At 33.2% G+C, this 259,192-nt stretch overlaps 11 protein-coding genes and 1 long non-coding RNA gene across 20 annotated transcripts; 6 read left to right on the top strand and 6 right to left on the bottom strand.

Moving 5' to 3' along the window:
• Positions 1-593: 593 nt before the first annotated feature.
• Positions 594-2,027, bottom strand: LOC132735102 (putative inhibitor of apoptosis). Its single transcript, XM_060722007.1, has 2 exons — positions 1,081-2,027; positions 594-847 (listed from the first exon to the last, which is right to left on the bottom strand). The coding sequence occupies exons 1-2, from the start codon at positions 1,607-1,609 to the stop codon at positions 789-791; spliced, it is 588 nt and encodes a 195-aa protein (XP_060577990.1). The 5' UTR covers positions 1,610-2,027; the 3' UTR covers positions 594-788.
• A 5,688-nt stretch (positions 2,028-7,715) lies between these two features.
• Positions 7,716-12,080, bottom strand: LOC132735091 (baculoviral IAP repeat-containing protein 7-like). The gene is made up of 4 exons (XM_060721993.1): positions 11,105-12,080; positions 10,731-10,870; positions 10,239-10,368; positions 7,716-8,794 (listed from the first exon to the last, which is right to left on the bottom strand). The coding sequence occupies exons 1-4, from the start codon at positions 12,054-12,056 to the stop codon at positions 8,598-8,600; spliced, it is 1,419 nt and encodes a 472-aa protein (XP_060577976.1). The 5' UTR covers positions 12,057-12,080; the 3' UTR covers positions 7,716-8,597.
• A 7,079-nt stretch (positions 12,081-19,159) lies between these two features.
• On the bottom strand, positions 19,160-43,477 carry LOC132735090 (myb-like protein X). Of its 3 annotated transcripts, none has more exons than XM_060721990.1 (11): positions 43,332-43,477; positions 39,547-39,802; positions 38,890-38,981; positions 34,765-36,712; positions 32,752-32,884; positions 31,935-32,108; positions 30,072-30,101; positions 29,209-29,397; positions 24,218-24,298; positions 23,540-23,749; positions 19,160-22,994 (listed from the first exon to the last, which is right to left on the bottom strand). In XM_060721990.1, exons 2-10 carry the CDS (start codon positions 39,765-39,767, stop codon positions 23,549-23,551), a joined length of 3,069 nt encoding a protein of 1,022 aa, XP_060577973.1. In that variant the 5' UTR covers positions 39,768-39,802; positions 43,332-43,477; the 3' UTR covers positions 19,160-22,994; positions 23,540-23,548. The 3 variants fall into 3 exon arrangements, with proteins under 3 accessions (XP_060577973.1, XP_060577974.1, XP_060577975.1); XM_060721991.1 differs by having other exon boundaries at positions 43,316-43,459; XM_060721992.1 differs by lacking the exon at positions 30,072-30,101.
• Positions 24,592-28,474, top strand: LOC132735095 (uncharacterized). 3 transcript variants are annotated; one of them, XR_009626407.1, is made up of 4 exons: positions 24,598-24,677; positions 25,440-25,482; positions 27,927-28,088; positions 28,370-28,474. XR_009626407.1 is itself a non-coding variant. In XM_060721999.1 (3 exons), exons 1-3 carry the CDS (start codon positions 24,611-24,613, stop codon positions 28,459-28,461), a joined length of 321 nt encoding a protein of 106 aa, XP_060577982.1. In that variant the 5' UTR covers positions 24,592-24,610; the 3' UTR covers positions 28,462-28,474. The 3 variants fall into 3 exon arrangements, 2 of the variants coding, with proteins under 2 accessions (XP_060577982.1, XP_060577981.1); XM_060721999.1 differs by lacking the exon at positions 25,440-25,482 and having other exon boundaries at positions 24,592-24,677; XM_060721998.1 differs by lacking the exon at positions 24,598-24,677 and having other exon boundaries at positions 25,057-25,482.
• A 5,072-nt stretch (positions 43,478-48,549) lies between the features above and the next one.
• LOC132735098 (pre-mRNA-splicing regulator WTAP-like) lies at positions 48,550-65,085 on the top strand. 3 transcript variants are annotated; one of them, XM_060722000.1, is made up of 8 exons: positions 48,550-48,693; positions 49,622-49,664; positions 50,057-50,112; positions 50,648-50,709; positions 51,527-51,645; positions 52,085-52,263; positions 57,836-57,990; positions 59,669-65,085. In XM_060722000.1, exons 2-8 carry the CDS (start codon positions 49,635-49,637, stop codon positions 60,802-60,804), a joined length of 1,737 nt encoding a protein of 578 aa, XP_060577983.1. In that variant the 5' UTR covers positions 48,550-48,693; positions 49,622-49,634; the 3' UTR covers positions 60,805-65,085. The 3 variants fall into 3 exon arrangements, with proteins under 3 accessions (XP_060577983.1, XP_060577984.1, XP_060577986.1); XM_060722001.1 differs by having other exon boundaries at positions 48,592-48,693; positions 49,606-49,664; XM_060722003.1 differs by lacking the exon at positions 48,550-48,693 and adding an exon at positions 49,435-49,456.
• A 3,515-nt stretch (positions 65,086-68,600) lies between these two features.
• Positions 68,601-72,448, top strand: LOC132735099 (lambda-crystallin-like). The gene is made up of 6 exons (XM_060722004.1): positions 68,601-68,757; positions 69,373-69,607; positions 70,316-70,477; positions 70,820-71,014; positions 71,300-71,405; positions 72,158-72,448. Exons 1-6 carry the CDS (start codon positions 68,720-68,722, stop codon positions 72,382-72,384), a joined length of 963 nt encoding a protein of 320 aa, XP_060577987.1. The 5' UTR covers positions 68,601-68,719; the 3' UTR covers positions 72,385-72,448.
• Positions 72,449-76,455: 4,007 nt separating this feature from the next.
• On the bottom strand, positions 76,456-80,471 carry LOC132735100 (lambda-crystallin-like). The gene is made up of 6 exons (XM_060722005.1): positions 80,326-80,471; positions 79,226-79,460; positions 78,952-79,113; positions 78,117-78,311; positions 77,227-77,332; positions 76,456-76,718 (listed from the first exon to the last, which is right to left on the bottom strand). The coding sequence occupies exons 1-6, from the start codon at positions 80,367-80,369 to the stop codon at positions 76,489-76,491; spliced, it is 972 nt and encodes a 323-aa protein (XP_060577988.1). The 5' UTR covers positions 80,370-80,471; the 3' UTR covers positions 76,456-76,488.
• Positions 80,472-89,408: 8,937 nt separating this feature from the next.
• Positions 89,409-209,011, bottom strand: LOC132735092 (syntaxin-binding protein 5-like). Of its 3 annotated transcripts, none has more exons than XM_060721995.1 (31): positions 208,673-208,909; positions 201,092-201,189; positions 195,766-195,847; positions 194,920-195,020; positions 193,386-193,520; positions 189,812-189,875; positions 177,768-177,851; positions 174,451-174,574; positions 174,099-174,174; positions 169,782-169,814; positions 160,414-160,568; positions 159,591-159,663; positions 158,733-158,883; positions 148,085-148,152; positions 146,192-146,232; positions 142,638-142,840; positions 142,131-142,277; positions 131,677-131,825; positions 131,189-131,277; positions 129,535-129,662; positions 125,178-126,129; positions 109,697-109,816; positions 107,168-107,290; positions 106,774-106,920; positions 105,084-105,169; positions 101,828-101,918; positions 99,484-99,595; positions 98,840-98,935; positions 97,271-97,395; positions 96,671-96,795; positions 89,409-95,402 (listed from the first exon to the last, which is right to left on the bottom strand). In XM_060721995.1, the coding sequence occupies exons 1-31, from the start codon at positions 208,799-208,801 to the stop codon at positions 95,265-95,267; spliced, it is 4,245 nt and encodes a 1,414-aa protein (XP_060577978.1). In that variant the 5' UTR covers positions 208,802-208,909; the 3' UTR covers positions 89,409-95,264. The 3 variants fall into 3 exon arrangements, with proteins under 3 accessions (XP_060577978.1, XP_060577977.1, XP_060577979.1); XM_060721994.1 differs by lacking the exon at positions 169,782-169,814 and adding an exon at positions 140,270-140,350; XM_060721996.1 differs by lacking the exon at positions 169,782-169,814 and having other exon boundaries at positions 208,673-209,011.
• LOC132735094 (uncharacterized) lies at positions 116,071-171,429 on the top strand. The gene is made up of 3 exons (XR_009626406.1): positions 116,071-116,261; positions 166,268-166,578; positions 171,141-171,429. It is a non-coding gene; the product is annotated as an uncharacterized LOC132735094 (long non-coding RNA).
• A 162-nt stretch (positions 209,012-209,173) lies between the features above and the next one.
• LOC132735093 (oxygen-dependent coproporphyrinogen-III oxidase-like) lies at positions 209,174-226,425 on the top strand. Its single transcript, XM_060721997.1, has 12 exons — positions 209,174-209,647; positions 209,934-210,075; positions 213,541-213,591; positions 216,185-216,259; positions 217,169-217,287; positions 217,503-217,569; positions 218,397-218,522; positions 219,634-219,745; positions 222,448-222,527; positions 223,538-223,617; positions 224,356-224,485; positions 225,055-226,425. Exons 1-12 carry the CDS (start codon positions 209,550-209,552, stop codon positions 225,139-225,141), a joined length of 1,167 nt encoding a protein of 388 aa, XP_060577980.1. The 5' UTR covers positions 209,174-209,549; the 3' UTR covers positions 225,142-226,425.
• Positions 226,426-228,352: 1,927 nt separating this feature from the next.
• LOC132735089 (uncharacterized protein DDB_G0286299-like) lies at positions 228,353-241,822 on the bottom strand. Its single transcript, XM_060721989.1, has 4 exons — positions 241,742-241,822; positions 230,681-231,004; positions 228,851-228,951; positions 228,353-228,596 (listed from the first exon to the last, which is right to left on the bottom strand). Exons 1-4 carry the CDS (start codon positions 241,820-241,822, stop codon positions 228,353-228,355), a joined length of 750 nt encoding a protein of 249 aa, XP_060577972.1.
• Positions 241,823-248,550: 6,728 nt separating this feature from the next.
• Positions 248,551-252,263, top strand: LOC132735101 (uncharacterized). The gene is made up of 4 exons (XM_060722006.1): positions 248,551-249,091; positions 250,312-250,509; positions 250,912-251,199; positions 251,620-252,263. The coding sequence occupies exons 1-4, from the start codon at positions 248,704-248,706 to the stop codon at positions 252,261-252,263; spliced, it is 1,518 nt and encodes a 505-aa protein (XP_060577989.1). The 5' UTR covers positions 248,551-248,703.
• The last annotated feature ends 6,929 nt before the right edge of the window (positions 252,264-259,192 follow it).

Here is a 259,192-nt window from a genome sequence, read left to right as displayed (position 1 = left end):
AGACAACATTCTCTTAACATTAACTTAAAATATTTGACTTACCTAAAATACAAAAGATGTCCTTTTTCCTCATTTATTTTCAAACTATTTTTTAAACTATTTCAAACCAGAGTCATACAATCTATGGCTCTTCAGAGGAAAGGACTTTAGAACAACAACTTCCATAACAATAATAGACCAATCAATTTTACTGTACATCATGTGACCCTTAATTCCCTTAGGTATTTTAACAATCAATTTTAATTTCGTGTAACAAAATTTGGAATCATCCAATGAAACAATGTTTACTTGTTAATAAAAGTATTAACTGAAACCTGTAAGTTCAAGACAAATCAGCTTATGGTTACTGATAGTGTTAAAATTTCTTTTGTAACATTTACTATCAAAAGGTCTGAAATAGGATTAATTATCTTGTTAAAGCGATTATCATAGATTGGTTAACTTAGATCTTCCTATCTGTATTTGTTCTTATGCCTTCTGTTATAACATATTACCGACATTAAAGTGTACCTTAAGAAATAAAAGCAAAATAAAAATTAAATAAAAATGAATAATAAAAAATAAAATCAAAAATTTTAATGCATAATACAACCCTCGTATGCCTCCTACTTAAGCAAATGGTATTTTACTTAGAAACTCTCAATTAATTAAGCATATAGAACTATTACGATCTCCAAAATGTATTAAACTAAATAGGAAGCGTTACCCCTTTCCTGTCTTTAAGTCGCTCGTTGAGGTATAGACACTGTTGAAACCATCTTTCATGCTCTGCCCAGGGCCCGTCGCCGTTATTCCCAGTTGCGGAGCCCGCCTCCGCAGGAAAAACACCGGACGCAGTCACCGAAACCTGCAAAAATATACAATATGACCGTATTATGAGAACAAAACCAGCGCACTTAGACATTTTCAGAAACTTGATGCGTCAAGTATCCAACCCATTGTTATTCGTTGCATTGAATAAGTTCCTCATTGTATACATGCTAGGATCCAGCTAATATATAATTTCCGATCAAGTAATGAGACATATGTTTAAGCCATGAATGTACATTTATTGTGAGTTGTTACAAAACTTGCTCGTACCTGCATAAAAATAACCCGCGTCTGCAAGTACAGACGGCTCTAGAATCTCGGGACAAGGCCAGACAGAAAACGTGTCCAGTCTGTGTTGGTAGTTAGCATAATCCGGATGCTTATGTTGTCGTCTGCTGGAAAAACTGTGCATTTTTGTCAGGCAACACTTCACTCTGTTTCTGTAAGCGTGTCCCATTTTGATGGTCTTTCTCCGGTTCCGTACTTCCACCGCTCGCGTTGCCCGTCTGCTCTTCGGTGTGAATACCAACATTTGACTTATCGACCCGGTAAGGAAGGCGCAATTTGGCGAGATTCGAGAATGAATATTGGACGCTATGTCACCTTCTTTAAAACCGTGATATACTTGTTTGCATGAAAAACATCGGACAGTGTCATCTTCGCCGTGTCCACAGTAGTAAAATCCATTTGCTGCCAGGCGTATAGGTCTTGCAGGTGAACTCTGCGGAAATGTACAAAAGGTTCGATACCTTGCCCATTCAAACTTCATCAAGTCTTCAGTATTCCATTCTTTTCGCATTCTGTAAAATATCTTTCTAATGATAACGGAAGAACCATAAATGTTTGTTTTTTACTTCGCCTCAGTTGGTACAATGTTGCGTAGCGGTCTTTGCACTTCATCTCCAGAGCAGTTCCATATTTGGAAATATTGTAGTCATTTAGAATATCCTCAACATACTTGTCTGAAACACAAAGCATTTTAAATCGGTCGAATGTAATCCTGATATTTTAACATTTTTGTGCATACAGCATCTTGAATTTATAGTGCCCGCCAACATCAAAACGATGATCAAACTATACAGTAAAAGATTCCTGTTGATAAATACACGATGCATACCGCCTGGTTCCATATTTGCACGTTTTAAACAGTCGGGTGTTGAAAATGAGGCAATAATAAACGAAAATATAAGCAGAGCTAGAAATAAACGTCCACCGATCATTTTTGTTTTTCTAAAACGAAAGTGAAAGTAGGAGAGTTTGAAAACTAATAATAAAACTGTGATCCCAAAAACAAACCGGTAGTATTAATGATGATAATACATGTATGTATAGTGTAGCATTCCTACTCATTATCTAAGTTGTAAAAAATTCTTCTAAACAAAAAATAAACATATCAAGCTTGTATCTTTGATACATTTTGTATGATAGAGTACTCGGATAAACTATTTTTAACTAAATAAATCGTCAGGGTTGCATGATCATAGGCATAATGTATATATTTTTCCGGTTGGTTTTACCAGAAAAAAAGCATTATAATCCGGCATTTAACAACTTCCAGAATAATTCACAGATTGATAGATTGTGGGCAAAATGTGAAGTTTATAACCTGATGAAGAGCTTCAATTATTTGTTCAAGAACGGAAGATTCATAATAAGATATATAATTTATCTCGCTGTAGATAGATCTACTTATTTACATGAACTTCTTTTCAACCCAGTTTATCGGAATTAAATGGATACAAAAATAAACGATCGGTCATTTTCTTTACCCTATATACGTATCGTAAAATTTAATGATTTTCTCGAAACTTGACAAAATGAAAAGTTTATTTGTTCAGGAGCTAACGAGCGGAAAGAAATTCAATGGTCCATACATTTGACCATGGCCCGGGTTCTGTCGTCTCGGTGAGAGATATACTATACTCAAATTAATATTAACAGGTTGATAATTATCTTTTTGTAAATATAACATAAACATGTTTTTACTTATAACTGACAATTTTTTTGTTGTTGTTTTTTGTGTTTTTGTTTTGTTTTTTTTTAAATAATTTTTGGTCATATCTGGGTTATATATCCGGAAATATATCTCCGCAAATGACCAGACTTCAATGAAGTCTGTACTGCAGTACCAGTACCAGAAATTCAGCTCTGCTTCTAATCCCACATGATTTCTGAATGACCGTAAGACTCAATGCCCGAGGTCACTCGCCTTGCCCGAAGATCTAACCAGCAACCCCAACGTTCTCGTTAGTGGACGGACTCGTCCAGAGAGTAGTACACGTACTTCTGAACGAATATAAATGATTAAAAGAACATATAGACAAAGCTGACACCCCCTCCCACATAAGCCCCTTTATGACACGTGTCGCACGTGTTGCCAATTCATGGATGTAAAAGTGTCAGTGTTGGATTGGTCCCTTCATTCCATTCTTTAATTGCATAAAAGAGTACAATGTGTATAGCAACATTTAATTAAATGCTCTATGTAAAAAAAGTATTATGCTTCACCGAGATGAGTTTAGCATTATAGCAGTTACCTAATATTACGAAGATTTTATATGCTTAAAGTGTCTTTTTATTATTGACAAACTATGTTGTGTTTTTTAAAGTTTTTTTTAGTCCTATGTTTTTGGACATACTAAAAGAGAAAGACATTCTGTTACAAACAAATATAACATTGCATGATTGACGACATTATTCATTTCTTGGTGTATTTGTATACCTTCCTGTTAAGGTAATGATTTGTGTATCGACGAGTACATGGAATGCTGTAAAGTAATTTATCAATACTTTCCATATCTTAATGGACAGGTGCCACAGGGTTGGTGGTTATAATAAGATATATCAATAAACCCTTTGATTAGTTTATGTTTTATAACATGCCTTTTCATGGGTCAGTACAAATGATTACTTTAAGGCCCGATTACGTTTCATTTAGGTATGTATATTGTTTATATCAAATAGGATATGTATTAGTCAGACAATGAAAGTCTTAACTTTCAAAGGCTCTGGACAAATAAACAAATACACAGGAAATTGACCCGATGCTGTGAGACACGTGCAATAAACAAGGGAATATCTTGCCGCTCATGCCAAAATGCTATTTTCGCGAAAATAACCCTATTTTCGTATTTTAGTTATACCCTGCTCATAAGCGGACATTACGGGTATTCCAAATATTATGCAATATCTATTTATAGATAAGTGATAACAGGTTAAGTAGTTACGTAACTAGTTAACCTGATAAATAACTAGTTAATTAAGAGGTTAACTAGTTACGTAAAAACGTAACTAGTTAACCTCTTAATTAACTAGTTATTTATCAGGTTAACTAGTTAGGTATTTACGTAACTAGTTAACCTGATAATTAACTAGTTAATTAAGAGGTTAACTAGTTAAGTATTTATGTAACTAGTTAACCTATTAATTAACTAGTTAATTATCAGGTTAACTAGTTACGTAACTAGTTAACCTCTTAATTTTAAGATGATAATATAATAAAAGGATGGCAGTTGCAGGCACTAACATGCATTTATTTCCCGTTATGATCTTTAATTTATTGAAAAAATTAACTAGTTACGTAACTAGTTAACCTGATAACTAACTAGTTAATTAAGAGGTTAACTAGTTACGTAACTAGTTAACCTCTTAATTAACTAGTTTGGTATCAGGTTATCTGTTGGCAGAAATATGCCACCATAATTTTCTGATCATCTTTGTCGCGTATCGACATGGTTTTAAGTAAGTGACATATTTTAACCTGTTTTGAACATCTAATTTGACGATGGAATGACCCCTCAGCAGAATCAGACAAATACCTTTATAACTCTGTCATTATGTTTTATAATACTTATCATGCATGTTTATTGTGTTATTCATGTGTAAAAAAAAATTGTATGAATGTTATTTTAATATCTAAAAGGAGCGTTTGCCAAAACAATCAAATTATACTTGTAACAGGACCAAAGCGTAATTGACAAAATGACAAATAGAATGGTTGTTATTGTTTGATGATGTTGTTTTGTGTGTATGTGTTTCTATATATTGTTGTTTAGAAGGCCACATTTAAAATTATGATATGTTACTTGTGTTTTACGATGGTATATCTCAATGTGTTACCTTCTTTAAATAAAGATATTATTATTATTATTATTATTATTATTATTATAAGAGGTGTTTGAAACATTATAGAGACAGGCTATGATGTAAGTGCAACAAATATATGTTTTAATTAATCAAGTCTGCATATTTCAGTCCTGTTTGTGATTTTTGAACAGTGTGCAATGTTCAACTTTCATTGGAATTCCCTTTCAACATTTAACTTAAAACAGCAGCTGCATAAAAGTTGCCCCATACTTCATCTCTCATCTTGTTTTATTTTAAGATATTTCGGGATCATTGAACATATAATGTCTTTTAGTGTTGATTATTAAATACCGCTTAAGTCGGTGCTAGACGGAAGTCATGTTGCATTTATCATTTTCCTTTAGAAATATTCAGTATAACCAAATCTGTCATTTGTGTTTTATTGCTCTAGAGGGATCTACCTACCTACCTATCTACCCATCCATTCATCAATCCATCCATGTGTTCGTTCGTTCGTTCATTCATTCATTCATTCATTCAATCAATTTTTGGCCACCTTATTTCTAATGCAGGCGTCACCCTGTCCCGAATTTGGCATAAGATGGACACATGAAAAAGGAAATGTTCAAATTCGGATCTGATCGGAATAACATCGGGCCATTCGAGAGGGCATCTTTTACCATCTTAGATCCCCGGCAAAATTTTTCAGGCTCCGGCAGCTACTTCGTGAGCGCTCGCAAAATCTTTGGCATGCCGAAAAAGAAGGTAGCAGCATTGCTTATTTTTATACACCTTAGAAAACATGATGAGCAACTCCTACAGGGCAACCTTGGGTGGCATGATAAAGTTTAATTTAATATGATAAACAAGATCAACAAGGAATGGCGGCGTTCAATGAACACAACCCCCCCCCCCCACACACACACACACACGACCCAGCAACAAGAACTAGTGGCAAGGAGCCCAGGAGGATACCAAACAAAAACAGGACAGAGCGCAAGGCAGAGCACGGAGGGGCTAATCACTAAAATGATATATAAGATTAAATAATAGTAACCGACAAGGAAATCAAAGAAAACAAATAAATGATTACTTAATAGGCTCACAAAGCAAGGACACAGGGGAAGGGGGTAAGAGATTCGGTGAAGGGCAGGCTACATAAAAGAAATAAAACTAGGGGCAAAAGGGAAGATACTTACCGTGGACGAGAATACAACAAGGGGCACAGACAAATATGTCACCAAAGCAGTATGAAACAACAAAGACGTGCATTTGAGGAACACAGAGGGGCGCCGCCTTGGAACGGCCAGTAGCATTAGTATTGCTGTTTAAACCGGTTAATGGTGCACCAAACCTCACTCTTAACCCCACCAGGTTCCTATAAACGAGACAGGGTAAGTAAAATGAATCCCCGACAAGTGAAAGTCTAACAGTTGTTATAGTAACAAAAGGTGAACACTGAAATGATCATGTAGAAACATATAAAAGAAAACCCTTTGATCATAACAAAAGTACTCAATGTCTTAAAGGAAGACGGAGCAACAAGAAAATCACCTAAAATGACCCAACGAAGCAAGACAGAAGACGAACATTACGGCAATTCAGTCCCAAAAGGCTTTAAGAACTGTCCATCATTGAGTCTCGCCACTAAACATGCGGTAGGATCATAACCCTTTTTAATAAAAAGTTTAATAATTTTAGTTAAGACAACAGATAAATTACAATGACCAAAGATCATACGAACTTTGTAAATAACAGCCCATTAAAAATCAGGCTGGCAAATCCCTTGTCGCAGAAGTATTTTTAAATCACTTTTGAATTTTGAGATTAAATCAAAGTTACGATTGTAAAGTTTTGTAAAATATTTACGTTATTTATTATCGCGGTAGCCCTGTTTGAGTAGCTTGCTAGTAATGAAAATATTTTGCTCGTTAAAATCCTTTATGTTGCTACAAGCTCTTGCAAATCTAATTAACTGAGATACATATACCCCGTAAGATGTTGCATGCGGTACGTCTCCATCTAAATGTAGATACTTTACTATACCAAAATCATCTCTTTTATCATAGATTTTCGTATGAATAGAATTGTTTTTGATAGTAATATGAAGATCCAAAATAAAGTTTAAACCTAGTTTAGCTCCTAATATTATCTGCCATTGAAATTTTCCGCGGTTGACCGAAGGTTTTATACCACCCGGAGGTCATTTGACGCCTTCGTAACCACGTACGAACGCATCGTACTCAAAATACGACGTCGTGCCCCTTTCCCGTGAACTTCGCGTGTCCTGCGGGTAAACTACTTGGTAAAAATTTGCATCTTTGATGTAACTTCGTGTGTGGATCTGATGCGATCGCGTGACCTTCGGTAGGAATCGTGTATTGAATTTACCAGAGCACAGTCTAGCCACTGAATCGTTCTTTTTATGTTCTCATATTTACAATTTTTAAACTAAGTTTTTTACTATTTCCGTTACCGTAGCAACCTTAGATTTTACTTAAAAAAATAATGATCATGCCTTCTTTTCATGTAACCAGCTATCGACATGTAAGGTTTTGTCAACATTTTTTGTGTAGTGTTTTAGTTATGATGAAGGAATTGCTATCTATTCACATACTAATCTTTAATTGATTTTAAGGAGTCGAGGGATCCAAAAGTGGACAGACAGACATACATGCAAACGGATAAACGGTCGGATAGCGCACCTTATACAATGTAAACACCGCTAGGGGAATAATAAAGATACAATACTCCTTCTCTACCTATAGATGTTGTATGATGTAGTAAATATTGCTTGTAATCAAAAAATAAAGAAAGATTCTGAAACCACTTTAATTTCAAACTTTATTAGATCAAATAAGCCGAAACGAATACCAGTATGTAAATATATATAAATGTATGGGTTTTACAAAAATAAAATGTTATAAATAAAATCAATCTTATTCACAGGTCAAAAAGTACAATATTTGTGTAAATAATATCAGTTTTCGTTAAAGTCAAAAGACACATGGACACTTTTAAGGTTTAAATGTCGACTTGGAACCATCAAGGCCAGAAAGCCTTAACAAATGTCGCTTAAGTTTAAGCTCCAAGAATTCCAACATGGGGAAATAATACATCATATCTCATAAAATTTATAAATACAAAATGTTATACATAATTTTCAGAAACAAGCAAAAATTATATAAAGTCAAAGTACATCTATATGTATAAAACATGTGTTATTGAAATTCCGAAAAGCAAAAAATAATACTTAAATTAACAATCTGGCAATAAAGTATTCATATAGACAATCTATAACTAGCAGTGAAAATTTTAAAATGCAATCAAAAGCAATAATAAAATATCAATGTTTGAAAGAACAACGTGCAAAAAAGTATTAAAAAACCCTTCCTTTTTTGGGAAAAAAATAAAATAAAAGTAGACTGAAAGTACTATACACATCACATACAATTCAAATGTTATAGAATACAGATCTTATTATCACAGAACCCAAGCTATCACATAGATGAAAAGCCCAAAAATGTAATAATGCTGCCTGATCATTGACAAAATACGCTGATAAACCCGAGAAACTCCATGTAAACCACTCAGTCTTACTCTCGTGTCAAATACTAGCGCGTAAGCATCTTGTTTCCATCTCATTCCCCTTATCCAGAGCGTTTGAAAAATGTAAACCCGATTTTTTCTTCATTTCCGGTTCAAGACATAAACGCTTTCACGCGACCTTCAATCAACTTCCGACAAATAGCACACTTCCGAATATGGGGTGCGCATGTCTCACAGGAAATCATGTGACCACATGGTATGAATACCATGTTGGAGGCATTGTCCATGCATATTTTGCATGTTAGCTGGTTTTTCAGTCTTTCATTCTCTTCGAAAACGTTTTTAGGAGCTGAAATAAAAAAGGACAATATATAAAATCTTGTAAATGATAAACTCTTGTTTCTTGTCGCAACAATTACAATTATACCAGTGCTAGAATCATGCGTCTTGGCAGTGAAACGTGTATCTGACCTGATATGTTGTATTGAATTGTTATGCTGTGTAGACACTAATGTGGCAGGATCATTTTTCAGAAGAGGACCAACCAGACATGTGCGTTGAGCACTGGCCACTCCATTTCCTTTATCATACCCCTATCTCCCTTTATATTTTTATGGCTTGATGTTGTCCTTTTACCGCCTTCTCAAACTGAGCTGGACCATTATGGGAAGGTCCTTTATACTTCAAAGAATTGTGTTAATAATATTTAGTCGTTCATGACAACAAACAACGAAATAATTGTATATGGATGTTGTTGATATGTATGAGAGACATGATCCGGTATGACATATCTATATCTAATATACAAATATTGACTTTATAGCTGTTGAATATGATGTGATATGAACCGGAAAAAATAGTATTGCCTGAGGCGATAGCCGAGGTCAATATTAATTTTTCAGTACATATCACATCATATTCAACAGCTAAAAAGTATATATCTGTTTTATTATATAATTTATATTTAGATTTTATATGGGTTATCACATCTGCCTTTGCATACGAGGGAAATCAATATTTTTCAGCGTGTCTACTTTTTCAATAATTTGGCCCTTTCTATTGGCATGCTTATCCCTATTGTTCTTAAAAATGTAATACGGTAACTTAAGTAGACTAATTTGACTCTACACCCCACTCAACGTTTTTTTTTTTCAGAATAATAACAACAAACTTGACGTGGCGTCACGTAATAATCTCGCGTCTTTTTGTTAGAAGAAAAAACGGTTAATATACTCCGAAAATCTATTTTTAGGGAAAAAACAGTGAATATACTCTGATATTGACCTGTTATTTTTTACAAAAAGTTGCTTGTTAGCCAATTAGGGAAAGGCATTTCAAAGCTATTTATAGATGTTATAATAAATAGTTGATAATTCAAAAAATTATATCGACATATTTAATTAATGGAATAAATGCTGACATAACAAACACTAACCGAAATTATGTATAGGTTGGTATTTATTAGGGAAAAAACCCAAATCGAATTGGTCAAGAACGGCGCACTAATTCAGTGTTTGGTGTTATTTTTAAAGAATGATTAATAGCTAGCCAAATTTGTGTTACGCTTCATTTGCGCATCAGAACGGGAACTTCCAACCGGTGTTAAATTAATCTCCGATAAACACCGCTGATACCGATATTATTCCTTAAATGGAGTCATGAAAACCACAAAAGCATTCATAATGAAATATTAAAGTGAAGCGCATTAATGTGTAGAGCTTGACAGCTTTATTTCTTACTTCCCCTTTATTGGAAAACCAACTTTTCTAAAACAATACACCGAATGTATATACCTTTATCTGCAGTGCTGATTCCCGAGCCTGCTTTGTTTTCGTTAGTGATAATATCAGACTTGGCACTTAAAAGATTCGTATTTTCTGGTTGTGTTTTTTCCTTAGCTGCATTTAGTGTTTCCATAGCAACCTATAAATACATAACATGATATACAAAATGTAATAAGTTACTCGTATTAGAACGCAGAACAAAATTATAGGTAACAAAATATAAGGAATGGTTTTCTAGCAAATGACGCGTAATAATTTATGTTTCGGGATGAAATGCGTTTTTATAATGCTTTATCAATGATCAAAATTGTTTATTATTACCTTTTCTATATTGAAAGCTTATTCATATTGTATAAATTATGTATACATTTTGTATTCGAAATACTTCGGTATATGCCTCCTACTTAAGCAAATGGTATTTTACTTAGAAACTCTCAATTAATTAAGCATATGGAACTATTACGATCTCCAAAATGTATTAAACTAAATAGGAAGCGTTACCCCTTTCCTGTCTTTAAGTCGCTCGTTGAGGTATAGACACTGTGGAAACCATCTTTCATGCTCTGCCCAGGGCCCGTCGCCGTATTCCCAGTTGCGGAGCCCGCCTCCGCAGGAAAAACACCGGACGCAGTCACCGAAACCTGCAAAATATACAATATGACCGTATTATGAGAACAAAACCAGCGCACTTAGACATTTTCAGAAACTTGATGCGTCAAGTATCCAACCCATTGTTATTCGTTGCATTGAATAAGTTCCTCATTGTATACATGCTAGGATCCCAGCTAATATATAATTTCCGATCAAGTAATGAGACATATGTTTAAGCCATGAATGTACATTTATTGTGAGTTGTTACAAAAACTTGCTCGTACCTGCATAAAAATAACCCGCGTCTGCAAGTACAGACGGCTCTAGAATCTCGGGACAAGGCCAGACAGAAAACGTGTCCAGTCTGTGTTGGTAGTTAGCATAATCCGGATGCTTATGTTGTCGTCTGCTGGAAAACTGTGCATTTTTGTCAGGCAACACTTCACTCTGTTTCTGTAAGCGTGTCCCATTTTGATGGTCTTTCTCCGGTTCCGTACTTCCACCGCTCGCGTTGCCCGTCTGCTCTTCGGTGTGAATACCAACATTTGACTTATCGACCCCGGTAAGGAAGGCGCAATTTGGCGAGATTCGAGAATGAATATTGGACGCTATGTCACCTTCTTTAAAACCGTGATATACTTGTTTGCATGAAAAACATCGGACAGTGTCATCTTCGCCGTGTCCACAGTAGTAAAATCCATTTGCTGCCAGGCGTATAGGTCTTGCAGGTGAACTCTGCGGAAATGTACAAAAGGTTCGATACCTTGCCCATTCAAACTTCATCAAGTCTTCAGTATTCCCATTCTTTTCGCATTCTGTAAAATATCTTTCTAATGATAACGGAAGAACCATAAATGTTTGTTTTTTACTTCGCCTCAGTTGGTACAATGTTGCGTAGCGGTCTTTGCACTTCATCTCCAGAGCAGTTCCATATTTGGAAATATTGTAGTCATTTAGAATATCCTCAACATACTTGTCTGGAAACACAAAGCATTTTAAATCGGTCGAATGTAATCCTGATATTTTAACATTTTTGTGCATACAGCATCTTGAATTTATAGTGCCCGCCAACATCAAAACGATGATCAAACTATACAGTAAAAGATTCCTGTTGATAAATACACGATGCATACCGCCTGGTTCCATATTTGCACGTTTTAAACAGTCGGGTGTTGAAAATGAGGCAATAATAAACGAAAATATAAGCAGAGCTAGAAATAAACGTCCACCGATCATTTTGTTTTTCTAAAACGAAAGTGAAAGTAGGAGAGTTTGAAAACTAATAATAAAACTGTGATCCCAAAAACAAACCGGTAGTATTAATGATGATAATACATGTATGTATAGTGTAGCATTCCTACTCATTATCTAAGTTGTAAAAAATTCTTCTAAACAAAAAATAAACATATCAAGCTTGTATCTTTGATACATTTTGTATGATAGAGTACTCGGATAAACTATTTTTAACTAAATAAATCGTCAGGGTTGCATGATCATAGGCATAATGTATATATTTTTCCGGTTGGTTTTACCAGAAAAAAAGCATTATAATCCGGCATTTAACAACTTCCAGAATAATTCACAGATTGATAGATTGTGGGCAAAATGTGAAGTTTATAACCTGATGAAGAGCTTCAATTATTTGTTCAAGAACGGAAGATTCATAATAAGATATATAATTTATCTCGCTGTAGATAGATCTACTTATTTACATGAACTTCTTTTCAACCCAGTTTATCGGAATTAAATGGATACAAAAATAAACGATCGGTCATTTTTTTCTTTACCCTATATACGTATCGTAAAATTTAATGATTTTCTCGAAACTTGACAAAATGAAAAGTTTATTTGTTCAGGAGCTAACGAGCGGAAAGAAATTCAATGGTCCATACATTTGACCATGGCCCGGGTTCTGTCGTCTCGGTGAGAGATATACTATACTCAAATTAATATTAACAGGTTGATAATTGTCTTTTTGTAAATATAACATAAACATGTTTTTACTTATAACTGACAATTTTTTTGTTGTTGTTTTTTGTGTTTTTGTTTTGTTGTTTTTTTTTAAATAATTTTTGGTCATATCTGGGTTATATATCCGGAAATATATCTCCGCAAATGACCAGACTTCAATGAAGTCTGTACTGCAGTACCAGTACCAGAAATTCAGCTCTGCTTCTAATCCCACATGATTTCTGAATGACCGTAAGACTCAATGCCCGAGGTCACTCGCCTTGCCCGAAGATCTAACCAGCAACCCCAACGTTCTCGTTAGTGGACGGACTCGTCCAGAGAGTAGTACACGTACTTCCGAACGAATATAAATGATTAAAAGAACATATAGACAAAGCTGACACCCCCTCCCCCACAGACATTTTGTGGAAATAATGGACATCTGGAAAGCAAGCGATTGAAGCCTCAATCACATCAGCCGCAGGAAATTTAGTTCGCGCGATTTATAGAGAAATCTGTGTCGTAGAAAGGTCGCAAGCTTTTTCGCAGTCTATCTAGACAGTCTTGTAGAACGTATGGCAGACGTACGCTGTTCGTACGTGGGTCGCATGACCGCACGATATTTAAACAACATTTCGTACGTTCGTCGCAAAATGACCGTGCAACAGACACAGTCCTAAGGCAATCGTACGAAATTGAAAAAAAACGCAGGGGCACGGCACGACGCAAAATAATTCGCAAGGCTGCCGCGCGATTGCCGTGCGATATCTGTACGTTCATCGTACGAATTCGAAAGTGAGGATTGAATGCAACACCATCATTAGAGCACCCCTTATTGTTTCATTCAAACCGTGATGAAATCCAACCACAAGGGTTACATTTGAGTGTTCTAAGACAGAGACTTCGCGAAGAAGAAGAGCGACACTCAGTAGTTCTAGTGCTGCTAAGACATCTTTGTATTTTGTGCTGAATTTGATACTAACATTTTTTCCTCAAAAAAGTTGTAGATAGCCGACTAATGTCTTAGAATATGTCTATTACTTGTGTGTTTTATACTTAAATATCTTATCTATGCTTTTAGATAAATTGTGTTTTATATTGTTAACTTTGCTAATAATATTATAATTGTAAGTTATACTCGTATAAAATGCAAGAAATGGCTTACCCACTTTCTTGGATATCTCCGATAGCTGTTTCACTTTTTAAATCTTGTCAGAGTACCGTCGTGTTAGTAAACCCTTGCACTAATATGTTTACTGTTTCAGCGGACATGGGAAATTTGTAATTTCGATAAATGTGCGTATATCCTTGGAGTCAGAGTCTTCTTTTGAAGCTCTCTGTGAAGTTTCCAGTGCAGATTTCTTTGTAATCTGCTGTTCATTTGTTTCAAAAGGCTCTTCATCGGCACCTGTCCCAGTAAGGGGCTTTACCCCTTCCCTAGTTTATATTATCTAACTGGCATGTCTAGAGATTGACTGTTGGGTATTTGGAAAGGATACGATTTTTTAAGATGCGCAACTGACGTAACCATCGTAGGTCTGTCACGGCTGCCGGACGACTTATACGACTGTCTTACGATTGTCATCTGTCATGTGGTAGCAATTGATACCGGCCCGGTCGCACGATGCTCGTGCGAAAGACAAACGCAAAACATTATGACATGAGAACTTCAAGAAATCGTGAGTCTGCCATACGATTGTTTCAAGACTGTCTTACGACGACCAAAATTTGCAAAAAAAAACGCAAAAATAATGTGCATGTTGCGAAATCAGTCTGCGACGTTGCGGCAACTTTGCGACCTTAAGTATTCGTACGACTGTCTTGCGACTGCCGCGCGAATCACAACGATTTTTTTCAAAATGCGTTTGTACGGCTGCCGTAAGGCTGATGTGATAGAGGCTTAAGCCCCTTCCATGCTGACAGAAGTGTCCGACGATTTCATTCAAATTCACGATGTACAATACGAATTTCAAAACGGGACAATTTCATTATACAAATGAGGTAGAGTTGTAATCGATTCCGTGTTTGATCTCAGCTAGTCCTTACTTCACTGGTCATTCAGCGTCAGGTTACCTATATACAAGGATCCACTGCCAGTTATTTCCTGATGCATGTGCCTAGCATCACACTCCACGTATTAAATCGTAGGCCAACTTTCTCAAAAAACTTCCTTTGAAATATAAGCCAAGAGATTCCAGTAAGTGATTACAGTGAAATGCAGCAGGTACATGAACCAGACCTCGATGAACCAGAAATCCAGCATCGCAGACAGCGGGGCAACAGTTCAATAATTTACATGTAGATACATGAACAAAGGAGATTCAACTAGAAATGTGTCATCATGCCACGGATGTCTCCGCATGCAGCCAAAATTTCAGATGTTATAATATTTAGTTCCAAATTTGTTTGCACAAATTTTTTTTTTCATTTGCAGTTCAAAGCCCTTAAAACTTTTCAATGTTAACACAAACCATTTTCATACAATGTTCAAAGCACTGAAATTATTCAGTCTTAACCTTTTGAAAATAGCATATTTCATATTTGTAGCCAAAATAATGGCTACATACATTTCCACAAAAGTATGAGTGCTGAAACTGACAGTTCAAAATTTTTCCAACATTCAAGAAAGATAAGTTTGTCCAAAATCATTGAACCACGACCAAATTCAAACTTTCCACAAAAGTATGAGTGCTGAAACTGAAAGTTCAAATTTTTTTCAACATTCAAGAAAGATTAATAATATCTGTCATATTTTGCAGTTCGGATCGGAATATCCGTCCCGAGGTGACCCGCCCATTGGGTGGTAACGAGGCTTGCCGAGTTACCGCCCATGGGCGGGTCACCGAGGGACGGATATTCCGATCCGAACCGCAAACATATGTCAGATATTTTTTCTTGCATATTCTATCATATTCCATTATATTTTAAATTCTTTATCTTTATTTTCAATGAAAATGTATATCATTACAACCGTAACTACTTTCATTCAACAGCGTATGAATTACAAAATCATTCATAACGGTAAAATGACGTCATTTTTATCGTGCCATTGTACAGCACGCGACTCATCTGGAACCCCCCATGCCAGATGAAATTTCCGGCATGGGTAATACTAACGGAAACGCCAGTCTGATATGCAAGAAAAGTTTGTCCAAAATCATTGAACCACGACCAAATTCAAACTTAAACTGCTTATTCCTAAGATGTATCTATATTATTTTCAAAGTTAAAGGGACATAACTCTGCCAAAAAATCATCGAACCATGACCAAATTCCAACTTGACCTGCTCATTCCTTTGACATATCCATATGTCAAATTTGAGTTGAATATGTAACACTGTTGGGTAGATAATAAACAGAAACTGAAAATTTCATATTATTTTCAAAGTGAAAGGGGCATAACTCTGCCAAAAATCATTGAACCACAACCAAATTTGAACTTGACCTGCGCATTCCTTTGATGTATCCATATGTCAAGTTTGAGTTGAATGTGTTGTACCGTTGGGGAGATAATGAACGGAAACTGAAAATTTCATATTATTTTCAAAGTGAAAGGGGCATAACTCTGCCAAAAATCATCGAACCATGACCAAATTCGAACTTGACCTGTATTTTCTCAAGACATATCCATATGTCAAATTTGAGTTGAATCTGTTGTACCTTTGGGGAGATAATGAACGGAAACTGAAAATTTCATATTATTTTCAAAGTAAAAGGGGCATAACTCTGCCAAAAATCATCGAACCATGACCAAATTCGAACTTGACCTGTCTTTTCTCATGACATATCCATATGTCAAATTTGAGTTGAATGTGCGCAACCGTTACTAAGATAATGAACGGAAACTGATGATGAATTGAGTTGAATGTGTTGTACCGTTGGGGAGATAATGAACGGAAACTGAAAATTTCATATTATTTTCAAAGTGAAAGGGGCATAACTCTGCCAAAAATCATCGAACCATGACCATATTCGAACTTGACCTGTATTTTCTCAAGACATATCCATATGTCAAATTTGAGTTGAATCTGTTGTACCTTTGCGGAGATAATGAACGGAAACTGAAAATTTCATATTATTTTCAAAGTAAAAGGGGCATAACTCTGCCAAAAATCATCGAACCATGACCAAATTCGAACTTGACCTGTCTTTTCTCATGACATATCCATATGTCAAATTTGAGTTGAATGTGCGCAACCGTTACTAAGATAATGAACGGAAACTGATGATGACGGAATGACAGAACAGGGTAACACTATATGCCCCGGCCATTACATGGCGGGAAAAATTTGCCGCGTCAAGACAATACCAACATTTGCGACCAACATGGATCCAGACCAGCCTGCGCATCCATGCTGTTCGCTTACCAACTCCAGTACAAGTAGAGAAACTGATAGCGAACAGCATGGATCCTGATCAGACTGCTGATCGGATGTGCAGGCTGGTCTGGCAAACGCACTATGTTGGTTTTGTCGTGACACGGCTCAAATATAAAACAAGAACACAGTTTTGATCCACAATTTATTTGAAACCATGAACAAAAAATATAGTTACATCAACTTTGTTGTTTTGATGATGATATATTAAAATGATGACATTAATGATTGTGAAATATGTGAAGCCTTCAGAAATATCGACTGAAACAAAATTAAATCATGACATGCAACAGTTCTTTTACAATGAATCTTTAAACCCTTAACCTGCTGAATGTCTTAAATGGACCAGTTTTTGTCCCTTAGTTTCAAATTTAGGGATTTGAACTTGGTCAGCCTATAGTATAGAGCCTGGTCAGACTGCATGGATGTGCAGGCTGGCCTGGCTCCTTTTTTTAAGTGACAAAGGCTAATCCCTTACAATTCTAGTAGGTTAATGGTTCAGATTTTTCCATTCATTGCTCTGAATAGTTTTTGATCTCTACAATTCCTGTGAGATAAAGTACAACTTCTTCATCAGCAAATACCAAAAAAGACACATTTTTGTGAAACATTACTGTTCAACATTACACATCACGTGACCAAAAATTGTACCATGTGACCATCCTATTCCTTGCCGTACACCTAATCTTATCCATAAGTTTCCGCGAGTCATTCTTGTACCAACTATTCCCATCCAAAACATCCTACAAACTGAATACATGGAACAAAGAGAAGTCAAAAACAGACATAAATCAAATCAAAAAAGAGAAGAAAAAAAGTTATGTTCTGGTTAAACATATACAAAGCAGATTTATTATGATTAAGAACTAAAATAAAAGCATGACACTGACCTATATTCATATTTACACACATACCCTAAGGGTACAACTATATTTAAAATTATATTACTTTAATATTACAATTCTTTCATTGATTTTCAAACTGGATTACATCCTTGATAAATTAAATTTTGGAAGTCTTATCATAATAACCACCAAGCAAAGGAGAGAGAGAGTAAAAAGTTAAAAATCGATAAAACATTTTTTTTTTCCAGTAAAAAAATACACAGGTGTGAAATTCTATGGTGATTTCATTTTTCAAAAATAAGACTAGATATTTTTGCCAGAAAATCAAATTGAAAATAAGCATATTTACATTCTCAAAGATTCTTTTTATTGGCCAATTTGAATTTCATTTTTGTTTCCATTTATTTACAATATAATTAGTTTTCCCTTATTCTAAAGTACATGTAAGTATTGTTTAGAGTTTGAGACAAGCCAAATGGGATTTTTTACTTATATCATGGAGAGTTAGTATGATTATTTGATTTAAATATTCTTTTAAGAAAAATATATCAAGAGAGGATTGTTTAAGTGCATAATAAACAAAAACATTCAATACAATATACATGGAAAATAATAATAAAGATTTATGTAAGAAGCTATCTGACATGAACTGACGAAATATATTCAATACTTAACAATGTGATAGCTTAGTATTGGACTTAAAATTTTGGCCTATATTATATTGGTTCTGTTTAATGTTCTTATTTTGGTATTTTTTAATCCATAATGAAAGCATCACACAAGTTTACATTTATAGAGAAAATGATACAACAGCAATCAGACTGCGCAATGGCAGGGGGTGGTCATCCCATCTGGTAAAACCATTAGTTTGGTTTTTTTATTAAAAATTTTTTCTTTATTTAAAATTTTGTTCTTTTATCCCAAAAAAATTAAATTTCAATTCCTTTAGGTGAAAAACTTCTCACATGTTCTAAATCTATCATTATAAAACACATATTTGCCTTTCTACTGAAAGAAATATTAAATTCATTTCCGTGGATTAAAGCTGCATGTCTCCAGATGAGCCAAAATATTTAAAGAAAATCATACTTGACAAAAAAATACTGAAATTTTAAGAAAAGTAAAAAGATACCACTGGCAGAAAAATGTAATAATTGCCATTTATGACCAATTTTGCAGTATTTTTCACTATCTCATCTGCGTTACTATTGCAGTAAGGGCAAATTTTGCATATTTGACCTCTTTTTGGTATTTTTATGGTCTGAAAGTACTGTTTGCAATTTGAAAATTATTTACTTTGTTCACTACGCAATATTTTTTAATACATTTTCAAAATTTTCATGAAAATTAGCATGAATCTGGAGGCGTGCTGCTTCAATGTGCCTTTAAATCAATGAAAAAAAATATCCTGGTCCATTCCATTTCATCCAATGCCTTATGTTATGACTAGAAACAAATTAATATTGGGCCAGTAATCAAACTAGTTAATACAGTAAACAGTAGGTCTTTTAATAGTAAAAAAATAAAATTATTTCAACCATCTTGATAATTACACGGTCTTCAAGAAAGTGTCTTGCTGAAATAAACTATCATTAAGACAGTAAAAACAGAAACATACGGAGACTATAACAAAATGCTGGGCTATATTTATTATAACATTAAAAGCTTAATTATAACATATGTACAAAGACTTTAATTTAACAGGAAAAAGAATCATGAAATGCTATTTGTGATCGTTAATTCTCACCCAATGTTTATTTCATTGATATTTACAACAGACACCATTGCCAAAATTTAAAAAAAAAAGAATCAAATATATAAAAAAATAATCATGAAACAACAAGTCATAACAATCATCAGCCATTAATTCTCATCATGTTATATCTGTAAAATCAAATAATACTTATCCATCCTTCAACAATGCTCTCTTTTCTACCTTAACCTCTCAAATTATCTTAAACGAACTTGTCCATCTTTCACTCTGGACAAAACCATTCATCATTTTAAGGGAAAATTTCAAAAATATGTGGGCGACTGAATGGTGAACAGACAGTGCAGACCATGATCTGATGACACCGATATATCGGCTGATCTTTGTCTGCACTGATCACATGGGTTGATTTTGTTTACCAACGGTTAAAAACATGTTAAGCATAAAATGGCACTGCTACACTTATTTACAACTTGCATGCTTTAAGAATTCTACTTTTTTCATCATACTTTTGCATCACCCATCAGATTACGTACAGATTCGAGTCAATGGTATTTAAATTGTGTCTTCCTAGTAAAATACACACATATTGGTGCCCTAACCAACAGCATTGCTTAGTTTTATTTAACCAGTAATCTGTTCTTTTTGTGAAATGGATTTGACCTGCCTTGAATTTGGAAAAGTCCTTTACAAGTTCAAGGGATTCCAGTATCAAAATACATAAAATAAGCTACAAAAAAGTTTAGAGCCTGGTCAGACGGCACGGATGTGCTGGCTGGCCTGTGGTCAAGGCAGATTACTTATTTTGCAGATTAAGTGTTAAGTCAGACAGTTTAAAATGACTAGGAAACATAGTTTTCCAAGTAAAGCTATGAGAAAATGCTTACTTTACAGTGATGTGAATTTATAATAAAGTCAGCCTTCTTAAACCACTTTGCACCCTGAATTTATGTTGGTTAAATCTAGATTATAATGCATTATAACTATTGAAATGCATATAAATGGTGGTCAAGCTGACATAACAAATGAAATCAAGAATGAGGTGTATGACATCATTGATTTCCTAGACGTTTTTTTTTTCCGAACAAATTTAATGTGTGATCAAATATGTTATGACAAAAAGACATATTCTGAAAACTGAAAAGGCATTTAACCATGATCAAAATTTTACAATTAAAGACCTATGGCTGTTTTCAACACATAACTTTTAAACACATAACTATCTAAACATATGGCTATATAAACACTTGGATATATAAACACATGGCAATTTAAACACATGGATAAAATATTTATGCACATGGCTATTCAAACACATGGTGTTTTCTAGTTAACAATCTTGTGAGACATTTAGATGTATAAAACTTTCATATGTAGCTTACCCATGAAAAACCTGAAATTTTACAATAGAATAAAGGAGGTGGTCATTTTGCATGAAATAATCAAGAGAGAAAAATCATTCATGATTAAAATGACTAACATATTTAGACAAAAAGGAAATGTGAAACATTGCAAGTACATACATACATAAAAAATACTGATACATCATTCAACAAGAGCCACTAACAATCAAAACATCGTAATTATTGCCCATTCCAATTACAATAATGCTTACAAAGACTTGAAAAATTTCTACATAAATTTCTAAATCTGTAACTTCATTACACATATATTGTACAAAGATATAATTGTCAAATGTAATTGATGTAATTAGTAAATGTACAAATTATGACAAATTTTCTTCTCAAAAGTGAAATATACATTGCTATCTAAATTCAAAAACTAAACTCTACAAATATATTACACAATGGACATTGCTTATGGTGTGTGTCTAAAAATGAAAATAATATTAAACATCTGTTCAAGTGATCTATGACAAAAATAAGGACAAATCAAGGGAGAAAAAAAATACCTATATACAGCTTCAGAGTTTACCAGTTTCAGTAATGACGAAAACATGGAAGAATTATTTATAGCACTTTTTGAATTATCTTGTACAAAAATATAGAAGTTATTACATCTATTTCTTTTTCAAAATTAAAGCAAATTCTTTTACAATTATAACATCCACAACAACTTTAAGCACTGTACAAACTTCAAAGTTCTGCAATTTTAAAGGACATCGTTCAGTGCTGTACCACAGCTGAGGTTGTGGTTTCAAAATATGAGGCAGATACAGCCAAGTTTGAACCTCTAAAGGTGCAGGACACCTTCCTAAGCACAGGGAACTGTCACCATTCAGCCACTGAGCTTAATTATCCAGCGGCACTTCAACATTCATGCATTAAAAAAAGCTCAATGATCAGAGCAATCAGAATATAGAGCTCAATGATCGGGGCAATCAGAATATAGAGTTCTATTGGCTTAATGTGGCTTGTTTAGTTGTTCTGACAGAGGTAATCTGCACCTTTAAAAGTTTGAATGCATGTCAACACATACTGAATCAATTATACAGAGACAAGAAATCTTTCTAAATGAGCCAATGAAAGCAAGAAGCCTTGCATGCAATAACAAAGAGCTTTTTCCCTGTTTTTTCCTTATAATATCTTGAGTGTAATTAAATAAGTTAATGAAAATAGATAAGTTTATACAATATCTTAATCACTAATATTAGTTATTTTAAACTAAAATATTGAACCAGGTGCACTCTGTGACATTGACAATAATAATAACTTTATCCTGCGAAGTATTTTAAAACTATGTACAGAGTCTATCTAAATGAATCAAGTATGAAAAAATGAAACATATACAAGAATAACCTTAAACAAATGCATGAAAATAACAATCAATCAACTCTCAAAACACAAAATCCGTTTCTAGGAAAAACCTATAGAGATATACTATCTGAAATATGCAATGCTTTACAGTTTGTTATCATTGTTTAAGTATGTTATTATGTAATCTTCTATACCGATTTATTCCCGTAGCTGCCATTCTAAGATGAAATATTAAAAAATATGGAGAAAAAGTACGACAAAAATATTTGATTCCAAAATCAATTTACATAATTCTGAATTTCTAACATCTCTCATATAATCAAACTCCTGTGAGAAAAAATTTCTGATTAAATGTATGCTATTTTGATCAGTTACAGTATAACAACTGGCAATTAAAACTCTACAAAACAATATGTGTGGAGGGAAAGTTTGAAGGAGATGTCTAAAAGGTATAAAATATGATGACAATGTCCATCCCTCAATCATGTTTTTTTTCTTATAATCACACATGGTTTATCTTGTCTTGAGATCCTTTGACTATGTTGCTATGTCCTGAAGTGCACTGAGGCTATATACTGAAAGAAAAAAAAATCTGATTTAAACGTCAAACAAGATCCTTTATGTACTTAGCGTATGCTAAGGTTACATAAAGACAACTTTTACTGCATAATCTTTGTAACATAGGTTGTCCCATAGACACAATTAACAACACATTCTCTATGCAGTAATTGTTCCACTTCACAAACATAAATAATTCAGTAAAAGGGTTTAAGTAAGTGACCAAGATCACTAATTGTGGAGTTGAGAAAGTTGCATAAAAAACTTTGATCCTTAACAAAAGGGTTAAATTCAGTAAAAATCTATGGCAGAGTTACAAATCCTACACAGTTATCTTCAATTAAAACTCTTTATGCATCTGAGAAGTTTTAACTGGATAACTGCCTGGTTGAGAGAAATGAATAAATTGTAAATAAATTTTAGCCAAGTAAACATATTGTAAGGATGAAAGCTTACCCATATTCTTCTAATACTCAATCAAAAATATCAATTTAAACTTAACAGGCAATTAGAGGCAATAAAGTATGTTAAAGTATCAAACCAATCATTCAGTAATTTGTACCTTGTTCAATTATTTGAATGACAAGACAGCTTTGATGGAGATATGATCTGACGGGAAGAAACGGTTAGGTATGCCACCAGTTTCCATCACTCGTTCCTTTGATGCTGTCTGTAGCACACCAACGTTCTCAAGGGACACAGAGCTGTAGAAGATGTAGTCAACCGTGTCACACATCACCCGATTGTATGACGAGATCTCAGGTTCATAACCCTGTCAGAACAATATTATAATGTATCATTTAATGAATCGATTCAAATAAAATAGAAAATTTAATTTTGTTACATTACAAATTAATGGTTAAATAGCCCACTTTAAAACTTTAAGATAATGAAAACTTTAAGATACTGAAGTGCTTGGCAGTGAGGTCATTCTCTACAGCACAATACTTGCGTACGTTCAGGGGTACCTGATTCAGTACCATAATATGCCAATGCTATTGTAAAAGGACAGAACTTTTAAAGTTTCCTCCATCTTATTAAATTTTAGAGCAATATTCACTCACATCTTTTCATTTCACTCCTGTTTATAATGGTTTGATATCAACTTATCTGATCAATGTAATTTGTTCATTTTCAATTAGGTATTAAATTAGTCCATTTTTGTCCTCTTACATATATAAAAAAGCTCTTCGCTAAACTTTTAATAATTCAATGTTTCTAATTTAAATATTTTTCATACCTGGGCTTCACTATAAACACTTCTTAACGAGGATGATGTATGCTGGAAGGCTGGCCACAATGAGTTCACTAAAGATGCTTTCTGTAAACAAATAAATAACTAGAAAACATGTGTTGACATTGTGCATTTATCAATGTACAGTATTCAATTTCACCCAAAGCTTAAGAGCAGCCTATATGCCAAATGTATTCAGGGTTTTCATTAAGAGGCGGCCGGCGGCCAAATTGGCCGCCTAGAACACGTTTTGGGCCCGCTAGAAATTCCGTAGATACCATAAATGAATACTTGGAAACTGCTTTTGGGGCACGAAAATTTACGATTCGCTCCTTTCTGTAATTTTATGCATTTCCGCTAATTGCGGTTCACTTCCTTGGCGGCACGTAAACATCCAATATGGCGACCAAAAAACGAAAAATAGATCGCAAAATCGACGATTTTTTTAATCTTCAACCGAAATCAAGTAAGTTTTCTAAAGAATTATATTGATTTGTTTTTCATGTTAAAATATCTTTCGCAGTTTCAATTGTTTACCGTTGACAAATGTTTATTCTTTAGTAAAATTACATTTCGTAAAGCGTTAACTCGGCCCTGTACAAACTCGGCCCTCTAATAACAACATATCAACAATACGACGGATCCTTGTATAAAATTACAAACAAAATTATTCCCTTAAAATTTAAGTGAAGACAACAAATATTATCATAGCATTATTTTTATCTTAAATTACAAGTATAATGAACCTACATCAGCAAATGTCACAAGTTTATTTTCTTAAAATATCTCAACTGCCCATTTCAACGGAATTATAGCTGGCTAAGTCGTATTATTATAAAAAATATTTTTCATTTTCTCATTATAATCTATATTTTATGACTTAGTCATGTTATTTTATAATTATAAATTAATCTTCTCATTATAATATAATCTAAATTTATACAAACAAAAATGAGTATTGCTATACAGTATATTTGGTTGTATTTGGGTATTTCGTGCTGCCACAAGAAAAAAATTGTAAAAACCTATCTGAAATAAACAAAACGTACGTTCAGCCTTTCTGTGCCAATTCACATACTTTCATCAATAACTCAAGGCTGTGTTAGTTTGAGGGCCCAGTTGACATATTTTTTTTTGTATTTTGTATATGTTGAATTTTATTTATAAAAAAATGTTTAAACAGTTTTGTTCACAATTGTTGTTAACTTTATATATTTCCATGTTACAGTTCAATCTCATCACGCATTTAATTGATAGCTGGATTAAAAAGGGTGAGTCAAAGTAGTATAATTTTCCCTGCCGTATAAAGTTTATTAGAGGATTATGAAAGTATACATTACAGAACAAACATTTTACATGCAAGGCGCCTTGTGAATAAAGCATTATATCAACATAAATGATTGGTCATTGTATAGTCATGATATTTCAGAAATAAAAAAACAATCCGATTCATTCTGGTAGAAGTTTTGGCAACCAAAGTAGTGACAAACTGTGAATATGATAAGAAAATGACTTAGTATTCCTGGTGATAAACTGCATTAACATTTTTAGACTGTGTAATTCTACATTAATATAAAACAAGAGGGCCATGATGGCCCTGAGGTCGCTCACCTGTATATAGCCCCCCCCCCCCCCCCCGGCCCAATTTTTACCCAAGGGCTTTTATTTGTTTATTTGAACAGACTTGGTAGACACCCATAGGAAGTTGTTTCATGCAAAACATCTAAGTTCTAGCTCATTGGGTTTTTTAAAAGAAGATTTTTTAAGTTTTTACTATACACATATAGTTAAAAACAATGACACCCCTCGGGCAGGGCCAGTTTTGACCCCTGGGCTTTTATTTGAACAAACTTTGTAGATATTTACTTAAAGATGTTTCATGCTTAATATCTAAACTCTAGTTATTTGGGTTTTTTCAAAGAAGATTTTTAAGTTTTTGCTATGTATATAAGGAAAATCAATGACCCCCGGGGCGGGGCCAGTTTTGACCCCAGGGCTTTTATTTGAACAAACTTGGTAGACACCCATTAGAACATGTCTCATGCTAAATATCTTAGCTCTAGCTCTTTGGGTTCTTTAAAAGAAGATTTTATAAGTTTTTACTATATGCATATAAGGAATATCAATGACCCCCTGGGGCGGGGCCAATTTTGACCCCAGGGCTTTTATTTGAACAAACTTGGTAGACATTCACCAGAAGATGTTTCATGCCAAATATCTAAGCTCTAGCTCTTACGATTCTTTAAAAGAAGATTTTTTAAGTTTTTACTATATGCATATAGGGAAAATCAATGACCCCCGGGGCGGGGCCAATTTTGACCCCAGGGCTTTTATTTGAACAAACTTGGTAGACATTCACTAGAAGATGTTTCATGCCAAATATCTTAGCTCTAGCTCTTACAGTTCTTTAAAAGAAGATTTTTTAAGTTTTTACTTTATGCATATAGGGAAAATCAATGACCCCCTGGGGCGGGGCCAATTTTGACCCCAGGGCTTTTATTTGAACAAACTTGGTAGACATTCACCAGAAGATGTTTCATGCCAAATATCTAAGCTCTAGCTCTTACGGTTCTTTAAAAGAAGATTTTTTTAAGTTTTTACTATATGCATATAGGGAAAATCAATTACCCCCCAGGGTGGGGCCAATTTTGACCCCAGGGCTTTTATTTGAACAAACTTGGTAGACATTCACTAGAAGATGTTTCATGCCAAATATCTAAGCTCTAGCTCTTTGGGTTCTTTAAAAGAAGATTTTTTAATTTTTTACTTTATGCATATAGGGAAAATCAATGACCCCCTGGGGCGGGGCCAATTTTGACCCCAGGGCTTTTATTTGAACAAACTTGGTAGACATTCACTAGAAGATGTTTCATGCCAAATATCTAAGCTCTAGCTCTTACAGTTCTTTAAAAGAAGATTTTTTAAGTGTTTACTATATGCATATAGGGAAAATCAATGACCCCCGGGGCGGGGCCAATTTTGATCTAGGGCTTTTATTTGAACAAACTTGGTAGACACTCACTAGAAGATGTTCCATGCCAAAAATCTTAGCTCTAGCTCTTACAGTTCTTTAAAAGAAGATTTTTTAAGTTTTTACTATATGCATATAGGGAAAATCAATGACCCCCTGGGGCGGGGCCAATTTTGACCCCAGGGCTTTTATTTGAACACACTTGGTAGACACTCATTAGAAGATGTTTCATGCCAAATATCTAAGCTCTAACTCTTAGGGTTGTTTAAAAGAAGATATTTAAAGATTTTTCTTTCGGTTGCCATGGCAACCAGAGTTCTGCATGGAATTAAATTCTTTGAACAATTTTTAAAGGTGACCACCAAAGGAACATTCCTGTGAAGTTTGGATGAAATTGGCTCAGTGGTTTATGAGGAGATGTCTTTTAAAGCAAAAGTTTACGGACGGACGACGGACGGACGGACGCCGGACGAAAAGCGATCACAAAAGCTCACCCTGTCACTTTGTGACAGGTGAGCTAAAAATTAAAGTCTTGTCCGTCTGCTTGCAAAAAAAATACCAAACTGATTATTTTCTGCACTTGTTATATCAATTTAACATAGTCATTATACTAAATGTAAGCATATATGCTATAATATTTAAAAAAAAAAAACTTTAAATACTGCATACAGTTTGATGAAATATGACAAACTGAACAAATACAAAAATTCAACACAAAGTTTATTGTTTCAAAATATATTTTAGATTCCACTCAAGATGTTCCGCCTAGCAACCAGCTGCACTCCCAGTCAGGAAAAGTTACAGTCCTGCCCTCTGTTGGTGATATGGCCAAGAAAACCTCGCAGGTATCAACTGACCAAACTGAAGCTAACTCAGGGATTTCAACCACCATTTGCTTCAGTAAAGGTACTGGTATTTTAAAACATCAAGAAACTGAATTTATGGTGTCCAGCATAAAAATTCAGGTAAAAAATTCTGAAAGTCTTGTCTGTCTGCTTGCAAAATAATACCAAACAAATTATTTTCTGCACTTGTTATACCAATAACACATAGTCATTATACTAAATGTAAGCTTATATGCTATAGTATTAAAAATCTTTAAATACTGCAGACAGTTTGATGAAATATGACAAACTGAACAAATACAAAATTCAACAAAAAGTTCATTGTTTCAAAATATATTTTAGATTCCACTCAAGATGTTCCGCCTAGCAACCAGCTGTACTCCCAGTCAGCAAAAGTTACAGTTAATATAGTCAAGAAGTCTTTGCAGGTATGATGTCGACTCTTTGGCATGCCCCCGGACCCCCTATCAGGCCTCCTTCAATCACATTCTGGCCTGTTACACAAAATCTTAATGAAAACCCTGTGTATTAACTTACACATATAGTTTTATTGACAATGACATATAGTAACATATGTTTTGTAGATGACAATGACAAATAATGACATATAGTTTAATGACACAGCATAACCTAGTGGAAAGTTTTACAAAGATCATTTCCACTTTACCTTTGCAATGCCAGCATTCAGCCATACTAGCTATTAATAAATATAACATTATTTTTCATGTTCTCAATCATTTGGGCTTAAATGTCACATCTGTCAATGAATAAGTTGGATTTTTAAAGCTTTTTCATATAATTAGGTTATAAATGGCCAATAACACACATTGAAGTTTCTGAGATATTGTTTTTTAATTCAAACATTGGAAATTCCCAGTATTTCTGAACTATTAACCCTTTGCCTGCTAAGAGTTATCACATAAGCTGTGGCAAACAGTTTAGTACCGGACTATACTAATGGACTATATGGCTGGTTACCACAGTGTCCGACTAGATGCTGAGTAAGTCAGATGCTGAGTAAGTCAGCATCTTTTCGGGTACCAAACTATTTGACAATCACCTTATTTTTAACTTTTTTTTTCATTTCGAAAAAAATGGATCAAAATTAAAAAATTTAAGCAAACAACATTTTAATCATTTGACAATTGTCCAAGCATGCAAAGGTTTCAAATACTACAAACCTTTGAATCAGGCAGCTCAAGCCCTTCAATCTTCATCAGTGTGTTGATAGTTTCATCGCCACTGGGATAACCATCCTTAGCTACCAGGTAGCCTGGACTCATGGGCGGTGAGTTGAAGTCCCCACATATTATATGAGGGAAGTTGTCCCCAGATGCCTTAGAAACAATCTCTTTCACTGCACTGGCAATCTGAAATGGATGACATTAATTGTGTGAATGACCATTTATTCTTATTCTGAAAAGAAAATTAACATTTTTGGACAACAAAACAAACAGCATCCTCTCCTGTGTATTGACTATTGGTATTTTATCGAAAAATATATCATGTTTAAACAGCTTATAACTTTTTTTTCATTTGGTGTACAGACTTCTTTTAATGGTCTTGTTTAAATAAATCAAAACTTTGTGTCAATTCTTCTGATTTACCAAATCAAGCTTTTAGATGAAGACTAGAAATTAAAGATAAATGACACAGCACCTTAACACCATGGTTACATTCTTGAAGGTATAAGCAAGACACCAAAGTAAAACCACAAACTTCCTGCAATACTATATAATGCCTTTAATAAAATTTAATGCAGCTAAATTTGTTAAGACAGAAATGGTTGCAAAAAAAATAACAAAAACTTCCAGATCTTGAATAATATTAACTAGTACTACCCTCATCGTCACCAACAAGTATTAGCAGTGATTTCGCAAGTTACCATTCAGAATAAAACATTCATGAAAATATCTTAAGCTTCAAACAGTGAACTATTATTTTGAGCATGCTAAAACAGTAAAACTCAACTTGATGTAAAAATGTGAACAAAGTTTAAAAACTGAATCTAACAGAAAAAGTGTAAAATGAAAAAGAAATATACCCTATACACTTGTTTCACAGCACTAGTTATCTACAAATTCAAATCTAACCAGGTTTCACAAAATAAATAAAAAAAAAAATAAATAAAAAAAATAAACTACTGTGACAAAACGAGTCAAGCAAAAAAAGCAAATGCAAAGAAATATCAACATGTCAATAATCGACCTATAGTAAGGTCTGAAAATTTGTATAAAATTTAAAAATGCTCATAATATTCAAGATCTACTATATGCAAAATGTTGCGAAGTTGGCATTTTTTTTACTAAATAAAACTATTTTAAAAGCCACTATTCTAAATACATACAATATCAAACAAAAAGATAGCCTTGTAATTAAATGTCTAACTAGAAATGTGTCCATAGGACACGGGTGCTCCCACCGCGCCACTGTTCTGTCAATCTTATGACTGTAGGTCAAATATTTCTTGAAAACTAAAAATCTGTTACTAAGTAAAGGGCAAGAACTTTACAAATACTGAATAAATCCACAAGCAAACCCCAAGGTGCATAAGTACACATGCTGACCAACATTCTTGTAAACTTTCAGGCCTACAAGTGAAATACTTTTTGAGCTATGCATGAACAAGTTGAAAATTGCAAATTTATACTACTGTAAGTCAAGGGCAATAACTCTTACAAAACTGAAAAAAATCCACATGCAAAGTCCCAGGTTCATAGCTTCACAGTGATGTGAATCATTATTCCTGTAATTTAGTGATGTTGATCATTATTCCTGTAAAGTTGGTTGATTCTAACTCAAGCACTCAAGGAACAAATAACAACATAATGAAACGGTTTTTACTAAGTCAAGGGAAATAACTCTACAAATACTGGATAAATCCACAAGCGAAACCCCAGGTGCAAAACTAAATATGCTGAGCAACCTTCCCGTAAGGTTTAATGACTCTATGTCAAATCCTTTTTGAGTTACATGCGACACAAGTTGAAAATTGCAAAAATTTTCTAAGTCAAGGGCAATAACTCTAAAAATACTTAATAAATCCAGACGAAAATACCCAGGTGCACAACTACACATGCTGATCAACATTCCTGTAAAGTTTCATGACTCTAGGTCAAATACTTTATGAGTTACATATGACACAAGTTGAAAATTGCAAAATTTTACTAAGTCAAGGGCAATAACTCTAAAAATACTAATAATATCAAGACGAAAATACCCAGGTGCACAGCTACACATGCTGATCAACATTCCTGTAAAGTTTCATGACTCTCTGTCATATACTTTTTGAGTCACATGCGACACAAAAGAGAACGGACGGACGGACAAGGGTAAATCTAAATGCCCGCCACTAAAGTGGGGGCACAAAAATTAAAAAAATCACCTAAAACATACACAGAATTAGGTGTACATGTCTAACACTATGCTGTTGTTACATAATGGAAATATTTTATAGCAATGATGACAAATAAATGGTCCGGAAAAATTATGCAATAGGCATTCATAAACAAGACACTGAACAGAACATGTATTTTACAGAATTCATTTAAACAGGTGAATGACAGACAAGTAATTATAGATAATTGTCAATATATCTGGGTTTCATTGACATTTGTCATTCAATATCGATATATCGTTGATATGGTCTACACTGAATCAATGACAGCTCTATACATATCTAGTACCCTTACACTGTTGGAACAGAAAATCTGCAAAACCATTATTACCAGTATAATATTAAGGTCTGCGAACTATACCGTCAGCTTTAACTATCATCTTGATAAACCCAAATTATTAATGGTCAGTTCGAAAAACGGCATAGATCTGGATAATTTCATATCAGCCATTCAGACAATTTAATGTTAGTGTAAAATATATAGATATGAATATATCCTGTATTGTATACCTGTACACACTGTATATCTGGCATTTTCATTTCTCCCCAGTTTATATGAACATTGCCAATCGTTACTTCACGACCTGTATTTTTACACTGCAGTTTTGTTACAATTACAACATCAGGTAAATCTGTATACGTCCTAACAGCCTCTTGTATAGCAGGATCTATTCCTTCCAATTCCTGAAAAATTACTTATATTTTCAATAAATTATCATTAAACTAACTTGTTTTAATAATAACTACTTACGCTATTGACTTCTACATTACTCATCAAAAGAACACTATGACATTTTTCGTATGTAACTGTGAATACTGAAAACATTCAGTTGTTTCATAGTTGTTGTTTTTCACAGTGCACTTATTTCAGTTATACTTAAACTGACCCCTAAATATAGCTAAATAAATCACATTATTTACACTTGATTGAAGAACCAGTACTTGCAATGTATCACTTCTGATATTGCTTCCTAGAAATTGACCAGTACTGGTGCGATACGAGGAAACACAAATGTGACAAGAGTAGTGCTCAAACCCAAAGTCCCCAAGGTGGAAAGAGACACATTAACCAGTAGATCATTGCTCCCATTGACTCAGCTGTAGGCTAGGAAGGAACATACAAAATTCCTTTAAATCACTTTATAACTGGACTGGAACATGAAATTCCAATATCCTTTGTAATATCTTATTACTTGACTTAAATTATTGTTGGTTACTTAATTCTATCATTCCAAGTGTGGCTTCCGTGGCTGACTGGTATGCACAAGCCAGCATAAAGCATGTAACAACACTGCATTAAGAACATTAACAAACTGTTGTTGTTTACCTTTTGAAGTAACTGTGAAAATGTTGTAGACTGTGTTTCAACAACTGTAAATCTACTGGTCTTGTAGAATGTGGCCTCACCCTCGTCATAGTAATCAGCATTTCTCTTCTTGTGTACTCCATCGTAACCAAGGCTATAATTACACGCAGTCAGGTTATGAACACAGAAAATCTTGCAAGTAGTTTATAATTTCAGAATTAAGGATTATCTGTGTATTATACTAATCTACTTCTCCTGCTTTTTTAAGAACATGTTCTCCTTATTTTTCAGATTACACAAAGGTACATTCATGATTCTAGAACATTTTTTTTTTTACAAAGCAAATCCCATCCTGATCCAAAACATGTTATTAAACAATAAAGTTAAAACAATAAGCCGGAGAGTAAAGTTTAATTAGGTGTCAAGGTCATATAATTTCAATGTCCAGAGCCAAATAAAGCTCTTATCAGAAGAATGATGTAACCAAGCAATAAGGCTTTATCTTGTAAAAATAAAAATGCAAGGGCAAAAGTTTAGGCTGTCCCAAGATACAGACAGACAGGAGAAAAACAATACACTCTTCTTGTATATCAACAGATACTGGGAGCATGTTTTATGAAAAAAGTAAACATCAGTTAAAAACATAGACACTCGTAAATTTGACTTTTAGTTCAATGACTTTCCTGCTCATTTTATTAGTTACTAGTACATAAAAATATTATCAACAATTATGAAACTCAAGTGCTCTGATAACCTTTAATCTTTCATTCAATATCTTGTACATCCCATTGTTATCAATAATGGAGTACCAAAATTTGAGGATTAAAACTAGCTTGAACAGTGTCATTAATTCAAACAATGGTAACTTTTCTTTATATAAAAGATAACCATCGGCCTTCATATTAAAATTAAGGCTCAAATCACACATTTTGGAGACACTTTTTTTAGGATCTTGTTCAGTTTCAGTAAGAAAAACTACAACAGAATTGTAAACAAAGCTAAAAGTATTCATGAATTTCAGAAAAAGTAAACGACTTATTTGTGTATAAATTTCAAAACAAAACAATCCAATAGTAAAATAAAATAGTCAAACCCTATCAGGGGCAAGTCATTGCTTCCTTGAGCAAGAAACTTTACACTCATTGCTCAGTACTGGTTGGTTCCAGGAACGGATTCAAATGTGTGTCTTTAAGCTTATAGCTTCCTACACAATCAAACTAAAATAAATTCTGTATAAAGTAATGTTGGGTATCGGACTCGAAAATCACTATCTATAATCAGACCACCACAATCGATTGTCTGCCGATAGTATAATCAAGTTTCGCATTTACTATGACCCCTTTTTCTTAAAGTACCAATCCTTGGATGTATTTTTTTCTACAGTTGTGACTACATTTTGAGAATAAATAAACTTTTGTCTCCAAGATTAAAGTAAGATAAACTCTTGTCTCCAAGATTAAAGTAAGATGTACTCTTTGAATCCAAAACAAAAAACACAAATACCTTATACAACTTTGTGACAGGCAATTTTTGTATTATACAACTTTATCGATTTTTAAAAAGGACTATCGATTGTCGCCGATTTTGAGGTGGTCCGATTAGTTATCGATTTTTAAAGACAATCGGGACAACACTAGTATAAAGCAATAGTCAAAAAAATATATAACATGAAAATAAACCTAAGGGTATTGAATACAGTACAATAAAAGTTCATGTATCAAAGTACTTCTGTTTGAACTATTAACATATGAGCCGCGTCATGACAAAACAAACATAATGGGTTAGCAACAAGCATGGATCCAGACCAGCCTGCGCAGTCTGATCAGGATCCATGCTGTTTGCTTACAAACTCTATAACAAGTAGAGAAACTGATAGCGAACAGCACGGATCCTGATCAGACTGCACGGATGCGCAGGCTGGTCTGGTTCCATGCTGGTCGCAAACCCACTATGTTGGTTTTGTCATGGCGCGGCTCATATATAGCATTTCATAAAATCAAAAATGACCTCTCTCTTATAAACAACAAAACTTACCTTTTCATGCTCGGTAATAACTGATCATTGAAGAACTGTGGACCTACTTCCTGAAGACACACTATATCTGAATCTAGATACTTCAACTCTCCAATAACATTCTTCAATCTGTACTCGGGTTGTAAGTACTTGGACTCAGTGAAACTATAGTCATTCTTAAACAAATGACAATCAGCTAGAATATTGTAACTCACTAAAGAAAATTGCTTAGAATTGTCTGATGAACCACTAAAAGTTGGATTTGGGATGAATGATCGGTTGAATATTGGATTGGGAAGACTGGTCTGAACCTCAGCACTATCTGAAGCTGGAACATCGCCCATTTCAATAACAACATAATCTTTTTCCAAGTCTCCCTGTGTACCAGAACCATTTTCCTGAATATCATCTTCTGTTGCTGATAATCTAACCTTTTTATGAGGTGATGTGTCATCTATCTCCTTGGTTTCAACATCATCGAATTTTCTCTTAGTCGGACAGTTTTCAACATATTTATCTTCCTGACTTACGAAATCAATTACTTCAATTTCATCATTACCTGCATTGGTATTAGTTGCACCATTACCCTGGACATTGTTTGCTACTGTTTCTATTTCTTCAATATCATCATCTGAAATTTCTTCAACAGTGGACACTTTATTTTTTGGTTCTATATCACCAGCACCCCCACGTTCAACATCATCACTGTTTGTCAAATCATTAATAACAGCTGGCTCCTCTTGTGTAATTATAGCTTCACCAGAATCCTCATTTAAGTCTATTACTTTCTGAGGCATGTCATCAGATTGTTCGCTAATATCTTCAACACCTTCATTTGAATCATCGTCAATTAAATTAATTGATGCCTCCTTAGTTACCACTTCATTTGCTTCAGTTGAATTTTCCTTAGCAGGTTCTTCTGCTTCATTTAATTCAACATTTTCTTCTACTTTATTATCATTTTCAAGAGACTGTGAATCAATTTCATCAACTGTTTCTTTTACAGTTTCTGTGTTTTCTATCATTTCTTTAGATTTCTCCTCTTCTGAATCCTTCTCATCACTTGCATCTTCTATAGTTTCTGTCTCCATTTCTTCTTCTTCTTCTTCCAATTTAGGATTTTCTTGTGTTGTTTCATCAGATTTTCCTTCGGATTTTTCATTAATGTCTTTGGTTTGCTCTTCTGTCTTTTGGTCCTCTTCAATACTTTCATCTTCTTTTTCAACACTATCTTCTTTTTCAACATTATCATCTTCATTTACAGGTTCCTTTTCATCAATTTTCTCTTCATCTTTTTCCTCTTCCTTTTCTGCAGTATCTATTTTTTCTGCAGTTTGATCTGTTTCATCTAAACCTTCTTCTGTTACTTCACCTTCTGTGTTTTTTGCAACTGCATCTGATTTAGAATCTTCCTCAGCAACATCTTCTTTTCCTTCTTCAACTGATTTATCTTTAATGTCCTTTTCAGCTTTTTCCTCTTTTTCCTCTGCAGTATTAACCTTTGACTCATCTTCAACAGGCTCAGTATTTCTAGAACGCCTTGACCGAGAGCTTGTAGGAGGTGATTTGGTATTCTTTACTGGTGTTGATTTTGTGGTTTCTTTCTTTGAAGCTGGTTCTTGCTTCTTTTGCGGGGATTGTTGCTTTTGTTTTGGGGAAGGCTTTTGTTTAGGTGTAGGCTTCTGCTTTGGAGCAACTTCAGCTTTCTTGGGGGTTGCTTTTGTTTGCCTAGGAGTAGCAGAACGTCCACGTGGAGTTGCCTTTTGTTTGGGAGTTTCTTCTTTCTTCTTGGGGGTTTCCTCTTTCTTCTTAGGAGTACTAACTTTTGGACTGGGTGTTACTGCTTTACTCTTTGGAGCTTTAGAATTTTTTGGAGTTCCTGGTGCTTTTGCTCCTCTTGAGGAACTTCTAGACTTTGTCTCTGTAGTGTTTTTCTCTACTTCTTGAACAACATTTCTGGTAACTCTCCCTTAAAGAAAAGAAATGTACAAAATGAAATCTCCTTTAAACTGTGAAAGAAAATAGTCATTTAGCCAAGGTTTTTACTAAAGAAAAGATCATTAGCTTATGAGTGTTTTATTTTTAATTCATATATGTGAATAACAATATACTCCCGTGATAGCAAAGTTACAAAAAGCTTTCATGAAGAAAAAAATATGCCTTAATTACAGGCTGTAAATTGGATAGATGATGATTTTCCATAGAATACGGAAGAAAAAATCCATCCTTCAAAATTTATCCTACAAAACCAATATTTTCACACAAAAGTTTCTTCTAAAGGGGCGTAACTGTATCAATAATGAGTAAATTCAAACTAGAACTGCCACTATCATGGCGTGAATACCCCCGCATACCACTTTGTCAGAATCAACAGTGGCCATTTAGAGCTCAAGGACAACCTCCCTGCCAAATCTGAGGTTACTAAGCCAGTGCATTGCTAAGTTATGTATTCTACATGCTTCAAATGTGAAAATGTCAAAATCAATACATTGCGGACAGGACATTCTTTAGCAATTGAGAAGAAAAACTTTTTTTTGTCAAGGTCCCTGTGACCTTGACCTTTGACCCAGTGACCTCAAAATCAATAGGGGTCACCTTATAGTCATGATCAACATCCATGCCAAATATGAAGACTGTGGGTCAAAGGAATCTTAAGTTAATGGGTGGACAAACTTTTTGAAGTCAAAGTCCCTATGACCTTGACCTTTGATCCAGTGACCTCAAAATCAAAAGGGGTCATATACTAATCATGACTAACCTCAATTCCAAATATGAAGACTGTGGGTCAAAGGAATCTTAACTTATTGGGCGGACAAGCTTTTTGAAGTCAAGGCCCCTGTGACTTTGACCTTGTGACCTCAAAATCAATAGGGGTCATCTACTAATTATGACTAACCTCCATGCTAAATATGACGACTGTAGGTCAAAGGAATCTTAAATTATTGGGCAGACAAGCTTTTTGAAGTCAAGGCCCCTGTGACCTTGACCTTTGACCTGGTGACCTCAAAATCAATAGGGGTCATCTACTAATCATGACTAACCTCCATGCTAAATATGACGACTGTAGGTCAAAGGAATCTTAAGTTATTGGGCAGACAAGCTTTTTGAAGTCAAGGCCCCTGTGACCTTGACCTTTAACCTGGTGACCTCAAAATCAATAGGGGTCATCTACTAATCATGACTAACCTACATGCCAAATATAAAGACTGTAGGTCAAAGGAATCTTAAGTTATTGGGCGGACAAGCTTTTTGAAGTCAAGGCCCCTGTGACCTTGACCTTTGACCTAGTGACCTCAAAATCAATAGGGGTCATCTACTAATCATGACTAACCTCCATGCCAAATATGAAGACTAAGGGTCAAAGGAATCTTAAGTTATTGGGCGGACAAGAAAAAACCGACGGACAGCCGGACGGCCGGACAGCCGGACAAGCTGATTCCAGTATACCCCCATTACAACTTTGTTGTGCGGGGGTATAAATATATCATATAGAGACAATTGGACAGTCACTTGGACAAATAGAATGCCATACAATAATACACTGTACATTCCTAAGACACATTTCTACAGGTCCAGGGCTTTTTTCCCCCTGCCCTTAAATTAGGGAAAAATTGCACGATATATATTTGCAAAAAGGGAAGAAAATTCAATTTTTGGGGAAAACTGCATGATTTTAAAGAATATTGCTTTGGGGAAGCAGTCCTATAACAGCCCTTGCTATAGAAGGGGGAAAAAACCAGAGGTCTATAAAAATAAATAAAAATAAATTGTTTTTGATTTGTCTAAATTTGCTTAACCAATGCCAAACCTTCTCTAATGTCTGATATCTTATACACCTTTCTCTGATGTTATACATTTGCCTGACTTTGAATTCATCACAGTTTGAGTAATTTTAAGTAAATTTATACTATTTTGAAATGTTTTTATGCTCTCAAGGTAAAACATGTACTGCTTTGTATAGTCACATTTTCAAGCGTAATGAAGTTTGGTTGAAATTCCTTGAGAATTGTTGTAGTTGAGGTACTGTACAAGTTTGGTTGACATCCCTTGAAAAATGGAGCAGTGGTACACAGAAGAATATTTTATGCCAAGCAACCATCAACATTCACCAATCTTATAACCAAAGTTTTCATTGAATAATTGTACCTTTCTGATTACTGGCACTCCTACTAGTTGGTTTTGCTTCCACTGGCTTTGGTTCCTCCTTCTTCCTTGCAGCTGATCTACCTCTTGCTGGCCTATATATAGAATGATGCATACACATACATTAAGTTTCATTCTCCAATTCAAACATTACATAATACATGATTTTAATTTGCACAATGTTGAGTAATTAACTATTGTTCAACCTTTTTTCTACAAATGTTTTACCAATCAAATTGAAACTAGGTTCAATGAATTAAATTAAAGTGTATAATTATATCTCTGCTGAATGCAGTTTACAAAATTTTTATTTGAATTAAATAAATGTTTGTAAGAAATATGTTGGTATATTTTCTTATTCTATGAGTGAATGTAATATATACAAAATCATTGCTTAAACATTAAAATCCTACTTAAGGACGTTTGTAGGAGTTTTCATATATATAGACATATAAGCAAAATTAAAACTGTTCAATAAAATTTCTTAAAACTTTCTATTATCATATTCTTTCAACATCATTTACATGCCAAGTTTTATGAAATTCTATTGAACAGTTTTAATTTTGCCTATATGTCTATATGAAAACTCTCGAAAACGTCCTTAAAACAGCAGCATAATATAATCAAAATATTATCACCTTTATTATATTCACAACTTACCTTGTTTCTGGCACTGGACTTGGGCTCACTGTTCTTCCTTTCTTTGCAGAAGCTGCTCTTTTGGGAGCAGGAGATGGGCTAGGACTAGCTTTTCTCTTATTTCCAGCATTTGGCTTACTATCTGTGGAAGAAGAAGCACCTCTTGTAGACCGTCTAGTACCAGCTTCTGGTTCTTTAGTTCCCGCCTTCTTCCCAGCAGAGGCATTACGCTTTGCTGGCATGGTTACAGGTTCTAGTACTTGTAATATCCTTAAAACTGTAAGAAACAGAAGAGGTCATTTATTTCAGTAAGTGAACAATGCCAATCAAACAGTTAAGCACATTACTAGCCTTGACTTCTCTTGCCATTAAATAGAAAAACAATAGCTGCCAACAGGCCTATATTTATTCTATACTGATATACTTACTACCTCTACATAGAGGCATTCCTAATGCCAAAACATTGTGCTTATTTCTCCAAAGGAAAAGCATGAAATTCCCAAACATCAGTCTGCATAAATGTTGTTGCTAATTTTCTAAATGAAAAAGTGTTTTCATTCAAAAGTTCCCACTGGCTTTTTAAAGTGGATTCTTACATGTATACCTGCTTCTGTCTAATTTTGGGGTTCACATATATACCTAAATTTTGGCAGAACAAAATAATATTTACCTTCATATTCTTACTAACAACACAGATAATTTTGTTACAGTGATTTACTGTTTGAATATTGTCTAAGCCATGGTAATACAATTTGCCATTTAAAATTGCTATGCAGGGATTCGGTTAGTGGGTGTTTGGGAGTCATTTACTCCTTGATTTTGGCTTGTGACTTCCAAAATGAAAATGTTCCTTCTTTACCTACATAACATGACATTTGGGTGTCAGACAACTTGCAGTCTCTGACTTCCAAATTTTGGAACTTAATGGAAGCCCTGAACTATGTATGAATTATTTACATATGAGCAGGTGTGGAAAATAGTGATGGTAATTGTGATCAGACTAGAGCGCTCCTCAGTACAAGAATGTTACCCAACTATTTAACCTAAAGGTGTTTTTCGATTGAATAAAAGAATATACAACAAGGACATGTTATTGTTCTAAAAAAAAAGAACAGACTGGGTTATAGTTGACAAGTGTCATATTTTGATATCCGAAACAATGCAAATATTTTGATTAGTAGTGCTTGGAATTTTTTCCAACTTGAAATTAAGGCAGTAACAAACCACTAAACTCACGCCAGGTTATGTTAGCCTAATGAAATTCTGGTACAGTTATTTGCCCGACCTTGTATCGCCGACCAAATTCATGAGCTTTGAAATTCTATTCATACAGTAATTAATTGTTTCATTTTAATATTAAAAACTTTATTCTAACCAACATAAATTTACAGTCTTCCAGTTCCAGTCAATGGCTGAGGCCACAATATTTAGCACAGGTCCTGTGATTATTGATATTTTTAATTTTATATGGCATCTTTATTTATTTATGTGATTCTTTCACAATTTAAGTGAATCAATGGGAACTCTGAATATCTTGAAATTCATTAATAAACTTTTTAGAAAGAAAAAAAAATACATCTAGGCCCTCCTTAGGATCTAGATTCTTTAAAATAGTGTTAATATTTGGAAGTTATACAACAATTTCTTCCTCAAATTCCTTGCATTCGCAAATTGTAATGAAAGGACTCCCTTTCAAATAATACAAGAGCTGTCCGTAAGACAGCGCGCTCGACTTTTTTATTGCTTGCCAATAAAAAAAGTTTTTGCAGTAAAAGGCAATACAAGAATCTCTGTATTTTTAAAGTGAACTAATTGTTTGATACCCTTGAATATTACAGCAATGTTTATATGACATAATTTATGGTAAAGTGAACAAGTGGATAGGAATGAATTTTTTTAGATTTTTTAAGTTTTTTAGTGCTTGCCTATAATACAAAACATTGACAGTTAAGGGCCATAATTCAAATAAAATCTTTGACAGAATTACCTTCTCCTGGACATGTTTGGGAATCATGATTGTAAACAAGTATTCCAACTTTCAAATTAATATCTCAAACAGTTCAGTCAAAAAGTGGACTGGTACTAAAAACTTAACCAAGATTCTAAGTCGATAAAAGGCCTTAATTTTTAAAACAAATCCTTGACAGAGTTACCTTCTCTTGCGTACAGATGGGGGTAATGATGTGAAATAGCATTAAAAGTTTCAAAGCAATATCTCAAAGGGTTAAGGCAATAAGTGGATTTTACCCATATTCAATGTATTTTCTAAGTCAAAAAGGGGCATAATTCTGTCAAAAACCTTGACAGAGTTATGTCCTCTTGTCTGTTGATGAAGGTCGTGATGGTAAACAAGTATGGTCAGTTTCAAAGCAATACCTCCAATGGTTTTGAAATAAAGTGAGGTGGTACAAAAAACTTAACCAAGCTCAATACACTTTCTAAGTCAAAAAAGGGCCATAATTCTGTCAAAAACCTTGACAGAGTTATGTACTCTTGTCTGTAGATGGAGGTTATGATGGTGAACAAGTATGGTAAGTTTCAAAGCCATACTTGTAATACTTCTGAAATAAAGTGGGGTGGTACGAAAAACTTAACCAAGGTGTGACGCCAACGCCGACGCCGACGCCGGGGCGAGTAGGATAGCTCCCCTTTTCATAGAAAAGTCGAGCTAAAAATGGTCATTTTCAGGTCTAGGAAAGTTGTATTATTATCATTTATGATGTTTGCCAAACTACAACTGGGCAGCACGAAATACCCAAATATACCCAAATACACCCAAATATTGCCCAAATATACCCAAATATTGCCTAAATATACCCAAATATTGCCCAATTATACTAAAAATATATGTTTTATACTAAAAAAGTGTTGTTTTAATCATGAATACAATATACACTTTCACTAAGATTTAATCAAACCATTTTCCTATCATTTATAGAGTATATGTACACCATTAAAGCTATAATTCTTTTAAATAACATGGACACTTGTATAATTATGATATGAAATTTCAACAAAATTACACCTTAAAAATGTAAGAGTAGACAACAAATATCATATCTTGATTTAAAATTGCAAGTACTTTCATAAAGAACCTATATAGTAGATAAGCAAATGTCACAACTTTATTTTCTTACAACATCTTAACTGCCCATTTCAACGGAATGAATGAAAGTTATAGCAGACTAAGTCATATTATTTTATAAATATTCATTTATTTCCCATTATAATCTATTTTTTATACAAACAAAAATAAATATTGCTATATTTGGGTGTATTTGGGTATATTTGGGTATTTCGTGCTGCCGCTACAACTTTCCTAAACCTGATTTTAACATTTTACTGTATCCACTGTATATTTGATTATGTTATCAAAGGGTCATTGTTTGTGTTGATGCATCATTCAACATATAGTTGTATTGTGCTTTGCAGCAGAACGGCATGTGTAGTCACAACTCGCATAACATTGAATTTTGATTGTTTAGTATCCAACAAAGCAGAATTAAAAGAAAAAATACAATTTTTCTAACCATTGTGGTGCACTGCAAAGTATGTAAATATATTGTCATTAAAAAAAAACGTAGTTTTGTTAGTGTGTCTAACTTTACAACCGTCATTTTGGCAAATGCATGTTTGCGCGCAATTCAGCGTTTAAAAGAACAAGGAAAACAGACAAAAACTGCCGGTCAAGAAAGATGACATGATTGAGAAAATGACAGTGTTGTGCGATTCAAAAGTATCATATAGCTACGCAATTATTTTTTTACCAATGCATTCATCAATTGCTTACTCTTTTATTTCTTTACCTAGGAGTAAACTTAGTTTTTATCATTCACACAACACGATTTTCGTTCTAAGCCGCCATCATGCGCAGGAATACTTCTTCCGGTGCGTTCGATGTTGTTTTAATTTTACCTTAAAACGTGTAAAAAAAAATCTCTGATATATCAAATTAAAATAAATTTTTGAATAAAGATTTACACTATAAAATCTATAAGATAACGCATAATTTGTCTGCTGATTTTTTTTCAGCAGTAAATATCAAAGTGATAACAGAACTTAGGCTTTAGATCACTAATTTGTTTTCAACGCGAACGATACTTATCTTGAAAGATTTGATTTGCAGTATGAGATCACAGTTTATGTTAACAATGTGTTATGTTATTTTGGAAATAAAAAAAAAATATTGAAATATTAATAATAAAAAAGATATTATAAAAAGGATATGTTTGTATTTTTTTCTGGCTATGGAAATAACAAACTTTTTGTAATTTTGGTAATTAAATATGTTTTCACAGATATATAAACAATCTTATAAATAACTCCATGATGTTTTTATGTGTTTCTATTCAATAACAGCTGATTTAGTATTCTTTTCCAGGTTAAAATTTTAAAAAAATGTAATTATATTTACAATGTGTTTGTAAATTTTGTAATAAAATATGTTTCTTATCATGTGTCTTTATCTAATAATTTTAAGTAATAATGTTTTCCATCGACAGTTTGAAAACAGGTGTGAAAAGTTCGTATTTGAACACGTGGCGAATCGTTATTTAACTGTGGCGAATCGTTAATACTCTGTGTCGAATCGTTATGTGGCGAATCGTTAGTGTGGCGAATCGTTACTAATCACAGGTCCCTCACCGCTGTAGGTTCGATCCTCACGCGGGTCGAAATCTTTCATGTGAGGAAGCCATCCAGCTGGCTTACGGAAGGTCGGTGGTTCTACCCAGGTGCCCGCTCGTGCCTGAAAAAAATACCCGGAGGGGCACCTGGGGTCTTCCTCCACCAATAAAGCTGGAAAAAATCGACGAAAAAATCTCGGAGGGACGCTCTAGGATGGCCCGACTTGAGTGTACGGTCGCCCATATGGGCTTTCCGGCGGCGACCTTAAATAAACGCATTAAAAATAATTGCAGTATGAAGTGTTCTGGGATCTAGTTTCATAGGTGTACCGCTGAAGGGAAGAAGGAGAAGCGAAACAAATCTGCTTGTTAGAATATCACAATGCATTTGAGAACATATATCTCTATAATAATGTTGATGTTTGAACTGGGCATATTTTTACAAGATTTTTTATGAGTTATTGAGTATAACGAAAAACAAAAGTGGGTTGATTGAAACAGAGACTTATAATAAATATATAAAGCTCTGTGATTGAGCGAGAGGAGCTTATCTTTTCTTTTTTTTTTTAAAATATTCTTAGTGTTATTTGGGTTACTGATTCTTATCAATAACCTAGGTGTTACTTACAGTATCTCTGATATCGTGTGTCAAAACCTTGCAATGACGGTCTGTCTCATTTCATAGTTTTGACAGTGTCCGCCACGGACAAAATTGATGCAAACTAATATGAAAAAGTGTTTCCATGATGAAATTGGCTGTTGAAAATATTTGATTTTATTATATAAGATGAATACCATTTTACCATGGTTTAATTATGTAAAAGTCCGATTTTAGCTGATAAGTTTGTTAATAATTGGAAAAGTCTTGAAAGTTATTGTATCATCCCTTCATTTTTAGCAAGTTGTAAAATTTAGAATTAAAGATCAATTTGTACAAAGCTTGTATTCTACAAAGTCTGATTAGCGCATAACTAAAAGATAATTCAAAACAATCTCTTCAATTTGCGTCTTAATTTTAAAGTTTGCCTAAAAACCTTTACTTAGCTCTGTGTCATTTAAGCTGTTGTCATCATACACTACCTACTAAAAAGTGATTTTTCAACTACCGTCCACGAAATGGCTCAATCAAGCAAAGCTTGCAACATTTTTTCACCTTTCGTATTTTTCTATTTTATAGTTAAAAATATAATCTCAAATTATGCCATTTGTGTCACAAAAATGCTTTAGTTGATAGGTTTTATTGCATATTTGAATTTACTGATGTAACATAATTGATAGCACAATGCTTATTTTTATTCACATGTTGGGCTTGGGAGGCTCGCTATATTTTTAGATTTGGCTTCTGTAACTATGCCAAGTCGGTATGACGTAATATATTCGTCCAGGGCAGACGGACGTAACTCATTTGCATAGTACCGCTTTTCTTAATTTGACGCTAGGTTCATGCTCCCAAGCAATTCGATCATTAATATTTAGATTACAGGAAATATATGTCAGTATGACGTATGCAGGAATGATGAAATCTATCTACAAATATGGAGATATAGTGTGGGTATGCGACCACGACTATCAGGTTGTTATAGTCATGTTTTCGTCATGATAGATGCATCAACTGTTGAAACTTGGTTACCAAATAGTTGATTTCGTAATGTAAAATCCATCTGACGTGGATAGGAAACCAGGGGAACCGCCAAGTCAAAATCACGCAGTAAACATTTCCCAACTTTCTAGGTTATTTCATCAGCCACCGTTTGTTATATAAACAGTGCTTTTCTCTGTGCAAGAGAGAGGGGATTGTGAGAAACACATTGATACTTATAGAAAATTTTAGAAAATACTTTGACAGTTAAACATACGGAAATACTTGCATTTAAAAGAATTTTTATCAACAAGACATTATCACTATATGTTATCGAAACAGATTTATGTAATAAAAAGATAGACTAGACTCCGACTTTAATGCTTGTAATAATAATAATAATAATAATAGTAATAATAAGTCACTATGTAACACTGACAGACGCAAATATACCTCTCCTGTACAGCCAATATACATAAATCTTAAAAGTTATTTCACTGTGAAGATATAAATCTATTTGTTAAGTTAGTGAAAACAAAATGACATTGTGAAATAAGTTCTATACCGTTGGCTCATTTAGCCTAAATCTTTAAATTTTAATCTTGGCTCTCGGGGTTGAGAGTTCGCGGCTCTGGGATGGATATTGGGCATGTCACTTTGAAATTATACAGTTTGATTGTTAACTTTGAGTTTTCTTTGAGTTTTTCCTTTATAATTACATAGTGTTGTCATTTGATATGCTTATGTCTGTATATGCATTGTTTTGAAAATAAAATCTAGAAAGTTTGAAATGTAGGCAAACCATATATATCGATACCAATAAAATTCATATTCAATTTAAAAAAATGTAACGAAAATGTAATTAAAAATAATGGAGACAACACAGCAAAAATGAAAATGTTGCAGACCCCATTTGAGTGAGCCTTTTCATTGGCGACACTGTTTAACTACTGTCCATGCCCTCCAGCACCAATTTAAGTATAACTTAAGTGTTAGAGACGAATTTAAAAACACGCAAATATGTTCGAATATTAAAAAAATAGGAAGTTTCACTTTAACTTAAAGGTAAATTATGTAACTGGTACTTGACGACAGAAAATAATTTATTCTTTATCATTGAACAAAAGAAAAAAGGCTTGTTCGTCAATACATAGTGCTTCCCCTTCCAGTAGGACAGGTCCTTCTGTTTCATTGCATTATAAAAGCATCACGTGGTCTTTTTCAGAGTGAAATTGTCTGTTCGGTTATAGCCCATTACAAACTCAAAGCAGACAACGTCCTGTTGTTAACTTGTTAGTTATTTTACAAGCGAGCGTTATATAGTGAGCGACCACGGTATTTTCATTGTTAAAGAGTTTTGACGGCACATTTCATACAATAAAGTTGGCATTATGTATGCAGATCTTCATTTAGCTCTGAGGGATAGATTCTAATAATGAGAAATTCTACATCAGCAGCATTTTAAATACCTATACGATTTTGTTTCTGGGAACTCTACTAATCTATTATATAATATATCTAAATAAAAAATATATAAGATAAATCTAATAAATCCTCTACTTGGACTACTGTTTATAACCATATCTATATAGTTAGTGTTGCCCTAGAAAGAATTCTAATAGGCTAAACAAAGAAAGAATTTACAATTTATATGCATGGTTTGCCTCAAGATGTTTTTATAAAAATATTGTTAAAACAACATTGGTCGTATTAAAGAACAAACAGTATTAAATACAAATACATTTATTGTCACAAAATTCTATCTAAAAAACTATATTTCTGGATCAATATTTTACATATATTGTCTTGATATTTCTTCTTAACAAAGATAATTTCAAACAATATACGTACAGGCACGGATTTATATGTGATATAAATCCGTGGTACAGGTACAGTTCACTGCCAACTTTTTCAATTTCTGTTTGTAAGTGATCCTACTTCTGAATAACTTTATAGTAATTCAGTCCTTAAAATTTTTATTAACTAAACAATCTATATCCTAATTTAGGTTTTTAATAGCGAGCTCGACGAGCTGGCCCGAAGGGCCTGCTCGCAAAGCGAGCTTTACTGTAACGCGAGTACCTGCTAAGTGATGGTTTTGAATGAAAGAAAATGGTCTAACTAAGAAAATGAATCCGAACACCAATATCTTTTATTCAGTCGTTAACGCTGTACAGACGTTTAAAGTATTGTTTACGTGACGTCACAATTAGCGCCCAAACAGCACGTGCAAAACAAACAAATCAAGTACGCTATTTTAATGTCGCAAACGTTTTAAGTTTTACATTTATTTCACTTAAAATAATCTTTATTTTCGCTTGAAAAATTATAGAGTGAAATAAAAATAAACAAAGTTTTATCAACGTTTTCAAAACTCGTTATTCATTTCACGACAGGGACGGGGCCATATTTAACACAAGTACGTGTGACGTCACATGCACTCGTCACTGCATTTGAATTTCATACTATTTCACGTAAAAAAGTACATCGAGCTCGCTTTGAGGCTTTGCCTTTTTCAATATTAGAGGGTCGAGTTGACCTGTGCCGAGTTGACTCGTGCCAAATTGGTATAGGGCCGAGTTGACCCTTTACTGGCTAAACATGTTAAAATATAGGTAAAAGACCCTTTACCGGTAAAAGATTTGTGTCAAAACATTTAGTTGTATTCAACCTCAAACGAGTCGAACACAGCCAGATTTTAGATATTTTGAGTTTTTTTCTTTGTGTGTCTTTTTGTTAAAAAGATTCCAATTTATAAATTTATGAGAATAAATAATAGTCTATCTTCATAATAATTGTTAAATCACATACATACAAAAAAAATAAAATATGACTGGTTGTAGAATTTTTTGTAACCGAGCGAATAAAGTGTGACCAGTCTAAACAAACCCACACGATCTCGAAACGAAAAGTTGTTTTGCTTAAAATGCAAATAATTCTATTTCTTAATTGTAGAATTTGAAGGTAATATTCACAGTTGAAAAAATGTTGATGTTGTGGCTCGATGCCAATGAAATGCCGAACATGCACGTCTAGAAAATCACAGAAATGTTTTACATTTATCGATCCGTGAAATATCCGCCATTTTTGTTCAAGTAACTCCTTTCGATTTTGAATGTTTGCTTATAATTTTCTACAAAACATGTATTAATTAGCATTGACATGCTGTCAAAATTTCTATTATTATTTGCAAAATATTCCTTACTATATTTGACTTTTACCAGATTGCAAATGTCGCTGTTACTGATGTTGATTTCTTTTCAAAATATGTACCCCACCCACATATATTTATCACTATCAGTCCACTCATGATATTTTAGGAAATCCGAATAGTTTGTAATCATTCTAATTGAAGGAATAAGCTGTGTATTTGAATTTTTAAAAATTAATGTAGTATTTTATTTGTAGAAGTTATATTAAATTTATTGTTGAAATATTTATATGAAATCTTTGGGACAAATATTTTATGAGACTGTAGGATTAGGAAGCTATACTGTAATTATTTGCTTAGTGTGTTCAATTATTATTTACATTATATAGGTAAAGTTATGCGATACTTTAAACATTTGTAACTTAATTAGGTAACAATGTATTATTCTTTAGCACTTCCTTATTTAATTTTCAGAAAATTAGTAGGCTATGACTCATATGGGAATTTCCTTTTTGTGATTTTGATTATGGCTGTTTGGATATTTGATTACTTCACATTAATTGCATAATTTCAAAAGTATTAAATGTTACATTAATTTTTATTTTTAAATAAAGTACTAAAATATTATGTTAACTGATTTATTGTTAAATTTATAATTAGCTCTGTGAGATATTTTTGATAACTTAAAAAGGAATGTGCTTAAAATTTTAGAAATATTTGGGTAGAATTTTTTTATTACAGGTAATACAAGACAATGGCAGATAGATCCCCAACTCCTAAAAAGGTACTAAATTTAAAATTTGTTTTGGTCATTAATATGTATCATGATGAGCTTGTCAGGGAATGCGTTTAAACTTTAAAGGTGTCATTGACTTTTCTGATTTTGTACAACATGTTTCATTTATATTGATACCTTTTTTTTTTAATTGAACAAATTTTATGATCAATTCTAAACAATCGTAGTACAAGTAACAGTAAGATATTCTTATTTTGTTTTAACAGCATTGAATGTTCTTTTGTTTGGATGTTTTATTTAATGTATAGTTGTTAATTCAATAAACTTTAATTTTTAGAATATGAATATATCATATAAATGTATATTAATGTTCAAGATAGTTTACAGTTTCGGTCAGTAAAAAAGTACATACGTTTTATGTTGTTTGTTTGATATTTCAGGTGCATTCAGATTCAGAAGATTTGGAAGGTCTCTCAAAGGCAGAGCTTATTGCCAGGTATAATTCTAAGGAGTTGAATCATACAGCTTTATTTAATATTCTGTTAGCAAATTGTTTAATATTTATAATAATAAATCTCATACATTTAAGTGCATAAATTGCAGAAAAGTTTTTTTTTATTGTAATAGATGATATTCGTAACTCAGCAAATTTAATGTGTTTTTTTTTTATCTAATCTGTGCATGCAAACAAACTATTACCATTGTAGCTTCACGCTATTATTTGCAAGAGTGATCAACCCAGTTTGTGTATTATAAATACATTTACAAAGTTATAACTGTAAAAGTTTGGTTTTAAACAAGAATGAGATGGGCAGAAAACTCTCATTTGCAGAGTTTCACATTTGCTCTTAGCCATATTTATCCATAGGCAGTCAATGTCAAATAAAAATGATAAATACGAGTTTAGAACACCAGCAGTCACCAAGAATATAGTAAAACATTTGTTATGAATTTTAGTCTGTTCTATTAAGGTGGTTGAGGTAGTGAATAGATAGACAATATATTTACAATTCTTTTTATCAATATTTCAGACTGAAAGAACAAGAACAATTTATTAAACAGCTTGAGTCAAAAAGAATAAAGCTGGACAAAGGTTTGTTTAAATTAGATCTCCTGTTGTTGTTTTTTTTATTTGCATGCTTTTATTAAGAACTACATGTACTTTGACTATTGTAATTGTATATATGTATTGTATGCTTTAGTAGGTTTAATCAAAAATGACATTAGAAGTAATGATTATCATAGAGTAGCCATTTGTTTGATGATATGCCATTCTTATTTTAAAGATGGATTGTACAATAGATTTGATGGGGTCACCAAAGTTTGACAGTGTATTATGGCTTATTTTGTAAGACTAAGCAATATAGTTTGAAAAAAGTACTGCAAAGTTTCATGTAAATATACAAGCCTGATTTTTGTGCAAGATTTAAAGCACTGCGAATCAGCAAACTGGCAAATGTATAAACACTATTATTTATTTGAGAATTGGTTTAAACATATTTTATTCCTCACATAAGCATATTTACATACATGATATTTACAATCAAAACAAGAAAAGGATTAGACTGGAAGCAACCTAATGCTTATTGAAGTCTTTTCCCAATGTACAATAAATATATGTGCTAAATAAGGCGAAATAAATTGTCGTTTGTTGACTAAGAAGGCTGATGTGTTACAACTTGCATCGAAAATGAATAAATAAATATAATATATATCAATTATCTAAAGAAAAGCAATATTTGAGAATTAAAGAGTGTCTTCAACAATAAGTTACATATCAAACATACTATAAAATAAAATTGTTATGTAGACAGGTTGCAATACAGTTTTAACTGTAGAGTTAGTAAATAGGAATGCCAATTTTTATCAGTCTATACCCTGACTTAACTATAAGGTTGTATCATTTTTAGCCGAGGATGATACTGAGATAAATGATCGTCTGAAGCAGCAGCAGAAAGATGCCTCTCGCCGTGAAAATACCCTCGTACACAGACTGACAACTAAAGAGCAGGAATTACAGGACTATGTGGTATGAAAAAGTGTAGTTATTTTTTAGCATAAACTGTAATTTCATTGGTTAGTGCCAGATATATAATTTAGACTATGTTGAAAATTTGTTTTAAATTTGTGAATCGAAGTAAAGAACATATGATATGCTAAATTTATATTAAATGCAATTAACTTTCAATCTTTCATACAAGTTAACTTCATCTGAAGTCTTAAGGAGAACAAGCTAATATTCTTTTTTGGTCACACTTTTGGGGCAGATGTTGATAAACTGAAATAATAATTTAGTGTAGTGAACCGTAATTGAAAATTTTGAATTCAGGCCATATATCAATATGATACAATATGCTTTTGTGATATTATAGTTCATATAGTATAACAATGGAGAAAAGGTTATTGAGTGAAATTTAAGATTAGTACTATGAAAAGGTATTTAATATTATTACTTTTCTGGCTTTCAGAACCAGATTTCTGAGCTAAAACATGCGCAAACACAAGGAACAACTCAGCTGAAATCTATGTTACTTGATCCAGCAGTCAACATCGTGTTTCAGAGAATGGCTAAGGAAATGGAAGAAGCACAGGAAAAACTTAAACAAACCCAAAACGAACTAAGTGCATGGAAGTTCACTCCTGACAGGTGCTTATCTCTCGATTTGGTAACTTTTGTAACTTAGGAAATCACCGGCAGGGAAATATTGACTGAAATCTACAGCTTGTTGTCGCTTGAAGGGAACGAGATGCGTAAGCCAGCCAGAAATTGAACACTTTGTGGCGTTAATCGCGAGCTGACTCTTTCCCGAGTTGCTGGCCAATCACGTCACAGTATTCATGGCAGGCCCATCCCCCCTCTATAGACAAGAGAGCTTGTTGGCTCGGTAACTGTAACAATACTGTCAAACACTGGGGAAAAACATGGTGGTAAACTATAATTGTTGTGATGCTGATCCTTTTTCACTGTAGGGAACAATTTTTCTGAGTGTCATTTCATAATGCATCTGGTTTTTGACACACGTAAAAAAGAACGGAAATTGGTTGTTAAGAAAGTCTTGATCTTATGTACAGATGCGTAAATACTTTTAAAACTTTTCTTGACTATAGCCAAGGTTTGACAATATTTTAGATAAAATATCTGATATAGCAAAGCACAATCCAGCTTGACTTTAAAATCCTGCTTACAAACTTCTCACACCAAATATTTTTCCAGCATATCAAGACTATTATCTTATTAAAATCTGAGATCTTTGCTAAACATCATCACTATATAAATGACTAATAAATATTGCTATGGAAGTTGAAAGAGTTCAACTAAAAGACATTATCTAGTTAACCTGGATGTCTTTGATGGAAACTATTGGGTAACGTATTTATTTCTATAGTTGTAAGATGAATTATTTACAGTGTTTTGTTATTTCCATCTTAGATTTATGACAAGAACTTGCTGTCAACTTGAAGACTTTTTTGAATATATATCTCCAACTTTTAAAGATTGAGAATAGAATTGAACATTTGTATTCCTACTGTTTTTGTCAGAAGTTATTTTAAAGTGTTACTGTAAAAAAGGTTCTTTTCACAATACAAAGTTTAACAACCCACAAAATAATGAAATGTTATAGAATAGAATTGATTCTGCGACTTTGATTGGCTTTAAATGTTGATAGATATATATTCATGAAACTTCAAAGAAACAGATTTTTTGTTTTCAAAAACCTTGAAGATAATTTTTTTAACGTTCAAAGATACTTTTTTTGTAAGTTAAATAGCAATTGAAAAACCATACCAAAGATACTTGTGTATAGTCTATGCTTACCAACTATTGATTGTATTTGGCACGGGGGGTTTAAAAACATAGCTAGCTTGGTGTTATTCAGAGGCCTGCTCATGCCTGATACTATGCATGGAGGGGCACCTGAGGTATTCTTACACCAGTAAAGCTGACAAGTTGACATATTGAATTTATGTTGGTGTAACAGAAGCCAATTTGTTAAACTTAAAACAATGAAATAATCTTTAGAAAAATATCAATATCAAAAAATAGCATTGTCTTTGTTTTGTTACTCAAAGGCCATCTGTATTTTACACACATGGTTGTACTACACACAGGTATCTGTGATAATTTGCATGATCATTTCCTTGTTAAAAGAGACATTTCTCCAGCAAAAAGTAAGGAAACGTTTGTGAAAAACTTTAAATATATATCAGTATGTTTTTAGTGGTTTTTTTCTTCACTTATTAGCTTTCTTTTATACCTAATGTATAATATGTTTACTGTTTTATTGTGTAATTAATTTGTTTCTGTCTTGAGAAATGCCCTTATACACTGGAAAGTTTGATTTTCATTATGCATTCAAGGTAATGTAACTCAAGAGTAAATGCAACCAGGCGCCTATTGGCTATTCAAAATCATCTATTTTAGTCATAATGACTTGCTATTGGTGTTTTAAAAGGCAAGCTAGGATGGAATTTCATGTTACAATGCCGCAAATTAATGAATTTTAATCTTAATTATTCTTTCGGGACATAATAATTCCCGATGGAATGCACTTAACGTGTCGAAGGAAGTGAAGTTTCTAAGCGCGTTGAAATGATTACCAAGTGAAGGTGACATTTGAAGAAGCTAGATGCAGAAAATTTGTGTTCTATCTCCATTTGACATGTTGATGAAGAGGCTCCATGTTGGATTAGTCATTATGAGGGAAAAAATCCACAATAAAAGTGATAACGGCAGCTGAATTGAATTTGTAAACGGGCCAAGTAGTTTTCTACTTCATTCTGGAAGAAAGTATACTAGAAGAAAGGTAACAGACTGTCATCTTGTGTGGTTTTCTTTTGAAAAATATCTGTACTCCAAAGAACAAAAGTTGATTATGAAATTTTCTTTAGAAATCAGGAATGGATCAGTAAAGAAGTCTCAGAGAAGAAGTTGAATTTAATTAAACCAGTTTTATTAAGGTGGAATAGAATTGAAAATATTGTATTTATGAAATGCAGTTACTGGGAGTGTCAAAGTTGTTATATTTTATTGCAAAATAGAACCAAAAACATTGTTAAGTTTCTAATGAAATCAGCAAAAAATGTTAAGTTTCTAATGAAATCAGCAAAAAATATGTTCATAGGGAGATGCATGCGGTATTTTTTTCTACAAATTTTCATGATTATTTAAATTTCATATAGGGCAAATATGGTATGTTAATATTTTAACAAAGTTTTTTGGTCTACTTTTGTAGTTCGGCCACAACCTATCATAATATGTAGTTTTAACAAAGTCATGTTTCACATTTGTTTGTGTTTGTTTTTGCTCTATCTTTGATTCAAGGGAAGTGATTCATATGTTTTTGTGTAAAGACACATTGCTTTCAAAAAGCCATTTTCTATAGCATGATTGAAATTTAACCTACAGTGACAAATTGAGCTTCAAACTGAACTGTAACAGACATTTTTTTTCTCTCGTGAATGAGTGTATGGAGATTAGTAGATATAAATATAAACATAAAAAATGTACCTGATGACAATGTGGCCCCGAGAAGGAAAAGGAGTTCTGTTATTTTGGCTGGCAGAAATTTGTCAAAATTGGTACAATGGATGGCAGTGGTAAGTAATTAACTTTTTATGAAATGTAGTTTTTTCAAGGACAAAAGAATTTGTCATCCTGCATTTCTAGTCCATTTTATAAGGGAAGGAAGGTATCTACTAAATGAGTTATAAGTGAAGACAAGATTGTTCTGTTGTCACTTTCTAGGATTTTTTTCAGGATTTTGGGAACATTACCATAGGCATGGAATTGGGAATTTCAGTGATGTTTTGTAAAAAATTGGGGGGAAATGCATGACTGAAATTTTGCAGTGATTAAATAAATGCAAACAATCGCTGTCTGGGATGGCATCTTAAAAGCGTTAAGTTCTTTAGCAGTGAAGAAGCCCTTTTGTTCAAAGAATTTTAACATTGTTATTCAATACTTTTATTTTGTAACTTTCAATTGGGAATTTTTTCCTGTGGATTGGGAAAGTAATATACTATTTCAATTGGGAATATGGGCTATAAAATAAGCCCCAAAAAATAAATAGGTAAATTCCCAGCATGTATTTCAAGGGGACATACATGAATATTTTTGACAAAGGACGTAATTTAGCTTATTGTTAATTACTAAAGAATGGGGGGGTTGCATATTTTTATTATCATTTTAAAATTGTTGCCGAGGCAACATCTTCCTCTTGACAGCATTTTGGAGATCAAAAATAGCTTGAAAAGGAAGAAAATATCCTGATGGAGTATTTGAAACAATAGGGATAAAAAGACATCAATGATAAATTAGATATTTTAATGATGTTTTCAGTCTCGGGAAGTTTCATTCTACATTTTATTTGATCAGAGATAAAAACTCATTATTTACAGATGTCTGAGAAAAAATTAATCGTACCAATGTATGCTCCTGGTTGCATTTACTCTTACCCTGAATGTGTCGGGTACAAGCTAAAATAATTGAAGTATTTACATTCTTATAATTTTCAGTCCCGTAACTAATGTCAAAGTAAATGGACGCTTTGGTCTCAACAAAACAATTCAAAATGTATATTTATATTTTATTCTTCGCTAGTACAGCAGTTGCAATAAGTATGTCCCAATTTTGCTTTTTTCTTAAACAATAATACCAATGTCTACTTGAAATGTCCGGAAAAAAGTTTTGCGCAAGTTACTAATAAAATGTTTTTGATATCCTTGGTCACATTTTCGTTGGCACTGGTTACGAGCTCTGATTGAAACCTTGCATATTTTTGTTATACATAATGTTATAGGAAAGATTATCTTTGCATTGAGTCCTGTCAAAAGCTGTTGTTCTATATGATTTTTGTGCTTTATCTATAATATAATGGGAAGGATTTTTTACCAAGTCTTGAAATATTGACTTGCCAATGTCACCAGTACCCCCCTGTGGCTAAGGGGTTGCCTTTAAGGGTTGAGGCATCAGAATTGCAGCCAGCATTAATCCCTGCGTGATTTTAAGAGTTGGGTTTGAATTATTGGAATTTATGTATCTCTTAGCTCCAGCAGGTGAGATGGTTTTGACCGCTAGTGTTGCTTTAAGTTTGTAACAGCCCACAAAATCATTATTCCCGTTTCGGCGCCATATGACCTAAATTGTGTTGGTGTGCCTTAAAAGCCAATCAAATGTTACCAGTAAAGAGCCAGCCTATCTGCAAGCTGACCAGCTTCATTGCTCATCCACCAGAACTAAACTCTGCTATCATACAAAGCCTTACAGTAGAGCTTGGTCTTTTCATATTTAGAGATTTTCAAAACCTGTGGTTCCCTGCATGAAAAAATAATTACCTGATACATATGAAAAAGATGAAAATCTAAATCAAATGCCCAGCAACTGAAAATGCAGGTGTCGTATAAATTATGCAATGTTTACATCGGCGAATTGCAGGGGCAGTGTGTCTAATGGAGGTGCATATCATGTCACATAAAAGTGTTAATTGCAGCCAGTTATTGGCAGTATCTGTGCATTATTAGAGTTATGCTTAAATTTATTGACAAGCGCTGTGTGACACGTAAAGATATGTACATGCTGTAAGTAAAAATGTTCAGCGATTAAGTTAAAGATTACTTTGCATTAAGTTACAAGAAAATGAAAATCCACAAATTTAAGAACCCACGAAAATGCCCGTTTTGATAAAACCACGAAATTTCATGCCCACGAATATAAGTGAATCCGCAGTAATATCTTCAATGAACTTGTCCATCTATTAATCTGGTCAAAACCATTATTTTTTTAGGGAACACTTTGAAATATTTACTAACAGAATAGCAAACAGTGACCAGATTTGGCACAGATATGCCCACTGATCATAGACTGCACTGGTCACAGGGCCACAAGCATGTTAAGGGGTAATAATTTAAATGACTAAATACAAAGGGAAAAGAACTATGTTGCTTCTTCTGAAGAAGTTGGTTTGATTAGATTCAAAATTGGCTGTAAAGGGGCAGAATGGGATAAAGCATGTTTTGAAATAAATCACTTGATAAAATTTCATAAATAGATTGAATTTCTTCCAAAAGGCATGATAGGTAAAGTGAAAAAATCATGTTCAAACTTCATTGGAGTAGGTGCATAGATTCTCGTTCCATATTGCAAGGTATTTGAAGGCAAGGATCATTTTAGATTTCAAACCACCCCCCAAAAATTGCATGTTATTAAACTATATTTACAGTCAAACAGGGAAACGTTTAATGGCACGATGTCAGATGTTACTTCAAGAGAACGAGGAATTGGGTAAGACAATCGCATCGGGTAAGACTGCTAAACTGGAGGGAGAAATAGCGCTGCAGAAAACACTTGTCACTGAAATGAAAAATAATCAGTCAGGTATGGACAAAGCTTTTATAACTTTTGACAGCATCATTTCCAGGCTTTTCTTATTGATTCTCATTTTTTTGGGCAAAATTTAGTGTAACTGTATAGCATCAGAGATAGGGAGACTATCTCTTCATTATAGACTTGGATGAATTAAAGCAGAAGTTCAGAAATTTTGATTAGATTTATGATGCAATTTTTAGATTTTTACAACAGTTTTTTTTTTTCTAAAGCAGGGGCTATTTAAGAGTAATGTCTACGAATTTTTAGATATTTTTTGCTAAAATTCTATTTGCATCAAGTTGGAGATGGTTTTTTTCCCTCTTGCACAGAATTTCAAAGAAAAGGCCTGCATGATCGAATGTTTGTGCAGATATTGTAGCATTTATACTGTATATAAACAGCAATTCTTTTAAAACTTGCCAATATTAAATTTTGATCTTTTTGGTATCTAAACGATTCTTTATAGAGGAATAAGTGTTCCCTGCTTAGCTCAATAGGGAGAGCATAGGATTTGTAATCAAGATATCTGGTCCAATCTTAGAGCAAGTTAAAATTTCTCAAAAATTTGATTGTAATGGTCATTTGAGCCGCGTCACGACAAAACCAACATAATGCGTTTGCGACCAGCATGGATCCTGATCAGACTGCGCGGATGCACAGGATGGTCTGCATCCATGCTGTTCGCTTACAAACCCTATTACAAGTAGAGAAACCGATAGCGAACAGCATAGATTCTGATCAGACTGCACGGATGCGCAGGCTGGTCTGGAACCATGCTGGTCGCAAACGCATTACGTTGGTTTTTTTGGTGACGCGGCTCATTTGTAGTAGTCAGTCACTCGTGAACAAATTGGTAAATACTGGTAAGTTATACAGGAAAGCCATTGTGGTCAGTTGACTGATGATGTTGTATGACTAAAAATGTGCTAAAATCTTCCTGAAAAAACAATTGATGGAAGAATACTAATGAAATTCAAGTTTCTGTATATTTTTGACTTAATTAACTATGCACATGTATATAAACTAGTAACCCAGTCTTTTTCAGGAACAGAATTTTCAGTTTAAGCTTAATCTTTTTACAATAGTTTTGGGCATCCATGGCCATGTTGTTATGGTTATTGACTCAAAACCACTTGCCTTTCACCTGTGTGGGTTAGAATCCCAACAGGGACTTTGGAATCTTTCATGTGAAGAAGCTATCAAGCTGGCTTACAGAAGGTCAGTGGTTCCACTTATGTGCTAGTTCGTGCCTTAATAACCTTGATCTTCCTCCACCAGTAAAGCTAGAAAGTCGTCATATGATCTATACTATGTTGGTGCAATGTATAAAAAAAGTAAGCTAAGAACTTATTAGTTGAAATTGCTAACGTATTATCTCAAAGTTTACTAATATTAAGTCCTTGTTAAAGCATGCCATAATACATATTTTGGCTCTGTTCTCTCCAACAGGACCGAACAGCTTGCTGCTTTGTAAAAGCTTTTGATATTGAAATCTTGTTATTAATAATGGACAGTTCAAGGATAAGTAGATTATACTGATGTAGCAGGTTCAAGCTTAAACCAAAAGTGATAAAAACTTTGTTCACTGTATTGTGCTTGGCCAGCTTGCCTTTCTGTATTGGTCATGGCGCGGCTCATTTCAGTATCGTCAGGTTATGGTTGAATATTATCTGTTGCTTGTTTACAGAGCTAGATGAGTTCTTGGGCGATCTGGAGGAAGATGTTGAAGGGATGCAGACTATGATCTACGTATTACAACAACAACTACGCGAGTCTAAGGAACAAATAGCCGCCCTAGAGGAAGAGAACAATCGCCTCAGATCTGGCGACATGTCCGTTAGTAAGACGTTACCGAAAAAACCTGATAAATTAGAAGAAAGACCAATCAAAATAGAGAATAAAAATCAAAATGCTTACTCGAGTGACACGGACTACGCTGGTATGGCAACAAGATTTTATCAAGAGAAGACAGATAGTGATCTCGAAGCGGAATATAGTTACGAAGGTATGTATGAAAATGACGACAAATATCAAGAAGAACTAGAACGTCAACAGAGTGTTGAAGCAGAGCAATATGATTATGAGGAAAATGGCTATAAAAACTACGATGACGATTACGATTCGCAAGACTATAAAAGCTCGTACATGGAAACAGAAACGGAGCAGGAAGCAATGGAAACAGACGATACTCATCAAGAAATGTCAAAAGAAAGGACTCGACCGCTAGAAGTCGAAAATAAGTCAAATAATGAACACAGTCATTCTGTGCCAAATGAGACTACACAAGATGTCACAAATTCATCTGTCCATAACACATCCCATAGTCGATCACCAAAGTCCGTAGACACTGCTAGGCAGCATAAAGACGATAAGCAAATTTTACATCAAGAAAAAATAACAGTGACAGAACAGGATTCAAGAGATGTTGAAAATGGCAGAAAAGATACGGTACGGACAGAGTCATGTGGAAAAGGTAATAAAACAGACAGAGAAAGAACTCCTGAGAAATCTAGAATTCCGAGTCCGAGGCCATCTAAAGTTAGTCCAAATAAGAAAGCTGCTACAAAATCCAAGACTTCAGGGAATGAAGGAAATCATAAGACAGACGCTACTAATGGTAGCCCTCCAAAAGACCACAGTCCTAATAGTAAATATACAAAGCAGTTGACAGTCGATGTTAAAGAACGGACAGACGTTTCACAAAGTAGGTCCCCTAGAGACAGAAGTCCTGGTTCCACAGGTAGTTTGAAGGATCGGGAACCAGTTTTACAGAAATTTATGAATGGTGTTACATCAACTGTTGATGATATTGAAGATTTGTAATGTTGTAGTTTTTTTTATCATGTTTAGCAAGTAATTGTTTGTTATCTAGATGCATAATACAGTCCTCACAGTTGTCTATAAGGCTTAACTCGTAATAAGATCTTTGGTGTAAAAAAACCCAAACAAATAAGCTTTATATCATAGCACTAGAATATATTTTGCTCTTAACTTAAAATATTGCAGGACCTTTAAAAAGTTTTTAAAAAAAGTTTCAATCTGATAAAATTTGTTGGTTGTGTTTCATGAATGGGTAGGGGCAGTTTATACCTCAAAATATATCATTTGACTTAAATTATTAAAAACACAAACCCCGCAGGGTCTGAATTACTTTGTTGGTAATTAACTTCAACATGATGTTAAGCCTGAATTATCAAACATTTCTATATAGGCATTGTACCTTTTATATTTGTAGACACTTACTATGAGAAAGAAAAATGACCCAGCTGTCTATTAATTTGTGTCTAGGTAACTGTTTGTTTGAGTGTACACATTGATTTTTGTTATCTTGTCAAGTGGTGATCTCTCTATTATCTGTGTATAATGATATATTTAATATAAAGGTAAGTAAAATGCTGAGTAAATGAAGTGTGATTACAAATGTGCTGATGTTGTGTGTACATGTACAAAGTTGCTATGTAGTGTGGGATTTAAGATTTATAAGTAAAAATGGGCAGTTAAATCAATGTTGTTAGTAAAATATTGCCCAGGTAAGGTTGTCCTGTAGCGTGTAAAATAATGTTTCAGATATAAAAGATAAGTAAAAATTAGTTTTTGCCAGCCCTAGTAATAGTAATATGGCAAGTTTCAAGCAACTTTATCAAAGCCAAATGATTTCTTTAAAAATAGTGTCTCTTAGGTAACCATTTGATATTGCTGATGTGTTAAAATTTTGATTTCTGGATTTTTATTGTATTTTTCTTGGTGCATTTATTGTTATAATACATATTTATTGTAACATCCATTACAGTATCAAACTTTCTTTTCTTACTTTATTTTTTCTATTATTGGAGCCTGAATAATGTGATTGGTTTACATACAAGTTAAATATATAATAGTAATATTAATGATTTTTAAGAAATGAAGCCTATTCCAGTTTTTGTTTTTGATAGGCATGATAATTAAGTTCAGGTTAACTATAGTTGCCTTAGTGCAATAATAAGTTTTCTATTTAATTATGTAAGGAGTTAACCAGTTACTGCACTAAGTTGACAAAATTGCAGTTTAAAGCTGAGAACGTCCATGAATTTAGCAGGTTAAGGATTAAAACCCGAAATTTAAACAGTCATTTTAAAGGACTAGGGGAGAGGGGCAAAGGGAGTTTTAGTGGCAAAACTATAATGCCAAAATATTGTTTGTTGAACTATTACGTGTAGCACCAATTGTAAAATATTATTTCTGATCTTCCATTTAGTTTTATTGCTAATACCAAATTTGTTAATTCATTGTTTTCATACAGTATTTTTTCACGTCCCCAAAAACTTGGGGGGAGGGGGGTATAGATTTACTCTTATCTGTCTGTCAAACTGTCTGTCTGTAAACTGATAAAACAATTGAATGTGGGGGCTCCATATCTTAGGGACACATTTCTTGTTTTCCCATGTATTTCTAAAGCTTTGTTGTGCAAGAAAAACATTTATACACAAGGTACAAGAAATATTTTTCATTTTCAGCTTAAGTGTTTTTTGGTGTGTTTTTTTCCATGGGTGAAGTTTTTAGGGTTTAGAACATTTAATGACATATAAAAAAGTTAAGTTACATTATTTTAAGATATAAAACTTGTTAAACTTTTTGGTTTTTATGTGATTTCCAGAATTATTTTTACCTTTTTTGCGTACATTTATTTCATTGGAATATGTCTGATCAAAAAGAGTTTTCAATTCACAAAGGTGTAGTATATGTAATAGCGTATAGTTGTTTTGCAGTTTTCTTTTTGTAGTTAAATGAAAATACATTGATGCTATTAAACATTTTGGACGACTGCAGGGCTTTTTTTTCACAGGTTGGGGAAGGGGACCATTTCCTTAAATTTTGGGGAATATTACATGTAATTTTTGCAGAAGGTAGAAGATACTGTATAAAAACCGTATTTTATTGGAAATTTGCATGATTTTTAAGTATTTTACTATTGATAGGGGGTGGGGAACATCTGTTCACAGCCTTCTGTTATTCAAGGGGAAAAAAGCTCTGGACTTCTGAATCTTTTAACGTTATTGTTCTGAATGTTTGAGGATATTTGGACTTGTCATCATGGCCCTAGTGTTGATGTGATTCTTTTTTCTAGACCATTTCAGAGTGTTTATATTAACAATATTATTTTGGTTTTTCTCTACTTTATTAAAGTTATGTACCCAATAAGGGTTCTCAGCGATAGAAAGTTAGGCCATTAACATTACTTTTGAAGCTCATTTGAAGCAGTCATTGTATATAATTATGATATAAACAGTTCTTTATTTCTTTACTTTGTACACATTTCAATGTATCATAATGTTAAATGGTACTAAAAAGCATATTTTTTCTGAACTTTGATTATTGTGAGTGTCTTATTTTTTTATAAAGGAAAAGTGTTGAGGGATAACTGCAAGTGGTCATAATTTTTGTTGCTTTTCATCGACTTATAATTCATTTTTCAATGTATTCCTTGAAAGATTTTTATTTTTAGAAAAAATCAGCATAATAAATATAAAGCAATAGTTTTCAATAAAATTTATCAGTTTTGTTCTATGTTTTGAACTCCCCCTTTACCCTGCTGAAAGTTATGAGTGTTTGTCATGATTATAGAGCCAGGCCAGCATTTGCACATCCATTTAGTCTCTGTCTGACCAGGCTTTATATTGTTGGCTGACCATCCTGATACCCCAAAAATAAATAATGGACAATTCCAAAATTGGAAGCTGGACAAGTCCATTCAAGAAATTCAGCAGGTTAAGGGTGAAGTATTGGCATGCATTCATAAAAGTGATATTTTACTTATAGTTATATCCCATCTGAGCTTCTGTTCACAGTTTCTTTTTTAGATAGTACTTCAACATAAATTACACATGTTTTAGACTGCTAAGTGACTAAGGCAGCTTGTTAGTTCTATGTACTTCAGAATTTTAAGGGTTAAGTCTTCAAGTATAAGATGATTTTTTTCTGTGACAATTACTTTTTCTCTACCTTTAGGTCAAGTATTATAAAGATTAAGAAGTGTTCTAAATACCCTGCAGTGTAATAAAGTTAGCGCTGGTACATAATGCAGGAGTTTTTCGATGACATTCTAAGAAGTAGTGTTTGAATTGGATAAAAACTGAACTAAAAAAAACCACATTCACCCACTATAAGCCCCTCTTTCTGCCATACTTACCACCACCCCCCCCCCCCCACCCCCCCCCCAAAAAAAAAAATAAATATTCCCTTCCCTACCCAGTTGCCCCCTTCATTATCCCAACCCCAGCCATCTAAAATATTGAAGCAAAGCTTCAGTGAAAATTGTTAAGATTATAAGTCTTGCTTGCAAGCCATTCCAGGATTTTTTGTAGAATAAAAAACAGAGTTCCCCTTATATTTTATCAGTTCACTGGGGTGGGGGACATGTTATACATTGAGTAATATTTATTATTCTTATGTTATATTTTTTCCTACTTAACTACAAATGCTCAATTATATTTAAGTTGATTTTTATGTTTCTTATTTAAAGAATTGTAATGGAACTGATTAATTGTATAGAACCCTAAGAGAATTGTACATTTTATAATTGCAACTGATAGTGTGTTACTTGTAACATTGTTACCCTAGTAGCATTGTTAAAACTGGTTATTAAAGCAACTTGCCCGGAGATGAGTTATTATTTACTCGCAACAAATTATGTAATGTAAAAATTGTAAAAAATGACATACATTTTTATATGCCTTTAGATCGTCTTAGAACTATTTTACATATTTTAAAATTTGTTACCAGCTTTGAGTCATTGTGCTTTTAAACATAAACCCATTTTGATAACTTGTGCAACAGTTTTGTGGATACTAAGTAAAAGTAACTTTGGAGTTGCTTAAATTACTTTATTTGTTCATTTGACAATTTTTTTACAAACATTTCTAAATTAATTGTTTAAAAAATGCGAAGATTTAGTGGCATACTGCTTTAAAATCATTTAAGTTATGACAATGTTAGATAAAGCCCTTGTCATATTGTTGAGTCTTGTTTTTTATTAGTGGTCGTATAAATGTTTTATGACTGGTTAAGTCAATTGTGTCATTTAAACAGTGCATTACTTGCTAATGAATAAAACAAAATAAAATGGTATTTCACTCTTCTGTTATATCTTTAAACCTTTTAGCTCCACTTTTCAAAGCAAACAAAGTGGACATATTTGATGATCCGCTCGTACGCATTTGCGTCGCCCATGGTTAACCTTTTTGGTTTGTTAAGGTCCATTTTCCAAATTTGTTTGGGTTTTACGTCACACGGACACAGTATAGTTCATATAGCGTCTAGCTTTACTGGTGGAAGAAGGTTTAAGGTGCCCTTCCGTGCATCATTTCAGGCACAAATGGGCACCTGGGTAGAACCACAGAAGTAAAGTAAGCTAGCTGGATAGCTTCCTTACATGAAAGAATTCAAAGGCCCTGTCGGGATTCGAACTCACAGTGGTGACAGGCAAGTGGTTTGAAGTCAACGACCTTAACCACTCGGCCACTTCTAACATGACATTTAATTTACTATCTAAGGCAGATAAGTCTATCAAGCATTTTTGTAGAATTTTGCCCCCTTTTTGCTCTTAATGAAACTGTCTAGCACTGAGAAAGGTGGAGCGTGGGTCTTGTTACAAAGTTTTTTTGTGTTGAAGTGACAAAAAATCTTTTGAAAAGTAGTCGAATTGCTTTGTCTGGGTTAAAAGTTTAAACATTTATGTTGACTGGTTCTTCTACTCTTGTTGTATGGCATTTATTCTGATCTTAGTCGGCTAAGTACTGGGTCAATTGCGGAAGAATTGGTTATTATCCCATGCCGAAAGGCGGCGGGGGATATAGAAATGGTCTTCATCCGTCCTTTCGTCCGACATTTTTGTCCGGAGCATATCTCAAAAAGTATTTGAGGTATCAACTTGAAACTTCATAGTTGGATAGATCTCACTCAGGAGGTGTGCACTGCACAAGAATTATAACTCTACCTTTCATAATTTTTGAGTTATTGCCTTTGTTTTTTTTCATACTTAATTTTTCACCTGAGTGGAGCATAACTCAAAAGTGTTTGAGATGTCAACATGAAACGTCATAGGTGGATAGATCTTATTAAGGAGGAATGCTGTGCGCAAGAATGATAACTCTTCCCTATATACTTTTTGAGTTATTGCCCTTTGTTCTTTTTCATACTATTTTGTCCGGAGCTTATCTCAAAAAGTATTTGAGATATCAACTTAAAACTTCATTGGTGGATAGATCTTACTGAGGAGGGGTGCAGCACACAAGAATGATAACCTACCCTGCATTATTTTTCAGTTATTGACCTTTGTTATTTTCAGCCATCAGTATTCACATAGGTTGCAAATCTGTAATCACTTCAGCCATCAGTTTTCATTATCAAAAGACCTCTTAAAATTGAATTATTCTGCTCTACTACATATACATTCTTCCAATGAGCAAACACATTTGGCGTGGGATGGCCATGTTGGCATGGCTCTTGTTCCTGGTTAGTTATCCCGTCTGTCCAGATATGAACAAAAATGTGTTGAAAACCAAACGAAAAATGCACAGTATACTAGATGATCAATATGTCTAAACCCTCGTATCATGGGTAAGAGCTCTACTAAGGTCATAACCCGTTTTCATCAGTACTGGAAAGTGGTTAGTTCAAGGACGCTGAGTGTAGTGCAGATCGATACACTTTAAGTTGCTTTCCTCTCAATTCAGCTGAAAAAAAGCTAAATTTGTTCTGGTACAATCAGAGGTAAAGGATAGAACCTCTGAATGACATTTCTTGAATCAATGGTATGATAGGAGCACTTTAAAATGACTTAAGCTGGTCCAGTGATAGATGTAATAATTGAACGTTTTAAATGGCCTCCTGTCTTACATGCGGATTACATAGCGAAACAATTTGTAAAAGTCCTTAACATGTGTCCTGATTTGCGCTTGTTTCTGTGATCAATTTGACCGCCGGAATAGAATAGCTAACGTGGCCATTTTGATAACTAAAAGTAGATAAAAACGTTTGACAATATCATTTTGAACCTCAGCTGAAAAAGCATTACATTCTTGAGTGGTCTCTCTAAAAACTGATCCAGATACCTCTTGTTTACTTTTATACTCCATAAGCCAGCATAGCGCACTGTCCGTCCGATATTTTTGTTTGAACTTTTACTCGGCAACCGCTGACTAGATCCCAATGAAACTCCACAGGAAGCATCAAAGAAACGGGGCATATTCCCGCTCACCAAGTTTTCATAAAGTTATGTCCATTTATGCCTATTCAGCTTCTATTCATATATTGTCTCAGGTTACTGTACATTTAGGTGCTCATTGGCCGCCCGTACAATGACAAAATTCATATATTTAGCTACTATTCTGTGGAATTGCGTGGAGGTAAATTATACTTGAAACAAACTATTTTTAATGTTCTATATGGGCTTTATACTATATATAATAAGACTAGCCTTATTATAGTAACTAGTCCATATAGAACATTAAAAATAGTTTGTTTCAAGTGTCTGTGGATGTATAGCCTTCGTTTGACCACTGTTAAGTTTACTTGAGGTGATCTTATGTTTAATGTGTCTACCTCTCAACCTAATGATCGAATGTTTGAGTCCAACGTGGAACACGCACATGTTCATGCATGTGACATTCTAATACTGGTTAATTCCATTTAGCGCGGAAGTATTTAACGTACGTCAAATCGAGTTTGCTCCTATATATCAAAGGGTCGTCGCATCATCACCTACCTTAGCCTATGAATATGTCTCCTTGAATTGTACGACGTTCATTTTGAACTCATTTTAGGACCCAAAAACTCCCCCCCCCCCCCCCCCCCCCCGAAAAAAATAAACAAATTAGAAAAAACATTGACGGAGGAAAAATAAAAATGAAGTCCGCAAAGAGAGTAACAATTCTAATCTGTAATCATTTCCCTACCTTTCACTAAAACAGTCCGGATAGTTACAATTACATACGTGGTGACCATGCATATATTAAAGTTTTAAGAAGTGGGTCAATCAATTGTATCAGCGGATCTGTAAATATGCACTGTTAATTACAAACTTTAATGCATTTGTTTATATCTGATGATATGTATTCGAAGGCTATAGTACTACAAAACATTGCGTTTAATACATCGATTGAGAACCTATATTGGACTCATCGCTCGTCCAATAGTGTTTGTCCTGCAGTTTACATGTCCTGATTCCAATCAAAAGATACTAGACTTTGACACAAGCATGTAGATCCGGGCCAGTTTTCAGCACGACCAGCTAGGCTCTATACACCGTTGGTAGCTCCACTTCTGTGTTTTGATATTGAAATCACTTTAATTAACCTTGGAATTAACTGTTCCAGAATAAAAACTGAGAATTTCCATTTCACAAATATAGCAGGTTAAAAGATAAAAATATATATATATATATTCTTGTATATTGCAATGAATTGCATTGATATCATTAAAAAGATTTGTGTTCGAACGAGCGTATGTTCCATGTACACATTATTCATATATCTTTTGAAAAACCATATGATTTTGTAAAATTCTGAAAAGAGACCGCTGATCTGTTGACCATATGCGAAGATGTGTTTGGCCTTGTGAAAGATAAGAAATATACAAATACAATGTGACACTAGAACAGAGATAACGATCAGTTCGCGACGTTGTCAAATTGACAGTTCATGAATTAATATCATTGATTGAGTTAGCCACGGTGTTCAGTTGTTAACAAAATTAACTTAAAATGGCAACAAAAAAGGAAAAAGTCGGCATTATTGGAAGGTATGATAATTATTATCAAATCATATTATCAAAAGGATATTTATTTCAATTTTCATATTTATGTTTGGCATGCTTTTGTTGTGCATGTATCATGTATCAAATGTACATGTATATAGATAATGTATGTAATTATAATTACAAATGACATTATCTTTAATTGCAACATATTAAAAATAATTATGGATCTAGTGTGCTTTTTCAATTTTAAGAATACGGTGAACTATAGATCTATATAGTACGTGTTATTAACACTTATTTATTTCCAATTTACAAGTAATAAAGGCAGAACTATGTTCCAGATTTTTCAGAATGTCATTGGTTCAGTAGCTTTTTCCCCTCACTGTCATGACCATAGGCACTTGGTTTCGGGATAAAAACCCTTTTGGGAGGTTTGTAGATTGAATGTAACTATTTTTAGTAACATCGGAAAAATAACGTTTTTAGAATCGAGACATCTACATTAAAAAAAAAACACAAAAAACGTTCTACAAACCTCTCAAAAGGATTTGTTTAATCCCGAAACCAAGTGCCTATGGCCATGACAGTATTAATTTGACAAGAGTAGGTATTACGTTTTCAACGTCTATATTTAGTAATATTTTTTCTTTCTTTCAGTGGTCTGATTGGACGCAGCTTTGCTATGCTTTTTGCCGCCGCCGAGTATGAAGTATGGTTGTACGATATTGAGAAATCTCAGCTCTCCGGAGCTTTGGAAGATATTAAAGCTCAACTGAAAGATCTTGACAGTCTTCAACTTTTACGCGGATCACTCACTGCAGAGGAACAGTTTAATAATATAAATACAACCGATAATATTGAACAGTGTGTTAAAGACGCAATCTTTGTGCACGTAAGTATGTTCTTATATATAATCTAGCTACCTGCAGCATAAGGTAAATGTATTGTTATGAATTTTAATGATATACGGCATGACATTCGAATGAAATAATTGTGGCCCAACTTATTTGTTTCAAGCTGGTATCTCTGTATTATTTGTATTGAAAGCAGCGGGTCTCCATGCAGATTCATGCTAATTGTCCTTAAAAATTTACAAATGTATCAAAAAATAAAATATTATCAAGTGAACAAAGAAAGTTATTTACATGTTAAATCTACGGAATTACAAAAAGTTAAAATATGCAAAAAAAATAAATAAATAAATAAATGATTGCATGACATTTACTGCAGTTCAAAACACAGCAACAAATCTATAATCCAGTGAAAATTATCAACTATTATGAATTGTTGCTTTTGTATACCAGTAATATATCAAAACAAAGGAAAGACTAGCTTATTTAGGGCCTTAATTTTGTGTGGGTATGAAGTAGATACACGTCCATGCATTTTAATGCATTAATTTGTACGTGTCCAAACGACATTCAATGTCGTGGAGAAAAAAAAAACAGACACACATTATGCTTACTATTACATTCTCTTGTTTTTCAAATAAAATCAGTCAATATATTCGTATTCCTGTGAATTCTGCAAGACAATTGTTACGAATTGTAGCTTTGAAACAAAACAAACAGTTAAAGATCGGTTACGTATTGTATTTCAGGAGTGTGCTCCAGAGCGTATTGAACTAAAGACTTCCATTTATGCTAAGATAGATAAAATGCTGAGTGACACCTGTATACTAGCGACATCTGCAAGTGCTCTCCTTCCGTCCAAACTGGCAGTTAATATCCAGCACAAAAACCGATTCATCGTGGCACATCCGGTACTTGGATTTTTTCAATCCTGTTTTATTTTGTTTTGTATTTCATTAAATCAATAAACCCTTAAAATGAATCCGGAGTGAATAAATCAGGTCTCGTACGGGTGGAAATAGCACTGAACAATGATGCATTTGAGTAATATTTCCAAGCTTAAAATATACTTTGAAGGAATGGATGAAGTTAAAAACTTACGCAGACTGCATTTATACCAAACAACATTTCCCTTGGATTGACTGGTTCTTAAAAAGAACACGTTATTATGAAAACGCTTATGATGTCTTTATGTGTTATTTTATCATGTGCTATAATTCCATACAATGCATTATACCATTTCCGTTTGACAGACGAATCCGCCATTTTATGCACCATTAGTAGAACTTGTACCAAGCCCATGGGCAGACCCAGACGTGGTTCCGAAAACAAAAGCTATTATGGAAAAGCTTGGCCAGGTACCAGTGATATTGAAAAAGGAAATAGACGGATTTGTCCTCAACCGAATCCAGTATGCTATATTCAAGGAAAGTTGGAGACTTATTAAAGTAAGTTTGTACAATTTTTCGTAACTTAACTTATCAAACCATGTGCTTAATTCTTTTGTTTCCATTTCCAATTTTACCCAAAGGAATATCCAAACTGTATACATTTAATCTTTAATCATAAATTTCAAATGTTCCTAATGTTAGCATTTTCTTATGCAATTGTTTCGGATAAATTTTAAATTGTACAAAATTTATCGCATTTTTATTATTTAAAACAATATTGATCTAAACAAAGTTATTTCTTCAAACTGTTCAATTATTAACGGTAGCCTGGTATTCTTTCAGGACGGAATAATTGACGTCGAAGGCCTGGATAAGGTCATGAGTGCAGGACTAGGACGTAGATATGCTTTTATTGGACCTATTGAAACTGCCTACCTCAATGCCGACGGTAAGGACCAAACTAACATCTGATTTGATTCCATAGTATTAAAATTCATATTGTTCACATGTGTGTTTCAATGTACTAATAATTTACTGGTCTATAAGATTTTAGAGGATCGTTCATAAGCTGCAAAGCAATCTTACAGTCCATGTCGTCTGCAAGAATCACCAGAGTCCATGTGATTGTTTGTGTTATTCAATAACAGAACATATCCTTAGCGAATACCTTTGATCATATACAAGAAGTGTCACACTTTTTTTAAAACTTTCTCAAACACAAGTTTACTTTGCACAGTGGGTTTATAGAATTTGTGTAAAAGTAAACATTTACAAGTAATCCAATATTTTGCAATGCATCAAAGTCCCTTCCAATCAAGTAAAATGGAAATTCGCGTGAAGTTTAGACGGATGCCAATTTTAGTACCAAGCTTCCAGTTTTGTTCCTCTTGTTTCCGAACAACCGGATTCAAGTATGAAGATGTTAGAGGATGAAATGCATTCTCATATAACCTGTTTGTTTCATGCTATATTTTACCGCCTCCGTGATCGAGGGGTTAGAGTCGATGACTTCTAATCCAGTTACTTCTGTGGCGTGGGTTCGATCCTCGGGAGATGCTTTGGTAGTTATCACGGAGGAATGTAGTCTAGTACTGGTGTAACTCTCCAGGAACGACGGTTAGGAAACTACCCGCCTATATGACTGAAATACTGTTGGGAAAAGGCGTAAAATAAAACAAACAAACATGCTATATTTTCCAGGGATGTACAGTTACGCAGACCGGTATGCGACTATGATTGAAGGTATAATGGCAACATTCCGGGAACCAGACAGTTTTTCAGGACCAGTTCTTGATCAAATACAGTCTGAAATGGAACAAATGGTTCCCATGGATAGTCTGCAAGCCCGCAGAAATTGGCGGGACAAACGACTTGCAGCCCTAGCTCAGTTACAGAAGAGAATGGACGATGCTGAAGGGAAGAAATAGCATTACATGAACTTCGCTTTGCTTCACCAAATTTTACGAAATTCAATAAAAATTAAAATTAGAATGTCGTTTTATTTTTTATTTTGATCCTTCTTCCAGAGTATGGGAAACATTCATGCGCAAACTTGATGTTATGCTAAGTCTCTCAGTTATTTAGAATCAAGTTTGGAATGACATACTGTAATTCAGTTTTTATTTGTTTGAAAATAACTTTTTTATTTTCCTGCGGTAGCTTATTTGTATGGTCAATTAATCATGCTGTACGATTTATCATTAAATGACCTTATTTCAGTTTTTATTTTCTGACCAGCAAAAAAAAAGGGGGTTGTCATCAAAGATCTGATAAAAATTGGAAAGTCATTGCCAAAATTTAATGACATGTTGAACATTTGATAATCGTCGAATTTTGACTTTTGAAAAGCCATTTGAATTTCTGAAATTTGCATAGTTTTAAAAATGCCGAAATATTTACTAACATCGTCTAATTATATCAAACATCTACTAACGGTAATTATAATATCACTCTTCACAATGTGACTTTTAAAATGAAAATGATCTTCTTTCTTCAGTAAAGGGACTCCACTGGGGTCTTTTAGTATAAAGGGGCTGGAAGTATTTATTTTTTTAGACCTGTGTGCTATTTTATGTAGATATGGACAAATAACTTATGTTTCAAAATTTCATACCATTCCCTCACTATGTTTTCCAAGAGTTAACATTTTATTGCGCCAAATGACTCAAAAATGAATAGAGTCGCAACGCTTTGCTAAAAATCGTGTACAAAATCGATTTTCAAGTATATTGTTTGTATATTTCGAGATTTTTTCATTAAAGTACATTATTAGGTGTTTGCAAGAATTTCAAATTTTAGGTTTTAAGGCTTCTTGACCCAAGTGGAGTTAAGCTAACTTAATGCGCTAGTACAATGTTCCATTTTCAAATTTGAATCAGTTGACGTCACCAACGTACATCCTTCAGACCAATATCAACAACATACTTCAATCTTGTCTCTAAAAGAACTGCACTAGACAGGACTGATTTTGAGAATTTGGCTCCCTGTAAGATGCTAGAGGCATTTTGTAGTACAAGTGGTATCTTGGTGTATTTTACCTATTTAAGGTATGCTGAATCCGATAAAGGTGGATACCGAATTGAAAAACTTGATCTTGACCATTGAAATGGCCATTTAAAATGACCACAAAAATGGCCGCCAAATTTCTTTATTATAAATGGATGATATATCAAAGAAAGGAAAAGCCTGAAATTTGTCACAATGCATGTTTAGGTAAAAACAAATTAGACACCAAAACAGAATTAAAAGCACAAAACAATCCAATATGGCCGAAAAATCCAAGATGGTAGACATTTTTCTTTAGGCTAATATAATAGTAATATAGAAGAAATATATTAAAAATAGTACTGAAAAGTTTAAGGCATTTAAACATATTTAGGGTTTACGCAGCGAACACTACACTCTTTCCTGCCCTATATGCTAGATTTTATCTGGCACTCTATGCCTTCAGCGTTAAGATGTGTGAGGGAGTTAAAACGTGTGCATACAAAATATACATTAATTAAAGGCATTTTTCTCTGAGTACCCTTGGGTTTTGGTGTTCGTTTTTCTGTTATCGTTCGTCGTCTTCGTTCTTCTGTTATCGGTTCTCGTCGCATTGCTGTCAGGTATTGTGTTATTGGTCGTGACTTTCGTTCTTCTGTTATTGGTCCTCGTCGCAGTTCTCTTGTTGTCAGTTCTTCTGTTATTGGTCGTGATCTTCGCTCTTCTGTAATCGGTCCTGGTCTCAGTTCTTTTGTTGTTAGATCGGTTCTCGTCTCTGTTTTTGTGCTTTCGATCGTCGTCTTCGTTCTTCTTTGTTCTTATGTTATCCGTTCTCTTCTATTCTTCTGAAATCAGAGTCCTGGTCTTTGTTTTCTTGTTGTCAATTTTTCTGTCATAGGTTCCCATCTTATGTTATTCTGTTATCGGTCCCTGTCCTGTTCTGTTATCGGTTCTCGAGTTCGTTTTTGTCATCGGTTCTTGTCTCTTTTCTTTTGTAATCAGTCCTGGTCTCCGTTTTCTTGTTGTCAATACTTATGTAATCGGTTCCCGTCTCTGTTATCGATCACCGTCTCCATTCGTCTATCATCAGTCAACGTCTATATTCTTCTGTTATCAGTGGTCTTTGTCCTGTTCTTCTGTTAGCGGTCCACTTCTCTGTTGGCTTGTTGGCAGTTCTTCTGTTATCGATCCCTGTCTCTGTTCGCTTGTTGCCAGTTCTTCTGTTATCAGTGGACGTCTATGTTCGGTTGTTGCCAGTTCTTCTGTTATCGGTCCCTGCCTCTGTTCTTATGTTGTCGGTCCTCGTCTTTGTTCGCTTGTTGTCAGTTCTTGTCTTCGTTTTTCCTTCTGTTATCGGTCGTCGTCTTCGGTCTTGTACTTGTTTCCTGTTCCGTTAAGGTCTTCTCTTGTTTCTATCGTTGCCGTCATTCTGTGTCTATGTCCTGGTTAGGTCAATCTCGTAGTCATTTATTCGTTCAGTGGAGTAGCGGGGGATCGAACTCACGACCCCTTGATTTGTAGGCAGACAGTGTAACCACTGCACCATAGCGCCCGCTCTGAATAATAACCATTTTTGAAAATCCTTTATACATTAAATACTATTTCAATGGCTAACAAAGGGTGTATTACAATTATATTTTAACACCTCTACTATGTAGCCTACCCACGTGACTTTTATATGGTCAAAGAAAATATTACTCGATTTACAACAAATAATATTTTTATAGATAACTTTGCTGTTACATTAAGATATCCTATTTTATTTTTTTTTTTTTTTTTTTTTTTTTTTTTGGGGGGGGGGGGGGTAGGAGGGGGTGCAGTTTATATTTTAAAACACTTTTTGTCTCGGTTTGTGTTGTGTTTATGGCATTGAAATGACATTTTTTGACATTTCAAAATAATTTTTTAAAATATTCATTTTAAAACATAAATACCACAATAAGTGCAAAATATGTGAAAACACAATGAACAACTTAAAAAAATATCATAGCTACAAATAATGTTGAAAATTACGGAACACATGAAGTGATATTTTCCACACTTCTTCCGGAATTGAATTCGTTTTTACGAGATAACAATTCCCAATTAGAAATATTATTTCGTTTTACCGAAATATAAAATCTTAATTATGAAATATTGATTCGTTGTTTCGAAATATTATTTCGTAAATACGAAATATTAATTCGTTATTACGAAATATTAATTCGTAACTATGGAATATTAATTTGTTATTACGAAATATTTATTCTTTGGTAATATTTATAAACTAAGCTTATTGTTAAATATAAGTCAAGTAAAAAAACATAAAAAGTGATTTTTTCAATCTTATTATTATACCTTAACGCGCTAGTAAAACAGTACTGTATATACTGTTAATTGAGCCATTAGGCTTATTATCGCTATATTTGGTGGCCAATCTCATTAAAATCTGATCATATTAAATAATCATTTGATTTTGACAAGCGGCCATTTTGAATTGACCTTTTGAAGGACAAGGTCAATTTTATTTTCTTGGTATCCACCCTCATCGTCTTTAGCATACCCATATTAGGTTAAAACACTCAAGATATAACTTGTACTATAAAAATGCCTCTAGCATTCATATTTTCTTAAAATCAGTCCTGTCTACACTGTTTATCTCTTTTCATCAGTTTTTATTAATTATAACTTCTATAACAATGAGTATAATACTAAAGTGTATACAATATATACAAATGTAGTTCTTGTTTCAGTGATGAAACGCGATAATTACATTACAAAAGTGATCTTGGATATTTAATGACGAACAACTGTGTGTGGCATTTACAGAATTTCAAATATTTGCGGCAAATACTTTTAGCAGGTTAAGTGTTGATCGCATCTTTCCGACCGTTTCCGTCAAACTTCGGATACGGCTATTATAAATAATAGCCGTCGTGTTCCGATTGGTCAAGAACGTATGAATATAAGCAGAGCAAATTTGATTATAAAAATGACCTAGGGTACATTATTAAAAGAAAAAATAAAAGTCAGACTTTAACAGTTGGTCGAGCTAAATTTTGGTAACATTATTTATTTTTTTCAGCATCGTCCATTTGTTTCTGTAACTGAGCAAAGGCAGCCAGACGCTTGTCCCGCCAATTTCTGCGGGCTGGCAGCGTATCCATGGGTACCATTTGTTCCATCTCAGACTGTACTTGATCAAGTTCTGGTCCTGACAAAAAATTGACTGGTTCTCGGAATGAGGCCATTATTCCTTCAAGCATTGTTTTATACCAGTCTGCATAGCTGTACATTCCTGAAATATATGTATTATACATTGTTTTATATTGCAACATTTTTTACAGAGAGATAGCAATAATACACTGTCTCAGAATGCATTATCTTCTCAAACATTTTTGATACTAGCAAATTAATTCCCGTCCGAAAATACGATTTTTATCGGATTGAAACTCTATTAATAGGGCATTTTGTGTAATTTAATTAATTGAAATTAAAGTGTTCAGCTCGATTGTGAGCTTATATATGAATTTCTGACGAGTCCGCTTCTTTTATGAGGAAACATGGTCTTGACCCTATAGTATAACTCGAACCCGCGACCCCTCGGTTGAGACGCTTACACCTTGAATTAATGGCAACCGCTTCAACTTTACTTATGGTTATGAATACATTTCCTTCCATTAATTATTAGTATTGAATTAAGAACATATATATGTATATGTATTTACGCTCAGCTAAATACATGCAGCTTGCTCAACTCTGATATGGATTCCCTCATTTTTCGATATAGCAATGGGTATATTTACCGTCTGCATTTAAGTACATGGTTTCAAAAGGTCCAATAAAAGCATATCTACGTCCCAATCCCGCCGTCATGACCTTATCCAGACCCTCGACGTCAATTACGTCATCCTGGAATAATAACGTGTGATCAGTACACTGAGGTAATCGAAATGCACGGTGCCTGTACCAACGTGACTCCTTGTGGTCTACATAAGACAGAAAACCCAAACAAAATGACGGTTCAGGAAGTAATTAATTTCTTCTATAACTTTTTTTAATATTGCATTACTTCATATGACCCCGCTCATTAATTTTTGTTAGTAACCCAAACGTAGAATGTTTCTTCACAGCAAAATCAGTATTTCTTTCGAAAAGGGAAACCGTGAGAATTTCTGAATGTTTATTTCACTTTACTTAAATTAATGAACTATTAAAGCCATTACATATCTTTGTTTCAATAATATTTTTCTTTTCTTTTCTTCTTCTTCTTTTATTATTTTTTGTATGTTTTATGACACGCTAAAAAAAGTCTTTTTTCTCAAGAAATTCCTTTCTTTGTTCATTTTTAAAAAAGTTTTTGATTCTGATTTGCTTAAATGCCATCGAACTATTTAGTACAGCGTATGGATAATTTTTAGTGTTCTTTAGATTAGGAATTTTAGAAACGATGGCATAAAAAAGGCGATTTATGGCTTTCCACATCGCTTTTCAAAAAGGTACACCCACCACAGATTTCATTGTATATGTACAAGAGTGCAAATTTTGTATTCAATACAACTGTTCAAGTAAAACACCAAACAATCTTTGTGAATCTTTAGTACAACATAATAGTTTTCGGCATTTTTAATAGCTTTGATCATCTTTTGGCCTACAGGGGCCATTGAAGTGAACATGTTAAACGGATATAGCTTACATTTATAAGTCTCCAACTTTCCTTGATCACAGCGCTCTGTATACGATTAAAGACAAAACCTTCAATTTCCTTTTTCAATATCACTGGTACCTGGCCAAGCTTTTCCATAATTGCTTTCGCTTTCGGGACCACGTCTGAATCTACCCATGGGCTTGGTACCAGCTCAACTAATGGTGCATAAAATGGCGGATTCGTCTGTCAAACGAAAGTGATATAATTATAACACAGAATAATAGTTATTATAAAACTTGACAAATGAACAAAAAAACTGGAAATAAGAAATATAATTGCATGTGTAGTTGTTTTTAAACGGCAAGTTGTATTGACGACAGAACCCTTGTACTTGTGGTAAAACATCATGGTTTGCTCATATTTCACTTCGACTACAACGTCAAGGTTATTTATTCATTTTACGGTGTTTTTCGTTTTATGACTCGAAAAACATGTTAGTAGAATCACGATGACCAAACGCTAAGAAATTAAATAAAATAAACCATGCTGGGAAAACTGTCATATCGCAACTATACATTAATATCTCTTCCATACACATATATGATAGATATAGAATCAATTAAAATAATAATTTTGAACTCTACATTTACAAAATTAGTTGAGAACTTTAATGTAAATAAATAAATTTACGCCGTATTTACGAAATGCGGAACGTGTTAGAATTAAAGTTGAATAACTAAACAAATGTTTGGTGCTCCTACACCCGCCTGCAAAAAAATCTTTTCTATCCATTACACCTAAGCCTACATGAAATATATTTATGTTGTTTGTTTTTGTTGTGATTTTTTTTTCATGAAACAAAAAGAGGAAATGTTCAAAGTACCGGATGTACGACGATGAACCTATTTTTGCGCTCGATATTAGCTGCTAGTTTTGATGGTTGTAGAGCGCTTGTAGATGTCGCCAGTATACAGGTGTCACTCAGCATTTTATCTATCTTAGCATAAATGGAAGTCTTTAGTTCAATACGCTCTGGAACACACTCCTGAAAAGAAAACTAAGTTATAATCAAGTTAAACTTTGTTTTTCATTCAAAAGCGTTCACACTAAGATATTTAATGTTTTACAAAATAAAATAGCGATGTAAAAAACCTTACATGCACAAAGACTGCGTCTTTAACACACTGTTCAATGTTATCGGTTGTTTTTATATTATTAAACTGTTGATCTGCAGTCAGTGATCCTCGTAAAAGTTGAAGACTGTCAAGTTCTTTCAGTTGAGCTTTAATATCCTCCAAAGCTCCGGAGAGCTGAGTTTTCTCAATATCGTACAACCATACTTCATACTCGGCGGCGGCAAAAAGCATAGCAAAGCTGCGTCCAATTAGGCCACTACAAGAAAAATAATATTATTATATATACTATATATAGTTCAACCTCGGTTTGCTCGAACTACCGCTCTCTCAAACAAATTTGCACAGGTTTTCCGAGTTCGAGCGAATGAAGTTTGACTGTATAGAATTTGGATGTTAGACAACTTGACTGCTTACAAGACTCGTGATTAAAGAAATATTGTTGCATTAACACCATGCATCCAGGTAAATTAACAGAGAAGAAAAAATGCGTTTTTTGATATGAGTGACGAAGGGCGTCACGCAAAAAAGATTAATGCAATATGTGTGACGTAGGGCGTCATGCAAAAATAGGGTGTCACGCAAAACAGCTTAATGCAATGACGGCCCTAGTAGCTTCATTATTTAAACATAACGCACTAGCACGTGGAAAGCATATGATGAAACAGACGTTTATGCAAGAATATGGCTATTGCAGCTTTTTCGTGCATTAACATCAGCCTACGGGTTTGGACGTTAAATGTGTCATTTAAAATATCTTTTTATATTTTAAGTCCCAGCTCAGACCTGCAATCGAATCCGTCAATTTTCGATAATAAATAACCATTGAGGTGTTCCGATTGCCTGACCATCATACGGCCCTCGTGGTCAATTCCTACACATCAAAACGACAAAAAAATGGTCGCTTTAATTTGATCAATGCTATTTTGAAAAATGTTGGACATAATTCCACGTACGGATGGCCAAATACCGTACTTCGTTCGAAAGGTTGCTTTTCCTATTTAACCAAGACACGGACTAGAAAATTGATTTGCCACCTTTAAAAAATAGAATATATAAAATGATATTTTGAAGAAAAAAGTGACATTGATTATGATACATTTTATAAAATGTTTATATCATACCTTCCAATAATGCCGACTTTTTCCTTCGTTAATTTTGATGCCATTTTACGAATTTTATGAACAATGAAACGCCGGGGTATCAACTGTTTTTAAGTTCTTGCACGTCAACTTTACATATAACGCAAACTATTTTTTATCTTTTTGCATTGTCATGAAAGGAGTTCTTCTTCTTTCACAAGGCCACACATATTCTGTATATGTGTTTTGTGTAACGCAATCTCTTTCAAACATACAGACATAAAAATATAGAACGATAAAACTTTACAAAAAAGAATATAATTATATGAGCTAATTAAGATCTCCTGCGTAGCTTGGATTTCATAAATAAATAAGCATTCAACTATTTGAATAAGGCGAATCATTTATTTTAGAATATATAGTTCTGTAACGACATTTCATCCGCGTTATGCACATTTCAAAACGAGGTTGTTTTGTCATTAATGTCATATCGGAACTCCTCGGCTTTTATACCAATTCTCTGCTGGTTCTTAAGGGAGAATCCCTTTCATATTAATTAACACTAATATTATGTTTTCCGATAGTAAATCTACATGCACATCACAGACCTTCAAACATACACAATAGGACACGGATCGATGCCCGTTGTGGCAGACAAGGGCAATCTATTTGCCTTACCCCCCACCCCCACGAACAAACACCCCCGACCCGCAAAGTCGAGGCCAATAATTCATCTAATGCTTCATTGTTCCTCTTGTTCATGCAATGTGTTTCAATGTGTACAATTTAGAGTTAATTTTAAATTGTTTGATAATTCGCGACGAAGGCTACACCTAGTTTTTAAAGACATCTTGGATCTAGAAATGAACGCGCAATAGTGAAAATCTACAGAGGCAGCTTTCGAGATAATTTCGAAATTAATCTACAATCAGGTTTAGTGATCTTTGTTTTAAGCCCTCCGTTTGAATATATGGCAGAGCCTGTGTCCCAGATAATATTGGTATAACTTTTGCATTTTAAGGTATAAAGATGTTATTTTCATCCATTCCTTAAAGGCGTCTTCTAGAAACCGATACATATTATTTTGAATCTATGAAGTGAAAAATTAAGACATACTAGTACAATAAACAAATGCAACTTGCCTTATGTCACCAAAATTAATGCAGATTAAACTGCAAATGACTGCATTAAAACTGCGCATGGATAACGTGCAATGTTTATATAAGCGTAAATTTTTTGGAGCATGCTTTATGTCAAATATCAAGGCTGTATGTGCATAAAAAGTTTCGGAGATTTATAAGACATGTATATTACGCAAGTCTATGTATATTATGCAAGTCTGTATCAATTTAGGTTTTTTTTCCAAGTTTCGCGACCAAATTTAATGCAGTCAGATACTTGCAAATAACATGAGTGATGTTGATTTATACAAATTTATTAACAGATTTCTGCATGAATAATACGTTGTTACTTTTTTGTGCATAAAACTTTGGTTGCTGATACATAATATTTATAACCTTGGGAAAACGAACACCTACAGAAGCCGCTATCAAAACGCCTGCTTAGCTCAATCATCGATGCTTTGGTTCATATCCGGTTTCCGGTTTGCGATTTCCGCTGCTTCTTTCGTGCATTTAATCTTATTCTAGATATGTGGTTCTCTTTTCTGATAATTTAGATTATTTTCAATATATCTTTCTCTCTCTCTCCAAAAATGTAGCTACTATTATAATGGATAAATTGATTTTATCATCTCATAAGAATATATTTTGAGAGGGTGAAGTGCATATCTCTACAGCATGTATCTTTACAAAAACGTTTGGTTTATATATACATGTATAATATATAAAAGCCAGTTTACCTCTTAAATTTGATTAAATTATACTTGTATTAACTACTTACGCGTGTAGTAAAGTATTCTTGTCAAAGATTAAATACAGCGATATTTTTTCATTATTTAAGTGTTAAACGCATGGTATGCTACATGTGTGCGCATGGTAGGGCAGGTGAACATATGGTGCTTCATGTGTGCGCATGGTAGGACAGGTGAACGCATGGTGCTTCATGTGTGCGCATGGTATGACAGGTGAACGCATGGTGCTTCATGTGTGCGCATGGTAGGACAGGTGAACGCATGGTGCTTCATGTGTGCGCATGGTAGGTCGGGTGAACGCATGGTGCTTCATGTGTGCGCATGGTAGGACAGGTGAACGCATGGTGCTTCATGTGTGCGCATGGTAGGACAGGTGAACGCATGGTGCTTCATGTGTGCGCATGGTAGGACAGGTGAACACATGGTGCTTCATGTGTGCGCATGGTAGGACAGGTGAACGCATGGTGCTTCATGTGTGCGCATGGTAGGACAGGTGAACACATGGTGCTTCATGTGTGCGCATGGTAGGACAGGTGAATGCATGATGTGCTACATATGTGCGCGCATTATTTGGCAATTTTACATATTTTATTTAAAAGCAAAAGACTTTATCTAAATTAAGTTACATTTTTAACTATTATTTTTATTATTAAAAAAAGACAAACATATTTTCAACAAATAGTAGCACTGAAATACTTTTTGTGTAAATATAGTTACTTTTTATACATTTTCTCATTCTATCTTTTTGTTTATGATCAAACACGTTTGAACAAGCTTCTATGCGCAAATTGGAAAAAACGACTTTATCAAAAAAGTATAGCAAATAAATGTACACCTGCAAAAACATATAGCAAATAAACTAACATAAGTAGGACCAGATGTTGGTTTCAAACTTATGTATATCGTGTTCACAAAGGTGGTAACTTTAGTTTGAACTGAACTGTAAGATATCATATTTAACTGCCTAAAAAAATTAATATGAATTGCATTATAATAAAGGTCGAAATGGTCATAATCCATGATCTAGACAGGGATGGAGGGTCAAATGTCTGACAGTCATTTAAACCTATTTGATGTAAGTCCATGATAATAAATTATTACTATGCACATACTGTACATAAAATTACAAAAATGGCTATATTCTTAACTAAACCTAACTTGAGACACGAGATGTTCTGAATTCTAATCATTTATTCCCTAAAGAGCCTTGTAATGTATACTTTATAAAATTTGGCTAACATGCTTTAATAGCGAAGTGCCTACCATAATCAGGGAATTTCTAGAACAAAAGTCATTAACATAATTTGTTTAAGTTATATAAGTTTCAACTTTGAGACACGAACAGGCACCGGAGTAGAACTACGGATCGCTCCTAATATCGATTGATAGCTTAATGGCAAGAAAAAAATCCAAAGACCTTAACTAAATTTCAACGAACAGCGGCGAGGGGCAAATAATTTGAGTGATAAAGGTCACCAACTTCACATCACTTGCTCCTTACAAGTGTTTGTGACTTGGTATTATTTCCGTGTAGAGTGAAACCACAAGTAGAACTTACGGAAGCGTGGTGTAAGGGGTACAGCATTGGGCTCCTAATTCGGAAGTTGTGAGTTCGGATCCCATTCGTGGTGGATTCTTTTCATTTCCACATTCCACATTGATGCCATTACTGGCTACACACCCATCCAGAAAGCAGTCAACTAGCGTTACTTAAATCACCATTCATAATCTGCATAAGGTTTTTGGAAAAATCAACACGTTTTTTGTTAAGGGATTTTATTTGACCTTCAGAATATTTCTACAGGAGTTTTAACATCAGTCCAATTAAAACATTAACATATAACAGGAATCTATAACAAGTGGCAGAAATCAAACATCTCAAACTTCACTCATACATTATTATTACATATCTAAAGACAAGTGAATGTCATTTTAACATTGTTTATATGTAATAAATCATTCTATAATATTACACATAATCTATGCATTCATGTGTACAGTGTTATAAATAATTACACACTTAAAGCATGTACCAAATGCATATGTGTAATAAAAGTATCTATGTAATAGTACATTTAGAAAAAAAAAGGAATATGTGTGTAATCATTAATTGAAAAAATAAATAAAGATATGCATATTACCAATGCATATGTGTAGTCAAAGACTACAAATCACTACATTTTACTATATATTTGTTTATGTACTTGGTTACAACAGTACATGTATATGTATATAAAGTTTGTCTAAAATGATATTATTTTGTGGTGATTTTTGTTTGGGCCAGATTCAAGCCAAATTGTAGTAATTAGTAGAGTTATATACATGTCCTCAATTTATTGTCTGAAGTCAAAATTTACTATTATTAGTAAACCAGAACTTTTTTTTAACACTATAGTAAAAATTCAAAATATTTTAGCCATTTTTTCCCCAATTACACATGTATCTTGTATAAAAGTTTTAAGAATAAAAAATGAAATATGCCTGCATATGAAATTAAATTTAAATAGCACTATTAGGTCAACAAATAGAAAATTACATGTTCATTAAAAACTAAGAGATTTTGAGACAGAAAATATTTACTATTAAAGGATATTGACTCAGCCCTGTAATTACTAAATCAAGAAAACTGCAAGTATTTTTGAAATATAAAGAGAATTTATAATTTGTCTCATACAATTCAAGATTTTCTAATAAAATATCATGATTTTCGAAAAAATTAATGCACTAAAATACTTTTCTATTTTTCTTTTATTAATATCATTAATATAATAACAATAAAATATGCATTAAAATTAAATAAATGAATATCTAATTTAATCATTACCCCATTTTGGAATTGGTACATCCGTCCTAAAAATTATAATAGACAAAATTTTATCTAACTAAATCAGCTTAACAAAACAAGAGGGCCATGATGGCCCTGAGGTCGCTCACCTGTATATAGGCCCCCCCCCAAGGGCCAATTTTTACCCAAGGGCTTTTATTTGTTTATTTGAACAGACTTGGTAGACACCCATAAGAAGATGTTTCATGCTAAACATCTAAGTTCTAGCTCATTGGGTTTTTTAAAAGAAGATTTTTTAAGTTTTTACTATACACATATAGTTAAAAACAATGACACCCCTGGGGCAGGGCCAGTTTTGACCCCCGGGCTTTTATTTGAACAAACTTTGTAGATATTTACTTAAAGATGTTTCATGCTTAATATCTAAACTCTAGCTATTTGGGTTTTTTCAAAGAAGATTTTTAAGTTTTTGCTATACACATATAAGGAAAATAAATGACCCCCGGGGCGGGGCCAGTTTTGACCCCAGGGCTTTTATATGAACATACTTGGTAGACACCCATTAGAACATGTTTCCTGCTAAATATCTTAGCTCTAGCTCTTTGGGTTCTTTAAAAGAAGATTTTTTAAGTTTTTACTATATGCATATAGGGAAAATCAATGACCCCCTGGGGCGGGGCCAATTTTGACCCCAGGGCTTTTATTTGAACAAACTTGGTAGACATTCACTAGAAGATGTTTCATGCCAAATATCTTAGCTCTAGCTCTTACAGTTCTTTAAAAGAAGATTTTTTAAGTTTTACTATATGCATATAGGGAAAATCAATGACCCCCCGGGGCGGGGCCAATTTTGACCCCAGGGCTTTTATTTGAACAAACTTGGTAGACACTCACTAGAAGATGTTTCATGCCAAATATCTTAGCTCTAGCTCTTTGGGTTCTTTAAAAGAAGATTTTTTAAGTTTTTACTATATATGCATATAGGGAAAATCTATGACCCCCTGGGGCAGGGCCAATTTTGACCCCAGGGCTTTTATTTGAACAAACTTGGTAGACACTCACTAGAAGATGTTTCATGCCAAATATTTTAGCTCTAGCTCTTTGAGTTCTTTAAAAGAAGATTTTTTAAGTTTTTACTATATGCATATAGGGAAAATCAATGACCCCCTGGGGCGGGGCCAATTTTGACCCCAGGGCTTTTATTTGAACAAACTTGGTAGACACTCATTAGAAGATGTTTCATGCCAAATATCTAAGCTCTAGCTCTTAGGGTTGCTTAAAAGAAGATATTTAAAGATTTTTCTTTCGGTTGCCATGGCAACCAGAGTTCTGCATGGAATTAAATTCTTTGAACAATTTTTAAAGGTGACCACCAAAGGAACATTCCTGTGAAGTTTGGATGAAATTGGCTCAGTGGTTTATGAGGAGATGTCATTTAAAGCAAAAGTTTACGGACGGACGACGGACGGACGGATGACGGACGGACGCCGGACGAAAAGCGATCACAAAAGCTCACCTGGTCACTTTGTGACAGGTGAGCTAAAAACAAAACAACAACATTGGAAGTTTTCTAATTTGGAATTGTTTATAATAGTAATCTGCAAATAACTGGAATGTTTCTGTAAAACTTTTATATATATTTCATATCTTTGGTTAAATATGTAAATTACTACATCTCTGATGCAGAAACTTATATTATTGATACATTGGCAATTGTATCACAAAAAAAAAAGAAAAAAAGAAAAACAAGAGAAATCCTAAATCAACTACATGTACAATGAAAAATTGAATAAAACGAAAGATAATGATATTTCATATTAGTCATTTGTTAGTAGAAAATATCCACCATGGAAACAAAAATAGAGACCCATAAAGGGAGATACAAAGGAAGGCTTGAGACCAAAAAAAAAAAATTCCAGATAAGTATTCACAATCATATATATTCCTACATTAAAGTCATATAACTTCACACATATGCTGAAAATCTCTACACATCAACAAGCGTAGAGTAAAAAAAAAAATCAATAAAATATCTTGTTTACACACACAAGGTGAACATAATCATAATGCTTATTTACATGAGTAATATCCCCTACCACACCATGATTGTAAAATTCAACAGTATTTAAATATGACAAACAACACTACAATTTAAATGTCAACAGTTCTTTCTTATTTACAATCCATTTTTTACAGTATCAAACTTTTGCACCTAGTCACTTTTTCCAGCACAGAATAAAGAAGAATGAAATTATCGAGAATCAGTAAAAATATCGTGTAAAACTGCAATAGTTTTTTGTAAACCACAATGAGACTGGCATACAGCCTTGTCCGGGAAAATATAAAGTCAATATGAATAGTAATGCATGTGCTGTTTGTTGGGTTGGTCAGGTTGTATGACCCTTTTTCAACTATGTAAAGGCCATACGGCGACTTTCCAGCATAACTGGTGGAGAAAAACCTCAGACGCCCCTCCACGAGCTTGCACCGATGTCTCATAAGCTTTCCTCATTGTGTCCTTCTTTCCAAAATTCAATAACTCTTAAGACTCAATACTACAAAAATAGGCTAAATCGGGGATACATCAATTTGATCTTAAAATATATATATGCTGGTTAAGCGAAATACTCAGATGACTAAGTGCAATACAACTGTTTAAAACCTTAATCTTTTGATCTTGTTTAAAGTTTTAAATAAATTCACTTATAACAGTGGATTCAACTGCATGAAATCAACAAATTCTAGGAAATTTCCAGTTTTCACATCTTTTTCCTTAAAGTATTACAATTAATTATTAATTTAGATTTCACTTAATCCATATTATGATACAGGACCAGTCATCAATTTTTAAGGAAAAATATGTACTGACGAATAGCGAACAGTGCAGACCATAATCAGGTGGCACAGAAAGGCCCGCTGATCTTGGTCTGCACTGGTAACATGGGTAAATTCTAAGCAGGCTGAAGGTTATATATACCCTGTTAGCTGTAAAAATTGATATAAGGATACTAGACCAGCTGGGCAAGAAAGTCTGTTGCTGAGTATAATGAGATACTGGCCTTAGTAATTTCCTTCAAATGCAAAAATAATAATGTAATCGCTTTTATCATATTTAGGGACAATGATTGCAGAAAAAGTAACAAATATCATAATACACATATTAAAATTTTCATTTCAATTTTTAAATAGCAGTTTATAGCACTGAATATATGTAACATTAACTTAATTTCTTTCCTTAAGGTATTAGCTTATTACTTAATTACATGCCATATATGCTTTAATAAATGCCCCAACACTAATAACACCCCCGCCCCCCTGTTATTTCCATAGAAAACTAGAACTATCACTAAATGTGATTAATATGAAGTTATAATGAATTCCAACAATTAGTCTTCAAGTTATGGTCCGGACAAAAGAAAGCAAAGGAAAGGTAATAAAGGGCAATAACTCTGTAATTACTTTAGATAGAGTTATGGTTCTTATGCACTGCACTTCCTCTCAATGTGCTTGACCATTGTATGTAGTTATATTGAATTCCAACCATAAGTCTTCAAGTTATGGTCCGGACAAAAAAAGAAGGCAATGGAAAAGCAACAAAGGGCAATAACTCTGTAATTACTTTAGATAGAGTTATGGTTCTTGTGCACTGCACTTCCCCTTATTGTGTTTGACAATTGTATGAAGTTGTTTTGAATTCCAACCAGTAGTTTTCAAGTTATGCCACGGACAAGGAAAAGTAACAAAGGGCAATTACTCTGTAATTAGTCAAGATAGAGTTATGTTTCTTATGCACTGCACTTCCTCTCAATGTGCTTGACCATTGTATGAAGTTATATTGAATTCCAACCATTAGTCTTCAAGTTATGCTCTGGACAAGGAAAATGCAACGGACAAAAAAAAGCAATGGAAAAACAACAAAGGGCAATAACTCTGTAATTACTTTAGATAGAGTTATGGTTCTTGTGCACTGCACTTCCCCTTATTGTGTTTGACAATTGTATGAAGTTGTTTTGAATTCCAACCAGTAGTTTTCAAGTTATGCCACGGACAAGGAAAAGTAACAAAGGGCAATAACTCTGTAATTAGTCAAGGTAGAGTTATGGTTCTTGTGCACTGCACTTCCTCTCAATGTGCTTGACCATTGTATGTAGTTATATTGAATTCCAACCATTAGTTTTCAAGTTATGCTCCGGACAAGGAAAATGCAACGGACGTCTGGACCGACCGACCGACCAACCGACCGACCACCGGGTGACTCCTATATACCCCCCCAAACTTAGTTTTTCGGGGTATAATGAATGCTAATATATATAGTCACCATGACAACTGCTGTTTATCATAAATCCAAAGAAATTAGCACACACTTTAACACTGCCAGTGCATCCAGTACATCTTTTCCATTGAGTTTTACATTGAATCAACACAGTATTGGTCATATAATGAAATTTATTGCCCCACTTTTGGAAAATACCCAGGGGCATTTATTACTGAATATACGGTAATATATTTTACTGAACATAGAAGTAAGCTATAACCCTGATGCTAACAAATCCTGAAATCAACCTTCTTGCTATTAGGTATTGCACTTTTGAATAAATAACAAGTAAACATACATAAAATGTACAAATACATGTAGTAACTACCATTTTACACAAAATTAATTACTTTAAATTTGTTTCCACATGTACTCCTCATTACATCATCAAATGATGTTTTTAAAAATCAATTTTCAGTGTTTTATTTAAGTTACCCCACCCCATTTTTTTTTAATAATATTGACAGTAATTATGAAATAAGCTTTTTTTTCCACTATTTTTATTTAAGTTACCCCACCCACTTTTTTTATAATATCTACAGTAAGAATGAAATGAACTTCTGTGTCAATCTCTGACAAACATACCTGACATTTTTCAACTTTTATATTTAACTTTGTTATAGTAACATATTGCCCTATTTAAACAATATAGACAATCTTTTTATTAACAGAATAAGATAGAAATGAGAAAAATAATATACAGGATTTTTTTCCAGGGTGTTGAACTGCTTAATGCCATACATGTATGTTCAGTTTTTATTTCGACTTTACCTTGAAAGTATGATCATGAGACAGCACATTCTTAGGCAAACCTTAAAATCATGAAAAAATTGTGAAAAAGTTAACTCAAAATCTCCTAAGATCTGCACAAGCTTATCTTAAATGATCCAAAATGAAAAAAATACATGCACCTAGAAATGTTTATTTCTGGGATATAAAATAACGGGACAGGCAACTACCAACTAGATAAGCCGTTATGTTGGTATCCAATTGACTGACAGATATGCGTTGTGTATCAATCCTTTATTGATACTGTTATTATAATATAAAGTACATGAACATCACATTACGACCATCAAAACACAAAAGGACTGTTAAAAAGGCCAGTTGGCTAATATTTCTCCCATTTTCTCATTTTTTTACAATGGGAAAATCCGCCTCCCCCCACCGCCCCTTTTGCAATAATGAACATGACAAAATGGCGGAATGTGTGCCGTATTGGATGAAAAGATAACATGGCAATGACATCTTGTTACTTGTCCTGTTTTAATATGTTCCAGATTTTTTGCTATCATTTTGACTAGAAATTATAAACAAATTAGCACTCATGATTATAAAGAACATTTATAGAAAAAAAAAAGAAAATAAAGAAAGAAAAAATATGCCAAAGGCTGAGAAAAAAACATTTCAAATATCTGTTTAAGGAATGTTTCTTTTGTTTCAATAAAAAAATAAATTCACTATTTCATGGAATGTGTTTCTGAAACAGTCTCCTGAATATAATATAAAAAAATTGTTACTTTTAATCAGTGTCCACAATGTAGCATCATTGAAATACAACCATAACTTGTTATTCAATTTCATTGTGTTAATAAAAACAGTGTTAATATAAATTATAATAATACTAACTCACAGTAATTGTAAATAACAATACCAAATGAAGACTGTTTTACTGATTCTGAAAGGTTGCTTTTAAAGATTAAATTAGCTTTACAATACAGTAACTAATGGTATAATATAGTAACTTATGGTTCGGTCCAGTATTGCACTGTTCAGCACTGTATTGCACAGTATTACATTGTAAACATACTTAAATACTATTCGTCACAATTAAAAATACACACATGTGGATGAATATCAACAAATTAACTACCAAGCTTAAAACTGCCATTTAATGTCATTAGTAATAAAACTGCAAACAAAAGATGATTTAATCAAATAACCATACTGTTGACCTTTGAACAAATTACAAAAATAGAACTTCTTCTTTTATTTATATTTCTTATATAAAAAAAACCCCAACATTAAATAAGAAAAATCTTAATTTCTTTGTTCACATATAGTAATAATGAAACTTAAAGGAACTCACTTGAAGGCCAAAACACATAAAATTTGATTTTCCTAGATAAATCAGCCGGGCCACTTAAAACAGAAAGAAATGCAAAAAATACTAAAGAAAATATATTTTGTATACAGAATTAAATATAAAATGGTATTATCTGTGCTTAGTCCATTTTGAGAAAAAGAGTTTCAAATACTTCATTTTTAGCTCATATTGCAACATGTAAATGATTATTCTCGCGAAATAGAGTAAGCAAAAATGATCTGAATTTATGCAAACAAGTCATTAGTCCAGTCAACCCACTTCAAATACATGTATTACAGAAATCTCAAAATATATTTCCAGACCTATCACATCAAAATACCTCAGTGGAGTCCCTTTAATAAATTGGTTGCTTACTCCAAAGACACTTCAATCGATAAACCCATTTCTTCCAACCTATCAATTTGTTAATAAGCTCATTCTAATATTGCATCATGTGCGTAACATCAGGTATTTACATTACTTTCACACTCATTTCCTGCCACTGGACATTTTCTTTTGAAGTCTATTTATGCTGTTGATAAAATAACAGGGTCAAAAATTCCAATGGGGCTTTAACCAAGCTATAAATGTGGCTTATTACAAAAAGTAAAATCTATTTATAGTCTCAGTAAAAAGTAAAATCTATTTTTAGCCTCAGTGAAAAGCAAAATCTATTTTAAGTCACAGTGAAAAGCAAACTCTAATTTTAGTCTCAGTGAAAAGTAAAATCTATTTTTAGCCTCAATGAAAAGTAAATTCTATTTTTAGTCACAATGACATACTCAACCTAAGATTTATATATAGAAGTATAGCTTTGGCTTGTACCAATGTACACAGGATAGAAAGAAAGGACCAACCAGCACTTGTATGCTCATGGTTAACAATAAATTAACAGCAGTTGAAATTGTACAACAATAGTGCTTTTTTTTTCTTCCGCATTCCCATTCTAAATTAATATTTAAGTATATTGTGAACGAATTTTTGTGTCGCGGTAGATAAGCAGAAACAAAAAAATCTACAACTTATCTGGATTTCCTACAAACACTGCGGGGTGGGGACATGGGCGAGGGATAAGAACAAAACAAACTAACAAACAGAATATCACAAAATCATAAAGAGATAGAATTGCACCGAGGTATTAACAAAATATAAATAATTGCTAATATATATATATATAATTATTTCTGTCAATAAATATAATAATATTTAATATAAAGGTGATCATCATCACTAAATCATATATCTCTATAGACAACAAAATCAACAAAATTCCAAAGTATAATCTAGAATTAACACAATATATATATTACGTATATTTTTCACTCTAAAGGATGAAATATATAGTGTATCTAATCTTAAATATTGTATATATATATATTTATACAAAAAAAAAAAAAATGCTCGCATAAGTGTTGGAATGCCATAATTCACTTCTGAAGGATATACAATTTAACGTCCCAACATACATAAAAATCATATTGGACTGATATACCCTGGCACATAATCATATTGTATCATATATCAATTCATATTGTATCCCTACCAAATCATATCATCAGTTAATCTTCCTTAATGAATTAGTTGTCAGAAAATATACAAGTATAAGTAAACATACCCTAAACTGGAGAGCATAAAAAAAATTAAAAGAATTTTAAAAGAAAAACCTAAGAAAAAAAAAAGTAAAAAAGAGAGAGAGAGAGATAAAGATTTATGCTGACTGAAAAAGTTGTGAAATTGAAGTTCAATTTCTTGTAATATCAATATAAACAATTAATGTCAAAACATGTCAGAGAATAATGTTAAAAAATACTGTCAGTTTTCTTTTTATCAAAATATTCATTTTGAAACATTAAGATTCATCTGTATTGCAAACCTCCCAGTTAATATTTCAATATCAAAAACCAAAAATACACTGAAAGATTGGCATTCAAAAAAAAACTGGAATCATTGTGGAATGAACAGAAACCTTGACATTGGGTACAATAAATATAAAAGAAACTGTATGGAATGGAATTTTCCATTTTCTGAAGTGTCAAATGTTGGTCACTACATGAATCTTAAGATAAAGCCATAACTTGAGCAACATTTATATATACATTTGTAAGCATTGACTGTTTTTAATTATAAAATTGTTGCATGAAGTTAATGAAAATAATTTTCAATAGAATATGAAGATGAAAAAAATGTTTCTTAATAAAGAATGTGTTCTCTTTTCTTGCGAAGAAAAAAACAAACTTCACTGGAATGTTAATTTAAGTGTCTTTGACACAAATATATAATTAAACTTGTGAAAGAAAACAAAAGGAGTATTAGACTGTGTTTTCATTAACTATTTTGCACATATCAGCTGTGTGAAGGGATGAAATTCGGCAGGAATGTACAAAATGGTTGTATTACACAGCACAAAAATCCAACACAAGCACATTTTTAAACCGCAGTTTGGGTGATACTATCAACTACCTGTGAGAATGTACAATAGAAAAAACACACTTTTGTCAACATGATCTTCTGGCATACTATAAATAGAACACATGTGACACTTTTTCATATTGTGCTAAAAATAGAACTGTCAGATACGATAGCATTCACTTCTACAGCTGCTTTCACTTAAGTGTTCCATTTTTACAAACGAGTCATAATTAACATAAAAATTTACAAAGAGGAAGGAATAGAACTTCAAGATAATCATATCACTGACAACCTGTCAATCAGTAAGTAATGAAATTCCTTTCAATCAGTCAATACATATTTCTGGACTACTATAAATTGAAGCCCAAGCACTTTTCTTCTGCTAATTTCACAAATAAAGGTATGATAGTCCTACAGGAACATTGCACCTGGAAAACAACATTTATCAAAGGGAAAACATAGGGGGAAAGAACTTGCTTAAAAATATAACAGATTATTTTGTTTTTCCTTCATTTTCCTTTTAAAGCTTTAGGCCATAGCTAACAACTAACAGGTATAAGTCATCCACAAAGTCTGACTACGTGCATGTATTAAATGGTGCCGCCTACATCTAAATATATGAACATCACAATTACTTCATAACACACTGTCAAAACAATTTTTGTGATGATTTGATTCAAAAGAGAATGGTGTACACAGTGCAACTGGCATCGAAACTCCAGGCATCACTTCTACTTTGCAAGAGAAAATTACTTACAGAAAAAAAAAAAAAAAATCCCGTTAAAGCATTCAGACATCTGAACAATTTAGTGGCGCATTGCGTAGCATTCCACATTCCATAACAAGTAAATGCGAAGGTTTTTTTTTGTTTTACCGACAACTTCACAGCTGAAAGCGGATCACGCTCCATCTTGCATTAAATTACAGTCTATGTACACAAGTGAGTATAATATCAAAGTCAGCACCTAACACTCCCTACTCCATTGTCAACAGAGTATCACTTTTATAAATAATAATGATAATATAAAAAAAAAAAACGAAAAAAAAAAAAAAATCAAAAACAAACAAAAACCCCTTTCCTTACTTGCATTACACTTGGCAAAAGCCTCGTTTACGCGTAAATATTTTTTAACATAAATCGGACATTGAGTAAGAGCCATAGAGGAGGAACCTCTATCACTTCCTGTGCAGTGAATAAAAAAATCATCGTCTATCACTATAGCATTTAAAGACTGCTTGTAAAAACAGTTCTATGTTTTAGTTTACGATTTTCACGTTTATTTCTTCTTCACAAAACACCATGAAAGTCTTTCCACACACACAAAAGATAATGTGTTCTTTTTAACAAGCTCATCTTTTCTGGTTTCAATATTCCAATAATATCTTTTCTCAATTTCCAAAATTGAAATCAACACACGTTTTCTTGCAAATATTTACTGTTATTGTACGGTTTCAGTATTTTTTACAGTTTTCTCAACAGCTGGTTCCCCTCTGTATTAAAGAGTCTCATTTTCTAAAACTGGTACCATTTCTTGTCCTTGTATTTCAGCATTAATTGATGAGCGGTATTAGCATAAGCCTCAGCTTGCATGGACATCTCCTCCGTTTTATCACCAAGCCCGGACAACTTCTCACCACGTTCTCCCAGTAACTGTAAGAAATAAAACATAAGCTATAGACTTAAAAGGTTGAAAATTGCTTTTATAATCTTAACCCTTTCCACACCAAATACCTTAAATGGATTTGTCCAAATTACAATCTTGACAAACTTTGCACTAGATATATGAGCCGCGTCACGACAAAACCAACGTAATGCATTTGCGACCAGCATGGATCCAGACCAGCCTGCGCATCCGCACAGTCTGATCAGGATCCATGCTGTTCGCTGTCAGTTTCTCCACTTGTAATAGGGTTGGTAAGCGAACAGCATGGATCCTGATCAGACTGCGCGGATGCGCAGACTGGTCTGGATCGATGCTGGTCGCAACGCATTACGTTGGTTTTGTCGTGACGCCGCCTATATTTTTTCCATTTCAATTATAAAGGTCATAGGGTGATTTTACTCACAAGGCCAATCCATGCATTTAAGCCAACAACTTACATGAAAGTTTATAAGTCCCTGATGAGATTTGAACCAACTGCCAATAGGTGCAATTAACCTGAAGTAAGTGACCTTAATTATTTAGCCATGTAGAAGCCTTTTGCAAATCTCTTTGACCAAAGTAACACAAAACATGAGCAACTTTCAATTGATTCAAACTCAAAACCCCATACCCATAGACTTATATCTCTCACAACTTATTTACATAGAAGTCTAGGAGTTATTACATTGAACATTTTAATGTTTCCTGCAAAATTGACATGTCTATGCCAGCTATATAGAGCCAGTCAAGCCGGTACATTTGTACAATCTGACTAAACTTGATCCTCTTTGCTGCCCAATTTGATCAGTCTGTTACTGAAATCTCTCAAATGCACAAGGGGATCGTTTTGAATTCAAAGCACAGACTCCATTATACAAATTAGGAGGGTGTGAACCCTTAACCTGCTGGCCTCTTAAGCTGTTGGCATTTGTCACAAGAATAAAGCCAGAGAAGCCTGCACATCAGTAGAGTTTGACCAGACTGGATCCTATTCAGCCTGAACCTGCTGGAGCCAACAGTCACTGGCATTTGTCACCGTTATAGAACCAGGCCAGTCTGCATACCCCCAAATAGGCTCCATACGTTTGGAAACACAATTTTTGCATCTCTATACTGAAATCCCTTTCTATTCTAAATGGAATGTTCCCAAATTAAATCTGAGCAAATTCATTCTACAAATTTAGAAGGGTACATATTAAAGTGTAAAGTTTTTGTATCAGTTTTATCATCTGTATGAATATTTTGTGAGGTGAAATAATAATAAGTTCGCACATACCAATCTGGCCCTACCAACTTCACCACCAACAGCTGCTTGCGCCTGTGCTTGTAGGTTCTGCATACCACCAGAGCCTGGTACCCGCGTTGCTATATTACGACCAACCTTACCACTTCCTTCACCAACTGTATCATAAAAGAGAATTGATTTTTTGGTTTTTCATTTATATAAAAATTTGCAAGTAGCAGATAAGTCCTCTCATCAAGTAAACTTTACTTATTGCAAATTGAATTTAAAAACATATGCTTAATGAAGTAGAAAAACCAAAACTTAAGCAGTTAATTGAAAAAAGAAAAACAAACCCAAATACCCAAGATTCCTCTAGACTTTAACCAAAAAAGGGTCATAATTCAGTCAAAATATGTGTAAGAGTTATGCTCCATGGGCATTGATCTCCAATTACGCTCTCAAATAAGTGTGTGAAGTTTAAAACCGTGCCCTTCCGGAGTTTTTGAGATATCACCTTGCGCTAAAACTTATCCAAAAAGTGACCCTGATGCCTGATGAGTACAATAGCTATTCCTATTCTTCGAATAGCTGAGCTAATAATGAATCTCAAATTGTTTTTTTTTCCCCATCATAATGATAAATGAAACTTACAAAGTTCTTCTCTATCCAATGCGGAAGGTCCTCCCCCAAACAGGTTTTTGAAGAAGCTCTGTTTAGGAGCATCGGGGGTTTCTGTAGGCAAGAAGAGCTCTCCCAGCATCTCATTCAGGTTATCACTGAAATAATCAAACCATCAGATTACATTCCATGAAAATCAAAATTTAGGGAGATATTGCACTATATTATCAAAAAGAGCTGTCGGTAGGACAGCAACACTCGACTATTCTTAGTGCTTGATAGTAAAAAAAAATGCTTGATACAGTTACCTCCTCCTGTTTACAGGTTGGGGTCATGATGGTGAACAAGTGTGCAAAGTTTCAAAGCCATATGTCAATGGACTTTGAAAATATTTGAACTATTACAAAAACTTTAATGTAAATTCCAAGTCAAAAAAGGGGCATAATTCTGTCAAAATGCTTGATAGAGTTACCTCCTCCTGTCTACAGGTTGGGGTCATGATGGTGAACAAGTGTGCAAAGTTTCAAAGCCATATGTCAATGGACTTTGAAAATATTTGAACTATTACAAAAACTTTAATGTAAATTCTAAGTCGAAAAAGGGGCATAATTCTGTCAAAATGCTTGATAGAGTTACCTCCTCCTGTCTACAGGTTGGGGTCATGATGGTGAACAAGTGTGCAAAGTTTCAAAGCCATATGTCAATGGACTTTGAAAATATTTGAACTATTACAAAAACTTTAACATAAGTGGTTACGCGGACGCCGACGCCGACGCTCGGGTGACTACAATAGCTCTACTTATTCTTATCGAATAGTCGAGCTAAAAATTATCCAAATTTGCCACAAAAAAAATGTTCATGTATTCCATTCGCAAATGGATTTAATTTGTTATGTTTTCTTAATAACTTTGTAGTGGGTAATATAATATGATGTTTTCTCCTAACCAAGTTTAACTATAGCAATCCTTTACTCGTAACCAAAATAGATTTATAGTTCCTTTGCTACTTTACATGCAAGTATGTTACTATATTTACATGAACAATCAGTTATCCTAGAGGATTCAACCAATATAAATTTATTGTCTGTGGCTATGTCACGAATATTACTATATTAAGTAACAATGTCACACTGACATTAGTAGGGTGCACGAGCAACATGATATCAATACACTGAAATAATCTGAAATTCATTTCCAATAAAATCCCACTCATGACCTTTGAATAACATCATGCAAGACAGCAATCCTACTAACATATGTTGGAACAATTCTAACAAGTGCAAACACATGCCTTGTACTTATGTTTATGACATGAAAGGTATTCCTTCAACCAAGAAGGAATATCAAGAAAGGCTTCAAAGGTCTGACTGTTTTTAACCTTTATCCAGCTGAGAACTTATTCTACAATAGCAACCAGTGTAGACCAAGATCAGCTGAAAAATCTGTGCGATCTCATTAGGGGAATGCACTGTTTGCTCTTCAGTCAGTACTTTATTTTATTTTAAATTGAAAATTTCCCTAAAAATTATATATTGTTTTGTCCAGAATAAATGATGGAAAGTCCATTTCAGATATTTAGTGCGGTAAGGGTACAGAAACTTACCAAAAGTCAGCAGAGTATGTAATTTTTTGTAGTTCTGTCGGTGAACACATATACATTGCATGTCCATGGTTACTAAAACAGAAAGTTCTTGCAACTCTGAAATACAAATGGCATTTAGCTATAATTGTTTTCAATTTTATGCTCTACTTCACAAGAATTATAAATAACCCATGTTAATTATAAGGAATTCTGCAAATAAACATTTGAATTTATCAGATATATTCAATTCATTAACTAAATGGACAGCCTTTTTGCATTGAAAGACAGTTTTTATATTTTATCATAAACACTTGTCAATAATTGACAATTTTCCCTGCTAGTGACCAGTCACATATCTCACAAGTTAACTAAATGAGTGGTACGAAAAACCAGATGGGCACCAATGTAGCCCCTGCAATTGTCATAATTTAAAGTCAGTTGCGCAGTAAATTAACACACGGGAAACCGCTGCGGGGCTTTCGCGGAACCAGTGGTTCTGATAATTGTTAATTACCAATGTCTCTTCCTAAACTCGAAGCTTATCATGATGTGGCTGGCCAAGAAAGTTATCAACTGTTTAAATCTTACATACTAAGCTCAACTTGTCAGGCTGTCAGTTTTACATATATTGAACGCGAGAAAACAGTACGAATGAAAGAAATTACCTTAAATCAGTGAGAGCAAGAAAATTGACATCTAACAGCAGTTTGAGACTAGGTAGACTGTACACCATTATGTGTCCGTTGGCAACGTAACAAGCCAAACATACACTCTCACCTACAAAATATAAAATATAACATTTCAATAAATAGTATAATCAAACTTTTGAAGGAGACCATCTCCTATTTTACCACATGTACACAGTATTAAATAATGCAAATAAATTTCATTGCTTTTCCCCATTCAAAGTATTATGATGTATTTTTTTTTCTCAGACTAAATCAATAATGGCTGATTTTCCTTTTCCAAACAAAGATAGGTTTGACTGTTCAATGCTTCAGCCAAATTTTATAATTCTCTTCTCATACTTTTTTTTCTTTCCTTTTTTTTTTAGATCTCCAAGAAGGTTAGACCACTAGCTGTAAGATAAGAACTCATTATACAATCATTCAAAGTCTGAAACCTGAGACTCAATGTGATCAATTTGTCACCTTAGTGCAGTAACAGGTTATGTCCTTCTAGGAGTTAACCAGTTATTGCACAAAGATGACGAATTACTAAAATTTTATTATTTCAACATTGAAATGCCTTAAAGTCATAAAGGACAATTCCAATTTTAAAGAAGGTGATCAGCAGGGTATGGGTAAAAATAAAAGACAACGTTCCTTCACATATCACTTGAACAAATCTTTTCACATCGTGTTCAATACAACAATCTGAATATGTGCAATTGTTGACAAAATATATTTATGCTAATTCACTCCTTTCAGACACTTTAACAAAAATTTAAGAGCTGTTTCCCCAGATATAACTGCTCTTGATTCCTGAATCTGATAATGATGTAGTTGTTTCAATAATCCATTGTAAATTTATCTTGGAAATACAGCAGACGAAATATGTTTTTGCTTCAAATTAATTTTAATGTCTCGGGTCTTGAAGCATGGAAACTGTCAACGCGTATTGATTCCAGTTTCGAACCGTTGATACATCACTTATCAAATAATGTGTCCACAGCAGTTTTAAGGTTGATGCATTCCCTCAAACTTGTGTATTCAGACCAATACGTAAACAATTATATTAAGGATCAAGTTTGTCTGTAAACTCATTTTTCCTTTACCTTACATTTTACATTTATTAGCAACTTTAGGCTCTGTGGTAAGTTTCTACATCAAAATGTTTTATAAATGTCAATTTTCTTGGGATATTTTCCTGTAAAAGTAAGCTTAAGGAAAAATATATGTTTACAAAACAACTTCATTCCTACTATCAACATAGGTAAAATATGACAGTTTGCAAATATTTATATGTAAAAAGAACCCCTGGAATTAAATATGGAGAACATATTTATGGTAAAATGTTAATCTCTGGAACTTAAACATCAAAACACAAGTTTTCAAGTAAAATCAACATATAGACTATAAATTAAAGCAAGAGATTTACCCATAAGATTAGCTTATGAAGGAAGTGGTTAACCCCTGAAAACAATGAATGTTCAATGAGTTTAAGGAAGACGTTTACCCTGAGATGAATGTATCCTCAAAAAAAATTAGGTCTAAACAAGAACTCTGTGTGTCTGCGAATGGCCAAAGTATGAGCTATTGTAAGATATACAACTTTACTATGTTAAATGACTTGATTGAAAAAAAAAATGAAAACAACAAGATCAAGTTATTGATTTGACATTTATCACTGTGACCTAGAACTTTGTCTTAATGACCTTTAAATCTATAGGGGTCATCAACTTGGTATAAGCAATATTCCTATCAAGTTTCACAAAACCTTGGCCTATTCCCTTTCATGTTATTGAGCTGACAAGGATTTACCAGTGTCCCTGTGACCTTGACCTACTGACCTTGAAATCAAATGGGGTCATCTACTGGTCATAGAAAATGTTTCTATTTAGGTTCACAAAATTAGGCTTATATTTCTTCTCAAGTTTTGACTGGACAAAGATTTTTCATACCATAATACAACAGAAGTTACCTTCTGGCATATAAAAAGTTTTTGTCCAATGTTAACAATATAAAAGAACAGTCCAGTTTGCTCAATAGGTAGAGTGCTTGCCGGTGAATCAGGAGATGGTGCATCTTTTGTTATGATTATGATCATTAGATCCTTTCTACGGTCATTTACACTGTACCTCTGCTTTGGCATGTACAGAAGTTATCAGTTCCTTGCGAAACTGAAGGCAACTAGTACTGGTAAACTGCAAGTTGACAAGCCTGATGGCTGAACTGTGCTCTGGTAAATTCAAAGCAGCTTACTGCTGTGATTCAGAGTGAAAACTACCAACATCACCAATAACAATATAAGTTTTATGTTCAACATAGATTTAAGGAAGATGTTTACCCCTGAGATTAACTACATCAGCCTTTATAACGAAGGATGACTCGGATATTCTGGCCTTGTAAGGACATGTCTGTGATGGCAAGGACACAACCTGAAAACATTTAAAAGAGCAGCAAGTTAATGTAGAATGTAGCATATATAATTTCAGTACTACTGTAAAACACTTATTTTTCGCGAGAACCTTATTTCGCGAATTTGAGGCAAAATGTCCAAAATAATTATTTCGCGTCAACATGAATTCGCGTCTTCCCGAAAAATGTGAAACCGGAAACCCGATGTCATTCGGATATTTTCTGTCCTGTCCGTTCACTAACTTTGCGTCGTTTATTGTGCGACGAATGCATTTATATCTGTATCGATTTTTCTGATAGCTTGCTAATCTTCTTGTTAAGTGAAACCGTCTTTCTAAAAATATGTCAATAAAGTTTGATAATTATTTGTTCACTGTGTTTGTCATGTATTGTCCCTGATTATACTCCGTGCCTCTAGCATTGTTACTACCACTGATTAGCCATTCAAAGGCAAGCAGACGAAAATCAATTAAACGGTACTGTAATTTGCCTAACCTGTAGCAAACGATTATGTTTACCCTCCGGCTTAAACTGTAGTACAATACAATAAGATACAATAAATAGAAATGTTACAAACAACTCGCAGGTGCTAAAGTATTTGTACCAAATACCGAAACAGTTATTCTGAAAATCGTATTTTCTGTTTTTTTTTCAGGTACATGAAGAAGGTGATTGTTACGCATTAATTTGTTTATACTTAATTCTAGTGCAAGTCACAGTTACCTTCCTTGACACAGGTAATATGCAGCGAAGAAGGTTTTTTTTCCAATTCCTCAATAATACTAAATTATTACAGGAGTAATCTGTACGATATGTATATACTGCAACACTTGAATAGCTACATGATGTAACTAGAACTGGTTTCGATACTTTCCGCAGATATATATCCATGTGTACGCATTTTCGGACAGTGTTCATTTTCGGACAAGTGTATAGACAAAGTGAAATATTCGCGAGAAATATGAATTCGCGTCTTAGAAAGCTCGCGAATATTAGCGAAAATAAATTTCTCATGAATAATAAGTGTTTTACAGTATCTCTGTCACTCAGTCATACCAGCAAAATGATTTGTTTGGATTAATAATTCCTCAGAATTCTCATATATGGTAATAGGAAACCATTCTCTAACTTATCTCCTGTACCACCTGCTCTGTTGTAGGTTCAAATCCCAATTAAAATGTTAAAAAGTTTCTAGAGGAAGCAAATCGGTAAGTCAACACTAGAACTATCACTAAATGTGATAAATACCCCCGCAAGACTGCTTCAGAAATGAGGAAGTTACAAGTAACAGAATACCTTGTTAAAGAATTGAAAAAGAGTTATGGTTGTGGGCAATTAAAGATAAGTGTGGTTTTTGTATGTTGCATTTCCTTACAATATGGTTGACCATTGATGAAGTTTTATTGAATTACTCTGTAATAAATCCAGAAAGAGTTACACTTCTTGAGCACTGCACTTCCTCTCATTGCGCTTGACCATTGTATGAAGTTGCATTGAATTCTAAACATTAGTTTTAAGTTATGCACGGAACAAGGAAAAGGAACAAAGGGTAATAACTCTACAAATACTGAAGATGGAGTTATGGTTATTGTACAATGCACTTCCTCTCATTTCGCTTGACCATTGTATGAAGTTGTATTAAATTCCAACTACTAGTTTTCAAGTTATGCACTGGACAAAAAAGTAACAAAGGGCAATAACTGTAAGTCAAAATAGAGTTATGCTTCTTCTGCACTGCACTTCATCTCACTGCCCTTGACCATTGTATGAAGTTTCATTGAATTCCAAACATTTATTTTTAAATTAGGCACTGGACATTAAAAAGTAACAAAGGGCAAAAACTCCTAAATGAGTCAAGAAAGAGTTATGGTTTCTGTGCACTGCGCTTCCTCTCAATATACTTGACCATTGTATGAAATTGTATTGAATTCCAAATAGTACTTTTCAAGTTATGCAAAAAGCAATGGAAAAGTAACAAAGGGCAGTAACTCAATAATTATTCTAAACAGAGTTATGGTTCTTGTGCACTGCACTTCCTCTTAATGTGCTTGATGATTGTATGAAGTTGTATTGAATTCCAACCAGTAGTTTTCAAGTTATGCTCCGGACAAGGAAAAGTAACAAAGGGCAATAAGTCTGTAATTAGTCATGATGGAGTTATGGTTCTTGTGCACTGCACTTCCTCTTAATGTGCTTGATCATTGTATACAGTTGTATTGAATTCCAACCATTAGTCATCCAGTTATGCTCCAAACAAAAATAAGCAATGGAAAAGTAACAAAGGGCAATAACTCTGTAATTACTTTAGACAGAGTTATGGTTCTTGAGTTTTACACTTCCTCTTATTGTGCTTGACCATTGTATGAAGTTGTTTTGAATTCCAACCAGTAGTTTTTAAGTTATGCCCCGGACAAGGAAAAGTAACAAAGGGCAATAACTCTTTAATGAGTCATGATGGAGTTATGGTTCTTGTGCACTGCACTTCCTCTCAATGTGTTTGACCATTGTATGAAGTTATATTGAATTCCAACCATTAGTCTTCAAGTTATGGTCCAGACAAAAGAAAGCAATAAAAAAGTAACAAAGGGCAAGAACTCTGAAATTACTTTAGATAGAGTTATGATTCTTGTGCACTGCACTTCCCCTTATTGTGCATGACCTTTTGAATTCCAACCAGTAGTTTTCAAGTTATGCTCCGGACAAGGAAAAGTAACAAAGGGCAATAACTCTGTAATAAGTGAAGATAGAGTTATGGTTCTTGTGCACTGCACTTCCTCTCAATTTGCTTGACCATTGTATGAAGTTGTATTGAATTCCAGCCATTAGTTTTCAAGTTATGCTCCGGACAAGGAAAATGCAACGGACGTCTGGACCGACCGACCGACCACCGGGTGACTCTTATATACCCCCCCCAAACTTCGTTTTTGGGGATATAAAAATGTTATTACCAGCTAAAGCGTTAAATAGCAAACAAGAGACATTGCCATACTTCATCCACCAGCAAAGAAAGGAAAGACGCCAAACAACCATAACTATTTAAGTTTTTAAATAAAACTTCTTCAAGAATTACAAAACCTAAGAGTTGCTTTGCTAAGACAGTTGGCTTGACTTAATCTAGCAGTTACAGCACTGTTGTTGCAAAATAAATCTCAAACTAAATACATATTTCTAAATTCTGTACTCACCCTTGCTTGTTTTTCTGAACAAATGATTGCAAACTGTCTATCTGTAACTTCTGTTGAAGAACTCGGTGATATCTTTAATTTTTGAGCTGTAGAAAGAAAAACTTATTTGAATACATGATAAAAGTATTCACGTTCATTTATATATTCCTACTAAAGTAAGTTTCACCTACTTCAAAACTGAAACAAGAGCCCTACAAGCAGTGTTAAGTTTCATCTGTTAAAGAATTAAAAAATAAAAGAGGCCATAGCTCCGAAATATTATTATATCCCTTGCTTAAAAACTGCACCTTGTTAAGATTAGCAAGTACTCCATGTTTGTAGTTTATAACATAATACATTTTAAATGGTTGAATAATGGGTTACATAAAAGTTTTTGCATGGTGACGACAACCATGCCGCAGCCATCATTATATATTGTAGCTTGACTTTCTCATGAAACAGACAGGCTTAAAAGGTAACTACTCCCTGTACACAGCCACATATAGGATGACACATATATGAATGTGAAGCATTGCTAGAGAATCCAACTTAAAAATTAAGGTCTAGAGTAAGTACATGTACAGTCAGGACTCAATACATCGGAATCCATTATACTGACAAATTCAAATAACGACAGTGAATTGGTGGGAGCCAAATTTTTTCAACGTTATTATAATCCTTTATAACGGAAATTCGTATTCCGACTCAATAAAATTGGAAACCAAACGTGTTATTTTCTATACAATCAGTACCCGTTAAACTGACACTAGGCGTATCAATTAGCCGTGAACAAAAGCCACAAGGTGTTAAAACAGGTATTGTGAGCTTGGTTAGTTGATTGTTACACCTTATTACAATACCAACGTGTTGTTGTCAGCTGAATTTTGTTACACATGCCAGTCGCAGTTTTAAGGAAAGTTACGAAAGTTCAGGCAAGGATGTGATAAACTATTTAGAACAACAGGATACCCTCTTCGATCCGAAATATTTAGACACTGCTTGGGCATTGATGTCTGCTTTAAACAATACAAAATCAAACAAGGTTCAGAAAAGTATCAAAGACTTTTTCCGTTAATTGACAAAGACAACAAACAGTGTGCAATCAATTTTTAAAGTTTAACTTTTAAAAGTCCTATCATTATAATGTTTTATCATTTTATTATCAATCTTTAACTATTTTAGTTGCTATTATTTTAATAAAGTTGTTGTATTATGTGAATGATATGTAATGTGTATAATAAAGTGAACACATAAACACAAAATTCTTTTACATTATAGATATTTATTATAAATCTAAATACATAATGTTCAGATACCAGTGAATAAGCATATCATTACATGATGAATGATGAAATTCAATATACTGACAAATTCGATATACTGACATATGATTTGGGAACCAACAGTGCCGTTAAAATGAGTCCTGACTGTATACTTTCATACCTAAAAGCCACAGATTTTTATTCTAAGTAACACATTTTAAAGGTGTTAACTCTTGTTTAAAGGTTGCCATAAGTGGGTCCCACATGCAGCTTTAAAATAAACGTTCACATACAAATGCAAATGAAGAGAAAAGCAGTTCAACATAACAGTCTGCAAGTACAATGTATAGCAGAAAACAAAGGGTCATAATCTTCAGCAAATCAGGGTTTATAACTCCCAAACAAATTCTCTGTTTCCAACAAAACAATTTAAGCATCAACAAGCTTACGTGTAGCATTTTGTGTTTTGGAGTTTTTTGCTTGGTCATCTTTCGAAGAATCCCGCCATGCACCTGACGTAACTGTGGGTATAATCATACCATTACAGTCTAAAAATGACATACACTGGATGGCACCTTTTAACCGAAATATTGTTCCTGAAAAAGTTGATAAAAACATTGGGTTATCCGTTAAATAATTTATTTTTTTTAATTTTCCAGCTACTTGGATTCTAAATCATACTTATGGAGATATAAATTTATTCACAGATTCTTAAACACTGACTACCCAAAATAAATAAATTGAAACAGATTTTTATTTAAAGTCAAAAAGATACAACCCTATTTCTGTGCCACAGTCTTTTATTGTGTAGATATTTTCATATGACCACAAAAAAAATCTTACCACTAGGTGAAACTATCACTGGTTGAGACAACCGTTGCTCCCCTGAAGGAGGAAGATTTAGCACTATTACCAACACTGAGCCCAGGCTTGTTCCCACCCACAAACAGGGGCTTGTAAAATTATCTGAAAAGGTGGAAAAACAAATGAATATCATAACTATCACTTGTTCTTTTTTCTTCTTATCTTCATGTTTAAAAGAAGATATACATCTGATTTGAATATTTCCCACAGTGCATCTTTCACTACAAATCTGAGAGGACTTGAATTCAAGAAATTATTTTTGAACTTCTGCTGCTGTTGATCTATCCCAGTGTGAATTTTTTTATTAACTTGCTTGTTACTAAACCCTTAACCTTTTACCCCATGAGCATATTGCGAAAAATGGCCGTTTTCATTGAAAAGCCTCCTGTAACAAGTTCAAACTGCTATGAAACTGTAAAAAATGCTTCAATACTAATGAAACTTGGCACAAATGTTGACTACACCATAGCCTCTGTAACAGCATGCTCAATGGTAAATTTTCTGTTACCATGGCAACGGGGGGACGTCTCAAAATTGCCAAAAATCACTATTTTCCATTGTTTTTTCCATCAAAACTGATTTCAAAGTGCTGCAACTTCTCAATGAATGGAGATAGAGTAAAAGGCATTTCAGCGTCGGTTACTAGTTACCCTAAGATGGACCTGAGGCCATTTTTAGCCTGTCACATGTCCAAAATTTTCTTGGAGATGAGGGGGACTCCGCCCCCCTTCAAACCCCCCAAACAGAAGGGGCACATCCCCCTTCTGCAACCCCCTCATGTAATATTTGGATTGGGACAGCGCCGAAAAAGTGGTCACTTTTTTTAACAACATTTCTCAAACGAAAAAACAGTGTTTGGGCCTAAATAGGGCATTTTTTCACTGTTTGAGGCCTCAAAAAGGGGGGGGGGGGAAAGCCGTCGAAACACGCTTATATAAGGGAAAAGGTTAACCCGCTGACCAATGTATTTGCCCTGAGTTCATTCAAAATTAAAGTGGCGGTATTGCTGATTGGTTAATGCATCAGACTAGTAGTCTATGTGGGTTCAAAGCCAGTTAGGGGCAAGCCTTTGTTTCCTTGGGCAAGAAACTTTACAGTCATTGCTCAAAACTGGTTGGTTGCAGAAATAGAGCCAAGAGTATAATGTCTATAATCTTGTAGCTTCCTACAGAATCAAACTAAAGTAAATTCTGTATAAATTAGTAAAGTTTAAGGGATTTTGATACAAAATACAAAAATTAAACTACCAATAGTATAGAGCCTAGTCAAACTACTCAAATGTGAAGGCTGGCCTTGCTCAAAGGCTAATCACTCCAAGGTCTAGCAGGTTAGAGGTTTATAATGCAGGTAAAACTAGAACTATTATAGCTTTTTTCTATTTCCCTTTCACACCATCTCAGTGTCATGGCCCCTCAACTCATGCATAAGCTCATTTTCTTTCATTTCATTGGTCTTTTCATAACTTTGCTTCTTCCACTTGTTTGCCTTTTTTACATAGCAGACTAAAAAGTATTTCTCTAAAACCATGCAGTTGTTTGTCTAGACTTCAAATATAACAGGAGTTTTGGCAATTGCAGTAAACATAACCCAACAAAAACAGCATATCAAGAGGTATGTGGCAAAATAAATCAAGCAGCACCTCATCAACAATCATATTGCCTTATAATTAAGTACCCGAAAAATTGACAGAAATCTAACATGAAATGTAGACAGATTGTCCCTTTGTTCCACAAATAATGGACGTTTCTTGGGTTTATGATGACAATATGAAAGACAGCCATATCACAAAGAAAATCTTTTGACGTGTAGACATCCCTTGCTCAAACCTTTCATGCGTAGTATCTGATTTAAAACACGAGGCTAAGATAACAATGTTAGAGGCAGAAATTTTATGTGGTAGGCTCACATTGTATTCTTGAGACTCAATTTTTTTCAAACAGTCACAGTGGAAAAAACAACTTTCGACTAACTACCTCACAAAATATATCACAAGCTCCCAGACAGAACCTTAACTCACAGCAGAGAATGGTGACACACCCAAACTCAAATTGGTCAACTTTTTTTAAACATTATTTTTGTTTGGCAGTTAATGTTGCAACAACATTATCGAGGTCATATGGCAACACTTCTGCTTTACAGTTTGGGTGATCATGTGACACTTGGGTACAATAACATTGGGTCACTACTTATGGCTTCCACCATACACAAATACACATTAATGGTTCATATTTTTGCAATACAGCTATTGTACTTTTCCTGAAATTTGCCCAGAACATGATATATGTTTACACAATGTTATCGTAAACAGATTTTATGTTTTGTGATCACCGACCCTATTTATAGGGAATAAATAACTGCATGATTTAAAAGCACTTTCCTAGGAGGAAGACGCATGTTAACGGCCCCTGCTATCAAACAAATAAAAGCCTTATCTTAACAGCAATATATTTCATGATTTAACATGCATTTTTTGACAAAAATAGCTTGCTGATATAAAGAAAATCGTACCAAATTTGCGAGTATAAGAATCAGCGAAGACAAGACACTGGATGGCTTCCTTCGACACATTTTCAAGACTGGACATACTCGAACTTCGAGACCGGGAAAACGATGACCCATCATTCTTGTCTGAAAAAATACAAAATTAAACTTATTCTTATTTAAAACAAATCAGGGTAAAGTACTATACCTTTATGCTGATTTGAAAGTGACCTTTATCTATAAAAATACGAGTTAAAAAAATCTTCAATGTTTCATTGTCAAGATACTGTCTTAACTTTTAAAAATTTCTTTTAGCTTGCAAACTCAAAATTTACCTTGATACTAAAGTTACATATCCAATTTCGTTCTTCAAGAAATTCAGTCTGCTTTTAAAAATTTCCAAAACAAACAGTAAACTCTGCTTATAACGATATTCAGGGGACTGTCAAATTTATATTTCTATATCTGAGAGGCAACCAGTTTGAAAACAATAATTGGGACCGTGACAAAAGCATTGTTATAAAGTGGTATAGTGTTATAATCGGTGTTTTTATAAGTAGAGTTTACAGTAGAATTTTCTGGTTTATTTATTAAGAACTTTCGCTAATATCCCTACAATATCAAAAAGGAGTATGTTATGTAAAATAGTAAAAATAAAGGGGACAGACACACTCCCTGTATTCTTTGATGTCAAGATAATTCCTAGGGCATCATTATTTGCACTTTCAATTTAACATAGAAGCATGTACTATCATAAAGCATAATTAGATCATTTATATAACAATATAAGAATAAGAAATAGTAACTGTGTTGAAAAAGTGATATCTTAATAACTGTATGAAAAAGCATTAAAGCTAAGATTATAAAATTTTAGCTACATGATACTCTTGCTGAAAATATGTATATACAAAGTTGTTTTTTTGTTTTTAGTTTTTAATCAATTAATTCAAATAATACAGAAAGACCTGATCTTGGTTTTAAAACAAAAGAAAATTTACACATGTTGAATTATTTTCACTTTTTTTTTAATTTATCTTTAAAAAATAATACAGCATTGAAACCTCTAATTAATATGATCATTTAGAATAATTTTCATGAGAAGTACATAGATTGTTAATATAATTCATAATGTTCTTTTATGTAGCAGGTCAAAAATAATATATATAATTTCACCTCTGGTTACCTTAAAAACAGAAGCTTTTGAATATGAAATGTTGTTATAATAGTATATGATATATTTTTCTAAACAACTAATGTTGTCTAAATATATGTACTTGAATATTTGTACATGTAATGATGGTAAATTAACAACTAAATTCAAAATATAACTAGCACTAGTATAAAAGCATTTATAAAGCCTACAAGAATATGTGGTATATATCTGTCAAAAGAATAAAGACAAAAATGCACCTTTTCCCTGCTGCAAGTAAAAAGCTTAGGAAAATTAAAAACAAATTGTGTCACCTTAGTGCAGTAACGGGCTTACTCATTATATAATTTAATAGGAGTTAACCCATTACTGCACTAAAGTTACGATTTATGTCTGTGGTCTGAAAAATAATGAAACATGATGCACACATGAAAAAACAAACAAAAAACAACAGCCACTGTTACCTATATATGTAAAACAGTCTAGTAACAACTGGCTGGCTATAAGGTAAAATAGAAAAAAAAATATGCAAAATTCATTCAAATTACAAACCTTGTGCAAGTAGAAGATGTACATAAATTTACCTTTTTTGAATGCTTCAAGACAATTTAATTTAACATATAAAAGTGCAGTTGTGAAATTTGTTGCTGTAAAAGTAAACAAAGTTCATTCAAAAATGTGCAAACAAATGAACAAAATTCTTCCTGTTGAATGGTTTGGCCATTGTTTTAACAATTTAACATTGCCATGACCTTATTTGATATTGACCTAATGCCACACTTTTTCATCGAAGAAATTTAACAACAAACTATTAACAGTCTGCAATAAATGAATGGATAATAATTTGGTAATAACACCAGTGCCTGTCAGCATCTCCAGGCTCTATGCAGTTGGTTACTAAATAACCCAACAATTTTCACACTCAATTCCCTAAAACTAACAATGTACCATTCCAAAATTACAGGACAAGTCCATTATATAAATTCAGCAAGATAAAGGTTATTGTCAGGATTTGAACCCAAAGTGGTGAGGCAAAACCAGCAAGCCATTCAAAGTCATCATCCTTAACCACTCGGCCACAAAAGTTAAAAGTAACCAAGATTATATAACAACTTTGGCAGCAAACTTTTGCCATTGAAACACAACAATTTTTCAGATTGTAAAAAAAAAACACGTCATATTCCAACCTGTCATTATTAATCAAAGCTAAACAGCACAGAAATCATTAACCAAATGGACAAAAATATCTTAATACCATTATGTGTTCTATTATCAGAGGGATAAATTGTAATGATTATTCAACAGACTAATTGGATATCACAAGCCTCAATGTATGAATGAAGCCTCCACAAAATTTCTCTTTTCTCATCTTACAGGGTTTTGCATGGGCAGAATAGTTGCAACTTCTTATGTGTTTCAAGAGTTTCACACTGATCCGGAACAAATTGCTCAAAATCTATTACAGGCTTTAAATCCTATGGTAAAAGAATGACCAATGGACTTCAATCATAATTATAGTGATGGACCAGAATTGACATTGAAAAACATAGGCCACTTTAGCAGCTCAACCCGACAATAGCCACCAAGGTCAATAGAAACCTCAAGTTTTATCCTACTATGCTATTCTGGTTGGCTAATAAACCGAGACCAAGTCTGTCATAATATGTAATTAAGTGCACAAATAGATCAAGTACCAATAAACTTTGAAGGTTAATGGCCATTAGACATGACAAGTTCACTGAGTGCATCCAGTCCCATGTTGCCATATACTCCCACTCAATGCAAAGTTTATTTTTAAATAGAAATTGAATAAATTACAATATTTCACAAAAGTAGAAATTTGAGAGTACATAATTTTTATCAAATACAAATTAATGTACAAATAAGTTTCAAAAGTAATACTTGGCATATTTCTGTCATACATTTAAGAAATTACCACACAGATACACGTACACATAAACAAGGAACACTATACAGACATAGAGACATAAAAAAAGAAAACATATATTGGTAATATCGAAAAGTTTAAAAAAAAGAATAGGAAAAAAATGTGTAACATCAATGGTTTGCAGTCACAGACACAGGACGTTGACAAGTGCTCAAAAATTTAAACTAAATTCAAAATTATTTCAATATCTAGATCCTCGGACGGACATTTAAATGACAAATATTGAATCAAAAATGCAATTGTGGTGACTATTTCGTTTTTCTAATGCCTAACATACCATTACAGCATGCCTATGTTACTAGTATAAAATACACGCCAGCCTGGATACTGATAGGTGCTTCATTTCAGTACATAATATTTAGATATAGAAATTGCTTAAACTAATAAATTGAATCGACACGCTCCCAAAAAACAGCAAAATTATTCTAGGAAAACAATCTTGGTGGGGCAAGGTTTATTTGAATTTGTAATTGATAATGGTTGTGTCATCAGATAATTTACACAATAACAATGACAAAAGCTCCCAGATGCCACTCAGACTTGGCAACCTACATTGAAAAAGAATTTTGGCCTTTGTGACCTTGCCCTTATCCAATTTTAAAACCCATTGATGTAGACTTTTACATATCAAGCATTAAAATATCTGACAATAAATGAATTAAGGCTCTACGATGAAAAATAGAACAGTCTATCTTTAACTTAAGTGACCTTGACCTTAATGAACCTCATAATTCATCATAGAACAAATTAATGCTCATGAATGAGAACAACATTCTTTGGTCTCAAGTAACACATATCATTAAATATTGTCTGGGTAACTTCAATGACTTTGGACTCCATCAAACTTAAGGTCACCCTGCCAACCTCATAGAATGGTAATTATATTTATCCCAAAGGTACACATGATCCCAAATATTTAAGGTACACATGACTTGTATCTCTCTATTTTTAAACTTGGTGACCTTGACCATATCAACCTCCTACTGTACATAAGAATAGAGGTCCAAACTAGGTAGCTAAACACCATATGCAAGACATCTGTCAATAAATGAATGTGATATGAGAAATGGTCAATTAGTGTGAGGATTAAAAGAAAAAATAGGTCTCTATATGCTTTCCATTTTTTGTACCATAAAAACGTATAAAAATAATGTTTATATTAAGAGATAGCACTGCCTCGAGACTTTCTTTTTTCAAGGAATCATGCAATTCAATTGAATACCTTGACATAAAAATGGAATTGACCGGACAGGTTTGTAGTGGGGAAAAGGGTCATACATATAAAAATTGCTAAAATATTCTAATATTTTTTATAACAAGAAAAAACTTTACAGTGTGCGGAAAAGATTAGTTAAAAAAGAGGATTTTTTTCCATCACCAGTTCATAAAACATTCTGTTGTGCACAGTGAAGTATGAGGACTTCTTTAATCAATCTAACTAAACTAAAAAAAAAGTACATTTTCAAATGTACAATTTCAAGAAAAAAAAAGAACTGACCTGAACTGACAAAAATATATTTTTTTTTTAAATAAACCAATAAATTCCTTTTTTTTCGTAAAAAAATCAAACAAATAAATTTGCTTATTTATAACTATGCAAAAAAGACAAAAATTTCACTTTATTATTATTTTTTAATCCAAAATGATACTGAATGGCTAAAAATGATTGTATGTATGACAAAAAAAAAACTAGAAATGTGTCCATAGGACACGGGTGCCCCCACCGCGCCACTGTTCTGTCAATCTTTTTACTAAGTCAAGGGAAATTACTCTACAAATACTGGATAAATCCACAAGCAAAACCCCAGGTGCAAATCTAAAATATGCTGAGCAACCTGCCAATAAGGTAAAATGACTATGTCAAATCCTTTTTGAGAAACTTGCGACACAAGTTGAAAATCGCAAAAAAGTGAAGGGCAATAACTCTAAAAATACTAAATAAATCCAGACGAAAATACCTGGTGCACAACTGCACATGCTAATCAATATTCCTGTAAAGTTTCATGACTGTAGGTCAAATACTTTTTGAGTCACGTGCGACACAAGTTCAAAATTGCAAAATTTTACTAAGTCAAGGGCAATAACTCTGAAAATACTAAATATATCCAGAAGAAAATACCCAGGTGCACAACTACACATGCTGATCAACATTCCTGTAAAGTTTCATGACTGTAGGTCAAATACTTTTTGAGTTACATGCGACACAAGTTGAAAATTGCAAAATTTTACTAAGTCAAGGGCAATAACTCTGAAAATAATGAAAATTTCCAAACGAAAATACCCAGGTGCACAACTACACATGCTGATCAACATTCCTGTAAAGTTTCATGACTCTAGGTCAAATACTTTTGAGTTACATGCGACACAAGTTGAAAATTGCAAAATTTTACTAAGTCAAGGGCAATAACTCTGAAAATACTTAAAATATCCAGACGAAAATACCCAGGTGCACAACTACACATGCTGATCAACATTCCTGTAAAGATTCATGACTCTAGGTCAAATACTTTTTGAGTTACATGCGACACAAGTTCAAAATTGCAAAATTTAACTAAGTCAAGGGCAATAACTCTGAAAATACTAAAAATATCCAGACGAAAATACCCAGGTGCACAACTACACATGCTGATCAACATTCCTGTAAAGTTTCATGACTCTAGGTCAAATACTTTTTGAGTTACGTGCGACACAAAAGTGAACGGACGGACGGAAGGACGGACGGAAGGAAGGACGGACTGACAGACGGACGGACAAGGGTAAATCTAAATGCCCGCCACTTACGTGGGGGCACAAAAACCAACTCAATTCTGTGAAAAAAATTAATTGTATTACACCAAATTTAACAGGTAATAAATACTAAGTGATAACACTAGACAAAACTTGATCCAAAACAGAACCTGAATTCAAATGAGTTTTTTAATTTCTTATAAACCATTAACATGTCTTCATTAAATGAAGGAGGTTTTTTCTTTATCATATTCAAGATGTATTTGTATCTTTTTTCTTTATTTTCAAGAATCTGGTGAAAGAAATAAAACCAACTCTGACAATGCGGAAAAAATCGACTTAAAGCACGGAATGATTCAACATGACCATAAACTTACCAGAGGCACTTGAATCTGGTTTTAGGTACACCACTACATATCGAAAACAAACAAGACGGTTATCGTATAATTACTCACATATAAAAATATAATTATACAAACCACTCTCCCAAACAATTACATCACATTTTTCATCTTAATACTTTACTTAATTTACATAATTTTATTACCTTCTTAGTAAAAAACCCGATTATTTATTTTACGAAACAACAAGAGCTGTCCGTAAGACAGCGCGCTCGACTTTTTTATTGCTTGCCAATAAAAAAAGTTTTTGCAGTAAAAGGCAATACAAGAATCTCTGTATTTTTAAAGTGAACAATGGCCATGAGCATTAAGATATTTAGTGAAGAATTATTTTACTGAATTGTGTGATACCCTTGAACACTGCAGGTTCAGTGGATAGGAATGAATTTTTTTAGATTTTTTAAGTTTTTTAGTGCTTGCCTATAATACAAAACATTGACAGTTAAGGGCCATAATTCAAATAAAATCTTTGACAGAATTACCTTCTCCTGGACATGTTTGGGAATCATGATTGTAAACAAGTATTCCAACTTTCAAATTAATATCTCAAACAGTTCAGTCAAAAAGTGGACTGGTACTAAAAACTTAACCAAGATTCTAAGTCGATAAAAGGCCTTAATTTTTAAAACAAATCCTTGACAGAGTTACCTTCTCTTGCGTACAGATGGGGGTAATGATGTGAAATAGCATTAAAAGTTTCAAAGCAATATCTCAAAGGGTTAAGGCAATAAGTGGATTTTACCCATATTCAATGTATTTTCTAAGTCAAAAAGGGGCATAATTCTGTCAAAAACCTTGACAGAGTTATGTCCTCTTGTCTGTTGATGAAGGTCGTGATGGTAAACAAGTATGGTCAGTTTCAAAGCAATACCTCCAATGGTTTTGAAATAAAGTGAGGTGGTACAAAAAACTTAACCAAGCTCAATACACTTTCTAAGTCAAAAAAGGGCCATAATTCTGTCAAAAACCTTGACAGAGTTATGTACTCTTGTCTGTAGATGGAGGTTATGATGGTGAACAAGTATGGTAAGTTTCAAAGCCATACTTGTAATACTTCTTCTGAAATAAAGTGGGGTGGTACGAAAAACTTAACCAAGGTGTGACGCCAACGCCGACGCCGGGGCGAGTAGGATAGCTCCCCTTTTCATAGAAAAGTCGAGCTAAAAATTGATTATTTTATTTTACAAAACAAAAATAACAATGATGAAAACTGCAAAATTACAACTGCAGAAATTAAATTATCTCCTATATACAAAGTCCTACAAACTAGTACAATTTTAATATTTCTTGATTGCATATCTTACATACAAGCCATCTTGCCAGATTCTTTGCACTATTATGTAACTTTTTATTATACTTTTAAAATACATTTCAATAATATTCTTCAGATGATGACTTTCTATCTCTTTGTGTTTTTCAAATGTATATTCATTCAAGTTTATACTTTCTAGTTTTTATCATGGAGGAAAACCACTAATGCAACTTCATACAATATTTCAAGTGTATTGCAATGCATTAATAAATGGTCTGTCCTTGCTGATTAACAACTTTCACCTGACTGTGCAAATGAATGCCTAGTTGGTGGAATTTTTTTTTGTAGTATTGAGAAATTGAAAACAAGAGGGCCATGATGGCCCTGAGGTTGCTCACCTGTATATAGGCCCCCAGAGCGGGGCCAGTTTAAACCCAAGGGCTTTTATTTGAACAAACTTTGAAGACACTCATTAGAAGATGTTTCACAATGTTAAGTTTTTACTACACACATATAATGAAAAACAATGATCTCTCGCCCCCCCTTCCTCCCCCCCCCCCCAGGGCCAATTTTCACCCGAGGGCTTTTATTTGAACAAACTTGGTAGACACCCATAAGAAGATATTTTATGCTAAACATCTAAGCTCTAGCATATTGGGTTTTTTAAAAGAAGATTTTTAAGTTTTTACTATACACATATAGTTAAAAACAATGACACCCCTGGGGCGGGGGCAGTTTTGACCCCAGGGCTTTTATTTGAACAAACTTTGTAGACACTTACTAGAAGATGTTTCATGCTTAATATTGTTGTGAAATTTGAAACTTGTCTGTTACTAAAAGAGTATTCTTTTAGGATGGTATATCTGGACAACATTTCTAAGCTGGTTAAAATGTTTATGTTAACTTTTACTCATCTTTTGTTGTAAAACAATTGACAGAATATTGGCACAGCTCAGTTATTTTTAGATTATGAGCATACCTCATTCCAAATTTGGAAAGGTCGCGCAGACAAAGGTCACGCGACACTTAAGGTCGCGCAATAGGAAAGGTCGCGCAGAATCAGCTTTCCCATGCATGCTAGTTCCAAATATGGAGAGGTCGCGCAATAAGAGGTTGCGCAGTCTAAAAGTACAAGGTTTAAGTTATTTTTAGCCCTTCAGCATCTCAATTGTTGTTAACAAAGCATATTTTGGTCATATCAGATTTTATGAATGGGATTCCTTACTGCTTTATCTATGTACAGGTTACTTGGTTCAAATGTTGAGCTGTATGTTGTAAAGCTGGAGAGATTATATTTCTGTTGTTTAACGAATTATCAGTCAGTATTATAAGTTTATAGAAATGTCAATCAGTAGTAAGTGTATTGGTCTTATAAGCCATATATAGTACATATATCTTTATTAATACAAGTATATTTTGCACTATTAAGTTGCATTATTGGACAGATAATAATTATGCTATTGAGTGTTAACATGTAAATTTATATAACTATTATGTATTTTTGTACTTATGTTTGTATTGTACAACAGTCTGTATACCTGAACTAGTTGCAGGCCAATTTGAACATTGTTAAGGCATTGTCAGCACTTTTAATAGGTTGCGCAACATTCAGGTCGCGCAATGAGTTGTGTGCCAAACTGGTTAGCGCAAGTGGGTCGCGCGACAGTCTACTTTTGCACACCACCCTAGCTGCGCAAACAGAAGGGTATATAAGCTGGGAACTTTTCTAGCTGGGTGGGTTTTTGAGGAGTTTTGAGTTGGAGTTTGTTGAGTTGAGTTGGTTAGTTTTTGAGTTAGTAATTGAAGAAATGTATTTGTTGTTGTTAAGAATTTTACTTTGGTTTTGACTGTTGATAGAAAATAAAATGATGCATTATTTTGATTTACTGCAATAAATATAATCCTGCTTTCACTTGGACTTGACTTGTTCATTGTACCAGCATAGAGAAATGGTTGACTTTTAAGCGAAAAGAGTGAATAAACAAGACTTTTCACAAAAGGGAAGTTTTCGTAACAATATCTAAACTCTAGCTATTTGGGTTTTTTCAAAGAAGATTTTTTAAGTTTTTACTATTTGCAAAAAAGGGAAATCAATTACCCCCCCGGAGGGTGGCCAATTTTGACCCCAGGGCTTTTATTTGGCAAAACTTTGTAGACACTCACTAGAAGATGTTTCATGCTTAATATCTAAACTCTAGCTATTTGGGTTTTTTCAAAGAATTTTTTTAAAGTTTTTACTATACACATATAAGGAAAATCAATGTCCCCCGGGGCGGGGCCAATTTTCACCCCAGGGCTTTTATTTGAACAAACTTGGTAGACACCAATAAGAAGATGTTTCATGCTGAATATCTTAGCTCTAGTTCTTTGAGTTCTTTAAAAGAAGAATTTTTAAGTTTTTACTATATGCATATAGGGAAAATCAATGACCCCCTGGGGCGGGCCAATTTTGACCCCAGGGATTTTATTTGAACAAACTTGGTAGACACTCACTAGAAGATGTTTCATGCCAAATATCTAAGCTCTAGCTCTTAGGATTTTTTAAAAGAAGATATTTAAAGTTTTTTCTTTCGGTTGCCATGGCAACCAGAGTTCTGTATGGAATTAAATTCTTTGAACAATTTTTAAAGGTGACCACCAAAGGAACATTCCTGTGAAATTTGGATGAAATTGGCTTAGTGGTTTATGAGGAGATGTCATTTAAAGTAAAAGTTTACGGACAGACGGGCGTACGCCGGACGAAAAGCGATCACAAAAGCTCACCCTGTCACTTTGTGACAGGTGAGCTAAAAAAAGAAAAAAATAAAAACCCCAAGTTTTACAAAACTTGTTAACATATCAATCCCTATAACACTGCAATTAAATTAAAAGGAAAGGTTTTATAATAAATCAATACAAAAACTACATATATCTCAAATTGTTATATAAAAAACTTTTTTTTATTATTACTTATTTCATAGCAAAACTATAGGATATATGAATAAATAATGCATTTCCAGAAGTCGGTATCTTCTTTTCTTATAAATTTTCTGTTCTATTCAAAATAAAATTTGTTTAATTCTACAAAGTTATACTAAACATATTCAAAATCAACATGCCCAAATAAATGAAATAGAAAAACAAGATATAAGAAAATAAATACACAATTTAAAGGAACAAATAAACAACATAAAATTAATGGTTAAATCAATGATTAATTTGGGTAAGATTATTCTTCTTCATTAATTCACACAGAGTGGTTATTTTTATAACTGACAGGCCTATGCAGTTGGTCCGGCCATGTTACCAGAGGCCAAAGAGGTCTTCAGACTCCATGCTTTTGGTACTCAGGATCCCTTGAATTTACAATGGAATGTTCAAAATTCAAAGGTCTATCATACAAATTCAGCAGGGTTAAAAAACAAAATAAAATTTTTTGGAGCTGGCCACATACAAAACTGATTGACAACTTGTCTTAAGCTTTTTTGTATTGAAACACCGTATAATAATATAGCAGTGACAAAGTCAAAGCAGAGCGAGTTGACATTACATAAATTCTGCAGAGTTAAGTTTTAACTTAAACAATCTTAAACAATCTCCCCAGCTGGGAAAAATCAAATAATTTTTTACAAATATAGTAGTGTAAGGTCTGGTTAATCTTAAATCAATGTCCAGTCTAATAAAGAAACCATCACAAAAAGGCTTTAAGTGCAACTAGAACTGCCACTCTCATGGTGTGAATACCCCCGCATACCACTTTGTCAGAATCAACAGTGGCCATTTAGAGCTCAAGGACAACCTCCCTGCCAAATCTGAGGTTCTAAGCCAGTGCATTGCTAAGTTATGTATTCTACATACTTCAAATGTGAAAATGTCAAAATCAATACACTGCGGACAGGTATTCTTAAGCATTTGAGCAGACAAGCTTATTATAGTAAAAAATCCCTGTGACCTTGACCTTTGACACAGTCACCTTAAAATCAATAGGGATCATCTACTAGTCATAAACAACCTCAATACCAAATATGAAGACTGTTGACCAAAGCATTCTAAATCAATTGAGCGGAAAAGCTTTTTAAGTCAAGGCCCCTGTGACCTTGACCCGGTGACCTCAAAATCAATAGGGGTCATATACTAATCATGACTAACCTCCATGCCAATTATGAAGACTGTGGGTCAAAGGAATCTCAAGTTATTGGGCGGACAAGCTTTTTTAAGTCAAGGCCCCTGTGACCTTGAACTTTGACCCAGTGACCTCAAAATCGTTAGGGGTCATCTACTAATCATGACTAACCTCCATGCCAAATATGAAGACTGTGGGTCAAAGAAATCCCAAGTTATTGGGCAGATAAGCTTTATTTAGTCAAGGCCCCTGTGACCTTTGACCCAATGACCTCAAAATCAATAGGGGTCATCTACTAATCATGACTAACCTCCATGCCAAATATGAAGACTGTGGGTCAAAGGAATCTCAAGTTATTGGGCGGACAAGTTTTTTTAGTCAAGGCCCCTGTGACCTTGACCTTTGACCCAGTGACCTCAAAATCAATAAGGGTCATCTACTTACCATGACTAACCTCCATGCCAAATATGAAGACTGTGGGTCAAAGGAATCTTAAGTTATTGGGCGGACAAGGAAAAACCGACGGACGGCTGGACGGGGAGACGGACGGACGTCCGGACAAGCTGATTCCAGTATACCCCCCTTACAACTTCGTTGTGCGGGGATATAAAAACCTGAGACAGAATGTTGAATCATTTTTCTGGTGCATGAAAATGGGAATCAACACAAAATCAAAGGAAGACTGATAAAGAAAGTAAGAAGAAAATAAGTGACAGTTTCAGATGACCACACATTACAGCCCTAAAGACTGAAAAGTAAAAGAAAGCTGATCTAGCAAAAGAAAAGAGAGAAAGTATCTGATTAGGAAAGAGAGAGAACAGTAAGATACTATATGTGACTAAACACCTGTAAAGTGGACAAAAAAAATTATGTCAGAAATCTGTAAAGTAAACTTTCAAAGTTGATAAGTCACTGTACAGTAGTATTCTTTACAGTGAACAGAAATATAATTAAAAATACTGCTCTACAGTAGAGTTTCCCGGACTGTTCAGAAAAAATGGACTGATATACTGAAAAATGAATTGAGTCAGGATTAAAAAACAAAATAAAGCTGTACAGCATGACAAGTTAAAAGAAATAAAAACTGACACTGTACAGTACAACTTGGTAGAGTTTACAGAAATAAAAACTGAAGATGACGCAAAAATAAAAGAAACTGAAAATCACAAAATGACACTTTTGAGAAAGTGGGTGGGATATATGCACGATGAATGGTGCAACATTTAAATGATAATACAGCACCTCCACTGTAGTTTGGGTCCTCCGTGGACGCCACATTTGAGACTTTCACCAATTTACGCTGAGTACCTTGTGATCGACTTCGTTTCAGTTCAGGGCCCGGCTGTTTAACACCACGGGCTCTATAAGTTGTAGGGCTCATGCAAATGCCGTTTATCTATAAACAAGTGAAAATCAGTACAAACCATACAAATAACTCTTCAATGAAACGAAATCAGGAGAACTTTAACTAAACCCTATTACATGGCCAAAATGATAAGGAAACCAAAAAGTCTGTATAACTCTGTAATCTTCTGAAAAATAACTGTTTAAAATGATAAAAACACACCAAATAAATTAATAACAACAACAAAAAGAAATATACTGCAAGTGCTAAAAGATCTGACTAGGCCAAAAAAAGTGATGCATCTGGGCTATACAAAACCATAGCAGTCCTAAAACCTTTGTTGAAAAAAACAAAATGAATAGAAATCATAACAACTGGACATAATTTATCTACTTAACATCTATTCAAATGGCACACAAAGAAATATTCATCACACCTTTTAAAATCATAAATACCAAAAACAAACACCTTAAATGCAAAAAAAAAAAAAAAAATATTATCAAAATTCTTTTTTCCCCAATCCAAGCCTACAAAATAATTTCACTTTCTTCATTTATTGTTCTTCAATTTAAACAATAAAAGAAGTGAATTGCCTGCGAACATAGGCAGTTTTAATACAGAATTTCATTTTTTTTTCAGTCCAAATTTTCTGTATGACTGGTAAGCCCTGCATGCACCATGTGACAAAAGTTAAACCACCCTAACAGAAAATCTGCAAATAAAAGAAATAAACTTTTATATCACCTAAGAGCAATTCTGAAACATGCATGTGTTCATAGTTTGCTCGAAGGGTACATAAAATTGGACACTCACATGTCTTGAGAATGGTATTTCTTTAACAAGAAACCTACACTTTTTAATGCTGGATTTTTTTTCTGGGGCAACATGAATTAAATACAAGTTAACAATAAATTAAATGACCCTATCAATAAAATTTTATTCAAAGCTTCAGTTGAAGGGAAATTCAAAACTAACTGTCAGAATTCCACCGTTTGTTAATAAAATCTGAGAATTCTTATATAAAAACCAAATACTTCTTATAAAAGTCAGAATCAATAAACATACAAATATTATATCAACTTTAATAATTTCATTCAAAATTGAAATGACTGCTAATTGGGTTACATGATCATTACATATACTTCTTAGGTTAACCATCCAAACATATTCCTAAACAATACCTTACTTCATTGATAACAATCACAGAGGGACAAATAATCCCAGAGGTAACTTTATAGAAAATTTCTTTATGGCATGTGAGTGTTTTGAAACTAAATGTAACAAGTCAATCTAAACTATATAGACAACATTACCACAGTGAGTTACGTGGGTGTTGATACATGTAAACACACTTATCGAACACACCCTGCTGCACTGGCATGCCTTACCCTGAAAATAGTACGATAAAATAAAACGTTTAATATCATGTCACTTGCATAAACCAATACCCTGAAAATAATTTAGTAGTATATCATAGTATTTCTCAAAACCAATACCCTGAAAATGTTAATATTTGGTCATATTAATGCCCTGGAAAATATTAATATTAGGTAATATTAATACCCTGAAAATGGTATGGTTAGAGTGAAATGTCAGTCTTGTTATATCGCTGGCAAATACCCTAAAAATATGATGGTGGAATAAAATGTTTAATATACAGTATCAAAACAAATATACTGTGAAATATTATGGAAGAAGAAATTAATCATTTCTCTTTCGGCAGTAGGTCAGTTACACATTATATCCCTGCAAAAGAAAGAAATGGACGAATCATGTCCTGTGTTAATCAATTTGTCAGGAATATCCTTAACAAATGAGAGAGAATATAATGTTTTTGCTATAAATTTGTACTTAACATCTCACCAATATTAAAGTATAAAATAATCTAAAATGAAAAAAATTATGAGAATGATGCATATACTTTTACCATTACAGATTTGTGGCATGAACAAAGTCAGGATGGTATTTATTTTTTTAATTAAACTTATAACAACCCCTGGTAAAACAGATCCATGCCCTTCATCCATCAAATATATATTTGTACATTTACACTAGGATGTACACATATCCACTCAAATATGAATAAACCTTAGACATACGCATGGCAAACAAAAGTATGAGAGAATGTAAAACAAAACATTATATAAAGCAAAAATCTAAAAAATTAAAGTTAATATTAATGGAGGTACAACTACACCTTGAATAACACCAACACAATATATTAATGATAACTTGGTAACACAATAACTAGATACATTCACTACAAAAATAAATAATGTACAAAACATACAAAAAGAATATAGAAGATTACAGATTATATACAAAAACTGATCTGTTAACCAATTTATTGCAAGCAATATAAGTAACATTATGCACAGCAAAGTCACTCAGTTTCAGGGTCGAAATTTTTTTGAAAGTCAACAGTTTCAAACCTTCTGTAGATTTACAAAATAAATCTTTTATCAAGTGATAATGAGGCCAAAAAACAGAATTTTCTTGACCTTGAAAATGAGTCACTAAAATCAGAGCATGCAGCACTAAACAGACAAAGAAAGCTAGGAAACAGGCAGCTCATAAACCTACCATGGGAACCGTTCACCAAATCTCTCACGGTCATTTTATTAAACAATGGTTTTGAGTTGCTATTATCCTCTGTTAAATCATTCACTAGTACAATTTGTTCTTCTCTCTTTTTAACTTTCTTCTCCAGTTCAGTTTCTTCATCCTCATCATGTCTAAGCACTAACTGTTTCATTTTTACACTCATCCTTCTAAAGAAACCATTTTTCTTTTCAATCATTGCATCATCTCCACCAGCAATACCATCATCATCGGTCAATATAGAGTCTTCATTCTCAGACCTACTTCCCTGACTTGCTGCATCCTCGTAACTATAACTCTCAGCTTCCGAAGGAATATCACTCTCATTTTCACTGGAATGTTTTCGGCGCCTTTCTCCATTTTTATCATGCTTTTTACCATGTCGGAACCTTTGCTTAAATTTCTTTATTGAGTATTTATGACCAAGATGATGTTTGGATTCAGTATCAGAGTCTATGATTTTCACTTGAGGAGATTCTGCTTTAAATTCAACAACATTTTTCTCTGCTTTGAGGATATCTTCATGAGATTTACACTTTTTCCTTTCAGAAATGTTGCTTGTCTCATTATCAGTTGCAGGCACTAATGGTAAAGAGGAAGTTCTTACAGTCATAGCTTTTTTGATAACAGGTGACAAAACCTCCATATTTTTGCCTTCTATGTGATTCTCAGATTCTACATCTTTTCGTAATACAAGAGGTGTAGGAGGAATGACGACAACACCTGGAGATAAGTCTGTTGGACTTGTCACGTTAGAGCTGTCAGAATAATACTGACTTGATAATGATAGATTATTGTAATCAAAACGGGTGCCAGAAGGTGGGGCAGTGTTAGGTCCACTGTCATGTTTTGCTTCATTTGTAATATGCAATTGTTTGCTTGTGCGCCTTTTTCGTGGAGGCGCTACCGGGCTTAAGACATCAGGAGAGGTGGGCTGAAAGCAGGAGAAGAAAACAAAACTAAAAATAAAATAAAATAAAACCACAATGAGTAACATGTCTGGACAAAAAGCAAAGAATATTTTTAACAACAAGCATTGATTGAATGGGACAATTTTGTTGAAATATAGAAAGAAAGAACTTTATCAAATGGGTTAATTAAACAAGAGGGCCATGATGGCCCTGAAATCGCTCACCTGTATATAGGCCCCTGGGGCAGGGCCAATTTTTACCCAGGGGCTTTTATTTGAACAAACTTTCTAGACACCCATTTGAAGATGTTTCATGATAAATATTTAAGTTCTAGCTCTAAGAAGACTTTTTAAGTTTTTACTATACACATTAAGGGAAAAAGAATGACCCCCCCCCCCCTCTTGGCGGGCCAATTTTGTCCCCAGGGCTTTTATTTGAACAAACTTGGTAGACACTCACTAGAAGATAATTCATGCTTAATATCTAAATTCTAGCTCTTTCAGCTTTTTAAAAGAAGATTTTTTAAGTTTTTACTATATACATATAAGGAAAATCAATGATCCCTAGGGGCGGGGCCAATTTTAACCCCAGGGCACTAGCCACCTATTAGAAGATGTTTCATGCTAAATATCTTAGCTCTAGCTCTAAAGGTTTTTTAAAAGAAGATTTTTTAAGTTTTTACTATATACATAAAGGGAAAAACAATGACCCCCTGGGGCAGGGCCAATTTTGACCCCAGGGCTTTTATTTGAACAAACTTGGTAGACACCCACTAGAAGATGTTTCATGCTTAATAGCTAAGCTCTAGCTATTTGGGTTTTTTAAAGAAGATTTTTTAAGTTTTTACTATATACAAATAAGGAAAATCAATGACCCCCCGGGGCGGGGCCAATTTTGACCCCAGGGCATTTATTTGAACAAACTGGGTAGACACTGACTAGATGATGTTTCATGCCAAATATTTAAGCTCTAGCTCTTACGGTTTTTTAAAAGAAGATATTTTAAGTTTTTTCTTTCGGTTGCCATGGCAACCAGAGTTCTGCTTGGAATTAAATTCTTTGAACAATTTTAAAGTTGATTACCAAAGGAACATTCCTGTGAAGTTTGGATGAAATTGGCTCAGCGGTTTATGAAGAGATGTTGTTTTAAAGAAAAAGTTAACATACGGACGGACGAAAAGTGATCACAAAAGCTCACCATGTCACTTTGTGACAGGTGAGCTAAAAAGTCATTTTTTATCCAAACAAGAGAAAAACTAAATATAAATAACAAATACAACAATGAAATACAACATTTTGACTAGGAATATTGACTATTTTAATATTAAGTTGTGTCAAGCCTCATTTGATATCATATGACAATAAGTCTTATAATAAATTTTATCCTGCTTAGTTAGGTTAAATTGAATTTAAAAATAAGTTTGTGATTTTTCTTTTTCTTCAAAATCAAACAAAATAGTTTTAAGCCTATTCATACTTATTCATACTTGTATCTTTTTTATTTTCTTGTTCTTTCATTACTTCTAGATTTTGTTATATTATCTTCATAGTTAATACTGATACTGATTTATGTCTAGGTCTTGTGACCTTTTTTTTTGTCAACTTCAAACCCTACTTTTAGGTGATATTTTATGATATTTATGCTCTTTTATTTCTAGGACTAAAGGTTAACTATAAACAATAAACAAAGCAAAGACATTTGCAATACAACATTGTGACAGAACATGCTTGGGTTGACATTTTCGAAATGAAAAAAAAAATAAAAATTGCTATATGTTTTAAACTCTTAATTAGCCTGCCAGCAGCAAAATTTTCTAGCCATGCAACCAGAGCAGATGAAAATCCCTGCTGTCTAATCATGGTCTGCACTGTTTGCTATTTAGTTACTACATATTTTGATTTTTCCCCCCTAAAAATGATAAATGGTTTGCTCCATATTGAAAGATAGTAAAGTCCATTTAAGATATATAGCAGATTATAAGTGTTCCTTGATCACAAACTTCACTAATATATGACTAATATTTTTCTAACCTACACAACTCTTTTTTGTATGTTGTACATATGACATTCTCACCCCAATTATGACACTGTCTTCCTAAACATGACATTTTTTCACCTAAATTTGACATTTTTAGAGCTTAAATTTGGCTCTTTCATTTGAATCATTAATATTGACTCTTTGGTGAAATATGATAGTTATAACCCTCATTCTTTCATTGAAATATGATATCAATTTAACTAAAATATGACATCATTCTCTTGCAGGGCTTTTTTCACAGGTTGGGGAAGCAGCCCAGCCCTTAATTTTGGGGGAAAATTACACAGTATATTTGCAAAAGGGGAAGAAAAAACTTGATGTAAATTCAATTTTTGGGATGATTTTAAAGAAATTTTCTTTGGGGAAGCAGTCCTATACCGGCCCCTGTTATAGAAGGTAAAAAGGCCCTGTCTAGGTTTTGATATCTTTCATTACCAAATTATGAAATATTCACCTAAACCTAAACATGAAAAAATTTTAAGCTTACTTCACCTTATAGTAATACTGGCTAAACCTAAATGTTAATGAGTCTATATTCACAATGATGTGATGATGATGATCATATGTGTTGTAACAAGGCTACAACTTTAAAATATATATTTATAAGAAAGAACTTTCCTTGAGCAAGAAATTTCATTATTTTGATAAGTATAATTAACTGCTATTTTTGATCCTCTTTCCAAAATCTATGGCATCTACTGGTACTTTTTGGTCATATTGTGATGTTCCAGCTTTACTGGTGGAGGAAGACCTCAGGTGCCCTTCCGTGCATTATTTCAGGCACGAACGGGCACCTGAGTAGAACCACCGACGTTCCGTAAGCTAGCTGACATAAATTAACCTAATGTCAAGATCTTTCACAAGTCAGATACTAAATTTTACACTGACTATACACTGACACACCATGTTCATTTAACATAACTGTGAACAGTACCAATGTATAACCAATATTCAAAATTCTATACCAAATTCATAAAAATATAACATTTCCTTCTAAATTCAACATATCAGTTTTAACAATGTTTTAGTCAATATTCATCAATAGTTTCTGAGTGTAACATTTTACAAATGTGAAATGAGATTTACATTTCTTGTTATATTTGTTGTTTTTGAAAAAACCCAACTTTCAGAACTTCAGTTGGATATAACTGTAACTGTAACAGTAATTTTGTTTTTGCACAAAAAATGAAAGAATTAACTGGTATTGACCAGAATTAAGCCAATATTTCTACTGAAAATTAGCATGGTTTACTGTGTAATATTTTAGCAACATTAAATTTTTTGTTCACTATATTTCCCCCCCCCAGAAACTCGAAACCATTGACAAATTCTGACTTTGCATGGTCAAACAACTTTCCAAAACAATTTTGTACAAAGGTAAAAATACATACTTGATCACTAGTTGGTGACCTTGCCCCTTCATCATTCAGTGCAGGGTTACTCCCATCTAGAGGCTGGGGCTGCATAGGCTTCTTGCCCCTCGGTGAGCGTGGAGCCCTCTGATAGGGGTCCATTGAACCTATAGGGGTCAATATGAAGATAACAGAAATATTTCACAGCACCAAATCCCTCTGTTCAAACACTGTACCAACAGTTGATATGGGTGTAAAGGTAAAATTAGTTTCAGGTATAATAAAGCAAGAACCGGAGGTATTTGTAATGGAAAAGATGGAAGCATGTAATTTACCGGGAATAAACTGACTGGAACTTAACTTACCGGAACTAAAGTTTTAATCCAACTGAGGAAAAACCGAGGCTATAATTATTGGCTTAACAGTAATAAATGTTCAGGATAACAGAAATTTCGGTAAAATGGGTATTCATATGTAAGGTAATTTAAGCAAGATTCTGAAATAGATCTCCTTTTATATCCAAATTTCAACATTTATGCATAACAAAGTTTATACTAATAATACAATTGTGTTTTCCTAATAATGGTTATCTGCTGGAAGTTTGTAACTTGATTTTTGTTTGTTGTGTTTAAAGTTAAACAGCTGGGGCAGACACTAAGCAACAAAAGCTTAGCAGTGCCTAAGCATTTTATACTCCAGTTAATGATATGATAAATATTTTACTGAATAAAACTCTTTCGCCCATATGACTTGCAATTTATTAAGAAAGCATATGCAAATATATCTTATTAACAAAGGCATCATCTCTTTTTTCAAGCATTTTATTGCATAGCTTTTGTAAGCTTATAATTTATTATCATATACAGTTTTAAAGAAGCTATGAAAAAATTTTTGGCACAATTTTCTCCTTTTTTTACTCAAGTTTTATTTCAGCTCACTCTTACTAACTTGTTTGTTTGAAAGTCAACTGTTCTATTTAAGTTCTAAATCATTTTACTCAGATTAAATTTGGTACACTGTTATATTACTAGACTAATTCAACATAGTTGAGACTAGTTCATCATAGTTAAATGTGTAGCTCTACTTTGTACTAATTTGACCCGTTCACCATATAAAAAGATGCTACTTTAGGTAATCATCGTCAATTTACAGTGACAATACTATCTAAAACTTGATTCACTATATACAGGATTGATGATCACATGACATATGTTAACGATACCATTGGGTCACCACTAACTGCTGTGCCAGAACTTTGTGACACAATGTTACCATATAAACATTTTAAAATAGTCACAGGTACAGCCATTAGCCATGACCTAATGTAAATGTAAAACAAATGTCACATGATCACCCACCCAGTTGAATTCCAACCCCACCCACTACAGTTGCTCTCATTTTTGTAATTGTCAGATTTCTGATAATTCCAGGAAGCGAATCAGAGTTCAGGAATAAAGTGTCAGTTTAATTTGTATACATGAAGTATCAATGCTTATAATTGGAAGTATACATGCACAGATGCAAGTACTAAGAGTGGTTTTGATTGGATAAAATTCTTTCATATCAGTCGTATATCAATGACATTCAATAAATTCCATTTTGTTTGTATGCAAGGAGAATATATAAAAGAATTTGATTGGTGGAGACTATTGCAGAATCTATTTATAGAAGCGGAAAGCTATATCTGTCGTACCATACAAGTCAGGTGTTCCAAGGTTGAGCAGACACGTTTTCTGAATGATATCTACTATTGCCAGGCCTGATTCATTTCCAAATGCTAACCTAAAACAAAGAATAAGAAAATTTTCAATTCCATACTTGTCAACTTTTCCCACCTATACAATCACACTGTAAGATAGATATTTAGTGCTGTATGTCAGATAATAAAGTTGATTTTTTTCAAACCTACATGAGAATATCACTATAGCTGTGTTTAGCACATGCTTAACAGTATTTGAATTACAGTACAACACGAGAGAGGCAGGGGACCTATGTAAATCACATAAACTACTTTTTCATGATCAGCCCATTATACTAGTTTGGTAAATGGTAGTTGAGGTATTTTTAAATGTATACAATTAATGATTATGTATAAAAAACCTTACTAAACTTGACTGTCATACTATAAGTTATAAAGCTCTAGTAACATAACTTGTGTCATGTTATATGACCAATACTTACAGACCATATGAAGAATTGATGGATATACTAGTTATATTGCCCGGGTGCTCACTGTCCATCCAGGTCAACAGGCACACAATATCTGGCTGGTACCCTGCCCCCCATTTCCGTGCCCCACTTCTCACCCGTAATGCTGTTATCTGCTCTGGCTGTAAAAATGACAAAGTATGATCATACTAAAATTATAAATCTTATCGCCATTTCCACACACCACCTCCTCCTTTTGGTTAACAATGAATTCTTATATGGATAGCATTTTCACCATTACATTTGCTATACTAAATTCATACAGCTCTTTACTTAAGGTATCACATTTTCTTCATTCTTTTTCCTCAAGGATTCACTTAGCATAAAGAGCCCTTCCACATTCAGCATAGCATTTTCTTAAATTCATTCCCTTTACTTAGGTAGTTTATGCAGCTCTTCACTGTATAGTTTATTTTGAACGCTGATTTTAACATATTTTTGGTCATATCTTGGCTTTCGGTATACGTTAAACTGGCTTTCCTGGAAAACTTACCAGTATTAACCAATTTCTCCACAAATAACCAACAACTAATCCTGAGCCAAGTAACTTTTCGACTCAATGTCCAAGATCAATTATCATTGAGAAATTCTGTTTCCTAGAGTACAAGCATTACCAACTTTACCTTTTTTCTTAAACTAATCAACAATGATTCTCGTAGGGCATTTGGAGCAGATTATTTTCATTGTTTTTTCAACACAATTATCTATCACATTATTTATCAATTTAGTAGATATCTTATAAAACTCAAATATTTATCCCATAAAATATGGACATAAGATTTGTATGGCCCTAGCTGTAGTATCATTTTATCATACTGTTAGGGGATAATTACACTCCCTCTCCTGAAAATACACATCTATATCAAACACTTAAAATCATGCATTATCCCCTTAACACAAAAAAGTCGTAGCACCCAGAATTTTCCCTCAAATGTACAAAGATTGTCTGCATTGTTAAAAAGTAGAAGCTTTCTAAACAATCCAAAAGAACCACAAAAAAACAACTGCTGACTGAGCTCCTTTAACCTTTCACAGCTTGCTGATCTAAAATTAAAGCTTCATATAATTTACGACATAGCCACTTTAATAAAAAATTGTAGTTTACTAATTGTTTTTCTTCCTATACTATGCTATAACACAATAACTACCTCTGTGCAAGAGAAAACTGATTACTATTTTTCAGGGAAACTTTTAGTAGAATTTCAATAATTGAAGATGAAGTTTCCTGGAGCTATAAAAGTTCATTTTGAAATCAGTCTGGGACTGTTAATAAATATTCACTACAATATCCAGTTAGAAAATAGATCCAGACTGAGACACTGATCTCTAAAAAATCTGAACAGACTTTCTTGTTAAAAGAGTGAGTACACAAAACCAGTCTACAATTCAGTTATAATGTACCAAGGTTTTTGATTTGGCGGATCCTTTTTCTTTGGTTTGAAATTGATCAATGGCAAGACTTATCTTTGACCTCAGTTCCTTTATGACTTTGGTCAATAGGCAAAGAATATAGTATTTCTTGTTTGGGGACCTTAATGTGGCCTGATATATGATCCTTCACTCTTAATACTAATAAGGTATTGATTTGACAATAGAGTCATGAAATGTTTGACCATTTCTAGACATTATAGATTAACCTCTGCCCTGCCAAATTTCTAAAATGGACTAGTCCTGCTTCCATTCATGGACCTATCCATTATGAATTTTAGGGATATCAAGATGAAATATTTGAAGTAAGTCAGCCAACAGTACTGAGCTTAGTCAGACTGCAGAAATGCAGAAGATCATTTGATTCCAGCATGGGGCAATGGTGAATTTCAGATCCTTTTTTTTTGCAATTTCAACACTTCACATTCTTGATCAGTAATTTGAAAAATATTAAGCATAATGCAGGAACCCATGGTAGATTTGAACATCATTGCTTCATCTAAAGTTCTGCAATAAATAATATAGTTTTCCTATAACAACCTTTCAATCTAATTTTCAGAAAAAAAGCAGAAAGGAGCAAATCAAAATATAATGGTTAATGACCAATGTTGCCTCCACTCCCTTCAAGAAACTTGTCTTTTCCTTTCAATATATCTAAAGTCAGAACGACTTTCATGCATGCACTTTTAATCTGGGCATTAATGTTACAGTAATAATTGTAATGAAATATATCAGTAAAAAAATTTAATAACATAAAATTTACAAAAGCTAGTGACAATGAAAACATTAATTACATGAAAATGTCAATATACGAGGGTTGTCCCAAAAGTCCGTGACAAATTTTATAGACGGTTCATTTTTAACGCCAATATATAATAATTCACGCATATAACCATTAAGTTTATTATTTAACATTACAACAAATCATTTGCAAAAAAATTACTCTAGTTACTTAGAAATTGTCAGTATTAACGACATTGGTTAGAGTTGCTGGCGCACGTCAAATAATTTGCATTTTGTTATAAATAGGCTAAGATTAATTACGTATATTTAAAATATCTGATAATATGTCTGCATAATGTCACATTGATTTCCTCTGCTGCTATGTTTACATCATCTCAGAAAATTTTAGTTAAATAACTTAACAAACAAAAAAGATACGAATAAATGAAAATACCTCATATAAAATAGGAAAGTTAAAATGGCGACGTTAGAAGTATTTGCGGCGCAGTGAACTGGTCACTCAGGTTTTGTGACTATTTGGAGATGACTCATGTTACGATTTTCACAAATATACCAAATAGAACAGTTTAGCAACATATCCTGAGCATTTGTTTACCAAATGCATAAACGGAACCAGAGGTTTGCGCTACAAAAAGCGGAAGAAAAGGAAAACACGAATAGGAAGACCGATCTCCGTCGCCTATTTCCTACAGCTAAAAGCAGGTGCAACGAGACCGAAATTTCACGTATAGCAAAATTAATGTGGCCATCCAAACATTCGACAGACAATACCAACCACATGACTTAAGTCTGTAAATGACGATTTTTGGGTAAAGCTGCACCATTTTGCGTTAAAGGCCATTATGAGTATTAGAGAAAGGCGCCTTAAATAGATTTAACGCTGACGTGCGCCGCGATTCAGATAGTTGCCATGGTATTTACGGCATATTTTTGTTGTTTGTTAATATTTTTCTATGTAAAGTTGTGAAAATGTTTCAATTATATGGGTTTATAACATATTAAAATATCAAATTCGTACCTATTTTATTCAGCCTTTCAACACTCTTGTCACAGAATATTGGGACAACCCACGTACTGCTATTTTGCGCCTAATGCATTTATATTATAAAGTTATTTCTATTATACTCATAAAAGTCATACCTGTGCAAAAACATTTAACATGACATGTCACTTTAGTGCAGTAATGGTTTTACAACTATTAAATTTAAACCCATTACTGCACTGAAAGGTGACAAAATTATTGTTTTAATGATTATCAAAAAAAAAAAAGCCTCAAGGAGCACTAAAAAAATTGGCTAACTATTCTCAAAAGTTTTATCTTGGCAATTGTTGACAGTGGCAGAAAATACAAAATTTCTTTAAACATACAAATTATAGAATGTAATACTATAGTTTATACAGTAATAATATAGAACTCCTTAATTGATAGATCCCATACTAACAGCCTTGTGGTTCCCATATAGGGCCAGACTAGCCAACAATTCTTTGCAGTTTAACCTGACCCCTTCACAGCTCAATCTTAACACTTTGATATTGGAACCCCTTCATATAATAATGGACCATTACAAATTCAAAGCACTGGACAAGTCCATTGTACAAATTCAGCAAAGCAAGGGTTATTCACGAAGGGGAACACATTTTTATAAGAGATGAAACTTTGAAAAAGGTTATGCTTTAAAAAGCACTCTTGCAAAGGTCATATTTGTTTTCTGAGGAGGAAATAAAATATTAAGGTATTATTCAGTTCTAAAGAAAAACAAGAGCTGTCACAGGAGACAGCGAAGCTCGACTAATAAAATACTGGACGCAGTAAGGAGGACAAAACTATGAAAGAAAAATCAATTATGTATAATTATGTATTAAGTTATAGTAAAAAAATAACATTTGTTAACATTAATTCCAAGATCAAGGGGAATAATTCTAGAAATAGTCATGCTAGAGTTATGGACCTTGTCACACAACATTTGTGTAATGATAAGAAATATATATTTGAAGTTTGAAGTAGATACCTTAAAAAAGTAAAGAAGTTATTATATTTCTTAAAGAAAATCCTAAGTTCAAAGAGAGATAAATCTGTAAATATTGCTTCAAGAGTTATGAACATTGTCACATAAAATGTATTTGATGATTAGGAATAAGTATTTGAAGTTTGAGGTAGATACCTTTAAAAATAAAAAAGTTATAATAAAAAATAACATTTTTCTAGTAAAAAAATCTAAGTTTATGGGGAGATAATTCTTGCAATATTGGTGCTAGAGTTATGAACCTTGTCACATAAGATGTGGATGATGATAACGTAAATATATTTGAAGTATGAAGTTGATCCCTTTAGAAATAAATAAGTAACAGTAAAAAAATAATATTTTTTATGGAATATTCTAAGTTCAAAGGGAGATAAATCTGAAAATATTGGTGCTAGAGTTATGAACCTTGCCACATAAGATGGGGAGGATGATAACGTAAATATATTTGAAGTATGAGGATGATCCCTTAAGAAATAAAGAAGAAACAGTAAGAAATAGCATTTTTTTAGGAAAATTCTAAGTTCAAGGGGAGATAAATCTGAAAATATTGGTGCTAGAGTTATGAACCTTGTCACATAAGATGGGGATGATGATAAGGTACATACATTTGAAGTATGAGGTTGATCCCTTAAGAAATAAAGAAGTAACAGTAAAAAATAGTATTTTTTAAGGAAAATTCTAAGTTCAAGGGGAGATAAATCTGAAAATATTGGTGCTAGAGTTATGAACCTTGTCACATAAGATGTGGTTGATGATAAGGAACATATATTTGAAGTTTGAAGTTGATACCTTAAGAAATGACAAAGTTATAGTGAAAAATATTTTACTGCACCAAAACTTTAATCTAAAATCTGGACGCGGACGCCGACGCCGGGGCGAGTAGGACAGCTCTCCATATACTTCGTATAGTCGAGCTAACAACAACAAACTCCTAAATGCCATCCCCCCAAACTTGATATTGCTAATTCAATTTACAAAGAAACAAGAGTACTGGTTGAAATAACAAAAATATTTGTGTATTTTTCATATCAATGTGTTAATTTAATTAACAGGACCTTTTCAAACATTAAGATACAAGAACCACTAACTAGTGAAGCTAAAGTATTTTTTTTTACCCCACTGAGGTTTTTTGACATCTAGGTACTGAAAACATCTTTTTAAGATTATTGTTTATTAACTGTATGTAGGTTTGTACCAAGAACACATGCACAAAATTTAAATCATATGCTCACTCTGCTTCCCAGGGATAATCAATTTTATTGCCCAAATTGTCCCCAAAAGGTTGAAACTCTTTTCACTTAAATCGGCCCAAAAATTGCATAAAAATTAATTATTAATATAGTACATAGTACATTTACATATTATCTATTGCATAGTTTTCAATTTTAATAGCATCAGCTGACTGATGAATGAATTTCAAATTTTTATGATTTTTGGCTTTGAGACCTCCGTGGAGTTCCTTTTAGAGCCAACTTGTAAACAAGTTCCTGTGGGGTATTTCATATCTAAGCTGTTATTAAGGACACAATTAACAATTCAAGTACAAAACCTTCCTGTTTACTTCTATTTTGTATTATTTTATTATCATTTTCTTTTTTAATGCACACCAATACTGTAGGGTTAAGGTCCTATGGAGTCTTTCCTTCTTTCCAGCTGGCCAAAGACCTCAAATGCATTTTTCAGCCAAGATCAGGAACCAGAGTAGACCCATGGACTGAATCTGAAGTCTCTGGTGAGATTCGTACCCACAGTAATGAGGGGCCTGTCAGCAGCCTTAACCATTAGGCTACATAGACCCCTGCCTACTTGTTTTGTTAAAATATTGACCCTTTTTCTTACCTATGACTTGTGCTTAATATCTCTTCTTGATTTTAAGTTTTAAAGTTACTTTTTGTCACCTAAGTGCAGAAACAGGTTAAATTAATTAGGAGTTAACCAGTTATTGCACTAAGGTGACACATTTTGCTTTCATTTTGCTTTCAGCTAGAGTATTTTTTTATTTTTTTTGCATAAAATGTTTTTCATCTCAATTAAGGGTTTGTGCTGAGAAAAGTGCAGAAAAGACAGTGAAACAACATATACAAAACTTTAAAATGTGCGTACATACAAGACAATAACAGGAAAACAAACTAACAACAAAAACAACAACAACAACAAAAACAACAAAAAAATATAAACAATTTTTTGTTCCTTGCATCTTCAATTAAATATTTTTTTTTTCAAATTTAGTGATAGTTTCAAGTTGTTATATAGTCTCAAAGTACTATTATCAACTCAATTATCAATAGACAGAAAATACATTAAAAACATAATTCCCCCAAAAACTTTAAAAATATTGTTTAAGTAAGGGTGTTTAATTTTTATTGATACCACACAGTAGCTGTCAAGCACCATAAGAACTGTATCTTGTATATGACTTCTTAAACAGAACAAGAAATTTAAAAGAAAAAAAACACACAAACAATTTGTAAAAAACTTCTTGAATAATGCTAGATAAATACTAGTAGAATGTATAAAAAATTTAATAAATTCAATGTTAGATCCATTATTTTTTTGTGACAGAAATGCTGGAACTGACAAAGATAAGCCTTTGACACCAGTATAGAGCCAGGTCAGCCTATGAGTCCATGCAGACTGACCAGGTTCTATAACTTTTGGCAGGCTAACTTAATACTTTATCTTCATCCCTAAAACTACTTATGGACAGTTCCAAAAGTGGAAGCTGGACAAGTCCATTATAAAAGTCTTGCAAGTTAAAGGTAATAATGAAAAAATCTGGATGAAATTTAGCATGAAATCAGACATGCACATTTATCATAAAAATACTAGTAATGAAAAGTTCAAACATGAGGTACCATTTATTGATATTTATTGATTCACAAAAGATGTAGATTAGAACTGGACATAAAGGTTGACATTCAGAATATAATTCAATGAAATGACGGGAGAATGCACTGAATGAAATTCATATAAATTAAGAGAGAGCCACCTTAAAAGCTTTTTTTGTTGGGTTTTACGTCACACCAACATAGTATACAGTATATGTCATATGGTGACTTTCCAACTTTACTGTGGAGGAAGACCTTGGATGCCTTTCTGTGCATTTTGTCAGTAGAAACACAAAAGTTCGGTAAAGCAGCTGGAAAGCTTTGTCACAAGAAAGAATCAGAAGTCCATTCCGGGAGTTGAACCCGCGGTCGTGAGGGGCAAAAGGCGTGTAGTCACTCACCGTAATCACTTGGCGAAGATCCCAACAATGGAGAAAGTCGAGTTCATTAAAAATAACATAAAACCTGAGGAATGAGACTAGAAGGTTACTGCATAAAAATCTTAGCCGCTGTGGCCAAATAAAAAGTCCCAGAGGGAAAAGGGACAGGGAATTTCACAATACACTTACACAGGAATGTTACACATGGTAAAAATGACCACAAGAGTATGTGTACGTCATATATATATGACCATTACAGGGCACATAAGAACCACATAAACATGAAAATAACAAATATGAAAAAGATATTTAAAAAATTGCTTAGAAACACTACACATGCAGCCATCAATTTGTTCCAAGAGTGTGCAAAAAATAACAAATTTTGCCTTTATAAAAAAACAAAAAACAAAACCTAGTGCAAGAAATCTAACTTGCTAACTTGAACATAAAAGTTTATATTTATATATTAACACCCTCTCACTTCTGTTATGATCACTTAGCATTTAGGTTAGAAATACCAAAGGTTATAAGGTAAAATGTGAATCAAAGATGACAGAAATGTAATAAATTGAATAAAGTGCAAACCAAAACAAAATAGTTTTTTCATATAGTACGAGACTTATAACTTTTCTAATAAAAAATACTACACAAAATGCTTACAGCATAAACAAATGTGTGCTTGAGAAATTTGGGGCTCTAAACACGAACCATGCATTATATTATTCATATTAATATTATAATTTTATCATACTAGCTCACAAGAAAATTTGGTGAAAATTAAAACATTATACCATATCTATTTGTCCCAGTATAAGACATGGATTTAATTTTACATGAAAATTAGCATCATTTTCATTTCCACTCCTAAATGTTGCCTTTTATAAATCTAAACCTGATTTACGGACTTAAAAAGGAAGTAAATTTTTGCATACAATAAGAACTGTTTAAAATGAAAAAACTCTTCTCAAATTACATCTTTCTCATACATAAAATTTCATAACAAAGCACAAGCACATTTCATGGTCACATATGTAGTGTTTCTGTATACGAACATTCTAAAAATTTGTATAAAAGATATATACAAATGCATAAAAATTGCAAAAAGTGTAGAAAAAATACAACTGGATAAAACTGCGGCACAATACAGAAATGGAGCCCTTACTTTTGTGCTGTCGGACGAGTATGAGCCCATACTCCCGCCCGATTTTTGTTGCTGTAAAACACTTAAACTAGGTTTGGAAGTCTGAAAATATCAATGTTCATAATATTCCTAATTGATTTACACTGTTAAGTATGTTCCCCTAAAATAAGAATGTATACATATGCCATAAATTCTATTTCCTTAGACATTAATAAGTTGAGGGTGATTTAAAAATAAAAAGAAAAAGAAGAAAATCTATCTAAAAAAGTGTGTTTTAGAAGTAAAAAATTGTTGTGCAATGCCAGGACCCGTCCCAACAGTACTTGGTCACTAGTATAATGAATCAAATAATTCAGATTTTGATTGTAGTTTGATCATTACTACTTATTTAGTTGAAATCAAATTAATGACACAATTGGAACTTTCTGTGACCCAATCTAGAATAAATCTAACATATCTCCCAAAACTAATCAATCAAATTTAACCTTTAAAATTTGCTTCAAACCCCCAAAACATTTGTTTCTTTAAAACAGCATCTTAATCATTTTATAAATACTGAACACACAATAATTGTACAAACAAATAAACATTTAAAACAATTTTATACATAATCATTAAAACATGACAAAAAACAAATTTTCAAACAATCATTTTAAAAAATATTCAAAAAAATTCAAGGTAAAATAGTGTTTTTGATTGGAGCATATTGAAACTGACATCAGCACACCTCACTACGTAAATTACGCCTCACTGTGTTAATTACACGCCTATTAATATGATGAATTAGTATGGTATTTATCTATCGTGAGAAATTCAATCAAAAAACAGAATAGGGATCCACTGCAGATGGAAACATCTACAATACATACACACTGGACAATGCAATTAAATCATGTCATACTTGAATGGCATGAGCAGTAGCAGTAATGACTTCATAGAATTCTATCATTTATCCCAAACAATTACTAGTAAATACCAAAATAATTGCACTGGCAAGCATTTAACAACTTAATTTCCTAAAATAGCTACTTAAGTTACTAATCTATTCGAAATCAGATTTCATTCAAAACTACAGTAACTGTGGAGAAAAAGAATCATGAAATTTTATGTCCTATAAAACTTGCGGCATGCACTGTGTGTTTCCTTTATGCAAAACTGAAATCATTGCAATCAGTGGTAGCAGTGGTCTAATTCTTGAGATGTATATCATTTAATCAAGGAATTATAAAGGTTAAGTGCACTACTACCGGTAGAGGTAGGGCTCTATTTCCTTATACTGTACAGCTAAAGCCAAGGCCATATTTCTTTTAATGGCACTGCTAGAGCCAAGGCCATATTTCCTCATATGACACTACTTCAGCCAAGGCTCTATTTCTTGATACTGTACAGCTAGAGCCAAGGCCATATTTCCTCATAAGGCATTACTAGAGTCAAGGCTATATTTCCTCATAAGGCACTACTAGAGCCAAGGCTTTATTTCCTCATATTGCATTACTTCAGCAAAGTCCATATTTCCCCATATGGCACTACTAGAGCCTAGGCCATATTTCCTCATATAGCACTACTTCAGCAAAGGCCATATTTCCCGTTACGGCACTACTAGAGCCAAGGCTATATTTCCTCATATAGCACTACTTCAGCGAAGACTTTATTTCCTCATATGGCACTAATACTGGTTTGTGAAGGCAATAATTTTTGTTATTATTAAGCTTAAATATAACATGTGAACAAAGAATTTTCACAATAAAATAGTCATCACAAGCAACCAGGAATTTTGAATAAATGGATAAAACAACAGTTTTGCACAAAGGAAGCAACTTTTGTCTCCAAAACTTCATTTAACACATTTTCTATCTTTGAACAGGTTTTTAGGTGTACTTACTTTTGTACTATCTGATGTGTTGCTCGAGTAGGAGCCCACACTGCCACTATGCTGCTGGGTTGCCACGCCCAGACTGGGTTTCGGGTAATCTAGGTCTGGTGAATCCAGATCATCAAATACCTCATATACTATTGATACTTCTAATGACTAGAAAAAGAGAAAACATTATTGAAGTGTTGAAATACTGGTATTGTAGTTAATAGATTATGTTGAGAAAAAAAATCTCGATAACTAAATTCAATCAACTCTAAATCTTAATATCAACTGTACCACTTAATATTTATTGTATGAAATAAGAGTAGAAATAGGTGTTTAAATCATATAAACTGGCTTTATTAATGAAAATCAAATGATGAGAGCACTGAGAAACAACATTTTGTGTTAACTCAACTCAACTCAAATAACTTTATTGGCATAAAAAAATAGCAAGTTATTTATAGCCATACAAAATAACCAAAACAACTTTAGATTCTAGCTATGGTTTCAAAATACCTAACATAAACTTACTGGAACTTCTATGGATGATTCTTGTTTAGAAAATTTAAACAGCATCACATGTGTAGCTCCAGCTAGCGTTAGTAACCGACTTTCTTGATCTAAATATATCATATATATAGCAAACGGGTCGTCCTCCTGGCCGTCTAGCACTTTGTTCTTAGGTTTCTCAAATATTTTGGCAGTTTTAACTTTATACAACACTTGCAATGTGACTGAAAAATACAACAAACAGACAGTTTGATTTCAATTAAATGTCAACACATTTTCCAAAGTGCCAGACACAGAATTCTCCTATTTGTTCAAATGTTTCAATTTACAGACATATTTGCTGACAGAAACAGTTCTAGCATATATAGGACCTTCAGACATACACTCAAGTATTATGTGTTACCGTCAACAACAAAAACTCCCATGACATGGTACTTGGTTCAAACACAATTGCTTCAGTGAAACATTTTACTTAGTACTCCAATCCTGGCTATACAACATAATCTAGGAAGAGTATGTTTGCCATATTTGTTGACTATTGAGCCAGTTTTAACAGAAATTTAGCCTAATTTAAACAGGAATTGAGCCTGAGGCATATACCAGCTGGAAGTTACCTAAATAATTCCCTAATTCTGAGCCAGTACTATCCTGTTTTGCTACACGTAACTGCTTACTTCTTCTGACACAATGAAGGTAGGACAGTGTCCCTTTGACATTTCTTTAAAAAAAAAACTAAAGGACAGACAGTGTCTCTTTGGCATTCGTTTAAACAAGAGCCACCGCCGGGCGGGGGCAACGCTCGACTTTTTACTTTTTCTAAACGCAAACATAGAAAGGTTTGAACATATATTGATGTTTCCTTTTTATAAATTTAGTTGGTCTGTCTTGTCACATTAGTTTTGTTTATATATTTTGTATATATATGAATAGAAACATTAAGCATATTTCTAAAAATAGCAACAGTACGCAATTTCTAAAAATAGCAACAATGACGCAATTTCTAAAAATAGCAACAATGACGCAATTTCTAAAAATAGAAAAAATGACGCAATTTCTAAAAATAGAAAAAAATGACGCAATTTCTAAAAATAGAAACAATGACGCAATTTCTAAAAATAGAAAAAAAATGACGCAATTTCTAAAAATAGAAACAATGACGCAATTTCTAAAAATAGAAGAAAATGACATAATTTCTAAAAATAGAACAAAAATGACGCAATTTCTAAAAATAGAAAAAAATGACGCAATTTCTAAAAATAGAAAAAAATGACGCAACAATGACGCAATTTCTAAAAATAGAAAAAATGACGCAATTTCGAAAAATAGGAAAAAATGACGCAATTTCTAAAAATAGCAACAATGACGCAATTTCTAAAAATAGAAAAAATGACATAATTTCTAAAAATAGAACAAAAATGACGCAATTTCTAAAAATAGCAACAATGACACAATTTCTAAAAATAGAAAAAATGACGCAATTTCTAAAAATAGGAAAAAATGACGCAATTTCTAAAAATAGCAACAATGACGCAATTTCTAAAAATAGAAAAACATGACGCAATTTCTAAAAATAGAAAAAATGACGCAATTTCTAAAAATAGAAAAACATGACGCAATTTCTAAAAATAGAAAAAATGAAGCAATTTCTAAAAATAGAAAAAATGACGCAATTTCGAAAAATAGGAAAAAATGACGCAATTTCTAAAAATAGCAACAATGACGCAATTTCTAAAAATAGAAAAACATGACGCAATTTCTAAAAATAGAAAAAATGACGCAATTTCTAAAAATAGCAACAATGACGCAATTTCTAAAAATAGAAAAAATGACATAATTTCTAAAAATAGAACAAAAATGACGCAATTTCTAAAAATAGCAACAATGACACAATTTCTAAAAATAGAAAAAATGACGCAATTTCTAAAAATAGGAAAAAATGACGCAAATTCTAAAAATAGCAACAATGACGCAATTTCTAAAAATAGAAAAACATGACGCAATTTCTAAAAATAGAAAAAATGACGCAATTTCTAAAAATAGAAAAACATGACGCAATTTCTAAAAATAGAAAAAATGAAGCAATTTCTAAAAATAGAAAAAAATGACGCAATTTCTAAAAATAGAAAAACATGACGCAATTTCTAAAAAAAAAAAGACGCAAATTCTAAAAATAGCAACAATGACGCAATTTCTAAAAATAGAAAAAAATGACGCAATTTCTAAAAATAGAAAAACATGACGCAATTATATACATTTATATATATATATATATATATATATATATATATATATATATATATTTTGATATATATATATTTGATATATATATATATATCTATCTATATATATATATATATACATGCATATATATATATATTTTATAAATATATAAATATATATATATATATATATATATATATATATATATATATATATATACCTGCATATATGTATATATATACACACACACATTTATATACATATTTATATATAATACATATACTATACATACACACACACCGATAAATGCACAATCTGAGAAAATTCAGTAATATAACCTTCAAGGTCAAGGTCATTAAAGAGCCCAAGCAAATTTGGGTTTGATAAACAACAAGGTCTGGTCCTTAAGAATGTTCTGTTATAATATGAAGTTTATCCCTTCAAAAATAACAAAGTTACGGTCAGTTACTGCCAAAACAATGAAAATTTCAATAATTTGACCTTCAAAGGCAATGTCATTAATGAGTGAAGGTCAAGGTCTTTCGGTATATTTTTAACAGTTATCTTTGAAGATTATTATGTTCAAGTTTGAAGACAATCCATTCAAAAATAACAAAGTTACAGCCAATAATAGCCAAAAAAATGAAAATTTCAATAATTTGACCTTCAAAGTCAAGGTCATTGATGAGTGAATGTCAAGGTCTGACTGGTTATTTTTAAGGGATATCCTTGAAGATTATTATGTTTAAGTTTGAAGACAATCCATTCAAAAATAACAAAGTAACAGCCAATAACAGCATGAACAAGCAAAAATTGGACTTTTAACCTTGAAGGTCAAGGTCATTTATGGATGAAGGTCAAGGTTAGTGTGGTCTACTGAAAGGTCTTGTCCCAAGGGTTGTTGTGGCCAAGTATGAAGACAATACACCAAGAAATAAAAAAGTTATGATCCAGGTACAAGTTTTCGGACGGCAACGGCAACGGCAACGGCAACGGAGACGGCAACGGCAACGCCGACCTGACTATAACAATACCTCTACTTTTTTTTTCAAAAAAAAAAAAGTCGAGCTAAAAAACTGTCAAGGAAAATCATCCACTTTAACCCTTAACCTGCTGACCTAAATGTTCCAAAAATGGAAACTGGGCAAGTCATTTAAGAAGTTCAGCAAGTTAAGGGTCAATCTGATCTCTGGAAACCTTAATTTTCTTTTCAAATGATAAAACAGGCGTAAGATGTGATTTATTAGTTGAGCAATATTTATGATCATATTATTCCTCTGATGAAAGATAATTGACTATAAGGTAAGAAAATGTAAAACAAGATAAGATACATTAAGGTCAACACATGAACTCACCTGCTGATGCATCCCAAAACTTTAGGGAACCATCCGCATGTCTGAAAGAAATAACATATTTCTAATGCAAAATTTTCATATGACAGGTATGTATATATGAAGTAAACAGTGTTAAGATGTTAAAACAGTGTTAGCATGAAACCATGTATGACAAATTTTAACATACATGAAACAGAACAAAAATTACAAGAAACACATCTTGGGATGAAATGCATCCATCTCCCTTGCCAAGTAAAAGCATTCGAGCCAGACTAGATTGGAACATGATTTGCATAAAATGCCCACCTATCAAACAAAGATTTCTCTACATCAAGAAGTCCCCACAGCACTGTCTATAAAACATGAAACTTCTTTAACCAGATACAGTCATTCAACTTAAGATAAGTCGGTCGCCTATAATTTATCCTGAGATATTAAACTCAAGAGAATTCAGACTGGTTTCATAGCATCATATAGCTATTCTTACAGACTGGTTCCAGACATGTTAAATATGTTTGTTTCTCAACATTTAAGTGCATCTGCACTGCATTAAACAATATGAATGTAACATCAATGGCTAAACTTAAGTTCTATTGGCAGCCAAATGTTGTTGGATTGGTTTGTGTAACTCTAACATTTCTTTAGAATTTCAAACTTTACTTAGAATCATTTGGTTTGCCTCTAACATTTTCCTGATAAGTATATGGCAGCCTGTGATCCAGGGGTAATATGCACGCTCAGAGGATGCGAGAAGTCTGGTGGCAAGCATCAGAAAAAAACTTTTGTGTCTTTCTATGGGTATGAACATTTGAGCCAGGCCATGACAAAAGCAACATTATGTGTATGCGACCAGCATGGATCCAAACCAGCCTGCCGTGCAGTCTGATCAGGATCCATGCTGTTCGCTTACAAACCCTATTACAAGTAGGGAAACTGATAGTGAACAGCATGGATCCTGGTCAGACTGCGCGGATGCGCAGGCTAGTCTGAATCCATGCTGGTCGCACACACATTATGTTGGTTTTGTTGTGACGCAGCTCATTTTTCCTTTTAGAAAAGAATAACAGTAATGAAAAAGCTGATTCCTATAGGTGGCCATTTTGGTGCAAAACATTCATATCAACAACATGAATAAACTGGTGGCGCAGACCCTGGACAACCCCTTCTTCATTATCTTAGGCATCAGAGTACTTCTGGATAAAACCACTCCATTCTATATATTCCTGGACATCTTCCTTAGGTCATATCTCGGCAGTTGATTCACCTAACCAGCTTTCCTGGGTAGGTAACCAGTACAGTGTAACTTCTGAAAACCTAACACCTATGGGTCTAGCCAAAAAGGTTGGTATTTGGAAGTTTCCGGAATATAGAAGTTCAGAATTATCTGAACAACTAGAAATATTAAACATCAACTGTTTAAAATTTTTTGACCTGATGAAAAATATATGAAGCGGATTAAATTCATAAAATGGCAAAATTATAGGACTTTTTCATAGTTCATAATTATACATGTACTTAAATTTCACTTTCACCTAAATTTGTTGATACAATAGCATAATGTTAATTATCATTTAGTAGTTTTCAACTAGTACAAGCTATTAACTTGAAATATTTGTTTTTCATCACAATATAAGTCTTAGTTTCTTAATTTTCACACTTCAAAATTCCGGGACCCTGAAAAATGTTCGGGAATTCCGAAGTTATACTGTAATTACAAATTTCTCAACAACTGATTGACCACTTATCCCACATGATTACAGAATCAGCTGAGAGAGAAAAATAACCATTACACTCAATGTCAGACATCATCGTCACAGTGGAATTTCACTACGCCCAAGATCCAGTGACCTCTGGAAGAATTCAATGGTTCTTCAAAGTTTTGAACCAACAGCTGTTGGGTTATGGAGTACTTACCCTGTGACTATAATCTCTGGATAGCTGCAGGTAGCTGTGCCCCACTCTCCACCCTTGATTGGCCATCGCTGAAAATAGAAATAAAACAAGTATAAGACTAGCTGCCATACTAAAATGTCATTTGATATGTCTTTACCTGCTAAATATTTGTAATGGATTTGCCCTGCTTTGAATTTGGAACAGTCCATTGCAAGTTGAAAGGATTTCAATATCAAAATACATAAATAAGTATAAGACCTGGACTGGTCATATACATGTGGCAAAGTTAAAATCCCTTTGGTTACAACTGGTCATATACTTGTGGCAAAGTAAATCCCTTTGGTTAATACTGATTATATACTTAATATGGCAAAGTTAAAATCCCTTTGGATCCAACTGGTTATATATTTGTTGCAAAGTTAAAATCCCTTTGGTTACAATTGGTTAATATAAACTTGTGGCAAAAAATATCCCTTTTGTTACAACTGGTTAAATATTTGAGGCAAAGTAAATCCCTTTGGATACAACTTTGTTATATACTTGTGGCAAAGTTAAAATCCCTTAAGTTACAACTGGTTATATACTTGTGGCAAATGTAAAACCCCTTTGGGGGGCATCCGTGGCCGAGTGGTTAAGGTCGTTGACTTCAAACCACTTGCCCCTCATCGCTGTGGGTTCGAATCCCGTCAGGGACTTTGGATTCTTTCATGTGAGGAAGCTATCCAGCTAGCTTATGGAACATCAGTGGTTCTACTGAGGTGCCCGTTCGTGCCTGAAATAATTCAAGGAAGGGCACCGGAGGTCTTCCTCCACCAGTAAAGCTGGAAGGCGCCAAATGACCTATACTGTGTCGGTGTGACGTAAAACCCAATCAGACAAAACCCCTTTTGGTTACAACTGGTTATATACTTGTGGCAAAGTAAATCCCTTTCGTTACAACTAATTATATACTTGTGGCAAAGTTAAAATCCCTTTGGTTATACCTTGTTATATACTTGTGGCAAAATTGAAATCCCTTTGGTTACTACTGGTTATATACTTGTGGAAAAGTTGAAATCCCTTTGCCTACAACTGTTTATATACTTGTGGCAAAGTAAATCCCTTTGGTAACAACTAGTTATATACTTGTGGCATAGTTAAAATCCCTTAAGTTACAACTAATTATATACTTGTGGCAAAGTTAAAATCCCATCGGTTACAACTGGTTATATACTTGTGGCAAAGTTAAAATCCCATCGGTTACAACTGGTTATATACTTGTGGCAAAGTTAAAATCCCATCGGTTACAACTGGTTATATACTTGTGGCAAAGTAAATCCCTTTGGTTACAACAGGTTTCATAATACTGCATGTTTGTAACGTCGCTTTTCATTGGATAATAGTGATGTTTATATAGTTTTATACACACAGCTATTGTTGATTCATTAAGAAATCTTACTTTCTTTCTCCAAAAAATGATGTGTGTTGTATTATAAATTTATTATAAAATTGTTGACAGGATATATGGCCGTATATAAATAGCTGTTTGCAATATAACCCTCGCCTAGTGGCTCTGGTTATATTTACAAACAGCCATTTATATAGAGCCATATAACCTGTCAACAATCTTTATAACTAAGAATATACTTGTGGCAAAGTTAAAATCCCTTTGGTTACAACTAGTTATATACTTGTGGCAAAGTTAAAATCACTTAGGTTACAACTGGTTTATATACTTGTGGCAAAGTTAAAATCCATTTTGTTACAACTGGTTATATACTTGTGGCAAAGTAAATCCCTTTGGTTACAAATGGCTATATATTTATGGCAATATAAATCCCTATGGTTACAACTGGTTTATATAAATTTGTGGCAAAGTAAATCTCTTTGGTTACAATTGGCTATATATTTGTGGTACAGTAAATCCCTTTGGTTAAAGATTTAACAGTTTTAACATCAGTTACAGACTTAAGGGTCAATAAAGCTGACATATGAAATTGTTAGACACATTATTAGCTATAATTATTATTATATCAACCTTTAACCACTGGTTTATATAAATTTGTGGCAAAGTAAATCTCTTTGGTTACAATTGGCTATATATTTGTGGTAAAGTAAATCCCTTTGGTTAAGGATTTAACAGTTTTAACATCAGTTACAGACTTAAGGGTCAATAAAGCAGACATATGAAATTGTTAGACACATTATTAGCTATAATTATTATTATATCAACCTTTAACCATGGACTGACATGTGACCAGACCTTTTATTTTACCAGTTTTGAAATATTTAACCTTTACTGGATTGTATTTGTGTAATGGACTAGCATTTACTAGCATTTTAATGTATTAATACACAGTATCATCTAGTTTGACTACATTGGTCTGATCTGACTTTTATATCTGCCATAACCTTTAGCACCTAAATATCTGCACCTAAAGGGATACCCAAGTCCCTTTTTGTTATGACAAAACAAATGAATAAGAAATAATTTTTTACAAAAACTATGAATACTTCCCTTTAGCCTTTGATGACACCTTAGAAGCTAATCATTTAATGTAAAGTTTTAGAATTATTTATTATCAAATTGGCTGCAGACTGTACCATACAACTTAAACCTGACCTAGCTAAATATTTTATATGGATTTGCCCATCTTTCAGCCAGGACAAAACCATTTATCACAATTAGGGGAAATCTAAAAATAAGTACAGATAAACTGAAGTAAAGGTCACATGAACCTTGAGTCCAAAATGATTCCAAAATGGGTGTAGTTTCTCATTCAATGCTCTTGGATTTAATGGCCAGATGTTTTATTGTCATTTGAGGTCCCAGTGACCTTGATCTTTGAGCTTTTGACCTGAGAATGGTTTCAAAAGGTAGAACTGATATAGGTGTATCAACATCTGATATTTAGTTTCAATGAAATAGTTTGATTGGTACTGAAGTCAATGACTTAAAATTAAAAAGGTTAACCAATGTTGACCAGTGGGTCATGAAGATTATAAGTTTTGTTTTTTCTTAGAAATGTGGATCTAAAAGTCACTTACATACAAATAGCATAAATCATCTATTTTTGACCTTGGTGACATTTTACCTATAGTCAATATCAACAGGACTCAGGCCTTTTTTCACCTATCCCACGGGCCCAAATATGAGCCCCATTGCCCATCCAAATTATGTTTTTTTCCTCATTCCCAAAAAAATATTCCCAATCTAGAAGTCGGCAATTTGAAAGAAAAAGAACCACATTTTCAATTTTGGTGTCGGGGAAATAGCGTTACGGAAGTTCCCTAAGTTTCATAAGCTAGCGATAGACTGTTTAACATACCGAGTTATATCCTCAAATTTACTGAATACAATTCATGTTTTGTGAATAAAATCAGGACTTTTAATTGATAGCAGTTTTACATTTGAACACATTTTAGCCTGTCCTTGTATTTTTGATATGACAGAAAAAGCTGAACAGTTTAAGTAAGATTTATATAGTTTTATTTTAACAATTGTAACACCTTGAATGCTATCATATTTTCCCAAATCGGCAAATTGCAGGATAATTTTTTTTCCCAAATTGGAAAATTTTATGACACAAATTTCCCAAATTTGCCATGTGGCGTTTAACACAAAATAGAGGAAACAAGAGGGCCATGATGGCCCTGAGGTCGCTCACCTGTATATAGCCCCCCCCCCCCCCCCCGGCCCAATTTTTACCCAAGGGCTTTCATTTGTTTATTTGAACAGACTTGGTAGACACCCATAAGAAGATGTTTCATGCAAACATCTAAGTTCTAGCTCATTGGGTTTTTTAAAAGAAGATTTTTTAAGTTTTTACTATACACATATAGTTAAAAACAATGACACCCCTCGGGCAGGGCCAGTTTTGACCCCTGGGCTTTTATTTGAATTAACTTTGTAGATATTTACTTAAAGATGTTTCATGCTTAATATCTAAACTCTAAGTTATTTGGGTTTTTTCAAAGAAGATTTTTAAGTTTTTGCTATGTATATAAGGAAAATCAATGACCCCCCCCGGGCGGGGCCAGTTTTGACCCCAGGGCTTTTATTTGAAAATACTTGGTAGACACCCATTAGAACATGTCTCATGCTAAATATCTTAGCTCTAGCTCTTTGGGTTCTTTAAAAGAAGATTTTATAAGTTTTTACTATATGCATTTAAGGAAAATCAATGACCCCCTGGGGCGGGGCCAATTTTGACCCCAGGGCTTTTATTTGAACAAACTTGGTAGACATTCACTAGAAGATGTTTCATGCCAAATATCTAAGCTCTAGCTCTTACGATTCTTTAAAAGAAGATTTTTTAAGTTTTTACTATATGCATATAGGGAAAATCAATGACCCCCGGGGCGGGGCCAATTTTGACCCCAGGGCTTTTATTTGAACAAACTTGGTAGACATTCACTAGAAGATGTTTCATGCCAAATATCTTAGCTCTAGCTCTTTGGGTTCTTTAAAAGAAGATTTTTTAAGTTTTTACTTTATGCATATATGGAAAATCAATGACCCCCTGGGGCGGGGCCAATTTGGACCCCAGGGCCTTTATTTGAACAAACTTGGTAGACATTCACTAGAAGATGTTTCATGCCAAATATCTAAGCTCTAGCTCTTACAGTTCTTTAAAAGAAGATTTTTTAAGTTTTTACTATATACATATAGGGAAAATCAATGACCCCCTGGGGCGGGGCCAATTTTGACCCCAGGGCTTTTATTTGAACAAACTTGGTAGACATTTACTAGAAGATGTTTTATGCCAAATATCTAAGCTCTAGCTCTTACTGTTCTTTAAAAGAAGATTTTTTAAGTTTTTACTATATGCATATAGGGAAAATCAATTACCCCCCAGGGCGGGGCCAATTTTGATCCCAGGGCTTGTATTTGAACAAACTTGGTAGACATTCACTAGAAGATGTTTCATGCCAAATATCTAAGCTCTAGCTTTTTGGGTTCTTTAAAAGAAGATTTTTTAAGTTTTTACTTTATGCATATAGGGAAAATCATTGACCCCAGGGCTTTTATTTGAACAAACTTGGTAGACACTCACTAGAAGATGTTCCATGCCAAATATCTAAGCTCTAGCTCTTACAGTTCTTTAAAAGAAGATTTTTAAAGATTTTTCTTTCGGTTGCCATGGCAACCAGAGTTCTGCATGGAATTAAATTCTTTGAACAATTTTTAAAGGTGACCACCAAAGGAACATTCCTGTGAAGTTTGGATGAAATTGGCTCAGTGGTTTATGAGGAGATGTCATTTAAAGCAAAAGTTTACGGACGGACGACGGACGGACGATGGACGGACGGACGCCGGACGAAAAGCGATCACAAAAGCTCACCCTGTCACTTTGTGACAGGTGAGCTAAAAAGGCCTGGGACTAAATGGAAGGAGTCCATGCAAGTCAGTAATCCCTGTAGCAGGCAACAAAAAATGTTCCAGAACACAAATATTAGTAGGGTTTTTATGGTTCAGAAATTTTTTTGCAGGTGTGTCACCCACTCTTTAGGTACATTTGAATTTATTTTTATCAAAAATAAATAAAAATTCTTGTAAACTTTAACATTACAGTCTAATTATAAATGAAAGTACATTAGTCTGTTCTCTAAATTAAAATATCAGTTCCCAGAATTCCAGTGTGTTTCTATTTCAAGCCTTTATTTATGGCCAGACAGAACATAAATAAGATAAAATCAAATTGACCTTTAACAGTTCATCTTTTACAGTTATATGCTTCACAAGAACTATAAACGAGTTTCAGCAGTAATCCAATTATGGGCTATTATATAACAGCTCCCATTCATTTTCCCTACATTCTATTTTGTCACTTTTCTGAAGCAAGTTGTTCCTGGGAGAAAAAACAAACCTATATGTGATTCACAAGAACTTAGTTGTTATTTGATGAAATAGTACATTTAATGCTGACACATATCAAGTATAAATGGCAGAACTGTGTACAGAAACTTTAACTTAAAAATTTGTGAACTTTCTGCAAAAATACTAAATATGTTAAAATGTACACATGAATTTCACCTGCCTCCTAGAGGGAGTAATTTAGAGGTCCCTAGTAGAGTGACTATTCAAAGACAACATGTTTTTTGAAATACACCATGATGACAGGTCTTATATAGTACACCATGATGACAGGTCTTATATAGTACACCATGTTGACAGGTCTTATATAGTACACCATGATGACAGGTCTTATATAGTACACCATGATGACAGGTCTTATATAGTACACCATGATGACAGATCTTATATAGTACACCATGATGACAGGTCTTACATAGTACACCATGATGACAGGTCTTATATAGTACACCATGATGACAGGTCTTACATAGTACACCATGATGACAGGTCTTATATAGTACACCATGATGACAGGTCTTATATAGTACACCATGATGACAGGTCTTGTATAGTACACCATGATGACAGGTCTTATATAGTACACCATGATGACAGGTCTTGTATAGTACACCATGATGACAGGTCTTATATAGTACACCATGATGACAGGTCTTGTATAGTACACCATGATGACAGGTCTTATATAGTACACCATGATGACAGGTCTTGTATAGTACACCATGATGACAGGTCTTATATAGTACACCATGATGACAGGTCTTATATAGTCATGATGACAGGTCTTATATAGTACACCATGATGACAGGTCTTATATAGTACACAATGATGACAGGTCTTATATAGTACACCATGATGACAGGTCTTATATAGTACACCAATGATGACAGGTCGTAATAGTACACCATGACAGGTCTTATATAGTACACCATGATAAGAGGTCTTATAAAGTACACCATGATGACAGGTCTTATATAGTACTCAATGATGAAAGGTCTTATTAACCCTTTATCTCATATACACTGTAGCCTCGATAACTCGCTCTTCACTATAACGCTAATCTCAGTAGAGTGCTCATAGACCTTGGCTCCCAAAAAAAAAAAAAAAAAAAAAAAAAAAACTTCCCCCCCCAAAAAATGTTTTTTTTTAAGTAGACTTAGATTTATAGCGCGCTATAACGCTTGCTCAATTTGATAGCCAAGTACAATAAACAATTGTTATTAGGACATTTATGATCGCCAAAGGTGTGAAAAACATGCCCAGGTAAGCGTTTATCCGCTCTTTTGTTGTTTTACCTGTCTTCAAATTGTTTCCAAAATCTCAAATCTATATCATAACTGTTACATTGGCATTCGGTGGTGAGTATAAATAAACTAAAATTCACACACATATCTTTGACATGTAAACCTCGCTGAATTAAATAACCCACAAGCCCAAAATAAATTTAAAATCCTGCACTGTAAAATAGAGCGACCATGACAGGAAGTAATTGGCGTTTGATTTACTAGGGGACACAACTAAAGCTGGACTGTAAATTACAATGTTATTTACAGTCCAGCTTTAGTTGTGTCCCCTAGTTAATCAAACGTCATTACAGTAATGGCTACAGGTCTGTTTTACACTACATTCATGATTTATAATTTTCTTTCAAAAGTTTTTCCTTTCTTTTATATATAATTAGTATTATTTGTGAATATGATATATGTTTACATCATTGAATGGTTTTAGAAAAAGATAATGTCGATATTCATTGAACAGTAAGTAAAAAAATCAGCGTTATATATATATGCAGTGGGTGGGGTAATGCGGTAATTTTGCAATGAGCGTTCTAATGAGAGCCTCGTTAGAACGCGGTGTTGAGACATTGGACCCCAATATGAGCGTTTTAATGAGGCTGAAGTGTATATACGCGAAATAACGCACTTTCTATCCCCCCCCCACTCTTTTAGGCCTCAAATAGTGAAAAAATGTCCTATTTTGGCCCCAAACACATGTTTTTTGTTTGAGAAATGTTGCTAAAAAAAGTGAGTACTTTTTCGCCGCCGCTCCCCCCCATCCAAAAGATACATCAGGGGGTTGCGAGAAGGGGGATGTGCCCCCTTCTGTTTGGGGGTTTTGAAGGGGGGCGGTAGTCCCCCTCATCGCCAAGAAAATTTTTGACTTGTGACAGGCTGAAAATGACCACAGGTCGATCATAAGGTAACATGTAACCAACGCTGAAAAGCCTTTGACCCTATCTCAAACCCTTGATAAGTCGCAGCACTTTGAAATAAATTTTGATGGAAAAAATCAAGGCAAAACAGTGATCTTTAGCAATTTTGAGACCTCCCCTTGTTGCCATGGTAACAGGAAATTTAAGACTGAGCATGTTGTTACAAAGGCAATGGTCCAGTCAACGTTTGTGCCAAGTTTGATTAGTATTGAAGCATCATTCATAGTTTCATAGCAGTTTGAACTTGTAACAGGAGGCTTTTCAATGAAAACAGCCATTTTTCACAATATGCTCATAAGGGAAAGGGTTAAGTAAACAATGATGAAAGGTCTTATATAGTACACCATGATGACAGGTCTTATATAGTACACCATGATGGCAAGTCTTATATAGTACACCATGATGACAGGTCTTATTTAGTACACCATGATGACAGGTCTTATATAGTACACCATGATGAAAGGTCTTATATAGTACACCATGATGAAAGGTCTTTACTTATATAGTACACCATGATGACAGGTCTTATATAGTACACCATGATGACAGGTCTTATATAGTACACCATGATGACAGGTCTTATATAGTACACCATGATGACAGGTCTTATATAGTACACCATGATGACAGGTCTTATGTAGTACACCATGATGAAAGGTCTTATTAAGTACACCATGTTGACAGGACTTACAAAGTGCATCATGATGAAAGGTATTATATAGTACACCATGATGGGATGTGTTATATAGTACACCATGGCAACATATCTTATATAGAACACTATGGTCAATGTGTGTTACATAGTAATCCTTGCACTTGCTATTTAATTGCAAAGAAGTGGCTGAAATTTTCCAAAATCCGTTTCTAACATTTTTAATGGACAGTCTATATTTACTGTAAAATTTTCCTATTTTGAAAATGCTTTTGGTATTATTTTACCATTGAAGAAAATATCTAATGATCTTGTAGCTTACACAAACATTTTAGAGAGTTGTCATATTCTCTTACAAACACTTTCTATATACAAAGTAACATGTAGACATGTATATATGGGGGCATAAAAAATAATGGTTATTGTTTATAATTAACTTGGTCGTAAATCAATCTATCTTGTGTTTCAAGATGACAGCTTCAGGTTAGTCAAAATATATCAATTTATGTATTTTTAAGTTTAACAGTAACTTCTTTATTTATTTTCTATTTTTGACTGCATAACAAGCCACACTGACACAGTTTCATGGGTGGGAGAATACCTCAGATGACCCCCCTAGGCAAGTGATAAAAAGTCACAAGCCATTACTACGAACTGCCTTTTGACAGAAGTTATAATCTAGAACTAAAACAAAAGCAATCTTTTGCAACCAGACCATATTTTTTCTTTGCAAAGGTCATGAAAATCTAACAATATTATGTGAGCATATGAAACATGGGACTGCATCTTTACATGACTCAATACACAAATAATCATACATCTGTCAAACATGACTAAAACACTAGTTGTATATCAAATTATCTACAACAATTATTCAAACATTATTATAAATTATCTGTAGCAATTATTTCCGACCATACCTAAATGTCTGGGAGAAACACAATAATTCTGAGATATTACTGATTTCGCCCTGCCATCTGACTATATAATACCCAGCACAGAATTTCTGTCTCGATCATTGTTTATGAATAAACCAAACCAATAAGTTATTTCAGATTTTCCCCCCCAAAGAAAGCTACATGTATTGTGATTTATCCTAAGAATTCAAAATTACTGTTGTAGCTCACATATGAAATCCCTTAAACTTTGAATGGACTACTCCAAATTCAAAGCTGGGCAAATCCAATACAAAAAAATTCCGTAAGTTAAAGGTGAAAATCAATGTCTTTGTTATACACACTTAATATTCTAGCTTGAAACTGAAATAGTTAAAGTTAAACTTAGTGGCAGCATGGCAGACTGGTTAACGTATCCGACTAGTAATGATCAATAGCTACATGGGTTCAAACCCAGTCAGAGGCAAGTCATTGTTTCCTTAAGCAAGGAACTTTCCTCATGTCTCAGTACATGAACTGAAGTGTGGCTCAAACTAAAATAAATTCTTTATAAACCAAACTAATTGTTTGCAAATGCCACTATAACTGGGTGCATATTACTAGCATATTGATTATTTCTTAAATTCCGCACTGAACAGTTCTAAATTTGAAGCAAATATAGTACATTGCACAAATTTCACCCTTTAAGGTGACAGAGACTACAATTTTGACTTACCTTTACAACCTTGTAAATTGAAACTTCAGTTTATCATCTCTTAACTGATAATACAGTATAGTATACCTTTCTTACCTATTAATGTCATGCATCATTATGGCTGAAAACAGTATGGCTAAGCATTGCAATCCTGAAGTTACCTTTTGGCAATTTATTGCCAAATTTCGTAATTAAAGGACCTCACCAAAGATTAAATTTCTATATAAAATAAGACTGGAAAAAATAAATGAAAACAGAAATATAATCCATTGAGAATTCCAAACACTTTCACCACACAGCACTAAAACCTGCACTTTTAAGGAATACTTGTATTACTTAAATCCATATATTGCACACCTTTTCACTAAATCCAGTTCGTTTGTGTTTAGAAGTGCCGACAGAATAAAGGGCTGGTATAAGGTCGGTTTGACAGTCTGCAAAATATTGGCACGCTGTAACGGGGGACTCGTGAATATCCATTGGATAGGGGTTCTCAAAACACGGATACCTGTAATATAGATACAGAGGTTAGATTGTGTAACAGTTATTTCTCTTTTAAATGTGTAAAAACAACTAGTTAAAGCACTGCTGAATTTCCTTACAAATAAGCACTTACGGTCATTATGTAACATGAATACTATGTTTGTTTGTTCATCTCGTATTTTTTGCTGCTTTTAATATGTTTATAGTAATGTCTTTTTTATTTCGCTGCTTTTAATATGTTTATAGTCATGTCTTTTTTATTAACTTTATCTGTAATAGCATTTGAAACCACTGTCATTCAGAAATACAATTTGAAATCAAGGTAATTTAGGAATAATATTTGAAACTGAGGTAACTTAGGAATAATATCTAAAACTGAGGTCATTTGGGAATAATATTTAAAACTGAGGTCATTTGGGACCTAGATAATTATGAAATATTCGACCATTGGCAAAAAATATCAGCAAAAAGTCATTATGTTCAGACCTTAACAGACTTTTCCCCACTTTTATTTCGGACTCTTGTATATAAGCTAATGGTATCTAAGAATTTGAGCTGCGAACAAATCATGCCGACTAAGCAGATTTTCTGACTGACCTGTTAAGCTTGTATAGGTCTGTTAAGCTTGTATAGGTCTGTTATAATTGCCATTAGCATTCTGCACACAATGTTGACCTTATTTTATTCAGCATTTACCATTTCTATTGAACATTATGTGGTAGTTACACTTACCCTTGAGAAGTGAGATCAATAACAACTAGGTCATTTTGTAATAACACGGCAATTGCATAAGGGTCTTGGAAATCTGAAAGAACAAAAATAAAAATATTATCAAACAGAAGCAATACAGTTCTGTGCTCTTGAAATAACCTTAAACTACTTACATGTACATTAACCCTAAGCATGCTGGCAGGAACAGATTCTACCCATGTGACTAGTATAGACAAGACTCCGTGCCAACTGATCATTGTCTGTACTGTTATCACTGCTATTCAGTCAGAATATATTTTGAAATTTTTACTAAACATGAGGAATGGTTTAGTCCAGATTGAAAGATGGGCAAGTCCATTTTTGAAATTTAGGGTTATAACAGTTAATTGCTAAGTTATAACCTATATAGTCTTGCATTGAGCTGATAAAAAAACTTTAATAGGCTTATTTCCATATATTAAACTAATAAGTTGCTCCTCTGATAAAACTGTACATTTTAAAATTATAGGTGTTATTGCGTTTTGATTTTAGTGTCTCCTCAAATGATTTTAGTGTCTCCAACTATCTTTCATACTCTCTATACAGACAACCATGTATTCTTGTATTATACTGAGCTAAATGCTTTGTAAATGCGTAGAAAATGTCAGCTTTTTTCAAATACAGGTAAATACTAGTGAAGAATCCAAAACTACTTGTTAAAAGTTAACTGTATACAAACATAAGTTAACTGTATACAAACATATGACTTAAACACCATTATTTACATAGGTTAAAGCTGTCCAACAATGAAATAACACACTCTTCCTCAACATAATATTATTATAAATGGATGAACAAATCTTACCATTTTGCCAAGGAGTTTCACATAGAACTACAAAGTCTATGATAGTATGCTCCATTTCTAGTACAGTGGTATTTTTACCAGACATCACAGTTATACAAGGGGTCCGCCCAGCACGATCATACGACATCCCACCAGAAAAAATCACCAGGGGGTCACTGAAATATACATAAATTTGTATGTTTTATTATAATGAAATATGACTGACTTAACATGCCATTCTATCCATAAACAACCATTGCAAACCCTTTCAAATAGAAACATGTATACAAATATCTTATTGCATGTTGTCCAACTACAAACAAGAGGTAAAGAATTTTATATCTTACAACTACAAACATTTTTGTCCCTAAAAATGACAAACAAGCATCATTATCCATGACAACTACCTTTTTCCATGACAAGAAACAAGTTTATTTTACACCCCCAAAAACCCCTAAATATCTTTAATAGACTTGTCCATCTTACAATCTGGACAAAACCATTAATCCTTTTTTATATAGAGAAAATTTCAAAATATATTGTAACTGAATGGCAAACAGTGCAGACCATGATCACATGACACGGATGTGCGGGCTGATCTTGGTCTGCACTGGTCGCATGGGTAGAATTAGTTGCCTTCAATAGGTTTAAGATTTAAGCATTACTGTTTATCTTAACCCAAAACCTACAGAATACATTTCCTGCTTCTTAACAACAACAACTACAACAGACAATTACACTCATCCCCAAGAAGCAGCCACAGACAAATTTCTACTAATATGTTTTTCCTCCTCCTTCCAGACTTTAAAATGAAGTGAAAATCTTGAAACAATGCCAAAATTTACGCAAGAATATTTCTTCTTAATAGCATGTAATTCCATGTAATACTAGCAAAATCAATGGATTAATAACTATTTCAGTGCAAACTTTAGCTTGTTAAAACCTATCATAAGAACCTGCTCGGATCCCAGGGGGACACGCTGTAATTTCAGAAACTATCTTAAAGATTAGCAAACACATGGGGCCCTATAATTTCTATCATTTACAATCTTCTCCCGAAATTTATTGCCATAAAATAAATACTTGAACTTTAATCTATATTGTTCTTAAATACTGCTGGAAAGTTCGGAGGGGGGGGGGGGGGGGAGGTGATCAATTCTGTACATTTAATATATTAGCAGAGAACAATGGTTTTACATAATAGGAGAGAACAAAACAATGAGTAATGACAATGCTTACAAAATTTGTTGTATCAACCATATATCTTTCTTATAAATTGGATAAACTTTATCAAATCAGACTCAAAGAAATGAAATCTGTGCCACAAAATTATGAAACTTGAAATTTCCAGTTCAGTGAGCAAGATAATTTTTAAAATGCTGTTCCAATGTTCACTTACTTTGAACTTAAAGACAAAATATATATGCTAGTCCAGCTTTTACGACTCATCTAGACATAATCGGGTTATTACCTTGGTACATAATTAAGTTTATCTAAGAACTGCTTCAGTTGATTTTACTAGGACATACTGTTGAACTCACACTTATTCTCAGTATTATTACAATCTTATTGTATCCAGATAGTGTAAAGTCTGAGTTAAAACAAGAGCTATTTGTAGGTCAGTGTAACTGACTATTCTCAGTGATTGACAGTAAGAAATGGGGTACAACTCAGTAAACAGGTAACTCAAAAAGGGACCTATGCCCATCATGCAAGATAATAACTGAGAACAGTGTGTGAAGTTATTACCCATGATTATCAGTAATTTTGAAGATATCAACTTGTACCAAAAAAATAAACCAATGACGCCAGGGTGAGAATAATTATAAGCTGACTGAATATTCTTCGAATAGTCAAGCTAAAAAGAAGTGTCTTAAACTAAATTGCAATGGTACAAATGTTAATCTGTTATAGAATTCAATTGTCCAAATTTCAATACCTTAAGAAAATTGTGTTAGAGGACAGCAGATTTTTAATTTGATTCTCAAACTCCTACATTATTTTTACTTCGCACTACTCACTCTGAAAGCCACTATAATGAAATCACACTTATGATTATCTATGAAGCTTTGATGATTTGTTTTGGTAAATAAAGAAATAAATCATACAATGGGCAGTGTCGGTCCAACAATCTGATATAGAATTTCCTCATATTTGCATAATTTCTATGGCACCATATGTTTCTATTGCTGTTGCTTACATTGTAGAAAATGTATTACATATGACACAATTATAGATTTCTGTTTATGCAACCTTTCTACGGTACCACGCACTCACATATTCAATATTTCTTTGTTTTCATTGTGTTGCCTTTGTACTTTTTTTTATCATTTTGTTCGTGGCTTTTAAAAGCTTTTTTACCAGCTGTATCATTTAATTGAAATGTTTCTATTTTGCAAAGGTCAAAATATACAGTTGTCAGCCTCAGAAAACACAGGCTGTTGTCAAATCATTTTATTTACTTTTACATTATATATATACTATTGACAGCTCTTCTGTTCCATGGCTTGAAAGGTTTTACCATTGACAGTAAAAGGAGAAAAGTCTACCATTGACATTCACAGGAAAAGTCTACCATTGACAGTAAAAGGAAAAAGCTACCAATGATAGTGAAAGGAAAAGCCTACCATTGACAATGGCAGGAATAGACTACCATTGACAGTTATAGAAATAGCCTACACTTGACATTAACAGCAAAAGCCTACTATTGACAGTTACAGAAATAGCCTACCATTGACAGTGACAGCCTATCATTGACATTTACAGTAATAGCCTATCATTAACAGTCACAGGGAAAGCCTACCTTTGACAGTGACAGGAAAAGCCTACCATTGACAGTCACAGGGAAAGCCTACCTTTGACAGTGACAGGAAAAGCATACCATTGACAGGGAAAAGAAAATCATTGACAGCTACAGGACGAGCCCATCATTGACAGTGAAAGGAAAAGTCTACCATTGCCAGTGACAGCTTACCATTGACGGTTACAGAAATAGCCTACAACTGACAGTTACAGGAACCTACCATTGACAGGGACAAAAAAAGGCCTACCATTGACAGTTACAGTAATAGCCTTCCATTGACAGTGAAAGAAAAGGCCTACCATTGACAGTTACAGTAATAGCCTACCATTGACAGTGAAAGGAGTAGCCTACCATTGACAGTGACAGGAGTAGCCTACTATTGACAGGAAAAGCCTGCAATTAACAGAGACAGAAAAAGCCTATAATTGATAGTGATAGGAAAAACCTACTATTTACAGCAAGCGGGGAAGCCTACCATTTACAGCAATAGGGGAAGCCTACCATTGACAGCAACAGGGAAAGCCTACCATTGACAGCAACAGGGAAAGCCTACCATTGACAGCAACTATAATCCATGTCAGAGAACATTATAAACTGACAGCTACAAATATTTGCTTTTGGTAGTATTTCTGGTCTATGCTTGAATGGAATCATAAAGAACAACAATGACCCATGTATAAAATCTACAAATGTTCCAAGTCAGGAAAGGTGCACTTTTGACCACACTAATCACCCATGACTGAAAAGGACCAGAGTGACTAATGAAAGCAGAAATGCTCACTGTCACACAAAATTTCTTTAGACAGCACTAATGCTTCTGCCAAACACTGCTTCAAATGGACCAATTATTAACATTAAGATCTTGCTTAATTACTTGTAAGTTGAAAAGCTGATACAAATATAAAACAGCCATTGCCAAGTATAAAACCAGTCAGTCTGCAAATCCATGCAGCCCGACCAGACTCAATAGTTTTTGCTAATCAACTTTTTAAATTTGCATCTTGACATACATACCAAAAATAGACAAAAGACAATTCCAGTTATGGACGTTGAAAGTCCAAATGTCAGAATTCATCAACATAGGAGTTAACCTTTTAATTCAATAACTTGGCACAGTGAAACCTTCATATATTATTTCTAATATCAGACAATACCCTATCCACTAGAACAAGTCCCAATATTATCATATTCACTCATTTCATAGGATATACACTGTGTTTTGCTATTTATGTTTCAGCACCAGAAAGGAGAACTTCAGTTTGCTTAATATATTATGTAATCAAAGTACTGAAAGTATCAGTGGAGCACTTGTTACTGAGAATGAGAGTAAAAAAGAATGATTACTATCATATAATTATATAAAGACAGACAATAATGATTTGATTTAGTATATCTTTATAGAACAATGCCCTCTGGGAGACAGAGACTTTGGTTTGTTTCTGAGAGGCATTAAATCTGTTATGAAGTTTTACTATAGGAAGAATTGAGTCTGTTGTTGTGTAGAGGTTATTGCTCTCTGGAGGGCCGCTTACCAGAGGTTGCACTGTATATCGTGGGATTTCAAATGGAGAAGATGAAGTTTCACATGAATGTTTCTGAACTTTGCATACAACTTCAAACAATTTGTAATCATAAAGCCACATTGTGAGTTATACTTTTTTCTGCTTTTATAATAGAAAATTGTTCAGAAAAAATCAGTTGAACATTGGTTAGTTATCCAAGAAAGCCAGTTTAGTGTATTGACCACCATGATATGACAAATTAAAATCTTTTAAATCCTGATGCAAAACAAACAAACCAATTGCGATGGAATATTTTTATTTAAAAATGCAGCACCATTATGGAGTATTTATTAGGAAGTATACAGTACACATCTTAATATTTTTTTTTTTAAAGTTTCACTGCTGGCAACACATTAAAGTTTAACAAGGTTTGGCAAGACATGGAATCTGTTTTTATTTTCTAATACATGTTGAGTAATAGAGAAAGAAAAATGTCTTTAATGGCTACTTAATAATGCATGATGCTATGCACAGAAATACATGAAATAGGATAGGTTTAAAATCTCTTAGAAAACTAATGCAGATGCATAGTCATTTATCACCCTACTTCGCTTAAGGTTCACACCCACCTTGTTATAATGTTACAGTACTGTAACTTGGCAGTTTCCTTATAATATTCTGTGCCAGTATTTGCCTGCTTTGTCATAAGTAACTGTGATTTTCAGAGTAAAAATTACAAATAAATGGCACCATGGCAGAGTGGTTTAGGCACCAGACTTGTAATCTTAGGTTGGATGGCCACATGGGTCCAACTCATCAGGGGCAAACACTTGTTTCCTAATGAGAAAGAAACTTTATACTCATTACTAAGTTAACTGTTTGGTCTCAGTAATAGATTCGAGAGTGAAAGTATAAATTATCACAAGCGAACTAAAATTGATTTTGTGTAAACTAAGTAGGAAAATAAACACCCACTGCTTTATTTAAAACAAGTCCAGTTCAAATATGATAATTATGAAGTTTGTAGAGAAAATCTAAGCTGAAAAAGGGGCATAACTTTGCATAAAATAATTTAAGGATTATCTGCCCTTTTGAAAATGGCATCCTTTCATGACAATGAACAAGTATACCAAGTTTGAAGTGAATAGAAAATAGACATTAACAAGTTTAACACCAATGCAAGCCAATGAAAGGGTCTTGACAAAAGCCCCACCTTTGTTCTTTTAAAGTGGAGCTAAAAAAAACAAAACAAAACAAAACAAACAAGAGCTGTCCGTAAGACAGCGCGCTCGACTTTTTTATTGCTTGCCAATAAAAAAAGTTTTTGCAGTAAAAGGCAATACAAGAATCTCTGTATTTTTAAAGTGAACAATGGCCATGAGCATTAAGATATTTAGTGAAGAATTATTTTACTGAATTGTGTGATAGACCCTTGAACACTGTAGCTGGTCACTTGTCCACCAATCAAATAGGCGAGATAAAATGTGAAATATGCATATACTACTGATTTTAATTTCAAGTACAAAAAGAGAAAAAATAACTAGTTGTTTGATACCCTTGAATATTACAGCAATGTTTATATGACATAATTTATGGTAAAGTGAACAAGTGGATAGGAATGAATTTTTTTAGATTTTTTTAAGTTTTTTAGTGCTTGCCTATAATACAAAACATTGACAGTTAAGGGCCATAATTCAAATAAAATCTTTGACAGAATTACCTTCTCCTGGACATGTTTGGGAATCATGATTGTAAACAAGTATTCCAACTTTCAAATTAATATCTCAAACAGTTCAGTCAAAAAGTGGACTGGTACTAAAAACTTAACCAAGATTCTAAGTCGATAAAAGGCCTTAATTTTTAAAACAAATCCTTGACAAAGTTACCTTCTCTTGCGTACAGATGGGGGTAATGATGTGAAATAGCAATTAATTTTCAAGTAAATACAATAAAGGTACCAGGCAATAGTGGATTTTACCCAAGACTATGTATTTTCTAAGGTCCAAAAGGGGCAAACATTGCTTCCCAATAAACCGAAATTATGTCCTCTTTCTGTTAATGATTGGCCCGTGATAGATTCAAGTAAAGTAAAAGTTATCAAAGCGAACTCAAAATTGATTTTTGAAACTAAAGTGGGGGAATAAACAGAAAAACAACCAGTTCAATATGACTTTCTAAGTAAAAAAGGGCATAACTGTTCAAAAACTTGACAGATTATCTGCTCTTTTGAAAATGGACAATGAACAAGTATCCAAGTTTAAGTAGAATACTTTTGAAGTGGGTGTAAGAAAATACTTAAACCCAAGTTGACACCAAGCAAGCCAAGAAGGGTCGACAAGAAGCCCCTTTATTCTTAGAAAGTGAAGCTAAAAAAAAAACCCAAAACAGAACATTTTAAGTTTTCAGGATTCAAGTCAAAACAAAGGTCCATAGATGCTCTGCTCACCCTCAGAGGCTATGGATGCAGGATTTTAATTTACATGTGTCTTTTATACTTTTTATACCCCCCCCCCCCCAACACCCAAAAACACACCACAATATTTTGATCAGGCATAGTCAGTGACAGTAATATTAAAGAAATGAAATATTTAAAAGTCAAACTTCCATCATACATCATACAGATTGATCCAACTTAAGGAAATATTATCCTTCTAACATTATTCAAGATAGATTTTTATTCTTTTCTTTTTACAAAATAGTTTCTCATTTATCAAAATCTGACTTCAATTTACGAAATAAACTATCTACATCATCTTTAACAATTACATATTTGAAGCTCTGTAATTGAATAGAACTGAGCACAGTAATTGAATACAACTGTTTAGCAATAAATGATAAACATGATCAGTGTAAAATCAGAGATGGAAAATGGAAAGGTACAATTTATTTTAATATCTTACAAGAACCAGAGAGAATGAGTCATGGCTAAAATGATACAGGGTTGTTTTTAAATGACGTCAATATTGGTCATATCCTATCAAAAAGATTTGCTTTTTACCCAAGAACTTACCAAAGTTCTTGGGACAATAATTCCAAAATAGATACGAAACACTCAAAAGTCAAGCTGGAAAACTATATGTATATCTTTGTTTTGAAAAGCAATTTAACCCATTAATCATCTCACTTTATTATCTGAAAGTAAAAAAACTTGTATGTCTGATGGAACATGCACATATCCTGATTTAACCCTCCTATGAAAATACTAAAATCTAGCAAGCATAGAGAACACCAATCTATATATCCCATCTTTCCCCATCATCCAATCAAAATCATGCATCTATAATTTCATTTAATCTATGTGAAGAACTTGTTTTTAAAAAAAAATTTTAACACAGATTTTAACATTTTTTTGTCATATCCACCTATCTGGCATTCCTGGATAACTAACCAGTAATTTACAATTTCTCTGTGCGATCAACTACTTATCCAACATGTTTTTTTTTTTTTAAATCAGTTGTTAGAGACAAATCACCATTAGATTTAATGTCCGAGATCAACTGTCACAGAGAAATTACACCTCACTTGAGGATCAAACCTACAACCCCTGGATTACAAATCTGATTCCCTCCCTAAATTGAGTGTAGCAGGTGTAACTGTACTTCTTTCTAGAGATTTTTTTTTCTTTCACTTAAAGTAAGTACAAAAACCTCATTGAAATACAATATGGATCCACTATAATATATGTTCTGAACAAGAACTTTTCCAAAGAATCTGAAACTTTTGAATGAATATTACAATTTTATTAGCATTAAATAACTAAAGCTTTTGCTGTTTTTTTTTTAACTTCAAACTGACATTTTCAATGCCTTTTAGGGAGTTTTGAAAGATTTTTTAGTACCACATATGTATACATTATTTCAAAGGCAAGACTCTTACGTATCAATGTATACACACTAACTTTTGAAAAACAGCTTGAGAGCTTTGTAATGTAATTAAGTTTTTCTGTGTTTCTAGCAAAATTTGGGTAATGATTCTAATTTGATCCTTCAATGATATGGGGAAATGATTCTAATTTTAACCTTCACTGATATGGGTAAATGATTATAATTTGAACCTTCACTGATATTGGGAAATGATTCTAATTTGAACCTTCAATGATATAGGGAAATGATTCTAATTTGAACCTTCAATGATATGGGGAAATGATTCTAATTTGAACCTTCAATGATATGGGGAAATGATTCTAATTTGAACCTTCACTGATATTGGGAAATGATTCTAATTTGAACCTTCAATGATATAGGGAAATGATTCTAATTTGAACCTTCAATGATATGGGGAAATGATTCTAATTTGAACCTTCAATGATATAGGGAAATGATTCTAATTTGAACCTTCAATGATATGGGGAAATAATTCTAATTTGAACCTTCACTGATATGGGGAAATGATTCTAATTGAACCTTCAATGATATGGGAAATAATTCTAATTTGAACCTTCAATATGATATGGGGAAATAATTCCAATTTAGAAACTTTTACCACAGAACCACAGAGGCTACTACCTCATTCTCATAATCTGTATTTGCAGATTATAAAACTTATTTGACAATTATCATTTACTACAATACTAGATGATGGGCAACATTTCAAACACATTATATATATTTCTTGGCATTATTCAAACACATTTCAAACATTTTTATATATTAATTAACAAGGACAAAACTCAAAGCCTGAAATATTTATGTGTTTTGTCAGACTGCATCCCTGTGATTTAAATCTCACAACCCCGTTATACAAGGAACTGGTATACTATGTTGAACAGGATTTTTAACAGTTCTTCTTAATCAAACCTGACTATATAAAGTTAGACCAGTCTAAGAAATGGAAAAGCTGGTACGTGTTCACAGGTGGTTTCTTAAACAGATTAACATTACATCTAAGGTATTTATTTTAAGAAGTGGCATTTAGCACAGGTCAGACTGTATATTCAAACATTCTAGAAGATTCATAGCTAAATGATAGCTACGATATTGGTAGTACTGTTATATATAGAAGAAGACAAGATTTATGAAAAATATATCCCTCAGTTGTTGTTTGTTTTTCAGACCAGGCATGCAATAACTCTTCTGACTACTCACCTTGATATAAATAATCTAAGCCAGCGACTTAACCTTAAACGTATCAAATAAATTGCATTAAATAATTTTCAATCCAATAAATAAATATTTATTTTATAAGCCCGAGTAATCAAATCGAAATTAATCTAATCAAAAAGCAGTAATTGAGAATAAAATCAAGTGAAAGATGAATCATTTCACCTCTAGAAAATATTAAGTTTGACAATGAAAATGGCGTGAATACCCCGCATACCACTTTGTCAGAATCAACAGTAGTAATTTAGAGCTCAAGGACCACCTCCCAGCCAAATCTGAGGGAAGTAAGCCAGTGCATTGCCAAGTTATGTATTCTACATGTTTCTGCATAAAAACTCATAAAAATCATTCTATCCCTCCAAACTTTCTAATATCTTTAAAAATGATGATAAAGTAGTCCCAATGCTGCAATACAAGAGATTTGATCAAAATCAGAGATCTGAGTAACATAATACCTAGCACTGTCTGGAAAATAACTATTTTTGACCAAATTTCACCAATATCTTTCAATCTACTAAAAGCCCTATTATCTAATTTGATATAAAGTCTATATATTCAACACTATCCCAACTGTTTATTGTTAAACAATCCTATGTCAAATGTTGTTTAAACACATACAGATTGGTTTTGATTTTAGCTCTTATTTTTTTACTTTCAGACAAGTCTGTGTTCAACCTACTGTGTTGATAAAAACCTTAAAAATGTAGTCAGTCTTAAATGACTTTACCCTCTAGCAGTGACGCCAAAAAGTTGTCAGCATTTTCTAGTAATGACAGTGATGCCTTAAAGTTGTCAGCACTCATTAGCAAAATCAATGATGCAAACTAGAAATGTGTCCATAGGACACTGATGCCCCCACACGCCACTGTTCTGTCAATCTTATGACTCTAGGTCAAATATTTTTTGGACTACATGTGCCACAAGTTGAAAACTAAAAATCAACAAAGAGCCATAATTCTATTAAATTTGTTCGCAGCAAAAATTCCTTCCTTTACTACCATCTACACATTAAGGTTGTTAATCCCTGGAAGTTTAAGCAAAATCTGCCATCCGGTTTAAGAGGAGTTGCGTTCACAAAATTTCTACATAGTATATAATGAAACAAGAGCTGTCCGTAAGACAGCGCGCTCGACTTTTTTATTGCTTGCCAATAAAAAAAGTTTTTGCAGTAAAAGGCAATACAAGAATCTCTGTATTTTTAAAGTGAACAATGGCCATGAGCATTAAGATATTTAGTGAAGAATTATTTTACTGAATTGTGTGATACCCTTGACTGGTACTAAAAACTTAACCAAGATTCTAAGTCGATAAAAGGCCTTAATTTTTAAAACAAATCCTTGACAGAGTTACCTTCTCTTGCGTACAGATGGGGGTAATGATGTGAAATAGCATTAAAAGTTTCAAAGCAATATCTCAAAGGGTTAAGGCAATAAGTGGATTTTACCCATATTCAATGTATTTTCTAAGTCAAAAAGGGGCATAATTCTGTCAAAAACCTTGACAGAGTTATGTCCTCTTGTCTGTTTGATGAAGGTCGTGATGGTAAACAAGTATGGTCAGTTTCAAAGCAATACCTCCAATGGTTTTGAAATAAAGTGAGGTGGTACAAAAAACTTAACCAAGCTCAATACACTTTCTAAGTCAAAAAAGGGCCATAATTCTGTCAAAAACCTTGACAGAGTTATGTACTCTTGTCTGTAGATGGAGGTTATGATGGTGAACAAGTATGGTAAGTTTCAAAGCCATACTTGTAATACTTCTGAAATAAAGTGGGGTGGTACGAAAAACTTAACCAAGGTGTGACGCCAACGCCGACGCCGACGCCGGGGCGAGTAGGATAGCTCCCCTTTTCATAGAAAAGTCGAGCTAAAAATCAACAAAGGGCCATAATTCTGTTAAATTTGGTTGCAGCAAAAATTCCTTCCTTTACTGCCATCAACACATTAAGGTTGTTAATCCCTGGAAGTTTAAGCAAAATCTGCCATCCGGTTTAAGAGGAGTTGCATTCACAAAATTTCTACAAAGTATATAGTGAAAAAATCAACAAAGGGCCATAATTCTTTTAAATTTGGTCGCAGCAAAAATTCCTTCCTTTACTACCATCTACACCCTAAGGTTGTTCATCCCTGTAAGTTAAAGCAAAATCTGCCATCCGGTTTAAGAGGAGTTGGGTTCACAAAATTTCTACATAGAATATATAGTGAAAAAATCAACAAAGGGCCATAATTCTGTTAAATTTGGTTGCAGCAAAAATTCCTTCCTTTAATACCATCTACACATTAAGGTTGTTCATCCCTGTAAGTTTAAGCAAAATCTGCCATCCGGTTTAAGAGGAGTTGCGTTCACAAAATTTCTACATAGTAGCTAGCGAAAAAATCAACAAAGGGCCATAATTCTGTTAAATTTGGTCGCAGCAAAAATTCCTTCCTTTACTACCATCTACACATTAAGGTTGTTCATCCCTGTAAGTTTAAGCAAAATCTGCCATCCGGTTTAAGAGGAGTTGCGTTCACAAGATTTCGGGACGGACTGACGGACGGACGGACAAGTGCAACGCTATATGCTCCCACATTGTGGGGGCATAAAAAGTTGTAAGCATTTTTTTGCAATAAAGTTGTCATCACTCTCTAGTAATAACAGTGAAGCCTTAAAGTTATTAGGGATCACGTTTCCAGGCGACTTGGGCGACAAAGTCGCTTGTCTCTCTCCATTTCGCCCGGATCGCTCAGAAAAGCGAAAACAAAGTAGCCCTAATTTTCAATAAATTTAGAAGTTTCAAGCAGCTCGGTAATCGTCTACGCTCCTCCTATTTCAAAGCGATTTGTTAAACGCATTTTCATTGGTCGGTAAAATTGGAAAGCCAATGAAACGCAGCGAGACAATTTAGCGAGTGTTGGAATTGAATGGTTGACATCTTCGGGTATTGTCAAATGCCGACTTAATATCAATAAACAACAAATAAACAGATTAGTGGCGATTCATGTCAATTAGGATAAATTGGGGGCATACTTATTGCATTAATTAGTCGGTAAGTTTAGTGATCTTATTCACACATTTTCTCTTTACAAAAGCGTGTCGCCAAAAGTGTTGGTCACATGTACATGTTTCGATGTTTATAATTGTCTCAGCAATTTGGAAAATGGGTCTCTGTTATAAATGTTGGTGATGATTTATCCCTTGATTATTATTCTTTTAAAGAACTTTAAAGAGCATTATGCAGAAAAAGTCTGTTGAAGAAAAAAAAATTATCAACTGTACACACGGTTTTCTTTATAAAAAAAAGCATCCACATAAACCTTATTAAGTTTATATGAACTTTGACTCTGCACTCCCTATGAATATTTCTGGGGAAAATGATGAAATACATGTATAGGGCCTAGGGGCCTACTAGTGATTTACTAAAATATTTTTTTTTTTATTTCAGCACAACATCACATGGCTGCAGCATTAAAATCAAAACAAGCTACACAAAACCTATGATAAAGATGATATAGAAGAAAAAAAAACTCCCACATTTGTAATTTTTCTGTTTATTGTTATGAGTTACTTAAAAAACTGTTATGTTGCACTCCACATAATGTTAATTGATCTTAAAATTTAGTATGAAATGGAACATCAACACTTTAAAAAAATGCAGTTGGTATGCACTTCTCCTTGTCCCTAAAAACTTCTCCCTATTTTCACTGGAGGGAGAAGTCACTTCTCCCTAAATTTTAGGTCTAGCGTGATCGCTGGTTATCAACACTAGCAAAAAAGTGATGCTGTAAAGTTGTCAGAACTCTCTAGTAATAACAGTGAAGCCTTAAAGTTATCAACACTAGCAAAAAAGTGATGCTGTAAAGTTGTCAGAACTCTCTTTGTTATAACTGAGATGCCATTAAGTTGTCAGCACTATCAAGCAGTGATGATGTAAAGTTGTCAGTAATCTCTAGCAATAACAGTGATTTTAAACTTGTCAGCAAACATAAAATGTTCAGCTATGCTTTTTGTTAATTTTTAAAGCAAGGCTCAATAATCATTCAATTTTTTGAAAAAATACCCCAAAACTGAAAAGCATTGTAATGCTTTTACTCAAAGTGGGCTAGGAATTGCAAAAAAATATAATTTTGAACGTATTTTCAAGTACATCTCTTGATTATCTTTTGTGTATCTTTCTACTTTAAATGCCCCAAATGATCTATGTACGAAATTCATATTTTATGTTTTTAGGCTATTGTACCTCAGTGGAGTTCATTTAAACTAAGGCAGGGCTAGGAAAATAAATTCTATATGAATAGAAATGCTTAAAATGTCTTTATTTACCCAGATCTAGGTGACTTCCACGCCACTTTGGTTATAGCTTTACATGCATCAGGTCGTCCATCTTTCCCAACTTTTGCTGAAATAAAATACATTGTTACTGTGTTAATCTGCCATAATCTATCCTTCTCAACAAAAGTTTTTCAAAGCACCAAAAGGTTCCCTTATTTATAACCTTTCTTAGGAAGTGATAAAAATCAATTCTTTTAAAACAAGTATATTACAAAATAAATATTAGATCAAAACTGATAAGTGTTGCTCTGGCAGAAGGAATATATCTGTCGTTTCTGTTGTTGTAAAGAGGTTTATGCTCAAAAGAGGGTCGGTCTCTTAGCGGAGGTTACATTGAACTTACCATGAGGTGTGATAATACTGACTGGTTTCCCTTGAGACTTTATATTCCATGTTAACAAACTACCATCTGTATGACTGGACATAAACTGTTTACCCTCATGGTGCCATGATATAGACCGCAGTGACTGAAATATACGTCAAAATATAAACGATTGATTATGTTTTCCTGTTTATGTTTCCATAAATTTGAGAGAAATACCTCAAATAATCAAAGATTGCTGACCAAATTATATATATCAGCATTGAAAGATACGTAAGTTACTATCAACCAATGCCGTCCCTGTTGAAAATTTATTTGTATCATACATGCTGAATTTTTGGCCAAAATCTTCATGAAATATTGAATTAGCTGAATTCTTGATAATACAATTTGATGAATTTATCTATGAAATTCTAAATATGGTAAACCTTTTACTTAGATCATCAACTGGCTAAATTTTGAGTCCAAATCATCTATAAATACAAAACTGGCTCAATTTTGGACCCAGTTCTCACTTTATATAAAATACACTGATTTCAAGTCTAAATTTATTTCATGATTCTACTAATCATTAGATAAATTTAATAACTGTTAGTAACTAACTGTATGACAACTATACAACATGGACTCAAAAGATACACTGACACAATCCAGAACCTAACAGTTAATATACTTTTCTTATTTTCTTAATCATCAATTGTATTGGGCAGTTGTTTTAATTTTTAAAATCATCAGCATCAGTACCTTTTGGAAAACTTTTTGACTTTGTTGATTCTTTGCTATGACAATCACACAAAATAATAACCCCAGTTTCAAACAAAGAAAAACTACAAAAATATAGTTTGCTTATATTTAACAAAACAAAATTAAACAATAATCGTCAAATCATTGAGCCATCCGATAAAGAACTTTTTCCCAAGTACTTAACAATATTAAGGTCAGTCTAGAAAACTGACCAATATATTTCTAAGCCAGCAAAATTTGTTACGATGCCATGTCTGTCACCTATCTAAGTCAACAGTCACAATTTTTCTTTTTCCAATAACATGATGGCCAATCAATATGGTGTATAGTGTATTACAATGAGCCTTCTTTTGAAGAATGACGGCCATGATTATAAAGGTCAAGCAAAATATGTCTCCTTATTTCCAACAGACAGTAACTTTTGCCACTTACACTTCACTCCACACTTGTATAGTTATAGAAGATACTAAATTACATTTAGAATTTTCAATACCAAGGATTCGTATTAAAAGAAAATAGACTTCCCATAGGACCTATTATTTCTTGCGTGGATACAAGAAACGTATGTTTTCTTTGGCCTAAGAATCAACAAGTATTGAACGCGTTAGGTGAGTGACAGGGCAACATTGTAAACAACGATATGAAACAATAATACTGCTTAAGTGTATGTATAATTTGACAATAAAAGGCAAACTTTGTTGTCCTGCTATTGTCAATGAATACCAATAAAAGCAGAGCTGTGTGTACAAGCAATAATGATTCTCGAGATCTTTAGACACAATGACTGCATTCATGCCATAAACAGATTTATGGTAATACTTCAAGACGGTAATTAGAAAATTGCTTTTCAAGCCGCACAGTTCACCATTATTCTTTTCTATCCCTCGCAGAGAAGAGATTGTTTTTGGCAGAATATGTAGAATTATATTTCCTAAAACAGCTTGCTTTTATAAAATGACTTAATGGAAGTCTATTTCTATAATCTGTAAAGTTCTCTTTTTATTTTTGGCAATCGGCTACAATACAGATGCAATTTTCCATATAAAACTTAAAATCTGACCCAGATTTGTCAAGTACAGTTTTTCCAAGATAATCGAAAACAGAAAAAAAGGAGATAAATTCTCTTTTAAGAAAAACAAACATTTTTATATACTTGTGTGTGTGAGACAGATTTTTTTCTCATCAGCAATTCAGTATAAAGAAAACTAAACATCATGCAAATGCTGTGCAATTTATATCAACAAAGTTTTGTTGTACAAATAACTAAACATGTTAAATGTTACAGCCAGAATTTTTCAAAATTATATTTCTCATATTAATGATGACAATGCAATGTTTGCATTAAATTAGTCCTGAAATAAATTCTGATCTGTTTGGTTTCAAAATCAAAAAAATCAATTTAAACCAAGAATACAATATAACTTCAGAATGTTTGTTCAAATGCTTTGAAAGGGGAGCATTTATTAGAAGATGTAAGATGAGTGGGAGAGATATTTAAGTATGACACACAATCTCTCCCTTTAAATAATTAAAAGCTGTCTATATAAGACAGATCAACTTTCTGAACTCATTTCTTAACTATTTATTCATAAACTGACTTCTAACAAATTGCTCTCATTAGAAAAAATTTGATAAAACTCCTGATTTAAATATTGAAGCATTTGTATACATTACAGTTCAGCAAAAGAAGGCAACAGTAAATTTTGCTAAAGCCAGTGATATTACGGTTCCACAAAAGAAAGCAACAGTAAATGTTACTAAAGCCAGTGATTTTGCTGGCGATCAAGGCTGGCAGATAGCACAGTATTCTAAAATTAAGCAAAGTTTTTCTATTAAAATATCAATTAAAGAAAGGGGCCATCTGATGCTTCAGTGGTAAAAGTCACTTGACTGACAGTCTCTTGCTTGTCAGGGAGGAGGTTAGAACCATGTTATAGATATTGAATATTTTCAAATCACAAAGCTTCTCAGCTATGTTTGTTTGCTTGTTTCATTTTACGCCTTTTCCCAACAGTATTTCAGTCATATAATAGGCGGGTCGTTTCGTAACCATCGTTCCTGGAGAGTTACACCAATACTAGACTACCTTCCTCTAGCTAAACTACCAAAGCATCTCCCGGAGATCGAACCCACGCCAGAGAGGTAACTGGATTAGAAGTCATTGACTCTAACCCCTCGACCACGGAGGTGGTTTACTCAGCTATGTAACAGAAAGTTTGATGATTCCACCTACTATCCTTTTGTCTCTACAATAATGAAAATTTAAGTCCAAGGACTTCCTCCATCAATGGCGTTATAGTGACCATACGTCCTCGACCTATAATATCTAACAGTATCGAGCCTTTCCTGGGTGCTAATTCTTGTAGCTTAATGTTCAACCTTGAACTTGTTGTTAATGTAAAATATAAGGCAATATATAAGGCATTTCATATATAAAATCTTGCAGCTGTAAGTGTAGAGTCTTGTCAAGACTTCATGGAAGATCAAGATGCTCTACTTTTCATACATATGGCAAAAGCAAAAGCAGAAATGTTAGGTCCCCTCCTACTATAGCCACAAACACTCAAAATGGAGGAAAATATGGAAGAACTAACCTCAGGTGCTTGGTATCTGCAATCTGCTGTTTTATTTTTGAGGTCCCACAGGACAATGGCTCCAGATTCAAATCCTACCAGTAACTGAAAATATATCAAAATAAAAATGTCATAAAAGGACTAAATTATAACTTATTATAATATATAATATTACTTGTATCATCAGAAAATAAGCAAAATGTCAATATGATAATCTCTCTGTTAATAACTTTTCCATGTAAGTCTATCAGGAATCAATTTATGGGGGTGTTTTTATCTCCATTTACAAAGTCTCAGAATAATGGTCAATGTGTATATATATTTTAACAAGTACATATTCACACATTTATACACTGGAGAATACTCCAAACAGAATTTACATTTTCTTCCAAAAACAGAAAATGAAATAAAGTTGAAAATAATGAACATCTAAAACTATCAATCAAGTGTTAAAACAAAATTAAAAGCTGTCAAAGGACAGCGGCTTAATTGTTGAAAGAGCCAAGAAGAAAGCTCATAATGGGGAATAAGTCAATGAAAATCCATGCCAGAGTTACAACTGAGGCTCTAATACAATGAGCTTATATAACTATTATCCGAGGGATATTTTAAACTTTCAAATGCATACCTTAACAGGTTGTGTATATAGAACTGTCACAAAAAAAGAAAGACAATTGTGAGTGAAGTTACAAATGAATACCACAATTATGTGGTTCATTAGAAATAAGGTTGCTAGCATTGTGTATCATTCTGTTTATTTAGTTACTATTTATTTAGAATTAATGGGCACTCTGCCTTGAGCTGGTTTTCCTGGATAACTAACCAGTAATTACCAATTCCTCTGCAAGTGACCAACTACTTATCAAACATAATTTCTGAATCAAATGTGAGAGACAAAATTAATTAATGACCATTAGACTTAAAAAATTTCAATATTGACACAAGAAAATTACACCAAACCATTGACCCATGGATTACTAATCTGATGCACTCCCTATTGAGCTATAATAATTGATGGTGGACAATGCAAAATCTTAACCAAACGTTATGTCAAACCCATTATTCTTCAAATTATCCCTGCTAAAATCTATCAATACCAACTCAGCTAGCATTATGACCTTGACTATTTCTGACAAAGTCTGGCTTTCTAGTTGTCAAAGGTACATCAATCAATGACAAAAACAGTAAAAGTTGAGTTTTTTGACAATTCTCACAGGTCAAAGTAAAGTTTGATACTATGTTACATCTCATCACATTAATTACTTACATTAATCTACTTAAATGTTAACCGATGTTTTACCACACTTTCACTCAAAAATTACAGTTTTACTCAATTCAACATTGGTCTTTGTTAAAACGTTGTATGAATAATTCGGTGTGCACCAATGTTGCGTTGCCGTGAATATAGCTCCTGAAGGAAATAAAAGTTTACGATAAAAGTAAAACGCATTTTCAGAAATAAAGACACCCTTTCGATTCATGCAAACCTAGTTTGCTTTTACGAACCTAGTTAAAAAGAAAGACAGCAAGCATCAGTCCATGAACTTTTTAAACGTACCTCGTAAGTGGCAGTAAATAATATTAGCTCCTTCATAATTACAGTAGGAACATTTAACATCAATATTCTGTAGATAAAAATATCACACTCTCTCTCTCTCTCTCTCTCTCTCTCTCTCTCTCTCTCTCTCTCTCTCTCTCTCTCTCTATATATATATATATACATATAAATATATCTATATAAATATAATAACATTTTATACGTTCAAGATATTTGTGAAACTGACAGATGCAGAGTCCCACTACATCTGTACTGATTTAGAAATAAATGTTTTAACTCTAGCATATGATATAATAATTGAAAGGGATTTAAAACATATCATTCTTTCTTTAAAGTGATGACAATAAAAAAAGTCCCGACAAGAACCATGAAAAGAGCCTTAACAAACTTTAAAGCGACAGAACCATAAAAATTGTTTGAACCATAACACTAACATATTGTGCCCATCTTCATTTGATCCTCTTTCCTAGTGCTATCAGTATAATTCTGTTATATTGAGAAATTTGTTTGTTTCTTTTGGGACCAGCTACTAATCTAACATGATTTCTAAATCAGCAGTGGGAAACAAATGACCATTACACTCAGTGTCTTGAGATAAGATTGTCACAGAGAAATTTTGCCTCTACAAGAGACCCCTTGATCTCTTAATACCATTCTCACCCTATTGAGCTTAGATGGTGGGAAAATGAGTGGACAAGAAGTTGGTATCAAATAGAATAAAGGGGTAATATAATTGATCAAAAAACTGCAAACATAAAACATTATATACAAATATTACAAATATTCACAAAGTGTTGCTTCTAGTGAAGGTACAATCCCAGTCCACTGTTGATAAGAAATTCACAGTCTGGACAAGGAATGATCAACAGATAAAAACTAAAAGGCATCAAAAGGAATGAAATTATCTGACAGCCTGAGATTTCTAATGAACCAGAATAATTTAACTACATTAGTAAAATGTGCAGCCCTGCCTGATATTGAATCTTCTGTTGAAATTGTTTTGATGAAGTCCTATTAGCAAAGTGCAGGATGCTGGATCAGTAGTTGCATGAATACTGTTAGTAAGGTAACATTTTAATATCCATAAAAATGTTAACTTGATTTGAAAGATTCTATGTTACGCAAACATAAAAGGCATCAGTATGATCAGTAGCATTCAAAATATCTTGGTCAACTGACCCCTTAAGAGGCCTCCATTGCCAAGTGCTTAAGGTCGCAGACTTTAATTCACTTACCCCTCACCACTGTGGGTTCGAATCCCATCAGGGACACTGACTTATTTCATATATAGGAGCAAATTCCATTTAGCTAAATATGAAAGGTTTGTGGTTCTACTTGGGTACAGGCTTGTGCCTAAAATAATACAGGGAGGAACACTTGAGTACGTCTTCCTTCACCAGTAAAGCTAAAAAACATCTTATAACCTTTTCAGTGTCAGTTTGTCTTAAAACCAATCAAGCAACAAAAAAAATCAATTTGTAAAAAAACAAACAAATACACTGCGAGTTAAACAGTAAAGCCAATCTGATACATTAGTTCATATGAATAACATATTTTGAGTCGACATGGGATCAAACCACTCTCCCTATCTCTCTGATAATTTTCTTTCTTTTCTTACTATCTTTCCCTTTTTTGGGAATATATAAGGGTAAAATACATATATATCTTTGCCAGCCTAATTTTGACTATGACAAATCTCATTAGAGAGGCCTCATCTAAGTTTTTCGCCCACAAACACCAATCAATGATCAATGTAAACAAACACTGTTCTCAGCTTTCAACTGAAGGTCAATACTTCTATCTATGTCTTTAATTCTCTCCGTTTAATATCCTACAAGAGTTGTTAAGTGAAAGTAAACCACCATCAAAGGCTCATTTTAAAGATGGTATTGGACATGGTACTAAAAACTATACATTTCGAAAATCATGATCAATTCATGTCAACTTTTTCAATTATGTTTTGTTTATATACAAAATAATGAAGACATTTAATTTAGCTATTTTATTGTTTTTCTCACTTCATAATGTATTAAAGAAATATAAACGTTTCATAACTATAGACTCAGTCACATGACTTGATGTCAAGGTCATAAAATAACAATCATCAATGTCAGTAATTGAATGCAAAAAAAAAAAATAAAATAAAAAATATTGTCACATCTAAAACGAAACAAAGATATTCATCTACAATAAAAATGGTGTGGTATTGCGTACTTCTGTGTATGGCCATGAGAATTTTAAATAAATTTAATCACATGAAGATCCAAGTGGTAGCTATAACAATCAACACATTTAATGAAAAACAGCCAAATTGTGTCTCAGGAAAAAAAGAGATTATCTCAGTAAAAGTGGCAAATCTTGATCAATACAAGCGCGCGTTGTCTTGCACCATGTTTTCTCTCATATACAGCTTGTAACATGTGCCGTATATAGGGTACAGACAAACTTTTAGTCAATACTATTATACGATAAAACCAGTGACAATATACACAAACATAATACTACAAGATAAACAAGTAACCATAGCTTTTTGAATCAATGTACTTCACTTTCATAAACTTATTTTCTAAAATTTCTCAAATTCTACTATCACTTCGGAGCAGCAAGTAATAAAAGCTGGTCTGACTACTTTCATTCAAAGGGTCAAATATTATAACAATCAAAGAAACAGATTTGTGTCTTGTCATTACATTTATATTTAGACAGCCTGATCACTCTTGATAATGGCAAGACTCAGTGTCTGTGGTCAATTTAGTAACCAATCAAGCTTGGATACATAGGTTGCCTTTCAAATCACTTATTAAAATTGACGTAAATCATTTTATAGAATTTTTAAGATAATGAAAATAATTATATTACGCTGGACAGACTATATACCACTACATGGAAATATAGGCTGGCCTGACCATATAGCACTACATGGAAATGATAGGCTTGCCCGATCATAGACTACTGCATGGAAATGATAGGCTGGCCTAACCATATACTACTACATGGAAATAACAGGCTTGCCCGATCATAGACTACTGCATGGAAATGATAGGCTGGCCTAACCATATACTGCTACATGGAAATGACAGGCTTGCCCGATCATAGACTACTGCAGGGAAATGATAGGCTTGCCTGACCATATACTGCTACATGGAAATGATAGGTTGGCCTGACCTGATATACTGCTACATGGAAATGACAGGCTTGCCCGATCATAGACTACTGCAGGGAAATGATAGGCTTGCCTGACCATATACTGCTACATGGAAATGACAGGCTTGCCCGATCATAGACTACTGCATGGAAATGATAGGCTTGCCTGACCATATACTGCTACATGGAAATAGTAGGCTGACCTGACCATATACTGCTACATGGAAATGATAGGCTGGCCTGACCATAGAAAACTGCGTGGAAAGGATAGGCCGGCCTGACCATAGAATACTACTGCATGGAAATGGCAGACAGGCCTGACCATATACTACTTCATGGAAGTGCAGGCTAGCCTGACTATAGATAACTACATGAAAATATAGGCTGGCCTGACTATATACTACTACAGCATGGAACAGTAGGCTGGCCTGACCATATACTGCTACATGGGTATGGTCGACTATATACTACTACAGCATTGAAATGGTAGGCTGGCCTGACCATATACTGCTACATGGAAATGGTAGGCTGGCCTGACCATATACTAATGAATTGAATTATAGGCTGGCCTGACCATGTACACTGCTTCATGGAAATGTAAGGCTGGCCTGACATGGCAATGCTTTGTACTATACTGTATGGAAATGGTAGAGTGGCCAAACATGGAATTTCAGACTTGCATGATTTTATACTATTTTTGCTTTTGCATTCAAGGGAATAAGTTTTATGTTACTACATGTTACCTGGGTTATAAAAGGTTGCAAGAATTGGCTGAAATAAATAACATTGCAATAAATCTTGAAGTTATGGTAGGTAAAAGGTGCCTGTCTCACAATAAACCACAATTAAATTATATAGACTCACAATAAATGATACACTGATTTTGTTTACATACTGTGAATCTAATATAGATTGAAAAATAGCTTGCAAGACTTCTTTTATGAAGTTTTTTTTTTCAACAGCTTATTCATGCAAAATATCTCCTGAAATTTGAAACAGTAATAAAAAAGTAAAGACACTAAACGATGAGTGATAACAAGATCTTTATATTCACAAATATTCTGTAATCTGTCAAGTGTAACATTTGGTGATATCACACCAGTGTATCACTAAAAATCTATTCCTTTAAAGTAGTATATTTATGACATCTATAAATTACTTTGTGCAGTATTACATACAATTATACTATAGTAAAAATGAACATTTCTTACTTTTATGTTTAAAAAAGGTAGTTGTTGTTGTATATGTTTTATCTATAACCTATTTGACAGCTATTCAAGATCTTTGACCAGTTATTTTGATAGTGCTTTAGTGTGTAAACTACAAATACAAAGCCTGCAGTTATACCATTGCTAGTTTAGTTTAAAATCTGGACTGTTTCAAATTCAAAGCAGGGAAAACCCAAAGGATACTCATTACTGCAAATCATTATTATCCAAGGGTACTCATTTCCGTGGTATTTAGTGGAAAGGTCAATGAAAAAATTAATTTAAAGATCAAATGAAATTATTTAAAGTCTGCTGTAACATTATTTTGGCATAACATTTTTTGCAATTTACTTTTTTTTCAAAAATTGACAATCCACAAATAAAAAAAAACAACAAAAAATGAAAATGTCCTTTTTAGCAAAACTACGAAATTAAGGAAATATATTTTTTTACAGGAGCTAAATTTTACGCATTCATCCTAGGGTTGTATGATATTGCCATACCACTCCTACTTCCATCATCTACGTAAGTAAGTATATAGCATATATATAGAGTATATTCAATACTATAGATTTTATGACTAAAGGTTATTTAAATATATCGCAGGGAAAGGAAACATGTATTAGCGGCAAGACAATTTAGTCCATATTACACTAACCAAATATTACTTCACCGCTGGAGTCTATTAATAAACTCCTACACAATTTCAAAGACAAGTGTCGTGATTTATATTATCATCCCCCAACTTCTCATAGTCTATCCCACACTCTGTATTGACGTAAGTCATGCATACTTCGAACCCACGAAAATCATTATAGCAACAATAAACCTTCGTAAAATCCTTCCATCTCTAGAATACCATAATCAAATATTATTGCAAGAGACTTCATCGATAATGATCAACTTGATACGTTTTTTTCTCCGTAACTTTGTCAAATTTGTAACTGAAGAGTAAAATAGCACCATAGGAAAGTTTTGTACGTCACAGTGAATTCCATACTTAGTTTTTACGTCACTGTGTCCAATATTTTTAACTTTCTACCAATACTTTTATGTTCTTACATCACCATAAATTCAATACTTTAAAAGGTTTCAAACTATATAAAAATAATTTTTTTTTACAAAATTTCTAAACAGTAAAAGTTTGTTTCCGTAACCTAAGATTTATGGTCAATTCTCGAAAGAGTTGTTACAATTAGAATGTCTTTCGTTTTAAAACACATGAATATTGCACGTCAACAGAAATAAAATGTTCCTGAACAAAATTTTTATGCTGTTATTTTAAGCACAACGTTTACAATCGCTTAGCGATGATATAATGCATTTGTCATTGCTTCTTAAGAAAATTTGGTTTGGAATAATTCTTTATAAAAATTAAAAACAAGAAACATGGCATTATGCCATGAAACCAGGTTTTCAATTATCACCATTGTAGATAAATATGTTGTATTTGAAATACAAATACAAGCAACAAACAATGTAGCTATGTGCAATGTAAAACATGAATAATGTAGGAGGAATTGCCACAGAGGAAGTGTTCATTCTGTATAAGGAAAAAACAAAGGGCCATAATTAAATAAAAAATTATTCAATCACAAAACCCTGACAATATGCCCTAAGGCACTTGATGACAAAGCCTCTGTGAAAGTTTGGTCAAATTCCGTTGAGAAATGTAGGAGGAGTTGCGCACAGACAATTGTTCACTATATATCCTATATTGGGAAAAAAAACAAAGGGCCATAATTAGGTCAATTATTATCCAATCACAAAACCCCGACAATATGCGCCAGGGCACTTAATGACAAAGCCTCTGTGAAAGTTTGGTCAAAATCCATTGAGAAATGTAGGAACAGTTGGGCAGACAGAAGAAATTATTCACTATATATTCTAAATAAGGAAAAAAAACAAAGGGCCACAATTAGCTCAAATATTATCCAATCACAAAACCCCGACAATATGCGCCAGATGACAAAGCTTCTGTGAAAGTTTGGTCAAAATCCATTGAAAAATGTAGGAGGAGTTGCGCACAGAAGAAATTGTTTACACCCGCCCGCCCGCCGACATACCTCAATCTAATAACCAGTTTTTTCCTTCGGAAAACCTGGTTAACAATAGTTTTGTAATATACAAGCTTCAAATATATAGCTAATTATACACTTAAAATGAAGACAAGTCATTTAACTACAACACACTAAAGGGTGACAAATTCTGATCGCAATTATAAAATAATAACACATTAATTTTAACCCTTATTCTGCTGAGTTTTGAGTTATGGTGGCTGTCCTTTGTAAGATATATCTTTTTTTTTATTGGGTTTTACGTTGTACGGTCATACAGCAACTAGCTTTCCACCTTTACTGGTGGAGGAACACTTCAGGTGTATGCCCCTCATTTCAGGCATGTGTAGGCATCTGAGTAGAAAGAGTGACGTTCCATACGTTAGTTGGATGAAATCCTTAAATGAAAAAGTCCCCTTTTGGGATTTGAATGCAACGCCACAAACGCCCCCCCTGAAAGTTATCAATATCAAAGGAACACTCAGAACCGGGCAGCCAACAGAATAGTCAATTTAATCATTTTACAAAGATGAGTTCAAAAAAGTGCAAAAAACCCATGTGAAAATCAAAAGGAAACCCAGTAAATTTCACTGTTTAACTATTAATTAATACATAAAAACATAATTTCCTAACTACTAAAAGGAGAAAACATTCCTCCTCCAACATTATTTGGATAATCAAAGTGTAAAAGCGAAGAAAATCTTATAAGCAAGATAAATCTTTCGACCTCATTTTAGTCTGGTTCTCTCTACCACTTGATCAATAATGGTGACAAACAATACACTTCGTAATTTTCAACCCAGCAACGATTTACAGATTTCTCCTCATTTGGTTGCTTTTAACAACTTTCATTTATCACAAGTTTTAACCCAGTAATACCGCAGTGTTCTTCAATATTTAATGCTACTGCATTCACCCTTTAATCATTGACCTCTCAGGAAAGAGCCTGGAAAGCAGTTGTTAGCAGCGATTTTCTCCAAGATTTACAAGCGTAATGCTATAATTCTGCCTTTCTCAAATTGATTTGCGAGTAAACAAAGATTTAAGCTTGGAACTGGCACTGTTTGCATAAATATTTCTAATAAAAACAAATTTGATAAATCCGGACAGCCATGTCACGGAGAAAAACCCTCGGCAAGATAAATTACTGCAATAAAGTATACAATGATCTAAAATCACCATTTAACGGCCTGTATTAGAACAGTGGAATTCTATTCAATAGGATAATCAATAGGAAGCAAATTCATGATGTCATTCGTCATACATTTATGATTCTCGTAAATTCTTAAAACTGAATTCATCATAGCTTAAGCAAACAAAGTCAAGTTCAAATGATGGAAAAGACCAGAAAACGTCAGAAAAATCTGTATTTATGTCTCTTAATTTATTTGCTGCAGCCACACACAACATTGTCCTTCAGAATATTACAGAACAAAACAAACAGAAATCTATACAATCCTGGCTCCAAATTGTATGAGGGGGGAAAGGGAAATGCAACCTTGAGCATATATGCATATAAAGGTTATCATTCCACTCAAATTTTATGCACGGACAGTCTTAGACATACAAAGATACAAATAATACCATGAATGAAACAAGGAAGGTTTGTAAGACGTAAAATGTCTCCATAATAGCTGAGGAAAGTGTAATGTACAGATACATAATGTGAGACAATGTTAATTTAAGTGTGATAGAAAGGAATTGAAAAGACACCATGGAAATTGTTAAAAAGAAATACCACATAATATCATTATGATAAATATTGTATAGGAGTCAGTCATGATAATTTCCATGGTTCAGTAAAATTTAATGTACTTCACATTGCCAGTTATAATTCCCCTAATTCAATATTGCCAGTTGTATTAACGTTACCACACAAATTATCATATGGGCGAGCAATATTGCTAATTACATCACTCCCCCCTCCCTTAATATTAACATGGCAGTGTATTGCCTGTTACAACTGCCACACAAACATTGCCATATATTGCCAGTTATAACTCCTATACAACAAAACAGTGTATTGCCAGTTACTCATAATAATCCTCAGATAAACATCAGTGTATTACCCAGTTACTACCCTCAAACGTGTCAGAGTATTGCCAGTTACTACCCTCAAACATAGCAGTATATTGCCAGTTACTTCCCTCAGACATAGCAGTCTATTGCCAGTTACTACCCTCAGACAAACATAGTAGTCTAATGCCAGTTACTGCCCTCAGACAAACATAGCAGTCTATTGCCAGTTACTACCCTCAGACAAATGCAGCAGTCTATCACCAGTTACTACCCTCAGACAAACATAGCAGTCTATTGCCAGTTACTACCCTCAGACAAACATAGTAGTCTATTGCCAGTTACCATCCTCAGACAAATACAGCAGTCTATCACCAGTTACTACCCTCAGACAAACATAGCAGTATATTGCCAGTTACTATCCTCAGACAAACATAGTGGTCTATTGCCAGTTACTACCCTCAGACAAATGCAGCAGTCTATCACCAGTTACTACCCTCAGACAAACATAGCAGTCTATTGCCACGTTACTATCCTCAGACAAATGCAGCAGTCTATCACCAGTTACTACCCTCAGACAAACATAGCAGTCTATTGCCAGTTACTACCCTCAGACAAACATAGCAGTCTATTGCCAGTTACTACCCTCAGACAAACATAGTAGTCTATTGCCAGTTACTACCCTCAGACAAACATAGTAGTCTATTGCCAGTTACTATCCTCAGACAAACATAGTAGTCTATTGCCAGTTACTACCCTCAGACAAATGTAGCAGTCTATCGCCAGTTACTACCCTCAGACAAACATAGCAGTCTATTGCCAGTTATTACCCTCAGCAAACATAGAGCTACTTTTATTGCCAGTGACAACCCTACGACAAACAAGACATTGTATTGCCAGTTACAACCATCTAACAATCAAAAGCAGTGTATGGCAAGTTACAACCCTAATACAAATAGAAGACAAATAGAGCTATGTATTGCCAGTAACAACCCCAATACAAACAAGACAGCTTATTGCCAGTTAAATTTTCCTATGTAGTGTACTGTCAATTTTGCTCTCCCTGAATAAATGCTTTTATTGTTTTTCATCCAAATTTCATAAATGTAACCCTACTTCTTCTGTAATATGACTAAGAGACCAACAGACAATGCCAAAACAATATCCCTCCCCATGTCACTCAGTAGAGCATGATATAAACTTGTTGAAAATTCACAACAGATAGCAAATGATGTTGGATAAACAATGAATTATTGGTGTATGGTTTGTCTTAAATTGTAAAGGAATCTCATTTCAGTTCTCCTGGGAGAAATAATGTCAGTTTAGATCTATTCTTTGTTTTAATCCTTTACAGTTTATACAGATAAACACAATAAATCTAAATCAAAATATATGTTCTTGTATTATTTCAAAATGCATTAAAAGATATTGAAATTCCTTAAATGTTCTTTAAAAATCTTCTGTTTTCTAAGACATTTGTAAATAGCATATCAAAATATATGTCTGATTGATATGTACTTCAATTCTAGAATCAATATGTATTTACAAATCTTAATGGCTTCACTTTGACACAAGTACAACAAAATAAAACCATCTTTTAAAAACAGTTTTGGGTGCATAAAATATGCACCTGCACAATATGCTTAACACATTCGGTTATATGGTAATAATTGGACAATATGCTTAACACATATGGTTATAATTGGACAATATGCTTAATACATATGGTTATATGGTTATAAAAACACATGGTTATAATTGGACAATATGCTTAACCATGTTAACACACATGGTTATATGGTAATAAACAATCAGGAAACAATTCAAACAATCAAATTTTTCTGTCTATCATATAACTTAATAGTAATGAATAGTTTTACTCTTCAAGGAAACATCATTTTCAAACCTGTTTGTTATGCAGAGAGACTTCCTCTTAAACTAATTATACCTTCGAACAGCCAAAATCACCAAACAACAGACATTGGGCCAGATACGATTAATTCATTATTGAAATTCAATCCTGAGCTTGTTGTATAAAACAAACAAACAAAAAATGGACAAAAACAATAAAACTAAACTTACTTTTCCTGGGTCTAATGGATTGTCACTTAAATGTAACACTGGGCCCGGATGTGTTTTTCTAGAACTGTAAAACAAGAAGTTAATATTATATCAATATTATAACAGTGATAAAATAACATAAACTTTAAAATACTCAGATAATTCTTTTGCACAAAGATTAGTGGTCTAAACCTACATCAAATGGTACATTTATCTGGAAAAAATATTTTCAGTCCCATCATGTCCAAAAAACCTCAGTGGAGTCCCTTTAAACCCTTACCACACTAAATATTTTAATGGACTTGTCTATCTTTCAATCTGGATATAAACATTCATTTTAGGGAAAATTTCTAAGTACTACTGATTGAATAACAAACAGTGCAGGCCAAGATCAGAAGCCACAAATGTGCCAGTTATCTTTGTTTTTCTGGAGCTGATTTTATATGTTCAATTAAGCAATAAAAAAAAACATAAAAAAAACCCCCACAATATTCCAACATATACATCTTACAAAGTCTTAACAAGAGGGCCATGATGGCCCAAAGTCGCTCACCTGTATATAGGCCCCCGGAGCGGGGCCAGTTTAAACCCCAGTATATGTATATGTATATATATGTATATATATATATATATAACATATTATATATATATATATATATATATATATATATATATATATATATATATATATATATATATATATATATATATATATATATATATGTATGTATATATATAATATGTATATATCTAAAAAAAAAAAAAGTCGAGCTAATGAATGACCCCCGGGGCGGGGCCAATTTTGACCCAGGGCTCTTATTTGAACGAACATGGTAGACATCCATTTGAACATGTTTCGTGCTAAATATCTTAGCTCTAGCTCTTTGCATTCTTTAAAAGAAAATTTTTTTAAGTTTTTACTATATGCATATAGGGAAAATCAATGACCCCCTGGGCGGGGCCAATTTTGACCCCAGGGCTTTTATTTGAACAAACTTGGTAGACACCCATTAGAAGATGTTTCATGCTAAATATCTTAGCTCTAGCTCTTTGGGTTCTTTAAAAGAAGATTTTTTAAGTTTTTACTATATACATATAGGGAAAAACAATGACCCCCAGGGCGGGGCCGATTTTAATTCTAGGAACAAAATTTGAACAAATTTGGTTTTGGACCTATAGATGATACCATAGACCAAATATCAAAGCTCTAAGCCATTTACTTTCAGACCAGAAGATTTTCAAGTTTTCACTATATGTATATAATGAAAATCAATGACCTCCGAGGGCGGGGCCAATTTTGACCCGAGGGCCATTATTTGAACAATCTTGGTAGAGGTCTACCACACAATGTTCATGCCAAATATCTTACCTGTAGCCTTTGCCAATTCAGAGAAGAAGATTTTTTTATGTTTTACTATATACATATTAGAAAAACCTATGACCCCCCGGGGAGGGGCCAATTTTGACACTAGGGACAAAATTTGTACAACTTTGGTATTGGACCTTCAGATGATACCATAGACCAAATATCAAAGCTCTAAGCCATTTACTTTCAGACCAGAAGATTTTTCAAGTTTTCACTATATGTATGTAATGAAAATCAATGACCCCCCGGGGCGGGGCCAATTTTGACCCTAGGGCCATTATTTGAACAATCTTGATAGAGGTCTACTACACAATGTTTCATGCCAAATATCAAATCTGTAGCCTTTGCCAATTCAGAGAAGAAGATTTTTTTAGATTTTACTATATACATATAAGGAAAAACCTATGACCCCCCGGGGCGGGGCCAATTTTGACACTAGGGACAAAATTTGAACAACTTTGGTAGAGGACTCATAGATGATACCATATACCAAAAATCAAAGCTCTAGGCCATTTAGTTTCAGACCAGAAGATTTTTCAAGTTTTCACTATATGTATGTAATGAAAATCAATGACCCCCCAGGGCGGGGCCAATTTTGACCCTAGGGCCATTATTTGAACAATCTTGATAGAGGTCTACTACACAATGTTTCATGCCAAATATCTAATCTGTAGCCTTTGCCAACTCAGAGAAGAAGATTTTTTTTAGATTTACCTATAGACATATAAGGAAAAACCTATGACCCCCGGGGCGGGCCAATTTTGACACTAGGGACAAAATTTGAACAACTTTGGTAGAGGACCCATAGATGATACCATATACCAAAAATCAAAGCTCTGGCCCATGTACTATCAGACAAGAAGATTTTTTAATTTTGTGTTTTTTGAAATCCTTTTCTGGCCCTGTGACCTACATATGCAACAGACCGGAACCATTTGAACAACTTTGAAAGGGGACCACCCAAGGATCATTTCTGTAAAGTTTGGTTGATGTGCAGTCATTGGTTTCAGAGGAGATGTTGTTTATGTGAAAAGTTGACGACGCACGACGACGGACAACGGACACAGGGCGATCACAATAGCTCACCCTGAGCATTGCTCAGGTGAGCTAAAAAAACATAAAAGAAGACTTTTTGCAAAATTACCAAAAAAAACCCCCAACAAACATGCAGTAACCTGCATACTATAAATTAACAAGATGGACAAAGTGTATTTAACTTAAAAGTATGATGGTGATGACCTTTAATGAAAGTGCGGGGAAAAAAATCACTATCATTATATTAGCATAGTAACTGACATTATACATTGCCTGGCTGTAAGTTATGCAACATTAATCCTAAATTTCACAATTACAAAAACACGAACAAGAACATGCTAACAACTACAGTTCCTACTTTAGAAAACTCAACCAACTGACTGCTTCTTAAATTATTGCCTATCCTGAAGCACATATAAAGATTTATAAGAGAGAGGATCTACACTATTTCAAATTACTTCTTCGTAAAACAATTTCAGTTAAACAATTCCAATGACAATTGACATAATACCGCATAAACCTCAAATTTAACTGTCACAATGGTAATTACTAGAACTACCCTCTAAACTAATAATAACTCCAGTATAGACCTAGGCAAGCCTGAACATCTGTGCAGTTCGACCAGGCTCTATATTGTTGGTAGCTCATTTGTTTTTATTCTAATTATGACACCCCTTAAATTGCAAATGGAATGATCCAAACCATTCAAGGGCAATTCTATTATACCAATTTGTTAGGTTAATGCAAAAAGTCGAGCTAGAAAGCTACTGGTGGTCACCTTAGTGCAGTAACTCCAGATATAATTTCATAGGAGTTACCCCCTTACTGCGCTAACATGATGTGGCGTTATTTCTGGTCAACTGTAAGTTTTATAAAACTTTGCTGAGACTGGCACCGATTACCTTCCTATAATAAAGATGGATGTTCACTAGACTCTGGTGTTTTACAAGCTTTGACTTTTGAGACTGCCTGGTGCGTATTTTGTGGTCCAACTGGTGTGCGATGAGGTAAATTATGGGAAAAAAGATCTAATAAACCCTAATATTGAATTTTTGGACTTGTGCATCCAAATGACAGACGAAAGTAACACTTCATAATTTCATTTCGTATATTAAGGGTGGCATCAAAACAATCATATTATTCAATAAATATTTCAAACTGAAGGGAAATAATTATATGTATTTATGTACTCACAGTTCAATAGCTTTGTTCCAATTGATGACATATCCAGATAGTGTGAAAGACTCTATATTAACAATGTGTACGTTCCCACGTTCTGTTCCAACATATAACCATTTACTTTGGAATGATAGCTGACAATGGGTTATTCTAGAAAAAAAAGAAGAGAATTTTTGGTTGGGTTTTATGTCACATTGACACTATTATAGGTCATAAGGTGACTTTCCAGCTACCATCGGCAAAGGAAGACCTCAGATACCCATTTATATACACTGGAGCCGCGATATAGCGCTCTTCGGTATAGCGCTAATCTCAGTAGAACGCTCATATGCCTTGGCTCCCCCCAAAAAAATCGTATTTTTCGCCGATTATAAATTTTTTTTTCATGTATATCAATACCGCACCTTATCCACTATAACGCTTGTTCAATGTGTCAGTCGAGTGCAATAAACAGTCATAATTACATCACTCATGATAAGAAGGTGTGAATTCATACACAGGTAAGCGTTAATCCGCTCTTTTGTTCATTTTGAACTGTTGATCAGTCAGGTATCAAACTGTTAGCTAAAACATGCAAACACCGAAGAGTTAAGTTAATCACCCAAGCATACAATTAATTTTAAAAAGCAATTACTTTCGATCTATCGGCAAAAAAGTTGTTGAGGATGACTGATTTTTTCACAAGAGACAGCAGGAAAGACGATTAATTTAGTCCCATCCACTAGGTATCAATTTTCATGACCACACATAACACACGTTTAACACCGCTGTTTTACTGGAAAATTTATAAACAATTGTACATTCGTGGTTTTATATTTTTAATTCGTAAATTTTCATGTTTATATTAAAGATATTCAGTAATGCTTTACAAAAATAATTAATAATAATATATTAAAAAAGCTTGGACTGATATCCATTGGAAGGTAAGTAAACAATCATTTCCACTAACAAGCGTTATATGTTTCGGCGGTGGGTGGGGTAATGCGATATTTTCGCTATAATTACACAATGAGCGTTATAAAAAGTTACTCGTTACAACGCTGTCTTGAGATCATGGACCCCAACATGAGCGCTATATCGCGGCTCCAGTGTATGTTATTTCAGGCAATAGCCGGCAGAAGAAACCACCAACCTTTTGAAAACTTTATCACATGACAGAATCCGTAGTAACTTGTGGGATCTCAACCCGCAGTGGTAAGGGGAAAGTCATTTTTGAAGACATAATTTCTAAAACTTTTACAACAGACATAAACTTCAATTCATAAAAGTGTTGTTTTATTTAAAATATTTCTTATGATATATAAAGCATTTCATTACTCAACAGTACACATTTCACTTTGTACTATACCGAAGATGTTATTTTTTTTTTATGTAAACTGTCACAGTCACTAAATGGATCTTTGGTGCAGAATGAATTATGACTTTCTTATGTGCTAAATGGTTTTCTTCTATTTACTATTTTCTAAAACTTACAATTCACAAATACTATTTACAAAAGAAATAAGCTCTCTTAGATTTCCGAAATTTAAATCAAATAAATCAAAATTACTTTTCTCTTTGAAATTTTAAGGAATGTACAATTTCTGGTCGTTTTTGTCGGAAGTTCCATAAATGAAGACTATCATCTGAACAGCAAGTGACGAGTGCCCCCTGTAAAATAAAACAATACAGTTTAAGTACATAAGCAGCCACCAAAACCTAATGTTTTTAACTTGAACAATGCCAAAGAACTATGTCTTTGTTCAAACAATCTGTTGTGCACTGTTCTCAAACAGACTCCATGCCGGCATATAGTTAAGCTATAAATGATGAAAGTATGTTCATGACATTGAATCATTTAACTAGCCAAATTAAAACATGTGAGATAATTGACAACTCATGTGACAGGATGCAAAATTAATAAATAAATCAGTACAAATAAATCATGTAACTTGCCACGAGACAAAAATGTGATTCAAGTGATGCAATAACATACTTGACTATAAAACCAAAGGCAAATCATATTTTATTTGTGGTTATACATGTATATATTTCTATCCCCCTCATTTTTTTTTTACATTTTAAATCTACTTGATAAGCAAGTAAAGTTTATCAATAACCACAATGATGTACATGTCATACAAGTATAAACCATATTAGTGGCTTATTAAAACTATAATTAAAATCAATGTATTCATATGCTGCAGATGCCCCCTAATTTCACTATTTTGTCAGTCTACTGACGACAGTGTGACAGAAGGACAGTGTGACAGATAAGGGCAATTCTGCATCCCCCACTTACCCCGCTAAGTTGTTGAGGCATAAAAACACAAGGTGTGAATCTAGGATTTAAACTCCTAACTAGTAAAAATCAGGACTCTTAAAGCAAAATCCAAAACATTTTGCACATACGTACCTCGTTAATTAGAAACAAGATTTGTTGAACCGCCACTTCGCTTCCATGATGGCAATGTAGGTCAACGCCCGGCTGGCCAAGTCTGAAACACTTGTTAAGGTCATTTAACTTTCTATGTCAATTTTGTAAACAAACATTTTATTAAAACAGAGAGAGATAAACAGAATTAACACTAATAACCTACTTGTTAACTTATATTCACACTGTCTTCAATAAACAATAACATAATTGAATCAAACACATACATGTACAACTGTACATGAGATGGGATAATAATTTACTTATACATATGCTTTGACAGTTTATAAATGCTAGCGGTTAGAAAAGACTCTCCAACAGTACCTATTCAACTTAAGGAAGCTAAATTTCCTAAAAATAAGAAAAGGCAGTTTCAAATTTAACGAGATTAATAACTTTAACCTTCAGCCTGTTGGCAGCAACTGAATCTATCATGCAACCTGTTCATAACAAGATCAGAATAATGTGATCCTAATAAATATAGAAAATAAATACATCACATGTAGTGTTATTACTGAATAATTAATAAATCATTGCTTTATCATAAGCATATTTTTGTATTTGACAAAAGTATCAAATATTTTTCTTCTAATAAACTTCTTCCCATGATTATAGCTTCTTTTTTATGTAAATAAAGTTTTAAATACATAAAATTTATGCATACAAATTTAGTCTTCAACTGTACAAATATGAAATACACACAAGGAAAGAGTTCAACAATCAAAATTCTTGTTACCAGAATTGATTAAATTTCACTCTAGAACTGTTTAATGGATTTGAACTGCTTTGATTTTTTTTCAACAATACAATGATACTTTTAATAGGATTTCAGTATCATATATAATTATATATTTTTTAATGGGACTTCAGTGTGTATGTTTGGGTTTTTTTCACACCCATTTTTTGTTCTATTTTGGCAGTCAGTCCACCTTAACCCATTACTTCATAAGCATTTTGTGAAAAATGGCTGTTTTCATTGAAAAGTTTCCTGTTACACGTTCAAATTGCTATAAAACTATAAAAACTGCTTCAATACTAATCAAACTTGGCACAAGTGTTGACTGGACCATTGCCTTTGCAACAAAATACTCAGACTTAAATTTCCTGTTACCATGGCAACGAGGGGACATCTCAAAATTGCCAAAAATCACTATTTTGCGTTGATTTTTTCCATCAAAATTAATTTTAAAGTGCTGCAACTTCTCAATGGATTGAGATAGAGTCAAATGCTTTTCAGCGTTGGTTACATGTTACCTTAATGATCGATCTGGGGTCATTTTAAGCCTCTCACAAGTCCAAAATTTTCTTAGCGGGGCACATCCCCGTTCTGGCAACCCCCTGATGTATCTTTTAGTTGGGGGGCCGCGCCAAAAAAGTGGTCACTTTTTTAAACAACATTTCTCAAACAAAAACAAGTGTTGGGGGCCTAAATAAGGCATTTTTTTCACCATTTTGAGACAACAAAAAGGGGGGGGGGTGAAAAAGGCGTTAAAAGGCGTGTATATCGCGTAATGGGTTAAACTGGATACATAAAATCCAGAAATTACTAATTTCTCGCCAAGTGAATTATACTAATCCTCAATTATTTCTGAATTAGCAGTGAGAAACCAATGATCATCATTAGGGCCAGTCAGAGTTCGAGATCAAATTTATCTTGGAGAAATTGCGTCTTGTCCAAGGATCAAACCAGCGACCCTAGGATAAGCTAACTAAGTGGTCATATTACTGCAATATCAAATGCTTAAATCATCACCTTAGTGCAGTAACTGATTAATTCTTATTAAATTTAAGGTGATAACATGTAAATGGGATTTCAATATCAATATAATAAACTCAATCAGCCAAGCGTGCCAAGGCTTATATGACTTTAAACTGGTAGTATGGACAATTCAGCCATAATAGCTTCTTAGTTTCAATAATCAAAATTCAAAATAAAACAAGCAAAATTAAGACTGAAGAAAAAAATCTACTAAATGTTTCCTTCTCCTTAAAAAAACTCTCACAAGAAACTCTAATACACTACATGTATGTGACATTTAATAAAAGAACAATGACATTTAAAAGAGAAAAAAATAGGAAATAAAAGCAGTTATCGTAATTCTTTTTTTTTTCTTCAGAAAATTTCTCTATCAATCTTTTGCAGGAGTCGAATCCCTGTGAATTCCAATACATGTTATCTCCAGGTTGCCCAATGCTATGTTCAATGGATAGAAACGCCATTATTGATTTTGGCCAAGTAATAATCAAAGTAGAGTAAGATTGATCTCCCAGCATTGTTACTCTGTACAGGGGGACTTCTAGTAACTTGGCTCTAATGACATTGGTTTTCCCCATTTTTTGCTCCCTTTCATGTAATATTGAAAATAACGAGGGCAAAAATGTAATTTTGCAAGAAATGCCTGGATATTTTCAAATATTCTTATCCTTTGTCAGACATTTATTTTAATTTCCTGAATCTTTGTTTACATGTATTGATTCTGCAAACCTATATATTTTTTTTACCAAATACTTAAATCTGCTAACATTTGCTGTATTCACTTCTCTTATCCATGGTACCAAATCATTCTTGAACCCCTGGTTCAGAAACAGACTAGCTTCTCATTTGTTTAAGCATGACCTATCTATATAAGTTACTCCAGACCATCATATGTTATTTCCAACAAAATATAAACATTCAAATTGTTTATTTTTTAACAACTTAAACCACCTCATCTGCTGAAGGCAAGCTAACCCATCAAGTCACCTCTTACAACCAGGCAGGGATAATCATTGGCTGCCATTCCTTTGCCTCAATGATTTAAGGCAACCCATCAGCCACAAGGGGAGATGAAACTTGTCTGCAAAGCCATTCATCGAGAAAAAAAAAAGATGTATTTGGACATGACCAGGACAGGACACTTTGTCTGTGATTACTGCAAATAAAAGCAGTTTTGCACTGTTAATAATAAAGAATTTATTGCTTTACAAAGAGAGGATCCTGTCCATAAGAGGTCCTACAAAATTTGTCCCAACCATTACGAGATACTTTTAACTTAATTCATGGGAGAACCTGTTGCCTAAATCATAGATATCATGCCGTTCTGTCAGGGGTGACAAAAGAAATTGTCTGTCTTGCCCATAGTCTGTTCAAGTGAAATTTTTTCTGAATTTACTTTACAAGTATGGAAATGTTTCAGATAAAACAGACAAGAAAGTCCAAACTGGATTTCGCCAACCCTGTCATTTTGTTCCACACCATAGCTGGTCTTGTTGCCTCTAATACTTGGGAGATTTTTTTGCTTACCAAAATAGGTAACCTACTACATTCGACATTTTTTTTAAAATCCGATAGAAATTTTTTTCCTCATAATCTTATGACTTAACAAGAAATATTATTTTCTGACGTCAATTCCAGCGTTCAGTTCAGTTCTCACTTTCTGACAGAATTTAATCATTGTGTAAAAGAACAAGATTAATGAGTTTAAAGTCTGTCACATGATAATGTGTGAAAGTTCATGTGAGAAATCTGACATTATCTTTTTTTTAATGAACAGAAGGAATACTTTTTTTACCATTAAGACTTTAGCTTATTTGTTTAGTCCTAACGCTTATTTTAAATATATTTTGGGCATATATCAGCGATTTGTTCACCATAAGTCAGCGACCTTAACCTCTTGGTCATGTATCATCAGTATGCCCCAAATCTTTATCTTGATATCCCTGATGCTAAAAACCGATGCTGAACAAGTCCATTACAAGTTAAAGGTTAAATCATTATCATTAAATTATACTATGTTTTTGATACTTATCTTGAATGTGTTTTCTTAGATAAGGTCAACTTCAAAAAAACATATTTAAGCTTAACCCTGAGTCTGCCTGTTGGCAACTGATTCTACCCATGCAACCTGCAGTGCAGACGGTGAGACCATGATCAGGCAGGATGCCATCTGATCATGGTCTGCAATGTTCGCTATTCAGTCTGTACATTATAAGTTTAAATTTTTTCCTAAAAATTGTGGTTTTGTCAAAACTGAAGGATTACAACATTATTCAGTGGGGTTAGGGTTAATGTGTGGCTGCAATAACATATGATGCCTGTCCTAATTTAGTTTAACCTTCGCTCTGCTTCATGTACACTGACTTAGCCATGTTTCCATTTGAGAACAGTAATTTGTATAATTAAGGTTATCAATTATATGCTAAAAGCCATTCAAGCCAAGTTATAAACTGGGGATAGAGTCATGACTTGCAAACAGCAATCTGAGAGTAAACATAGCAATTAATCTTATTCTAACTAACAAGACAATTTACACAATGCTATTTATCTCCTTACACTGATCTAAAGCTCTTTGCATGACATCCAGATACTAAGGATAAATAATGGAGATTTTGTTTTGACAAAAAATAACCCTCAAAGAACAATTGTTATCTTAAGGGTGAAATATAGCTAACTGATCTCAAAGAACAATTGTTATCTTAAGGGTGAAATATAGCTAACTGATCTCAAAGAACAATTGTTATCTTAAGGGTGAAATATAGCTATAAACTGATCTCAGAAATCTTCAGTATAGGTATTTAAATCCAGAAACTATATGTTTTTCTTCGTCATTTGAAATCTGGTAGTAGTATATAAAAGTCTTAAGCAGCAAAATTTAACATGAATACTCACTCTCAAAAGTTTGGAACGTATAAATCACACATGGCTGTGAACGAAAGTATGCAAGTTAAAAAAGCCTTCTCAGTACAGATATGTAAGCAGTGGTTTGGTTTGGAAAATAATAACAATATTGGGGACATTTCAAGGTTTTATTGGGAATTTTGAACTTTTTTGTCAATTGGGAAGATGCAGATATTTGGCTTTAGAATTAGACAAAAATTTTAATCACTGAATAAGTTCCAATAGACAAAAGGGAAAACAGCACAGGCAACTCATTATGGAGAATGGAGTTCCAATATAAAAATAAATATTGCCTAAATCTACATAACATGGCTATATTGGAAAAAATACATATATAGCTGTAACAATGATCTCATACTCACAGTCATCACAATTTGAAAACCATGGAAAAACAAGAGATGTTTGTCAAACAATTATACCCCTCTTTAATATAATAATGGCCACTAATTAACTCCACCTTCCCATCCGCAAAATCTGCAATCTGTCAGAAACTGGCCTATTGATGGCCCAACCATCAGGTTGACATGTCCATCCTTCTTTGTAACAGGGCCAATCATAACAAAATCAGGAAAGTATACTATGTAAACCTTTTTTTCACAAAAGGAAACTTTTTACTTTCTGACATCTTTTTTTTTCTATTCAAAAGGATACATTCGGAGTGATCCTGATTTGGTTCCAATTGCCAAGATTTTCTGTACATTATCAAATGCCAGTGATGTTGGCTGGTAGGGGAATCCATGTCGCACAGTCTACAATATACAAAATAATGGAATATTATACAAAACAATGAAAAATCAATTAAGATGATTCAACTACAAGACTTTGTAAATATAAACATATCTATATGGCCATACTCCCTGCTACAATAATCTTTTCAGCTATTTTTTGGGGAAAAAAACTGGCTTAAACTGTTAAACATTGTGGGGCATTTTGGAAAATTTGAATTTTTAAAATGATTATTAAATGAAAAACTACCTAATTTATGATTTTTAATCACACGCAAGAAAATATCAAATAGTTGAATTTTAACTGATTATTGCTTTAAGTTGGATGAGTTTTATTTCATTCATTTATTCATTTTTTAGGGGGTGGGGGGAGGGGGATAATTTCTTTTGACTTTAGCTTCTTAAGGGAGATAAGAGGCCATGTTGGATTGAAAATGAGGGCTTATATTGGCCCCTGGTTATAAAATTCCCAGAATATTAATTAAGAAACAACTATGCTTTACAACAATTTACAGTTATCCAATTATTCAGTTCATGCTTGTGTATCTTTCTTTGTTTTGTTGAAAATACAATTTATCATTTCTTTATGTTTGTTTGATAATACAGACTATAAATTTCAAAGATTTAAAGCATACATACAAATATTTTCTTTTCAATGGATTTTTGTTGTTGAAAATATATAATTATGTTTTATTTATCAATATGTGCCACTTTTATCACAGTCGTATGCTAACCCGACTAACTCAAGCTAAATATCATTTTGCTATTTCTTAACAATTATCTTTTAATCAACTTTTTTTTACAGTTCACTCTAACAATTTCTATTACTCTACATGCGAAACATACAGCTAGTGCCCCAACAGCCTGACACAAAGATGTATATGACATTTTGCCAAACTGCAAAAAGAAATAAAACTTTAATGAAATATCATGGTCATCAGAATAGAAAAGAAGTATGATTTCTCTCTAGGTTGCCATGGCAACCAATCTTGTGTCTATATTATCAATATTCTGAAGCACTTACAGCAGCCCCTATAATATCAGGACAGTATTGGTTTGGTAATTAATGATATTTTGGGCAATAACTGTATATAATACTAGAACTACGCGAGTCGAATGTGTCGCCTTGTGAACAATGTAGTTTAGGAGAAATGGCCAGGACAAACATGAAATAGGAAAAATAACAAAGGGTAATAACTAAAAAAATAATAAGTGCAGAGCAGCAGTTTCTGTGCACTGCACTTCTTATCAATAAGATCTATCATTCTATGATGTTTCAAGTCCATAGCTTTCATACTTGAGGAGAAATGACCAGGACAAAAATAAAGTTAGAAAATCAACAAGGGCAATTACTCAAAAAATAAGAAAAGCAGAGTATCAGTTCTTATGCACTGCACTTTTTCTTAATCAGATCTATCATCCTATGAAGACTTTTATACTTTCGGAGAAATGGCCTGGACGAAAATTAAGTATGAAAATAAACAAAGGGCAATAACTCAAAAATTAAGAAATGCAGAGTACCGATTCTTGTGCACTGCACTTCTTCTTAATAAGATCTATCATCCTATGAAGTTTCAAGTCCATAGATTTTATACTTAAGGAGAAATGGCCCGGACAAAATTAAAGTATGAAAATAAACAAATGGCAATAACTCAAAAATTAAGAAATGCAGAGTACCGATTCTTGTGCACTGCACTTCTTCTTAATGAGACCTATCATCCTATGAAGTTTCAAGTCCATGGCTTTTATACATTAGGAGAAATGGCCCGGACAAAAATAAATTATGAATATTAACAAAGGGCAATAACTCAAAAATTAGGAAGTGCAGAGTACCGGTCCTTAGCTTTTTTAGTTGAAGAGAAATGGCCCGGACAAAATTAAAGTATGAAAATTAACAAAGGGCAATAACTCAAAAAATAAGAACTGCAGAGTACCGGTCCTTGTGCGCTGCACTTCGGCTTATTGTAAGAAGCATGCATACCAAGTTTGAAGTCAATCAGACTTATAGTGACTGAGTTATGCTCCGGACAAGCTTTAGGGGACGCCGACAACGACGCTGACACAGACGCCGTCGCCGACAAAAGTAACCCCTATATGTCACCTTTTCAAGGCAACACAATAATGTGATACAGAAAATTTAAATCTAAAATATTAATGAGATTTTGGGCAATAACTTTATACAAGTATAATACAGTGTAACTTCCGAATTTCGGAACTTCTAAAATCTTGAAACTTCTGTAATCCGAACATTTTTCAGGATTCTGAAATTTCTCCTTCTGTTTTCTATTGAATTAATACCACTGAATTACAGAACTTCTAATTTCTGAATTCAGAACAATTTTCTGTATTATGTTATATACAAAATTTAAATTTCATACCCCAAAGAACATAAAAAACACATTTTTAAATTACATTGTAACAATAAACAATATGTAAATGCTACCCTGTATTATACTATAAATATCATTTGCTGTACTAATTACCTGAGAATAATTGTACTAACCAGCAAAAACCATATAGGGTTCACAATTAGTATATTTTATCTCTGGTGAACTTCTATGTGGTTTCAAGTCACCAAAGTAAACAGGATATTGCTTAAAATTTAATGGTTTGCCCACAATACAAACTTATCTAAAGCAGTTTGAAAAGATAAACCTGTACTGAATAAATTGTATAATGAGGTTGTATTGGTCATGCAATACACTACATGTAAAAAAATTAACATCTACTGTCAGCCAATAAAAAGACAGGATTATCCTAAAAACCTTAATTTTGGAGTTTCTCAACTTCATTCCCCACACCTACTTTTGTTAACTTTATAACACAGTATATAATAGTATAATGCACTTGAAATGCAAATTTTAACCTATCTTATGATAATTTAATAAAAACAAATCTTTACATGGATTATATGAAGGTAATTTTTTATTAAAGTCAATCTCACTCACTTTCAAGAAATTTACTTAAATTTAACTGGTTAAGTAATAGTTTGATTTGAAAATAATAAAACAAGGTCCATAACTCTTGATTATGAAGAATAAGAGTTTTCTTAGAACTGTTGTAATAAAGCAAACCCTTTCTCATTATTTTGGGAATACACCAATGCAAGACAACACAAATTGAACAGGGAAAAAATAATGCATCATGGGTAGATCTAAAATAGAGAATTCTGTTATTGAAAGTTCTAAGGAAACTTGGCTAAAATGGAGAAAAATGCTGTTATGATTAAAAATATTTCTCAGGAATTTAATTATTCTATATAATTATACCAACAAAACATTTAGTCTAGGTCACCATCTAATCTTAAAGAAGAAATGTGTCTACAGGACACAGTTGCCCTCACATGCAACTTTATGTCAGTCTACCAGCAAGGAAAATTCTATGTCCTCCATAGAGTCCAGGACTCAAATCCCCAAGTCTAACAAGAGGGCCATGGTGGCTCTTAAATTTACACACCAGAGGATTATTAAAAATTGAGTATACAGTACCATGAAATCTACCCATTTAGCTCAATAGGGAGAGCACCCACATGGTGGGATGGTTAGGGGGTCTGACCATGTGTCCGCGGGTATAGGTGTGTCCGTCAGGAATTGATCACTGGTTGTATCCTCAGAGGAGGGCGTAAACCCATGGTGATAGACCTTTTAAGTATTTCTTAAAGGACATCCATGCCAGGCTCCAACCTCTTGCAAACACTGACTAGATGATATTTCATGCCAAATATTTAAGCTCTAACTCTTTCGGTTTTATTAAAATCATCCAAGGGGTAAAGGAGATGTCATTTAAACCTTATTTTTGTATAGGGTATGAAACCATTATAGCAAATTTTGTAATGCTTCACCTAAATATCATTCATGTACAGGTTCATTAATTAATTTGAAGCATGGTTGAAGAGATGTCACTAAAAACTTATATCTATTTAAAGATCTGGCCTCCATCTTGTTCAGCAAGGCAAAACTTTTAAAGCTATAAAGGAACACCGAATGATCACTTATGTAGAGCTTCATCAAAATCTATCAAGTGACTAAGGAGGAGATGTCATTTAAAACATATTTTTATTTTCAACTCTCACCACCCATAAAGTTTTATTATTAATAAGCAAATAAGCAAAATTTATGCACCCCTTCCCCTCCCTCCAAAGTGACCCTGGGGCTACAATTTGAACAAACGTGTGGTCCATTAAACAATGTATCATGCTAAATATCTCAGTTCTTGCCTTTATGCACAAAGAATTATACACAGTTGACAGTATTACAAGGAAAACCCATTACACTCCCCCCTCCCGAGTCGACTGCAAGTGAGGGACTCGTTTTAATCCCCAGGGCTATTATTTGAACAAGCTTTGTAGAGGCCCATTAGATGTCATCATGTTTACTGTCAAATATCTGAAATATCTATCCTTTTATGCTTCAAAGGAGAGATGATTTTCAAAGATTTTAATTTTGGTTTCCATGGCAACCAGAGTTCTGCATGGAATAATTTTTGTAACAACTTTAAAACATTACTAAGGTCTTCGTAGAATTTTAATATTATTTACCTTGTGGTTTAGGAAGAAATTTTGATCAAAGAAGTGTGGCTGGATGGAAGCCCGACATGACATCAGACAGTGAGTGTTAACAAAAGCGCAACTTGAATATGTTTTGCTCTTAAGTGAGCATAAAATGCATCATAAGACATTTGCCCCCCCCTCCAATGAAAATATAAAGATGGACATTTGCCCCCCAGTTTGAAAATTCTTTTTTCAAGTGTTCCATTTTACTGGCCAAACAAGATGATCAACAAACTTGGCATTTTTTAGTACAGACAGGTTTGCAAATTGATTCAAAGAATGTGCAAGAAATTAAGTAGAAATACAAAAAGGCTGATAAAAGTAGATTTCACAAAGCAAGTGGATATTTAAGGGTATGTATAAAACACTAACTTAATAATCGCTAACAGTTGCATTTGATTCATACTCTCTTCAATAAATAATTAATACAGTGCAGGTTTTACCCCAAAATTATCTTTAATATCTGTTTGGTTTCCAGTTTCCCTTTGGCCTTAACTATTAAATGTAAACATAAACCAGTGGTCACAACTGTGTGACAGTAAAGAATATGAAAAGAGTATTATTACATGTATGTCAAGAGATTCATAGGTTCTTTATTCCCTTATACTCAGTGAATGCACTCAAATGGCCAAATATGGTGTATAAATTCTGCCTGTTTGTATTTTTGAGGGCCTTAGACTCAAATGCACAGTCTATATATATGGAACACATCATTGTATAATAATCTTTAAACAATAACAAACTTATCAGAAGATTGTTATTGCAATTTACATGTATGTCCAGAGCACAACAGTTACTGACAGTCTGTCCAAAGTAACATACATGTGTCCAATCTGAATCACTGGTAAAATATAAGGGCTGCTAGAGTTTTAGAGTCATAATTTTCTTTGCAAAATACAGATTTGTGCAAATGACAAAAAAACATCAAAACTTTCAACTATACAGGGTTGTCATTAAGAGGCGGCAGGAGGCCAAAATGCCTGTCTCAAATGCAATATGGGCCGCCTCAAAATTAAGAAAACACTCTTTGTTTTGCATGATAAAGACAGAAATGACCGCCTCAAGTTCAAAACAAACCTTCTGCAAAAAATGTTAATGACAACCCTGACTATATGATTATCTTGGAAAGTCACAACAATCATAAAATATGGATAAAATCTAGTAAAGCAAACGCTGATATATATCAAAGTGCATGCATTTCTGTTACTATGTGCGAGTCTGTGTTTCTGTTGTAGTTTTGAGGCAAATATGTTAATAAATACTGTTTATCATTTAAGGTCTGCTTAACCAGATGTGCTCCAAGCCATTTTACTTAAATATTTGATGTAAAGATGAGGTACCACCAGTCCTACAAATCAGTGCCACATTATCTCAATGGTTTGCCAATCATTGCATAACATAGTGCTCTTGCTTAAATTTGGCTACATTGATCAGTAAGCCTTGATAACATGCCAATTTACAGACTTTTTAGAAAATAATTGTAAACAAAATCATTGAAAATTTCAGCAATTTTCAAATGTTGCTACACTAAATTTTCCTATTTTGAAAGACACAATCTGTTGACAAAAGCTGAAATGATAATCATTTACCCCATAATGACTTGCCCCACATTAGTGAAGATTCACCAGTGGGGCTATAATACTATCGCTTACCGGTCCAAATTTAATCTAAAAGGTCTGTAGGTAGGCACTTTCAGTAATTATTTGCACTAACTTTTTAAATTTCCTGACATTACATGTATACAAATGCTGACCCGGATATACCTGAGGCGTACCCCTTTTCGCATACGCGGCATAGTAAAGATTGAGCGAAGCTGGATACCAGCGTGAACCGAGCATGCGTACTTTGAATATCCGGATCAGGATTTGTGTAGTGATGTACAATCTAGTGATGAACAATGTTGGGAAATTTAAAAAGTTAGTGCAAATAACTACGGTAAGCGATAGTATTATAGCTGCCTTTTCTGTTTCAACTGTTTGCATGCACTGACATTAGTTTGTTATTAAGAAAAAAATCAATTTATGTTCAAAATCGTCTACTTTCTGCAAGGTCAACCGACCTAGACAAAAAGTGCACTTTATTTAATGAAAATTGGTCTACATGTACAACTAACAAAGATCTAGGAGGTAACATACGGCCTGGTGGTAGTTCCGCTGGTGAACCTTTCTACCTTTAATATATTTATAGTATATATATGGATGAAATTTTTAGAAACAACATTCCTTTGTTGATTTATTGAAAATAAGATATTTTAATAACATTTTGAGTGAAAAAATATTTTAGGAATGAAAAAATATTTTTTATTTATCAAAATAAGTCGGCGTGGTCATGTACATGTATAGTATCCAAGCCACGCAACGACTGCCTGTGAATGATAATAGGAGGGGTATTCCGATAACGAACAATCGCAACTGAACAATCGCAACTTTTCGGATTAATAACATAAATAATCTGCGATGACACCTTTAAAACGGAAAAATAAACTATATAAAAAAAAGTTTCCCTGTTCATAGGCTTCACCTAAATTCATATTACTAAACATACTATTTCAATCTCTCTGAAAATTAAGAAATTTCAAAGACAATTTCTCAAAATATCCAAGTGATAAAATTATAAATAATAACACCCCTTTCTATCAATCTATGTCAAAATGCTCAAAATATGGTGATAAATTTAATAAATGGTATATAAATAAGGATCTTTGTGTCACAAAGTGTGTCAGCTAATGCAGGTTACTGCATAGTTAACATGTCATTATACAATAGAAATTATAAAATTGAAAAATTATTAATCTGATGATTGGATATCAAAACAAAAAGTGTCAAAAATAAAATTAGATTTCTATTATGTGACAAAATTAAAGAAATTTAAAATTAATTTTCTTGACTTCCAAAACCTTATTTTGTTCAATAACTAATTCTTTTTATTTTCCATCTAGAGCCAAATGGGAAATCTGACCTTGCACACTTGGAGATCTTCCGACCGCAGTGTTTCTTCGATTTCGGCCTCAGATTTTGGAGAAGAGCTGCCGACTGACTGGCGAAGTCCATCTAACATGCCACGGATCTTTTTCATTTTCCCAGACATGACCTTAGACTACCTAGAATAACATCGCATAAATGAAAATGAAATCCACATGAAATGCATCATAACACAGCTTTCTGTGCACAAATGTCAAAAATACTTCCAGGTTTTGAAGGATGCCCGGATATATCCCGGATTCTGAGCACGGCTGCAACAAAAATATAAATAAATTGTAATAATTAGACGAAAATGTTAATTTAAGTATCTGAAATATAAAGATGGGTATTGATACTTCATAGAAAAAAATGTTATCTAAACAAGTATTAAAACTGACACAAATATTTTAAGTTCATGACATTATTTATAAAATGGTAGCGTTATAAAATATTTCCCATTTCGTATAATTTCAATTCGTAAACCGAAATATTGATCGCAACCAATATGTCTGCGCCCGTTATTCGAATTGTTTAAAGGGAAAAACGCATTTCTTTCATAGTATCGGCTAATTGCGGAAAATTCTCTATCTGAAAATTTGACCATCATTGGACATTTTTTTGCTTTGTCAAATGAAACTGATACCTTAGCATGTCATCAACGTGAAAATTTATAAGACCAATAAATATATTGGGGTTAAATGGCAAAACCAGTATAACGAGCGTTCCGTATTTTAACCTTTACACCGTTTAATAAACGTGACAGTGTACACATACCAGTCTACTGAGAAACTTTGACGGACCATATGGACGTTATTTAGTCTTAATTTAGATTAATCAAATCATATTTTTGAGTTGTAAGTTGATTCAAAGTTGCCATGTCACACATCAGAAAATGCAGTTGCAGCATAAAAACTTTCAGAAATTTGTCAACATTAGCCACATTTCAGGCAAGGAATAACAAGTCAAGATGGGGGTAAATAGATTATATGTTGATTTAAATTAAATGAAAAATTATTTTTCAGCCAGTGATAAGTCTAAGTTTATATACACATGTATTTAAATTCAAAATTCATAAAGTAAAACATACATATACATTTGTTAAAATTCACTTATCATAATGCTATATCTTTTAAGGATTCCAAAAGACATAAACTTCAATTTTGGAATCAAAGTGCTTCATTTGCATGACAGAATTAACTAACTTCAGCTGTAACAGCAAAAATTATCTATTAGTACTATTTGATTTGTCATAATTATAGAGTGATGTTAACTGCAGCAGGATTGTCCACTGTTGGTATTATAGCAACTCACTATAGGAAGAATAAATTGCTTGCAGCAACCTTGATGGGTACACATGGCTGGATGGCAGAGCCTGTCACAGACCCGAAAGAGATGCAAAAGGTACATAAGTTTTCTTACTAGTTTTTGCTTGACTGTACATTGTATATGAAAAGTTTCACCCAAGGGCCTGAGCAGATTTTAAGTACAGGTTTTAAGCAGTAAAACATTTTTATTTAGATCTTTGTCTTCATTGTTTCTCTCGGAATTTACTTCAAACTTTAAATATATGCGCCTTATCGTTCCTTATTGTCATTTGTTACAAGGTCAATTGCTATGCAATGATCCATTAAACTAGTAAAGTGACATCCTGTCTGGTCACTTGGTCTAGTGCACTAGAAGTGCACATAGTGTGCACTTCTAGTTTGTGTCAAGTGCACACCATGTGCACAAGGGTGGAAACTTAAGCATACATGCCATAACGTCCCGGATGTCCGAGATAGTCCCGGAAATAAGGTGTCTGTCCCGGAGGTGTCCCGGAGATGATTTATGTCCGGGTAAAAAAAAAATCTGAAATAATCCACTTTGAAGCAAGAAATTTTACATTTTTATATAATTTTATTGTCAAGTTTTTATAAACAAGTCTAGAATGCTAATAACAAACGATTATCCCCTAACAGCATTGCAATGGTGACACTAATCCTTTGATTGGTATTTCCAACAAGCAATTATCGGCAATAATTTTGATCAATTAAAAGATTAACTGTTTACCCCTTGTGGCTTCCTGAGCAAGGTGTCATACACTGTAATTAACAACTGGCCAGTATAAATTTAATCTGCCTGGAGGCAGTTATTAGTGGTCCAACACCGTGAAAATTACCGCTAAATATGAGGTGATGCAATCTACAAGATTCAGGGAATGTTTCAGGTAAACGACATGGCTAATTGTCATTACTTAACATAGCTTTATTCTATTCTGTGACTGATTGAATTAACGAATCGATGCCTAAATACTTAAAAAAGATAGAAAAACTGTTAATATAAATTATTGACATTCTGTCCTTTGTTTAATACGGTGTCATTAATTATACCCGTAAGATACCGGTAGGTTGTATGCCACCATGTAAATTTAAAAAAAAATACGTTTGCTGCTCAATGCCCCACCTCCAAATGAAAAGTGTCCCGGAAATGAGTCTAAAATTTATGGCATGTATGACTTAAGTTTGATCTCAACTGTATGTCTAGCGCTTAATTTTCAAAAATTATCCCTCTTTTAACTAGAATTATCTTTAATAAAAAAAATATGTGTATATAGATTATTCGTTGATAGATAATCCCGATGCACAGAAGACATACCTTAAAAAAGTTCATAACCTTGTAAATATGTTTTAAAACTTGTATACTTTTTGAACTATTGTATATGAATGTTTGCTATTGAGTTTTTGTTGTTTTTTATTGATAAAGCATGATATAAATGTCTTTTTCTTCTTAGTTTTTTCTATCTTTACCGTCCAGTCATTTGATAAGTAAAGCATGCTGTCACCTCTGGTAGCTCATGATAGGATAATCCTCTAATATAATACATATGTAAAACCTGTTTTGTAACATTATTTACATTAATATTTTAGGGCTTAGGGTTCATACAAAGTCAAGGTGGTCTTATTTCTTTAAGAGAATTGAAGATGTGCAACTTAAAAAAAAAAAATTATTTTCATACATTTCATACATCAAGCTTTCAATAGCCCAAAATCTGATTGATAGATAATTCATTTGATAATTGCCAATGCCTGTTCCACCAATGATCCCATCTATATTTTATTTTATGTTAAGTTTACAGAAACTGCGACACTTAAAACTAAAAACTATACATCTACCAAACTTTTTTACGTTCCCCGAAAAAATTTCGGGGAGCATATAGTCGCCGCCTTGTCTGTCCGTCCGTCCAGGTGAACATCCAATGGTCTATGAGCTTCATTCCTTCCATAATTTTAGTTAAAGAAAGGAAGAAATCCCATGCACCGACCGGATTATGTGGTAATTTTTACTGGTTTATGGGGAAAAGTGCCACATAAAGATCAAAGAAAAAGCACATAAACCCAAAATGTTGGCACTTTGAACTTTGTCCGGGACATAACTCTAAAACTATAAGAGGTATCAACATGAAACTTTGTAGGTAGATAGATCTCATTGAGTAGGATTGCAGTGCACAAGAACCGTAACTCTTCCTTGCCTAAATTTTGAATTATTGCCCTTTGTTTATTTTTACATTTTGAACTTTGTCCAGGACATAACTCTAAAACTATAAGAGGTATCAACATGAAACTTTGTAGGTAGATAAGATCTCATTGAGTAGGTGTGCAGTGCAAAATAATCGTAACTCTGCCTTGTCTAATACTTGAATTATTGCCCTTTGTTTATTTGTACTTTTTAAACTTTGTGCGGGACATAACTCTCAGGGTTGTCATTAAGAGGCGGCAGGAGGCCAAAATGCCTGTCTCAAATGCATTGTGGGCCGCCTCAAAATTAAGAAAACACTCTTTGTTATGCATGATAAAGACAGAAATGACCGCCTCAAGTTCAAAACAAACCTTCTGCAAAAAATGTTAATGACAACCCTGAACTCTAAAACTATAAGAGGTATCAACATTAAACTTTGCAGATAGATAGATCTCATTGAGTAGGTTTGCAGTGCACAAGAACTGTAACTCTGTCTTACCTAATTTTGGAGTTATTGCCCTTTGTTCATTTTGACACTAAACTTTGTCAGGGACATATCTCTAAAATTATAAGAGATATCAACATGTTACTTTATAGGTAGATAGGTCTCATTGGGTAGAAGTGCAGTGCCAAAGAATCATAACTCTGCCTTGCCTTATTTTGAAGTTATACCCTTTTGTTTATTTTTACTTTTTGACTTTTGTCCGGACATAATTCTAAAACTATTAGAGATATCAACATGAAACTTTGTAGGTAGATAGATCTCATTGAATAGAACTGCAATGCTTAAGAACCTAAACAAAGCCTGGTCTAGTTTTGGAGTTATTGCCTTTTGTTCATTTTTACACTTTGAATTTTACCTTGGACATAACTCTGAAACTATAAGAGATATCAACATGAAACTTTATAGATAGATAGATCTCATTGAATAGAAGTGCAGTGCAAAAGCAAACCATAACTCTGCCTTGTCTAATTTTGGAGTTTTTGCCCTTTGTTCATTTTTTTATACTTTCCTATGTCAAAAACCTTCTCGGGGAGCATCAACCGGTTCTTGTTTAAGTTTCAATATTTAAGAGTGGAAGTAATACTGTACTGATGAGGAGGAATGTGCAAAATCCTTGGGGGATAGGTTACTCAGAGAGTCATGGAGTATAAAAGGCTAAATTTTCACACATAACCTCCACTGAGTCACTGTTTAAAGTCCATGAAATTTATTATCCACTCAGATTCTTGCGTTTTGTAATTCTCTGATACTCGGAGGATTCTGCCTGTTCCATGTTATCTGAACTGTAATATAGACATATAAGGGGAGTTAATTTTCATTGTTGCTCTTGTGTTTGGAGAGTTAAATGTTACTCTGTTTATTTTCAGCACTCTGACACCATGAGAATTAAAATGGAAATAATGATAATGGACATTCAGGTAAAATTGTTTATTACTCTTTAAACTTCCAGTTCACATTACTAAGATTAGTTAGTAAGTTAGTAATGACTTTATTTTATGAAGCTGACACATTTGGTTTCCATCTCCCATGTAGTTTTTAATTGTTTTATTGTCAATAGTTTTAATGTCATTAGCCCCTGTCAGATTTTAGAAATTTAAGTGCACTAGTTTTATACTATTGTTAGATATTTATTCCTGGTCTGATTTGAGTTTGTGTTTAATGCTACTTATAAAAGTAAATAGTTAAAAAGAATTTTAACATCAAATGACCTGTAGTTGAAAAAGTTCTATAAATGACTCAGGATATTAAATTTGAATATTCATATTTTGTATTGTTGTCATTTTAAACAAGTTGAATTAATATAATATAAAAATGTTGTTGTTTTTTTATGTACAGATTTATGTTATTTGAAAGTAAAGGCAAACAGTTTGTTTCAACATTTTAATAACGCCAACACTGCCCAAATTAGAGAAAAATGCATTTCCGATTTGGAAATTTTAAAGTTACTGATGTAAAACACTGGTCACATATTGACTAGATCAATAGTTCCCATTGATAGTCTAGAAAAATGCATTTCCAATTTGAAATTTTAAAGTGACTGATGTAAAAACCTGAACATATAATGAATCAATCAATAGTTCCCATTGATAGTCTTTTTATTCATGTCTTGTAAAAGAATTTTTTAAATAAAAATGTTTTTGCAAAGAAAATTTACTACAATATTAACGCAGACTGATTATTCAGAATTTTATGCTTCTCATTTGGGAAAACAATTATACCTTTTGCCATTAGGAATGCCTCCATTTGCTAGTAGTGACTGTAAAAGGGGGAAAAAAAGACCAAGATGGTTCATGGTAGCTCTTAAACTTTGTTACTTAAAATGAGTTTTAGAATTTGTTACTTAAAATGAGTACTTGTTAAACTTGAAATATCCTAAAAGATGTAACTTGGATGTAAAGATGGATGAATGGTTTAGAATACTGTTGAGAATATTGTGCTTAATGATACTTCAACTTCAAAATTTTATTGCATTAAACAAATACATGTTTATAGCAAGTACAAAATATATAAACACAGACAACACAAGTACATGGATTTTTTCAGAAGAGCCTTACAATCATATGAATAAAATACAGATCACAATTGATAGGATTAATTTCTTAAAGTGTTAGCATGATATATAAATTTGCTTAAACCATTAATTACAGTTAACGATGATTCAGACATTAAATTGATCAACTTTTGCTTAGTCGTCCATGTGTAGTAATACCGTTTAAGATACTTTTTTCTCAAATCAGAGAACTTCGGGCAAATAATTAAAAAATGATATTCATTCTCTATTTGATTAAATTGACAATTTTCACAAAAACGTTCATTTCTTGGAATATTACGATATCTTCCATATTCTATAGCTAAATTGTGTGACGATGTTCTAAATCTAGATAAGGCTATTCTATACTTTGGTTCTTTAATTACACTTAAGTAAATTTCTAAATCAAAAGTATGTTTAAATAAACTGTATGTATCAAGACGAGGTGAATTATTTATCAAGGTATACCATTGTTCGTAATACAAACTAAGAATTCTGAATTTAATTGTTTTAAAATCTACCTGTATGCTATATTGGTTTTCCCATACAAATATTAATCCAGATTCATCTAATATTTGTTTAATAGTGTAAGCCCAATTTTTACCATTATAAGATTGTCCATTGTCAGCATCAATTCTTAACATAGAATATGTTTTAAAAAGGATAGTACTTTCTTGAACGATAATAACTTAATCCAATATTTAATCATAATTATTTTCCGTTGACTATACATAGGTGTTCGACCAAGTTCGCCATATAACGCTTTCGGTTTGTGGATAATTTAGTTCCTAAAATTTTTCTACAAAATTTACAATGAATAACTTCGACAGTGGGTGCGATGTGTGATCCCCATACCTATGCCGCGTAATTTAAAGTTGATGATACGAGAGAATCAAACAATTTTATTTGCTGTGAAACGGGTAAATCTACTTGATTAAAGATAATAAATAAATTATGAAGAGCGAAAGACGCATGTTGTGCTATACGTTCCTGCTTTCTATTCCATTGTCCGTTTTGAATAGATGTACACCTAGATATTTAAAGGATTTGACAATGCCTAAACTGTGATCTAAATGTCTAAACTGAAATTCAAATGCTTAAAACATTAAATTTAAAAGCATAATAGAGCACTTAAAATGGAAAAAATATGCAACAGATAAAAAAGAAATTTATCAGAATTGATTGGATTAAGAAGACCATTTGTGTTAAAAGTGTTTATACACTTCATTTTTGTGTCATTTTGCACACTGAAATTGACTTTTCTGGAGTAAAAAGAGAGAGCAAATGATCTGAAATTTTGCACACAAGTTATTAGTTCAGACCTACATCAAATGGTACAAAAAAATCTTGATAAAAGTTTCCAGTCCTGTCTTATCAGTATACCTCAATGGCTCTTAAAGACTTGTACAGCTTCAAGGATATCACATTTTTAGTAACTCAGGGAAGATTTTTGTCATGGTGCATGTATTTTTGTTTTGCAGGCAGAATTTTGCAAAGCCCTAGAAGCTGAGGAGGGTGGTAAAAAATTCATAGTTGATAAATGGCAAAGAAAAGAGGTAGTTAAATTTTGATACAATATTTCCAGTTTTATTTATTAAAAAAGCAAAGTGTATAATTCTGTTTTGTTTATCAGCATGTGTCAGCATGTGTCAGCAATACATTATTTTACAGAACCATTTTTGTTTTCATTTGTCAAGAACTTAAGTTATCTCCCTTTTGCAGAAGTTCTATTTTTGAGTCCATTGCACAACTATCAGTATAAGCAAAGCTAAATTTTTTGTTCAGTATATATACTTACAAACGGCAAGAGTACTCATGTCAAGCCTTTTTTTACAGGTTGGGGAAACAGCCCTGCCCTTAATTTTGGGGTAAAATTACACGGTATATAATTACAAAAGGGGAATGAAAAACTGGATGTAAATTCAATTTTTGAGAAAAACTGCATGATTTTAAAGAATTTTTCTATCCGGAAGCAGCCCTATGACAGCCCCTGCTAAAGAAGGTAAAAAAGCCCTGCTTGTGGTAGCATGGCTGAGTGGTTAACATAATGGACTAGTGGTCTAAGCATTTATTCTGGCCACATTGGTTCATTATGGGAAAGCTGTTGTTTCCTTCAGCAAGAATCTGTATACTCATTGTGTAGTACTTGTTCATTCTAGGAACAGATTCACGTTTATAGCCTCCTACACCATCAAACCAAATTAAATTCTGTATTAACTTAAAGTACTCACTTTTCTATTTATAATCTATTACCAGTTGGTGTTGTGTATTGGGCTTGTCCTAATTTTACCTTTGAACTGTCTTTTGTTGAGAAAACAAAGTACTACTATCCAGCAGTTGAATGTTAAGAGTATGGTGAAACTGTACAAATTTGCTGACTGGCCTGGCTGTTCAGTAATTGCATAGGCAAGCCATTAGGTGTTAGAAAAGTTCAGTTGACCTTGAACTTTGACCTTTCATTACAGGGAGGTGGAGGTATCACCTGTGTGATGCAGGATGGTGAAGTGTTTGAGAAGGCAGGGGTGAACATTTCTGTTGTCATGGGCAACCTTCCTCCAGCGGCTGTACAACAAATGAAGTCAAGGTCAGTTCATTTTGCATTTATGTAAAATAGCATAGATATTCTACGTTCAACAGTTACATCTTTGTAGAATCAACCATAAAATTATCAAAACAACATAATTTTTACTGGTAATAAATTTTGTTAATAAAACTTTATATGCACTTCAAAACAATGAAAACGCTTAATTAATAGTCTTGTTTTTATTTACTTTAAATGATATGAATTTTATATTTCAGAGGGAAAAGTCTAGAAGGAAAGACTCTGCCATTCTTTGCTACTGGAGTGAGCTCTGTTATACATCCTGTAAGTGAACAATATTGCCTGCTCTGCTGGCTTTACTCAATAGAGAGGGTATTGGATTTGTAATCCAGGGTCGCTGGTTTGATCCATGGGGTGACATGAAATTTCTCCATGATAGTCTGTCTCAGATACTGACATTTGTAGTCCAATGATCATTTTCTCTCACTGCTGATTTATAAGTCATGTGGGGTGAGTTGGTGGTCACTTAGGGAGAAGTTAGTAATTTCTGGTTACAAATGTAGTTATAAAAAATAAAGAATAAGCCTTTGCAAAGAGTATACATGAAGATGGATAATTCATATTTCTTTATCATTCTTTGCAGAGTTTTACATTTTAAGTCCTTTAACTTGATCTATGTAAGAATTTCAATTTTTATGTTTTTAGGCTTTTTGACCTCAGTGGAGCGCCTTTAAAACAAAATTCAAAAGTGCAAATTTCAGACTAGCACCAGCCTAAAGCAATACAAATTTAGATTTTTGAGGCAGCAAATATTTGTTTCCGTTATTGCATGCATCAATTAGTACTGGTAATTGTCACTGAAAAACAGGTTAATGCTGACAGCAATCTTTGTATAATCCAATGATGATGTGTTATGTCATATATACAGTAATGCTTTATATATCTTTTTATATCCAATCATTGGACAAATATAATCACATTTCTTTAACATACAGGGAGAAAATAACAAACAAAAATAACAGAAATTTGGATTTTATTGCAACAAAATTGATATTTCTATGTATTATGAGAGACATGAGTGTGCAAGAAGTAAAAGTACAGGTAAATTTTCATATTTTGTAATAAAGCAGGATTGTATTTGTCAATTCCAGAAAAATCCAAATGTTCCAACCATACATTTCAACTACCGTTATTTTGAAGTAACAGATGAAACTGGAATGAAACACTGGTGGTTTGGTGGTGGCACTGATCTTACACCATACTTTCTTGATGAAGAGGTAATTAAATGTTATATAATTTTGATTAATGGACATACTGGTGGCATGGCTGAGTGGTTGACATGTCATACTGACAATCTAAGGACAGCTGGCTGCGTTGGTTAAAGCCCCGCCAAGAGCAATAGTAATGTTTGGTTACAGAAATTGATTTGAGAGTGTGTCTAAATGCTTTAAGCTTCCTATTGAATCAAACTAAAATACATTTATATTCTGTATATGTATGTATATAAATGGACTTGCTTAAATGGAATATGGTATTTACCATTGTTTAAGAATGTCAACATTAAAATGATATGATTAAAGAACAACCAGTATAGAGTCTTGTAAGATGTAGTATAGGCTGTAATTTTGTGGTAAAGATGCATCTCACGAAGGATGTATTCCCTCCCCTAACTGCCATTTTAAGGGTCATTTTCAGTATAACTCCTGCAAAGGCGGCAAAATCAATTGTCCGTATTGCCAAGGTCGTCCTACAGCCTGTATGGACAAGTGTTTTTTATGCAACTTATATATTTCACAATTACAAAATGCCATGACTCTGTCAAGCTGTATAACTTGTGTTTACAATTTTTTGGCAATGTTTCTGTCCATAACTGAGTGAATGGGTAAACATTTTTTGAAATATTGCTAATGACAAGAATCGGAGCCGGGGGCATTTGTGTTTAACAAACATGTTTTCTTGTTTTTTTCAAAAATCTACTTTATAAATATCATATGAATAAGTAAAATATTGTTGAAATAAAACGGACAAGTAAGTCAAAATTAGATTTTGCCGGCCCTGTATCTTAAGATAAAAATCTCCCACAATTGTTATCTAATAAAAACGTTTTTGATTTTGGATTTATAAGTAATATAATCGATCACTTTAATTAGCTGTTTGTATTGTTTCACTTATATAAAATATTAAACCTGAAAATGGGTAACTTTTAGTAAGGGAGGTAAATATTGTAAAATTCGGGAAGTATCTATATACAAATCAATAATGTGTCTGTTCAGAGCGTAACCTGTCTAACTAAACAAGTGGGTATTTATTTTTAAAAAATATCAATTTTCCTTAACTTTAACATATATTCTATAAATAAACCTGTCAATTTTTTTTATTGTACTTCAGGATATTACACATTTCCATAAGACCTTGAAGACTGCCTGCGATAAACATAACAAAAGCTATTATCCGAGGTTCAAGAAATGGTGTGATGATTATTTCTACATTAAACATAGAGGTTAGTAAATATGCTTCAAAATTTATTTTGTGTAATTCATAATGTAATTAATTTATTTAGAAACTTATGTGATTTGGAATTCTGTTTGTGATGTTGAATGCATGATATGAGCCGCGTCACGACAAAACCAACAGAATGGGTTTGCGACCAGCATGGATCCAGACCAGCCTGCACATACGCGTAGTCTGATCAGGATCCATGCTGTTTGCTATCAGTTTCTCTACTTGTTATAGGGTTTGTAAACAAACAGCATGGATCCAGACCAGCCTGCAAAACCGCGCAGTCTACTTGTTATAGGGTTTGTAAGCAAACAGCATGGATCCTGATCAGACTGCGTGGATGAGCAGGCTGGTCTGGATCCATGCTGGTCGCAAACCCATTATTTTGGTTTTGTCGTGGCGCGGCTCAATTATGAAGGAGCTATTCAGCTAGTTTGTGGAAGTTGATGATTCTACACAGAGACTTTTCTTCAAACAACCTCTTTAATTGGAAGAAGCTTGATTTAGGGGAGTGCACTGGATCCCTAATATGGAGATCTAATGTTCAAATTCCATTTGAGGTTAAATCCCTCTTTGGTTTCCTCAACCCACACAGGTTTTTTAGCTCGACTATTCGAAGAATATGAGAGCTATTGTAGTCGCCCCGGCGTCAGCGTCCGCGTCGGCGTCTGCGTTGGTTAAAGTTTTTTGTAAAGTCAAATATCTCAATTATTACTTGAGATATTCAATTGAAACTTACAATACTTATTTATAGTAGCAAGGTACATCAGATTGACAAGTTGGATAACTCTGCCTACAATATTGACAGAATTATGCCCCTTTTTAACTTAGAAATTTTGGTTAAAGTTTTTTGTAAAGTCAGATATCTCAATTATTGCTTGAGATATTCAATTGAAACTTACAATACTTATTTATAGTAACAAGGTACATCAGATTGACAAGTTGGATAACTCTGCCTACAATATTGACAGAATTATGCCCCTTTTTAACTTAGAAGTTTTGGTTAAAGTTTTTTGTAAAGTCAAATATCTCAATTATTGCTTGAGATATTCAATTGAAACTTACAATACTTATTTATAGTAACAAGGTATATCAGATTGACAAGTTGGATAACTCTGCCTACAATTTTGACAGAATTATGCCCCTTTTAACTTAGAAATTTTGGTTAAAGTTTTTTGTAAAGTCAAATATCTCAATTATTGCTTGAGATATTCAATTGAAACTTACAATACTTATTTATAGTAACAAGGTACATCAGATTGACAAGTTGGATAACTTTGCCTACAATTTTGACAAAATTATGCCCCTTTGGAACTTAGAATTTTGGTTAAAGTTTTTTTGTAAAGTCAAATATCTCAATTATTGCTTGAGATATTCAATTGAAATTTAAAATACTTTTTTATAGTAACAATGTACATCAGTTTGCAAAATTGCATAACTCTGCCTGCAATATTTGCAGAATTATTTGCCCCTTTGAAACTTATAAATTTGGTTAAAGGTTTTCAAAGATATTTACTTGAAACTTTACACATGCACTTAGGGTCATAATTGGAAGGTCATAATTGTATGTCACTGACCAAGTTCCATAACTCTATCTTGCATTAAGGCTGATTCATATCCCCTTTTCTACTTAGTCTCTTGGTTAATGTTTACATGCAAGTTTTACATATCTCAATAACTATTAAAGATATTTATTTAAAACTTCACATATGATTTAGGGTCATAATTGTAGGTCACTGACAAAGATCCATAATTCTATCTTGCATTTAGGCGGATTTCTCCCCTTTTTTCAACTTAGAAATTCATGGTAAAGTTTTGCATGTAAGCTGTTATATCAACAACTACTGAAGGGTTTGTGCCTTTTTTGGGACAATTTTGTGCATTCATGATAATAAAGCAGTGATTTACTTGATAAAACATCTTAATAACAAGCCTTAGTACCTTTTCTGTCAAATTTATGTATTCATAGGTAATTAATATTATTATACTCAATAAAACACCCTTGTGACATTTCCTTCCGAATAGTCAAGCCAATACTGTATAATTAGACTCTCTCTAAGGCCTATAACATGAATTTATAAAAAAAAATTAGCCCTTTTGTGAACTTAAAAAATTTAACATTATCAAGGCTCTTTTACTATCAAGCACTTAGAATAGTCGAGCGTGCTGTCCTACCGACAGCTCTTGTTATTGGATAAGATGACATGAAAGAATTATCTAGCACAATTATTTAAAGGGCTAGGACTAAATCCCTAAAAATGGTTTTACATTATATTTTATGAAATAACCAATATATCTGTAGAAAATAGGATTATATTTTTGCCCAAAATAGTACAGAAGTAAAGTATAAAGTGTAATGTTTCATAATTCCACTCAAGCATTTTTCAGCCATTAAAAGATTATGCATAGAATCAAAAACTTCATTAGATTGATTCCTTTTCAGGAAGAACTTTTAATGAAATAAGAATGTATTATAAATATACATGAGATATTAACATTTTGATACTGGTATTAATGAACTTTTCTGAAGTACAATTTCATCTATGATTTTATATGATTAATTTTTCATATATATGTAAATTTTGAGGTGTTCAATTTATGAGTATTGTTAACATTTTCAGTTTCACTGTGTTGGGCGAGTTTGGGCATTTATTTCACTACGGAAATCTTATATTTTAATCTGTCTAGTATGACATGTTACAGGTCAGTCTCGCGGTGTTGGTGGTATTTTCTTTGATGATTTGGATGACGGCTCTGCTGAAGATACTTTTAAATTTGTTTCTGTAAGTTTGATTTATGTCTTGTTAAATATTTTCCTCTTACTGAAGATATCACTCAAGAAACTTCGTTTTTGTCAAACATCTTCCCTGACAAAACTTATGTAATTATTTATCATGAAATAAAAATGTATTTACCAAAGAGACGTTTTGCAAGATACATGTACTATACTACTATACATGTATTGCATCTACGTCAATATCACATAAATTCAATGTGCTAATTTGCATACGTAGCTTTACCTATAAACATTGCAGATTGACCTAATTGTTATTGACTTTTATCGTTGACTACACTTTGATAGATATGTGTACTTTAAGAAAAGGTACAGCAGCAAATGCGTGTAGAATTAATCAGTGAAACTTAGTCCTTTTCATTCTTAGAAACATACGGAAATGATAAGAATGATAAGGACTAATTCATACATAGAATATGTTAGTAGTGATATAAAGTGCTCCCAATCAAGTTTTAAGCAGCATGCCTCAAGATTTATGCTAATTTTCATGAAAATTTGAAAATGAATTTAAAAGAAAATTATGAACATGTAAAGTAGGCCTAATTCACACACTGCAAATGGCCCTTGCAAGCCACGTTAATTACCAAAAATAGAGACATAGATCTACATCTCTGCCAAAAAGAGGTCAAAATATGCTAAAAAATACCCTTAACTGCATTAGAAACACAGTAGAATTATGGTGAGTGATGCTGCAAAATCAATCATTAATCGTACATAACATGTAAATCATTAATTGAATCTTGAATCATTTTACTTTTCTTAAAATCTTAATACATTTTTCTCAAGTTTGATTTACTACATGAAATATTTTGGCTCATCTTGAGGCATGCAGCTTTAAGAATAAGCACAGAATTCATAGACAGATAATATATATGGAATTCTTAAAGATGACTCACAATGGTTAAATATGTTTCTGGTATTATTTATATTTGTTGATTAATAATATTGATATTATAACTAATTTATATTTATTTATTTATTAAAATATTATATTTACAGACCTGCGCATCATCAGTCATGCCTTCATACATTCCATTGGTGAAGAAAAACAAAAATAAAGGGTACTCCTACAAGAATAGGTAAGGCTTTCTGACAATATGAGTCCATGATATTCACCTTTAATATTGATTTTTCATTTTTTAAGAAAATACAAATATGGTGGTTCACATATATGCTGACATTAGGGTCAGTGATCTATAAACTTAGTTGCCCATCTTGATTGTGGACGGTTGTACTAGATCTACTTTCAAGATTTCTGATATAATGCATAGAGACATGTCTAACGTCTTTCCCTATACTGTTAAAATATAATCATAACATTATCAGTGTGACATTTAGCCAAAGTAAAAAATAGAAAAATAAACTGTCTTTTGGTCAGCTAAATTAAGGAAACGAGTAATTATGTTGTAATTTAGAGGAGCCCTCGGAAGCACTGAAAACTACAATATTATATAAAAATTGCAGACTCCGTTTGATTGAGTCTGTTCATAAGAGATAATGTTTATGCGAAACATCTCTCACGCCCCCTAGCACTGGCATTCAGTCTTCTTTCAAACACTCATGTCATGGCAAAATCTTCATATTTCACACACCCGAAGGGCAAAAAAATAACATGTTCCAGATTTTGAACTTACCTGCAGTTTTTTATTTTGTTGTCCTTTTTAAAATATATTAACTTTTTAATGTTACTTCTGCATTATAAAAAAAGGGTTAGTTGACAAACACTGTTTTTCTATGAAATTCACCGAGCAGTACTTTCAGTGACTTTCTACAGAGATACATATTAGTGCTCAGGTAAACTTTTATTTTTACCACAGGAGATGGCAGCTTCTTCGCAGAGGTTATTATGCAGAGTTCAACTTGGTGTATGACAGGGGAACGAAGTTCGGACTTCAGACGCCTGGTGCGAGAATAGAAAGTATTATGATGTCTCTACCACTGAATGCTGTAAGTTAAATTCTGGAACATTATATAACAAGTTTATAATCCAGATTACCCATGTTGCTGTGACAACATGGTTGAAGGCTTGAAATGTTCAATACTTCCTGATCCTTCATTGCTGATAAATGTAGAAAAGTTGGCATTTTTTATTTGTTGCAAAAAACAAAGAATTAATGATAAAGGATATTAAGCATTACTTAGGAAATTGGGGTTCCTATGTCAAATTTGTATTTTGATACATTGGGACTGTATTTTCCCATGGTGTATGTTGTGGAAATATCTGCACGTATTTGCAAGTTTGACACACAATAATGTATAATATGTTTGCACCAGAAATTTTCATAAGGCTTCACCGCTTCACTTTCCTTCTGAAACTGTTTTTAAGGTTATGCTTGATGACTTATCCAAGCTCACTTCTCTTGAACAGCATAATGTGTACTGTAAAAGAAAGAGGAATTTGTCTTTAAAAAAAAAGAAATAAGAAAAAAAATATGACTATAAAAATTACTATGACCTGTAAGGAAACATTGTGTTGAATTTCTCTATACACAGTTTATATTTATACTGTATTTCAGAGTTGGGAATACTGTCATAAGATAGAACCAGGATCCCCTGAACAGAAGTTAACAGACGTTCTAAAGAACCCAAAGGACTGGGTTTGAACCAAAAGTGTTCATTACACAACAGCATTTACCTTGCATTTAAAACTGCCATGATTATATTCAAATCTACCTTTTCTTTTCTTCATTTTTATTTTTGATTAAGAAAGTCTCAGTCATGTGTTTAGATTTATAAGAAAAGGAATTATATAAGATTTAGACGCTTATAAGAAAATATTTAACAATTCAAACAGCCAAAAGAAGGTAGGAAGAACCCACTAGCTGTTGAAAGTGTTTTTCTTATCAGTGTCTGACTTAGTCATTGACCTACTTTTCAAGATGTTATATTATCTTATTAGAAGGTATATTATCCAAATAGGTGTGACTTTAAATGATAAACTGGTCAAAGTTTAATGTAAGTAGACAGAAAATTTCATATTTAGAGCATCTCATTTGTCGAAGAAGTAGGACATAGAGGTGATCAGTTATTTTAGATTGTATCTTTGGACACACTGTATTTTTCGAGAGAATTTTTGTTTTGCTATTATAAACAAGATACCAGGAGCATCAGTCTTATTTGAATGTTTTTACATGAACATGTTTGTTATTTGACTAAATTTGAATAGGACTCAAATTTTCTGTAAAAGATTATTTATATTCACCTGTTAGTTGTATTCAGCTCTTAAATCTATTTTTGTGCATTAATTTTTTCTTAAATCCTCTTTAAACTTTTCTCCTTTAATTGTTGCAGGCTTTTATTGTCCCTATCTATCCATATCAATTTTTTAAATATAATAAAGAGATGTAAATTGATTCATTTCTTCTTAAATTACAGTTAGGTTTTTCCTGTTATGTTTTGTATTAGGCCTATAAGTTTTTCTTTTTTAAGGGTCATAGAAAAATGTCCTTCGTACTTTTGACAAGATATTTATTGGCAGCATGTCATTCTCGTTACTACAATTGCCCCTTTGACCTAATTTAAGCATGACAGCAAACGTTTCCAAGTGAATGGAATGACGGTTAAGAGATTTAGTGCCATACTGTTATACTTGAACTGTAAGGTTTTTGAGTCATGACAATATTTCATTGAACTCTTTATATATGACTTCTTTTTATTTTTTTTTTGTTTACTTAGGTACCCACTTGTGCATGAAATACAAATGCAATGCATGGAGGGGCACTTGAGGTCTTCCTCCACCAGTAATGCTGGAAAGTGGCCATATGATCATTATAGTTTAGGTGTGACTTAAAAACTCAGGAAAAAAATGTTAAAAAAATAAATATGTAGGTTTTTTTCTTCATTTATTATGATGTAATATCGATATGTAAGTCTGTTATATTGCAAAGATATACTGTATATATACATAAATATTTGATTTACTTAATTTATTAATGTATTTGTCTATAGTAATAGTTTCATTAGTTTTTGGTGTCTAAAGGTTTGCTCAATTGTACTACTCGATGAGAATATTGTGCTATATAGTGTATAAGCATTATCTCCTCTCTGTTTAAAGCGAGATTTTGACCCAGTAAACGAAAATATCTTCAGAATTTCCTTTGGCATGTTAATATATTTTGACTAGCTCACTTTCAAGCCTTTCTTTACTTATCTGAAACTTGTGTACTTTTCCATTCAAGAGCAAAATATCAAAGTGGTTCATGTAAGCTCCAAACTTTCATCACACTTTACTCAAGTTATAATCAGACTCAAAAACAGATATTTTTTAATCTTGGAGATTTTTTTTTTAATTATCTTCTTTTTGTTGGTCCTTCTCCTCTATTTATGCAAAAAGGTAATTATGGATAAAAGCACCAAATACCGTATGTTAAATTTAATTACATTTTTATTTTCTACATGTAAATGTGACATTAATATGCAATTTGAATTGTATATGATAAATATGTGAATTTGTTTTATAATTGTAATTTTTGCTATAAAGTATTATTTAAGTAAAAGGCATTATTCTCCTGACACTGACTAAATATGACCGTGATGACAAGGTTATTTATAATTATATAAAATATCTATGTGAACTGTTTTTGTTAAAGGCAATTTATCTTCATGCATAATATGAAAGTTGTATGCGCTACAGTTTCATATAGACATATAGGCAGAATGAAAATAGAATTAGAATTTGTCAAAACTTTTTTGCACGAATATTAAAATATGATAACAGAAACATTTTTTAAGTGAAAAATGAGGGGTTAACAAAACTCGTTTTTCAAGTTATCTGCCCTTAAATTTTTGAAAATTTTAATAATACAGTTTTCATTCTGCCTGTATGTCCCTATGTAAACAGTAGCTTATGCCTTTATTATGTATCATAATTGTACATATTACATAGATTTACTTTTGTAATATTTAGGAAGGGTATGTGATAAGAATATATGAGATAAATACACTTCACATCCTTTCCATCTTAGACTAAGCACTCAATCACAACATTATACAGTTATTGACTATTGAGCCATTGAATATGATGTTATATTCATCCGTAGATGGCATATTGACCAAGGCGATATAAACAGATATTCTGTCCCCGTAGCCTTTCCGAGACGCTGTTGGAATATTGTCGTGTGCATGAAGCTGGACAGTGTGATGACGTCACTATGTACCTATCTTCCCTTTGCGTTGTTATGCGCGGTCTCCCTGACCTAGGTCCATCATTACCGCTGCCTGTCTGTCGTACATGCTGTTGCAGATGATAAATAGCTGTTCATTGCAACCAAAAGGTCATGCGATGTCAGAAGCCAAGCAGCTCCTTCCAGCAATCCCAACGCGATATTCCTATCATTTACTGGCAAGCCAGGACGGCGCCCCATGTTATCCAACTCTGATTTCACATCGGTTTATTAAACTGACAACAATAAACTATCGATACTACACAATGTATGACAAAATGACCATGTGGCATACCCGAGCACGTGCACCTTATGCATTTCAAAATGTTGGCCAATACTGTACAACGATTATAGAAATGGTGTTAAAATCGTTATATACATAGCCGCCAAGTATTACCCTAGACATATATGAAGTTAAAAGGTGATATATGTCATATTGTCAACTTGTTAAGAATTTTTATTAAAATGTATGTAGAAGAAACTTCATATATAACAAACCAGTGATTATAATGTTTAGTAGGGTATGATTAGAAATGTATATTTGAGGGTTAAGAGTTTTCTCATGATCATTGACATATGTGACGTCCTATCACGTGACTATAGCAAAATGTATGTGGCCTAATATTTATAGGGAGTGTCGACCGCCCATAATTTAGTGAGAGCTGCCGACCTTGAGGGCTTTCTTATTGCCCTCGTCGGCGAGCGACTCTTCTGAGGAGAAGGAGGAAAGTGCCAGTGATCGGCATGCTCTTGTTGACATCCGGCTAATGCTAGACCTTTGCGACGACATTCTGCTTCGATTTCTTTCAGCATCTGCCCGTCGGTATCTCGCCTTGTTACGAACTTTTTCCCAGAACCTCTGTTCGGCCTCATCTTGTCGTTGCTTACATTCATTTCTACAAATTATTAAAGAAATTGTGTCAATGGAATGTTTATCAATGTCGTTGAATGATGTAGATTATAAAAATATATTTTTTGTAAATGATATTTATCATATGGAAAATGTGTAATGAGTAAGCGAATGAAATATGATATTTTCTTATCTTAAGATCAGGTGTTCGCTAACACCATTCTTTTGAAGATAAGTTATGAAATTATTTGTACATGTATATGTAATCCAATTGTTGTGAGACAACATTACTGAACTTACTTTTTTCTCTGGTGCTCTCTTGCTAGTACTTTCTTTTTAGAAAGTTTCTCGTTTCTCTTTGCCTCAGCTTTCTCTTGTCGAGTGTCACATCCTAGGCTTATCTGTAAAATATTTTGACAGTAAAATATTACACACAATAAAGGCAATTATCTCTAAATTGTATATAGCTATAGTAATAATATAAAAAAAACATATACAAGTTCAAAGTTTCGAATCTAAGACAGTTGGCTATTCCTTATTTTCCATATAGTGCCATTGTGAAATTTACAGTTATTTCATAAGAAATATAAAGCTTCACCACAATATATTCGTCAATACTTGGTATACTATGTTTTTTCCCCGTTTCTTATCTAGCGTCGATGGATTTAATACAATGAAACATGCTCCAATTTCTACTTTCCACATGCAGATAACGATTTGTAGCAATGTCTGCGGGATTAATACATGGATTAACTATACTGTTTTTTTACATTGGAGATTAAATAAAAAAAAATCATTTAGTTGAGGTCGTAAGGCAAAATTCAAATGTGTTTAACCATTACCATTCTAATTACATATCTTAAGCACAGTTAAATATAAAACTTAAAAAAAATGATACATGTATATAATTTTCAATTATATGTCAGACATATTTCCAGACGGAAACCTACAAATATTAAGTATTTAAAATGGGATTTATACTTATAGGTCCGTCAGCTGTCTTAATTGGCGGCAAAATTGGCTTGATTACTATTGGTTTACAATCTATCTCAATGGCAAAGGACTCTCCGCCACGTGGTTTCCTATGCTCATATTGAACTTAAATATTAGATGGAAATACTATTGCGACTGACTGATCTGAATAAATACAAATGTATTTTCAAAATAAAACCATTCTTGTCTTCACTACAGTACACTGTCGAATATTTTGCGTTTTTTCTCTTTCAATAAAAGTTGACGATGATAACCTTAGAAGCAGGAAACATAATTTATATAATATTTTGAAGTGTCACAAAATGCGAACAAGGCGTGCTTGAGTACTAAGTGTAATTCTTACCTAGCGTTGGTGTGGGGACGCAGCTAGCTATAGCCTTCCTTTTCTTTTCACGGCTTTTCTCCTTCCTTTTAGCAATCCAAGTTGAAATAAAACCAAAACAACTTGGGGCTTCCTCTTCTTGTCATTTCCTTTGTCAGATTCTTGTGAAGTGGTTTTAATATTTTTCTTTTCTTTTCACGGCGCTTCTCCTTCCTTTTAGCAATCCACGTGGAAATAAAACCAAAACAACTTGGGAGCTTCCTCTTCTTCTTTTTCTTGTTGTTTCCTTTGTCAGATTCTTGTGAAGTGGTTTTAATATTTTCCTTTTCTTCTTTTACCACGTGGTCTTTTTTATAAGTGTCTTCACTTTCCTTCACAAAAGAGGAATTCCAATGGATATTGTATTACAAATGTACTGACGCTTTCATTAAAGTATTCAAACATGTACAATTAAAATTCAACAAAACAAATCACATGTTCGCCGATACTATTTGACAAAAAAACTAATGCAAGAACATGACCCGTCATCTGGTAAACAAACAAAGGACAAATTAGATACTTTGAATTTGCAGAGTATCTTAATACACTTATGTTGTTTTGATACAGGTTTGATGATTGCACATTTGAACTTTATTTTAAAAAGACATAACCCACTAATGTACCTATAATATTGAAATAAAAGCATTAGTTAGGATATTTCCATACAAAATGTTATCCTTGTGTTGTGACATATATATTCTCGTGTTTTGGAAGTAATAAGTACTTATTATGCCAAGAACATGGAGAACCCTTAAAAGAATAAACTCAAAATTTACCTTAGTTTCCGCCTCGTTTTTCATTTTCTTGTTTGTACTGTCCACTCCTTTTTTGGTTGATACTACCATTGACTCTATATCATTTTCCTCTTTCTCATCCAAAATTGTACGTATATCATCTGTCAATTCTTCTGTTTCCTTCTTTGGTGTATTTGTTGGCTTTTGTTCCAGCTCTTCTAATTCTTCATCGCTTAAGTCAGAAAAATCGTCGCGATATTTCTCCTCTGCAGCCCTTGGTAAACTCTGTTCCCGCGTAAACTTAAATTGAACTTCTTTAAATGCTCTGTCAGAGGGAACAGAACGAATTCGGGTCTTTGGCGATATCTTGTTAACAAAAAGTTGACTTCTTTTATTTTTCGTTAAGTGACGTCATCATACTGTTGCAAAACATTCGTGACACCTTTGACGTTTAGATTCACATTTTATGAAATCAGTTTTGTATTAACGGCAATTTGACATATCTATAAATGAGAATCGTGTTTTAAAACCACTAGGGTCAGCATTGTTTCTTGTCGTTTGTAGATTAAAGTTTACGAGTAAAAATCGCATTTCATCCGTTGTTCATCTGTTCGTCCGTCCTTCAGTCATTTCTTTATCAATTTCATGTCATCGCATACACACTGACGAGAGTAACGAGAATTGTTCCACAACGAAAGCGCAAGAATGTTTTTCTACGAAAAAAAAAAAACAAACAAGATAAAAACAAGCCAAATACATACTATATTTTCATTTTAAATCTTAAGCATCCGGAGATACACATAATTTGGCAGAGACACACATTTAGCGCAATCAAAGCTGTAATTTTTATTGGTAAAAGTAACTGAGTTTTGATATTTGCAAAAGACGATTTTGAATAATTGTATATGTAAAATGTCTTTTTTTTTGTCTCTAAGTATGGAGGAGAGCTGTGTTCAAATTGTTTTTTTTTATTAATTCAATTACGTATGCATTATTGTTTGAAGTATTTATTCAAGAAAATCATACTTGTATAGTTTATGTTTTATAAATTAAGAATAAAGTATTGCTTCGACCTGAGTATTTATTTGTGTATGTTCCTAACAATTCGACTTGAGTATATATTTGTGCATGTGAATTCTGTGCGAGTGTGGCTCACAGAGGGCGAGAATGTTTACCACAGAATAGCATATTATATACTTTAATTGCTGTTGCTACCTGTTGAACAGGTTTAATTAGTCCCCTACCGGTTTAACCGGAGGGGACTTTAGGTTTACCCTCCATCCGTCTGTCTGTCAGTCAGTCCGTCCACAAACTGGATCAGGTGATAACGCAAAAAGTACTGAAAATATTTTTATGAAACTTGAAATATGGGTAGATGGCAGTCTGGAGATTATGCACATCTTTTTCGTTTCTTCCTTTGTTGAAAATTCTGGTTGCTATGACAACAAATAGCCTGAATTTCAAGATTTCTGATTTAAATTTTTCCAGCTTTTTCACTATAATGTCTTTTTTTTCTTGAGGTGTTTACTTCAAACTTTAAATATAAGTTTCTGGTCATCAACCACATCATATGTGACAAGGTTTACAACTCTAGCACAAAAATTATCAGTATTTCCTCCCTTGAACTTAGATTTTTTTAAAAAGAAATGTTGTCTTTTTTTAATAACTTCTTTATTTCCTAATGTATCTACTTCAAACTTAATATAAATGTTTCTTATTATCACTTAACATTTTTGAGAAGGTTAAATACTCTAGCAAGACTATTTCCAGAATTTTGTCCCCCTTGAACTTAGATTTTTTTTCGAGAAATTGGTATTTTTTTCTCCAACTTCTTCATTCCTTATAGGATTGGATTTACTTTAAAATCCCACATCGTAATAATATGACAAGGTTGTATAAACATAGTTTCCTTACTAGGCTGGGAAACTTAACACATTATATAGACAAACTTAGAACTCAAAAGATATAAGTTCATTCATGTCATTTATTCACTGGTAGAATTGAATGGCCAATGTCCCATCAGAATGTTGCTGGGATTCTAACCGGTAGGGGACTTATGGATTGCTTGCAATACTATAATAATTGCTTGTTGAAGAAGTATTACATTATACTCTTGATATTCTTCTATTATCTTGAGAAAATAAAGAAGAATTTGTCTTATACAAGTTGCGGACGGTTTTTAAAACGGGAAAATATAACCTGACTGACAAATATAATCTTAGCCAATATTAATCTCATCCATTCTATCTTCTCTCGTACATCAAATAAGCAATTTTTTTAACTTATACTATGATACAACTTTGAAGTATATTTACATGTTAACAAATTATTTTTCACTGTTCATTATTAAGTCCATATCGAATGTGGGAAAGAATCTGTATTGGCTGGGTGCCTCGTGATGACATTCTGTAGTCTAGAATGTTGGCCTATTTTCTTTTGACTTACTTGTCTCTTAGGAATGTCAAAATTGTATGAGATGGTTCTTGTGCACTGCACTCCCCCTTATTATGCTTGACCATTGTATGAAATTGTTTTGAATTCCAACCAATAGTTTTCAAGTTATGTTCCGGACAAAGTAAAGTAACAAAGGGAAGTAACTCTGTAATTAGTCAAGATGGAGTTATGGTTCTTGGACAGTGCATTTCCTCTCAATGTGCTTGACCAGTGTATGAAGTTATATTGAATCCAACTATAAGTCTTCAAGTTATGGTCCGGACAAAATAAAGCAATGGAAAAGTAACTAAGGGCAATAACTATGTAATTACTTTAGATAGAGTTATGGTTCTTGTGCACTGCACTTCCCCTTATTATGCTTGACCATTGTATGAAGTTGTTTTGAATTCCAACTAGTAGTTTTCAAGTTTGCTCTACACAAGAAAAAGTAACAAGGGCAATAGCTCTGTAATTAGTCAAGATGGATGTACGAATCTTGTGCACTGCACTTCCTCTCAATGTGCTTGACCATTGTATGAAGTGATATTGAATGCCAACCATTAGTCTTCAAGTTATGCTCCGGACAGGGAAAGTGCAAGACCGCATGACCGACCGACAGACCACCGGGTGACTCCTATATACCCCCCAAACTTCGTTTCGGGGGTATAACAACAACAAAGTTCATTATACTTTATAATCTAACATTTTTTTATTTATATATGCATGTATTAGGAAAACGTGTCAAAATAAGCAATTATCATAGTATTGCAAGCAATCCATAAGTCATCTACCGGTTAGAACCCCAGCAACATTCTGATGGGCCATTTGGCCATTCAATTTTACCAGTGAATGAATGACATGAATGAACTTAAATCTTTTGAGTTCTATGTGTCTATATCACAGTAATGTGTTAAGTTTCCCTGCCTAGTAAAGAAATTATATTTATACAACCTTGTCATATGGGGATTTTAAAGTAAAAACTATAAGGAATAAGAAGTTGGAGTAAAAATACAAATTTCTCGAAAAAAATCTAAGTTCAAGGGGGACATAATTCTGGAAAAAGTCTTGCTAGAGTATTTAACTTTCTCAAAAATGTTGAGTGATAATTAGAAACATATATATAAAGTTTGAAGTAGATACATGAGGAAATAAAGTAGTTATTTAAAAAAGAATTTTTTTTTTTTCATAAAAATTCTAAGTTCAAGGGAGGTAATACTGATAATTTTTATGCTAGAGTTGTAAACCTTGTCACATATGATGTGGTTGATAACCAAAAACTTGTATTTAAAGTTTGAAGTAAACACCGTAAGAAAAAAAGAACTTATAGTGAAAAAGCTGAAAAAGTTAAATCAGAAATCTTAAAATTAAGTCTATTTGATGCCATAGCAACCAGAATTTTCAACATAGGAAGAAAAGAAAAAGACTTGCATAATATCCAGGCTGTCATCTACCCATTTTTAAAGTTTCATAAAAAAAATTCTGTACATTTTGAGTTATCACTGGATCCAGTTTATGTGTTAAATTTGCCATATTTTCAGAATATTTGTTGCCTTAGCAACCAGAATTTTCAACATAGGAAGAAAAGAAAAAGACGTGCATAATCTCCATACTGTTATCTATCCATATATCAAGTTTCATAAAAATATTTTCAGTACTTTTGAGTTCGGGAAGACTTTTTACGGCCGCCACATGGCACAAATAACACTGATGTGACCATAAAATAGAGAAAAACTCATCAAAAAGTCATAACTCAACAAACAGAACCATATCGGGCCGATATCGAAAGGATGATGGTATATCGGCAGGGGTTTGCCGATGTAGGACCGATATCGGCCGGACATCCATGTGACGCAAATGATTTGTTTTTGTCTCTTAATACAAAAAAAAAAATCCAAAAAAGTTAATAAAGTTCTGATTCAGAATTGCTACATATGTATTTTAATGCTGTTTGAAAAATTTGGATATAACTATTTGAAACCTTAAGGCACAGGGGAAGGGGTCATGAGACCCGGGGAAGGGGGATAAATAAAAACTAGGGGCAAAGGGGAAGATACTTACCGTAGAAGAGAAAGCAACAAGAGACACAAAAGTATCTACGAAACAGTGTAAAACAACATAGACAAACATCTGAGGAACACAGAGGGGCGCCGCCTTTGAACGGTCAGCAGCATAAATACTGCTAAATAAATCAGTTTTGTCTTAACGGCAATTTGACATATTTATAGATGAGAATCGTGTTTTAAAACCAATATCAGCATTGTTTGTTGCCGTTTGCATAGAAGTTTACCAGTGAAAATCGCATTTCATCCTTTGTTCATCCGTTCGTCCATCCTTCAGTCATCAGAAAGAAAACAACAATTTGGTATGAAAGTGGTATGAAAATGAATATTTTATGTGTGGCGGTAGCCAGAAGTTCCGTATAATAATTTTCATTCCACAATATGAAAAAAAAATTCTGTACTTATAAAAAAAACGTGAATTTTCTGTTTATTATATACCTTTTTTTCTATTGGAAAGACTTTTCCTTAAATTCTCTGAACTGGTAGAATTAAGGAGACAGTAGTCCAGCAAGAGACAAGTGAAAATATTATTCACTGCAGTGAAAAAAATAACTTTTTACAGTGAAAATACGAAAAATGAAAAAATGCATTTATTTAATATTAAAATATTTTTCGTTAGAGTGAAATGTTGAATATATTTTTACGAAATATGATAACATTCCATATATTTTCACGAGCCGGAATGGCGAGTGAAATATATAGGATTTTATCATGTTAAGTAAAACTGTATTCCATACTTCTCCAAAAACTAAAATATACCCTTTTATTTAATTTCACAAATACACCTATTTCTTACGTAGTTGCAATTGTACTCAGAAGCCCGTTCGTGCCTGAAAAAATGAACGGAACGGCACCTGAGTAAAGCTGGAAAGTCGCGATATGGCCTCGGTGTGACGTAAAACCCAGTCAAACAATCATCAAACAACTATGTAATTTTACAATATGTAATGCTTCATTAAAAAAATCTCATTAAATGCGTTTTTATACCTACTTTTTAACAATTTTAAAAACTTGATTTGCGATTCTTTATTACAAACCGTTTCATGTTTGTTGTGAACTGCAAAATGCTTATCACAATATACCTTCCACTTATAGCTGTACAGGCTAAAGCTAAGGAAAGCAATATTTCGATTTTTTGTATGTGCACAGTCCGTTTTCTACTGTCCTAAAACAGTATTTCATTGGTATTGCTAGCTCGAGGGTAAATGTTTCGTCTTTGGATGACAAATTAGAGAAAAAAGAATCCCTTAAGAACGTAAAAACGGCAAAATAGAAGATGCATTAGGCTCGGTTTCACTCCCCTGGCAAGTTTCAAAAGCATTTATTTCCATGAATTTAATACTTTTAGAACCTTGCAGGTTTTTTTCAAAATTTGGCGATTTAGCTCAATTTCAAGCATATATTCTGAAGAAAATAAATACTGTCAGAATATTCAAATACATGCACTGAAATAATAGTTCTATGCTGAAGATTTCTACCAATTTTCAAAGCGCTTTGTTATTAAACAAAGTCGCAGGCAAGTTTTAAAAAACATGTACAAACCGTGGTAATATTACGCCCGTGTGATTATAACGCGACACCGGAACTGGAAAATACCAAACTCCGCGCACAGGTTACCACAAATCACGTGATGATGGTCTTATCACATGATTGTGTAAAAATGGCGTATACGCCAATGAAATCTTTGAAACTTCTTCATGTTGGTCGAACTACTTGTAAAAATACCAGTTTAGTTGATTATGTTTTACTTTCCCCATGTGTTTTTCCAAATATTGTTGATTTTGAAATTTGCGATTTTGACCCCATTTTATCGGATATTCATAATAGCATTTCTTTTTGTATTAAGTTTTGATTCTATTTTATGTTTAACACAAAATAGTTCATGTGTCACTGATATTCATGACAGTGGTGCTTACTGTTAAAAAACCCATATGGGATAAAAGCTTTGAATGATGTGTTTTAAAAATAGTTTGATTTAGACAGTGTTTTCTGTATTACAAGTAGAACTCTCAGAATTGTTGACAAGTAAAACTTATTGTGATAATACTATTAATAACTTTACTGAGAAATTTCTCAAAACTATTTTAATGCTGTTGATAGCTGTCACTTGATTATTGATGTGAAAAATACTGTACAAAAAAGTACTAAAAGACGTAAGAAATCACGTCAGAAAGAGTGGTTTGATGATGATTGTAAAGTAGCAAAAAGAACATACTTGTCAGATTAAGAATTATTATAGAAGAAATAAGACTGGATACTAACTTCCAATCAATGGTGTCTAGTGGAAAATCTTTATAAAAAAGATGATAAACAAGAAAATTAAGTCTTATCAAGATAATATTAATAAACGGATACTTGGTTAAAGTCGTCAGACCCAAAAGCTTTTTTGGAATTTGGTTAAATAGATACTGCACGGATAGCAGGGATACTGTTAATAATATTTCAAAAGAAGTCTTTTTTGAACATTTTGTTAAATTAAATGAATCTGATCTAGATATTGACAATTTAGATGATTTAGATCTTGAGAATGTAAGTTGTAATAATAGCTTCTTAAATTTTTTTTAATGCAGAAATAACTATTGAGGAAATTAAAAAAGTTGTAAAAAAAAAAAATAATAATAATAAAAGTCCTTCTGTGTTTGATAATATATTAAATGAATATCTAAAAAATGTAAATAATGAATCTGTTTTAAATGTTATTTGTTTATTGTTTAATGTTATTTTGGATTCAGGTATTTTTCCTGATATTTGGAGTCAGGGTATTATTAATCCTATATATAAAAATAAGGGTGACAAATCTGATCCCAACAATTATAGAGGGATTACCATTTTAAGTTGTTTTGGCAAATTATTTACCAATATACTAAATAAGAGACTGAATGAGTATTTGGAATGCCACAATTTACTTAACGAAGAACAAGCTGGGTTCAGATCACAATATGGTACCACTGATCATATGTTTTCCTTAAAGATGTTAATTGATTATTATTTAAGTTGTAATAAAAAAGCTTTTTACTTTGCATTTGTTGACATATAGGAAGGCATTTGATTCTGTTAATCGACTTCATTTATGGCACACAAATTTTTGTCACATAATATTGATGGTAAGTGTCTTGGTATAATCCACAATATGTACAGTAAGGCTAAATCTTTGTGTAAAGTAAAACTGTGAGTTGACTAGTTTCTTTAGTAGTTTTTTACCGGTGTACGTCAAGGTGAAAATCTTTCACCAATTTTTGTTTTCTATCTTTTTGAACGATTTGTCAGAATTTGTATCTAATAAATATACAGGACTTGTAAATATCTCTAACGCAACTCGGGAATGTCTTAGTGACGATGTCATTGATGTTTATGTTAAATTTGTTTCTTTTTGTTATATTGCTGATGATACAGTGCTTTTAGCAGAAAGCAAAACTGATTTGCAAGATGCCTTAAATGCTATGAGTGAGTGCTGTAATATATGGAATCTTTGTTGTAAATGAAGCTAAGACTAAAGTAGTGGTTTTTAGTAAGTCAAAACCTAAGGATGACTTTGATTTCATGTTACAATGGTAAAAAGCTTTTGATTTGGTAGATAACTTTACTTACCTTTGGAGTACTTTTTTAATTATAATGGTAAATTTTTTGAAATAAAAAAAAATTCTTGTTAAAATTTTTTTATGCAACTACATTTATTTAACTCTATGCGTTGTACCTATCCTTCTTTATTATGGAAGTGAAGTTTGGGGATTCGAACAAGTTCAAAATTCTAGAGAAATTTCAGTTTATTTTTGTAAATTTATTTTGAATTTTAAAAGCTTCACACCTAATTGCTATGGTTTATGGTGAGTTAGGCAGTATTTCCCATTGCCTTACAAGTGAAAGCAAGAGTTTCTGTGTTTCTGGAGTAAAATTATAAATGCTAAGGAAAATAAGATATGTAAACTTCTTTATAAAAACAAGTTTTGTCTTTGTCCTCTAGCAAGTATTGTTAATTTTCTTAAATGGATAAATTTTGTGAAAGAAACACTTAGTAATCCTTGGCATGTCAGAATATTTTCATTTACAGAAGGTAGATCAATATTAATCACTTTAAAAATATTGTGAAGCTTTAGACTACAATGATCAATTTTTACAATTATTTGGCATGAGTTTACTATGATTTACATCCTCTTAAGTGTTTAGTTGTATCGTACATATAAAAATACTCATTGTTTTTGAAAAATATCTAGATGTAACTTCCTTATTGAACATAGGCAAATATTTATGTTAAATTTTACCCTATTACCAATCGAAAAAGGCAGGACCATTTGGCAAATTGATCATAATAATAGGGTCTGTTCCTTAATGTTCCGTATCAAGCTATTTGGTGATGAATTTCACTACATATTTGAATGTTTCGTACTTTAATGACATAAAGACGTAATCTCTTCTTCCCAGGTTTTACCAAAAAATATTCTACCAAAATTATCTTTATTTTGTAAAAACATTATGTTAAAATTTAGATAACTAATACTTCTCATTCTCCGTTCCCATTTGTTACAATATAAAATACATGTTATATTGAATTCAGTACTTGAAATGAACAATATGATCTCCTTTTTGTTTATTTAGCTAGTCATAATTGTATTTTTATATTGTGATATTAGTGGTTTTTGACTGTTATTTTTCTGTTTGTTTGTTGTTATAACCAGTTGCATATTATACATGTATGCCTTGGTTTAATAAAAACTGAAACTGAAAAAATGTTTTTTTCTGTAATAAACAGCGACATTTAATCTTGAACTCTGGTCTCAAATATGTCGATATGATTGAAAAAAAAAAAGATTTTTGTAAAGCGTAGAGACGAAATTAATAATTACTTGAATGATTTCTCTTTCGAGAGGGGTCATTGTTTTGGAAATAAACGGTGCGGTATTAAAATTTTTAAAAATTATTTTCATAATATTTATATGTTTCCAAAATTATTTTTTGTCTTAGTTCACATCTAACACCTATCGGTCTCGAAACATTAGCAAAACCGTGTTTACTTTTTAAAGCAGCACGCCTCCAGATTCATGCTAATTTTCATGAAAATTTTGAAAATGTATTTGAATGTATAATATTGTGAAATAACCAAAATGAAGCAATTTACACATTATCAATGGCACTTACAACCATGTAAATTACTAAAAAATGGTCAAAATATGCATAAATAGCCGTTACTGCGTTAGTAACGCAGTAGAAATATACTTGTAAATACCGAAAAATCAATCATTAACCGCACATAACATGTAAAATATTACTTGAATCTTGAATCATTTTACTTTTCCTAAAATCTTATAACATATTTCTCAAGTTTGATTTTATTGAAATATTTTGACTCATCTTGAGGCATGCAGCTTTAAAATAAATAAAAAAATTGAAAAACTTCATATCGTCAAAAATCTTGACTGGCAGAGATCTAATCCTGTAAGGGGAGATCACTGCGTAGGTTTCAAGGTTTCAAGGTTTATTTGAATACGTCAGGGCCCATATGGGCATGTGACAACATAAAACAGTACATACATACAAAATAATACAAAATGCCAAAAATATGTAAAAACAAAATACTACAAAATGGCAAATTATAAATACTACAAAATGGCAAATTATAAATGGTCATACAACTCCATGATGTAATAAAATTACAGTTATAATTGACTGATAATGGAGGATGAGAGAGAAAAGTCAAAAATCATTGCGAGAAAAAACAAAAAGAAAAGACATAAATCTAATAAGCTAACAGGAGATTGGGAAAATACATGATACCACCTACAGTTTAAACTAGTCAGGGGAAAGAACTAAAACATTACGTTTTGTAAAGTCTATACAGATAACCCTCCCCTGGGGAAAATTCATTTCCAGGATGATACATCGAAATGGCACTATGTGACGTCATATAAGGCTTTACTGAGGTATAATGATAGTTATTATCAGCCATTTAAGTATTTAAAAATAGCTTGCACTCGATTTAATATAATATTTCAATGGCGAAGATGCTGGTAATATATATGATTTCCTCCCAAATGAAAAACAATTAAATGAGCTTTAGATTAAGCAACCAGAATAAAGGTCTGTATCCATTCTTAAGTCACCATCACCAAGTAATTTCACTATTCCGGGGTATTTTGCAGAATTGTCGCCTATTTTTTAAAAAAAAATAAATTAATAAATATACAAACTTAACCATGTTAAATGATGATGTTTGACAGTGTTGAGTTGGTTTAATATACAAAGGGTGACTATTTTATAATGATCTATGACACTATTACCTGTTTCAAAAGAGTGATCTTGTTTTTCTGTCAGAATATTAATCACTTTCAGAGAATTTCTGCCATCGTCGGCAGCCTAGAAAATACATTTCTGTCTACAACGGAGACCTCCAAAATACACTTTTGCCTACAATGGCAGCCTCTAAAATACATTTTTGCCTTTAATGGCAGCCTTAAAAATATATTTCTGCAATCATCGGTTGTCGCGAAAATACGTTTTTGCCATTGGCGACAGCCTCAAAAAATCATTTATGCCTACAACGGCAACTTCGAAATTACATTTCTACCATAGGCGACAGCCTCGAAAATACAGTTTTGTCTACAACCCTCGAAAATACATTTGTATTGGCGACAGCCTCGAAAATACACTTCTGCCTACAACGGCAACCTCGAAAATACATTTCTGCCATCATCGGCATTTTTGCCATTGGCGACAGACTCAAAAAATCATTTATGCCTACAACGGCAACTTTGAAATTACATTTATACCATTGGCGACAGCTTCGAAAATACAGCTTTGCCTACAACACTCGAAAATACATTTCTATTGGCGACAGCCTCGAAAATACATTTCTGCCTACAACGGCAACCGCGGAAATACATTTCTACAATTCGTGACAGTTAGATTCATTGCCCATTGCGTTGCAACACTTTTCAATCAGATTGGGCTAAAAATACCTCAAAAATACGATATTGAATTCATTTCTAAGTACATGTATAGTTCTTTGTTATCTTTTGCATATCTTTCTGTTTAACTGCCGGAGCTGATATGTTTAAGAAATTCAAATTTTATGTTTTTAAGCTTTTGGACCTCAGTGGAGTGCCTTTAATGAGATTTCATTCAATTTTAAATAATACCATTGACTGGTGATGCAGTTTTATTAAACAGTTGGAAATGAAAATTATGCGATCTTCATGAAAGTTTGCAGGCACTGACGTTGTTGTTGGCATAATGTGAATAACGGTTCAACATCCAACGCTTTCCAATATAGCTGAGTTATCATAGGCCTAGAGTAAATTTATCGGGATTTTACACGAGTGAATATTTTTTAGGATATAGGCGCGTAATCACAGCATTAACTGTTTTAGAAACCTATGAGAGTCATATAAAAGTTGGAACAATTACCTTTCTATTACACAGTAAAAACCCTGAAAGTCGGCCAGAAGTCCGTTTTGTTTTAAAAGATTCCGTTTTTTCTCGTTTAGTGCAAACATATCAATTTACTTGGGAAGTATGTGCCTCTTTTGATGGAATAGTATTAAAGTGTCACATTGAAAGTTCAATGATAACCGCCGTATGGACCCGTCTGCGGATGTTTTAATTAAATTCAAAATTCTAAAATGTCGAATTCTGCGTTAGCAGGTGCTAGGGGCGCAGGTGGTAGCTAACATTTTCTAGTACCGTCCATGAACAATCTGTCAATACAAACCATGCTGTAAAGGAGAACTTCCGAACAAATGCATTGGCTAATCCGCAACGGAATCAGGTGTTTGAACGGCTAGCATCACTAGCATCAGAAAACTTTTTTTTGGCGAAATTTCATGCACAAATCGCCGATGTTGTATATTTTGAATAAATTTACGTTTAATGAGCCCTAGTTGATCTATGTAAGAAATTCATTCTTTCCTTCTTTTGGCCTTTTGACCTCAGTGGAGTTCATTAAAACAACCCCATTAATTTGTCTGGTTCTATGGGTCTATTCAGAACACTGTTCATATATGCCAATGGTAAACTGATATTTACTTTTTTACGTATACGCATCATCATAATATTATAATAATTTGCAGTAACATCACTAAAATCTTGTTATTTTTTTGCCCTTTTGATACTTTGAAATGACAATCTAGTTAATCCAAACGTGCTTAAACAGTTCCAAATTCAATAACGCCTTGTCAATATTACCAAAACAAAAAAAAGTCAAAATTGACTATGCGACCACGTGTATTAAGCGACTTTTGTCTATTGCGTCCCCTTTAAATCATTTTCTATCTATATACTTTAATGTATGACGACCGTTTATTAGTCAGCATATTGAGATCAATCTTTCATCAAACGACCACCTTTACCTGTCAAATGTTTGTGTTTTTAGAGAACGCCGCCTCGTGATGTCACAAGTGTCAACTGTATAAATATGTGAAAATCGTTTAAATGGAGTTAAGTATACGCCTGACGTGTATTATCCAATAATATTGATAGAACATTGCAACGCTTCATACACGTTTGACTGTAATTTGGATAATATTTTTCATTGTATACAATTTCATATATTCACGACTATATTCGTTTAAGACAGAGAAATATTAACAGTAAAATACTTAACGCACATTCTACATGCGTTAGCAATATAAAAATCAATCAATTGATCGATCGATCAATCAATCAATCAAACAATCGATCAAGCAATCAATCAATCGATCAAGCAATCAATCAATCAATCAATCAAAAACGAATTTATTATGTACAAAAAGGTACAACCTAATGACAATTACCAAAGTACTCGGTGCCTTAAAGGAAGGCAGAGCAACAAGAAAATCACCTACAAGGTCCCGACGAAGCAAGACAGAAGACGAACATGTGAGTGAGCTACTTTTATCAATGACATTCCATTCACATGATAATCGTTTGTTTATCAATAAACCACATTTATTGAACTTATAACGTACGAGTAACCCAGTTAACGCTCGATAAAACTAAACAAAGGTTATATCATATATACATAAGATTATCACGAATGTGAACGATGCATTGTGAATGACAGCAAAATCTGAATCAAAAATAGGAAGCCATTTACCTTGAAATTTTGCTATATATTTAGTATACGTAAAATATAAAGAGACATGCTTAACCCTTTACCTCATATATACGCGAAACAACGCACTTTCGACCCCCCCCCCCCTCTTTTAGGCCTCAAATAGTGAAAAATGTCCTATTTGGACCCAAAACACATGTTTTCGTTTGAGAAATGTTGCTAAAAAAGTGAGCACTTTTTCGGCGCCGCCCCCATCCAAAAGATACATCAGGGGGTTGCCAGTAGGGGGATGTGCCCCTTCTGTTTGGGGGGGGGGTGAAGGGGGGCGGTAGTCCCCCTCATCGCCAAGAAAATTTTGGACTTGTGAGAGGCTAAAAATGACCCCAGGTCGATCATAAGATAACGTGTAACCAACACTGAAAAGCATTTGACTCTACCTCAATCCATTGAGAAGTTGCAGCACTTTGAAATAAATTTTGATGGAAAAAATCAAGGCAAAATATGATTTTTGGCAATTTTAAGACCTCCCCTCGTTGCCTTGGTAACAGGAAATTTAAGACTGAGCATGTCGTTACAAAGGCAATGGTCCATTCAACATTTGTGCCAAGTTTGATTAGTATTGAAGCATTTTTCATAGTTTCATAGCAGTTTGAACTTGTAACAGGAGGCTTTTCAACGAAACGGCCATTTTCACAATATGCTCATGAGGGAAAGGGTTAACTAAAAGGATTAAAAATGTTACAAAACAACAATTTTTCAGCCAAAATTAGGTGAAAGACCACAAGTTAACATGGAAAAGCTAGATTTTGGGTAATTTCAAAGTTTTTCATCATTTCTTGTTAAGCAAAGAATTCGAAAACGAATAGGTAAAATGTAATACAACTAGTTGCTTACAGTCTGATCGAATGTACTATTTTTTCGAATTCCGCTAGAGTCTTTATTAAATTTTCGTGTTAGGAAGCCATAAAGCTAACTTAAAGATAGTCGATGGTTTTTACTCAGGTACCGCCCGCCCCTAAAATAACGCACTGAGGAGTATCCTTGGTATTCCACCGTAGGGAACGTGTTACAGTATCGCGTTTTTCGGTTACAGTATAGAATTTTCAAGATGGAGGATTATTTATGGGAAGAGAGGTAGGTGATTTTTATTCAGGTCCATACTACTAGTAATTTAGTTTCTAAAAGATGTTTTTGTGCTTTGTTTGTAAGGAACAGAATCCGGTATCTAGTCATATATTTCTTCAGACCCTGCACCGCAGATTTATCGCTTTATTGTCTCATAAATAGGCAGATTTGATGGTTTGAAAATTTGAATCGAGAGACCAACGCATTTTCCTGCAATTTCGACATAATTTATGCATGCCTAGAAAAGGTAAATCTGCAAAACGTTAGTCCTTTATGTTAGGAAACGTTTATAAAAGTAAATGACCAGTTGAACCTATTTTCCTGTTCGTTAAATGCGTTTGAAAAAATAAACAATGTTACAGTATAGAGCGAGGTAATTTGTGCAGGGTTACAGCATAGACCTAGCGATTTGTATCAGATTTGTTACAGTTTATACCCAGATTTCGGTTACAGTTTAGACTTCGATATTTTCTATATATACTAAGTAAATATGAATGTTACATAGACTTTTAAATCTCTGTGAGATTATTGGCCCGATGGCTATTCGTCCGTCTGACGTACACAAGTGTGTGCAATCCCATCCGCTCAGTAACTACTTGACTAAATTTAAATGTGATGTCAAAATTTACATTACTTTCTACCAAATGGTTTTGGTTGCAATCGGGGAACGAAAACCCAAAACATAGATTTTGAAAAAAGGCAATGTTTAAAGACCCTTCTCATTTCGAACCAAAAGCATTCAAATCAAATCAAATCATGGCGTCATTTCGAATGCTTCTTTGTTGAAGTTACGATTATTTTATCATTATTAAATTAAAAGTCGTTTTTTTTATTTCAGACATCCTGTGTAGCAGTTTTCATGTTTCTGAAAAAGAAAATAATATTGAAAGTTATAGAGTATAAATTAAGGTCAGACAATTACAATATCTTTTCTAGTGAGCCTGATGGAGGTAAATAAAAGTGGCAGAGTCGGGATAAGGCCGCCGACTTCAAATCATCTTTCATTTACTGCTGTAGTTAAAATCCAATCATGACTTTGGATTCTTTGTATGTGAGGAATCTATCAAGATAATTTACTGAAAGTCGGTGGTTTTAGTCAGGTGCCCGCTCGTGTCTGAAATGTTTCACAGAGGGTATCTGGGGTCTTTCTTAACACTAAAGCAGGAATGTTTTCACATGACCTTAGTGTCGTTGAAACTTAAAATCCAAGAAAGCCAAACGTAACAAAATAGAGTTAAACAGAATCCCTAAAGAAATTCCAACACAACAAAATTGAAAATGTTTACAAACCCTTTTAAATACTTACAAAATACATTATGGTAGATGGAAATTCCAACATAAAAAAATTTTAAGGTTGCAGTATTGCGCACTTAAATACTGTTTAATCATTCTTAGGGTATTGCCTGCTTGTCAATCGTGTCTTTTGACAGCTTATCTATGGTATGCAGGCTTCATAACCTCCGATCACCTCTAAAAATTTCACTTTGTTTAGTTTCACTCATTGTATTCTCGTTTAGGGCACACGCAATTTTATACCTGGGGGTAATATGCCGCTTTTCATAGAATGCCAATAACGTGTCACATTGATGGTTCCATGGTAACCGCCATATGAACACATCCACAGATGTTAAAAAATCTGAAGTGTACCAGTTCATGTTAAATGTGAATTCTGCCGAAGCCGGTGCTAGGAGGCGTGGACGGTAGCTTAGCAGTTACCACAACCGTCCATGAACAGGTTTAATCAAACTGAGCCTGCAACATTTTCATGTTTTCCGTGTTGGAATTCTATTAAGGATTCTTTTTTTTCTCTATTTTATTACTAATAGGCATTATTATAATGTGTAATGAAATCAAGCAACAAGCAATAATCTTTCTTCTCTCAATACAATTCGATAAAAGTTACTGTTGTTGTCGTGAAAACAGTCCTTACTTAGGACATTACTTATTCTGCAAAAAGTCTCAATCTGAAACTTAAAGTAAGAAAAAAAGGAAACTATAACTTTTCTGCTGAAGAAAGAAAGTAATAAATGTACAACCTTTCAAGAATGTATAAAATAGAAAGGTATGAGTTATTTCATAAAAATAATGGATACACGAACTTTGTTTGAAATTTGGCAAGTATCTAAACTGTAACAGAAATCTGGGTATAAACTGTTACAAAATCTGATACAAATCGCTAGGTCTATGCTGTAACCCTTCAAAATTAACCTCGCTCTATACTGTAACATTGTTTATTTTTTCAAACGCATTTTACCAACAGGAAAATAGGTTCAACTGGTCATTTACTTTTATAAACGTTTCTAAACATAAAGGACTAACGTTTTGTAGATTTACTTTATCTAGGCATGCTTAAATAATATCGGAATGGGAGAAAAATGTGTTGTTCTCTCGATTCAAATTTTTAAACCGTCAAATCTGCACATTTATGAGACAATATAGAGATAAATCTGCGGTGCAGGGTCTGAAGAAATATATGACTAGATACCGGATTCTGTTCCTTACAAGCAAAGCACAAAAACATCTTTCAGAAACTAAACTACTAGTAGTATGGACCTGAATAAAAATCACCTACCTCTCTTCCCATAAATAATCCTCCATCTTGAAAATTCTATACTGTAACCGAAAAACGCGATACTGTAACACGTTCCCTACGGTGTATTCTACCACCGGTAAAACATGTTTTGTATACATGTAGTAATTCTTACTCTATCTGATTAATCAGAAACCACCGATATAAATGACAAATACATGTTAGTTGTTGTCTGAGGAATTGCATTTCTATTTTTTATGACGCTCATCAAAAATAAAATACTAATACAGTAACAATTTTATTTGAGGTGCTTGTGGGATCCTTTGGATAACAAACGAAATACAAATTAACACTTTTAGGACTCGATACATAAAAAATAAAGTTGAATTGTCAGCCTTATTATTAGTGCCGAAAATGTTATACATAACACTTTCATTTGTCTTCATATGTTGTATCATGTATACGTAAAAGATAATACAAATCATTTATATAATTCATGAAGATGTGAACCGTTTCAATGTTACTCATGAGCTTAAAATTGAACTTTTGCATTGAAAAATCCGACAATACTACCAACGATAATAAAAATCAAGGCCAACGTAACAACGATATAATTTACGACCTAAACATCCTTGGTTCCCATGGCCCACATATTTATTCAGTTTACGTCATGGGAAAAGACACACTCCCAATTTCGATTGTTGTAAATCTTAGTTCACGTTAGTTACAATTTGAAGTAGAGCTGCGTATGTGCATAAATTGATTTAGCAATTCACTTTTATAGGTTTAATTTATATGACTGGATTATAAAAGGGATAATCTAACAAATTAGTTTATTTGTACTCATGCCCTTTATCAGATAATACAGTTAAAATAGAAGACACCACGATCACTGATGATGCAAAATTGTTTTAATATCAAAGCGGATAAAGAAGCAAACGTTGAATTAGACGCCGCGGTAGACAGTTGTTATTATCTAACTTTCTCCTTTGACAATCTTAAATGTTCCGGAACTGAAGAAACATTTTGTAAAGAAATTAATACTGGAGAAACCTCAGAAACTGATCAAACATTTGTTAAAGAGAGGTATATCGAAGTTACAGATGAAACAACAGATGAAAATGATCCCATCTCAAATTTGCAGGCACATGCGCACGCAGGAACTAATTTGCGAATTATGCCGAGACAGCCTTATGACCGGTGGAACCTAAACTTACTTCTGGTGCAACTGTCAAAAGAGACAACTGTCGAAGAATTGGATATAATCAAGTTCCTCATGGAAGGTAAAATCATTTTATTTTGTGATGTCTGCAATAATAATAATAATAATAATAATAATAATAATAATAATAATAATAATAATATCATAGTAATAGATGGAGATATACCATCGTAGGAAACAAATGACAAAGGGAATAAGGTCATTTTGTAAATAAATATTCATGGATGAGAACAAAACCCCTACAAGTGCCCTATGTCAAACCAGTACCAGCAATATACATACAGTTACAGACCACATCATATGGTGAGAATTATGGAAATAACACATTAGAAAAATTATCAAAAGATTGATTATAACATCTTAGTAAATATGATTTCCACCAATATTTTGAATTAACACAATTACTGCTGGATTAAAAGTGACACCCACAAATATAAATGTCAAACAATTGATGGCACATTTTCAAATAGCATCTAACAGTGTAACAAATTGGTAATAAGATACAAATTTCTACATTTTTGAACTGGTTAATTGCATATCGTTATCTTTGTATACCAAAAAGATGTACTTAATGTTTGTTTGTTTGGGTTTTACGTCACATCGACACAGTATAGGTCATATCGCGACGTTCCAACTTTACTGGTGGAGGAAGACCTCAAGTGCCCTTCCGTGCATTATTTCAGGCACGAACGGGCACCTGAGTAGAACCACCGACGTTCTGTAAGCTAGCTGGGTAGCTTCCTCACATGAAAGAATCCAAAGTCCCTGTCGGGATTCGAACCCACAGCGGTGATGGGCAAGTGGTTTGAAGTCAACGACCTTAACCACTCGGCCACGGACGCCCCATGTACTTAATGAAAATCGATCGAAAGTGAATAAAGGCCAAACCCGATGTACTATATTGAACACGGAGATTTATCAGGTAAATTTATGATTGACTATATATCTCAGGGATAACATAATTAATACAGCTTTAATTATGTTATATTTGGGACAAAATGCACATATCTCATATGTTTTCTCTTGTAACATTCGCTTAAGGGATTTTCCACAATTCTCAAAATATGCTTTTAGGGTTTAAAAGTTTTATTGCTTAATCACACCCATTATTTTGACCATTTTCAAGTCGTTAACACTTTTTTATGGTAAATTAATTAGTTATTGTTATTACTCAAAACAACAAAATTAAATTCATCCCTTGACATTAACCTCTAAATTGATTTATGATTCTCTATTTTAAATACAAGTTCAATTGCAAGTAAGATGTCTTATATTTTCAAGGTATGGATGATGATTGTGTTTCAACTATCAAGGTCTATGATCTTCTGCAAGCAAGAAAGTTCATCACAATGAACGACCTGCTCTATCTTCAAATGATTATGGCTGTTCTAAGAAAGGACTCGCTTATTGCCATGGTCTACAAGTTCGCCCAAAGCCAAAGTAATGTGCTACACTTTGATCCACCTTTAACAGACTTAGGTATGTTTCACTTAACAAACAAAACAACACTTTTTTTCGTGTAAAGCCATACTCCATGTTTTCTTCAAAATGTTTGTTAACAAGCGATTCCCTGATTTGTACAAATTAGACCGATCATGAACACGCCAAATCAAACCGACCATGAAGCATTTTCAATTTTGCCGTTTTGCACTTTATTTCGCTTGAAATATTTTTATTATCATACTCAAAGAACATGCCAAGTTTTAAGAAATTCTATTTAACAGTTTTAATTTTGCCTATATGTCTGTATGAAAACTCCCGAAAACGTCTTTAAGGAACCCGTTTTCTCTTATTGATACGGAGCTGTGGTAATGAAAAATCATTTTAGTTTACTTTACTTTCTTAGTTTCTTTTTAACACTTAGCTTTTAATCATTCTTAGTTATCTGTGATAGTTTGGTAGAAGTGGGCGTTAGGGGAGCTGATTTCCATCGTTACTCATCAACCCAACTCCACGAGCTTGCTATTCGCATAAAACAGATTGTCGAGGCATTTATAAAATTTGAGGGGTCTCCTTGCAGCTGTAGACTCGTAATACCATGTTGTCTTGGTGAGAGCTTTTATGATGAGATGCAGACGGACGTTGAAAAAACTGCTGATTCAAAATCACAAAAAGACAAACAAATGGGAAGTCGAAGAAGCAAATCACGCACTTACTGCTGTGACATTGGTATCAATGTTATCTGCATCAAATTTAAATACATGCTTAAGACTTTCATTAGAGTTTACATCCTGATAAATATTATCTACTTATTATGAAGTTAGACGATTCTATGAAAATTCTTAATTTAGCAGAATGAACTTTAAACGGATAAATTATATTTCATTTTTAAAGATTTTTGTGCATAACATATGGTTATTGATAAATCGGACCAACCTAAAAAAATCTTTAAGTAATATTATTAGGTGTTTGATTTTTTTTCTGTTATGAAATTACCTTTCTGTGTTTTTCTTCAGGAAAATTTCGTACGTCTTAAAATGTAGAGTTTACTTTTCTTCTCACTGATTAATGGGTGTATAAATACAATTAGTCACTGACTTGTATATTTCATCTTTCTGATAATCGTTCACGTGATTAATGTTATTATAGGAATACAGACTGATCAAGAACTTGGAGATAATGCTGACTTCGGCAATCAACAAGTATTGGAAAGAGAAAATACAAACCTAAAAAGACAATTGACCGAAGCCAACCACCATATTCAAGCACAATCAGAGGAACTCACAGAACTGAAAAATAAATTAGACACTATGGACGCCCAGCATCGTCAAAATTGCCACGGATCTTTGCAGGAGGTTGAAATACTGAATATCAGCGGCAATTGTTATGTGAATGGATTAGATCTAAAGAATACAGAATATGAATTGAATTCTTTGAAGAAAGAACATGATGTTCTGTTTATGAAATCAGTAGAAACTTTAGAGAAACATAACGAAACCTTGCAAAATTATAAAGAGGCTGTAAAAGAAAACAGGGAGCTGAAAGTTGAAAAGACAAATACAGAGATACAAATGGGCATACTGCAGAGGAACATCGAGGAACTGGAGGAAAAACTGAGGATACGCATTGACGAAGAAAACTCTCTCATCATTGGCCTAAGAAATGAACTGGAACTTACGACGGCCAGTTTGCTTAATGTGCAAAATGATAAAAGATTGTCCGAGCTGAAAACGTGTTTGGAACAGATAGCATCCATGTCTATGACAGTAAAGAAAGTTTATGGAAACAAATGACCCAAAGCCCATAAAAAATTCTCCCAAAAACGGGACGATTTTTCAAAAAAAGCTCTGTCGGGAAAGTTTGGGAAAGGGAATTATCCCCCAAAATCTATTATTCAACCGCAAAGAGATGATGTTCAATCAAAATTATTAGTTGCAAATTCTGTGATATTTACCGAACAATCATCATCATCAGGTTTGTCATCATCAACATCATTTAAAGCATATTATTTTTCAGAAACGAGTATTTTTTTCTTCTTAAGAAAGGACACACATGATTTCTTTAAACCTTTAACTAATGGATAATGGATTGTTACCCGAGGAAAGTCGCGATGGCTGAATGTGAAATTATTTTGTCATAAAAGAAGCAAAAAAGCAAAAAAGCAAAAAAGTAAACTAAAACGTATTTGGACTTCCATACAAAATACTAAATCACTATAACCGTACTAAATGCCAAAACCCAATCGAAGAAAACGATGGTTCAGATAATTGGACAATGAGTAACTTTTTGGAAACTTTAAAAGTACTCCAAAAATAAAAAGCTTTGAAATTCGTGAAATGAAAATTCATTTCATTTAGCCTTTCAATGAAAGAGCGTAAATATATATTGTGTGTAGCTGCTCTTTTCTTATGACTTTCGATTCTTCTATCGGTTTCAAAGCGATTTATAAATACTTAAATCATTATAAACATCATAACTTTGCTTACACAATAAAAAGATTATGTAATACTATAACTAACTATTGTGTATTTGCCTATTGAACTTATTTCATCACCACTTATTGTCTAACTGCATAGTTAACAACAACATCTTCAATTCAGTTACCCCGATGTAAATCATCTATGTATTTGTATCTCAGAAATTTTCTATTCCATGTCAGGCAACTACTTTTTTCATCTTTAATTCACATAACAAGATGTAGTGCACTTTTGTTTACCTTAATGTGAAGAAACATTTTGCAGGGCAACTATTTTCATATCCCATTCTTTCTCTTGATTGAACGTAGAGAAACGCATTTTTTTCGTAATTCGATGAAAATGACAGTTTTCATCAATTCTTCCATTCGCTAAACTCGATATGAGGGCGACTAAATGTATTTACTTAAATCAATATAGGACGTATGTTTTTCCCTTCATTTACATATTTTGATATAGGGCACATATTTTGTATCACTCTATGTAGGGCATCTATACTTTATATTCCATTTTCTTAACATTAGGTTGAACTTTTATTCATGTCATCTTCCATTCACTTAACTCATTGTAGGATGGACAGTTTTATCTACAGTTCACTTTACTCGATAAAGGATGGATACTGTTTAATCTTCCATTCACTTAACTAGCCAAGGTATAAGGCAACACTTATGATGATACTTACCATTCTACCTCATAAAATTCATTGAATATAGTAACACATATGACATGCATTGATATACTCTTTCACAATTTGTGTATATCTTCTTGAATTATCGCGTTTGATTGATTCCTTAAGTAGTTACCGCGTTTGATTCATTTCTAGGATGCTATTGTTACAATTGTTGTACTGTTATTCAATGGTTATTTAAAAGAGTAACTGAAAAAAACCCTTAAGTTGACATCACGTAAAAGCATTGCCAGAAGCTCGCCTAATATAATTTCATTCACCTCGTTTAATATATCCAGTATTTAACCTATACTCATTCAATATCCTTATTCCATATATACTGTTGTGTGCAATGACTTATTTCTAAATTCTATAACATGTTTAAAGTTATTGAATGAGTGAGTTATGATAGAAATTTTGAAATACAAGTTCATGTACAGAACTAGTGAATTTAAACAAGAAATTACCAATACATTAGTAATGATACTGTACATTTGTAACGTCAATTTCATTGGAAAGTCAAGACGTATATATACGAGAATAAAATATTCCAAATACACGACCGTCGTAAAGTTTTAAATTAATTTAATGTATGATCCTAAAACAGAAGAAATATGTAGTATTAAAGCTTTCTGACATGCCATGTATAAACGGTTGCGCAACCGTTTAGACGCGACCATATTAACCGTCCTAGATCTTGCTTATACAAGAATTTATAAAACAGGCACTCCTTGTGTGTAAATATGTAAATGAATTCATAATTTTACAATTGTATAACACGTTATGAAAGTCTGACGAAAATCGACGAAAGTTACAAACGTGCAGTTTTATTATAAATCTATAATTTAATTTAATTTAATTTAATTATTTCTTGTTATTTCACACCAGTATAAAATACTTGTATTTATATACTGATTACTGATTGTACATGTATATATGTAGATCCTAGAATAAACCAGTTATAAACCATCCTGATGTTTGATGTGTATTCTCTCCTTCCTTTGATTTACATGTATATATGTTGACAAGAAGAAAAGAAATTATATTGAAACTGTTTTGCCGTTCGTGTAAATGTCATGTGTGTACCCGTATTGATATTATATATTCTAATAAATGTAATAGTTTAATGGTTATCGTGTTTGTCATATAAATACCTCCTAAGGACGTTTGTTACAGTTTTCAGGCAGAAGAAATGTAAAAGAATACTTTCACAGTGGCGTTGTCTACAAATGGCACAATGGACATAAAGAATTTCAAATATTGATACAAAAAATAGGAATGTATATTGATACAAACAATAGGAATGTATCATTTCCCTAATCTTTTTAAATATTTCTTAAAAATGCTGCTATAGTTCTACGGGCTTTTCGTATAATCATTCATATGACGAAAAATGATATTTTGTTTTGGAACATTTTATCATCTTCTATACATGTACATAATTATTTAATATCGGATCATGTATCTCACACATACAAACAACATCAATATATAAGTATTTCGTGGTTTGTTGTCGTTTAAGGTACTAAATACTATCAACATAGTTATTTATTGTATTACAGACTTTCCATTCTTTAAACTTTACAGAATCTTGATATATAATGTAAGAAACAATAAAAGCGAAAATAAATGTATTTTGGAATCGACGTTTTCGTTTTTGGAGTTATCTGCCATTGATCGACGATAAACATATTGTTGCTTGAACTGTTTTTGTTGTTGTCATATTTTTTAAGATCATGCAAGGTTGAATATACAGCTCTTTATTCTGCCTATCATAACTATGCAAACTGTAGAGACCATCTTTCAGAGAAGCTGACGGAAACAGAACTTACTAGTGACTCCCAGACTCGGTATGTCTAAGTATGTTCCAGAGAAATAATGGAATGGCAACATTACTCAGCCAATATATCTCTTCTATATGTAACAAGCAATTTATATTAGACGAAGGAAACTCATTTTAAGAAGTACATTCATCATACTTACATGTACCATCAACACAACGTTTAGCAAGCTCGAATGTGTTATATAGATATCGGGACATTTTTGTACTAATATTTCGATGCCTTAAAATCAGAAGTATCCATTTAAATATCTCATCTTCTAGTAGTTATTATGATACTATCTAAATATTGAAACTGGTCAAAAAGTTGAGAGCAAGGTCAGGGAGGTCTTTTAAAGCCACACAGAGGTTTTATTGGCATGGATACTGTATGACCTCGTTCGCTTAAGTGTTTGGTTAAGACGGATAAAGTGACCATTTAAACACTATAACGTAATAAAATGTAATCATTATATTTTTGGGGGGCTAAATGATTATGTGCTTATGATATGATATAGCATTTTAGGTTTGATATAACGTTATCTTAAGTTTATTTTTTGGTCATAAATTTATTGTATTACCCTTTGGGGAGGGCAAAAGAATTGCTATGTAATAAGACCGATTATCTATGTTACTATAAATACATGTAGTAACAAAATTTAGTTTTTTTTTCAAGGCCATTATATCAAGATTTCGGTCATTAAGCTATGTACTGTGGGTCAAATGATGTCGAAATCAAATAATAAACACCCTTTCCCGTTGAAGTCAATAGCTATATAGATTAATAATAAACAGTGTCCTTTCGAAGCAATGATACAAGATATACCGTAAAATCGATTTTCTCAACAAAAAAATAAACAAAAAACCAATAAAAAAAAAACAAAAAAAAAAAAAAAAAAAAAAAACACTTAGTAGTTTTACCTTTTGATATATTCTGAATTGATCAAAGGATTACAATTATTGCATATTTAGTTTAATAATTAGCTTGGAACCACCAATAAGAAGGCTGCATTTTGGCTGAATATGCATGAGCAGGTTTCTTAGTTGGGTTATTCTTATTTTTGTAGTGTTTCATTTTACTAACAGCTTATTTGCGTTTCATATACGAACATAAGCGTTGTCGTGGAGTTTTCCTTTCAAATTTATCATTTTTGAACTGTTTTTTTATCAGATTAAAAGCGACACTGTCTAAAAGGGTTATGAAACAATAAGAATGTTTGGTAAAATAATTTTATTTATTTATAAAATGCTGTTTTGTCTTCATAAAATAAAAGCTTACTGATCAAATCTGTCTTACTTATGCGTAACATATTGCTATCAACCAAGGACATTTTACTGTCAAACCGCAAAGTGTGCTCTTTGACCTAAAATAAATATTGAGTCATTTTTATATACATGTACATTGTAATCACGTGGTTTTATGACGTTATTTACCGGCATTTTAAAATGACCTTAGGGGACTTCTTGATGAGATAGGAATGGGGAGATCAATAACAATGGTAGGATAAAAACTACACTCGCACCCGCCGAAAAATCCCGCCGACAAGCAGTCTGAAATATGGGTAAATTTTGTTTGGGAGTCCGATTTAAACACTCTTTATTTTTTTAGAATGTGATAAATTGAATGTTAAATTCTCGTTGAATAAAATATCATGCTCGCATAATACATAAATTTATTCAACTCGTTCAATAAATTCAGTATCGAACCCTACTTTCATTCAATATCCACTACTAAATTTGCACCAAAATGTGTCTGAGACCATTTTAACGAGGTAACATGTTACCCGATTTGAACATAGCGTTTCACTGATTTGGCGTCACATTGCGTTATTTGGACATTCCTGCGTTACTGGATATATGCTGTTAATATACATTGTCAGATCATAAATATAAAAACTGATGCTATTATCAAAATATGATTCAGGAATATTATAGTTCACTTAATACGTAGATTCAATGTTTTTATGACAAAAATGACTCGGTTGAAAGAGGGTGAAGTGAAAATATATTTATGCATGTCATTTTTAAATCTGAAAACGGTTGAAATCTTAAGTTTAGCTAAATATTGCTTAAATGGTAAAATAGGATTTGAATACAATTCTAAATTTAATATTTGTCAAACTAACATTACTAAAATAGAACCCCCTAAAAATAGTGTCCCCTTGAGTGGCGGCATGACCAACGCGTAGGACTAGTAGTATAATGATCGCTAGCCGCATGAGTTGTTTCCTTGAGCAAGAAACTTTACACTTATTTCTCAGTACTGGTTGGTTCCAGGAACGGATTCGAAAGTGTGGCTATAAGCTTATAGCTTCCTCAACAACCGAACTAAAATAAATTCTGTATAAACCAAGTCCGTGCCCTGAGTAACGCCTAAAACGGCAATATTCAAAATGCTGCATATTAAGTGACACGTTCTTCTTTTGCCTTGCAAGACTACATGTTATAGACTATGAACGTGACGGAATGTTCAAGATCATTAATCTTATCTGTCAATAAATTTTATATGGTTATCGAATCTAATTTTGAAATAGTTTTAGAAAGATGTCGGGTATTGTTTCATATTAGTATTATACATAAGCGGTACCACAATATAACAATATACAAGTATTTTATGTTACATTTCATTATTGTGTAAACAATGAATTGTTGTGACACCGAATTCATTCAATAAAATATTTTGAACTCTTCACCTTGCGTCCTTATTAAACAGCCCTAAATATAATCATATACATTCACCAACATTTATATATGTTAACGTCATCAGTTATTGTTTAAAGTTTGTTGAGATGACTTATCACTTGTGTCAAAGTGAACTTTTATCAGCAATGGAAATGTGCTACCATCATTTTTAACCTGATTAAGATAACCCCAAATCACAAGGTTATCAATGAGTGTAGACATAACATACATGTATTACGAATCCCGACAACTCGAAAATGAATCGAGGTGGTAGAAATATTACAGTTACTTCCCGTTCAACGTTTTTAAGCACTGCTGAACATATGTTTTGAATTATAAAGAGAAGTCGGAAATAACTGAAAATAATTGGACACTAAAGAGAATAAAACCTGTAAGGCAAAAAGGTAAACAGCAACAACAATAACAATAACAACAACGAACAAACAAAACAAACAAACCACAACAACAAGAAAAGCAACACCAATTGCTATATATATATATTGTTGTTTATAATTGAAAGAATAGCTTGTACGTTTCATATTATGAAAATGTTTAATAATGTAGTTTAGACTTCGCAGTATGATGTTCCTAGTATAATTGACAAAAGCGTCAATTTATCGTGTTTCTTCCTTTATAATCGACTGTGTTACTAACGCAATAGAACAATATATATAGGAGAGATAATTTATTCAACGAAGTCAAGTGTCACAACTGTTGGTCGGAAAAGTCCCCGGATCCGATTCGTCCGGAGTCATATTTTCCATATAGATAATAAAAGATTGTATTTTTGTGTCTTGTTACAGTGTGCAAAAAGTTACTCATTGGCCATAATTCTGAACCATATTTTGTTTCTTTTCATTTTGGTAAAAAGTACAGTTTTAGTTAATAAATTTTTTTTTATTGAAGTCAAATACATTTTCTAATTTGGGCTTCCTATATCATGAATTGTTTCACATTCAACATCATTTTTTCAGGTGATAAGCATCTCACATCATCTAAATCCATTATTGAAACATTATAAAAAAGCAACATCTTTTGCCTTTTTACCCAAAATGAAAAATGTAAATTATTTCTGAGGGA

This window comes from Ruditapes philippinarum, unplaced genomic scaffold (assembly GCF_026571515.1).
Source record: "Ruditapes philippinarum isolate M1 unplaced genomic scaffold, ASM2657151v2 ctg497_1_1_1_1, whole genome shotgun sequence".
In the NCBI taxonomy this organism is placed as follows: Eukaryota; Metazoa; Mollusca; class Bivalvia; order Venerida; family Veneridae; genus Ruditapes; species Ruditapes philippinarum.
The sequence above is the reverse complement of the archived record's forward strand: the minus strand, read 5'-3'. Positions and strand labels throughout refer to the sequence as shown.

What these genes read in the sequence shown, in the direction of transcription:
- LOC132735090 (XM_060721990.1), bottom strand. Translation starts at nt 39,767, where the DNA reads ATGCCAGCAAAGCGTAATGCCTCTGCTGGGAAGAAGGCGGGAACTAAA. An exon ending in GAGTGCCAGTAATCAGAAAG is followed by an intron (nt 36,713 to 38,889) that starts GTACAATTATTC and finishes CTTTTCTTTAAG; the next exon opens with GGAGAGTTACCAGAAATGTT. An exon ending in CAGATATACAGTGTGTACAG is followed by an intron (nt 30,102 to 31,934) that starts GTATACAATACA and finishes TTGAATTTGTAG; the next exon opens with ATAACTAGTGCTGTGAAACA.
- LOC132735099 (XM_060722004.1), top strand. Translation starts at nt 68,720, where the DNA reads ATGGCAACAAAAAAGGAAAAAGTCGGCATTATTGGAAG. An exon ending in AAGACGCAATCTTTGTGCAC is followed by an intron (nt 69,608 to 70,315) that starts GTAAGTATGTTC and finishes ATTGTATTTCAG; the next exon opens with GAGTGTGCTCCAGAGCGTAT. An exon ending in AAAGTTGGAGACTTATTAAA is followed by an intron (nt 71,015 to 71,299) that starts GTAAGTTTGTAC and finishes GTATTCTTTCAG; the next exon opens with GACGGAATAATTGACGTCGA.
- LOC132735093 (XM_060721997.1), top strand. Translation starts at nt 209,550, where the DNA reads ATGTCACACATCAGAAAATGCAGTTGCAGCATAAAAACTTTCAGAAAT. An exon ending in ATACTTTTAAATTTGTTTCT is followed by an intron (nt 222,528 to 223,537) that starts GTAAGTTTGATT and finishes TTATATTTACAG; the next exon opens with ACCTGCGCATCATCAGTCAT. An exon ending in TGTCTCTACCACTGAATGCT is followed by an intron (nt 224,486 to 225,054) that starts GTAAGTTAAATT and finishes ACTGTATTTCAG; the next exon opens with AGTTGGGAATACTGTCATAA.
- LOC132735100 (XM_060722005.1), bottom strand. Translation starts at nt 80,369, where the DNA reads ATGGCATCAAAATTAACGAAGGAAAAAGTCGGCATTATTGGAAG. An exon ending in AAGACGCAGTCTTTGTGCAT is followed by an intron (nt 79,114 to 79,225) that starts GTAAGGTTTTTT and finishes TTTTCTTTTCAG; the next exon opens with GAGTGTGTTCCAGAGCGTAT. An exon ending in GGTTCATCGTCGTACATCCG is followed by an intron (nt 78,312 to 78,951) that starts GTACTTTGAACA and finishes TTCGTTTGACAG; the next exon opens with ACGAATCCGCCATTTTATGC.
- LOC132735101 (XM_060722006.1), top strand. Translation starts at nt 248,704, where the DNA reads ATGATGCAAAATTGTTTTAATATCAAAGCGGATAAAGAAGCAAACGTT. An exon ending in AATCAAGTTCCTCATGGAAG is followed by an intron (nt 249,092 to 250,311) that starts GTAAAATCATTT and finishes TATATTTTCAAG; the next exon opens with GTATGGATGATGATTGTGTT. An exon ending in TCCACCTTTAACAGACTTAG is followed by an intron (nt 250,510 to 250,911) that starts GTATGTTTCACT and finishes AATCATTCTTAG; the next exon opens with TTATCTGTGATAGTTTGGTA.
- LOC132735098 (XM_060722000.1), top strand. Translation starts at nt 49,635, where the DNA reads ATGGCAGATAGATCCCCAACTCCTAAAAAG. An exon ending in GATCCCCAACTCCTAAAAAG is followed by an intron (nt 49,665 to 50,056) that starts GTACTAAATTTA and finishes TTGATATTTCAG; the next exon opens with GTGCATTCAGATTCAGAAGA. An exon ending in AAGGCAGAGCTTATTGCCAG is followed by an intron (nt 50,113 to 50,647) that starts GTATAATTCTAA and finishes TCAATATTTCAG; the next exon opens with ACTGAAAGAACAAGAACAAT.
- LOC132735102 (XM_060722007.1), bottom strand. Translation starts at nt 1,609, where the DNA reads ATGCGAAAAGAATGGAATACTGAAGACTTGATGAAGTTTGAATGGGCA. An exon ending in CGCGGGTTATTTTTATGCAG is followed by an intron (nt 848 to 1,080) that starts GTACGAGCAAGT and finishes ATATTTTTGCAG; the next exon opens with GTTTCGGTGACTGCGTCCGG.
- LOC132735095 (XM_060721998.1), top strand. Translation starts at nt 25,359, where the DNA reads ATGTTGAATTTTATTTATAAAAAAATGTTTAAACAGTTTTGTTCACAA. An exon ending in TGATAGCTGGATTAAAAAGG is followed by an intron (nt 25,483 to 27,926) that starts GTGAGTCAAAGT and finishes AATATATTTTAG; the next exon opens with ATTCCACTCAAGATGTTCCG. An exon ending in CACCATTTGCTTCAGTAAAG is followed by an intron (nt 28,089 to 28,369) that starts GTACTGGTATTT and finishes AATATATTTTAG; the next exon opens with ATTCCACTCAAGATGTTCCG.
- LOC132735091 (XM_060721993.1), bottom strand. Translation starts at nt 12,056, where the DNA reads ATGATCGGTGGACGTTTATTTCTAGCTCTGCTTATATTTTCGTTTATT. An exon ending in GACTTAAAGACAGGAAAGGG is followed by an intron (nt 10,369 to 10,730) that starts GTAACGCTTCCT and finishes ATGTATTTATAG; the next exon opens with GTTGCTATGGAAACACTAAA. An exon ending in AATCAGCACTGCAGATAAAG is followed by an intron (nt 8,795 to 10,238) that starts GTATATACATTC and finishes TTTTTATTTCAG; the next exon opens with CTCCTAAAAACGTTTTCGAA.
- LOC132735092 (XM_060721994.1), bottom strand. Translation starts at nt 208,801, where the DNA reads ATGTCTGGGAAAATGAAAAAGATCCGTGGCATGTTAGATGGACTTCGC. An exon ending in TGGAACACCTGACTTGTATG is followed by an intron (nt 129,663 to 131,188) that starts GTACGACAGATA and finishes TGACCCCTATAG; the next exon opens with GTTCAATGGACCCCTATCAG. An exon ending in TGATGTAGTTAATCTCAGGG is followed by an intron (nt 99,596 to 101,827) that starts GTAAACATCTTC and finishes TATATTTTGTAG; the next exon opens with GTGAGAGTGTATGTTTGGCT.
- LOC132735089 (XM_060721989.1), bottom strand. Translation starts at nt 241,822, where the DNA reads ATGCCGATGATGGCAGAAATGTATTTTCGAGGTTGCCGTTGTAGGCAG. An exon ending in AAAACGAGGCGGAAACTAAG is followed by an intron (nt 228,952 to 230,680) that starts GTAAATTTTGAG and finishes AATATTTTACAG; the next exon opens with ATAAGCCTAGGATGTGACAC. An exon ending in AGAGAGCACCAGAGAAAAAA is followed by an intron (nt 228,597 to 228,850) that starts GTAAGTTCAGTA and finishes AATAATTTGTAG; the next exon opens with AAATGAATGTAAGCAACGAC.